Consider the following 288358-nt stretch of genomic DNA (forward strand, 5'->3'; position numbering starts at 1 on the left):
ACCCCACTATGTGTTTAAGAACTGTTCATTTCTTCCCCAGGTGTTTCCCCAATCATACTGCATCCATTCTTGTGTCGGGATCTTTCTCTTCAGCTAATAAAACCCTTCTAAACATCAGCATCATTTTCAATGCAATTGCCCATACATTCATTTCATGATGCTTCACTCACTCCCCCTCTCCCTTGCCTTCCCTCTCTCTCTTTTCAGATTAAAGAAAATCCAGATGGGGTGCAGGTGCTGCAAAATGATACAAAGGTACAACAGAACAAGAGTTGCTCAGAGCGAATAAAAGAAATGCATTAAAACATGTGTCTGCGCTCCCCCTACACCTGTTGCTTAAATTAAGCCTACTTACAAAGGTTGGAGTTTTCCCTGAAGTCTACATTATATCTTTACAGTCATTCCAGAGCACGGGATAGCAATTTCCTGTGAATGTCCTTTGGATTTAATGTAGTGAGGGCCATTCGATGGCTGATGGTACAAAACTGGGAGGGGTGGCTGACACAGCAGAAGGCATTGCCGCCATCCAGAGAGACCCGGCCAGGCTGGAGAGCTGGGCAGAGAGGAACCTGATGAAATTCAACCAGGGCAAGTGTAGGGTGCTGCACCTGGGGAGGAATAACCCCCTGCACCAGGACAGGTTGGGGCTGACCTGCTGGAGACCACTTCCGAGGAGAAAGACCTGGGAGTCCTCGTGGACAACAGGATGCCCGTGAGCCAGCAATGTGCCCTTGTGGCCAAGAAGGCCAATGGCATCCTGGGGGACATAAGGAAGAGCGTGGCCAGCAGGTGGAGGGAGGTCATCCTGCCCCTCTGCTCTGCCCTGGGGAGGCCCCATCTGGAGCACTGGGTCCAGTTCTGGGCTCCCCAGTTCCAGAAGGACAGGGAACTGCTGGAGAAGGGACAGCAAAGGGCTACAAAGATGATAAGAGGCCCGGAGCATCTCCCTGCTGAGGAAAGGCTGAGGGACTCGGGTCTTTTTAGTCTGGAGAAGAGAAGACTGAGGGGGGATCTGATCAACACCTATAAATACTTCAAGGGTGGGTGTCAGGAGGATGGGGCCAGTCTTTTTTCAGTGGTGCCCAGGGACAGGACAAGGCACAAACTTGAACACGGGAAGTTCCATCTCACCATGAGGAGGAACTTCTTTGCTGTGAGGGTGGCAGAGCCCTGGAAGAGGCTGCCCAGAGAGGTGGTGGAGTCTCCTTCTCTGGAGACATTCCAAACCCACCTGGACACGTTCCTGTGGGACCTGCTCTGGCAGGGGGTTGGAGGAGATGATCTCCAGAGGTCCCTTCCAACCCCACATCATTCTGTGATTTCTATAATTCCCATCCCACAGAATAACTGTCTGGGACTGAACTCATATTTACAAAGCTTTTTCCTCTTTTAGGTAGCATGAGCTTTCCTCAGTTTAGTAGAAGGAGCACAGACTTTGTCAGGTCCTCCCTCTCCTCCCAGGCAATGAAAATGAGCTACAGCTCCTTGCTTCCATCACAGATTTTAGATTTAGTCAGTTGTGGAAACAAATCTGACGTGAAAAGTCTCCCTGGAGAAGGAGACTTTCTAGTCTTAGAAAGACAATGCTTCAGCCCTACTTGATGGTTACTCCTTCACTTGGACACATCTCTAGAACAGGTAAGGAAGTGGGAAAGAAAACTGGTGCTATGAGAGAAGGCGGGGAGATAAAGGAAAGAGAGGAGGTCTGGAAGAAACAAATCAAGGAAAAGTTAGAAGCAAGAGGAAAAATTAAGAAAGAAAGAAAATGGGAGGGGACAAAAGTAAAAAAAAAGAAGTAAAGGATGAAGAGATAAGACTTGAAAGGAAGAACATCAGGAAAAAAAGGGAAATATTTTAGCAACTACACGAGGACGTACTAATGAATCATCTATGTGATGACTACTCATTGGCTAATATACCCCTCAGAGAAAATAAAAAAAATAAAGCCGGAAATATGCAACAAGCAGCACAGGGTTCTCTGACCTCCTCCTTATGCTCCTGGTGACTCCCACTGCAGGGGTTAGTCACAATCAGTCCCGGGAGCCCCAGTCCCACAGCACAGCTGAGCATCTCCAGCCAGTTGAGCTCATTCTCAGGACTCCAGGTAAACCTTAGTGACACCAGTTCCTCAAGATCTCCAGTTTACAAAAAAATAATTAAGCTTAATCCTTTTCTTAATTATATTGATTGACAGCATAATTAACATTTCCTCTATGCTTTTTCCTTACTCCAGCTATATTTTTGATCCAGAAGAAGTACAATCACCTGGATGTACTCCTGAAGTCAACAGCTACAAACACAATGAGCAAGGCAGCAAAAAATCCAAATTCAAAGAGAACAGTGACATCCAAGAGCATAAAAATGAACTCCAGAAGGATGAGCTAAACAGAACAGAAAATAAAAATCAGGTCCACAGCACAAAAGAACCTCTCTGGAACCACGGAGGCAGTGATTTTCAGGAGGATGGTGCTGTGAAGTGTTTCACAAAGCTTGATGTCACGGTCAATGGCAGCAGCTCCTGTGTAGGAGCACACCCCGTGCTCAGTCCCAGAACAAACCCAGTGAAAGAAACCAGTGACCAGGGAACCTCCAGCCAGTCAGCAGAGGCTTCTTTAACCATCAACAGAGACTTCTACACCAAATCAAATAGGTCTGGCCAAGAACTTGACCTAGAGGAGGGCAGACAGAGGAAGGCAGCCTGCAACGAGCCAAACAGTATTCAAGGTGGGAACTCCTGGTCTGCAGAAGACAGCACCATTCTCCAAAGCAGCGCAATAGCGGACACACAAACCAACACCATACAGCTGCCAGACATTGATTATCCCCAAAATGACAATCAAACTGGGAACCATGTTGAAAAAGACAGCTTTTCAGTCAATTGTGCACATTCAGACCAAAACACCAGGCCTTCACCAATACAGGACCAGGACCTTTGTGTGACTCTGCCTCCACCTGTGAAGGAAAGCAGTATTGGACCTTTTAAAATTGACTCCACGAGTTTGAGTGAGGGCGTTCCTGGTGGTATCACTGCTGTGACTGTTCCCAAAGTAGCACAGGCACCCGCACACCCCAACCACAAAGATGCCAATGGAGAAATTGAGGAGGAAGATGCAGAAGTAGCGGCAGCTCTGGCTGCACTGGAAGCTGCAACTGCGGGGGAAGACCTGGAAGATGATGACGAGTACTAGAATGAAGGCTTTTTTCTAATACACTGGGTAAGATCCAGGTTTTATTTCTGGATCTGTATGAACACATGTACAGCACATGTGGAGAGCTGTTATGAACAGCATATATAAAAGGAGCTGGGACTAAAGCTCTGTCCCTTCAGCTGTTTTACACAGCCTTTTAATTTCTGTTGCCCGAGGTACAGATGTGCTCCCTTGGCTAATTAATGGTAATACTAACACTCCTCTCTCTGGGGCCAACCAGGAGGGCAGAGCATCATTTCTTCCACGTAGGATATTCTGCTGTACACACACCTCACCCGGACTCATGCACACGTTTCCTTTGGTTTTGACCCTCAAGAGGGTCTGAACACACTAAATGTTCCAGGTTCAGAGAACTTCCATTATTTAAAAGAGAACCACAGAAGCCATGGAGTTAGAAACCACAGATTTTCATAAGGTTAGCATGAAAAAATAAAACTGACTCAAAGTTCTATGATCTAACGCAGCGTGAAATAGGGAAGGCAGCTCGGCTTGTGCTTCACTGCGGTTATGGTTCCATTCCGGGTTAAGCCTAAATCTGTACATGCGCAGCTGGCATTAGGATGATAACCTTATCACAGAATGATATGGTTTTGGAAGGGACCTCTGGAGATCATCTCCTCCAACCCCCTGCCACAGCAGGGGCACCCACAGCAGGTCCCACAGGAACGTGTCCAGGTGGGTTTGGAATGTCTCCAGAGAAGGAGACTCCACCACCTCTCTGGGCAGCCTCTTCCAGGGCTTTGCCACCCTCACAGCAAAGAAGTTCCTCCTCATGTTCAGATGGAACTTCCCGTGTTCCAGTTTGTGCCCGTTCCCTCTTGTCCTGTCCCTGGGCACCACTGAAAAAAGACTGGCCCCATCCTCCTGACACCCACCTTTTGAGTATTTATAGGTGTTGATCAGATCCCCCCTCAGTCTTCTCTTCTCCAGACTAAAAAGACTGAAGTCCCTCAGCCTTTCCTCAGCAGAGAGATGCTCCAGGCCCCTCATCATCTTTGTAGCCCTCTGCTGTCCCCTCTCCAGCAGTTCCCTGTCCTTCTGGAACTGGGGAGCCCAGAACTGGACACAGTACTCCAGATGGGGCCTCACCAGGACAGAGTACAGGGGGAGGATAACCTCCCCCTTATCTCTGCCCTTCCACCTCCCCTGGGCTTTGTTTGATACCCCAACTGACCTGCTTTGGTTCATTAAGACAGTAGAAGCCTGGCCAAACCCAAGACAGTGGGTAATGTTCTGTCAGTTTAATGAGCTGAAGTAGCTCAGGTAAGAATTGCACACACACTGTCAGAGGTGCTGGAGAGGGATCAAAACTCAGCCCCTACCAGTTTGGATAGATTAAAGCTGTTGTGAAACTACAGCCTGAGACTTCTCAACTCTGCTAAATTTTCCAGGCACACATCGCTTGTCTTAACAATACACTTTGCAAACAGGTTGCGTCTCAGACTTCCTCAGCAAGATGTGTTTTGTTTCTATAAAAATAGGGAGAGCCCGCGTGGACCCACCCCTGGCTCTGCTGCAGTCCTTAAACATTCAGCAGGAAAGGGAACCAGCTTCCAGGTTGAATTAAGTGTAAGATCTGAAAATATCAGAGCTGCATTCCTGGAGCGTTTACCCTTCCTCTCATCTTCAGACCCGTACATTAACCTTACTGGTGGAAAGCAAAGGAGATAGAGATCAACTTGGTGCTGCCATTTCATCAAAAGTGGGATCTTAATGGTTGAAAAGAAAGTCCTTGATACTTTATACTGAAATTTTGTGGTTTCTGAGTCTGTTATAAACTCTTAATAAAATTTTTTAATCATATGAAAAATCAACTGGTGGCTTTTTTGTGCTTTATGCATTTTCTGCTTATATACCAGCTGCATAAAAATAAGTCCTATAAGATACATCCTTCCTTAGATATATGGAAAGCACCAGCTATGTATTTGCCAACAGTATATGCTGAGCCCTAGTCTAACCATTAACATACATAAGGATCAGAATATTAGGAGGTGGGTTTTAAGTAATGTGTAGATATTTAAATTATTTCTGTTTAAACGCATACTCCTTTCTTTCCTCCAAATATTGGAAGACCAAATCAGGATTTCATTTTCTCAAAATATTAATGATATCCCTAACAGCAATTAAAAAACCTAGTCTTAGCTTCAAAAGAACAAAATTCAGCTAGATGAAAGTCACCACGTTGTACCTCTAAAACAAAAAGCTTTAGAAGTTTTTAAAGTATCACGGTACTGTTTATCATTTGATTTCTCTCTTACTTTGCTACTTTTGTAGGACCTTCTAAGCACTGCATACATTAAATAGTGCCTACAAGTTTTACATGCAGGTTTGTGTATCAAAGATTACTTTAATACTGAGTGAGAGTGGAAGACTACTAGATATGGTTATGCCAGGACATAGAATCATAGAGTAGTTTGGGTTGGAAGGAACCTTTAAAGGTCATCTAATTCAACCCCCCCTGCAATGAGCAGGGACATCTTCCACTAGAGCAGGTTGCTCAGAGCCCCATCCAACCTGACCTGGAATGTTTCCAGGGATGGGGCATCTCCCACCTCTTCTGGACAACCCAGGCCAGTGTTTCACCACCCTCACAGTACAGAATTTCTTCCTTCAATCTAGTTGAAATCTATCCTCTTTTACTTAAAACCCATTGCTCCTTGACCTGTCACAACAGGCCCTGCTAAGATGTTTGTCCCCATCTCTCATATAGCCCCCCTTTAAGTACTAAAAGGCCACAATAAGGTCTCCCTGGAGCCTCCTCTTCTCCAGGCTGAACAACCCCAGCTCTCTCAGCCTGTCTTCACAGGAGAGGTGCTCCAGCCCTCAGAGCATCTCTGTGGCCTCCTCTGGACCTACTCCAACAGGTTCGTGTCCTTCTTATGTTGGGGGCCCCAGAGATGGACACAGAACTCCAGGTAGTGTATCACTAGAGCAGAGCAGAGGGGCAGAAACCCCTCTCTCACCCTGTTGGCACACTTCTTTTGATGCAGCCCAGGATATGGTTGTCCTGGACTGCGAGCGCACACTGCCGGCTCACCGGTACCCCCAAGCACTTCTCAGCAGGGCTGCTCTCAATCCTTTCATACCCCAGCCTGTATTGATAGCAGGGGTTGCCCCCACCCATATGCAGGACCTTGCACTTGGCCTTGTTGGATTTCATGAGGTTCACACAGGCCCACCTCTCCAGCCTGTCCAGGTCCCTCTGCATGGCATCCCTTCCCTCCAGCATGTCAACTGCTCCACACAGCCTGGTGTCATCAGCAAACTTGCTGAGGGGGCACTCGATCCCACTGTCCATATCATCGATGATGATACTGAACGGTACTGGCAGCACATGTCTGCTTTTATATTGTGAGGGCCCCCGAGGGTACCACCAGGCCTGACTCTCCCTGCTCACCTTCCCAGGGCTCGTTTCCCCTGCCCTGCCCAGGGCCAAAGACCCCCTGTCAGCCTCCCGGGGGTTTCAGACCCTGCCCCAATTCCCCACAGCCCAGCCGGGCCTCCCTGCAGGCCCACGGCCCGGCCGCAGGCCCCACCAGAAACACCTGGAGCCCAGGCCTAGGGCAGTGGGACAGGCCCCGGCTGCAAGGCCCTAACCTTCCATAAACCATGAAAAATGACACGATTAAAAAAATGTTAAAGAAAGAAGTGCAACACACACCCCAGGAAACTTACCCAATTTTTCAGTATCCACTCAAGCTTCATCTTGCTCCCCAAGAATTAAAAGAGACTAGAGGAGAGCACCAGGTCAAACCCCACCAGCTCCCTGGACTCTCCAAACCAGGCACCTCTTTGAGAGGAGACGGCCCACAACTGGGGAGCACCAGGTGGCTTAAATCCTCCACAAGAGATCAGCTGGGCCACAAACATTGCATTTCCTATGGCCCAGGTTTTCATCAAGGCCAGGTTGGAGGGGGCTTTGAGCCAGCTGGTCTGGTGGGAGGTGTCCCTGCCCAGGGCAGGGGGTGGCACTGGGTGGTCTTTAAGGTCCCTTCCCACCCAAACCATTCTGATTTTATGGTTGTCTGAAACATAAGAAAGGCAAAAATCAGCATAAAGCAAGTATTTTCACTGCATCGGAAATAACTGGTCGATGCTTCTCAAACAAAAACACAAAACCAAGAACAACAAAGTCAGGCCTATGCATACCTCAAACCTGCAGGATACGGAAGGCTTCCATAAAACAAATCTATGAAGCATCACCAACATCCAGTCTTCTCTTATCTGCTATCTAAAAGTGCCTTTTGCAGATTTTTGGGTGGGGTTTTTTGTTGTTTTTTAAGTATATATGGTTTTTATACTTATATAAAGAAATATACTTATATAAAGAAATATAAAGAAATATATATGCCAAGAAAGCCGAGGTGGAAGAAAACCAACGCAGTTACAAACAGAAAAAGAAACGAAGGCGTATAAAGGTTCAAGAGAATTCTTCAAGTGAGAACAACAATAAGAGTAATTCTGAGGATGAGGACAATGATGATTCAAAATCTCCTGGAAAAGGCAGGAAGAAAATAAGGAAAATTATTAAAGATGATAAGCTTAGAACAGAAACACAAAATGCACTTAAAGAAGAAGAAGAAAGAAGAAAACTTATAGCAGAAAGAGAACGGGAGAGAGAGAAATTGAGAGAGATGATAGAGATAGAAGATGCTTCACCTCTGAAATGTCCCATTACAACTAAGCTGGTTTTAGATGAAGATGAAGAAACCAAAGAACCATTAGTGCAGGTTCACAGGAGTATTGTTACTAGACTGAAACCACACCAAGTAGATGGTGTTCAATTCATGTGGGATTGCTGTTGTGAATTCCCTGCCCATGGCAGGGGGGTTGGAACTAGATGATCTTTAAGGTCCTTTCCAACTCTAGTCATTCTATGATTCTATGATTCTATATACGTGTTTATTTTCCTTCAGCTCTACCCCGTCACAACTGTCAGGAATCCTTAGCCATTTCTCAGACTGCAGTACACTTCTCAGAACACATGTGAAAGAATCGATTATTTCAGAAATAATTTTTAAATACCACACACCAGTTCCTCCATAAAAACCCGCTTTTAAATAATTATGTAAGAACCAAATCATCTTCAGTTCCCCAAGATGCTGATGCAAAGAAATACAAACTCTGCCCACGCGGACAACCTGCCATTTTGCTCAGAGAATTGTGAAATTAAAATTTAATATCTCGATAAAACAGAGAAAGCCACAGGAAAAATTTACTGGAATCAAGAGTAAACTGTGTATTTTAAGACTTCTCTCAAAAACGATGCAGTTTTTAAGACACTTCCTCCTCTTTACCCTAACTTCAGATACCAATTTATTATGTTTCCTATATTCAGAGGACTCAATTATGAAGAGGAGCTTAAATGTTTTAGTTTTCCTTTGATACAAAAGGACTTAAAGAGGGAGCTGGTTGGCCAATATCTATATGTGTTTCTATATTTGACGTAATTCTGTATAGGTGAGTGTGAAGATGTATGTAGCAATAAAGAACAGGCAACGGGATGGGAAACTATTCTAGGAGCTGGTATTTCTATGGAAGATTTTGCATGTTGTACTGTTATTCTCCAAAGCCAGTAATACAGCTTAAAGGGAAATCGTAATTTTGTAACTTCTGTTTATAAGCAAAGAGTCATTGAGTACGAAAAAGCTTAGCACCTTCTCATTTACCACTGGATTATGAAAAAAATCTCAGACCACTGCAGAAATCCCATATATCCCAACAGGAGCAGAAGAGGGCCCAGTCCACCCAACTCAAGGAAGTTAATTATTTCCTAGAGGAAGCGTTACGGGGGAAGTTTGTTTACACAGCAACAGAAGAACCTGGAATTTGATACTGCAGAATTCTTCAGCAAACAAAAGCCTAACAAGAGAGCAAGAACCTGGAGATAAAGTTCACACAGATTTATTATTTTTTTTTATAATTTTTTTTTCCCTTTTAAAGAAAAAAGGCAATCAGCTGGGCAAGTGTTGCTATGGAGACTTCCCATTAAAAATTAAAATCCAGAAATAGAAAGTCCATTATTTTCTAAAAGATACTTTAGATTTGATTGCTTTAAAGTAATCTAAAAATACCAATTTTTATCATCATTTAAATCATGAAAACAAGAAACACCGACTTAAAAATAAAAAAAAAAAACTTGACCTTACACTGTAGTTTCAATTTCCTAAATGTGATTTAGTTTTCCAAAAGATTAATTCTTGCTGATGTATCACATTTTGCTAATTGAGACCAGACTATCTCAACGTTTATTAAGGCCTGTGTATATGGTATTTCCTACATTTATTCAAATGCCTAGATAATACATTTTAATTACATTGAAACAATGGATCTTAATAGATTATTTATCTTGAATTGTGATATCTCTCCTTGCACGTAGATGGAAATTGGAATCCATCTCAATCGCACAAGAGCATCACTTCAAAATTAAACATATTACAACTTCCTTAACATGCTGAATACACAAGAAAATAAATTTATCAACATCGTTCTACATTAAAACTGAATTTATTTTTAAAAGGAAGTTTTATCAGCAGAATTTTTGGAGATATTGTGTCCTTCTAGGTTTTACAACATCTATTTCACACAATGCTTAAGAGTAACTGTTAGAAGCAGATTAAGACTTTTTCATTGATCCTTCCAACACAAACTGCCCTCGGCAAAGACAATTTTTTTTCCTACCATCATGAAATCAAACCAGAAACTCCTCAGCTCCTTCCCTGGCCGGGCTCTCCAAGTTTAGTGCATTCACACAGACAGCAAGAGACCTCAGTCTCAGAACTCCCTTCTCCGTTAGGGATTTCACTTGGCACCTCAGGGGGGATTGTTTTTAAACTTTCCTTCAGTTTGAACCTTCACAATCATTTTTCTAAACTTCAGATCAGGCAATCCTTGAACTGAACCAGTTGGATAAACAGGAAAACAGCAAATACTGCCTGCACCTACAACTGCTACTGACTGACCACTTCGACAAATTCTTGTCCCGCCTGCTTTGGGAAGTTTTCCACGTCAAACAATGAGCTGTTGGTATTTTGGAAGCAGCTAAATGTTCACCCTGGATTCTATAAGAGATTGAAATAAATTATGGCAATTTTATGCCTTAACATCAGCACTCACAGCTCTAAGTTTGTATTGTTAAATACAATTTTAAGTTTGTTAACATCAACACAACTTTAATTACTCCCCACCTCTTCCTCCTTCAGTCAGAGAAAAGGAATATTCCCTTGTACAGCTTAATTCAGAGAAGAGGATTCTCTCCGTGAAGCGGGAAAGACAATGGGCTGCCTTGATTTGGTTTTCAATCCAACTGCTGAAGTACAGATCCCAAGCAGTCACCTCACAGTCGTTATCAACAAAACTACGGAGGTTACTGTGGGTGTTCCCTGCTCTGAAACTTGACTGAAATTATTATAGATTTAAAAGGACGTAACAGATTTTTGCTGTACTTCATAATTCAATTACTGTACCTTACCAACTGGAAAACACTTTATTCTGTAGCAACACACAAAAAACCTCCAGTCTTTCAGGAAATACAGCATCCCAATGTTATGCCAGGTTGCAGAGGACTTAAGTACTGAACCAACCCCACAATAAAACCACGTCACATGAGGACTACGGTTTAATGTGCTTGCTCATTGAGCTCCTTTCTATTTACTCTGGGCGAGAGATCACCTTGATTTTTATGAGGGTGCAGAAGCAGAAAGGAACGAGGCAACAGCCACCGCTGTTCACTTCAACCTCGAGCATGGCCAGATTTTCAAATAATCTGTGCTCACGCATGGCATCTCCCTGCTCTTAACACTTGGAGCTGCACCAAGTGATAGACTTACGCAAAAGGATGGGAAGGGAAGTGACAAAGGCCAGATAACTACAGGGCAAAATTAACACATGAACGAGATTAAAATACCGTTTAAATATTTGAGGACAAACTGTAGGGATCTGGCCAAGAATAAATAACAGGTTGTCTCCTTCTCATGTCTAAAGGTTGGTATCTAAATGAAGCTTTGCTTTCCTATAGTTCTCATTTGAGAGCTTCTGCCAGAAACAAGATGGTATCAAATGAACTTAGGAACATTCCTCAGATTAGGTGTTCCATGCAAGCTTCAGAAAAAAGTAAGATCCACACAAATTTCCTTATTTCCAGTACAAGATGTGGTATATTAAGATGCCGTGGCCAAAAGTGGTCAAAAGTTTCTCCAGAATCCATATTCAGGAAATATCATATCATATCAGGAAATATTACAGATTTTTAACGCCACAAATTTCAGTTTGGTAGATAAAAGCAACACAGGGGTTAATCCAACAAGTATATTTTGCCGGAACAGTGCTGTTGTCTGATTTTGGTTATTGTTAATTTTGAATGATTAATCTCCTGTTTATGTAGACTTGCATACGAAATTCATCCAGTTTGCATCTGAAAAAAAGAACTGTACTAAAGATCCAACATTAACCAAAATCAAGTGGAATTATCAAAAGCCCTACAAAATAATACACATAATACACCCTGACTGGGAATTACTTTTCCAGAGCCGCGCGTGAGCATTAATTACCAGCCGACGCACACCGCTATTGTTTTGACATACGCCACACGGATCCTGTTCTTCCTCATGGCTTTGATTAAAAATTTGGCTTGGGGAGAAGTTGACATTGTTCCTTTTAATAACTGCAGCAGCTACTTCCAGGCTGCTGCAGCCTCTGTACCCACCTCACCCTTTCCTTCCCTGGGGCACAGGGAGACACCCCCCCCTTCCAGGGCAGCAAAACACTATTGCAGAGAAACAGTGAGGCGCCTCACATCTCCAATGAAATTAAATTAGAGCTTTTAATTCTTTTTATTTATTTTTTTTGTTTGACATTGACACACTGCAAAAGTTGTCAGAACGCTCCATAAAAGCTTCAACAGCTCCCTCTGCTGCCAAATAATATATATTTCAGCTGCTCTATGCAAAACCTGGTTGAAGCTGACAGAAAAATGACAGATCATAGAATGGTTTGGGCTGGAAGGGACCTTAAAGACCTTGGGCAGGGGACACCTCCCACCAGACCAGGTAGTTTAACAATCTCCAAAGTTCGCTGCTTTTGCTTTTTGCTTTGCTTCTCTTTTAAAGAGAATTATTTTGACTGTAAATCAAAATACTGAAGGCCAGTAAATAAATAGTTGCTATTTTCATAGGATAATTTCAAAATATTATCTTATTCAATGCAAAAAAAATCACACCATGTTACCTGGGTATCGAGCTGGATATACAGTGACCCAGAGGGTTTACACATATAAAAAGCGTGGGGTTACACAGAGAGAAAAATACACTTTCCAGTATAACCCTTCCTTTGTACAAGAGTTACGCTGCCCCTCATCTTGCTGCCGTTGCATCTCGACAGCACTAGGGGCTGCACAGATATAATTTTAGAGGCGTTTCGTTAAGATCCAACAGGTCTACTCCGCAAAGGCTCTAGGAGACAAAGCAGGCCTGGCTGCACGTCCCGAAAGGCAGGGCCCAGCGTTACCCACATAAGGCCCCTCCGTGTCACAGGCGACTTGGTAACTCTTCTTACCTAAATTTACCAGCAAAACTTACCACCAACTCACTCATCCCCCCAGTCCGGTCACAGATAATTCAGAGGTCACTTACTTTAACAGCACATTTCAGTCATTGCTGGTGTGTCTCCTCACAGGCCTCTGCGGCCTTCTTCCAGCGCCGCAGGCCTGGCCCTCTCCTTGGAGAGTGAGAGGAACAAACTCTTAATTTCCCAAACCCCTCAGCTTCCTTTTCCTCATCCATGCGGCTGGATGGCCGCACTCAAAGGGTTGTGGTCAATGGTTCAATGTCCAAGTGGCGGCCAGTGAGGAGTGGAGTTCCTCAGGGGTCGGTACTGGGACCAGTGCTGTTCAACATCTCTGTCGGAGACATGGACAGTGGGACAGAGCGCACCCTCAGCAAGTTTGCCGATGACACCAAGCTCCGTGGCGCAGTCGACACGCTGGAGGGAAGGGATGCCATCCAGAGGGACCTGGACAGCCTTGAGAGATGGGCTTGTGCAAACTGCATGAAGTTCAACCAGGCCAAGTGCAGGGTCCTGCACCTGGGACGTGGCAATCCCAGGCACAAATACAGGTTGGGCGGAGAATGGCTGGAGAGCAGCCCTGAGGAGAAGGACTTGGGGGTGTTGGTGGATGAGAAGCTCAACATGAGCCGGCAGTGCGCGCTGGCAGCCCAGAAAGCCAACCCCATCCTGGGCTGCATCAAGAGAAGCGTGGCCAGCAGGTCACGGGAGGTGACTCTACCCCTCTACTCTGCGCTCGTGAGACCCCACCTGGAATACTGTGTCCAGCTTTGGAGTCCTCAACACAGGGAGGACATGGACCTGTTGGAACGGGTCCAGCGGAGGGCCACGAAGATGATCAGAGGGCTGGAGCACCTCCCCTATGGAGACAGGCTGAGAGAGCTGGGGTTGTTCAGCCTGGAGAAGAGAAGGCTCCGGGGAAACCTCATAGCAGCCTCCCAATATCTGAAGGGAGCCTCCAGGAGAGCCGGAGAGGGACTCTTTGTCAGGAGATGTAGTGACAGGACAAGGGGTAATGGTTTTAAATTGGAAGAGGGGAGATTTAGATGAGATATTAGGAGGAAATTCTTTCCTGTGAGGGTGGTGAGGCACTGGAACAGGTTGCCCAGGGAAGCTGTGGCTGCCCCATCCCTGGAAGTGTTCAAGGCCAGGCTGGATGGGGCTTTGAGCAACCTGCTCTAGTGGAGGTGTCCCTGCCCAGGGCAGGGGGGTTGGAACTCGATGATCTTTAAGGTCCCTTCCAACTCTAACCATACTATGATTTCGACCCAGCCTTTTACTAGTTTTGCCTCACCAGATGATCTTAACCCGGGCGGCAGTAGCTCTGTGGAGGGGTAGTTTTAAAAAAAAATAAAATAAAATAAAATAAATAAAAAAATCAGCCTGCCCCACCACACGTGGTGCTGAGAAGAAACTGTGTGTCCAGAGCAAGGGATAAAAATTACATTATGGCAAGAGTAAACAGACCCGCAGCACCTCCTTGAATGTCCCTGACAACTGGAGAGGAAAGGAAAAACTTTAAAAATCAACAAGGATATGGAAAAGAAGAGAGAAATGGAAGTTGCGTCCAGCATCTGCCAGTACTTTGAGCGTAAGTGGAAACTCCCCTCAAACAAAATTCCCCAAGTTCAGGACTTCACACTGAGAAAAAAAATCTAAATCTAAATCCATCTTTATCTGGCCAAATCTTACATGTTGTTCATTTATATTATATAGCCAAGGTTTAACCAGTCTATTTTCATGTTTATTTGTTTTCTTACCGTGTTTCAAAAATACATTGCACTTGTGCTCTGTGCTCTTCACAAGTAAAATCAGGTTTTATTAAAGGCAAAAGTAGCTCCCTCATCTGTTTTGCTCCAGCAGCATGAGGTAGGATCCTGGATTTTGGAATAAAGTGTCTGTAACTGGGGAAAAATAACAGAAGTATTATCCATGAAAAAAAGAAAAAAAGTCCACCTGGAAAAATTTCCTCACATTTCTATAGAGGAATTCTTTATGTCAGTGCAGTTACACTAGAATTTATTAAACTTGAATACAGCAATCTTCTTTTATTTCACATACGATCTAGTAAAAACCATGTTTTACATAAAATTACAAGTCTTCTATCCTTATCTTTTCTGTCATCTGAGTTTGTCGATATATTTGCATTCAGTTTTAGCTTCAATATAACCTGAAATTGTTACTGAAAGCACTAGAGCATCAAGGAAAAAGGGGCAGGGGGAAACACGCTAAGGGAGCAAGCAATATGATGTATTGCTCTCGGGTTATTTTGTTATGTAGAAGAAAAAAGGAACAAAAAACATCCCTGAAAATGAGAATGAGAAAGTATGTTCAATTTCTAGAAGCTTCACTATCAGCAGTGTCTCGATTCTCTTTAAAAGTTAATGCCTGAGGGATTTTTAAATTCTTTTTTTTCTAATTCTGAATAGGAATGACAGCTCTATATAAACCTTTAAAATTCAAATACAGACCTCAAAACAGACCTTGTGTGACGCAGCTAGGAACACTGCCATAAAAGAACAAAAAACTGCCACCAGGATGGTGCCCTGATAATTACAGCTGAGCTAGACACAACAACTTGCTCTGAGCCTCCTTCACGCTATTCCTACAGCAAAACTCATTTTTAATGCCATTTACAGATCAAAGTCATCTGTGAGAAGGTAATGTAGCAAATTAAGCATTGTAGGATCGCAGAGGGACACGGGCTGAGAGGAAACAACCGCAAAGAGGTTCCTGTCACGTGTTAATTTTTTGTTCCGCACCTTATGAAAACAATTGAGAATAAAGAGAATGTTGTGTAGTTTTTAAAAGCTCAATGTCAAATACAATAAAAAGTTAAAAGTCTTGATACTTTAAAGGTAAAAGGTCTTTAATCTAATCAGATACCATCTTGCATTGAAGCACAGATTTTCTTCTTTCCCATATAAAATATGGAACTAAAGTAACATTTGCAATTGTTTTTTTTCCTCAAGAAAATAGAACTGCTCTGAAGTACATCACCCAACAACCCGATCTTCTCACTACCTCCATAAAGAAGAACTCCTGATGCAAAGAGATTATGCATTATACATTAAGACTGTGCAAAGGTTCCATTTCACACAATGGATAAAGGCTTAAGGAAGTCACAAGCAAGTTTAAGAATTTTTCTTTTTTTATTTACTGCTTGGTAGTACAAAAGTTGCATATAAACTATTTTGTTAAAAATACATCTGATATGCAAATTTAAGAAAGGCTGACTAATATGGCAATATCCATACCCCTACAAATGAGCAGGGTGTAGTGTTAAATGCAACGAAACAGGCACGGATTCTAAATCCTCTTATTGAAGTAGCAATTCACAAGTTAAATTCTTACACATATCAGGCTTTATAATACCTTCTTGTAAGTATTTTATACAGGTAAACAATGTTTTACACACCCAAGACATTTTCTTTGCTTTTATTCTACATTTTCCCAATGGAATCAAAATAGAAACTACTTTTAAATTAAGTAAAAAAATACATATTTCTGTTTAAACCTTCTTCCATCCCTTTGGCAAATTTACTTGCAGTACTAACCCATCATGTATCAAAACATAATATTATCAAAATAACTTTTTTTTTTTTTTAAAGCTTTTGGGACAATCTATAACTGTGTATCTCCTTTCTGAAAATTATTTGAAACTGCTTGATTTTGCCCAGTACTCCCTTTTTCCAGTAATATTTAATCCTCATAGCTCTCAATCTCCTGGAAACTGAAAGCTGACTACTATAACCAATTCTTCTAGAAACATTAGCTCTTCATAAAAATAATCAAGTGGAGCTTGACGAAGAAAATAAAAAAATATGCCTGTAATGTGAGCTTGGTGTCTAAGTTATACTTCAATATTGAAGAGATTTCATAAGCCAGGTTTAAATTAATGGAAGCAGGGATGCTAAACATTCAAGTTCCAGTTCTGGCAGAACAGTTATTTTGGGTTCTCAAGGATGGACAAGTATCTCTAAAAATGTTCATTTTTAAAAGCAACAATAAACCATTTATTCTTTTCAGGTCTTTGGTGGGCAGTGGGTTTGGCGGTTTTTTAACAAATATAGCATCAGTGAAAATTATATATTGATAGGTCCAGTCGGTGTCTCACGGACACAAGTAGAAGGAAGACCATCAGCAGCACATATTTTCAGCAGGAATGAAATAAACTTAATGTTTCCTGACAAGGCGTGGGAGTATCTAATACGTAAGCAAGAAGATGAATTTTTTTATCTTTGTACACGTTGATTGTTAACGCTGCATAAAGCGATGGAGAAACCCGATTCTCAGATATGAAGGAGAAACACAGTTTAGAGCACTTGGACTACAAGTATTGAAAGCATTGATTAAAAACAAATCAATTCCAAACCAAACACTGATTTTCATCGAGTTCATTCTCAGAATATAGTGCAATCTCTACTAAAAGGCATTGCATTAGAGCTTATGTTCTTAGGCACTCAGATCAAGTGTTATTTTTTCAGTTTCTGTAACACAGCAAAATTTGCTGAAGTATTGCAAAGACTTTCCTCCCCAAAACATGTAACAGGGCAAAGCAGGGATCATGATCAGTGGACACAAAGAATTAACATCACAAAACCATCTGGTGTTTTTAGCTCTAAGTCACTCTTAAAATATCAAGGGAGTGACACTGGCTTAAGATTTGGTGCCGATGAAAAGAGATACCCTCAGTCTAATAAAGCCACTTTGAGGTACTTTACTATATACCCCATAAATTTTTTAATGCCAAATATTCCATATCCTTATCCAATGGCCAAAATACTTTGCCTTAGCTTTAATAAGGAACCTGTGGGTAAAAACAAGAGAGAAAGGCAAAACTATCAGGCATTCTTTAAACAGGAGTGAGTAGTTACAAGGAAGCGGGAGAACAAGCGGCCTCGAGGAAAGGGACCTTCTCAAGAGCTCACCCAAATTGCATAGAAAAAGCCGCTCTTCAGCCTACATTAAGTAGTAAAGAGGAAGACAACGATTTCATTTAATATCTGCAGAAAGCTGAACCACTCCGTACTGTGAAACACCCTTCACAGAGTCTGAGCGCTTCTGTACTAAAGGCACACATGCAGCGTTTGGCTGACATGATTATTTCCTTGTATGTTTGGCTTGGCTGCTAGCGGTTAATAGTTAAAAGCCTATTTTCATCTTCCAGAAGCTGGCTTTTACCTTCAGCAAACACTTGTCGGTTCCGAAGGGGAAGAACAGAGGAGGAAAATCCACATTGACCAGAGGAGTGAACACCGTTTATCCATAGAGTAATCATATTACTCATAATATTGTGCTCATTAAAAATGCTTGTCTAAGTAAAAAAAAAAAAAATTAAGATTATTTGATAAGGCTTTTACTTTTCCTGTCCAAAACTATTAATTTTTCTTTCCAAGATGAAGCCCAACGTTCGGTATGAGGCCGACACAGCTCAACAGCATTTAAGCGTCTAAATCTTACTGATTTTACTGGTGAAAAACCATTAAGCGTTTAACCTTGCACGGATGCCATCACAGAACTTGTAAAATGCTACAGTGCCATAAATACATTTCCTTAAATAGTATGAATCTCTTGGGAGTTTTCAGTTTTCTCCAAAGTGCTAGCAGACAAGTTTCTTCTAAAAGTTCCACCTGCAAGAGAAGAAAGCAATTGTAAAAATAAGCCTCAAGAGCAAAATTAGGGGTAGGATGAACACGCCAATTAAAAAGTCAGCAGATGCTCTGAAATGGGGAAAAAAAAATAAAAATGCCCTGAATTACATGAAGCGGTTGCCGTGCATTTTGAGTTCAGTCTGTGAAATCCTAAAGGGGAGGAACTAAAAATTCAGCTGAATGAGTTTTACTCATGAAAAAGGATGGACGAACACACGGACAAACTGCCATGTCCCAGTGCAAAGCACACGAACTTTGAGAAGGACACTAGGAATGGAAAATATTACACAGCTTCAGTGCACCAGAACCTTCAATTTTTGTTTACCCAGTAGCTTGCAATGGACGTGCAAGAGCTCAATTCCAAATTCTGAACTATCAGCTGTATATCTGCTACTTTTTTTAAAAAATATTTTAAATAAACTTAAGTGATGAAATGGAGCCTGCTGAGAAGATGGACCTTGGAGACATGAAGAAGACATGTTACAACTTCAAACCATGCAGCCAGCAAGACACTGGGATAAGCTCAAACACTGTTGAGGTCGCTTCAAGAAAATACCAAGAGCATGTCAGTTTAGGGGAAAAAAAACTCAAATCCCTGAACTCCTGCTCCCTGAACACGAGCAATCAGCAATATTGTGTCATTCGGGGACTGCCCAACTCAGGAATTCCATCTCATAGAGGAACTCCCAGTCACAGAGGTTGAAGTCAGGCCACAAAGCACAGACCTACTGCCTCCAGATGCTGGAACAAACCTTTTCTGACAGCAGTTAAACACACATTGGCGTCTGCCGCCTCCCTCTGCGTCTGAAGATCTCAGCCAAATTCTCCAAAACTCTACGCTATTTATCATAAATTGGTTGGCTGGGAGCACAGACGTCTTAAATGCTGCTTATATCTGTTCCGTGACAGTAAATTAAGCTATAATAATTCATTAGATGTCTGAAAGAAGTAATTGAAGTAAAGGTCTCACTGCTACCTGTTGATACGTGAACAGCTTTTCATCGTATGGGACAAAAACCGATCTAGAACCACGTGAGGGAACGGCATCACAGTCTTTTCAAGCAAAATCTGTTTATTTTCTCTAGTGCTCATCAAAGAGGCCTGGCTCCCCTCCCAGATGATTTACAAAACAGCTCTGTTGGACTGGAGAGACCTTTACAAGAGATTCCGCGGAGCCAGCTCTCTGCTGTTAGAACATTTGGTTTTCAGAAAGGGCAAAACTTTAATCCCAAGGGAAGTTCTACAACAAAAAGCTGCCGTAGATGGACATTTAAATTTTTTATAGCTATACTATCATACCTCTCTAGAGAGCAGCTTATTTTTAGATTAAAGGAGTAATGGTTTAAGTTTAGAGAACCACTTTTATGTAATTACAGAGAACAGCTTTCTTATTTAGGGAAGGAAAAACAAATTGGAAAGAAAAGGGGACTACAAAACATTTTTAGAGTTATTTCAATTTCAAATATTTTTCTTTTTTTTATTTTTAAATCAAAGTGAGTGGACTGGAATTAACTTTATTTTCATATATGCCTTTTCTATTTCTAATGTTTAAATAAGAGATAACTAGTCTGCCTTTGAGTCATAAATCACACTACAAAGAGTCTGATCGCGATGCCATTGGAGATACAGAAAAGAAAATACAACTAGTCCCAGGAGTAACAAAACAATTAGCTGGCCATGAAAATGCCAATGCAGCAAACGAAGAAGTTATCTCTTACTGCCTTTAGCTAATATTGATTTTTAAAAAGGGAAGAAAGGAAAAAGAAACCACACCACCAACAACAAAAAAAACTCCCTGAGGACCAGGACATAGTTCTGAATGGGAAAATAAGATTAAAGCTTGTGGTTCCCTGACATCTGTAGATCCTCACAGGTTACAGAGAGGAGAGGGAGACAGTTGCCCCTACAAAGCTGTGATTTGCCCTAATTTGCTACAGAACAAAAAGCAAAACGAAAAACCCAACCGTCCTTAGTCTATCGCCAGCCTCCACGGCGGGGTGAGCTGTAGTTACACCGGTTTTGCCAAGGGTTTGCTCGGTCTGCTCTTACAAAAGCCCAGCAATAAAGACACAACAGTTTATTCCAACTTCTTAATTTTTGACACCTGAACTCCACCTCCTTGCAAATTACCCTACTGTTTACCTTCTTACCCACTGAGCAATTACCCTCCACACTCTTTTAAACATTTGGAAGCACAGCACTTCTCCAAGTCTGTCTTCCTCTACGGCAACGATTCCAAAAAAATTGGTAAAATTTCATAGTGAGGCACAAAGTCCAGACAAATACGTCTGCTCAGCTCAGCAGTGCTGCCAGGAAAGGTCGTGAGGAAGGCATCCCATTGCATACCAGCTGTCTACTTTGTCTTCCTTCCTAAATTAACACAATTACAGAATGTTTTCTTAATGAAAAAGCAACAGGATATACAGAAAAGGCCACGTCTCGCACCTTGGCCTTTCAGAATTTAACCTCCAGACACTCGAGGGGTTTTGGGTCTTGTTTCATTTTTAAACATACCCAATTTCCACTCATGCATTTCCCTCTTATGTTTGAAGTTACTGAGAGTCTGAAACTGGCCTGAGCTGACACAACATGGCTTTATCCTCTCTCTCAGCATATGCAGAGTTTGTGCACTTTGCTCACTTCCTTCAAACCCAGTGCTTTTATTTTGTCACCCCCAGAATCCCTTTTTTTTCCCCCCTCAAGGGTCAAGCTCTGTATATTGAATCGCATTTGTGTAAAAATCACCTTTTCCCTTCGTTTTATCAATCAGTGTGTCATCAGTTAGAAGCAAACCATATTAACCTACGGGGTTTTTTCCCCCCTGCCCAACATTCTTAACTGTTAAAATAAAAAAATGTAGTCGGTGCGAGGGGGCATCCCAAAACTACTCCCGACACGTTTTTGACATGCTCAAGTGAATTGCTTGAGGTACCCCATTAAGTTTAAGGACTCGGGAGGAAAACCCCAACCTCCTGGTTTAGTAACCTACCATAGATCCCTGCCATACGAGCGTTTTCGCGGGTCTCCATTCTCATTAGCCAAAGCTCCACTCATCTATTAGAGAAGTAATTAGTAAGCAGTCACCTTGGCTGGGCACACGGTGCAGGGTGGCGAGCGTGAGGAAGCCGCACTGTAGTTATTCAACATCGACTCTAACTACAAAGTCTAAATGAACAATTCAGTAAGAATTGGGTGGATAATTTAGCATTTACCGATTTATCATTAGCTGAGCGATCCAATATAATTTTTGCAGACCTCTGTAGAAACTTTTTGAAATGGAAAGAGGAGGGGTCTAGAACATCTCTGTGATGAGGAAAGGCTGAGGGACTTGGGCCTTTTTAGTCTGGAGAAGAGAAGACTGAGGGGGGATCTGATCAACACCTATAAATACTCCAAGGGTGGGTGTCAGGAGGATGGGGCCAGTCTTTTCTCAGTGGTGCCCAGGGACAGGACAAGAGGGAAACGGCACAAACTGGAACATGGGAAGTTCCATCTCAACATGAGGAGGAACTTCTTTGCTGTGAGGGTGGCAGAGCCCTGGAAGAGGCTGCCCAGAGAGGTGGTGGAGTCTCCTTCTCTGGAGACATTCCAAACCCCCCTGGACACGTTCCTGTGGGACCTGCTGTGGGTGCCCTGCTGTGGCAGGGGGTTGGAGGAGATGATCTCCAGAGGTCCCTTCCAACCCCACATCATTCTCTGATTCTGTTTTCATGCAGAACCGATAACGTTTTCAACTTTGTTTCTCTTTACCCATTACCTTCGCTTATTTCACAACATGCCAATATTTTGTTGTTAGTTTTCAATATTATTTCCCGGGGTTTGATACCTGCCGTTTACTCCGAGCTTCTCCTCTCTTGCACGTCCTCCTGCTTGGCAGGCGTAGTGAGCGTATCACCATTGATGCTCTCCACACCAGTAACAGACATCAGGCTTTTCCGTTCTTTGGAATTTGATTTGTGCTCCACTTTGGTGACTCTAAACCTGAGGTAAGCACAAGAAAGACTCAGTTGTGTTTCCCCAGAGATTAGCGAGACTGTTCTCAGAACCCAGTGCAGGGACAGGAACACGTTTTCAGGTCCCAAGGTATCGGAACAGACACCCACAGGGACTCAGCTTCACTTCAGAGCGATCTCTACTCCTATTACCTACGTGTACTTTTAATCCTCACGACTGCTGAATCCCACTTTCCCAGGGAATTGTGTTTTAAAGCAGAATCCACAGACCGCATACTGCTGCTTAGAAGAGTAATTTTCTAGGACAGCTACAACGTAAGCGAGGAATTAAAAATAATGGAACAGAATGAAATGGTTTCTGTAGCTAACACTTCCTTGAGAAATACCAAATTCAGAAACAGAAGAATTTATTAGTGTGCAATCCTCGTTTCTTTTTAGCCAGTATCAACTGTGCAATAGCTTTGGATTTGTACCCACGGTAAATCCCCATCTGTTTACATAGTTCTAAAATAATTTAAAAAAAAAAATCAAATTTACTTCTTCTAAAAATAACTTCAGCCTAATAGTAACAGGATTACAAACAGCTGATGCTATAAAGAGAGTAGACTCAATGAATGTCTGATGGGCCGCTGTAGCATCCCTGAGAAAAGTATACAATAAAAGTCTTACCTTCCCACGGAAAGGACTGTAACTTCTCCAAGACGACTTCTTCTGTGCTCTTTAGACTTGTGAGCTGGCTTTGTAAGGTGCCACCGCTTGTGGCTGCAACGGCTACAAACATCCTTCTCTATCACTCCCCCAACAGTGTGGAGGTGATGGCCCTTGCAGCTGTGCTTAGGCGGAACGGCACCCGGGGACAAAGGGGACCCTGGACTCGTTGGGCTCCCGGGAGAGGTAGGAGATAAAGGGCTGTAGAAGAAAGTATAGAGGAAATTTAGCGTTTACTATAAAATCCCGTTTCTTAAAAAGAAAAATGAAAAGCCAAAATATAACCTTAGGCTACGTCTAGTGAATAGCTAAGTTTTTTCAGGGGCCGTTTATCCCTGGAGGGGTTCAAGGCCAGGCTGGAGGGGGCTTGGAGCAACCTGGTCTGGTGGGAGGTGTCCCTGCCCAGGGCAGGGGGTGGCACTGGATGGGCTTTAAGGTCCCTTCATCCCAAACAATTCCATGATTCTATTTGTAAAGATGTCTGATTTAAGGTTCCCTCCGATATAGTATTTTTGCAGTTAAAAATCACTTCGGCTGCAGTCACGCAGTTAAGGTAAATAACACAAAGGGAAAGGAAATAAGAGGAAAAAAATCAGGCTAAAATAGAAGAGAACAGGTTACGTGGACTTATACTGACGAAGACATCTAATTAGCTGATTAAATTCACACTTGGAGAACTGCAGAAAGTACCTCAGAGTTGTTAGAGTATCTTTAAGAACTCACAGAAGAGGATCATCCCACAATATTGCAGAGGCAACACTAAAACGTCTACCGTGAAAAGGAATCAGCAGATCATTCAGCTTAAGCATCAGAAAAATGCTTTTTTTTTGAAAGACAAACAGAAGAAGCAGTACAACCCCCAAAGGGCATTTAGTGATAACATCTAATCAAATCAATCTAATTTTATTTTAAAACAAAAAAGCAGATAGCACAGATAGATAGCAGAAGATGTACTTCTTTAGACTTCGGCATCAATTTTGACACTGTATTGCACCACATTCTGCTAAAGCAAGCCAGAGCTCAGTGCATTAAAGGTGAATTACGGTAGAGCAAGGCAGCACGCATTGTTAGAAAAAAAAGAAAGAAAAAGACATACCAGAAAGTTATATATCAGTAGCTTACTATGAAACTGGAAAGACATACTAAATGTGGTTACTCTGGTCCTGATGATATTCAGTGTTTTATTAGATAGTGAACTTGCTGATTACCCAGGGAACTGACGATACACAACTGGGAGGGGTGGCTGACACAGCAGAAGGCTGTGCCACCATCCAGAGAGACCTGGACAGGCCAGAGAGCTGGGCAGAGAGGAACCCGATGAAATTCAACCAGGGCAAGTGTAGGGTGCTGCACCTGGGGAGGAATAACCCCCTGCACCAGGACAGGTTGGGGCTGACCTGCTGGGGAGCAGCTCTGAGGAAAAAGACCTGGGAGTCCTGGTGGACAACAGGATGCCCATGAGCCAGCAATGGGCCCTTGTGGCCAAGAAGGCCAATGGCATCCTGGGGGGCATCAGGAAGAGTGTGGCCAGCAGGTGGAGGGAGGTCATCCTCCCCCTCTCCTCTGCCCTGGGGAGGCCCCATCTGGAGCACTGGGTCCAGTTCTGGGCTCCCCAGTCCCAGAAGGACAGGGAACTGCTGGAGAGGGGACAGCAGAGGGCTACAAAGATGCTGAGGGGCCTGGAGCATCTCTCTGCTGAGGAAAGGCTGAGGGAATTGGGTCTTTTTAGTCTGGAGAAGAGAAGACTGAAGGGGGATCTGATCAACGCCTATAAATACTTCAAGGGTGGGTGTCAGGAGGATGGGGCCAGTCTTTTTCCAGTGGTGCCCAGGGACAGGACAAGAAGTAATGGTCACAAACGTGAACATAAGAAGTTCCATCTCAACATGAGGAGAAACTTCTTTGCTGTGAGGGTGGCAGAGCCTTGGAAGAGGCTGCCCAGAGAGGTGGTGGAGTCTCCTTCTCTGGAGACATTCAGAACCCGCCTGGACACGTTCCTGTGGGACCTGCTGTGGGTGCCCCTGCTGTGGCAGGGGGTTGGAGGAGATGATCTCCAGAGGTCCCTTCCAACCCCATATCGTTCTGTGATTCTGTAATGGAATAGAAGAATGGCACAAGTACCCAGAGGAGAGCACGTGTGTTAAAGGCACATTCACACATACATACACCTTATTAAAAGTACTGGATCTGTTGCAGTAAGGACCACACAAATCTCAGCGCTTCAGTGGACAGAAACCCCAGATTTAAAAGCAACCAGCCAGCTGATCATTCTTCAGAAAAAGAAGATGAAGATCACAAGTTGAACATGAATCATGACGAGGTTGTTGCTTAAAAAGGACAAATTTCACAGTGGAAATTACAGGAGTATAACCTGTGAACCTAACGTCACGTTACTCAGCGTTAATCATGCCTCAGCCCAACGTTCCATCCACTTCGAGAAATTTTAATTCAGGAAAAATATCAACAGACTGAAGAGACTCCAAAGGAGAACAGAAAGAACAAATTAAAGACATAAAACGCATCATTAAGAGACTTGAGTTACTTGGATGCTTATTTTTAAAACAAAAATATCGACAGGAGGCATTTAATGGTCTTCGAATAAATAAGAGAATGCTGTAAGGGAAGTAAAATCCGTGCCACATCCGACACAGAGGAACTGATGGCTTTCAGTGGCAGAAGCACAGATTTTACTTAGCCATTACTATTCCTAGCGTTAGGAAGCATTTTATAGCACCCCAAACTTAGTAAGAAATACAGTGCATTTGCACTTGAGTTACTAGAGCTTTAGGAGTATCTGTCAGAAGAATATCTGTCATCATTTTTCCCTTCCCCTTACTTTTTGTTTTAATTCCTCGTATTTTAATTCCTCACTGAAACAATAGTCTAAAACTCCCAGAATAACATCGCACGTAGCTACACAATAAGATTGGGTTAAGACTCGAGCAAATCCTTCTCCCGCACCATGAAGTTTAGAAATAATTCCCATTCTTAGGAAGAATAAAAACCCTGAACTTAAGAAAGGAGTTCAGTAACCCAGCCTGTCACCCTTACAGCAGGAGATAAGCGAACTCTGTTTGTTTTGCTAAGACTATACACTCCCACTTCTGTTATTAGTGACATAGAACTGCTTGAACCTTCATCTTCTCTGCCTTGAATATGAACCCATATGAAGAGTAGTAAAATTACATAGTTTAAAAGCACTTATGTACAGATATAAGTAATTTTTACAGAAATGATGCATCTGCAACTCAAGAGCTGAACTACTTTCTCTATATAATTCTCTAAATAGGTGTGTAGGGAAAAAAAAAATAAGAGGCAAGTCAGCCAGTGTGTATTATCCCCACAATTGTGAAGAAAAAAGTAAACCAGAAGGAGACACAGAAAAAGATTTTAAGTCTATTTTAAGTTAGCAACAAATGAAGCAAGTGCTGCGCCTTGTTCTTTCAAGTCAGAGTAGCTTTGGAATAAGCCAACTTGTAAGTAACTTCACCCTGAAGCAAACAAGTATTTGCAGCCTCTGTAAATCTTTAGCCCAAAAAGCAATAAATCTGCGTTACACACCTGGAACCCGTATCCTGAAGAGCCAGTTACTAACCCAGAGCATACATTAAAATTGAGTGACTCAGAGACACCACAAGGAAATCAAAGTATCATCCTCTTAGCTGGTAACTCGGGAAATAAAACCCTTTGAAAGGGTAAGGTTTTAATCGCCTCAGGAAACATGCATTAAAAAGATAAGTAATTACCTTTCGGGTTCAAAGACACTGCTATCTGCTACCATGGCCTTTAACACATCAGCATTTGCTGCAATGAGAATAAATAGAGTTCTTCAAAATCGTATGGCTCCAACTTCAAAACAAAAAAAAAAACCAACCAAACAGCAAGATTAAAGGTCCTCAAAGAAATTTCATCCAAAATATCTCCAAAAAGGCATGAGATAAAAGTTATGAAAAAAAAAAAAGTTAATATAATTCTATGGGATTTTCTTAACTAAAATTACAGTTCATATTGCAGTCAAAGCTCTGCCCCGATACGAGCCATACAACAGAGCCATCTGCACAACACTCCCAAACAAGGTCTCTAAAAACCTTTAAAACATCCATTTGACCACAGGAGTATCATCCCCTCACTTGTATAAAGCAATTTAAGATTAAAAACGCCAGTTTAAGTGAGCCTTACAAAATACATATTAATTATTGACCAAAAACTACCGATTGCTCACATATTAAAAAAAAAAAACACCACCAAAACCCATACACATGGGGACCTAATCCCAACCTTGTGCAAAAATACACAAACTCAAATCCCTAAGAGTTAAGAGGGGGAAAAAAAACCCACCAACAACAAAAAACCAACCAGACAAAGCCAACCCAAAACCAGCTTTTCCAGAGGATTAGTCTTCATCCAGAAGTAACTCAAAGCAAGCTCAATGCTTAGGAGAACTTCGATTTATACAAAATGTAATATTAAAAGGCTAAAGGTTCTCATACTATAAAAATATACAGTCTCCTATATGTTTCTTCAACTGGGCAAATATGATCTGAACTAGCCAACCTTTCCATAGGCTAATTCAGTGGGATTTTATGATTTATTTCTTTTTGAGTCGTATCTTCTTTATCCTTCACTCTGCACACACAAGGCATGGAGATACCACCTTCAAAATTCAGCGTTGGCACTAGTCTGCCCTATTGGCTCAGTTACACGCAAACCTTCCATCAGACAAAGCTGCAGGAATCGTTTCAGGACAACAAGGTCAATCTGGTCAAACCACCAATATCTCCCATGCTTTCAACGTTGCCATTAAGAAAGCGACCTTTAGCTTTTACTTCATAAATGAAACAAAAACGTGAACCCAAAAAAATATCTAACACCCAAAGAGTTAAAATATCAAGAAAGGCAGGAACCAAAACAAAACTAAAGCATAACCCCAAAAAAATCTAACACCCAAAGAGTTAAAATATCAAGAAAGGCATGAACCAAACTTATCACACAAATGAGTTTTCGGGTAAGCAAAAAACTTCCTTATTTTGTTTGAAGTTATTGCCTTCTGATGGCAATTTCAAAGAGTTAAGCATCTACAAAACGGTTATTAAATGAAAACACACCAACACACCATACTTAAGAATATCTGAAAAAAAAAAGTATTTTTTACAGAACACCATCGCAAAGGCCCATATTTTCAATATCACAATACTATACCTTCATTTTTCATAATGTAGTTAACAATTTGTCCCACAGTGTCGCTATTCTCATGTAGAGTTTCATTCATTTCTGTGCAAGGAAATAAACACGGTGTCAATACCTTGGCCTTCCAAGTCAGGAACTTATTTATTTTAAAAGAAAGGAAAAACCAAAAAAAACCAAGCCAAAACAAAAAACCAAATGCACAGACACCAGAAGAAGTTAGATAAAGAAAAGACAATCTATCGTCAGAAAGCTTAGATGAGACTTTTGAGTCCTTATGCAGGAAAAAATATAAACAAGAGTTTATGCAATCTATACCAGCTCTAAAATATTCATCCAAGAGCTGAAAAACTCAACGTTTTCCAACATGCATCAAAATTCCTTCTCTAGCTCATAAGGAGACAAACAAGAGAGCAGCATTCCCAGCCCTAACCACAGGGAAGAAGAAAACCAACCAACCAAAATCCTTGAACTGTCTCAAGTCACTATTTTAAAATAGGTATTATCAGCTTCTAGTGCAAGAGGGATTCAATTTAAGCTTTTCACCACAGCTGCAAGGACCTAATATTTGATTTTTTTTAATTAAAAGAAAAATCATCTCATATGCTCATCTCATTGTCCTGAGTAGCATTCTCTAAGCAATCCTGCTTCAGCAGGGGGGTTGGACTAGATGATCTATATGGTCCCTTCCAACTCAAAAAAAATTCAGTGAATTCAGTGAATGCAATGGGAGCGAGGGATTTAAGAAAAGAAACCTCATACTACATTTAAGCCTTTTGGAATCAATTGCAATAAATAAATAAATAATAATCGATTATAAATAAATAAAAAATAAATTTAATTTATTTATAAATTTATTATTTTGTTATTAATTTATTATATAAATTATAATTTATTTATAAATAAATAAAAATCGATTGCATTAACAATTCCGGAAGCTCCCCCAGAATAACCTCAGAAGGCAGAGAAAGATCAGGAAGAGAAACAGGACAACTGAGAGGCACAGCTCTGCCCCTCCCTAATAATCGTTACTAACAGCTTTATAAAATGAAAAAAAAAAATAGTAATAATCACAGGATTGAGGCAAGTTTGATAGGCAAGACCCTAAATTTGTCTCTCAGTAGTAATTTAGGGGCTTCCCCATCTCTGTACCCACCCTTTATCCTCATCCCTGCAATTTTGCAGTGCAATTTAGATACAAATTAAGAGCTAAAAGTTGAAATTAAGAGCTAAAAGTTGTCCCCCTTTGGTTACTGCTCACCTCGCTGTCACAACTAACGGATCAGAGAGTCTCACTCGCTGCCCCAGGCAAGAATTAAGAAAAGGCTGACACCTCACTGCCTGCCCCACACCACGCAGCCGCTGTAATTTGTGCTTATTATGAACCTACCGACAGTAATTAATTGGGAGAACGGAAGAGGCCCGAAGTATCTCCAAGTGACTTGGCCTTTGTATTTAATTAACCAAATGCTACACCGGGTTACTAGAGCCCTTCCCAAGTGATAACACTCTTTTCTTGGGTTGTTTTTTTTTTTCAAGTAAGAGAATAGGGAATGGGAATAAGGAACCATAAAAATGAGCACAAACGAACGAACAGCAGAACAAAAAGAAAGGTATTTTTAAGAAAAAGCTATAAGCAGCACAGATAACAAACCAGAAGGCAGGCAGACAGTCCAAAGGCTCAGCTTTAAGAACGACAGCACAACAGGAACAAATTAAGATTGCTCAACACAAAACTAAGGTTTTAGGCTTTAGAAGGCAGCTTTTCGTCACTCCTCAGATGGAACTACGTATAATAATACTCCGTTGCTCTTTGATCCCTCCGTAAGCTCTTAATTGATGTCAGAGAACTTGCGTGGCAAACTGGAACACTCCTAGTTTTGACTGTCAAAGATCAAGACCTGACATACATATAATAATAACAACAATACTTTGCTTAATATGGTGTTGACGTCAAATATAGAGGGAGAAATGGCAGAGGTATCACAATAAATTACTCCACAGCAGTTGCAATGTACAGAAATAAGAAGCTGTTTATGATACTTGTTGATTACCTATTTTTTCATCCAGTTTTTCTTCTTCTACCTGTTCAGCCTCTGTTGTACAACGATATCCTTTTTTCTTAAGGACGTGACAGATGAGGATCCCCAAGAGGCCCATGATGAAGAAAACAGGAACCAGTGCGAAGGCGATATACTCTAGGTGTTCAGCCTTCCCATCGCTGCCATCAGTTTTAGTCGTCAAAGTGGTCGTCTGTAAGCCATAGCTGGACAAAACCCGGAGAAACTCTCCATCATCTACGGAAACGAATAAACACAGTTATTACTATACACTGTAAATCGCTTCAAAGCATTTAGAAGATTACAAGGACGACCAAATCCCTGCAGCGTCGATGTCATGTACCTTCCGTGATGACCTGAATGGGCAACGCCTGCTCTACTGGCTGAGAACTCACACCCCTAACAATAAACCCTCTTCATAAAATGATTACAAACAAGAAAAAAAACATACAAAAAACCCATGTGATATTTCTTCAATATAACAGTGAAGAAGAAATGATCTTCCAGCCTGACAGGTTTGTCATCTCAACTGGGGTTCACATATTTCCCTGAAGGAGGACACCACCAGTGCTCCTTGTTCCCATCAAGGAGGAAAACGCCACACAATTGTTCTGGTCATAAGTTTGTGCAAAATTGCTACAAAAACATGGATCCTTCCCTAATATGAGAGTAAGTACAGGATTTAGCATTGACCCTCACAAAGAAAAAGCATCAGGTTTCACACAAATAGCCTTGATTTTTCTTTTCCCCCTCTACTCCAAATGAATCTCCAAATCGACTCTTCAGGTTCTCTACCTCTCTTGGGGGCAAGTGGCATGAACCACCCAAACAAGTGACATCTCTTGATGTTTCTCTATAACTGTGGTAGGTAATTCCCACACCAAACCTCATCGTGTGACTGAATGTCCACGCTTCAGACTCTCCAAGTTGTGGGTCATTACGGTTTCTCCAAAGACAAAGTGCCTTTAAGAGGTCCCTTCCCCTTCAGTCCTGACAGACCATAGCCCCAAGAGCAGTTTTAAACTGGATTATCTAGCTTGGGGAAGAGTGGCTGGAGAGCCGCCTGGCAGAAAAGGACCTGGGGGTGTTGGTCGACTGTCGGCTGAACAGGAGCCAGCAGCGTGCCCAGGTGGCCAAGAGGGCCAACAGCATCCTGGCCTGTGTCAGGAACAGCGTGGGGAGTAGGACTCGGGAGGTGATGGTCCCCCCGGACTGGGCACTGGTGAGGCCCCACCTCGAGGGCTGTGTCCAGTTTTGGGCCCCTCACCACAAAAAAGACATTGAGGGGCTGGAGCGGGTCCAGAGAAGGGCAACGGAGCTGGTGAGGGGTCTGGAGCACAAGTCTTGTGAGGAGCGGCTGAGGGAGCTGGGGGTGTTCAGCCTGGAGAAAAGGAGGCTGAGGGGAGACCTTCTCGCTCTCTCCAGCTCCCTGAAAGGAGGGTGTAGCCAGGGGGGGGTCGGTCTCTGCTCCCAAGGAACAGGCGATGGGACAAGAGGAAATGGCCTCAAGTTGCCCCAGGGGAGATTCAGATTGGATATTAGGAAAAATTTTTACATGGAAAGGGTTACGAAGCCTTGGAATGGGAAGTGGTTGAGGCACCATCCCTGGAGGGATTCAAAAGACAAGTTGACATGGTGCTGGGAGACATGGGTTAGTGATGGTTTTTGTCAGAGTTAGGTTGATGGTTGGACTCGATGATCTTAAAGTCAAGAAGTCTTTACTTTTAAGCACTCATTTTACTGAATAAGCTCGACCAGTTGTTTAGCAAATTACTCTACCAAGACACCAAGTAAGCTCAAGTGAGGGAACAAGTAACTGTAAGGAAGGAGGAATACATCCAGAAGAAGCTTTCCTGAAGTAATTGTAATAACATAGAGCCATAATCTCAGCAGATGCTCCAAAAATAAGGGCAGGAGGACTAATTATATGTAAAAAAAGTCCTACTTTTTTAAATCATCAGCTTGAAATCCCATCAACTTGACACAGCCACTGAAAACGTACATACAGTTTAAAATACAAAGCTGCATACAATCAACAGAAGAGAACAATTACACGAAGGATATAGGAAAATGGATCCCAAGTACTGTTAAATGTTGACAGCAAGGAAGAAAAAAAAAAAAATCTATATAAATCTGAGCCAATCTGAAGTTCACAAGCAACTCAAGTGACACGGCATTTTCAGAAGGGCAGATCACCGCTGAGCAATCACTAAATACCACCCCCACCCTCCAAAAAAAGCAAAACATCAGAAACAACTCAGGTTGATATCCCCAGCCTGTAAATGCTTGCACAGCAGGAACCATGAAACCATGGGTTTCTTAGTTTTCTGTTTCTTTTTTCTACCTACGTAATCTGTGCTGAGATTTAGTTTAGTACTTCTGCTCATAGACCTGAAACACCCACGAGGAAACCTCATAGACCTGAAACACCCACGAGGAAACCTCATAGACCTGAAACACCCACGAGGAAACCTCATAGACCTGAAACACCCACGAGGAAACCTCAATCAGCTGCAATCTCATCTGCAGTCAAAAGATCATAGAATCACAGAATGGTTGGAGTTGGAAGGGACCTTAAAGATCATCGAGTTCCAACCCCCCTGCCCTGGGCAGGGACACCTCCACTAGAGCAGGTTGCTCCAAGCCCCATCCAGCCTGGCCTTGAACATTTCCAGGGATGGGGCATCCACAGCTTCCCTGGGCAACCTGGGCCAGTGCTTCACCGCCCTCACAGTAAAGAATTTCCTCCTAATATCTAATCTAAATCTCCCCTCTTCCAATTTAAAACCATTACCCCTTGTCCTGTCACTACATCTCCTGACAAAGAGTCCCTCTCCGGCTCTCCTGGAGGCTCCCTTCAGATATTGGAAGGTTGCTATGAGGTCTCCCCGGAGCCTTCTCTTCTCCAGGCTGAACAACCCCAGCTCTCTCAGCCTCTCTTCACAGGGGAGGTGCTCCATCCCTCTGATCATTTTCATGGCCCTCCGCTGGACCCGTTCCAACAGGTCCATGTCCTTCCTGGACCTCCAGAGCTGGACACAGTATTCCAGGTGGGGTCATGACCATCTAGACAAATTCTCAAAGGGTAGATGCAACCCACACAAGGTAAAATAAAATTGAAAAAATTCCAGAACTGTGCCTGTATCGGCACTTCTTCCCCGCCCTCACAGAAGGATGTTGAAAAAAACCTCGTAATTTATCAACTGTGGCATAGATTAGTCCACTAATTGGATTGAGATTTAAAGAGCTTTGGAACTAGGCAGGAAAACATACTTAAAGTATTTTTTCCCATTTAAAAATGCATTAACAAACAGATACTCCGAAATATGAGCCTATATAGATAAGCCTATGGGATTTTTCTTACTTGCCTAAAAATCCAATTCTCCCATTAAAATTCAACAAGATACAAGCAACTTTGCAAGGCATTTTGTTTACTCCTAGTAAAAAATTAAATCAATAATATTTCTATAGAAATACATAATTTACACCAAGCCCATAAACTGCTTGATGACATTCCTTTTATGTTCAGAGATGCAAAAATTCACCAAAAATATCCCAGAAGAAATTACCTGGATCAAATACTTGGTGCTGTGAAACCTTTCAATTCCCAAACTCAGCATTCCTTATCAAACAGCCTCCACGGATGGAGAAGGCTGCCCTCAAAAACCACAGCAGTTACACCATAATGCGAACCCAAAGCTTGCCGAGCTAAAGAGTAATATATTTCACGTCCCAAATCACAGCTACATCATTCATCATACATTCCCTACTCCTCATCCCCAGAGGCATATTATGCTGATTAACAGCCTGTTAATAGGCTCTACCTCACTCTCATGATGTATGATGTTGCTTCACAATGGGTTTTTAAAACAAGTTGAGACCACAGCGATATTCCTTGACTCAAGTCAATTCATAGGGAAATTCCTTCGCCAGGACAGGTTGGGGCTGACCTGCTGGGGAGCAGCTCTGAGGAGAAAGACCTGGGAGTCCTGGTGGACAACAGGATGGCCATGAGGCAGCAATGGGCCCTTGTGGCCAAGAAGGCCAATGGCATCCTGGGGGGCATCAAGAAGAGCGTGGCTAGAAGGTGGAGGAAGGTCATCCTGCCCCTCTGCTCTGCCCTGGGGAGGCCCCATCTGGAGCACTGGGTCCAGTTCTGGCCTCCCCAGTTCCAGAAGGACAGGGAACTGCTGGAGAGGGGACAGCAGAGGGCTACAAAGATGATGAGGGGCCTGGAGCAACTCCCTTACAAGGAAAGGCTGAGGGACTTGGGTCCTTTTAGTCTGGAGAAGAGAAGACTGAAGGGGGATCTGATCAACGCCTATAAATACTTCAAGGGTGGGTGTCAGGAGGATGGGGCCAGTCTTTTTTCAGTGGTGCCCAGGGACAGGACAAGAAGTAATGGTCACAAACGTGAACATAAGAAGTTCCATCTCACCATGAGGAGGAACTTCTTTGCTGTGAGGGTGGCAGAGCCCTGGAAGAGGCTGCCCAGAGAGGTGGTGGAGTCTCCTTCTCTGGAGACATTCCAAACCCACCTGGACACGTTCCTGTGCGACCTGCTCTGGGTGGACCTGCTTTGGCAGGGGGTTGGAGGAGATGATCTCCAGAGGTCCCTTCCAACCCCATATCATTCTGTGATTCTTTGACTCTGTGATATCAGTCTACGTATCAAAATTACTTCAAGATGTGATCTAAATAAAAAATGTTTAGGAGCAATATTCAGCATGTTTAAAGTGCTGCTTAAGCTGTGGATCACAGGCTGCATTCATGCTACTAATTCACATCCCACCTACTCATTTGCTTAAAAATGAATTTACGTTAAGTATTGAACTTGAATATTGTCTGCCCTTACTTAATCCTTCCCTAAAAAGTAAAATATAAGGTCAGTCAACCTCAGACAAGTCTTTTACACTGGTTCTGATCATTACTACTCTGACACAAAGATAATGTTCTTCCATCTCAGCAATGGCTCAAGAAAATGTTTCAGGGCCTTTAGGAAAATCGGAGGGAAAAAGCACGTTAATGAAAAAATATTTCACCCTTCATTAAATTGCAATTTTTACGTGGCCCAGACACATCCGTTAACATCAAAGTTAAAGACCGTACACCCTCCACATCAGTAAAATAACATTTGACCACAAAAATATTCCAAGACCACAAGGTAATAGCTCGCCCTCCGCACCCATTCTCTTTCTCACTGCTAATGCAAGGTCAGAACAATTCCCCCTTCAGTCTCCGCTCCCACAATATCAGGTGCTGCTCACACCGAGTTACAGAATTACCCTTTACTTACTTTTAGCTGCCTGGACTTGAAAAGGTTTCATACTTGGCATGGAGATCACTAGGACATCCCCAATAGGAGCCCCAGTTATCTCAAAGCTTTGCCTTTAGTATTGATCTAAATACACAAATCTCGAACTTTACATAAACACGTGAGGAATCTCTAGAAATATTTAATATTGCTTAAAGAACAACTCCGGTTCTTGAAAAATAAATTCTTTTTGCACATAGATCAAACCTGTTTAGTTGTTACGTAAGCAATATAAAACTCATCATTAAAATAATGCATTACGTTTATTTTTCTACATCCCCCGTACTACGGTTAAACACAGTCTACATCTAACTGATTACTTCAGGCACATCCCAGTCGGTTTGGGATTGTTTAGTTTACAGAAAGTATCCCATAAACAATGATGTAATCTTCTCTCTGCTCTACTGATCAAGAATCCTATTCGGTTCCTCTGGCTTTAGCCCATTACGCCCACGCTATTTATTTCTCAGGGCATGCCTTTTAAAGAACTTTGTTTACGTGTTATTAATTTGATTGTTCCAGCCATCCACCTGCTAAAAATAAACACAAATTCACTATCTTCCTCTCCATAAAGTTCAAGGAGTTACATGACCATCTTCTCCTGCTTCCAGGCTCGAGGATGAAATGCAGTTATCAATCTTTCAGTACGCAGAAACAAACTATTGGTGGCCTTAATTAATATTTAAAGACATTAAGTACAATCAATGTACAACCTATTAAAGGACAAGACCAATGAAATATTCAGATGTGGCTTATGATCTGCTCAAACATCTCAGCGTAGCTGGGAAACACGTCTCTGCAGCAACATCAGCCTTAGGCAAAATATGGTTTGCTTGAGGGGGTTTTTTTGGTTCTTTTTTTGGGCTGGGGTTTGTTGCAGTGGGGTTTTTTTCCCCCCCCCCTTTTTCTTTCTTTCATACCTGGATCACTTCCAGTTCCACACACTGCCTGGACCCACACACTATTTACGGGACATTACGCTGACAATGGCACCAGGAGAAACAGAACGGCATCGAACTATAATGACACTTCCCACCTCCAGGCCGGACACCTTTGGTGGGTGGATGGATGCTCTGATTTAAAGCATTCATTTTAAGTATCATTTAAAGTCAAAGTTCTTTTGATTTCAAATTACACACTTTGAAATTCAGGCATAAAAATAGAAAAAAAACAACCGTGTTTATTAGCTCAATTTCTTAAATACACACTAAATACCTCACTTAAGAACTTCAGAAAACTAACTTATTTTTTAAAACCTTACTAAGACAATGGAGTTTTAGTGAAATTAATTAAATGCAAGAAACGGCTTCCTTATATCCCTTGGCATTTCAGAAGTGGTGGATATTTTCTTAAGAGAAAGAAGCTCCACATCAGCTATTTACTTTCATTCACTACATTCAACTTATTTAGAAGTAAAACAAAGCATTCTGCTAGAGCTGCAGTACAAGCTTCTGTTATCAAAGTCTAATTTCTTTTTTTTTTTAGATTCTTAATTCAAGTCTTTAGCAGTGAATGTGTTTAGAACTGTGATTTAATACAAGTTTTTAGTTATTTTAATGATCGTAAATTTAGCCAGAGCAGTTTGCTGCGACTTCAAATCAAACATAGTTTGTTTTTAAAGAGTTATCTGATTTAAATAGTATTTATCTATTCTGGACACTACAGAAATATGCACTAAGATGCAAATTGCCTTTGTATAACTAAGCAGATGAAATAACAAGCAATTTCAATCCCAAGTCAAAATATATCACTGCCAAAAACAGACACACAGAAGATATTTTGGGAATGCCTTACTAGTCTCTTACTAGAAAGGTGGGAGCTACAGAAAAGACCAGGCAAATTAGAGAAGGCAGCAAAAAACAGGTTAAAAAAAAAAAAAAAAAAAGAAGTTTATTTTCTGGCCGGAAAAAACCTCTTAAATGAGGAAAACCTATTGCCTACCATTCGCTTGTCTATTGTTCAGGGAAATTGTACTTCGGGGAATAGGCATAAACTGAACAACAGAGGAAAACCACCTATCATCAAAGAGGAACATTCAATGAGTTTGTGAATTCCGCTCGACTCGTAGCTTCCTCGTAGCAATCAGAAGGTAGGACCAGAAGTGAAATAAGCAGGAAGCCTGATGAGAAAAAGGAAGCCACATGATGAAAGAACACACTGACAACCAGAAACGGTAGTGCCAACCCCCTTGGAGGTTAAACGAGGTTGGTTGAGGTTTCCTGTTAACAAAAGACCTCAAAAAAACCTTTAGTAGATTCGGCCAAAGCAGTATCTCGGAAAAGGGAGCCGAAGGATCAACCGCGTTCCTTTAAAGATGGTTCCAACCACACCTCCTTGGAGAACGCTAAGAGTGAGCGAGTCTTGGGGATGACCTTCCTGAACACAGTACCCAACAGCATCCCTACGACCCAAAAATGTATTCAAAACCACAAGCTTTTCGTAGTACCTCAAGCTGGAGCCTGCTAAAAGTCCTCAAATTAGCGTTACCGTATAACACACGTAACCCTCAACAAGATTAAACAACCTCTGCACTCCCAGAGCTCCTTAGGAACCAAAAAAAGACCAAATCACCTTGTCCCATCGCCCAGTCGGTCCAAACAATCTCCCCGTGAGGGCATCCACCTTTATTAAGAATTTAATGAGAAAGAAAAACAACAAAGAGAGGAGTATCTAGAGCAGAGAAAAGGGAAAAAAAGCACCACGAAGGACAGTCACAGCGACTGAGCTCACCCCTGGGTGCGGTTGATGATGCTGCGGAAACACAGACGGAGGCAAAAAGCTCCAGTTTCAGTGTTTACCAGCACTAAAACTGCAGTGCTTCTGGTGGAATTGCTTCGGTCACCGCTTGCCGCAGCACATCGCTCCTACCGCAGAAAATGCACAGAATTAATGCTTCCCATTTCTGTCGGAAGATTTTTTTTCCTCAAATTTCAGTTTTCAAATAAAATATGCACTGCGTGCAGCTACCACGGACATTTAATAAGCACATTTCACCAGTTCAGCTGTTTAAAAAAAAAACAAACCAAAAACCAAACTAAATCTCCTTCCCGGACACAGCAGAGTATTCCATATCACGGGTGAATTTACAAGGGCAAGCAGCAGCAAATCGATGCTGCCAAACACATCAGATCAACGCCTTTATGCAAACCAACACCCACACTAGTTTAGACGAGTCAAAAATCCCTTTTAATCCAAAGCAGCCTATCTGCTGTGTGAAGATACAGCAGAGGAACCGACAGAAAGCATTCAGCAAACTCAGAGGAAGAAGAAAATTCTTGCCCAGCTTTCACATTCCCTGCCAGACTTGCCAACTTTCAGATTTCCTAAGTTCAATGCTACTCATCCAGGTATTTCAGCCTGGAGAAAAGGAGGCTGAAGGGAAACCTTCTCGCTCTCTCCAACTCCCTGAAAGGAGGATGTAGCCAGGGGGGTCGGTCTCTTCTCCCAAGGAACAGGCGATGGGACAAGTCTCAAGTTGTCCCAGGGGAGGTTCAGATTGGATATTAGGAAACATTTTTACATGGAAAGGGTTACGAAGCCTTGGAATGGGCTGCCCAGGGCAGTGGCTGAGGCACCATCCCTGGAGGGATTTAAAAGACAGGTTGACATGGTGCTGAGGGACATGGTTTATATCAAAGTTCGGTTGATGGTTGGACTCGATGACCTTAAAGGTCCCTTCCAACCTGGACAGTTCTCTGATTCTATGATACACCAGACTGAGTTATTGCCATCGTTAAATGCTACCAATGTACGTGGCACACTGACACTCCTCCAGCATAACTGCCTTCCAGCTCAGCAAAGCCATCCGGAGTATAAGCATCACTAAAAAGTCAGTATAAACTTGTGTATACACATCCTTCAGTTTACTAAAACATCTCTTACACTCTCTTCAAGATGCTCCATAGTAGGTGAGCTGTGTAATAATCTCTGCATGTAGAAACACGCAGTAATATGCCAAAGTAACAACCATCAAAGAGCAAATGAATTTTTTTAGCCGTTAAAAAAAACATTTTACACTACAGCAACTGGGGGGGTGGGGGATCAAGAAGAGAAGAAAAATCCATAATACCTCTTCTCCTCCTACCTCTGTATACAAAACCTGAAAGAAACAAGGGCCTTGGAGGGCACCAACTACCAGCCAACATAAATTTGAAATTCAAGATGCTGGGGAAAAAATAAAATAAAAAATTTAAAAAAGCCTGATAATGTTAGTCTCTTTAGCACCATTTTACAATCCCCAATTGGGCCTCGTGGTTCTTGTTTCCTTCTGCTCTCCCCAGCAGAAGGATGGAACGGGTGACGAGCCTTCCACGCCTCTTGCATCTCAAGATCTCAATCCCTTCTGCCCCAGCTGCGTGAGTAACGAGTACAGAAGATGTACAAAAGCAACTACAGAAAGGCTAGAAACATGTTATGACTAATTTCACGCTAATAAATACACTCACGCTAACCGTTTCTTCTAAAAGTAAGTTTACTCTCAAACAAGCCGGTACACTCTTATCGGTCGCATACCACCCAGAAGCGATAAAGCTCATCGAGCTGAAATTCACACCAGGTAAGAATGAGCATCAGCCTAAATCACAGAATGGTTTGGGTGGGAAAGGACCTTAAAGATCATGAAGTTCTAACCCTCTGCCCTGGGCAGGGACACCTCCCACCAGACCAGGTTGCTCCAAGCCCCCTCCAACCTGGCCTGGAACCCCTCCAGGGATGGGGCAGCCACAGCTTCTCTGGGCAACCTGGGCCAGGCTCTCACCATCCTCACACCAAAGAAGTTCTTCCCCACATCTCAGCTCCATCTCCCCTCTGAGAACTGTTTGAGAAGAGCAGATGACACAGGGAAAAAAAAAAAAAAAGCACTTCAGACCACACAGGCAACAGCATCAGTTTCGCTTGGAGATTATTAGTGCCGTAACATTAGGGGGGGAGAGACATAAACACAGAAAATGTCATTTAAAAACTAACTTCCCCTGGCGCTTGTAGGGGTGGGAGCGTTCTTCAGAGATCCCCAGGGTCGCCGTCAAGGGAATTTCCAACACCCGAACGCTAAAACAAGTTAAATTTGACACGGGAGAGGGGAGCAGAAGCAATTCCTTGATGAATTCCTACCTCTGGGAGCCACCCCATCCCGGCCTGAAGAGAGATCACCCGCGGAGGAGCTGCCAGACTCCGGTCTGTACCGTTCATTAGGGGTTCATTTTCTTTTCCAGCCCCCCCCCCACTTGACCACATTAACGGGCCGGGGGGGGAGGATGTCGCGATACTGACAACCCTCTCATCTCTGACAGGGGGAACACGGGCACCGCCGTCCGGTCCCGTCCCCCCCTCAGCCCGGGGGGGACCCGCCGTTCCCGCCCCCTCAACCCTCCCGCCTGACGGGAGCCTTCTCCCGCTGCCACCGCGGAGCCCCCACCTCCTCCCTCCTCCTCCTCCTCTTTTTCTTCCTTCTCCTCCCCGCTAGCTCCCCCCGAGGTCGGGCAGAGGTATCCCCGAGCCGCCCCCCGCGGAGCTCCCGGGGGAGACGAGGCACCCGAACCGGAGAAGGGGGAAAGGCCGGCGGGGCCCGGCGGCTCGCACCCCCCCGCCGAGGCCACCGCCGCGGTTCCCAGGCTCGAAGCCTCCCCTCCGGCGGGAGCTCCCCTCCCGCCCTCAGCCCAGCAGCGAAGGTCCCGAGGCCGCGGCGACCCACCGAGAGCGGAGCCGTTGACCAGCCCGGTAACGGCGGGGCCCAGCCAGGGTGCAGTCGGCGTGATCCCGCCCGTCCTCCGCGGAGCCATGCCCGCCGCCTCCGCCTCGGCAGCCGCGCTGCCGCCCGCCCCGGCCCGGCCCGGCCCGGCCCATCGGCGGCGGGGCGCGGCCTGCCCGTACGGCGCCTGCGCGGAGCCGCCGGCCCCGGCCCCTGCTAGGCCGCGGCGTCCCGCCCTCCGCTTTCGGGACCCGCCCTGAGGAGAAACCCCGGCGGGGAAGGCTGGGGAGCGGGTTGGTATCGCAGGTACTCGAGGTGGTGTCCTGAGCCCGGCCTCTCAGCCCGGGAAGGAAGATGGAGACGGGGCTGAGCTCACTCTGGGTCCCGCTACCGAGGGGTCGCAGGGCCTTCTGGAAGGTGTTGCCACCACTGCGGCGTTCTAGAATCATAGAATGGTTTGGGTGGGAAGGGAGCTTGAAGATCATTGAATTCCAACCCCCTGCCCTGGGCAGGGACACCTCCCACCACACCAGCTTGCTCCAAGCCCCCTCCAACCTGGCCTTGAACCCCTCCAGGGATCGGGCAGCCACAGCTTCTCTGGGCAACCTGGGCCAGGCTCTCACCACCCTCACACCAAAGAACTTCTTCCCCACATCTCACCCCAATCTCCCCTCTGTCAGTGTCAAACCCTTCCCCCTCCTCCTAGGGCTCCCCTCCCTCATCCAGAGTCCCTCCCCAGCTTTCCTGGAGCCCCTTGAGGGACTGGAAGGGGCTCTAAGGTCTCCCCGGAGCCTTCTCTTCTCCAGGCTGAACCCCCCCAACTCTCTCAGGAGATTCCTAAGTGTCTGGAAACTTAATTATGACACTGCATGAGCTGTCAGCGCGTGGGGATGTTGCTCACACGCACCCTGTTACTTCTTCTCAGCCCCGAGGCTTCAAATTCATGCTTTATTCCTTAATTCCTCACAGCTAAACTCCAGCTCAGATGGACACTGGTAAACTGACTCTGGTGCTTAGACCTTGGCCCACTGTTGGATTTCAGCATCTGCAACTGGACTTTTCTACTGAACTGGTATGAAACTAAGTCCTGTTCTTGTACCAAGGCAATTATAGCTTCCCTGTAGTTCCAAATATACTACTCTAAGTTATTCTAATCAAAATTATTTACTTGCTTTTACTCAGTTTAAATACCCAAGCAAAAAAAAAAAATCACCATTCATTTAAGAAATGGTACGGCATCCCAGACTGCCACCTTCCTCTTTGGGACAATCAGCCCATCTGACGTGTCCCCCCCAGTCTTCTTTCCTGGTAAAGAAAACATGCAGAAAACTATGTCCTTAAAAATAGTAATTGTGCACTCGAAAAACCGCAGCTCTGGAAATGAGCAAAGTTTTAACCCTTTTCCTGCGGGCTTGACGGTCGACTCTGTTCATGGTACCAACTGTAACCACTATTTTTTATAAAACTCCTTTTTTTCAGAGATACATGTAGGAAAAGATCAGATTTACTATCTGAGATAAACTCATTGACAAGCAAAAAAGTAAAAAAGCTGCCTTTTATCCTTTGAGCACAAGGGGAAGAGGCCTTTCCAGGGAATAAGCATTTCCTGAGTCTAGTGACAGATCACTATTGATTGTTTAGACACTTGTTTACATTTCCATTTTTAGCATCTAGCAGTACCATGATTTTACAATTCCTTTCACAGTTCAAAGCTGAGTCCTGATAGAAGCAAACATTATATTCATTAAATTCCTGAACTCCTTCAGGGTGTTGGAAATGCCTCTTCCGGTCAAGTAGGTAACCGAGAACGTGAAATCTCAGATTTCTTCTTATTTGAAGAATTGGTGGGCAACTTATGTTTTTACTAACAAAGAAAACTAACAAGGAGTGAGCAGAACTGTCCCTTTCAGCAGAAGAGGAAGTGAAGCAGCAGGAGAGAGGGTATAAAAACACTTAGAAAAACAAGCCTTTCTTCCTCTCGGGGTTTCCCGCAGAAAGTGCCGCTGCTCGCCTGAGCTGCCTCTGCTCTGGCTCTTACGTTTTGCTTTATTCTTTTTTTTTTTTTTTGAGAGCGTGGTTCTGTCTCAGCTGTGCTCCGTGTGATAAAGGAGACGGATTCGGGGAAGAGGGGGAATCCTCCTTTTCTCATTTTCAGCACAATTTGAACCAAGTCAGACTCCATGAAACAAGCTCTCCAGAGGTCGTCTTTATCACAGGGTGTCCCTCTGACTTCAGAAAGATTGTACTTTTTTTTTTTTTTTAAAGATGAGAGAACTACTCTGGGCTTACAACACAACCCACAAGTAGTGAATCTGCACAATTTGTGAGGCAGTAACTTCCTGCCCTTCTTCACCTGCTGGAACACACCCCACTGGGCACAGGGGAACTCTTAAACCAGCTTTGCCGCTCAGAAGATCCATGAAACCACCTGCCAGCTTTTATGGCGAATAATAAAACCTCATTCAAAACACAAGAAACTCTAAAGTTTCCTTAACAGACTCAAAACCCAAGGTTTAATTGACCCAATCTATGTCGGTTGTTTCCTCAAGATTTCTAAAATGTCTCTTCAGCTTGTTTTTATTACTAGAGAGTGCCGTGAGTTGGGAAACTTAGAAGTAGTCAAGGAAGTTTCTTTGTTAAGTTGCCTTTAGCTTTATCCACCACTAATTCTTGTCGCTTCACTTCAAAACCAAATGTAATTATTACCAAATGTATTTTGTACTCAGTTTGTGCATGTGCTTTGACGAGTTTAGGTTTTGCCTCTTTTTATATGTATTATTATGTATTTCTCCATTTCCCTTGGAAGTCCTCACTACTGTTACAGGAAATATGGCAAATGTATGGCTTTTTCTTTAACCTTTATAACTAAGAGGTGAGTAGGTTTTGCTTGGTATTTCTCAGTCACACACACAGTTAATTTACGTATTATTCAGAGGACGTCCTATTAATTAATTTACCTAATTTTTAGTTTGTTATTTCACTGGATTTCATTTTTATTGGTAGGAATATCAGAACAGGCCAGACAAGTAACCGTCCTCATCTGTAACAGTTCCGGAAAGAACAAACAGTGGCAGCAGCGAGTAGAAGACAGAGAACCCGTCGCTTCCACGTCTTAAGCGACATGGTCTTGGGCTTCAAAATAAAGTAAGTGTCTCATTTTGACACTAGAAATGACGCATCTTCAGGCCCTTTTCTATGACTTAACAAGATGCTTTATACCGAACTCGAACATCGTTGAGCAGGCTGCTAATTGCACAGTTGATTATCCATATAAAACCTCTTACTACATGTATACACACGTATTTCAGTGTAAAAGTGACCAATGCTAATGCTAGTAAAGGTTGAACACATGGAATTCCCTTTGAAATTAAAATGGTACATGTTTGACAGGCTGAGAGAGCTGGGGCTGTTCAGCCTGGAGAAGAGAAGGCTCCGGGGAGACCTCATAGCAGCCTTCCAATATCTGAAGGGAGCCTCCAGGAGAGCCGGAGAGGGACTCTTTGTCAGGAGATGTAGTGACAGGACAAGGGGTAATGGTTTTAAATTGGAAGAGGGGAGATTTAGATTAGATATTAGGAGGAAATTCTTTCCTGTGAGGGTGGTGAGGCACTGGAACAGGTTGCCCGGGGAAGCTGTGGCTGCCCCATCCCTGGAAGTGTTCAAGGCCAGGCTGGATGGGGCTTGGAGCAACCTGCTCTAGTGGAGGTGTCCCTGCCCAGGGCAGGGGGGTTGGAACTCGATGATCTTTAAGGTCCCTTCCAACTCTAACCATTCTATGATTCTGTGATTCTATGTTTCCACACCAGTTCTGTTTATTACTAGAATCACAGTTAAGACATGGGGTCCAGAGAAGGGCAACGGAGCTGGTGAGGGGTCTGGAGCACAAGTCTTGTGAGGAGCGGCTGAGGGAGCTGGGGGTGTTCAGCCTGGAGAAAAGGAGGCTGAGGGGAGACCTTCTCGCTCTCTCCAACTCCCTGAAAGGAGGGTGTAGCCAGGGGGGGTTGGTCTCTTCTCCCAAGGAACAAGCGATGGGACAAGAGGAAACGGCCTCAAGTTGCACCAGGGGAGGTTCAGATTGGATATTAGGAAAAATTTTTACATGGAAAGGGTTATGAAGCCTTGGAATGGCCTGCCCAGGGCAGTGGTGGAGTCCCCATCCCTGGAGGGATTTAAAAGCCAGGCAGACGTGGTGCTGAGGGACATGGGTTAGTGATGGGTTTTGTCAGTGTTGGGTTGATGGTTGGACTCGATGACCTGAAAGGTCCCTTCCAACCTCAGCAACTCTATGATCCTATGATTCTTTTTTTTCTAAGTGTTCTTTTTTGACGAGTAAGACATTAGGTGCTTATGTGTATCTTCAATCTGAAGACTACAACATATTGTGCATTTGTTGATGACAAATTATATATTAAAAAATAAAATAAAATAAAATAAAATAAAATAAAATAAAATAAAATAAAATAAAATAAAATAAAATAAAATAAAATAAAATAAAATATATAGAGAGCCATACAGTGTAACGCACCTTGGTGTGCTGGTTAGGGCTGTGCTGAATGAGTTAAGCCACGACACTCGGAAACAATACCCCTCCCTCAAAGGGGCCGTATTGATCAAACTCTGGGTCAAGAGAAAGTTGTAAGAAACGCTCCCAGCAATCTATTTAAAAACTAAACTCCTAATTATCACTTTCCACTTTGCCCAGTATGCAGCTGTGAGGAAAGTAAACGTATTTCTGAAAGGTATTGCCTTTCATGGAAAAACAAAACTCCAAAGCCTACCAGAGCTGTAAAGCAAAGCCAGTTCTGAACTAAAACTCGAAACTTTATACCTGAAAAATTGCCCATTTTCTACAGTATTTCAGCCTGTCAGGTTGAGAAAACATCGGGAAAAAAGCTAAAGAATAAGGGTAGTGTTTTTCTAGAGGCAGTCTCTACTTCTCTTCCTCTCCCTGTCCCTTTCGTGATGCAGTAATCAGTTGGGTCACAGGACTTTGTTTCTAAGCAGGAATTCAATTTCCATTTTATTTGTGCCCGTGTCTGGTCAGGGTTGTGGCTGTCACCTTTCAAGGACATAGTTTAACCACTGGATTTTTGGTTTGGTCAGGGCTGTCTCCCCTTTCTTTGTGATGGGTCATGCTGACAAGGATAAAATCTGTTTCTTTGGATCAGACAGAATGAAAAAATTCAACCTGGACTTGATTCTGGAGCCTGAGAACCTCGTGATACTTGGTAGGTGTTCCCCAAGAATGCCTGGTAGATAGAGCTCTCCTCAGGGGAGTGAAGGAGAGGAATGTGGATGTTCTGGATTCTGGTCGGGTTTAGGCATGATTTGGTATGAACTAGGTTTTAAGCATCAAAACAGATGTGCCTTCATGTGGGATCGAGTGTCCCCTGAGCATGTTTGCTGATGACACCAGGCTGTGTGGCGTGGTCAACACACTGGAGGGAAGGGATGTCATCCAGAGGGACCTGGACAGCCTGGAGAGGTGAGACCATGTGAACCTCATGAAGTTCAACCAAGCCAAGTGCAGCGTGCAGCAAGTACAGCATGTCCTGTATCTGGGACATGGCAATCCCAGGCACAAATACAGGTTGGGCAGAGAATGTTTGTAGAGCAGCCCTGAAGAGAAGGACTTGGGGGTGTTGGTGGATGAGAAGCTCAACATGAGCTGGCAATGTGCACTGGCAGCCCAGAAAGCCAACCCCATCCTGGGCTGCATCCCCAGCAGCGTGGCCAGCAGGGCGAGGGGGGGGGGGGGGGGGGGATTCTGCCCCTCTGCTCTGGGGAGACCCCCCTGCAGTGCTGCCTCCAGCTCTGGGGCCACCAACAGCAGAAGCACATGGACCTGTTGGAGCAGGGCCAGGGGAGGCCATGGAGATGCTGGGAGGGCTGGAGCCTCTCTGCTGTGAGGACAGGCTGAGAGAGTTGGGGGGCTCAGCCCGGAGAAGAGGAGGCTCCGGGGAGACCTTAGAGCCCATTCCAGTCCCTCAAGGGGCTCCAGGAAAGCTGGGGAGGGACTCTGGATCAGGGAGGGGAGCCATAGGAGGAGGGGGAAGGGTTTGACACTGACAGAGGGGAGATGGAGCTGAGATGTGGGGAAGAACTTCTTTGGTGTGAGGGTGGTGAGAGCCTGGCCCAGGTTGCCCAGAGAAGCTGTGGCTGCCCCATCCCTGGAGGGGTTCAAGGCCAGGTTGGAGGGGGCTTGGAGCAACCTGGTCTGGTGGGAGGTGTCCCTGCCCAGGGCAGGGGGTGGCACTGGATGGGCTTCAAGGTGCCTTCCAACCTGAACCATTCTGTGATTCTATGATCCTGTGCTGGAAGGAGCAGGTAAAGAAGACTAAAGGGCTTGGATGTTGTGGAGATCCATATTCTGAACATACAACGTGTGGGGTGGCTTCCTCGAGGTGGAGGAGAGGCAGAAACTGCAGTAGCACAAAGCAGACCGAGTCCCCACTGGTGGCAGCTTTTTCCTGGGTTTCATGCTGGCACAGTTGTTAAGGAATTTTTCACACAGTAGTCAGTAAGGAAAAATCAGCACGTAAATACTGTATTAAGGTTTTATATTGTCATGCTTATTTTAAGTCAATTAAAAGTTAAACGAAGGTCTACAACACGGAAACCAAAACCCGCTGGATCCCATTCCCCATTCCTACATTATTATGAATTAATCTGATGGAGTTTGAATTTGTCACAGCTGGGCAAGTACCCGCTGGGGAATTCAACGATCGTCTCGGTGGGTGGGAAAACTCAGAAAGCCCGGTCGTATTGTGTGAAATCACGGAGCGTGAAAGAGTTGGCTTCATTAACGGCCTTATTAGAAATAATAGCGCGTTCCCAGCTCCGCGTGCCTAAAGATATATGTGTCCACACAGATCTTTCCCAGTTCCCAGAGTTAGTAAGAAGATCAGTAAATTAAGGAGCCTGGATATTCTAATTGACCAAATTCTATCGATTCCCTTTAGCTAGTCAGTTGGAAGATACTTGTTACCCTCAGCTTCTCCATCCCTCTTCCTGTTAGGAAAACAGAGTCACTGATAGCTGGATTTCCTTCAACTTAAATGGCTTGCAACGTTCACAACTTCAGATGAGGTTTGAAATAAGTCTCCCTGGCTTCTGGGATTTGATCATAAATAACCAGCTGCCTGTCCTGTCATAGGATAGTACTAAATTTACTGGAAAAGGAGAGTAACAAAGTGTTTTGTAAAGCATAAATAGTAATCATTTCCACGTAATAGATAATTCAGCAGTGGCTTTGCCCAAATGCGACAGAGATTTGCTCTTCAGTAGAAATTAAGTTTGGCTTGTTCCATTTTCTAGCTTTTTTTTATAGAGCAATCCTTCTAACGCAGCCCTCTGTCTCCAGAGCTGTGAGAGAGAGCAGTTAAATCCCTATAAAAAGCGATTAGGAATGGCAAATAAACCACCATGGATTCTTCAAAAAGCAGCTCGGTAATGCCTTTGCTCCCTTATGATCTCACGGAAGCTTTTTTATTTCTTTTTGTAAAACGTATAAAGAGCCAACGTGAAACCAATTGCGTTTTCTTTATTTATTTTTTTTTCCCCCACGGGTCTGACATAAGAGTGAGAAAAGTACCCAAAGAGCAGTGATTTGTACAGATTATGCCACGTGCGGCTTTATTGCGGAACACACACAAAAAAATAACCTGCTGAAGGTCGTATTAATAACAAAAACTAGGCTATGGAATACAAAGGCAGTAAACTTGTAAGGAGATAGAGCACTCATAGATCCGTGTGGCATTCGCACCTCCGGATTTATGGTCCTGGCCTGTCACCAACGTTTAACCCTAGCTCTCCGCTGCCTGGCCAGAATTCCTCAACCCTCAGCTCACAAGCTGCTTTCTCAATTCTTAATCACTCATGAGTAATATTTTCCAGAAAATTTAGAATCTAATTCTAGGAATTATGAACTTAATTACCCGGAAGTAAAAGAAAAAAAATGGATGTAGACCTCCAAGAGACATCTAGCAAAGGACTGAAGTGCTTCAGTTATTAGCTGAGGGGTTTGCTTACACATAAAAAGCCCTACTTTAATTCGAGCGTGCTGGCTGTGCAGGTGGAATAGCGCATTCCCTCAAAATAATACTGTGACTGGAGCTGCTAAAGAAAAATGTAAGTGCCACTCCTACATTTTCATGGGATGAAAACCTGGGAAGCGATCCATTAGCCTGATAGGGTTGGACTTCTCGTGTTGGTTGACCAAACTATTAGCTACCCTGTTTCATCTCCTTAAGCACGAATATATAACGTGGGTAAAAGCCCAGAGCCAAGTAAGTAACCACTAAATTACACTTTAAGGTCTTAATACGTAGACTTAGCACCTTTGCTGTGAGGCCAGGCTGAGAGAGTTGGGGGGGCTCAGCCTGGAGAAGAGAAGGCTCCAGGGAGACCTTAGAGCCCATTCCAGTCCCTAAAGGGGCTCCAGGAAAGCTGGGGAGGGACTCTGGATGAGGGAGGGGAGCCACAGGAGGAGGGGGAAGGGTTTGACACTGACAGAGGGGAGATGGAGCTGAGATGTGGGGAAGAACTTCTTTGCTGTGAGGGTGGTGAGAGCCTGGCCCAGGTTGCCCAGAGAAGCTGTGGCTGCCCCATCCCTGGAGGGGTTCAAGGCCAGGTTGGAGGGGGCTTGGAGCAACCTGGTCTGGTGGGAGGTGTCCCTGCCCAGGACAGGGGGTGGCACTGGATGGGATTTAAGGTCCCTTCCCACCTGAACCATTCTATGATTTTATGATTCCATGATAGAGGACAGCCTTTATTTCCTGTGCGATCCCAGAAACACGCTCTGCTTTATGCAAATACGACTCACCGAGTTTGCCTGCGAGGGAGCTGGGTGTAAAACTCGGGCAGGAACAGATCTGTTGAGATAAACTTCAAATCTCGCTCAACCTGTTCATTTCCACTGCTTTTCATACAGATAAGAAGCCACACGCAGACTGAAAAGCTGTAGGGAGAGGGGAAGGGTTTGATTTGAATTCCAGCCCATTGTATTCACAACAGCGTTTCTATTTATCCGTATAATCCCTGGTAGGTCACCGGGCACTTCCAGCCAGAGAACACTTAAAAGCAGTTGTACGGAAATACAGTTAGAAAGGTCCAAAAGCTGGACTGCAGTAAGATATGCAGGGGACATGGTTGTAAATGTAACGTGCTAGGGATTATTTTGGTTCTTTTCTGGCAGAAAACGTTTGGAATTTCCTAAAATAATATGAGTATTGGGAATTTCTGCCGCTCTTTATGTTGCCTCCTCTGTGCAGTGATCTTCAGGGCAAGGCAGCGCCTTGCAGCAACTCTTTTTCTCTGGAAGAGGCAGAATAATTTATAGACAGGGCCTGAAATGAGAAGGGCTGGAGAAATCCCAGCTGATTTCTGATGCCCAAAGTTGTCGTCGTGCCGATAAGACGGTGTTGGTCCAACTGCCCGGGAACGTGGGTCTGAAGCAGAGTAGATTCAGGAATTGATTGAGGTTTGAAGGTTGAGAGGGAATCAAGGGATGGAGGGGGGTAGGAGATGCAGGTGGCCGAGAGTTTGGGGAAAACTTCTCAATGGAAGGAGCAGCTTCCAAAAATAACAACCCCCGACTACGAGGACTTGAAGGTTTTGCCAGATTTTTCCATTTAATAGCAGGACAAAGCTGAGATCTGAAGCGGGGTTAAGTCAGAATACTTTTTTTTTTTTTTTTTGGTTTAACAGCTCATGAACGGTCAGTGTTTGTGACAGCTTGAAAAAGGTAAAATACGTGAAAGGTAAAAATAGGGACTCTGGTGCTGTGATTTTTGAAGAGGATCTTGTGGCTTTAGGAAAGATCCTGGTGCCTTTCACTGAATGTCACAAACCTGGGCCTGCCCTGCTTAAATTAAGACCATTGAAAAGCTCATCTATTTTAGTGCCATACTTTCCAAACCCGTAGTGGTTAACTTCAGTACAAATTCCACTTAAAACAATCACTTTGTTACCAGAAGACTGTGCTTTCTTTTAAAAGAAACGAGTAGGTTGTGTTCTCAAACGGCAGTAGATAAAGGAGCTGTTTTGTGTAGGCTTGTTAATTGTCCTGGTTACTCTGCTGGATCACCTACCCCGGCCACGGGATTCGAGATAAATACCTTTTACAGGATTTTAATTGGTGCGTGATAATTAAATTAATATGAAAACCAACTTGCAGTTGAACTGGGTTTTTGGTTAGGACATGCCCACACATACCAAGTCTGAGCACGTTAAGTTTCTTTTGGCTACGGCGATGGGGCGGGAGGGCGGGGGGTGAGTAGTATATTCATTAAAATATTCACTTCAATGAAAGAAATATTCATTTCAGCTATTCCCAAACTGTTTGCTACATGCAGTCAAACTGCTCGACGTATGATGACGGAGCAAACGTCCTACAGAAGGTGGGATCAGGTCCACGCGTTTGCAGAGGGAGGAGTCATTTTTAAATGGGAAAGCCCAGTGCGAGCCCTCCTTCCGGATGTGGAAAACAAGCGGTTTGTTTTCCGTCTGGACCTCAAATGACATAAATCCATGGATCCCGCTTTGTTAATCAGAGTCTTAATCAAAGGGCGGTGGAAGGTTGAGGTTGGCTGCTCTTTTTTTCTCCATTGTGGAACCCGTTCTGCTTCATTCAACCGGCCAAATCTCCGGCAGAAACTAAACAGCAACGTCTTGTGTCCCAACGACAAGGTTATAGAGTAATTGTCTTTATTTCCTGCTACCTCAATGATTATCTAAAGATTTTTGTTTATATTTAAGAGTGTTTGAGTCTCAAACCACTGCCAGAACATATAATGTGAGTATTGTGGGAGAACACAGCAAATGCTGGACTATAGAAACCCCTACGTAGCTTATCCTTCATTTTTCCTTACTAACAGTTCCAAAGAAATATTTAACTTTCTATTACAGTCAAATGTTTCTGATAAAGTGGGTTTGCTTTTTTTTTTTATTTATTTTCAGGAAAACCTCAGCTCTGGTATAAAGCAAATCAGTTTCTTCCTGCCAGAGTTATTTCCTAATGGAAATGGGGACGGGAAGGAAAACAAACGTACAAGGAAAATTGCTTTGTAACCAGCCTAGACTTGCAAAGCATCATCTCAGAATACTGCGAATAATATTAATACATTAAAATGAGGACAGACTGATAAAGGGTATTTTTCGTATGAATCACTATGTACACCGAACACTAATCTGCAATGATAATAGCCTTAATTGTCATTATTGCAGGAACAATCCTTAACCCAGCCTTCCTCAGGGAGGTCATTGCCTAGAGTTAGATCGGTGCCCACATAGATATGATACATCTCTCTATAATATCTGTCTATGATATATATAAATATATATCACGTGTATAGTGTATAATATATTACAGAGAAATATTTCCACCCAGGATTATGTTAGCTAAAAATCCCAGAGTCTTGAATCACAGGGAACATATAAGCAGAATATGGTACTAGAGATTTTTTTTCTAAGGATTCATTTGGCCCTTATTGAGCCTCCTAAAGTAAACACTCAAATTATTCCACAGAATCCCTCAAGAGCATTAAGTCAACAAAAGGCCGTGTGTCTCCAGATATTTGCTGCTGGCGATAGCACACCACAAACAGAAGCCAGAACCAGGATTTCCACCTGATGTTTATAAAACGTAATCTTGCCTCAGCTACCGAGCTCCTCTGGGGAAGGTAAGGAGGTCCCTGCTGAGTATTTTCACATTCCTTTCACGTCCTTCAGTTCAAAATATTTTGACTGAAAAAAAAGCAAAGGCATTTTCTTTCCAAGGGTGTTTGTCCTTACACCGCAGTAACGACCCAGCACAAGCCAAATCAAAACTGAGTAAGGTCAGACCCTTCACTTCATTCTCCGCTGCGAGGAATTCTGACAAGAGGATTTTTTTTTTTACCTTTAGAGTATGAAATACTCTTTTTCAAAAGTATTGTGTCCAGTTCTGGGCTCCCCAGTTCCAGAAGGACAGGGAACTGCTGGAGAGGGGACAGCAAAGGGCTACAAAGATGCTGAGGGGCCTGGAGCATCTCTCTGCTGAGGAAAGGCTGAGGGACTTGGGTCTTTTTAGTCTGGAGAAGAGAAGACTGAGGGGGGATCTCATCAACACCTATAAATACTTCAAGGGTGGGTGTCAGGAGGATGGGGCCAGTCTTTTTCCAGTGGTGCCCAGGGACAGGACAAGAGGGAACGGGCACAAACTGGAACATGGGAAGTTCCATCTCACCATGAGGAAGAACTTCTTTGCTGTGAGGGTGGCAGAGCCCTGGAAGAGGCTGCCCAGAGAGGTGGTGGAGTCTCCTTCTCTGGGGACGGATGGCAGGAGGGCAGGGATGCAGGGGGGGAACCGGCGGCCCCTCGGGGAGCTCGGAATAACCGCAGCATCACTCAGATGAAGGGAAGTTGGTGTCTGCTAGAGATTCCGATTTGTGCTTAAAAGCCACGTGGCTTCTTACTCCACCTTTCATGCCGTTTGTAGTTGAGAAGCAGCTGAAATTTAGCCAAAGGGTAAGCAACAGCTTGAATCACACTTTGCTGTTAGGAGACAAATTATAGTGATAAATTTCGATGTTTCTTGATAGGATCGGAGCTTGAAAAAGAAAGAGGTGTGATCAGAGCAACGGGAAGGGGAGGAAGAGCTGATTAATTAGCTCAGTGTCGGTGGCTGTCATTGCTCAAGCTGGCGCGGAAACAACGTTACGGTGAGGGGGTTGGAGGAGATGATCTCCAGAGGTCCCTTCCCACCCCTCATCATTCCGTGATTCTGTTTGAGGGAACTCAGGAGAAGGGACGAGAACAAAACTTGGGAGAGACAGAGTGAAATCGGGGGTTTCCTGAGGCGGGGAGGGGAGATGCTGCCTGCGTGTTTTGTCTCTTCACAAAATGGCTTTGAAAAAGGCCGGCGAAGCTCTGGCTCCTGCAGGGGACACGGGACCGACGCGCTTTCCAGTCACAAAAATCACAGCAGGGAGCTCCGCGCCTTAAAATAGACACAGGCATCTATTTTAGCAGCCGAAAAGGTTACCAGCTCCGACACAGCCCTGCCCAGAGCTTGTGGATTAATCAGCCGAGGGAAACACCAGCACGCGGCCCTTGCCTGTCACGCAGAGAGATGTGACACCCCCCGTGTGTCCCCGTCTCACGTTTAAGGGACAATAGCGTTTTCAGGGTGGCCAATACGGCGGGGAAAGGGATTTCTTTTGCTCCTTTGTGCATCCTTGGGGGGGTTTCCCCCACTGTATCGCTGACAGCCTCTGTGCTCAAGGGGCTGTGACACTTCCAGCGGGTGATTAATAGAACCCCCACCAATATTAAATATTGCTGTGGAGACCTGCCCTATTGACACCTGGGATTTTGTCTCCCTCGGTCCTTCTCTCTTTCTTCCAACCCTTTTTTCCATTTTCTGATTTTTTGGAGGTTTATATTAGTCTGCCTGGTCAAATGGCTATACCCGTGAATATCCCAAATAACGATGGAGAGGGTTTGTTGGATTTTTTTTTTTAATTTGCCTGTTTGTGCTATGGTCAATGCATCTTCCTTTCTTTGACAACTAAAAGTCCTCCATGTGTTGAACGGCGATGCCGACCTCGTGTTTGGTGCCTCGGTGCTGGCTGCCAAGAGGGATCCTAAATAGCTGGGAAGTCTTACAGTAAACGTGAAATGGAAATTGGGGCTCACTGTTTCTCTGGGCAGCTTCTGTTGGCTAAAAATAAGTCATTTCATTAAAACTTAGCTGGTAAATTTAGGCCCTGGAAGTGTAGGCAACACAAGGCAAAATTTAATATCTAACAAGTCACTTGTGAGCCAGGGAGGAAAGAAGCCGTTTAATGTTTGAAAAACATAAAAACACCCCTCTTTTATCCACCGCCGCCCTGCAAACTTCATTAATTGTCATTGTAATTCTCACAGCACCTCAAATACACGGGCTTTGCTGTCCCGAATATTGGCATCAGGGTCAGATCAAAATAAGCTTCTAAGCCAAAAGAATCAGAGGTGCCTCATCCAATTAGCTTGTCTAGAGCTCCAATTAAAATTTTACTGCAATGAGTAGACAACAAAATAAAGATATTTCCGGTATCTTCGGAAGTGTGGTGGCCGTCAGCTAAAGTAAAATGGAATTTTGTTTTGGATGTAAATTGTTGTCTTCCCTAGGAAAGGGATCGATCAAGAAAAATCTCTACCTGAGTGAGAAAAAAGCAGAGAAAAATGTGATCCAAAAAATGTTACACCGGTCCTTTTTTTCAGTACGAAAAAGTGTTAATGGGAGAAGTGGGACAACTGATATTCTTCACATTATCCCATGATTTTTTATATAAGATGGTTTTTGCTTTTGAGAATGGAGAGGGCCTTTTTTTTTCAGTGGTATAGAAAGTAAATCTGAGTAACTGCATTGGTTCTAAATTCCTTTAATTGGCAGTGGTTTCTAGCCTGGTCTCTACAGCTATACGACTAAAAAAAATGCTATTTTTTCATGAAATGGGTAGTAATTGAAGGAACTCTCTCTGGTCACTCCATGGTAGTGGAGCACTCCCATAACCGCATACACAGAATTAGGTGTTTTCTGAAATACTGGGCGGGGGGGACAGACTTTACCTTTTAGAAAAAAAGCTTTGGTAAATTGTGCAATTCTTCCCAGAAATTGGTTCCCGCAGAAAATTGCTGCTTGTCCTATTTATGTTTTTTAGTGATGTTACTGATACTAAGACCGGTTATAAAATACTTTTATAATAGTTTGGGTTTTTTTTTTTAGAATAGGTAAATATTATGAATCGCTTTGAGCATATTTGCAAAGAGTTAATTACCATTTGTGATGTTACGAAGCTGTTCTTGGGGTGTAAGAGAGAAACTGTAGTTTAAATCAAACATAGAATCATAGACTCACAGAATGGTTGGAGTTGGAAGGGACCTTAAAGATCATCGAGTTCCAACCCCCTGCCATGGAGGGGTGGGGGGGGGTTGTTTGAACAAATATGTTCAAACCTTTTCGGCGTGTTCCCATGCGAGGACACGGGGCAGAATTGCAAGAGATGATACTGCTCCTTCTTTTGATCATGGATCAGTCCTCTTCAATATTTTCATCAAGGACCTGGATGAAGGGATGGAAAGTACCCTCAGCAAGTTCGCTGACGATACACAACTGGGAGGGGTGGCTGACACAGCAGAAGGCTGTGCCGCCATCCAGAGAGACCTGGACAGGCCGGAGAGTTGGGTAGAGAGGAACCCGATGAAATTCAACCAGGGCAAGTGTAGGGTGCTGCACCTGGGGAGGAATAACCCCCTGCACCAGGACAGGTTGGGGCTGACCTGCTGGGGAGCAGCTCTGAGGAGAAAGACCTGGAAGTGCTGGTGGACAACAGGATGGCCATGAGCCAGCAATGTGCCCTTGTGGCCAAGAAGGCCAATGGCATCCTGGGGGGCATCAGGAAGAGTGTGACCAGCAGGTGGAGGGAGGTCATCCTGCCCCTCTGCTCTGCCCTGGGGAGGCCCCATCTGGAGCACTGGGACCAGTTGTGGGCTCCCCAGTTCCAGAAGGACAGGGAACTGCTGTGGCAGGGGGTTGGAGGAGATGATCTCCAGAGGTCCCTTCCAACCCCACATCATTCTGTGATTCTGTGGATCGTTGCAATCTCACCACGAAAAACAAGCAGCCTGTGAGTAGCCATCACCTATAAAATATGAACAAGCTGGAAAGAGTTTGGAGTCCCAGTATTTGGTAAGTAAACCGAGGAGCAAATGAGCGTAATTATGCTAATCAGAAAGCCCATCTCCAAACAGTTTGTAAAGCAGTAAAGGCATCGAGCCGAATACCCAGAGAGAGATTTGCATTTTCCGAGCGAGCTCATGACCCCAGAAAAAGGTGTTAATACAGGAATGGTCACAGCAGCAAATTATTCTCAGACTTAATTCCTTATTATATTATTATATTATATTATTATAAATATATAAATATATATATTATAAATAAATATATAAATATATAAAATATATTTAAAATATTATTAATATTATTATATATTCTTAATTCTTAATATTCTATAAAAATTCTTAATATTCTATAAAATAATAAAATATTCTTATATTTTTATATATTCCTTCCAACAGTTTGGCGACGGAAGGCAGAAAGCAAAACAAACCCACAGTGAAGTTTCCCAGTCTTTACTAAAGCGTATTCCTATGATAATTTACTTACGTTTTCCATAGATTAACAATAGGGCTTCAGGAAGTAAAGCGGGGTTGGATACAACTATTGCACAGTTCTAAAGACGAGCAGAGGAAACTCCTGCCCCCAAATTACAGGAAAACTAGCACTAAATTAGCAAACGATTGCTGTCTGGCAGAAAAGCGGGGGTTTTTGCCAAGGCAGGACACTGGGAATGCGATTCTGTATCTCAACTCTTGTAGCAGTAATTATCTCTGTAATTACTTCTGCATTGACCGAGAGAGGGCATCCTTCTCCTATCCAATCCTGACACGGATACTGAAATAATAAAAGCTTTTCAAGAACCTAGTTAATTTTTTTTTTGAACTATTCTATTGCATTTTAACTAAGACTTTTTGAAATATAAAAGACGTAGCTGTTTAAAAAGCAGACTGCTGCTCAGTCCCCGAGTTTTTGGAGACCTGCGACACAAATTCCTCAGCGCAGCCTTTCGTTTAGCGCCTGTACGGTTTCAGTCAGCTACGCTCCATCTCCTCTATCAGGAGTAAATAATCCGCATGGGTAAGAGCCTGCTCCTTTTAAATCACTTCCTTAACTGCAGATTTTTTTATTTATTTAGGAAAAACAAGGTAGGGCATTTCTGGGTGTTTCCTCCTCCGGGCAGCTTTCTAGCACAAATGTGAAACTACTGATTTTCCGTATTTTGGATACTATTTCCTCCCGCGGTGGGACATCGGATAAATCTTTGGCGTGCGAGTTCAGCTTTGCTGGCTGGAAAACAAATATTTCCACTTTGGTGGCGTCGCTGTCTATTCTAAAAGCACATTGTGCCCGTTTTTTTAAGGCCTCTCCCCTTTGATAGGGCCTTTACCAGCCTGAGCAGGCGACGGGAACTGCTGCAGCTTCAGCGCGCTCGAGCGGGAGCTTACTCACGAGTCTCAAGTTGGATTTAGAAGCTTAAAATTTTGGGGGGGAAAATCATCTATAATCCTCACAACTTCCTGTTGGTAACGCAATTATCTATCCAGCGTATTCCTGCTGCGACCACTTCCGAATATTTTTACCTCTACTCTGGATAATTAATACCGGTTAAAGAAACTTGTCTGTAACTTAAGGGTGATAAAACTGCCAGAATCTCTCTCAGCCCCATTCCTGCAGCAGACACCACCGTGTTCTCCAAATCAAGCTGTAACCTCAATTTCTAAAGATGTTTACCTACCAAGGGAAGAAAATTTAATTACAGTTACAACACAACTGAGGAACATATATAAGAACAGTGTAGCCCGCTCACTGCTTGCCTAAAGGACTTGCACCAAAATAATCTGAGCGTATTACTCTTTAATTCTGGGAAACTAAAATATTAAATACATCATTTTTGTCACAGCGTAATTTGACTCATTTGCATAAGGAGTGAGTTCAAGATCATAGAATTGTCCAGGTTGTGGTTGGAAGGACCACAAAGATGCTGAGGGGCCTAGAACATCTCTCCTACGAGGAAAGGCTGAGGGACTTGGGTCTTTTTAGTCTGGAGAAGAGAAGACTGAGGGGGGATCTGATCAACGCCTATAAATACTTCAAGGGTGGGTGTCAGGAGGATGGGGCCAGTCTTTTTTCAGTGGTGCCCAGGGACAGGACAGGAGGGAATGGGCACAAACTTGAACATGGGAAGTTCCATCTCAACATGAGGAGGAACTTCTTTGCTGTGAGGGTGGCAGAGCCCTGGAAGAGGCTGCCCAGAGAGGTGGTGGAGTCTCCTTCTCTGGAGACATTCCAAACCCGCCTGGACACGTTCCTGTGGGACCTGCTCTGGGTGACCCTGCTCTGGCAGGGGGTTGGAGGAGATGATCTCCAGAGGTCCCTTCCAACCCCATAGCATTCTGGGATTCTGTGATCTTTAAGATCATCGAGTCCAACCATCAGCCTAACTCTGATAAAAACCATCACTAACCCATGTCTCTCAGCACCATGTCAACCCGTCTTTTGAATCCCTCCAGGGATGGTGCCTCAACCCCTTCCCTGGGCAGCCCATTCCAAGGCTTAATAACCCTTTCCGTGTAAAAATTCTTCCTAATATCCAATCTGAACCTCCCCTGGCGCAACTTGAGGCCGTTTCCTCTTGTCCCGTCACCTGTGACTTGGGAGAAGAGACCGACCCCTGCTCCCTACAACTAAACTTGCATTTTGGGACTTTAAAAGTGAAGCAACGTCTAAGAGAAGGGCAGGAATCCAAAATATACTTGAAAAGAACTGGCATTAGCTCTAACTTTGTCCTGTCTGTTGAGCAAACGTAAGTTAATTCGTCCTTGAACCTGGAACGTGGGTTCTGCCTAGAACGAGGCAGAGAAGGCACGTGTGAGCAGCTTGGCTGCCGCAGGATCTGCGACCCAGGGGTCAGGAGTTTGTGCCAAACGGCGGAAACGAGAAAAAGACTTTGGGTTGCGAACCAGAGGTTTACAATAAACAATGGAGGAAAAAAAATTTCCAAGAGGAAACGTAAAATAACCTGACACGTCCTTGGGTCAGCCGGTGGGCGAGAGAAGTAGAGAACAAATACTAAAATTCACGCCAGGAATACAAATCTCCGCTACATCCTTCCTTCTCTTCCCTGGCTTCCCCCTCCCCTCTCTTAAATAAAGACGAACACTTCTTTATTTAACACAACATCCTCTGCTCGGTGCTGTATGTGCTTTTTGAACTCTGCGACGGACACCACAGTTTGCCAGCGAATCTCTACCATAAAAATCAAAGCTTTCTTCTCCTCCGCCTCTCACTGGTATTTTAAGCCAGTGGTAAAAGTGAAAACTAATAAAATACCTCGAAATTTTCAGACTGCAGGAAGGAGTACAGCTAAGAGCCTTCTACACTTTAAGCTCTGAGAACCTACAGCTGACTTTGTTAGCAGCAATATCCTACAATCCTTAGTTCCCTTCATTATTTCTGTACCCCAAATATCAACTGCTACGTCCCGACGGGCAGGAAATGGAGAAGGGTTGTTCACTAAAAGCAGACAAAACAGGGTGGAAGCGGGTAGAAGAGTTTCAATGTAAAATCTGCAAATATAACAAGGAAAATACCACTGGTTGCGATACTCACTTTCTGTTGGCGTTTCACAATTTCTCTGCGTGGCTGAGCCACACCAACGCAGAAGCCAGCAATGAAAAATGTATGGTCCTTGCCAGAACATACGACATCTCACCTGTCACAGAATCACAGAATTGTCCAGGTTGGGAGGGACATTTCAGATCATGGAGTCCAACCATCAACCCAACACTGATAAAACCCATCACTGACCCATGTCCCTCAGCACCACGTCTGCCCGGCTTTTAGATACCTCCAGGGATGGAGCACCTCCCCTGTGAAGACAGGCTGAGAGAGCTGGGGTTGTTCAGCCTGGAGAAGAGAAGGCTCTGGGGAGACCTCACAGCAGCCTTCCAATATCTGAAGGGAGCCTCCAGGAGAGCCGGAGAGGGACTCTTTGTCAGGAGATGTAGCGACAGGACAAGGGGTATTGGTTTTAAATTGGAAGAGGGGAGATTTAGATGAGATATTAGGAGGAAACTCTTTCCTGTGAGGGTGGTGAGGCACTGGAACAGGTTGCCCAGGGAAGCTGTGGCTGCCCCATCCCTGGAGGGGTTCAAGGCCAGGCTGGATGGGGCTTGGAGCAACCTGCTCTGGTGGAGGTGTCCCTGCCCATGGCAGGGGGGTTGGAACTCGATGATCTTTAAGGTCCCTTCCAACTCTAACCATTCTATGATTCTATGATGACTCCACCACTGCCCTGGGCAGCCTCCTCCAACTTTAATAACCCTTTCAGTGTAGAAATTTTTCCTCATATCTATCCTAAACCTCGCCTGGTGCAACTTGAGGCCGTTTCTTCTTGTCCCATCGCCTGTTCCTTGGGAGCAGAGACCGACCCCCCCTGGCTACACCCTCCTTTCAGGGAGTTGGAGAGAGCGAGAAGGTCTCCCCTCAGCCTCCTTTTCTCCAGGCTGAACACCCCCAGCTCCCTCAGCCTCTCCTCATAAGACTTGTTCTCCATCATAAGACATGTTCTACAAATGGCTGAGGTTGGAGGATACCTCTGAAGGCCATCCTGGTCCATCCCCCCTGCTGAAGCCGGGCCACCTATGGCTGGTTGCCCAGGACTATGCCCAGATGGCTTTTGAATATCTCCCAAGGATGGAGACTCCACAACCTGCCTGGGCAGAAAGTGTTTCCTCATGTTCAGAGGGAACCTCCTGGGTTTCAGCGTGTGCCCATCACCTCTGGTCCTGGCACTGGGCACTGCTGAAAAGAGCCCGGTTCCATCCCCGTTGTGCTTTCCCTTCAGGTATCTATACACATTGATAAAATCCCCCCCCAACCAACCTCTAGTTGTAGGTAACTGCATTTTTTTAAAATCCTTATTGATAATACTTAACTGACAATCCCTCATGTTGTTCCAGCCCTAGGAAATGTCTTTTTATGATGCCTGGGAAATCTCCAAGAGAACATTATGAAGGAACGGCCAAGTAGTCCACGACTTGAACAGCTTCAGATTCGCGTCGGCTCCTTGGCAGATCAGTTCATACCAGCTTCTTTAATAAACGTGCCTTTTATTCTTTCACAGGGCAAACTCCTCTATTACCTGAAGAACCACGACTAATACTTAATCACTTGTTAGTGCTAACAATTAGCGCTAAACTTACGTGAGGCGCGGAAATGCAAGACGTTTCAGTGCATTTCTTGCATTTCATTGAAACGCAAGACACTAATTCCCTGGTTTTATCGGTATTTCAGGTGTTCGTGGAAACATTGGAGCCGACGCATTTTTGTTACGGGGAGGATCGCCAGCGCTCGTTAGGATGTCCAAAACCAGACACAGCTAAAAACTCTTCTTGGGACCTTTGTCCTTTCCACACTATCGCGTTACAGGCAGTAAAAAAGCAAGACACCACCTACGCTTCTAACCCTTCAGCAGGTGACTTCATGTTGCGTATGAATTAGGGCTCCTCAGACATCATCCCTCATTTATCTCGACTTTAAAAAGAAACCTAAGCAGCCTTACTCCAGTGCTAACGCAGGGACGCGGCTCATCACGTAAAATCATTAGAAAAACCCCGCTTTTCCCTCTGAGAAGCCCCACAGCCCCGCAGCCCGGGCCCGGCTCCCCTGCGGGCGGGGAGGCCCGGCTCTGATCCCGGGCCCGGCGGCGGTGGGGCGGGCCTGGCCCAGGCCCCGGCCCTACCCCTGACCCCGGGCCCCATCGGGGCGGCGGTGGGGAGGCCCCGGCCGTAGCCTTGAACCCGCGCCCGTAGGGGGGGAGGCTCGGCCTAGGCCCGGCCCCGGCGGGCGGAGCGGAGGTGGGGCGGCCCGGCCCAAGCCCTGACCCCGGGCCCAGGCGGGGCAGCCCGGTCCAGGCCTGGCCCGGGCGGGCGGAGCGGAGGTGGGGCGGTCTGCCCCGGCCCGGGCCCTGACCCCGGGCCCGGCCGTAGCCCTGACCCCGGGCCCAGGCGGGGCGGCCCAGGCCCAGGCCCGTCCCCGTCGGGCGGAGCGGAGGTGGGGCGGCCCGGCCCCGGCCCAGTCCCTGACCCCCGGGCCCGGCCAGGCCCCGTCGGGCGGAGCGGAGCCGGCGCCCTGCGGAAGAGGGAGGGGAAGGAACGGCAGAGGCAGCGATGGCAGCGAGGAGCTCGGCCGGGGATGCCGCGCTCCGGCGGGCGGCCGAGCAGTGGCTGCAGTGGGATAAGGTGAGGGGCGGCGGGGCCCGGCTCCTCCCGCTGACGGAGGGGGGCGATGGGGCCGCAGGCTTGTGGGGAGGCCGGGGGGGGGGGGTCCCGTCATGGCAGCCCCCTCTGCTGCTTAGAAACCCCCCCGGCTGCTCACTCCGTGCATCGTCGCTTTCAGCTGGGTTGAATTTGGGTTTCCCCCTGGGTTGAATCTGCCCCATCCCTGGAGGGGTTCGAGGCCAGGCTGGATGGGGCTTGGAGCAACCTGCTCTAGTGGAGGTGTCCCTGCCCAGGGCAGGGGGGTTGGAACTCGATGGTCTTTAAGGTCCCTTCCAACCCAAACCATTCTATGATTCTATGAATTTCCTTTTTTAAAAAAAAGGGCCTGTGTTGTTCCTCACTACTTTTTCTTGTAGGGGCGGCTGGTAGACTTTCGGATTGTTAAAGGCGAGAGTACTGTGCTGTCTGTCTCCCAGTGGTAAAAGCCCCCAGGCACCTCCATATTTTTATTTATTAAAATGTTGTTTCCAAAAGGAATGCGGGCTTGCTTCAAAGCCACTGGGAAATGCAGAATCTGTCCTCTCTTTTTTTCCTGGTGTTGTCACCCCAGTGCGTAGTGACCCTCCCTGTTCGTAAAATAACTCCTGCATCTTCAATATTGTCTGCTTTCATGGGTTTTCCTCCCTTTTCCTGCTATTATCGCTTAGGAACACTTCAGCACGCGTTATTTCCCTTCCCGTTAAGGTGTTTCAACATCTTAAGACTTATCTTTGCGTCCTTCAGTTTTGGTCGGGACAGGGGTATACGCAGAGGTAAAATCCTCTGGGTATGTCTATATTCCCTGTCTAAAGCAGCGCCTTGCCGTAGTGGTGCTCGGGAAATGCTTACGTAGCTCCTTGCCCCTGCAGTTCCCGCTGAGGTACAGGTCCATACTCCGTATATGGATTTATTTTTTGCCCCTATACATGAAATTTGTTGGTTTTGCTGTATTGGCACACACTGGCCGTTGCCCCCTTTGGTCACTTCAGTGACTGCCCTGGGCTCAGCACCTTCCTGGGTTTTATGCAGCCCACGTGTTTGTTTGGTCAGGGGTCTTCTGCTTATTTCGAGATGATCGATGAAAACGCAGAATAATTCTCTTTTTTTTTTTTTTTTTTTTTTTTTTCAGTATTCCTTCCAGGTTCTAGAGGACATTATGAGAAGTACCTCAATTAGTTGTAATTCTTCATTACAGACCATTTGACTGGTTAGCTGACCTGTTAGGCAGCTCTTCTTCTATTAATGATAATCTAGAAATGCCAGCGTATGATATCAAATATTGTGTCACTCTTGTGTATTTTTGTGTCTTCTGTGTCTTTTTTTCCTCCCAGTTTAATTGATTTTGAGAAAAGAGTCTGGTTTTAAAGGGTCTCTTATTTCCGTATCTAATGTTAGTTACATTCCTGTCTTCTGTGGAATGATTGCGCTTTCAGCTGGTTATTCCAATTATTTTATGAAGCCCTCTTGGAATCTAATGGAGCATCCCTTCTAGTATCCTGGGGGGCATCAGGAAGAGTGTGGCCAGCAGGTGGAGGGAGGTCATCCTGCCCCTCTGCTCTGCCCTGGGGAGGCCCCATCTGGAGCACTGGGTCCAGTTCTGGGCTCCCCAGTTCCAGAAGGACAGGGAACTGCTGGAGAGGGGACAGCAAAGGGCTACAAAGATGCTGAGGGGCCTGGAGCATCTCTCTGCTGAGGAAAGGCTGAGGGACTTGGGTCTTTTTAGTCTGGAGAAGAGCAGACTGAGGGGGGATCTGATCAACACCTATAAATACTTCAAGGGTGGGTGTCAGGAGGATGAGGCCAGTCTTTTTCCAATGGTGCCCAGGGACAGGACAAGAGGGAACGGGCACAAACTGGAACACGGGAAATTCCATCTCACCATGAGGAGGAACTTCTTTGCTGTGAGGGTGGCAGAGCCCTGGAAGAGGCTGCCCAGAGAGGTGGTGGAGTCTCCTTCTCTGGAGACATTCCAAACCCCACCTGGACACGTTCCTGTGGGACCTGCTCTGGGTGGACCTGCTCTGGCAGGGGCTTGGAGGAGATGATCTCCAGAGGTCCCTTCTGACCTCATATCATTCTGTGATTCTGTGATCTCTACTTTTGAAATATTAGCTCCTTGTTAAGTCATGTCTTTGACTCAGTAATAACCCACCGTGTGCAACACCCGCTGCTGATTGCTCAAAAACGACGAGGTATTTTCATTTCTCAGGGAGCTCTTACGTGTTTGGATTGAGTAACAGAAGAATCCAATATAACCCTTGTCCATTTACTCTGATATTAAAAAAAAAAAAAAAAAAGGGTTCCTTTTTGATGTGTAGAGATGGGTTAATATTTAATAATGATAAGCTGCCCGTTTCTTACAAAATTATAGTTTGCCAGAGCAAGCCCGAAGACAGTCCTGCTGACTTAAAAGGAAGTTTCTACCTAGATGACAATTACTGAGCTCGTTACCAGGCTATTTTTGTCATGGTATTCATTACAGAAGTACTGTATTTTTCATTCTTTCCATTAGGGATCGTACAATTAGGGATAGAAGGCAGCTTCTGTTTTCATTACAAATACAGCCTGTTTAGTCAGTAGCTGCCCCTCTGCTCTAAAGCCTTTGGGGGCGGGGGGGGGCTCCTGCATCGGTGAAACCTCTTTGGGGCCTTTAGATTCGGGTAAATAACTCCTGTGTTGCAGGTGATGTCAAAGCAAACTGCATATTAACCCCGTGTTAAAACACTGTACTCACAGAAAGCGCTATTTTCGTGCTCTCATCCAGTTCTGTTGGAGAGCAGAGAAAGCATAACCTGAGAGAAGCAGCAGCAGGGAAGGAAAAAAGCAGCGCTTCGTCCTTCAGATACAATGGGCTCCTTCCGGATCTGTGAGGATTTGGGTTTGGCTTTTTCTTCTGCTTAAAAAAAGCTTAGTTGGTTTTTATTTTTTTTTTTCCTTAGCTGTGTACAATGGCATCAAAACGTCCCTAAAATTGAAACAAAATGGGAACGGTCTGTTATTGGTGTTACAGCCTCTCCTCTCTCCGACACCGATCCAAACGTGTGCAGCATCTACCCAAAGAGATGCTGCTTTCAATGGGAAGAGTCAGCTCCTGCCCGCAAAGCTTTTCAACAGCCTGAACTCAGAATAGTTCCCCCGACCTACGTTATTCTGTAATAACACAGAATTAGATTTATTCTGTAACCGTACAGAATTAGGTCGAGCCTCCTACAAGGAAGTGTCTGTCACAGCGTTCTTGGACTGGTAAAGTGGCAATTCTGAAACTGGAAATCGGTGATTCAGGGGTACCCAATTGCTTACTGCACCCAGGAAACCCAATTTTGTTTTCTTTAACGAGTCCAGCTTATTCTGCGTTATATAGGTTGCTCGTTTGCACCAAGGGCTCTCCAGCTTTTGGAGTAAGGGGAGACCTTCTCGCTCTCTCCAACTCCTTGAAAGGAGGGTGTAGCCGGCGGGGGTCAGTCTCTTCTCCCAAGGAACAAGCGATGGGACAAGAGGAAACGGCCTCCAGTTGCTCCAGGGGAGGTTCAGGTTGGATATTAGGAAAAATTTCTACACTGAAAGGGTTATGAAGCCTTGGAATGGGCTTCCCAGGGCAGTGGTGGAGTCCCCATCCCTGGAGGTATCTAGAAGCCGGGCAGACGTGGTGCTGAGGGACACGGGTTAGTGATGGGTTTTGTCAGTGTTGGGTTGATGGTTGGACTCCATGATCTGAAAGGTCCCTTCCAACCTGGACAATCTATGATTCTATGAGTGTTTATCTAAACTCTGGTGTATGTCCTGCAGCAGCAGGTGCGGAGATCAGTGTTTAGGGCATCCAGAGCCTGGTCTCAGATTGGTTTCCAGAATGCTTACACCTTTGTACACAAACTCATTCACGTTCCTACTGCTGTGCACATTCTGGAGCTGCAGAAGATATATATTTTATAACTTTTTTGCCTAGGATGATAAGCCTTCCCTTGCTGTAAGCATACCTCAGTCATCCAGTGAAGTCTGTGGCTTTTATGAGGTCGTTTGGTTGGTCAGAAATCAAGGCTTATGCCCGTTTGGAAATGCTAATCTTTGTCCTGCGGCGTAACGTGTGTGTAATCACGCGGTGACTAACCCGGGGAGCGCGCCGCCTCTCCACATAGCCCCGTTGCCCGGTGCCTGGAGTGGGCCATCTGGCCTCTCGCCTCATCGCTTCTCGAGAAATCAAATATTAAACTCCACAGATCCCGCGTTACCGTGACTGAGACGTCAGGGCATTCAGGGGCTTGACGAGTTCCTAAGGTTGGGAACAAAAAGAGTCGATACCGATAAAGAATCAATATACAAGAGTAATATATAAATATGAGTAACACACCAAGAAAAAGGAGTGAGACTTAGAAATTCCTCACTGTTCACAAGGGGTTCTGATGTGGCCTTTCCATCGCCGCTGCACAGTCAGTTTATTTTGCTTATTTATTTAAGAATACATTTACTTATTCATTTAAGAATACATGTATTTATTTACTTAAGAACTCAACTCCATCGCAATATTGCAAATTGTCATCTTTATCAGCTAACCAGCCTGTTTAATTTTTGCTGCCGCCTCTGGTGTTAGCCAGGTTTGGGACGAGCTTATGATTTTATATTATTTTTTAAATTCTACTTGCAGCGCTGTGGAAGTAACAAAGATTTCTGAATCACCGGTTTAACTTACTTTCTTATATGTTAAGAGTTGTTCTTGTGATGACGAAAATTCTCTGAACTGTCGAGGTGCTTTTTCATTTGTTCTTGGTTTGTCTTTAAAACAAGAAGATATTAAAATGGACATCTTGGAAATGTTTTCACTTCCTAAAATGTGGTATTTACACTGCTGTCACCGCAGGAGATAAATCTAAAATAAGTAACACCTGAGATGGTACTGACTTAAAATTAGGAAGACGTAGCAGGAGTTCTGGTGTTCTGGAAGCGATGTTCTGATACTGAAATAACCCGGGAGAGAGGGTGGGAAAGAAAGTCAGTTCTGTTAAAGAGTTAAAGTTACTAAAACCAAACCAACCAACCAACGTTTTTCTAAAATACCTGAATTTTGTATCTACAGAATCCCAAAACATCCGCGATAGTGAAGCAGGTGCTCGCTGAAGGAAATGCCGGGGAGCTGCAGAAGTACTTTGGTTCGCGGATGGAGTTTGGCACGGCCGGGCTGAGAGCTGCCATGGGAGCAGGGATTTCCCACATGAACGACCTCACCATTATCCAGACGACCCAGGTGCCGCCTCCAGCCCTTTATCTTGCTTCGCTCACTTTAAAATAAGTTCTCATCTGCCACATTTGGTTTGTGCTTGAACTTACCCACAGACACAGTCAAGCTCAAGTGGGTCAGTTAGTCCTGATGTAACAACTACCAAAAAAACCCCCAAAGTAGCCGACGTTTGCCTGAGCTTTGTGTATGTTGGACATAAACTTACATAAATGCAGTGAAGATATATACACATATATAGATATGCATATATCTAACATATATATATGTAAGATATATATGCACATAGGTCCTAAAGTAGATTTGCTCGGGGAGAGTTCAGAAACACAGAATCACAGAGTGATACGGGGTTGGAAGGGACCTCTGGAGATCATCTCCTCCAACCCCCTGCCACAGCAGGGTCACCCACAGCAGGTCCCACAGGAACGTGTCCAGGTGGGTTTGGAATGTCTCCAGAGAAGGAGACTCCACCACCTCTCTGGGCAGCCTCTTCCAGGGCTCTGCCGCCCTCACAGCAAAGAAGTTCCTCCTCATGTTGAGATGGAACTTTCTATGTTCAAGTTTGTGCCCATTCCCTCTTGTCCTGTCCCTGGGCACCACTGAAAAAAGACTGGCCCCATCCTCCTGACACCCACCCTTGAAGTATTTATAGGTGTGGATCAGATCCCCCCTCAGTCTTCTCTTCTCCAGACTAAAAAGACCCAAGTCCCTCAGCCTTTCCTCAGCAGAGAGATGCTCCAGGCCACTCACCATCTTTGTAGCCCTCTGCTGTCCCCTCTCCAGCAGTTCCCTGTCCTTCTGGAACTGGGGAGCCCAGAACTGGGCCCAGTGCTCCAGATGGGGCCTCCCCAGGGCAGAGCAGAGGGGCAGGATGACCTCCTTCCACCTGCTGGTCACACTCTTCCTGATGCCCCCCAGGATGCCATTGGCCTTCTTGGCCACAAGGGCACATTGCTGCCTCATGGTCATCCTGTTGTCCACCAGGACTCCCAGGTCTTTTTCCTCAGAGCTGCTCCCCAGCAGGTCACCCCCAACCTGTCCTGGTGCAGGGGGTTATTCCTCCCCAGGTGCAGCACACCCCAAACCTTCAATGACTGCAGCCTGGAGTGGTGCTGTATCATGTCCTAAACAGGTGAGATTCAGTTAAAAACCAGAGGAATTTCAGTTAAAAAACTGAAATATTGGCCAGTTGTTCCCTTCCTCCTCCAAGACCGAACACAACTAAATTGTATCTCAAAATCTGTGATTCGGACTTAATCACGTGAACTGTTTCTGTCTGGAACTGGTTTTCTGATTTTTCGAAAAGTCCTTAAATGTGATGTTGTCCAGCTTCACTCTATTGATTTGAAGGTTTCTGATGGCTTTTTTGGTGTTTATTGGTCCCAGACAAACTGAAGCCCAATCCAGTTCAGTGAGATGTTCTGTGCCCTCACCTTTAGGAGATGTCAGCATCTTCGCCATCATCTAATGCAACGATAAATTAATTATTAAGATGGGGTTGATGAGGTGGGTTTCTTGTTGTTTTCAGGGGTTTTGCAGATACCTTGAGAAGAATTTCAGCGACCTGAAAAAGAGAGGAGTTGTGATTGGGTTTGATGCTCGTGCCCACCTTTCCAGCGGAGGTAGTAGCAAAAGGTACTTTTTAGGCTTTGTTTTGTGGATGTCGTGTGTGACCCATTATGGTTTTTATACCTGCTTGTATTTTCTCTTTCTGTAAAGGGAATTAAGGTGAGGGATTTATAGTATTTTTATGTTCTTCTATCCCAAAGAAGTTCTTGGAGTTGTGCTTTGTGTGTCGGGAATAGTGAGGAAACATTTAAATTGGGTCCGTATAATAATTTGGGAGTTATTTATATGGGGTTTTGTTTTTGTTTTTATTAATTGGAGCATATGTGGGGGGAAAGCTGTGAATTCTAAGAAACTAGCTGGTGAGAAAATGAATATATTTCCTGGGCATCTTTTCTTCCTGTGTAGGTTTGCGAGACTTGCTGCTAATACCTTCATCAGCCAAGGAGTTCCAGTTTATCTCTTCTCTGATATAACACCAACTCCTTTTGTGGTAGGTTCCTCTAGTGTTTATTTCTATATTCACACAATTTCTGTCAGATATCTTACATTAAGCAAAACGAGACAAACCCCTTTTTAACTTTTTAAGCTGTACCTGCAGTGAGCCGTATGCCTATTTAGCTATATTTAGTTTACAACTGTCTAGATTGCTGGGAAGTTCGAGGTCTGAAACATGCACACACATTTAGTTTTGTGATTTTTTGGGGGTTGGTTTTGTTGTTTTTTGGTTTTTTTTTTTAATTATTTCTTTTTTCTTTTGAGGGGTATTGAATCCAAAGTAGCTTTTTTAAACAGCAGGTCGTTGGAGGCCAACGATATTCCATCGGGAGGGTCGTTGAATGTGTTGGTGAATGTGCATTTTCACCATCAGATCACTAGGTGTCAGTGCTCTAGAGCAATAAAGAAAACCCCTACTTTTGTACTAAATCCAACAGCTGGTCCCGATACCAGTAGCTCCAGTGAGTGTGGGGTGAAGATTTGGATGTAGCGTTCTTGTACTGATACAAATTTGGCAGATTTAGGGTCAAATTCTTCACAGTGAGGCTTAAAGCAGGGTTGCAAGAACTGCAGTTGACTGCGTTCCCTGTTAAAGAGCCAGGAATAATCTCAACCTGGACCTGCAGTCACAAAAAACGCTTTCTTTTCAATTCACTCCGTCTGTTTTGGAATCTTTTATAAGAGCTTTCTCCAAAACAATTCTCTTCTGAACCACGATGGAGCAAGTTGCTCCATGGGCTGCTCTCAAAAGCTGGTATGGATGAGAGACTACCCCAGCTGTATGATACCTAATGTCATCACCCCAACTCTCCGCTCAGCGGGATGGAATTAGTGCACACGCAGGAGAATAACTAGAATATTTTATGCATTCCACTTCCACTAACCTTCTCTTCTTGCAGCCGTACACAGTAACTCATCTGAAGCTTTGCGCCGGAATTATGGTTACGGCTTCCCATAACCCCAAACAAGACAATGGTTACAAGGTACGTTCCTTATATGATCTATTTTCTGGCTTTTTTCAAACATTATTTTCCATGTAGAGACACTAATATAGTTCCTATCATGTTATAGACCACATTAATCGATAGTTTGATCTCTTCTAGATGTAGGTTTTGAAAGCTAGTAGCGTGTATGCTAATATCATAATTAAAATGTTGGCTCTAAGAAGCAGGAAGATAAGTAATACCATATTGCCATAATTGCAGTGTGCCCAGGTGGCCAAGAAAGCCAACGGCATCCTGGCTTGTATTAGAAACAGCGTGACCAGCAGAAGTAGGGAGGTGATTGTCCCCCTGTACTCGGCACTGGTGAGGCCACACCTGGAGTATTGTGTCCAGTTTTGGGCACCTCAATACAGGAGAGATATCGAGGTGCTGGAGCGGGTGCAGAGGAGGGCAACGAAGCTGGTGAAGGGCCTGGAAAACAAATCATATGAAGAGCGGTTGAAGGAGCTGGGACTGTTTAGTGTGAGGAAGAGGAGGCTGAGGGGAGACCTCATCACTCTCTACAGCTACTTGAAAGGACACTGTAGAGAGGTTGGTGCTGGTCTCTTCGCACAGGTAATTAATGACAGAACAAGAGGGAATGGCTTCAAGCTCCAACAGGGTAGGTTTAGACTGAACGTTAGGAAAGAATTTTTCACAGAACAAGTGGTCGGACACTGGAACAGGCTGCCCAGGGAGGGGGTTGAGTCACCATCCCTGGATGTGTTTAAGAGCCATTTAGATGTGGTGTTGGGGGATATGATATCGGGAAGAACTTTGTAGTGTAGGGTAGATGGTTGGACTCGATGATCCCAAGGGTCTCTTCCAACCTGGACGATTCTATGATTCTATATTTTAGAACACTTTAAAATATTAACTGACCTCTTTTCGAAAGCATTAATCATTTCTCCAATACGTGATTTAAAAAGATCTCTTTAGTTTTTCAAACCCAGAGAATTAAAAACACTTAAAACCTAATGAGTTGCTTCTACAAAACGTTTTGAATAAATTCCAGGAATTTCTTGTAGTGTATTTTTCTTTTGCTAAGGGACACAGCCATCAGTGTGACGTTTTCCTGTGACAGAAATCTGCTTTTCACTGGAAAAAACCCTGGTTGAGCTGCCTGTTCGCCGACCATCCTGTAGCCGGACTAGTAATACACAGACTGTTTCTAAAATACAAAAATCAAAGGGTTTTTTGTCGTCTTAATAGAAAAACAAGGCATTAGCAGGGATGATCTCTTGCCGCCTCTCCCTCCAGAAATTCATGTCTGTTTAAAATCGCTTTTTTTTTTTAAAAAAATATTTCATGTATTGATCCTGATAGCTTGTTTAGATATTTTATCCGTTACTTTTTTAACCAACTTCATTTTTTCTTCATATTTTGTTATTTGGGCTACGTACATACATGGCTGTAGGTATCTTTCCTTAAAACTTGTGGTCTGTGAACCATCAGTAGAAGGAAGTGCGCAAACAACTGTCAAAAAGCAAAACATAATAAGGAAACCTCTTCCTGGACGTGTAAATAATCGACAAAAAGGGAGAAGACTACAAGTAATGAACATCTTGAAATGTAGTTGAATTTGTGCTGGCTGTTGTGCTGCCGGGGGCAGCTGTCAAGTTTTTGTGCTTTTCCCCTTAAATTTTTTTGGTGGTAAACGCGTTTCACTTCCGCATGCTTTTTTCCTTTTTGGAATTATTCTATATATAATGATTCATAGAATCATAGAATGGTTAGAGTTGGAGGGAACCTTAAAGATCATCGAGTTCCAACCCCCCTGCCCTGGGCAGGGACACCTCCACTAGAGCAGGTTGCTCCAAGCCCCATCCAGCCTGGCCTTGAACACTTCCAGGGATGGGGCAGCCACAGCTTCCCTGGGCAACCTGTTCCAGTGCCTCACCACCCTCACAGCAAAGAATTTCCTCCTAATATCTAATCTAAATCTCCCCTCTTCCAATTTAAAACCATTACCCCTTGTCCTGTCACTACACTTCCTGACAAAGAGTCCCTCTCCGGCTCTCCTGGAGGCTCCCTTCAGATATTGGGAGGCTGCTGTGAGGTTTCCCTTCTCTTCTCCAGGCTGAACAACCCCAGCTCTCTCAGCCTGTCTTCACAGGGGAGGTGCTCCATCCCTCTGATCATCTTCGTGGCCCTCCGCTGGACCTGTTCTAACAGGTCCATGTCCTCCCTGTGTTGAGGACTCCAAAGCTGGACACAGTATTCCAGGTGGGGTCTCACGAGCGCAGAGTAGAGGGGTAGAGTCACCTCCCGTGACCTGCTGGCCACGCTTCTCTTGATGCAGCCCAGGATGGGGTTGGCTTTCTGGGCTGCCAGTGCGCACTGCCGGCTCATGTTGAGCTTCTCATCCACCAACACCCCCAAGTCCTTCTCCTCAGGGCTGCTCTCCAGCTGTTGTACCTAAAAATCTGGAAGAAATTATGTGAAATGGCACGGGCGAGTTATCAGTGCCGAGGCTGGCAGACGTCCCAAGGCTGATACTTGAATCTTTTCAAGAAATGAACTGGGTCTTGGTTTGTGTTTCGTTACAGACTTTGTTATCTTCTGAGCAAATGGATCGGCTTTCTTTTTTTTATAGAACAAAAGATGGGATGTGAGAGGAAACACAGAATATGAGCAAGGGAATGCTCTGGGTGTACTTAAGCCTAATTTGCTGGAATATTCTACTGAATGCAGCGCACCTAAGCCAACAAAAAAAATAACAAAGCTGTCCTACGATACTAATTACCAAATAACTCACCTTATTTATTCTTTAGGTTTACTGGGAAAACGGTGCTCAGATCATTTCCCCTCACGACAAAGGCATTTCTCAGGCTATCGAGGAGAACCAGGAGCCGTGGCCTCAGGCGTGGGACGAGGACGGGATCGACGGCAGCCAGCTGCTCCAGGATCCCTACGCCAGGGTCAATAAGGAGTATTTCCAAGACATACAGAAACAGTGCTTTCACAGGTAACTCTGCTCACAACACGGGAGACGCGCTGCTGGTGGTTTGCTGCCTTCCCAGTCTCCGGAGCTGGTTTCAATGCCAAAATTGGGGATGAAAAGTCAGATCAGTTGTATTTGTTCTCCGCTCGCCTCCTTTGGGGTGCATAGGTTACACTATCTTTCTTACCCCAGTGATTTGCACGTACCGGGACACGAGATATCAAGAATGACTCATATTGCTGAAAAAAATGAGGCTAAGCCCATTTTCAAGCCATTACCTTTAAAATCCAACCTCTCTAATTTATAATTTTAACAGTGATAGAAAATACTGAGTCGTACCTGCTTCCAAATGCAGTCAATTTTGTGCATAATCATAGAATCATAGAGTGGTTTGGGTGGGAAGGGACCTTAAAGCCCCCCCAGTGCCACCCCCTGCCCTGGGCAGGGACACCTCCCACCAGAGCAGGTTGCTCAATCATTCTTCCGTATCCGAGTTTACTGTTAATCTGTTTAATTTCAGGAATATAAACAAGGAAACAAATTTGAAATTCGTTCATACTTCCGTGCACGGCGTAGGTCATAAATTTGTGCAGTTGGCCTTCAAGGCCTTTGACCTTAGCCCTCCCTTTGCCGTTCCGGAGCAGAAGGATCCCGATCCGGAATTTCCCACAGTCAAGTATCCAAATCCTGAAGAAGGCAAAGGGGTTCTGGTAAATAGATATTTTTTATTTTTTTTATTAGTTGCAATATCTTTCAGCGTTTCCTTTCTGCCGGTAGTTGTGGCTATAAATATTGGTTGAAGGCCTGTTTTGTTTCTCTTTTCAGAGCCTTACATTTAGTGAAATTAATTGATATCATTTTATTGAGGTTTATGACTGGTTTTGAACCAGTCAGATGCTAATTAGCTATAACTTTAAAGCAATTTGTTCTGTGCTTTAACGGAATGGGCAGCATCTGCGTGTACAACAGAGTGATACGGTTCCTCTTAACAAATAAAATAAGAATTAAAAGGGCTGGTTTCTAACACGGTTAGAATTTCTACTACGAGCGTTTCTGCTGCACTTGGTTATTGAAGGATCCTGGTGAATCTAAGGAGCTTTAGACTTGGGCTGCAGGAGCAGAGTGATGTAGGTGAAGTTAAATAGTGCATGAAGTTAAATATCTGCCAGGCTTGAAGTTCATCTTTTTTTTTTTTTTTTTGCAGGGACACACTGTGATTTGGGGTGGTTGAGATGAAATACATGGGGAAAATTATTTTAAACCTATAAAGAAGGTGCAAATATTATTTGGGAGTATTAACACTCATCCGGTCTCGCTTACCTCTTTTCCAGACGTTGTCTTTTGCTTTGGCTGAAAAAGATGGGGCAAAAATCATTTTAGCAAACGATCCCGACGCCGATCGACTTGCAGTGGCAGAGAAACAGGAGAGGTACGGTAATAAAGAAATCCAAACCATTTACAGTTGGTTTTTTTACTTAAAGGCTAGGCTTCTTTGGGGGATCCTGTGCATCCTGTGTCTCAGAGGAAGACAGAATAGTCACAATTCATAGATTCATAGATTGGTCCAGGCCAGAAGGGACCTCCAAAGGTCATCTAGTCTGACCTCCCCGCAGTCAGCAGGGACACCCCCAACTAGACCAGGTTGCCCAGGGCCTCGTCGAGCTTCACCTTGAATATCTCAAGGGAAGGGGCCTCAACCACCTCCCTGGGCAACCTGTTCCAGTGTTCCACCACCCTCATGGTAAAGAACTTGTTCCTAATATCCAATCTAAATCTCCCCTTCTCCAACTTAAAGCCATTGCCCCTCGTCCTGTCACTGCAGGCCTTTGGAAACAGACCCTCCCCAGCCTTCCTGTAGGCCCCCCTCAGGGACTGGAAGGCCGCTATGAGGTCTCCCCAGAGCCTCCTCTTCTCCAGGCTGAACAACCCCAGCTCCCTCAGCCTGTCCTCACAGCAGAGGTGCTCCAGCCCCCTGATCATTTTGGTGGCCCTCCTCTGGACCTGCTCCATCAGGTCCATGTCCTTTCTATATTGAGGGCTCCAGACCTGCACACAGTACTCCAGGTGAGGTCTCACCAGAGCAAAGTGGCAGAATCACCTCTCTGGATCTGCTGGCAACACTTCTTTTGATGCAGCCCAGGATGTGGTTGGCCTTCTGGGCTGCGAGAGCACATTGCCTGCTCATGTCCAGCTTCTCCTCCATCAGCACCCCCAAGTCCCTTTCCTCAGGGCTGCTTTCTAACACCTCATCCCCCAGGCTGGATTTACACCAAGGATTGTTTTGGCCCAGGTGCAGGACCCTGCACTTGCTTTTGTTGAACCTCATGAGGTTCATCTGGGCCCACCTCTCCAGATCCCTCTGAATGACATCCCGTCCCTCTGCTGTATCGACAACACCACACAGCTTGGTGTCATCTGCAAACTCGCTGATGGTGCTCTCAATCTCTCTGTCTATCGTTGATAAAAATGTTAAACAGTACCGGTCCCAGCACGGACCCTTGAGGGACACCACTTGTCACTGCTCTCCGTCTGGACTTCAAGCCACTGAGTACCACCCTCTGGGTGCCACCATCCAGCCAATTCCTTATCCACCGAACAGTCACTGAACAATGGTCATTTTTGGACTGAAAACACATAGAGATGTGAGAGGACTGTATGGAGCAGACCACAGTGGGGGCTGAAATAATGATTAATATTAGACACTGTACAGAAGCCTGGATAAATATGTGACACTTGCTGTGCTTGAGGCACGCACGGAAGCACGTGAATTGTGATTGTTTTGTACCTTCTTAAAGGGAGGTTTTCAGTTAGAAATTTTTAACCGAAGACTGATAACCATTCTTTCGTACTGTGTCTATTAAATAATAACTTGAATATTCAGGAGAATCTTTATGGTTCCCTGATAATAGGGAACCGATTCCTATTGTTCCCTAGGAATAGGGAACATCCCTGTTCTTTAATATGAGCTCCTTCTTTCTCAAATACTCTTACTTCACTATTCAGGAGATGATTTGGGCCTCTCTCGCTCAGTTTCCCACTCTGTGCATAACGTTATGTACCTGCAGTTCACCTTAAGCTTCTTCAGGGCTTGGTCCTTCTCAGTATCATCATTTGTAGCCTCCTCTTTAGGGACCAGCTTTATGCCTGCGTTATTTATCTATGTATGTCCTGAAAAAGAACGGAAACACAGAAGGTAAACTCGCTCAAACCCAGTCTTCTCACCAATTTTTCGTATGTATGGAATATGTAACATAAAGAATCATAGAGTCATAGAATTGTCCAGGTTGGAAGGGACCTTTAAGATCATCGAGTCCAACCATCAACCTAACTCTGATGAAAACCATCACTAACCCATGTCCCTCAGCACCACGTCTGCCCGGCTTTTAGATCCCTCCAGGGATGGTGCCTCAACCCCTTCCCTGGGCAGCCCATTCCAAGGCTTCATAACCCTTTCAGTGTAGAAATTTTTCCTAATATCCAACCTGAACCTCCCCTGGAGCAACTGGAGGCCGTTTCCTCTTGTCCCATCACCTGTGACTTGGGAGAAGAGACCGACCGCCCCTGGCTACACCCTCCTTTCAGGGAGTTGGAGAGAGCGAGAAGGTCTCCCTTCAGCCTCCTTTTCTCCAGGCTTCAGAGGTGGCAGTGCTTTATTTGGGCTTTCGGGTTCTTTTTTTACCTCCTTATCCTCACAGCATGAACTAAGGAGGCTGCTCTGCCTTTAGAGGACGGATGGACCCACGGGCACTGCAGCGTTTTTGGCCGTGGTGGCTGGAATTTCCTTATTTTAACATTTTTTGGCCTGTGCCCAGCCTCAGTTGGCAATTCAGCGTTGAGGAAAAAGCATAAAGCAGCTGTAGTTTGTGCTAGTTATGGGTTAAAACAAGCAATGGAGAGGGGGTGTTAGTTTATTGTATTCATTGCCACCGAGAGCACGGTGCTCCTTCTGTTACGTCTTTGCTAATTGTTCAGCCCGTCTTAGTTGTCTCCTAATTTTCGGTCCTGTGTCCTCCTCTGGGGCTTCTGCTGTAGCCGTTGGTGCACTAATCGAGCGTCGGTACGGGCTCCTACAGTCTCTGTGCTTCTTCTTTGACAGAACCTCCTGCTAGAGCACGCTCTCTCAGCGCTCCCGCACTAAGGTGTCGCTGGGCGTTGCTTTGGGCGTCACTAAATGCGGGAGACTGGCTCTGCTTCTCTCTCACAGCAGGTACCGTTTCTCTAGGTCTTGAGGGGTGGGGGTTTTTTTTGTCACTGTCTTTGTCCCCTTTTGTGACCGGGGAATTTTTGGGGCAATTTTGACATCCGTCTTTTCCCTTTTCCCTTCGGTTTTTCTCGTTCTAGCAACACGTCAATGTTCATCTGTTCATCTTCTTTTTTTCCTTTTTTTTTTCACCTGTTTGAGATTTTTTTTTTCCAATCTTCCTCCCTGACCGGTGGGTGTATCTTGTGATGAAATCAAAGGGATTTGTCACCGAGTCCGCTAAAAACACTGATCATTTCAGAGTTGTATTTCTGGGTCTCTGTGCTTGTCTTGATCATTGATTTTACCGTTTTGTCTGCTGAATATTTTCATTTTACTTAAAATCTGCTGGAAGTATCGCTGTTTCATCTTTGGATAAACTCAAAATCTGGTAGGTACGATGGAGGAGGAAGGCAACTGCTTCGGAATTCTTTGGGGCAGGAATAGTTCTGTTTGTTCTTAATGGTCTTGTGTTCCTGTTACTTGGAACTCGGATGCAGTGGTTTTGTTTGCTGGAATCCATGTGTGAAAGAACCAGTAGGTTTATTTTCCCAGTATTATCCTTTGAATTTATATACTTTCCCTCTTTTTTTTTCTTTTTTTTTTTCCCCTCCATCCAGTGGTGAATGGAAAGTGTTTTCTGGCAATGAGCTGGGAGCTCTTTTAGGCTGGTGGATCTTCACTTGCTGGAAAAATAACAACAGGGATAGTCGTGCTCTTAAAGATGTCTACATGTTATCCAGTACGGTCTCCTCCAAAATCCTGAGAGCCATTGCACTAAAGGAAGGGTTTCACTTTGAGGTGAGCGTTTATAGGTTATTCCATGTTCTTTTATTTGCTTTCCTACACAACCTCACATCCTTGTCAAACATTGTCAAACTCGAGAAGAGTGTGACCAGCAGGTGGAGGGAGGTCATCCTGCCCCTCTGCTCTGCCCTGGGGAGGCCCCATCTGGAGCACTGGGACCAGTTCTGGGCTCCCCAGTTCCAGAAGGACAGGGAACTGCTGGAGAGGGTACAGCAGAGGGCTACAAAGATGATGAGGGGCCTGGAGCATCTCTCTGCTGAGGAAAGGCTGAGGGACTTGGGTCTTTTTAGTCTGGAGAAGAGCAGACTGAGGGGGGATCTGATCAACACCTATAAATACTCCAAGGGTGGGTGTCAGGAGGATGGGGCCAGTCTTTTTCCAGTGGTGCCCAGGGACAGGACAAGAGGGAACGGGCACAAACTGGAACATGGGAAGTTCCATCTCAACATGAGGAGGAACTTCTTTGCTGTGAGGGTGGCAGAGCCCTGGAAGAGGCTGCCCAGAGAGGTGGTGGAGTCTCCTTCTCTGGAGACATTCAGAACCCACCTGCACACGTTCCTGTGGGACCTGCTCTGGGTGCCCCTGCTGTGGCAGGGGGTTGGAGGAGATGATCTCCAGAGGTCCCTTCCAACCCCACATCATGCTGTGATTCTGTGATTGCTTTTATTGTTAATGCCTTTTTTTTTTCTCCTCGCCGCTGTAGGAAACGCTGACAGGTTTCAAGTGGATGGGCAACCGTGCCAAGCAGCTCATGGACCAGGGAAAAGCTGTTCTTTTTGCGTTTGAGGAAGCTATAGGTAAGAAACAGAATATTACATTCCAGTGTCCAGTAAAACAGTGAAAGCAGGACCATTGCAAAAAAAAATGGCAAAAAAAAAAAAAAGTAAAAACTCCCCACATTATACTCGTAAACTGGAAAGCCATGAATAAAAGCGATGACTTTGTGAGAAGGGAACTGTAAAGCGATAATGCTATTTCTTCAGTGTCTCAATACCTGAAAACCAGAGAAAATGTGACTGATTTCAAGGATAGTTACCAGTGAATTGTATGGAATGCTGTTTGAGACAAAGCGCCGTATGGGCATTGCTCCCGCAGCGTGGCATTTCTCTTTCATGAGAGCTCCAAAAGCACTTGGGAGCATGTGGCACTGACAGGACACAAACCTGTCTCTATCTTGAAATTCCATTAACTATCTTGCTTATCAAAATTAACACTCATGAGAGGATAAAATTTTTCCACTTTTGGTTCAACTCTAAAATGTCTGTACTACAGTAATGTGCGTTTCTCCTTTAAAAGATGTTGGTTTGATTAATTCCCCCCCCCCCCCCCCCCCCCCCCCATTTTATCTTATTTCCTTATAAAAATATATCAATTATTTATCATTTGCTTTGCGTAGGGTATATGTGCTGTCCTGCTGTTCTGGACAAAGACGGTGTCAGCGCCGCTGTCATCACTGCGGAGATGGCCAGCTTTTTGGCAACCAGGAATTTGTCTCTGTCGCAGCAGCTGAAAGCTGTCTATGACGAGTGAGTGCTTAATTTTCAGATTTTCTCCATTCCATATGCCGGGGTTAATAGGGACTCAATGGCAACCTATAGTACGTGAAGAAATAAAAATTGGGTTATTGTACTATTAATAAAATTCTGTGTTAATAGTAATCTCCTAGAACGCGCTGCCGCCTCACGGGCATGAATATATTCATGACTTTTGTGTCATTTTAAGGTATTTTAAAAATAATATTACCTTATTAATTCTGTCCCGCTTGCAGGGCTGCTTATGATGAAAATAATTCTAGTTGGCTCTATACTCAGGTGTTTTATTGTATTATTCTGTCTTTTTTTTTTTGATGGATACTATATGTTGATTGTTCTTCTGGCTCCTGAATATTGAGATTTCAGCCGATTATGCAGAGGTGCTGTGACTGTTTGGCCCTAAAGAGCTGAGTTATCCCTCTGAGAGCTTTTAACATGAGGCGCTGCTTTTATTTTGTTCTTTTTTAACGTGTTCAAAGACCTACAGAAATCAGTAGCAGAGAGACACGGAAAACTCCAGCCTCGGTGCTTCTTGTTTTCCAATCTTCAGATCTCTCCTTTTCGCACAGCGCTGGCCGTGCTTGTTTCATCCCCCGTTTAAGAAGGAATCAAATGGCAAAGACTTTGCTAACATATAAATAAATGGTGGAATTTATCAGCTATTGTATGTGACAGAAGTTTAGGTGGGTTCAAGAAACAGTAATAGGATGAGGAATTAACGATTAGAGCTGCAAATATAGCATCTGATCTGAGAATTTCCCTTAATTACTAGTAGATGCAAGTGTATATTCAAAGAATTATTCTTTTCTGGCTCATGCTTCTTTTTTTAATACTCATTCAGTAAACACCTGGTTCAGGTTGCCCTCAGAAAGAGAATATTTAACCAAGTGGAACTTCGCTGTGCCACAGGGCTGCTGTGGGCGTAGCCACTGAAGGGGAATCTAAAAATCAGAGTTTATTTAGCACAAACGCAGTCGGTAGATGCACCTCAAAGAAAGAGGTCAGCGCAGGTAGTCACTGTTTGTGGAAAAGCTACGGAGACAGGGAAGGATACAAATCATAGAATCATAGAATGGTTCGAGTTGGAAGAGACCTTAAAGATGACTTATTAAATTTGACTTATTAAATTGATGCTTGATAACTAGAACTGGAGGGCGAAGGTTCTTGTTTTGTTTTGGGGGGTTGTTTTGTGTGTGTTTGGGGTTTGTTTGTTTGTGTTAGTACAGAGCTGCAGTTTTCTCCTCCTTACGACTTCATTTTTCATCCGATTTGTCTTGCGAGTTGCTGTTGAAGCAGAAGAAACTCTGCTCTGTATTTTGGAGGTACAAAAGTGGGGTCTGTTCCCAAAGAAGTAAATGGCGATTGGGAAAAGGATACAGTCCTGGCAGGCTCATCACTTCTTCAAAATGTAGAGATTTAGATTAGATTGAGATGAGATCTGGGGAAGAAATTATTTTCTGTGAGGGTGGTGAGAGCCTGGCCCAGGTTGCCCAGAGAAGCTGTGGCTGCCCCATCCCTGGAGGGGTTCAAGGCCAGGTTGGAGGGGGCTTGGAGCAACCTGGTCTGGTGGGAGGTGTCCCTGCCCAGGGCAGGGGGTGGCACTGGATGGGCTTTAAGGTCCCTTCCAACCCAAACCATTCTGTGATAGTAAATATAGGACGGGTTTTACAAACTCCCTTAGGGGATTCTCAAGAGTGATTTAACAGCTATTGACCTTCAAGATGTCCATTTTGGCGTGACCCTATTTAAGGAACCTCATGGGCTTTTAGCGTGAACATTCTCGTACTGACAAAATATTCTGCCCTTCAGATTTTCCCTGGCATCGAGGATACTCATCAAGTGTTGATCGTTAGTAAGGACTCACTTAAACAACCAGTTCAGGCTTGTGTGCTTTCCAACAACATCCCATTTTGAAAAGTCAGTGTCTGCAGGTCGTTTGTCTTTGATGGAGATTCTATTACCTGGCAGCAAACAGATGAGGCAAAGAGATGATGTTCGGAACAGTTTGGTTTAGTAGGAACACTTTAATGGGAGCGCAGCTTCTGGAAAAAAACAGTATGGAATTTGAAAGCCCAGCTGGAATCCAGTCAGGGGCGAAAATTAGATGTAGTTCTCTGTTCTCTTCCCATGGTGGTTACATCTCTTCAAGGCATCTTTTTCTTCTGGTTTAGCAGCAAACTTTCTCATTGTTAATTATTAAAAGGCAAAAGTGTCTGCACAGAAGTTTCTTTAAAGCGTGTAAAATAGGACAGTTAAGCTGTTGAGGCCTTTTTAAAATGGCAAGGAGGTGAATTGATGCTACAGTTGGGTGACCGTGAGTATAGATTCTTGCTTTATAGAAGGTTGTATAATACAAAACTGTATAATATGAAACGCTAATGAGTTGAAGAAGCAATACTCTTCCTGACGTTGTGTCTTCACAGATACGGCTTCCACATCACCAAGGCTTCCTACTTCATCTGCCACGATCCTAAAGTTATTCAGCAGCTTTTTGACAACCTGAGAAATTTTGATGGAAAAAACACATATCCAAAATCTTGCGGTAGATTTAAAGTTTCTGGAATAAGGGATCTAACTACGGGGTATGACAGCAGCCAGCCAGATCAAAAGGCTGTAAGTGTATTGTAAAAAATATATAGAAATCACATCAGCATGAATATACAGATATATATATACAAAATTTGATGGACAAACACATCCTGAGTCTTAAAATAAGTTAGATTGGGAAGGATTGTTTTGCCTCGGGGGGAGGAAAGGAAGGTTGGGGGTTTTTTGTTTGGTTTTGTGGTGGTTTTTCTCTCCAAGATGACAGTAAAGGGAGGCAGGAGGATCTTGCTGTCTTGTGTCTTGCATTATTTTGTTTTAAATGTCGGTTAAACTATCTGCTGGGGTGTGGCTTTGGGTTCTTTAGCTTTCCACAACCCGTGTTTCTTTTCCTGCCGGGAAATGCCATCACAGAGCAATTTCTGTTTGCAGTAAAAATGTTGACTAGACTTTAAAAGAGCTCCCTGGCAGTAACGTCCCGGATTCTCGGCTGAGGGTAAGACTTTCGTTTGCCTGTTGTGGTCTCAAGAGACCACAATGATGAAAAAAACAGAACAAAGCTTCGGTTTAACTGATCCTTTGGTTATACTATATTACATCAAGTCACGGGTTTTGTCTGGAATTCATTACATATAGTCACTTTCCAAGCTTCTAAAAAATTATTCTTCCTATTTCTAGATACTTCCAACTAGTAAAAGCAGCCAGATGATAACGTTCACCTTTGCTAATGGAGGAGTGGCCACCATGAGAACCAGCGGGACGGAACCAAAGATTAAATACTACTCGGAACTTTGTGCACCTCCTGGAAACAGGTATTGTCACTGACGGCAGGAACTGCTGTGGCACAGGGGCCGTGTGGCTTTCTCAGAATATTTTGGTGGGGAAGGGGCTCAAATAATATTACTACAGTCATTATTTTAGCGAATATATTTGCCTAAAGCTTCAATTCTGCAAAATTTGTTGACGAGTTCTTGTTGTCTCTGAAATTCCTTTGAGCTTGGTTTCACGTTCAGTAAAAACAGTATCAAGAAAAACATTCTGCCTTAAATGAAAGTAAATATATTCACTCTATTTTTACGTACATAGTTGCTTTAAACTTATATAACTATATATAGTGTTCAAATATATTTTAAACCCTTTTATCTTTCGTAATTACATCCTTGACTGATAGACTTGGAAATCATACAGTCTTAAAGATAAGCAATTATTAACTTCTGTAATGAAAATAATGCTTTCTCACAGAAGAAATAATTCATCTGAAAATACTAATACAGGTATAAAAGTTACATTTTTAATCACATACATACACTTAGTAACAGAGGATCTTCTGAACTCAAACTGGCCGTTTAAGGTCAGAAGATCTTCTATTTCAGATTACACTGTGGGTTTATGCTTCTCCGTAGTCCTAACTGCGTTCATGCACGTCAGCTGGAAGCGACCATCAGTGCGTTACCGTACGAAATCAAGTGTATATACTTTGAGGATAAATAGAAAATGTTTCTCTAAAACAGCGCGGCAGACTTAAAAACTCTTCAGACTGAAAACGTGCTTTTTTGCTTCTCCGCTGTGACACTTGTTTTCTGTGTTTGTGTGGCTTTTGTTTCTCAGTGACGTTGAGCAGCTGAAGAAGGAGCTAGACGAATTGGTCAACGCTCTTGAAAAGCACTTCTTCCAACCAGAGAAGAATAATCTTCAACGAAAGACTGAGTAAAATAGCAAATTTACTGCCTTAATTGGTTTTTGCGGCACTAGAAGTGCATTATTTAAGAAGTAAGGATTTTTAGGACCAAATACCTGAGAACTCAGACTAAAAAGACTTCTACATTTATTAAGAGTTATGCTGGGTACTCCTGGATCTAGTATCATATTTTGGAAGGAAAGTACCTTAAAGGACCAAAAAACTCCAATCAGTTGAACTAAAAGCTGTATGAACTAAAAATTGACTGCAAACGTATTTCAATCCAAATTTGTTTTAATTAAATATTGTAAGTCATATCCTGATTTCTGAAAAAGCAGCCTGTTTTGTGGAGACTTTTATTTCTTGTGTGTGTGTAATCTCCTAATACTGCGCAGTTTTACATAGGTTTGGATTTGCAAAGCGAGTTCTTCTGTTGACAAGAAGTACTGAAAGCCCGTGGTGAGACTTTGATAAACTTGGGGCAAATGTTTCAAAAATAGTGATCTTTCTTGGGGATTTTGGCCCAAAATAAACAAGAAAGTCGCAGTGAATTTGCTGGAGAGGTATTTGCTGTGGGACTGCACATCATATTGCAGGGATATGAGGAAACAGAGCATGCTGTTAATCAAATACTGGTCTTTTAGAATAGAAAGCTAAATGAGACAAGTTTTTACTGATACATGTTTATTTAGTGCCTTAAATAACGCAGTCCCCACTCCTCCATAGGGCCCTGGGTGCTACTGAGTGTAGTAATAACTGTAAAGGGAATCCCAATATTGAGTTCCGTGCAATCAGCTTTGTCACAGCGCATGACAATTTAGTACGTATCAACTCCCACTGTCCTCTCCTCCTGAAAATAAAAGCTAAGGACAAATGAAAGGCTTAAAATAAATATATAGTATTTTAGACGTTTTTCAGGCACATTAAGTGTGCGTTGTGCATTGTTGTAAATCTGAACTGATTCTCAAAAGGAAAGCAGAACTTCCTAAGACAATATGACACTCATTGGTAGATGAACTGATCACCGGTCCATTTCCACCTCACCTCGTGGCAGAAAAGTCTATTAATCTGTCTTTTTCTGATTAAAGAAACTTTTTGTTCGTGAAATGTGAAGGCGACATTACCAGTCTTTTAAGATTTTGGGGGTTTGTCATCTTATTTTTGTCACTGGAAGTATGTTGTGGGTTCCATGTCCAACTCATGCCTTATCATCTAGAACTGAGATGGGGAAGGATTTCAAGACCATCCATAGGAGGGGGGCACAAAAACAAGAATCTATTATTAAGGAATAAAAATAACAGTAAGACCTTTAGTTTTTGACACAGTCCAGACCTGAAGTACTTCTCAGGAGTAGATGTTGCCTTGTTCCATTTCCTCTGCTTCCTCAGATGCTGATGAGGAAAATGATGCTGCATCCCTGGCCCCATGAGACCTGGAAAAATAAGCGTGTGGTACAAGTTTGTGAGACCAGAGCATCACAGAGAAAAACCTGGGTCTCGGGGGTTTCTGTGAAAATTTCAATGGGGCAAGATCCGAGAAATCAAGCAGGAACCTTAATTTTTATAAATGCAACACTTTAGAGCTTTATTGTCCTCACAGAAGTTCTCCATCCATGTTATTTTCAATACAACTTAAAGACTGCAGCAGTGGTGCAGCTGGGTATGGGGAAAGAACATTTGGGAAAGCTCTAGAAGTTTCTCAGCATCCTGATGAGAGGGATGCGGGTGCCATTCGGGCTCAGCTACAAGTTATTTCACCCCGCGTGCAGATGGGATTGGTTCTTCAAGGAGCAGCACTTCTTATGAATGGCTGTGCCGTGTCTCTAGCCCAGCGTCAGGTTGGGGGGAAGAAGGGGAGACACGGGCAGATGGTCCCCACAACAGAGCAAAGGGTCTTATTTCAAGGTACTGGCTCTGTGAGAAGTGGAAGGGTGAATGTTTGGCCTATTTCACTCTTGGTAGAGTTGAACATCTGGCTTGTGACTTAACCACAGGCTGCCCTTGCAAAACATGTTTTCCTGCACTGTGCTGCAGCCCGAGCTTCAGAGCAAACGGCTCTTCAGAAGCTCCCAGCCCAGCCTAGATGATGTACTTACCCCTCTGCTCCCCTCTAGAGAGACCCCACCTGGAGCACTGTGTCCAGATCTGGAGTCCCCAAAATCAGAAGGACACGGACCTGTTGGAGTGGGGCCAGAGGAGGCCACGGAGATGCTGGGAGGGTTGGAGCCCCTCTGCTGTGAGGACAGGCTGAGAGAGTTGGGGGGGTTCAGCCTGGAGAAGAGAAGGCTCCAGGGAGACCTTAGAGCCCCTTCCAGTCCCTCAAGGGGCTCCAGGAAAGCTGGGGAGGGACTCTTGATGAGGGAGGGGAGCCATAGGAGGAGGGGGAAGGGTTTGACACTGACAGAGGGGAGATGGAGCTGAGATGTGGGGAAGAACTTCTTTGCTGTGAGGGTGGTGAGAGCCTGGCCCAGGTTGCCCAGAGAAGCTGTGGCTGCCCCATCCCTGGAGGGGTTCAAGGCCAGGTTGGAGGGGGCTTGGAGCAACCTGGTCTGGTGGGAGGTGTCCCTGCCCAGGGCAGGGGGTGGGACTGGGTGGCTTGTAAGGTCTCTTCCACCCCAAACCCTTCTATGATTCTTTTTACTTTCATTTGTAGCATTCCTTCCATTTCTTTTGTTACAGATTGTGGTACAGGATGCTTCACTGAATTCACAGGGAAGCTCTGTCTGAAGACAGTGGGCTTACAGCTCCTGAATTTTTTTTTATCATTTTCTGTATTTATCTGAACACCTCCACAGGCTAGGGAGGTATGTTTATCTTACATCTGCTTCTACATACCAAGCCCGGATCTGGCTTTTGCTAATGTTTCCTCTCTCTAGGAAAGCCATCTGTGTTTAACCTTCACCAGACCCTCTCAAGGTGCTTCGCTCTTGAGGGACGCTAAGGAGAAACAGATGGCCCGGTCTATCCCTCGGGTTCCTGTGCCAGGCTGGGTTTCTGCCGAGCTGTTGCCGTTATTTGTGGATCATCTACATGCATTAATTACTACTTCTGTCCTGCTTGAATATCTCCTAGGGCCTAGATCACCACCAGGCAGTCCCTGGTGGTGCTGGGATGGACAGGTGGCTGCTTTGCTGGTCCTGCTAACATGCTGATATGATGATAGCAGTGACGATGTTGCTGCCCCATTATAGAATCATAGAATTGCCAAGGTTGGAAGGGACCTTTCAGATCATCGAGTCCAACCATCAACCCAACACTGACAAAACCCATCACTGACCCATGTCCCTCAGCACTGTTGTCACTGTCTTCACCATTCAGTGGTGCTCAGTGACAGAACAAGAGGAAATGGGCACAAACTTGAACATAAGAAGTTCCATCTCAACATGAGGAGGAACTTCTTCACTTTGAGGGTGGCAGAGCCCTGGAACAGAGAGGTGGTGGAGTCTCCATCTCTGGAGACATTCAAACGTGCCTGGACACGTTCCTGTGCAACCTGCTCTGGGTGGACCTGCTTTGTCAGGGAGGTTGGAGGAGATGATCTCCAGAGGTCCCTTCCAACCCCACGTCACTCTGTGATTCTCCTTGTTCACATCTTTAGAGGGAACCTCCTCATCCTTCTCTCATCTTCCACCTAACTGATCCCCTAAACTGGCTACCTCTACCAGGTCCTAGTACAGCAAGACTGATTTATTGTCATCCGTCTGAGAACTCCTTTTTTTAGGCTACACAGAAGGTCTGATGGAGCAGAATGGTATAAGGCAAGACAGAAGAGCCTTTACAGCCATCCCACAAAGGCCTATGAAAGGTTGGATGCTGTACACTGAGTGAATGCACTTGGAGAACTCTGCAAGTGTTTTAAAAGTCTGCCAGTGGGACCAGCAATGAGTTGATATATGCTGGGACCACCTGAAGATGGCTTTAGAGCATCCTCAGAAACAGTACAGACGTGGTCAAGATGATGGCCAAATCTGTATCATTCTGTATTCCCACGAACAAAGTATTTCCTTGCCCCATTCCCTGCCCTGTCCCAAAGAGAAGTTCACAACCTCGAGTTGGGGGAACGAAAAAGACCCACACTGGTTTATCAAGCCGATTGAACCATTATGGCAAACTACAGAATTACAAGATGTTGTTGCTGGAGTCTTTACTAACCTTGTCTTGCATTAGAGGAAGAGGATCTAGAACTGAAATAAAGAACTGAAACAAAGGCAGGGGTAGTATTGCAAACGGGAGGGAGGTTAATATTGCAAGTTGGAAAGCTACTGCTTTTTCACAGCTGGTCTAATTCCTCCATCAAAATGTTTTGTGAGACAATGAAGCCAATTTAGAGATGATTAGTCCCAGAACGGACATTAAAAAAACCAGACGAATGTAATTTGTGAGTAGCCGGGAGCACAGGCACTGGTATTTTATCCAGAAAGTGGCAACTGCCACTGGAATAAAGAACACTCGCAGCCCAGACTGAACCCAAGCGGAAGGGAATCCCTGGCTACTCCCAGAGAAAGACGCATCCCGAAGTTACCAAAACCAGGTAAAATGAGCCTTGTTTTTATAAAAGATGAATACTCATAATTCTAATGAAAGTGGTAAACATTTGGTCCTTCAGGGAATGCCTAGCGGGGAAATGCCTCTAGACTGAGGAGAAATTAGCATAGTACTAAAAACTCTAATAAAAAATAATTGGTAAAACCCAAAAAAATAGAAGCACAGTAATGGTTTAAGACTAGACCGATGGACTTCACTATAAGGTTATTGGTTTGTTCACTAGTCACAACTTAAATACACCTCTGAATTTATTTCTTTTTTTCAGTAAACTTTATGAAACAGTTTGGCTGGAAGGAAATAAATACATTTCATCTTCCTTACAGGCTGTGATCTTAGTCCACAGCAGATTATGGAACATACGAGTACTGTACTGGAGTTGCAGAGGATTTATTTGAGACTTCTGCTATATATATATATTTGTTGTACATATCCTTGTATGACTTGTTGTATATATACAACAAATCATACAAGGAAAACTGGAATTCACTATAAAAGAATATTTCATATATAATCAATTATTTTCATATTGTACCAGTCTTAAAATGTCTTCAAATCTGTAAGTCACCTACAAAGCTTCTGTAAATGAAGTTTCCTGCTCACTATTGCTTTTCAAAGTTCTAGTGGTTGTGAGTTTTATTTTGACACACCAACGATAAACAAACCTTTATCCTTGTGAATAGTAACATCAAAACGATATTAAATTAACATTTGTTGCCTAAGCACTGGCATAAGTCTTTACAAGATTGGGGACTTTTAGCATGCCATGGCTGAAGGCACCTGAATGCCATACGTAAGTAAAAACTAAAAATTAATTGTAAATAAAAATAATGACCAACAAAACCGTTCTCTGCCCGTAAGTACGAAAGTAATCAAAGGTAATTAAACCGAGCTGAACTGCTTTCCTTCGCAGTATTTCTTTGCACTCTGTAAGCACACAGATTCCTCAAGGATAGTATTTCTGCTCGACTCCCAAGTGGAAGCCACGGTTTCTCTCCTGTATAGTGATTCCCAGGTACCTGAAATGGGGTCACGCACCATCTGAACACTGTGCAAAACGGGATGAGCCTATTAAACTGCCCAGTCGTAAAGAAAATGCAATATAAACCACAGCACAGCAACAGCAGCTTCCAAACAAAAGGAAAAGCTTAAAATACTCACACAATCACCAGTAAGTAATTTTCAAACGTATTTATGGGAATGAAGGGGAGGGAGGATTAATCATGACATCCAAAATGTGCAAAAGCACAGGTGGCAGGCAGGAGCTCTAACAGTAGCTCCACTCTTTCTTGACTCTTTAATCGTGATCAGTGGTAACAGAAAACTCTGTTACAGCCTTGTCTATGAAGATAATCACTAACGAGTGTCGCTGGCATGTGCTCCTACAGCATACGAAACAAGCAAATGTGCTATAATAACAGTTATAATTCAAATTTTGTTCATGGAATGTCTGGAACTATATATAAACAGCATCTGGAGATACAGTGTCACCGGATAAGAATGTAGCACTTCACCCAGAGCTCATTTAATTCAAACGACTGCAAAGCAGTATCATGCCCTCACTAAGGTACTAAACAGATTTCCGTGAAACAAATGGCAAATAAAGCCTTAGACTGTATTATGTAATAGCAATAGATAGAAATTCATCATTATGGGTAACGCAGAGGGAAAAGCACAGAGGCTTTCAATGCAACTGAAGCACAAGGTAGGTGCCCGTATTCAAATTCATAATCCAGAACTGTGGAGCAGCTTGAACCCTGTAAAGCATCTTCTTGGGTGGAAACTTAAAACTTCCTGTTCGCGTTGCGGTTACTTCAAAGGGTGAATCCACAGCCCCAGGTTCTGCCCTCAGCCACGGCCAGGCACATTCAGCCTAAATTTGTACTGATCTACAACCCTGCCCCAACTAGAATCAAGGGAGGAGGTGCTTCTCCTCCTTAGCCTACAAAAGAGGCTTCATTGCCTGCATGTTCTCAGAGTGTACCTTGTACAAGCCTCGATACTCAGGTTCTGCACAAAAGGCAGTGGTGGGGTTTTCTTTGCATTTTTTTGAAGTGTAACTGAACAAAGAGATAATAGTTAAAATGGCTAAAAGGACATGGACCTGTTGGAGTGGGGCCAGAGGAGGCCACGGAGATTTTGCGAGGGCTGGAGCCCCTCTGCTGTGAGGACAGGCTGAGAGAGTTGGGGGGGTTCAGCCTGGAGAAGAGAAGGCTCCAGGGAGACCTTAGAGCCCCTTCCAGTCCCTCAAGGGGCTCCAGGAAAGCTGGGGAGGGACTCTGGATGAGGGAGGGGAGCCCTAGGAGGAGAGGGAAGGGTTTGACACTGACAGAGGGGAGATGGAGCTGAGATGTGGGGAAGAACTTCTTTGCTGTGAGGGTGGTGAGAGCCTGGCCCAGGTTGCCCAGAGAAGCTGTGGCTGCCCCATCCCTGGAGGGGTTGAAGGCCAGGTTGGAGGGGGCTTGGAGCAACCTGGTCTGGTGGGAGGTGTCCCTGCCCAGGCTTTAAGGTCCCTTCCAACCCAAACCATTCTATGATTCTATATGGAGTTCTTACATAGATCCAGGATGCACATTTCCAGGATGTGCAAAGCCCAGGCTGATTTTCCTCTTCAGTCTGAACACGTTAATGTGATGGTGGTATCTTTCAGTTAACAGGCTACTGTAAAGAAAAACTAGCCTGTGAAGGAAAAAAGAACAGGGATTTACTGTTTCAGAAAAGTGAACATTAGGAAGCCCAGGGCTTCAGGGTTTTCACCTGAATAAAGGGATTCCAGTCCCTGGAACACGTGGAAGTGTTTACCTTTTAGGGACTGGAACATACGACCCGATTCTGGTTTTCTTCTTGTTTTCCCAAATGAAACCTTTTTTTCACCCCTACATAAGCGACAGTTTCATGAGGAAGCAGAGAGAAGGAATAGTGTCCAATGAGGCTGATGAGTAGAAACCTGTGATGAGAGACAGGCTGAATACTCTCAGGATGAGTAGGAAAAAAAACTGGTCTTCCTGCATCCTGGATAAACAGACATAAAAGAGAGAGTGACCTTTTTGTTCTTCAAATAAAGCATCCAAATACCTATCTTCAGGAAAGCGTGGATGTTGAATCACAATAATGGGAGGCCACATCTCGCAGACCTGATAGGTGCTAAAACCAGTAAGAGAAGGTGACTTTATGCACAACCCTGTCTTCTACTTTTCTATATCACCACATCATATGAGGTACGTAACATTAAAATACCCTTCTACTGCGAGGACAGTCTATAAAGAGCAGTTGCTGCTTTACCGCACGGCTGTTCAGAAGCACTGGATTAAACAGTTAATGAGTACTGCTCCTGAATAGCTTTTCAAGGTGTTTAAGTCAAATTATAAACACTTCAGCTTTGTTTTGTCTCCTGTTAAGGAAATATTTTATGTCTACTTGAATGAAAAAAAGGGGATTTTTTTCAAAATTAGAGCAAATGGAACTATTAAACCAATGTAAGTGTAGTTCTTAACCAAGGCATTTCACTTTGCTTACAAAATTTTGTATCAGAACACAGTAATGTGACACAAACTCTTCTAGGTAAAGAATTAAAACATATGAGCCAGAGGTAACAGGAAAAACAATAGAGGGACCCAAGAATGAGTTCAAGCACAGCCCAATTTGTTTCCCAGTTATCAAAGGACAGAAGGAAGAAAGGTTTTCTATTTGTGATGCTCTAGTACTCTGTTTTTCTGGGATTTTCCAAGCAGCAAGAAATAGTCTTGTAGGATCTTTATCTGTTTCATTATCACCGTCTGAAAGGCAGCAGTGAGGCAGTAAAAAATAGTCTTCCTAAGATCATTGCTTCATCATTTGGGAAGGCGCAAGCTTTGGCTGAAGTGGTGGAGCCGTTAGGGTGGAGACTGCAGTTCTCCATCTTCCATATAGTAATTACCAGAGGCATTAAACGCAGGCTTAAAATGAGCAAAAGGACACACTCATCTCAGATACTGAGGCTGGTGGGTGATAACAGGAGTAAGAGCATTGTCCTTTAAAGGTTTAAAGACTTAACACGGGCACGGTTTGCAGAGAGGTGGCTGCAGAGGATGTCACTGAAAACACGAGGCACGTGTACCTATTGCCATGTCTGAAGAAGAAGCGGCAAACCATGAATTGAGAATAGATTGGGAACAATGCTGAGGGAACTGCTGCTTTCAGAGAGTCATAGAATGGTTTGGGTAGGAAGGGACCTTAAAGACCATCCAGTCCCACCCCCTGCCCTGGGCAGGGACACCTAGAATCATAGAATCATCTAGGTTGGAAGGGACCTTCAAGTTCATCTAGTCCAACCAGTCTTCCACCCAGAAGAGACTGACCCCCGCCTCTTGACAACCTCCTTTCAGGTAGTTGTAGAGAGCAATAAGGTCCCCCCTCAGCCTCCTTTTCTCCAGGCTGAACACCCCCAGCTCCCTCAGCCGCTCCTCACAAGACTTGTGCTCCAGACCCCTCACCAGCTCCGTTGCCCTTCTCTGGACCCGCTCCAGCCCCTCGATGGCTTTTTTGTGGTGAGGGGCCCAAAACTGGACACAGCACTTGAGGTGGGGCTTTACCAGTGCCGAGTACGGGGGGACGATCACCTCTCAAATCCTACTCCCCACGCTGTTCCTGACACAGGCCAGGATGCTGTTGGCCTTCTTGGCCACCTGGGCACACTGCTGGCTCCTGTTCAGCTGACAGTCGACCAACACCCCCAGGTCCTTTTCTGCCAGGCAGCTCCAGCCACTCCTCCCCCAGCCTGTAGTGTCCATGGGGTTGTCGTGAACCAAGGGCAGGACCCGGCGCTTGACCTCCCACCAGACCAGGTTGCTCCAAGCCCCATCCAACCTGGCCTTCAACCCCTCCAGGGATGGGGCAGCCACAGCTTCTCTGGGCAACCTGGGCCAGGCTCTCACCACCCTCACACCAAAGAAGTTCTTCCCCACATCTCAGCTCCATCTCCCCTCTGTCAGTGTCAAACCCTTCCCCCTCCTCCTATGGCTCCCCTCCCTCATCCAGAGTCCCTCCCCAGCTTTCCTGGAGCCCCTTTAGGGACTGGAAGGGGCTCTAAGGTCTCCCTGGAGCCTTCTCTTCTCCAGGCTGAGCCCCCCCAACTCTCTCAGCCTGTCCTCACAGCAGAGGGGCTCCAGCCCTAGGGGCATCCTTTCCTACCTCCTTTCTCATGTACATAAAAGAACACCTAGCAAGCAAAAGCCATGTAGACACAACCACCTTACCTTTGGGAAGTAGGGGATGTGCTTACATACTAAAATGTGACTTATATTTCATAATCTGGGGCAACGTCGTGGTTGCATTTGATGGCTTACTCGACTGTTTTCCCTCGCAGCCCCGCACAGGGGCAGCTGCACGGCGAATTTCCACAAGAAAGCTCCAATTCTACAAGCGCAGCACAGTGTGCTTAAAAGTGAGTAGATCAGCCGCCCAACTGCCAAGAAGAGTCGAAATTAATTGAGGGCAAAAGCGGTTTGCAGAATGGGAATGCGGGGAGGGGGGGGGTGCGGGGGAGAGGCCCTTGATCATCTGGAAGGAGCGCTGGCAGAGGAGTATTAATTACGTCTCTGGAACCATTCATTCCTTATCCTCTCTGGCAACTGAAAGATCGACTAGCGCCAGATCTTACAGTGATTTTATATATATATATATATATATATATATAAAAATGCATGTGTGGCTTCTGGCGTATGGAAGAAGCGGCGGGGAGGTGACTCGGAGGAGAAGGCTGTCCCGCGCCTGAGGGGTGAGGACCCAGACCTGAGGGGTTTTGTGAGGTAAATTCCCTCGGGAAAGGGTTCCCGCCCTTACCTGCCGCCTCTCGACGGCTTGTTGTGACAAGGTTGCGACAGACACGCGGGGGCGGCGTCGCCGGAGGGGGTCGGGGGGGAAGGGACCCTCTGTCGCGACATGGGGCGCCCGCCTGTCGCCGGCTGCCCGTCCCTCTGCGGGCCGGCGAACCCGCCGCCTGTTGCTATTTTCGCCGGCTGAGGCGGGAGGAGGAGGAGGAGGAAGAGGAGGAGGAGGAGGGAAGCGGTAGCCGCGGGCCCGGCCTCCCCCCGCCTGGGGCCGCCGGGCAGGTAGGGGCGGCCCCGTTCCGAGCGGGGAGACCAGCAACAGGAGGCGGCCACCAGCCCTCCGGCGCTGGTGTGGCCTCCTCCCCCGTCCCGGCGTCCGTTTAGCGGCTGCCGGCCCCTCTCCCCCCTCAGCGGGAGGCGGGCGGGCGGCGCCTGACAGCCCGCCCGGAGGCACTTCCTTGCAGCCGGCGGACAGGCGGCGGGTAAGCGGCGGCCCCTCAGCCCCCCGGGCCCGGCGGGGGACGCCGTGCCCCCCGGCTGAGGGGAGGGGAGCGACGCTGGTGGGGCCGAGCTGACTTTTCGGAGAGAAGGAGGGAGGGAAGGGCGGTTTTTAGCTGTGAGGAAGTGGAAGGGGTGAGGGGAGGCCGGGCTGTGAGGCGGCACAAACCGAGAGGGGACGGGCTGTGGGGCGGGCGGGGGGTCCGGGGCCCACGGCCTGGGTAGGGCGGGCTGTCCCCCTTCTCCCCTTCCTCCCTTCTCCTCATCGCCCCGGACCCCCCGGTGAAGCGACAGCACTTGCTTTGGGGACAGTATTTGGGCGGGACAGGGGTGGCGGGGGCCCTTCTGGGCTGGCAATGTCCTCCTGGGCTGGCAGGGTGCTGGGGGAGCGGGGCTTCTCGTCAGAATAACCGAAATTACCCGAAATTTAATCGGAGGTTGACCTGATCTGCCGTTTTGGGCTGCTTTTGGTGCCTTTTTTTTTTTTTTTTCCCCTCACTTTTTGCCTGCACCTTCCTCACCCATCAGTGGAAATGGCTCGGTGAGACTCCTCCCAAGAACCTCCTCAGAGCAACACCGCCGCTCTTCCCTCAGGGGGTAAAACTAGCCTTTCCTAGGAAATTCTATAATTCTATGATTCTACAGCACCACACTTGGGAGTTTAAGCTTTAAAATCCCCAGGCACACCAGCACCGTATTTTTTTATGGCCCTTTAAATTTGCCTACTAAACCCAACAAGGGAACGATCTCTTGAAACCGCCTTGGTGAGAGGTATGAAACAAATGCGGTTTATTTATAGTTTGAAAAAGCTTGAGACCTTTGTACGCCGCGCTGTGTTTTGGGAGAGCGGTTAATGTGACAGATCTGCTGGAGGGAACCTTTCCTGGTGCAGATGGTGGGATTTGTGCCTGTCCTGCTAAGCCCAGAGATTTGAGTGGAACATTGTGGGTCAAAATTAATAAAAAAAAAATATACATCTCCCGAATAGCAAATACCTCTGAGCTGATGGAATATGATTATACTTTTAATGCTTGTAAGTGCTGGAATAGAAATTCGCCGCAGCTTGTTTTGTAGGAATGCTGAAAGTCGTAGGTAATAAGCAAAAGCAAGAAATGCTTCCAGGTGAGAGAAGTGACAGGCTGGAAGGAATGTGAAACACGTTCCATGATACGGGGATGACTTGACACTTTTTTCACTTTATAATTTGATTAACGGAGAAGTTGGATGCCAGTATTTTGGCTGTGGATATGCAGTTGAATAAAAAGGAGCAGCATTCAGAATGTAATTTACCTAGCAAGCTTTCTTTTACAAGGATTTTTTTTTTTTAGTGCATTGCAGTGGTAGAACAGCCCAATATTTTCTTCAGGTCCCTTATGAGGCTGACTCAGAAGCACCCAAGTTCTAGCCTCAATCATCAGCATATTAATTTCTGTGGACTCTATTAAGGCAGTAGCAACAGGCGTCAAGGGCAGGAACAGTGAGCTATTTTCTTCATGTGATAGTTGATTATAAACTTTTATGTTTATAATCAAGAACATGTTACCATTTTGCTGGAATGTTTTTATTAATAGTCTATTCAATTTTTTTAACCTATTTGAGGAGTGGTATAAATGCTGGTTGGGTCTGTAAATATTTTAGGTGTGATTATTACCACAAAACCAAATTATTTGCTTGGAGCATATGGTGGAATGTTATTCAGGGCCACATCTGAAGCTGCTGACAGCATTGAAAAGAATCTTTTAAAAGTCAGAATTTAATGCATGTATATGAAAAAAAGAATGGAAATTCAAGATAATTTCTGAGGCAGATTGACTTCTGGACTTGCACACGTTGTTGTCTACAGCAAACCATAGCTGCAGAGAGAAGCAGCAGATAATAAGTAGCTATGAGATAAAAAGGACATCCTTGCAACAGAAGGGTGCATCATGACTCCAAGTGCCAGTTTGAGATTAGAATTATTTGAAAGCTGAGAGCAACCTGTTGTGTGATAGCCAAACAATCTCATTTAACTATAGAAAACAGGCAAAAAAATGTTGTTTGAAGCCTCAAGAAAAAAGATAAAGCTTGCAACTAGCTGCCCCATAGAACAATCTAATGGATACTGTGTTGTGATACCAGGGAAGAGAGTCATTTCGTGCACATTGATGGAGACATAAAAGGACCTCTTCTCAGCAGTGACCATCTCATGACATACCTAATACCTATTCTCATTTGTGTTTTTCTCTATAACCAGCTAGGCAGATGGAGAAATCTGTCAGCGTGAGTGAAGACAATGTAAATCGCAGTCGGGGATCAGACAGAGAGGGAGAGGAGTGGTATTTAGTTCTGGCTTGCGTTCCGGAGCTCTGGCTGCAGGCCAGGGCTCCTCATAATCCTTAAGTAGTATGATATTTCTGCTAAAATAATCAGCGGTGAAGTGCAGTCAGTACCAGCGCCTCTGGTTCCATTTGTCAGCAGGGCTCAGCCCTAACGCCGCGCGGAGAAGAACTGAACAAATCGGTGCTCTTTAGGACCAGCCGTTTTTCACAAGGCCTTGCCATCTAGTTGACAGTTTTGCTTAGCTTCTTGGAGGGGAGTTAAAAAAAAAAACGATTTACAGAAAAAAAAACTGCTGTTTTGTCAGCAGCCTGATGTGGAGTAACTGCACAGCTGGCTCTCCGATGAACTGCAAAGGTTGAGGAAGCTGAGGGCTTTCTATTCAACAACTCACAGGTCAAACTCCCCATTTAATTATTGATGTGGGGAAGCTCTGACCACTTACTCGCTCGAAGCATCTTCTAAACTCATCGGTTCTGCTGTGGGTCCCAGCGCTGTAATTGCTGCCGATCCAGGGGAAGAGCTGGAGGAGAGCGAAGGATTGCTTACGTCAGTAGTTACTTTACGTTCTTAAAAGAGTCTGAAAGTTTGGGCTGCTTGTCTGTATCAAATTTAGTCTGGTCCAGAAGAAACAACAGAAGAAGGATAACTTTTCACCACTGTTGTAGTTTCTGCTTTTTAAAATTAATTTATGTATTTATGTGTGGTCTTTTGGTTTAAAACAATCTCTCTCCCTTCTTTGCCTGTTTTTTCTCTTTTAGTTTAAGCCTGTCCCAAATCTGCCTGGTTTTCCCCCAGCTGCCAAAACCCAATTTTCAGTGCCCCGCTGCCCCGGGTTAATAAGACAGTCTGTTCTCTGTACCCGCCAAGATTCTCCTTCTTAACCTCAAAGCTGACCTGGCCCCATCCAACCCGAATGACAGCCAGGGCCCACACCTTGTCCTCATGATAAAGTTTTTGCTCTCTTGAGAGAAGGTGAGTTTTGAGGGATGCTGTCCTGCGTGATGCCCAGCTGCTGAGACACGTACCTTCGTGCGGGGAGAACCTGGGGCCTGGAATGGCAGAAGTACCCATTTTTGTAGCTGTCCCTTTCATGGTGGCTTCTTCCCGTCACCCTGACTTCTCTTTGAAGGTGGCCCTTTCAGTTTCTGGTAACATATAAAGATGAGAATACAACTTAATGTGGGAGATCCTGATATGCTGATATATTTGTGTGTTTTTTTAAAACCATGTTTTGCCAGAACAGGTCTGTCAGCGGAGCATTGCGCGCTTTCTGAGCCTGCTCCCCGGCTTGGAAGAAGTAGCTGGGTTGGTCACAGGGAAAGAGAAGTTGAGGACAAAGAGCACACATGTGTTCCCATGTGTGTCTTTCACATTAGTGAGTCCATCTGGTGTCTCCTAGTACAGAAGGTGGGGTTAGATTTATTGGTGTAGTTTGTGTAAATATGGCACGTGCTACGGTTTGCCTGGCTGCTTTTGTGCTGATGGAGCAAATACAGCTAAATCAAAGCAGGTTAAAAAGTGGCACCATTAAGATGCAGTTTGGAGAATATTAACATTTCTCAGACAGCACATTGAGTGCTGTTCAGGCTCTTCTCAGCTCTGAGTGCGAGGGCAACGGGGGTCCTGAAGAGGCCAATGGAGGGGAGGAAGAGGATTTTGTCCCAGTTATGTCTGCAAGCACTGGGAGAACAACTGGTGGCGTTTAGCCTGTGTGCGGAGCAAAGCCTGGCAGTCTCCTCCCAGCCAGAGTGGCACTTAGACCTGCCAAGGAAAGGTCAAAGTTTAGGTGGAAGGAAACAAGCAGGTGGCTTTATTTTTATACCTTTTCTATCGTCTCTTAGATTAGAGGTAAAACGAGCATTTGCTTTGGTGAGTTAATTGCTCAGACACAGGTCTGTGGAAAAAGACCTGGGAGTTCTGGTGGACAATAGGATGCCCATGAGGCAGCAATGTGCCTTTGTGGCCAAGAAGGCCAATGGCATCCTGGGGGGCATCAAGAAGAGCATGGCCAGCAGGTGGAGGGGGGTCATCCTGCCCCTCTGCTCTGCCCTGGGGAGGCCCCATCTGGAGCACTGGGTCCAGTTGTGGGCTCCCCAGTTCCAGAAGGACAGGGAACTGCTGGAGAGGGTACAGCAGAGGGCTACAAAGATGCTGAGGGGCCTGGAGCATCTCTCTGCTGAGGAAAGGCTGAGGGACTTGGGTCTTCTTAGTCTGGAGAAGAGAAGACTGAGGGGGGATCTGATCAACACCTATAAATACTTCAAGGGTGGGTGTCAGGAGGATGGGGCCAGTCTTGTCTCAGTGGTGTCCAGTGACAGGACAAGAGGGAACAGGCAGAAACTGGAACATGGGAAGTTCCATCTCACCATGAGGAGGAACTTCTTTACTTTGAGGGTGGCAGAGCCCTGGAAGAGGCTGCCCAGGGAGGTGGTGGAGTCTCCTCTGGAGACATTCCGAACCCGCCTGGACACGTTCCTGTGGGACCTGCTGTGGGTGCCCCTCCTCTGTCAGGGGGTTGGAGGAGATGATCTCCAGAGGTCCCTTCCAACCCAAACCACTTTGTGATTCTGTGACACTTTGGGCAGAAGAGGAAGCCCGTTGGAGCCCACCGTACTAATGTGGATGACAACCTGGTACAGCACCCACAGAGCCAAGTTTCAGAGCGGATGAACTGAGTGGTGGCAATCAGAGATGGGTGAAGGTGCCAAAATTCCGAGTGGCGGAGTCAGGGCAGACGGAGACGGGCTCAGAGCATGGACGCTCTTTGATCATAATGTGTGCTTAGTTTTACAGCTAGGAATAGGCCTGTTGAGATGAACAGAACTATTTTTAGGTCTAAATTAAGCATGTACATAAATGCTTCATGGTCTTGAAGTAAAACTTAGTCCTTGGTGTAAACTTAAGGACATTAACGCCAGCAGCATGAAATTGGTATCATTTCTGGAGGGATTTGCAGGTAAATTAGGATAAGGGTGACAGGAGGAGGAAGCAAAGAAAGAGTGGCTGGAAAAGGGAGATGGAACATGCGGAACGGTAACGTATGGAACGATGCAGGTTGGATAAGGAGACCTTCTGATGCTGCTAAATTTGTGCTCTGAGAAACTGCACTTTCAGTCCCTCTTAACATTAGGGGGAAAAAAAAGGAGCATTCCGACTTGTAGTTCACTATTTTGATTTAGTATTAACTGTTTTTCTTTAGAAATAACAAATGCAGATATGGGAGTATTTATGCCGTTGACTTCGCAAGGTGTTTATTTTGGTAAAAAGATGAATGCCAAGAAGCTTTGCGTTTATATTAAACACATTCCAGCAGTACAATGTTTATTAAAGCCAGACAGAGTAGCAAGCTGTGGTTTTTTTTTTTTTCAAATACTGTTGAGTCCTTAGAGTAAGCGTGCAAAATAGTGTATATTGTTCTATGATATTTATTCCTATTTGTGGGAGTTAAGGAGAAAAAAAAATTGTATTAGTCTGTCAAAGAAGAGGAGACCGTTCTGATTCCTGACAGATGCAGAACTCTGATGATGTGTTTAGCAGTCGGTGTTGATAAGGTGGAAAAACGCTTCCTGAAGCTGCTGTCTCATATGATGCGATGCCTTTGTGTTCATTGTAAAGATGGTTGTTTTCTTGCTTGTTTGTGAAACAAAAAATAATTAAAAAGGAGTTGTAGTATAATTGAATGTAGTATAGGCATGCAAACTCTGGATTTTCACGGCCCTTTTTCCCACACGGGTCTTTTTAGTCTGGAGAAGAGAAGGCTGAGGGGGGATCTGATCAACACCTATAAATACTTCAAGGGTGGGTGTCAGGAGGATGGGGCCAGTCTTTTTTCAGTGGTGCCCAGTGACAAGACAAGAGGGAACGGGCACAAACTGGAACATGGGAAGTTCCATCTCACCATGAGGAGGAACTTCTTTGCTGTGAGGGTGGCAGAGCCCTGGAAGAGGCTGCCCAGAGAGGTGGTGGAGTCTCCTTCTCTGGAGACATTCCAAACCCGCCTGGACACGTTCCTGTGGGACCTGCTGTGGGTGGACCTGCTGTGGCAGGGGGTTGGAGGAGATGATCTCCAGAGGTCCCTTCCAACCCCACATCATTCTCTGATTCTGTGGTACAGACACACACAGAGGTTTAGAAAAAGGCATTTAAAAAAAATAGTTCTACACATCTAGAATGCTACTTCTGATGATTTCTTCAAATAGTATCTTTAAAACCTGCACTAATGGATTCTCTTGCTAAGTTTGGCATCCTTGGAACTGGTGAAGTTGCCACTGAGTTCGTTTGTCAAAAGATGCAAAAGTTCCATAAAAGTAAACGCACCCAAACACGTGGTTTCTGCAGTTCTCTTGTTTTTATACGCTTCCAGTTACTGCAGAAACATTTTCCCCACTCAGACATGTGAAAATTGGTTGCATTTAAAATCCTTGTTTAGTTCAAAGTGAATTTCCATCCTGAAATTTTTTTTGTTTTCTTTTTTTTTTAATCCTAAAATTTCCCTTCATTTTCACAAGATGAAGCACTGTTAGAAACTCAGTTTGAAACTATTTTTACAAGGACAAATAAAGGACAAAGTTTAATGAAAACTCATGAGAAAAATTCTGCTATTTTTGATCAGCTTTGTAGATGAACAAAGACAAGAAATACTGTTGCCACAGTAAACAGATGCCATTTATTAAATACTTATTCAAATGTAATAAAAAATGTTTTTTGTAAGGAGTTCCTGGGACTGCTCATGTTGTTTTTAATAGCTCTTTTCATGGGAAACTCTGGGAAGGCTGAGGGTGAACTCGTGTCGTGGTATTTAACCATAGGCAATTATAGGCCTGTCAGCTTCTCATCAGTCTCGGGCAAAATAATGTAACAGCTGAAACCAGGTTCAATTAACGAGGAGTTAAAACATGGTAGTATAACAAATGCCAAGCTGTGTGTTTTCATAGACTGTATTTTGCAAAACTAAGTTGGTAGATAAATGGAATTACTGGATTTTCTTACTAAAACTACTAATACGTAACAACAGTAGTGGTAGTAGATGCTGGGTATAACAGGGTTAGAATAGGGCTGTGCGTAACTTGGTTCCATTTGATATTTTAAGAAAGGAAAATGATCCAATATCAATGTGGCAAACATTAAGTTATCCTGGCTGGCTGACAGGTCTTCAAATGCAATCACGAATTGTGAATCGTCATCTGTTTTTCAGTGGGAAGCTGTAAAAGGATTGTTGCTCCTCTCTGCTATCCGACAGGTTTATCGGCCATCAGTCAGTTGCCTGCTGCCGGCTTTTTTGGGTGACAACGATTTCTGGGCTGTTATTTAATGAAAAAGGCTGGCTGGTAACAGCCCAAGATCACTTGGCAAACTATACTCAAAGAAACAACTCCATGTTGTAGTAGCCAAATTCAAAATCATCCACCTGTGAGCAAGAAAGATGACCTTTTTTTTTTTTTTTTCCTTTTTCAAATGTGAAGGTGTCTCAGCAAGCACTGACTTCAATTGTTGTGAAGGTCAGAAGTTCTTTCTGTGATAACACCATTGAAATAGGCCAGTGCAATCCACGAGCCAGAGAGAATGTGCCATTTTTGAGTTTAGTTACTCGTTAGACGGTTTAGCAATGGTTGTAAAGCAACTTTTAAATGAGGAGTGACCTTTTTCCAAGCAATTTGGAAAAATTGCTGGAAAAAACCTGTTGGACCTGTTGAGGTTTGTTGGACCTGAAATAGTAAGGCCCAATGTAGGCAAAACGTGCTCGGTAGGTCATGGTAGATGATCAGTGTGTCTCTTCTGATGTTAAGGTATTAAATATTTGTGTTACTCACAGTTTGTTTTTAGTAGGGTTCCAGCACCTACATAACTCTTTCTTTTCCTTTCAGAACTCTTCTGTTCCTTAATCAAAGGAACCGTCCAGATATCATCATTCCATGGAACTGAAATATTGGTGAATTAGCCCAGGTTCCCTAAAGGACTGTAAAATGGAGCCGATAACATTCAAAGTTAAAAAGTATCAAATGCCAAGTGATTTCTCAGCAAGTTTCAGTCTCCAGCTGGTTGGTTCTCTGCCAGTGCATTCCCTGACCACCATGTCAATGCTGCCTTGGATTGTGGCAGAGATCCGGACGCTCAGTACAAAGTCTTCCAAAGAAGAACCCAGCGTCAGCCAAATCCGACTTTACGTTTCACCAGCCAGTTTGCGATGTGAACCAGACACGGGGAAAATCCAGCAGTGGGATCCTTTGATTTGTTCCAGTTTGTTTGAATACAAGCCGCAGCATGTCCACAAACTCATTCACAACAGCCATGATCCAAGCTACTTTGCTTGCCTGATAAAGGATGGAGCAGCAAATCAGCGAAGTATCTGCTACGTATTTAAAGCTGATGATCAGACAAAAGTAAGTAAAAAGAAAAACAAAAACCAACCACAAAGCAAGGAACCCTCAGAATCATCCAGCAGAATTTATTCTTCTACTATCATGCGTTTTATGGGGTGTGATGTAAATGTAGAAGAGTTGATGCTTCTCCTTTCAAAATGGAGTTGCTTTTGTGGTGTTTGAAAGTTTTCACTGCAGCGTAACATCTTAAGTTTGTATTTACGAGATTGGATCTCACTACACTTGATGTTAATGGTTGAGTTGAATTTGAACTGCTCAGTATGTGAAGTGAAAGGTGTGTAAATCTCCTACAGGATCAGAGCCTGAATTTCGTCAGCTTAAAAAACACTTTAGTTTGGGATATGGGGTGAAATCTTGGCCCTCAAGTCAGTGGGAGTTTTTCTGTTGATGTCACCAGGGCTAGGATTTCACCTTTGAGTCACTGTGAACTTTATCTAATCCTGTAGCCAGACCTCTCAAATTTCTGTTTTCTCGAGTAATCCCCAGAGCCTGACACGTGATTTTGGAGGAAGGGAGAGAGGTGACGGCAGCGGTGCTGCGACTCGGTGACACGCGGGCCTGCTGCTGCCTGGCGTGGGGCAGGAACTGTGGGCATCTCACGCTGTGGGTGGGATCTGGCTCACTCTGCGTTTCCCAGCAGCAAGTTGTGTCCTTGCTGAAAAGGTGGAAGCATTAAAAATAGGCATCTCTTCTATTTTTTTGAGAGTAATGTGAGACAATAACTCTCGTGAATGAGTAGTTTTTTGGAATAAACCTATTGTGATCTACTGGGGACAAAGCAGTGACGTATCTTTCACCTCTTGAGCGTAGACTCTAGTTACAATGTTGGAAAACAGCATTTTGCTACAAGCTGCTTACTTGACTCATGGGAGGTGTCCCACAGAAGCACCTTGGAGTTATTATTGAATATCCACCGCACGTGGGATTTATGCCAACCTGCCCAATAGCAAAACATTGTACAGTTCCAAACCTGCAGTCTCGAGCTTAGAGCTCAAAACATATGGAAACAGCTTTAGTTAAATCCCCCCCCAGATAAAAAGCCAGTTCTGGTAAATTAGAAGGCAAATACATTGTAAATCATAAGCATTCAAGTGAGAAATCCTGTCAAGTTAAAATGTAGAAATTTATATTTGTCAAGGAACAGAAATAAGGAGTAGGTGTTTCAGGACTTGGCATTGAATAGAAGCTGGTAAATGCAGTTCTCGGTTTGCTCATGTACTTACCGGTGTGGCTTGTGATTTTACAGGATTGTGGTTAGGATGCAACACTGATCACCTCCAGTACCTTTTCTTTTGCAACAAAAAGACTGAAGTACTTTTTCCTCATGTTTGATTAAATTCCTACGCTTGTTTGAAATGAAAGAGAACAAAATAAGTCTCGGGTTAAATTTGCGGCTGCGTCTACTTGGTTTTGTGGACAATGCCCAGAATTTCTGAATGCCTATTTTAGCTCCTTAGTCCCAGATTCACACAGCTGTCTTCCCTTTCAAAAACTATCCTCCACCTCAAAAAGAAATGGAATTCTTGTCTCTTCACTTGCTTTTGATTGCAAGGGTTGTTTCTCCTGACTTTTTTGCAAGCTCCTAATTAGGAGGTAGACATCTAATCAGCATTTGTGGGCCTATGTTGTAACAAAAATATAATGGAAATGCCAAGTGTTCTTGTCTTCTAAAGTGAAGCCCTGCCTGTTTTAATGAAATTCAGGGTGATTGCTGATTAATCTACCTTTTCAGTAAGTCCTCTATGCTTTATAGGGTGGTGTTACTCTGCCCTGGGTATTGTCATACAATGCCTTGTGGCTATGTGGTGTTTGTGTATTTATCAAAGGAGCAAACTGTTACTGTTTTGCAGATACCCAGCTGGAAAACATAGGGGTGTTCTGTATCCCTTTGGTACAGACTGAGGGAGCTGTTTGTTAAAAGGGAGTGAGTTGGGGTGAGGAATTTAGCACTGTGCTGCTGCAGCTGATGTTCCACTATAGAAGAAATTAATTATAGAATCCTAGAATCATGTAGGTTGGAAAAGACCTTTGAGATCACCAGGTACAACCGTTAACCCAGCACTGCCAAGTTTACCATCACTAACCCATGTCCCTCAGCACCACATCTACACAACTTTTAAATACCTCCAGGGATGGTGACTCCACCACTTCCCAGGGCAGCCTGGTCCAAGGCTTGACAACCCTTCCGGTGAGGAATTTTTTCCTAATATCCAATCTGAACCTCCCCTGGTGCAACTTGAGGCCATTTCCTCTTCTCCCATTGCCTGTTCCTTGGGAGAAGAGACTGACACACACACCCCCCCCGGCTACACCCTCCTTTCAGGGAGTTGGAGAGAGCGAGAAGGTCTCCCCTCAGCCTCCTTTTCTCCAGGCTGAACACCCCCAGCTCCCTCAGCCGCTCCTCACAAGACTTGTGCTCCAGACCCCTCACCAGCTCCGTTGCCCTTCTCTGGACCCGCTCCAGCCCCTCGATGGCTTTTTTGTGGTGAGGGGCCCAAAACTGGACACAGCATTCAGGGTGGGGCTTTACCAGTGCTGAGTACAGGGGGACAATCACCTCTCAAGTCCTACTCCCCACACTATTCCTGACACAGGCCAGGATGCTGTTGGCCTTCTTGCTGGCTCCTGTTCAGCTGACAGTCGAGCAACACCCCTAGGTCTTTTTCTGCCAGGCAGTTTTCCAGTCACTGTTCTGGTTTGGGATGGAGGAGAGCCAACTTTCTGTTCAGTGGCTTTGCTTCTTGGCTAAGCCTCTTCTCACTCTCTGAAGTTGACATCATGTTCTGTGGAAAACTGTTTGTTCCCAGAGTGATAGGACCCATTTTTATAGTAAATGCCAGGAAGGGGTGTGGAGAGAGGCTCTTGCTTATGTTTGTTGGTGGCAATCAGGGCCAGCTGGCTTCCTTGTTTGTCCCATGGAGGGGTCACACCTGTGGGGAGGAGAGGACAGGACAGGTGCCCCCAAACTGACCAATAGGGTGTTCCATCCCATCTGCCATGCTCAGTATAAAAGCTGAGGGATCAAACGGTTAAGCTCTTCTTCTTTAGCTCTGTTCGCTGTGAGTCTTTGGGCCAGTTTTCCAGCCCAGAGCAGAGAATGGAGGCCATCCTCCAGCGAGTTTTCCACCCAGCAAAGACTACTCCCATCCAAGCCATGGGCAGCCAGTTTTTCCATGAGAATGCTGTGGGAAATGATGTTAAAGGCTTTACTGTCTAGGCAGGCAACATCCACAGCCTTTCCTTCGTCCACCGGGCAGGTCACCTTGTCATAGAAGATCAGGTTAGTTGACCTGGACCTTTGCAGCCTGTGTGACCCAGCAGACTCCTCTGGTGGCACTCTTGCTCCTGAGGACTTGTTCTTCTATTTGCTTCAGCTCTGTAGAAGAGGCACAGGAGTCCAGATAGGTTTAGTCACAGAGTTTATGTGTTCATAACGCCTCTTTACACACCTCTTGGACATTCAGACTTTTGTGATAATTGCCCTTCATCTATTTTTATTTGAAAGAAATCCACCCATGGTTACTAGTTACAGTAATATTGTAAACTGCAAGAGCCCAAGTTCTTTGTATCTGCATAGGTAAATCCGTAATAAGGCTATATTCAACAGTTCTCAGATTAGGTCAGGTCCGACTGAGGATTTGAAGCAAAATGTACTTTGTGGCTTTGCAAATAAATTCTGACTATATCCCCACCTTAGGATAAGTAGAATAAAATAGGGCAGAAGGATATCTGTGGGAGAAGTAGACTAGGAAGATTAGTATGTTAAGGCGAAAGCAGGTGAGTAGAAGACTAAGCAGGAGAAGGAAGAAGTGAATTTCGTGCAGAGGGAATAGCACTGGAGGGGGCGGAAAGTGCAGAAACCCAGGAACGTTTAGGCCTTTAGCATCAGCATTGCAGATAGACTGCACTCCGTTAACTGTAGCTGTACTCCTTCATATATACAAATTAAGCGAGAACATATACTTGATTAGTTAGGGATTATTTTACTGTTTAATGCGAAAGCATTTTGTTAATGGGAGATGATTTTTTTGCTGGGTAAAGTTTAGCTAAAATCTAGAATTGCTGGGGGTTTGGCAATGCAGGCAGTTTTTCCTGGATATGAATACGGAGCTGTTGGGTTCATTGTTGCTCCATGACCAACATACCCACTTTAGAGAAAAAAAATCAGTAAACGGGTAATTAATACTAAATAATGTCAGGATTCTTTGCAAGGAATTCTTTGTTCTGCTTCTCTTTAGAAGGGAAAGCAAAAGCAGTGCCCTATTGTGGCCTTTGTCTTCGCTCTGCAGGATCTTGTATAATTATTTCCATGGCATCATCATGGAGTAGAGAGTTCACTTTCCCTGCTGGAATAGCAGTAAGCAGGGAAGAAAGGAAGAAGCTTTCCTGGCAAACTGTTCCTTGGCACGTTACTTAAGAACAAGCATGTGCACATAGAGATTATTTCTCTCCACTTAGTACTAAAAGGACAGGTTTACGCCGCTCAGGGAGAGCTGCTCCTATGGATTAGATTTCCCTTTCTAAGCAGATCTGTCAGATGTTGGTAAGTATGAGGTCCAGCAGAGCCCCTCTCCTCACCGCTTCCTTTGTCGCTTGGGTTAGCAAGTTGTCATCAATGCTTTCCAGGAACGCGCTGAATTGATTATACCCTGGCGCGTTGCTCTTCCAGCGGATACTGGGATGGTTGAAGTCACGCATCAGGGCCACGGTCTTCTGGCTGTCTGTAAGTGCCTCATCCACCCGTTCTTCCTGGTCCCAGGGTAAAATAAATTCCTGTACGCAGAGTAGAAGTCCATAGACAGCACTGTCACCTTTGATTAGTAAAGCAGATGCTCAGAATGTTTGAAAGTTTCTCCTTTTTTCTTTCTGTGATGTGAACTGGAGGTTTGGAGGATTTGAGGGAGAGCCTGGAAACTTGATCTGATCTCGGAGAAACATTTCTGTGACGTTATCAATGATCGGTGCAGAACTGGAGTATGAGGAAATGTAAAAACTTTGGTTTAGATTTTGAAAGGGTTTAGCTTAGTTGTTTTTTTTCTTTCTTCCCAAGAGTCTGGACACAAGTTGTCATAACAGCATGTAATAAATGCTTGTGTTTACCAGAGTTGTTAATGCTCTAATGGCAACACGCTGGATAGAGCTGTTCTTCCCTATTTTATAGAGAAATATTGCTCCTGATTTAAGCAGGATCACAGCTGCATAAGACATGCACGAGTCTGCTTGCTTCTTCGGAATCTGTAGTCTGCAGTTCTCATAAATCAGGGGCAGCTTTTGGCCCAGGAACTTTTTAAACTTTTTAAAATGTAGCACTTGCCCTGTCATTGAGCTGTTGTAACCCAACAGCGCTCTGTCCTTTTGGTCCATCAATTGCTTTAACAGTTACTACGTTCTTGAACAACCTTCACCTACTTTTAGGAGTTACAATAGCTTATGTGCTTAAGTAGATCATGCCGTATTACCTGGAATGCAATGTTCTCTCTTACATGCTGTTTGGGATCTGATTATGTGCTGGAGAAGCTGGTTTCAGATAATCAACACTTGGCTCCGGGAGGCTGCACAGAGCTGATGCTGTGGGTGAACTCCACATTATTCATCTATAAAAGGACCGGCAGAGGCCCAGTGAGCTCCGGAGCAGTTGTTGTGAGGCTTAGCTTCGTGACTGAAGCTCCTTACACAACTTGTTTTTACGTTAGATGCGAAGATACGGCCTCACTCAGTGTCTTATTTTTAATAACACCATTTCCCTTTCTTGACAGAATTCAGGCAAGATAATTTTAAAGATAGAGGTGATCTTTTTTTGACTGTATTTTACTGCTTGATGAGTATGGGGAGATTAAAAGATGGTGCTTCTTTTGCAAAAAGCATAAAACACTGAAACAAAATGAGGTGACTGGACTTATTTCAGCACAACTGAGAGCTTAGGTTTTCTGCCTCCTATTCATATGCACCTTTGTGGGTTTGTTTTTTTCTTTATGGAATTTGTGTAGCTGGTACTGCTTTTTGGTTGAGGAAGTCTCTCCTGTCTCCCAAATGTTAACTGGGGAAATTAATGTTAAAAAAAGAAGCTCTTGCCAGTGATCTGTTCAAATTATTCATGTATGTGAACTCTTCTTTAGTGGCCAATGCCCCCGTCCCCAGCAGTGTTATCCCAAGCTTTCGTGGGGCTCTGGTCAGACCCTAGAGTGACTTTCTGACATCCTGGCTCAGACAGGTACTCATTTTACCCTCATTTTATAAGAAATACTGTGTGATTTCCCTCCACCTCACACACAGTTGCCACACAGAGGAAGTAATTTGTGCAATACTAGTGCCGTTTGTTGACTTAAAGCCAGAGATAATGTCTTACCAAGGGAGATGAAACTAATCACATGGTTTGTAAAAAGAGCGGCAGCCACCTGAAAAATTATATTTTCTTGTGATTTCTTCAATCTCCTAAATCATACAGAAATTTTTGCTACAGAATGACTAATAAGAACTCTTACTGTGACTTCAACGGTATAGTGTTCTGTATCAGATCACATTGTTAGGGTATTTTTCAACTTAAATAGTAAATATTTTTCAGCTGAAAGTAGCTGGGTGTTACTTGTGCTGTCATGGGCACTTTGTTTTAGAGCCAGAGTTCACGCCAAGGTTATTTATTTTTCCTTCACTTTTTCTGTTGGGGATTGTAGCAGAAATACAAAACAGTGGAACCGAGGCTAAAACATAATTAGTGGATTTGTGATGGCTTCTCATCTGGCTGCTGACCATTCCTTTTCTCTTATAAGGCCTGATGCTTGTGGCCTCTGAAGTCCAGTGAAGGAGCCATAATATCCAAGCATCCTCCAGAGTTACAGTAGATTTTCCTTCAGAAAATTCCTCCTCACGTAGAGAAGAGATTCCTTAATGTCACTCCAAAAAGAAGCTCACTCTTAATGTCTTAACCTTGCCCAAATCCAGCTTTTGGTGGCCTTGCACTCCCATGGTTGCAGTACATTTCCATGATTTACACTGAATTGTCTTAAACTTACTGGTGAATCTGCCTCTGAGGGGTTGAATTTGTTGTGAAACAGTGTCATGTGGCAATTTCTTCATTTTTGTGGCTTCACCCTCACCCTGGCACTTTCTGGTACTCGTCCTGTGCTTCATTTGATTGCATTTTCTCAGCTGGAATAATTTCTTTCTGCTTTGCTGACCAATACCCTCACCAAGAAATAAGTTAACTCTCTGTGACCGACTTCCTAAACTTTGCAAGAGTTTGGTGATGCTGTAGTCTTCAGATTTGACTGGAAAGCTTGAAGATAACTTAGTGGGGATAAACATGTTAAATTTCCCAGCTTCACAAACGGTAACAATAACAAAAATAGGTGACAGCAAAGTTATTCAGCTCTCCTTGCTGTAGCGTAGTAAAATCAGCTTTCTCCATTGTGCACAAATTAAGGGAATGGGTCTCCTCGTTGCCTTGGAGCCTGGTCAGACTTAAAGTTTCAAACCAACTCACAGCCAGCGGGAAATGCTGGGCAAATAAAACCAAAAAGTATGAGTCGTGCCTGTGGAAAAGTTCTGAGTGAGAAAGAGGATGAGTCTAGAAACTCGGGTTGCATGTACGGAATTGAGAGCTCAGAAAATACTGATTTATAGCAACATTGAAGCTGAATGTATGATACTACTAAGAGGAATAATTAATTATAAAGGAATTCCAGTGTATTTCCTGCAGTTACCCACTGCTGTTGCTTGAAGTGAATTTAAGAATAGAGGACATTTGGAGGGATGCTGCCTTACTGGTCTCCAAACACGAGTCAGAAAGTCTAATCTAGGTTCAGTAAATGGGTTTTTATTTTTCATTTAATTAATTAATGATCTTAAAGAATATAAAGTATGCACAGTGGTGATGTTTTTAAATTATTTTTGTGAGTGCATGGTGCAGTGATGGCTGTATGCAATTGAAAACCAGAAAGTATATTTTAGAGGGGCAAAAAAAGCTTGCTTTGAAAAAGAACAGTTTTTATAAAATCAGTTTTACCTAAGTCTTAAGTTTTCATGGCACACAGTACAATAACATATTGATGACAGTATAATTTAGTCAGTGAAAGAGAACATTCAAAGTGTGTACAATCTGTTTTTAAACATAGAATCATGGAATTGTCTGGGTTGGAAGGGGCCTTTAAGATCATCTAGTCCAACCATCAACCTAACTCTGATAAAAACCATCACTAACCCATGTCTGTCGGCTCTATGTCAACCCGGCTTTTGAATCCCTCCAGGGATGGTGCCTCAACCACTTCCCTGGGCAGCTTGTTCCAATGCTTCATAACCTTTTTTTTTTTTTTTTTAAATATATGAATAAATAGAGGTTTATCTGTCATGTAGGTTCGTACAATCTCTCCAGCCAGACTCAAGAGTGGTTCTGGCACAGATGAGATTGTAGGACTGCGCTCTTTCTTCGAGACTAGTAAAGACAAAGCCTTTCTATTTTATCTGCTTCACAAGTTTCTCTGAAAAGCGTGGGCTCTAGCTCACTTGGAGCTACTTAAACGTGGGCATTCATGTTCAGGCAATTGTATTTTCATTTTTTCAGATTCTAAAATGCCCTAATGGACAAATTCAAGCCATCCACATTAAAATACGAAGATGCCAATTCATAAATTATGATGAGTAAATCACCTTCCTGGAATAGCTCCTTATTTTTCCACGCAGTTGGCTTTTCAGTTTGAGTTTTGCCTGCATCGGGCTGACGTTTACGCTCTGCCCTCAAGGTCACCCGATGCGGGCTCTTTGGCTGTAGTGGAGCAGAAAAGCAAAGCACATACAAACTCTGTATTTACTTTAGCTGCACAATCTCCCATCCTGTTAGATGTCAAAGTGAATAATGTTAACAAATCACTGTCGTAAAACTAGTGCTTTCCCTTGCCCGGTGTAGACACAGTTGTTCTGCATTTCTGTTTTTTTACCCTCTCTGTGGACATCAAGTTATGGGAAGGGCTGTGGGAAATATTTTCCTAAAGAATGATTTGTGTGACTGGACAAATAGAGGCTTAAACGGATATGGGTGTCTGCCCTAAAGGTTGATCGTGGAGGATCTGATAGAAGGATTGAGTGGATAATGCCAGTTTATACTTGGGTTGTCCTTTGTATGAAACTGCTGGGTGATGGGGGACTTCTCCTCTCTTTCCCACCCTCCCCCCCCACTTTTCCCAGGGTGCCAGTAATTGAGATCTATCGCTGGCCACAAAACCAGCATCGCTGCGCGTCATTCCTCGTGCATCGGGTTAAGTTTGATCCTTCAACATAACTGATTGAATGCTTTTCGTTTGCAAACTTCTTGTTTCAGCCTTAAAAAGAACCCACAAAACTAGTTTTGCAGATGCAGAATGTGCTTAAAAATTGTATTCTTAGTAATCATGATGTGCTGAGTAGCTTTTTGCTTGTATGCGGTGCTTCTAATCATAATGTGAAGAACTTTCACGGGAAGAGAGAATAAAAGATAAAATTCCCAAGTCTTTGAATTTGAGATTTGAGATTTCAAGCAGAGTTTGCAGCTCATACCTGGTGGTGCATTTTACATCTAAACCCGTGGCGAACTGAAATGGAGATGTTTCTTTATGAGTCTAAAAATCAAATTGGGCATAAAACCTACTTCTGAGTCTTTGATGCGGAAAACCTGGATGCACTTTGTGTTCAGAGTAGTTCCGTTGAAGACAACAGAAACACTTGCAGTAATGACATTGATGATGGCTGTAGGTACTTGCTTGCTTAGCACCTGAAATCCCCAATATATTATTCTGCTTGGTTTTATCTTCAGATTTCATCCAATGATAGTTGTGTTGTTCATGTAGGAAAAAATGGTTTCCAATTTCTGTAGTTAAATCATTTAGAAAGATTTTTTTTTTTTTAATGAAACGGAAGCACCTTTAGAACCAGATAAAAAGAACAATTATATCTCTAATGCACTAACATATTCGGGATGATTAACATAGTTGATTCAACACCACTAGTAAGAAAATTGGGTTTCTTTGATTAAAAATGCAAATGGAAGTATGGCATATGTCTAGAAGGCAATAATGTGTTAAAGTCTTAAGAACAGCAAAGCTCCATTCATCACTGTGATTCTCTGCTGACTATTAAACCCCCGTTTTAATGTGCATTTGCAAGTACAAATAGCTTGGTCCCCGCGGAGATCTCTAATTGAGGCTGAACTCCGAGGCATTTTGAGAAGTCAAGACATCAGGGGCTGCTTCAATTTGACCTGCAGCCCGGCAGTGAGGAGACACTCCTGAAATAGCAGCTTCACCAGGTTTTAAGAGGAGGTGTTTAAGTGCCACTTAGTGGCTGTCCGGAGCAAATGTAAGATCCTGGAGAAACTGGGACAGTTTCTACCTCTCCTACTGCTCCTTTCCACCAGTGGGGGAATTCCTCACCTTATCTTAGAGATGCTGAAGGCTTCATCTAAGACTGGTTGATATCAACTAAAAGACCCCGGTGGGCTTTTGATAAGAATTTCAGTACTGTCATTCCTACTTATCTTTTTTTTTTTCTTCCAAATTGTTTGTTTGAAGTTCTGTTTGGATTCTCCTCGTGGGCTTCTTTTGGGCAATAAATGCCCGTAAAAGTATCGTAATGAGTTGATATTTTACTCTGCAGTGAGCCAGCATGAGAACAACAGTAAGTAAAGGTCTCTAGAACTGAAATACTTGTGTTCCTGGAGTTTATTCTTAGGGATTAAAATTCACAAAACAAGACGTGCTTAACTGGGGTTAATGTTTGGCATGAGCTGATGTTCTGGGGTGTCTCAGTTCCCCTCAGCAGAATAGATGTGAAAATAGATATAGAATAGATAGATGTGAAAACACCATCTCTCAGTCATGGTGCGAGATTGATATAATTTGCTTGTACCTGGATAAGGACCAAAGCTTCTTTTCCAGAAACTTGTGGGACTTCAGAATATTCTTTACATTTATGTTATTAACTCCCTAATGAACTGGGTCTGTGCCAGGGATGACAAACCTCAGAGTGCATGCGTTACTGGTGTGCAAAGGCTTCCTTTGTACTGGGAGGAGGTTTTAAGTGGGAGCTCTGCAGGTAGGTGGTGTACTGCAGAAGGCAGGCTTCAAGTTTTTCTTTAAAATTAAGTCTTTTTTTTCTCCCCGGATTTCAGTTTGTGTGTTTTAATAGACTATCCCTATGCAAGCGAGAATTGGAAGTCAGAAAAGTTCCCAGGAACCTCAAACAAACAAAACATAGGTTTCTGATTTATAGGAATGTTTCTTGTTGAAGATACAGAATACAAACTGTCAAGGGCTCAGGATAAACACCTTCATAGAATCATAGAATTGTCTGGGTTGGAAGGGACCTTTAAGATCATCAAGTCCAACCATCAACCTAACTCTGATAAAACCCATCACTAACCCATGTCTCTCAGCACCACGTCTGCCCGGCTTTTGAATCCCTCCAGGGATGGTGCCTCAGCCACTTCCCTGGGCAGCCCATTCCAAGGCTTCATAACCCTTTCAGTGTAAAAATTTCTCCTAATATCCAACCTGAACCTCCTTCAGGCAAGTTGAGACTGTGCCCTTCCAACAAGCCACATAAAAACTAGTATGTGACAACTTTTCCTTACCCGCATAACCCTCAGTGAGTTTTATACATCCACAGATGCACAGGCCCAGCTGGGTTGGGAGTGAAATAAACCCACGTGTTTGGGGATGACATTAAGGATCTACAATGAGAGAATGTAATACTTGATTCTTACTTTTTTAAGCTGTTGTATACGTATATTTTGTTTGTATATTTGTATAGTACAGCTTTTGGCATGTTAGAAACAAAGGTGGAAAGTGAATTAAAGCCTATATTCTACTCAGAAATTATGATTGAAACCAACAGGAGACTTGAGAGTTTATTACGTCCTGGGGTAAAATATCCCGGCTCGGCTCACTGCTGAGGTTCACTTATTCACTTGCACCTGGGGAGGGATAACCCCCTGCACCAGGACAGGTTAGGAGCTGACCTGCTGGAGAGCAGCTCTGAGAAAAAAGGCCTGGGAGTCCTGGTGGACAACAGGATGACCATGAGGCAGCAATGGGCCCCTGTGGCCAAGAAGGCCAATGGCATCCTGGGGGGCATCAGGAAGAGTGTGACCAGCAGGTGGAGGGAGGTCATCCTGCCCCTCTGCTCTGCCCTGGGGAGGCCCCATCTGGAGCACTGCGTTCAGTTCTGGGCTCCCCAGTTCCAGAAGGACAGGGAACTGCTGGAGAGGGGACAGCAGAGGGCTACAAAGATGACCAAGGGACTGGAGCATCTCTCTGATGAGGAAGGCCTGAGGGACTTGGGTCTTTTTAGTCTGGAGAAGAGAAGACTGAGGGGGGATCTCATCAACACCTATAAATACTTCAAGGGTGGGTGTCAGGAGGATGGGGCCAGTCTTTTTTCAGTGGTGCCCAGTGACAGGACAAGAGGGAACGGGCACAAACTGGAACATGGGAAGTTCCATCTCACCATGAGGAGGAACTTCTTTGCTGTGAGGGTGGCCGAGCCCTGGAAGAGGCTGCCCAGAGAGGTGGTGGAGTCTCCTTCTCTGGAGACATTCAGAACCCACCTGGACACGTTCCTGTGGGACCTGCTGTGGGTGCCCCTGCTGTGGCAGGGGGTTGGAGGAGATGATCTCCAGAGGTCCCTTCCAAACCCATATTGTTCTGTGATTCTGTGAGCTCAGACTCACAAGTTGCAATAGTATCTGAATTCATCAGATTGAGTGAAGACTTTTTCTCCTGGAATGATAGAATTCCCTGTTGGTACTGGGAATACCCAGGAGGGAGGAAATGGCAGAATCAGCCCATGATTATTTTATTGTAACTTTTATCTATTTATTTAGTTAGTTAGTTAGTTATTTCAGTAGTGTACCACACGTTAAATAATACTTTGGGCTTTATTCCTGAAAATATGTACAGATTTCCCTAATTTTACCTGCTCCAGAAGTCTCATGTGAAATGACCCAGCCATCTGGCGTTCTCAGGGATAAGATGGGGATGTGTCCGATCTGTGTGGATCCGTTCTGGTGGGATACGGGCGTGCGAAGGTTTTTGGTGTTTCTGGCCGAGGAGCGGAAGTGCAGTCAGCACATGTGGCCGAAATGTGCCGCGGCGTCTCACAGTGATACATCGCGAGCCCTTTGAAGCGACACAGCTCTATCAAAACCACAAAAGAGCTGTAAGGACAAACCCTGGTGCTGTGTTTTAAAAGTCTCTCTGTTGAGTTTTATATTTCACAAATGTTTTCCTGTGCGTTTTCAGGAGTCGAAATGGAATTGACTTAAAATAACTGGAACGTTGTTTGTAATGAAACCAGGAGCTGTGAACTTCTGAAAGGAAAGCGAACTGAATCATGGGGAAAGGGGGTTTTTTGCTTGGTAGAGACAGTGTTTGAATTTTGATTTTAAAGATTTTGCCATTTTGTGGCTTTTGCTGTAATTGAAAGATGGTATGACTTGGCCAAAAATGTATAAAATTAGGAGAGTCCGCATCGTTGCCCAAAATACCCTTGATGGGTTAATAAACCCCAAGAAGAGGGTAGGAAGGGGATAAGTTTCTTATCTTTAACTGCTGTGGTTCTCCCAACAGCCTCTTCCCACAAGGAGGCTGATGATATGAGGGCAACGTTACAGAAATTGAAATTTCTTCAGCTCGATTCTGGAAAAGGACAGGACAATGTGGTATTTGTTTTCCCTTTTCGTTATCTACGCGTAAGACCCTTAAGGATATAGTAGCAACCGCTTTGTGGTTTCAGTGGGGGCAGGAGTGGATGCTTCTCAGATGAATCGCTTTTACCCCCAGATGCTCGTCGTATGTAAATTGAAATGTAGCTCCGTTGACCGGAGATAAATTCTGTACCCTACACCTGCTGAGAGATAATCCTAAACTGCTATTTTTTTATTGTTAAGCTCTTTCCAGCAAAACGAAGAGTACTGTGTGTTGGGGGTGGAATGGTTAACACTTAAATTTTATTCTAACTGTTGATTTTTTTTCAGTTTACTGAAATAGATGTTGCTTTAGAGTATCTGAACTACAGTAAAAGTCCAGCAGAATCTGTCTACTCTCTATGGGGATTGCGGCTGAACACAGTTATGAGAAATCAATGCTGGTAGAAATAGATTTATTAAGTAAATTGGGGAGAATTGAGAAGTCCGGCTGTTCTTTATGGCTCTCTGTACCATGGAACTCCATATACTTTCGTAGTCTCCTACTGTCGGAATTGAAGTACACAAAATAACATGCTTAGGGCAGTGGGACTTTTTTTTGTGTTTACAGTTTATTATGTGAACAAAGAGCTAGGCTATAATGCTGTAAAATTATGCATACAAAATTGCTTATTTTTTATTATTCATTACTAGAGTGTTTTAATGTGATACAGTGAATATGGACATAGGCATTCATAGCGTATGTATCTCCCACAGCACATGGGGAAGTGATACGTTTTATAATAATGTTTTGATTTTAACCAGTCAAGTGAGAGTTGTAATTTTCTGTTCATAGCCTGGTTTTCCTCCACACTTTCTAGGCTTTTTTTCACTACGTAATTTACCCATTACTGGAAGTAGAAGGGCTTAGTATTTTTTTCTTTTCTCCTTTCTGAGGTAGTGCTTCTCCACAAAGGAAATGAGACCTATTTTCAAATGAAGTGTCTTTCTTCCCATCTGAATAACTTGGGTTAACCATATAAGTTTCAAGAAAAATATTCAATTCATAAATATTGCCCTGCAGGGAGGAAAACGGGAGGTTTCCAACTGTTTCAGCCACAGTCAAGACCTAGTTGGTGACTCAAGGGCTCTACCTGCGTCTTTGTCATTGCACGCTGGGAGCATCCCCATTCGTTTTGACCTCTGTAACCTCTTCTGCAGTTTGCCGGTTTGCTCTCTCTATGCTCCGCTCTTCCTGCCCCAGTTTGCCAGAAAACCCTCCGTCTCAAACCAGAATAAATGCATGGAACCTCTGATGTCTCTGCGTGGCAATTCCCCGCTACGCGCCGAGGTTCCCCCCTTGCTCATTTGCCACATAGGGGGTGTTTTGCATCCGACTATTCAGATCAAAGTGATCCCTTCACAAGTCTGCCTGGACTTACCTGCAGATTTCATCCGAATGCTGGAGCCCCTCTGCTGTGAGGACAGGCTGAAAGAGTTGGGGGGTTCAGCCTGGAGAAGAGAAGGCTCCGGGGAGACCTTAGAGCCCCTTCCAGTCCCTCAAGGGGCTCCAGGAAAGCTGGGGAGGGACTCTGGATGAGGGAGGGGAGCCACAGGAGGAGGGGGAAGGGTTTGACGCTGACAGAGGGGAGATTGAGGTGAGATGTGGGGAAGAACTTCTTTGGTGTGAGGGTGGTGAGAGCCTGGCCCAGGTTGCCCAGAGAAGCTGTGGCTGCCCCATCCCTGGAGGGGTTGAAGGCCAGGTTGGAGGGGGCTTGGAGCAACCTGGTCTGGTGGGAGGTGTCCCTGCCCAGGGCAGGGGGTGGCACTGGATGATCTTTAAGGTCCCTTCCAACTCTAACCATGAACAGAAACACAACAGGAGAGGCGAGCTCTCAGGTAATGCAGTTGTGGCCACACACTTAATACAGCTCTTGTGAGACGTCACTCAGTGGTGACAGACTATGAAGGCTCTCAAAAATATTTACATCCATTAAACCTAAAGAAAGCTGAAATCAGAGGAGAATGGGTCAGAAAATACTCGTCTATTAAGTTAAATGTTGACTTTCTTAATATTTCCTTACATCTCACATCTCTTTTCTTATCTCCAAATGGTTTCTTTTAATGGAGAGAGCTTTGTTGGGAGAGAAATAATGAGGGTATTTGTGTGTGTGTAAATTTATGAAGGACATCTGTAAAACTGAGAGATCATCTTTCTGACCGTGTAAGCTTTAAGTTGTGGCTTGGAAGTATTTTAATTGCTACTATTTTAAAAACAGCCACAAGTATCATGCTAATATTTTCCACGATAACATGGAACAGTTCACAGGAATGAGGCTTTTGTTTTGTTTTGTAAAAGATCGTACACTTAGATAAGACCGTGTCAAGTGCTACTTACTGTTTATGCAATACAGATGTTATTCCCTGGCCCCGAATTTTTCCACTTACCCGAAAAGGATATATAGTGTTTTTGGAGAGACAGTTATTTGCACAGGCCAAACTTAAAATAGAAAAATACAGAGGTTTTCTGTTTTTAGAAAAAGTTGAACATCCTGAAAAAATGAATGCGGTTATTGTTCCTACTGTGTTACTAAATCCATCTTTTTTGGAAGGTGAGCAACACAGTGACCTTTTCATTTACACCGAAGGATTTCATGCCTTAACAAATGTTTTTATATCTGAACACTTTAAGCCTGGCTGTGTCCCAAGTGCCAAAGAGTGCCCGCTCCTCCTTCCTTCGGGGCTGGGAGATAGATCTCGTTTAACAGATGAACCAAAGCGGGGAGAGCGGTCATGAAAGTCATGTTGACAGCAGAAGCTGGAATTCATCTGCTGTTACTCTCTCTCTTAATTCAGTGTCTTCCCCACGAGACTGCTCTTCCTCCCAGTCCCATAGAAGCGTGTAGAAGGTTTCAGGGTGTATTTAAAAATCATGCAAACATTGCTATAACAGTTGCATGCCTCAGGTTTAGAAGGTAAGTAGTGTGGAGTGAGACACTGGGGGTGGCTCTTTGAGCCAGTTGCAGTCACAGAATCGTAGAATTCGGGTGGGAAGGGACCTCAAAGCCCACCCAGTGCCACCCCCTGCCCTGGGCAGGGACACCTCCCACCAGACCAGGTTGCTCCAAGCCCCATCCAACCTGGCCTTGAACCCCTCCAGGGATGGGGCAGCCACAGCTTCTCTGATCAACCTGGGCCAGGCTCTCACCACCCTCACACCAAAGAAGTTCTTCCCCAGATCTCAGCTCAATCTCCCCTCTTTCTGTCTGGGTGACAGGTACCATCCCTCCATCTCCTCGAGACTTCTGCCGTACTGGGGTTTTTTCATTCTCTTCTTCAACAGTTTATTTCTGGGAGCAGAGTGATCATAGAATCACAGAAGTGTCCAGGTTGGAAGGGACCTTTCAGATCATGGAGTCCAACCATCAACCCAACACTGACAAAACCCAACACTGACAAAACCCATCACTAACCCATGTCCCTCAGCACCACGTCTGCCCGGCTTTTAGATACCTCCAGGGAGGGGGACTCCACCACTGCCCTGGGCAGCCTCATCCAAGGCTTGACAACCCTTTCTGTGTAAAAATGATGTCAAATGCCATTAGCTAACGCAAACGGCGAGCCTGACGAAGTGTGACGTTTCCCAGTGCTTTCAAAGTCCATCCTGTGTGGCGAAGGCAGAATCCGGCAGATTCCCGGAAAGTTACCACGGACCGCGTGGGATTGTTTGGGTTTTGGGCTGAATGCCGTCAAAAGGCGAGGCGATGAGGTAGCAGATCTGCCTTTTGGGGCGAAAGGCAGCCCCTTCCCTTCCCGCCTTGCCGGGGGCCGCAGCCCGGCGCGGGGCTCCCGGCGGAGGCGGAGCGCGGCGGGGGCGGGACGCGGCCCCGGCCCTTCCTTTCCCTTCCTTTCCCTTCCCTTCTCTCCCCGCAGTGTAGCTCCCCGTCCCGCCGGTCGGCTGGTGCCCGGAGGCCACCGTGGGGAGACTTAGGGAGGCGGCGGTGGAGGGGGCCGGCTCCCCTCCCGGCGGAGAGGAGCGGCCGGAGGCCGGGGATCGGCGGCGGTGGCCGTCGGCGGAGCCCGGAGGATGTCACCATTGTTCAGTTGGGTGGCCAAGGTAGGCGGTTCCGCGCCCCCCCCCTTCCTCCCCACTCCCCCCGTCCTTCTCCGCTGTCGGTCGGGAAAGAAAAGTCCAGCCTAAAGAGTTTGCAGATGTTGGCGTTTCGTTTCAAGGCGAGTGGGAACCCTCTCCGCGGGGAAGGGAGCGGAGCGGAGCGGAGCCGCGCTGGGTTGTTCAGCCGGGGAAAAGGAGGAGCCCTCCCCGGGAACAGGAAAGGCAAACTCAGAGAAATCAGGGTTGGGGGGGGGTTAAAACCGAAGCTGCAGCTCTGGCCGGGTGTTGTCCTACCTCGGTGGGGATCTGGAGGAGGGGAGAGCTGGAACTAGCCCTGCACAGAAGGTGGGGTCTTAGTGTCTGCTCGAGTCTAAGAATGTGTAACAGCACTCCCACTGCTTCTTTCTGACTTTTTTGCCTGGCTTTTGTCATACTCTGAATTTATGAAGAGGAATAAGTTGGGCGGGTTACATGTTTAAGTATGACAATGTGTGTGTCACGTGCTGGCTTCTACCTCTGTGTGTCTAGGGCTTCAGTAGGATCTCCCACTGTAACTGTGGAACGTAGGGATGCAAAGCAGTAGCGATGCTTAAAGAATTCCAGGGGATAGTTTAGAGGTGATGTTTCAAAAAAAAACCCACATATTTTTTTTTCCAAACTAACAGTCATTCTGAATTTAAAATGACCTGTATATGATATTCTGCCGTGAGGCACAGCAGAAAGTGCGGGAGGGGACAAGTGGATGAAGCAGAGCTGTACGACAGGCAAGAATTGGGGGTTTCTTGGAGGAATTAGCTGGGGAAAAAAAAAGACAGCTGTATCTTGCAGATAAACTATCAGGCAGTCTAGTCCTCCAGGCAGACCACAAAAATCCTGGTTCTCCCTTCTGTTTTGCCAGGTGTAAATGTTCAGTTGTTTAATCACTGTTACACATCCGTCTCCCTGAATATATACCAGGTGAAATACCTGCCCTGGGACGAGGGGAAGGCTTGATGTGTGACTGTGTTACCTTCCTTCAGATCCTCAGATAGAAGGATTTGCTCTGTTCTGCCTTAAAAGGAGCCTGTTTAACTTCAGCCAGGCCCTAAAAAATAGAAATTTATCTTTTGCTCTTCCCACCTGGCTCTTTTCCCCTCTGATTAAACAGCTACCAGGTGGGGCTCTTGCTGCAGTAGTTCCCTCTCCTGTCATCAGTGTGTCTGGCTCGAGGGTGATGTAAGGCTTGATTTGCCGTGTTATCCGAGGGAATGATACCAGCTAATTTCCCTGCCGACTCCTAGGTAGGTGCCAATCTCCTCTGCAGGTGGCTGCTGTCAGACATGAGTGATGCCATCGAGTAACTACATCAGGATGGCCCCGAGGGGGTGGCCCGTTGTTCACTTGTCAGCTGGACAAAGCACTAGTCACAGAGGAGTTAGTCTTGGAGGAGGTACGAGGCAGGACTTGGCCACGTTTCTAGAGAGAGTAACAGAAGCTCTCGCAGAAACCCCCTTCTAACTCCACTTTCAGAACTAATTATTGCAACGCTGGTTCCTCGCGAGCGTTTGGTTTGATTCTTTTAATGGCCGTTAATCATCGGCACTAATTTGGGAGGGAAAGCCAAGCCGTGTATTGAGGGAGTATAAACCGAGGCTTGTTAAGGGAGAAAGCTTTCCAGCCTGCCAAAATCCGAGCCGTACGAGTGCACCGCTGCTGTGGGCTCTCCGCACAAATGCAGTTTTTATGAGATGGTGGCCTGTTTTGAAGCGAGGAAAGATTTCAGGATGCGGGGGGAGGACACTACCCCCTCGAAACAAAGCTGTCCTCCTCCATCTATTACTTAAAAATGAGTAAACCCCCCGCCCCCCCCATCTGTGTCACCGCGTGAAGTCCCCAGGCCTGGAGATACTTCTAAGTGAAGTAATTTGCTCCCATATGCTATAAAATCGGTCCCTGGTGTTTGGATAAACTTTACCCTTTAATATGTCTTCATTACAGGCTTTTTACGTGCTTTTTTACCCAGCTCGAGCTCCTGTGGGCTCCTCGGGGATGAGTTTTGCGGGGCTGGAGGATAAAGACCCTCTTGATTCCTACGCGGGTTGGGGTTGGTTGCCCACGTTGGCCACGTGGATGCTGGCTAAACCACTTGAATGACGACTCAGTGGATAATGAATTCTTAAGTACTGGCTTCTTTTCATCTCCTAACATTATTTAAATCGAAAAGAATAGGTATACCTGTTTTTCCTGCACAGTTTTATACAGTCAGACAACTGACTTCAGGGAAACCTTTGCCTAAGCTCCTTAAAATGTAGTTTGTTGAAAGCGTGAACTACCTCTGCCTTGTTGTGGGTAGACATTGCAGTCACTTCTGTGGATACACAGAGATATTTTAATCTATATTCAGTTTAGTTCACTTCAGTAACTGTTACTAAAAGCAAAGAAATCATTTGAAGTGGAAAAACCTCAAAGCTTTCAGTCTGTAAATAAAAAGATAGAAAGAAATGCAGATTTTGACTAATTTATGGTGTACTTGCACACCATTAATTCATTAGTAGGAGATAATAGTACAGTGACAGCCATTAAAAGTAATTTTATTTGTCATTCTTCATACAGCTTTAGTTTAAGGGGAAAAAAAAGTTCAGTGTTATTTGTCTACATCAGTATTTTCTAATGGAAGTTTCTCTTCAGAAGCAGCTTGACAGAAATCAGAATTAAAGAATCGATTGATTAAGAAATAGAAAGAAGCAGTTCTTAGTGTAATAAACTGTATAAATAGGGAATTTGAGTAAATGTGCCCTCAGATTCTCAGCTACTTAATAGCATTTTATTTTAAAAGCAATTTATACATAGTGTATCTTTCTAGTTGCAAAAAAAAGTACTGTATATAATATAACAGCCATGTTTAGCTTCTGCTTATTTTGTCTAAAGGATCATAAACCAACATCATAATATTGGAAACACCGCTTATTTTTCTCGGAATCCTGATACAACTTAAAACGCTGGGTTAGAAATGGATCTTGCTGATTTTTGCTGTTACTTCTACTGCTTTCTAACTAATAGAGTGCCTTGTAGACACTGTGGGGCAGAATGTGTGGGGGTAACCATCTACTGCTTGGTTTAGGTCAGACGCTATAAATGAAATTAATTTTTCTCCTGGAAGAGGATGAGGGACTGAAGCCTGAGAAATCCCCCCTCTCCTATTTTTTTTTTCTTAAAAGAGTGTTCTGAAAGGGCTCTCTTGGCTTTTTTCCCTGCTCTGTTTTAGGGTATATCACCCTCATTTGTGAGCATGTTTTGTTCCAGCTGCACTGATTTGCCTCTTTTAAAGTTGAGCACCTTTGGGCATCTTTAATCCCTTGGTGAATAACTTGCATTTTAGCCAAATGAATTGGGATTTGGTCTCTTAAGGAGCTCTCAAAACTGGGTATTTTAACACTAAAGCCCAATAAACATTGAAATTTATTAAGCCTGTCTTACTTTTAAGCCTGTCTTACTTCTAAAAGGTAAATTATTTGGGGAGATGAATAAATGGTGGTGGTATCCTGTGGTTACAACCCTTGTTTGTGCCGGTGCGTTTACTCCCAATAACCCTTTTTTTTTTTTTTGTAAATAAAGTTGAATGCTTGCATTCTGTATTAAGAATCGGAGAGTTAATAGAAAACTAGTGTCAGGGAAGAACTGGGAATCGCTGAGGAGGGAATGCGGCCGTTTCCCTTGTAGAGGAGTCTCCTTGAAGCTGCTGAGACCCCGGGAAGGGCTGGAGGGGAGACAGAGACCCCGGGAAGGGCTGGGGGGGACAGACCCAGGGAAGGGATGAGAGGACAGACCCCCTCTTGTCTCTCGGGCCGGATGCTGGCAACGGAGCAAAGAAAAAAGTTCCTATTTCTGCCCGAATGGGGTTTTGGTGCCCGAGTTCACATGATGCCCCCATCAGAGAACACTACGTGGAAGCTCGGTGTGTTTCTCCAGGTTAGTTTTTTTTCAGGGAGGGGGGGAAAAACGTCGTTAGCAATTGACAGCTTTGGGATAAATGTGAATTATCCCAAGACGAGCTGTTTTCTGTATGCCAGTCACTCCCCACCTTCCCCGCGGGGGCCTGGGCGATGACCGAGGAATACGCTCTCAGCATTCGAAATGAAGCCAGTCCTGCGGTGAAACCCCTCTGTTACTCAGCAGTTACGTTCCCTTTGGAACTGTTTGCTTTTATTCTTCAGCCTTCCAGTTCTTTTTTTCTTCCATATCGGGCCTGAATTACACCTGCCCTGCTCAGACATCCCCTTTTCGATGGGAGAGGCTCTGACTGGCATGGCTTTTCTGTGGCTGGTAGGACAGCATCCTCTGCATTTGGAAGGTACTTTACAGGTGCTTAGTAAGGAGCAGGGATTTCCGTAGTGAAATTGCCGCTCACAGAGGTTTTTCTCTTGAATCATTTATGCCTTTCTGAATTAATTTCTTATGAGTGTGTGCTTTTGGGTTCTTTTTGACCTTCAGATTTGACAAGCCAAGCCCAAGGAGGCAGCTGAGCTTGCTCTTCTGTGCATGTCCTCCCCTCTGCAACTCGAAATACAACTTAGAGACTCCAGTCAAAACCTGTTTGCTTTCCTTAGCTGAAAAGCTCTCTGGAAATGGGTGCTTTTAGCTGTCTTCCTGTGGTTAATACGTTCTGGGCCAACCCAATAGCAAAAAATACTCATAAATCCTGCAGAATCAGGGATAACTCCAGGTCTGCTCAAATAAAGACAGTACAACTAAGTGTTTGGTTGGGGTTTTGCCATATATGGGGCAGTTTAACTTTATTTGCTTTACATTTGATGATCTAAAATGAAACAGTCTTTTCAGTCTTTTTCGTGCACCAGAGGTGTTTCTGAGAACTCAAAAGCAGCAGTTTGACTCTGGGTTCCCCAAGTTGAAATATCTTTAAGGGAAAAGTGGGCAAAGCACCTCTTTCTTCAGAGGTGAGCTCACGGAGCCGCAAGACAATTCCGATCTGTAATTTCCCATCATCCTGAATATAGAAGCTGCAGCATTTCTGAGAAACCTCTGCTTTAAGGGGATGTTGAAACATTTTTACTGTGCCAACTAATAAATACTTAAGATTTTAAAATAAAAGGTTTGAAAGACTTCTTAAAGTTGAAGGAGCTGAGGTTGTTATGGTGTACAGAGGTTGACTAGTGACTTAGCATGTAAATCTTCAGTAGAAACACTGTTAATTGAATTACAGCTTGGCTATAATTTATTTTTCTTTTAATTGGAAGCCTGTACAGCTTAACTGTTCAAGCTGAAATATTCAGGGATGGCAATGACTGAGGGGAAAAAAAATTTCACCCTCCGTTTTGTTAGTATTTTACATATCAGTAAAGATACATTAAATATGTGAAGACACCTGCCCAAAATACTAATTTATATGGGGAGGCGAGGCATAGAGCCGGGAAGAGCAGTGGGAACTCGGGAGAGCAGAAGCTGAGGCAAGGAATAACCACTGTATATTGCTTTTATCACCAAGTTATTTGTACTGAGTTGTATCCAAATAATTTTTGGTTATTCTTACTTTTTAACCAAGTTACAATAACAAATCCCGAGATGAATTAATGTGTAAATATAGATTTTTAACGGGAGAGATTTAAAGTAAAAAAAACCTTTCTGCAAAGCATGGTTTGCTCACTGAGAAGCGAGAGGGAGGTTCAGGCATCTTTACTCTCTCGAGGTGGACTCGAGTCTAACAACTGGGTTCCTGCTACCTCTTTTCTCTTCTTTCTGCAAATTCCCAAAAGGAAAACACAAGAAATGGGTTGGGATAATCCACTCTCAAACAAGTTCCTGGTCCAAATTAAGACAGTAACGTAGTGGCACCTGTATAATACTTGAGCATCCGGGTGGAGAAGGTGGACAAACAGCACGCACACGGCCCTGACTTAAGGAATGGGGGACCATCCAAGAATTTTTGTTTTATTGGGATGTTGACCATTTGGCTCCAGCTTTCTGAGAATTTCAGGCCTGAAGGTGTTGCCCAGAGTTTGTGGGAGCCAGACTTCTCTCTGTCGCTAACTGAAGAGAGAGTAAAAACAGGTATTGCCTTCCCTTTTCGAGGCAGCGTGCGTGTAAGTGCACATGTGGATGGTCACGTTTAAAAAACAAACCCAAAAATTCATCTTGGCTGAAATATCTGGAAGCTTTGAGACACTTCTCTTTGTGCCTTTGCAGCATCATCACTGTAGTGAAAACCATATGTTTTTTTCCAGGGGGAACCTTTGATATGCAGTAACCAGACAGGATTTTCAGGTATAGATACCCTGTGAAATTGCAGGTTTGGGGAGAAGAGAGGAGTCACGAGTCACTCCCAGCCACTGAAAATGGCAAAGCTGAGCTAAACTCAACAGCCCCTTTCTTTTTCAATCATTTTGGGGATTTTGTGTGTTTATTTCATGGAGCTCTGTACCCAAATCTCTTACTTTATTAGATCTGAAGTTGCCTCTACGTTTACTGGACCATTGCTCTGCTGCTGTAGTACCAATGAGGTGAGCTCACTGAAGCCGTTGCCATGGAAATTTGATGGTTAACACTAAATATTTCATGGTGGTTTTTGTTTCTTTGGACCTTTTTATAGCTTCCAATCTCCTCAAATGCAAGCCGTGGCAAAGGAGATTTGTAGAAGCGCTTTGGAGTTTTAGACGATTATGTACAAGAGGCCGGTCTTTAAAACTCTCGTGGGAGTTACCCAGAACCTGAACTAAAAATACGGGCTGGAATTTCAGATTTGGGGTAAATCCCACTGGAATACAACCCGTAGGATGTAACGTTCTGTGGAAGCGATTGCCATTTCCGTTTCACGTACAGAAGTCAGAGACTTCAGAAAAATTTCTTAATTCATGGAGCTGATGCTGTGTTTTGTTTATAAAGTGCAGAATAAAATACAAAATTATTTATTGTAGGTTGTTAGAATTCAGGCAGCATTTTTTCTCTCATATTTCTAAAGATCTGATAACGCTTTCACATGTGTTTAAAGAACAACACAAGGCCCAATACGCTGTATATCAAGTGTGGCTGAAATCCCAGCAGTCCCTAGAGCTAACATAATTTGGGGGGGGGGGGGTAAGAAGTTGGCATTTAAAGGAGTCTTCCCTTGAAATCTTTTTTTCTTTCCCTTCTTACTTCTTTCCTTCAGCTTGTTTGTTAATGCATCCTGTAGAGCATCATCTTTGTATCCCCCTCCAGCTTCTCTCGGGATCCTGTAAGTCTGTGACATCTGTGTTTTAGAAATGTTAGTTATTCATATTGGGTTTTCTCGGTGGGTTAGCGTTTAAACACAGAATACTGCGGAAATAATTGTGAAAGCCAGAATTCAGTCGCTCTGAAAGGGGTGTGACAGCCCGAACTGTTCGGCTTGGCTGCAGTTCAGTGTTTGGTAGTTACCTGTCTGATTTACAATTTTCTAAAGAAACCCAGCCTTAACTTGTGGGGAGAGTGGAAGGACAAAAAGGAATAATGGGAAATTTACTGTTGGAAGAGACTGGGTAGGCTTAAAATAGCCATTTCGTAATCCTGAAAAGAGAACAGATTCTGAATTTGTGTGTGTATCGCTATAGTTTACAGCTGGATAAAGTACAGCGTGGATCAAATTTGGTATTTATTAAGTGCTAATGGTCAGAGCTCCAGAAATGGTCATGGGCCAACATTGTATTATTGAAAGTCTTTGTATACTCCCTGACTGGTGTCTTTTTATATTGATTGCAGTTCCCCATATATTGCACAGGGTAGGACTTGGATACTGGATGCTGTTACAGCATTCATTTAAATAAAGCAGATGATGCAGGTAAATGATCTGGCTACAGCTTTGGAGAATTGAGGATTTTTGTCAGCGGGGAGAACCATCGTGGCATTTCCATCATCTGGAGGCGCCGCTAAAACTCCTCTTCTGGCTTCTTGTTCTTAAGTATTTCCAGGGTGGCACCTTGGCTTGGCTCCGAGATGGCTTTCAGGAGCCAAGGAGCATCTTTTCCCAAGCTCTTTCTTTTTTCTTGCAAGCTTTTTGTCAAATCTGGATGTGAGAGGAAGACTAGAATACAGAGAAGTTGAACTTTTCACCTACTGTAAAATTTTAAGACAGCTTTATCTTTTAGCGGGAGGGAAGCCTGGTCTCATTCATCTAGCGTCAGCAGGAATTGGAAGGACTGACTTTTTTAGGAGAATGATTCTTGACTCTAGGGAAGTTTGCCAGTTTTTCCCTTAAAATGTGATCTGGCTGTATCTTAACGGAGGGGATCTTGAGTAAACAGCTTGATCTTCCCTTTCCTCTCAATAACATTGCATTGAGCTGCCAGTAAATGCAAAATATCCTTAGGAAAACAGTGAGGTTTGGATTGTCCTTGATAAAAACTGTTTCCAAGAGAGTTAAGACATGACCTATCCTATTGTAGCTGAATTTCTTTGCAAAAAGCTGACTGGTTTTCATTCAAATTACATGATAAATATTTCAGTGTACATAGCCCTTAGTGAATCACGGGAGGTCAGTAAGCTTTCTGTGAGTCATTCGTTTCAAAATACACTCTAATTCCGTTGGCTGTTAACAATTTCCCTAAATCCTTCTTATGGAATAAGAGTCTTGCTAGAAGTTGAGGGCCATTTAGGTGTACTCTTTGTGTTCTTCTTCCGTTAAACATCTCCTCTTCCATTACATCGAATGCTCTGTGTGTTAGGAATGCCTGGTAAAAATCAGTACATTAAACTTTAATTTAAAAACTTCAGTTTATTAAACTTTAATTTAGCCTTTTTCAGTGCTATAAAGTGTATAGGTAGTCCTAGGAAAACCATTCACGTAGGAATCAAAGGTGGGCAAACACCTCCTGTTCAAAGGAAGTTAATTTTCATAACTAAATACATTGTTATTTTGGGTAATTTACAGTGTATTTTAGGAAAGAAAAATATGAATACAAACAACTAGTATCAACCACAGGTGTGGATTTTATAGACTTAGTTAATTGACAAGTTTGAGTCAATCTCATACCTGCTGATAAGAAGCCATCACTGGAAGGCGTATCTTAGAAAAACACCCACCATAATCCTAAAAGCCTTTAGACATGAGGAACCACTTGTTTTACATCCAAAAAGGAATGAAACTGGTGAACTAAATTCTGCTTTTCTTAAGTGGAAGCCAGGGTGGTTTTCACAGGATGTTCAACCGTTACTTTCGTATCCTCCCATCCTCTTTGTCTGGGAGTTGACCTGAGGCAGCCGAAATCATCTACTATGTGACAAAGCAGCGAATAGGTGACTGTCCACAAGAAAACCAGTTCACTGGCATTTTATACCAGTCAGAATACTGGAAAAAGCTGATCAGCCTCTGCACTCCGGTTCCCTTGGTGAAAACTTGAGAATAAATTTAGAGGGGAGGGGGATTTTGACATGTGTTTGGATCAGCTGGCTAAGAAGGTTGTATCAGGAATAGCTTCAGTTGTAAGGGGGGGACACATCCCAACCGGAGCTTTCCTCCCTTCTTGTTTGGAGCTGGATATTGCTAAAAAGGATTGAACAATTTGAGGCTTTATATATTTACTTCTACTACTTTAGCTAGCGGCTATTTTAGAATCATAGAATGGTTTGGGTTGGAAGGGACCTTAAAGATCACTGAGTTCCAACCCCCTGCCCTGGGCAGGGACACCTCCCACCAGACCAGGTTGCTCCAAGCCCCCTCCAACCTGGCCTTCAACCCCTCCAGGGATGGGGCAGCCACAGCTTCTCTGGGCAACCTGGGCCAGGCTCTCACCACCCTCACAGCAAAGAAGTTCTTCCCCACATCTCAGCTCAATCTCCCCTCTGTCAGTGTCAAACCCTTCCCCCTCCTCCTATGGCTCCCCTCCCTCATCAAGAGTCCCTCCCCAGCTTTCCTGGAGCCCCTTGAGGGACTGGAAGGGGCTCTAAGGTCTCCCCGGAGCCTTCTCTTCTCCAGGCTGAACCCCCCCAACTCTCTCAGCCCGTCCTCACAGCAGAGGGGCTTCAGCCCTCCCAGCATCTCCGTGGCCCTGCTTTGGACCTGTTCCAACAGGTCCATGTCTTTCCTGTGCTGAGGACTCCAGATCTGGACACAGTGCTCCAGGTGGGATCTCACGAGAGCAGAGCAAAGGGGTAGAATCACCTCCCTGGACCTGCTGGCCACACTGCTTTAGATGCAGCCCAGTTGTACCAATGTTGATAACCGTGACAGAAGCCTGAGGGCGAAGGAGACTTGGAGAGAGAGAGCCTGTCACCTATTGTACAACTGGAATTTAATTTGATAAATATCTTTCTGCAAAATGTTCTTAGTAACTCAGTTCCTGTTTTAAACCCCTTTATTGCCTTTCAGTTTAAAAAAACAACTTACAACACCAAACCATCAACCTCGCCCCCTCCCAAAAGAAAAAATAATTTAATCTTTGTTGCTAATGGATGAGCACAGTTATTTGTAGCTATTACTTTACAGCAGTTATTGCCTCCTTCTTTGATAGTCGCCTTGGAACATGTGAGCCTGGAATCCTGCAGGTAGAACCTGGTCTGCAGGTGGTGTTTTCATCGGTGAAAAGAAAACTTTGAAAGAAAAGATGGAGAAGATATCACTGTGAAGATGTTCATACGCTTGTGAAATACCCTTTGACTTGCTTTATTTCACATTTGGGGCTTAAAAGTTGATCGTACTGGATGGAGGAGATGGAAAAGATGAAAAGAAATGGTTTGTGTTTCAGGACAGAAGAGAAGGGTAAGGAAAAATAAATTAATGAGCAGCATATGATAAGCGTTCCAGGTATAGAGCAGAGCACACTAATGGGCTTCCCAAAAGTAGATTTTATATCTATACCTTCGGAGCCAGTCAGGTGCCACTGCCTTCGGAGCTGCACTGAAAACCCACGGAGACCTTCCATCAGCTGCACTTTGGGTTTGGATCATGCATTTTCTTGGGGAGGGGTCCAAAAGTAAGCAGCAATTTGGGACGTGGTGGTTTATTTATAGAGTAGCCAGGTTTTGTTGTATTTTGGGCTTCAAGTGAGGTGTGTCTTGAGAGCAGGTGAAGGAAAACCTTGAAGTGTATCAGCAACATGATGCATCCCTCTTTGGGAGGGAGCTCCACCACGAAACAGAGCAGTCCAACTTCATTGGAACACCGAGTACAATTACGTTCTATTTCTGAGCTTGTTTACAATAATCTATAAACAGATTCTGCAAATATTGTTTTTTCAGAAAGGGCAGAAAACCTTTTTGTGCCTCTCTGAATTGCATGGAGTGCTCTCCAATTCAAATGACTTTGCAGAAGGCGTAACCTCTTCCATCTAGGAGTCACGAGGAAGGTTCTTGAGCTGAGATTTGTAATTTTAAAAGGAATGTGATACCATGGAAGTGGCGTAAAGTACTTGTGGCATCGCTCTGCGTTACTCTGCAATCTTCTGAAGGTAGCACTCAATAATTAATACAGGAACTCTAGTCACCTTTATGGCTTTTTTATGATAAGGTGTAAACTTGAAGAGTAGGAATTGGCTCCGTGGAGCTCTGCTCCTGGTGCTTATGGCGTCAGAGTCATCTCGGAGGCTGCGACGCGCTCATACAGCGTGCTCCAAGTCAAAAAGAACTGAATTTAAAGAGGTGATTATCTTCTGCCCCACATGGAATATCCTTTGAATTTCAGCATGCTCTTCTTCATCAGCTTCTTACACACATCCCTGCAAAATTTAAATCTCGGCGCCATCACCCTCACTTATCCCGCTCTCTGTCTAACGCCCGTTCAAACTGAACTGAGCAAACCACACCTGCAGGTCAACACACGTACCATCACCTTTCCTTCCCTAGGTCTGTGGCAATATTATTCAGTCATTGAGCTTTATTGTGGTTGAAAAGACAGTTCTGTCTTGCCTTTGCAGGGCTGGTTTTGCCGTCCTTCCTGAGCCTTGAACCCCTCCAGGGATGGGGCAGCCACAGCTTCTCTGGGCAACCTGGGCCAGGCTCTCACCACCCTCACACCAAAGAAGTTCTTCCCCACATCTCATCTCCATCTCCCCTCTGTCAGTGTCAAACCCTTCCCCCTCCTCCTGTGGCTCCCCTCCCTCATCCAGAGTCCCTCCCCATCTCTCCTGGAGCCCCTTGAGGGACTGGAAGGGGCTCTAAGGTCTCCCTGGAGCCTTCTCTCCTCCAGGCTGAACCCCCCCAACTCTCTCAGCCTGTCCTCACAGCAGAGGGGCTCCAGCCCCCCCAGCATCTCTGTGGCCCTCCTTTCTCAAATGATGTCCCCAAGTTTCCTGGTTAGATGAGACACCAAGTGCATTGTAGGTACTAGAAAGAGAGATGAGCCCAGCCAATGTGTGTGGATGGTGAAGCTGGTGAGGGTTCATCATTCTTTTATCAGCAGCAAAGTTTGGGATCATAATGCATTGAGGCATGAAGTTATGGAGCAAAGGTGAACTGTCTCTCCATGCACCCTCTACAACTCCCTGAAAGGAGGGTGTAGCCGGGGGGGGTCAGTGTCTTCTCCCAAGGAACAGGCGATGGGACAAGAGGAAACGGCCTCAAGCTGCACTAGGAGAGGTTCAGATTGGATATTAGGAAAAAAATTTACACTGAAAGGGTTATTGAGTGTTGGACCAGGCTGCCCAGGGCAGTGGTGGAGTCCCCATCCCTGGAGGGATTTAAAAGCCGGGCAGACGTGGTGCTGAGGGACATGGGTTAGTGATGGGTTTTGTCAGTGTTGGGTTGATGGTTGGACTCCGTGATCTGAGAGGTCCCTTCCACCCCAGGCTAATTCTGATTCTACACTTAGGGAGCTGGTGTTAAGAATGGCTCTCCCTGTGGTGAGATCGTTATGCACAGAATAGCAAAGCAAACTTGACAGGAGCTGGCAAAAATTGGTTATTATCCAGGGACAGGAGGAACTATAAACGTTCTGCCTCCGTCTGAATTGAATTATGGCTTGAAATTTGTTTTGTGGGAAGAGTAAAAGTCAACAAATAGCAACGGAAGAAAGCGAATAGTGAAAGTACTTGAAAGAATTTGTTGATTAGGAGTCGAGGGGTGAAAATTTGAAAAACGAGAATTGAAGTTAACGACTGGCCAAAGTCAGCGAGGTGTAGGAGGTGGTAGGGCAGTCTCCAAGCAAGGTAATTGAAGAAAAAAACCCTGTGAAGACACGTCAGAAAAGACCTGATTATAAAAGGTCTTTCACCAAAATGGGAATTAACTCGGAAAGTTTGTTACTGTCTTCTACTTTCTATTTTCTTACTGCCCAGCTGTTTTGCAGAAGTGTGCTGAAAACAACTGCTTTTTAGTACATATCAAACTACTGAAATCAAAGATTTGATACAGTCTTTTAAAAACGCAAATAACTACTTTGCTGCATCATCTTTTTGTATATGTTTTATATGTCTCAGAAATTATTTTCCTTTCTTCTGTTCTACTGCTTTGACAGAGTATTCGATGTTTACAAATACCTTCTGGGTGACAAAAATATTGCTGTCTGCCCTGATACAACTAGATGGTTTCTCTCAAGGTATTTACCCGTGGATGCTGTTTTTACCATAGTGGCGCTCTCTAGTAAAATAGAGATGGAAAGATATTAACAGCAAACAGTGTGTTAGGCTTCTTGACGTAGTTTATTGAGCCTGCCATGGTCAGAAAAAAAGGGAAGTAAAACCACTTAGAAGTGATTGAGGTGTCCTCTCGCACTCGGGTGGGCAGGCAAAATTCATTCGAAACACCTCCTTGTTTCGAGAGCTTTATGGAAGATTTTTAAGGCTCTGTTCCAGCTGGGGTGGTGTGAGACCTTCGGAGGTTCAACTCAGGATCTTACTCTGATGGATTTCGGTCTCCAAGAGTTTATGGAATCTGTGTCAGACCAGTTCCTGACCACACAGCTTTGTCTTACATTAAACAGAGCCACCGAATCCCTTGAGATAGTTAAACCTGTGCTTGAGCCGTTCGTTAACCCGAAGCCTTAGGAAGGGACAGGTAGGTGTAAGCTGGTAGGTTCATACCGTGAGTATAAACACTGTGTAGCATCTAAAATCATAAATAATCCCAATTTATTTTGTTTTTCCCCCTAGTTGTGGCCAGTTGATATGTTAACAGTTCCTCTTCTGTGGCACGCTTTGCTTTCCTTCCTACTGTGTATTAAAGAAACTGGGAATCTTTTTTTAGGCTGGTCTTGTTTAGCAAAAGGCAGCTGTTGAATTCAGCTGTTACTCAGCTTTTTTTCATTAAAATAATTTCTCACTCTTTTTCAAATCCACTGACAGGCTAAAGACATCGACATCTTATCGCATCCTTGTATGTAAGCTCCCAGGGTGACTTCTGGTTGCACGGGGGAAAAATACAACTGCAGTTTCTGTGATGGGAATGAACCCTTTTGCGTTCTTCCAATGCAGCAAAACTCTGCCTGCTTAGAAAATTAATTGCCTTCTCTCGTGATTGGGTGGGTGGTGTAGAAGCTGTGGCTGTTTGTAGCATAACAGACTAACGTGCATTGGGAAGTTGTAGGTGTTGGGTTGTGTTTTGCTTGATTCCCCAAGAGTCAATTCCCAAGAATACTCAGCATTTCCATTCCCGGCCTTGTCCCTGCAAAATAAACGTTCTCAACATAGCAGAAATAACATGGTATACTTCAAAAATAAATAAATGAAAAAATATCAACAGTCCAGTGTTAGTTTTAGTGGCTATAGATACATCTGCTTTTCCTGTATCTAATTCAGATGCTCTAAATGCAAAAACTTTTCCTAATACACTCCAGTGGTGTCTTCTGTTCACCATCCTGTTTGGCCCAGGATGAGTGATGAGAAGGAAATGGTCTGGGTTTAGTAAAGTCTCATGGTTGCTTACACTGTTGTTGTATATTTAATTTTGTGATTTTAGGGAAATAATTTTAGGTGATCTGCAGTTGTTTTTCTGATTACAGAAATAATCCTTATCCACTAATTACATATTTATACTGAGAAGCAAGGCAGAAAACGCTTAAGAATGGAAGCATGCTAGAAAAGAGAATTTCTGTGGCAGGAAGAAATCACGCCTGTGTGCAACAGTCCTCCCAAAGATGCTACAAAGTCCTCCCAAAAAGTCCTCCTCCCTACAAAGTCCTCCCAAAGGGCTACAAAGATGCTGAGGGGCCTGGAGCATCTCTCTGCTGAGGAAAGGCTGAGGGACTTGGGTCTTTTTAGTCTGGAGAAGAGAAGACTGAGGGGGGATCTGATCCACACCTATAAATACTCCAAGGGTGGGTGTCAGGAGGATGGGGCCAGTCTTTTTTCAGTGGTGCCCAGTGACAGGACAAGAGGGAATGGGCACAAACTTGAACATAAGAAGTTCCACCTAAACATGAGGAGGAACTTCTTTGCTGTGAGGGTGGCAGAGCCCTGGAAGAGGCTGCCCAGAGAGGTGATGGAGTCTCCTTCTCTGGAGACATTCAAAACCCGCCTGGACACGTTCCTGTGGGACCTGCTGTGGGTGCCCCTGCTGTGGCAGGGGGTTGGAGGAGATGATCTCCAGAGGTCCCTTCCAACCCCGCATCACTCTGTCGTTCACTCTGTGATCCCCCACTGCCTTAGCAAGTTAGATGAGTAGAAACAATTACCTATAGGTTCCTATAGGAGGTGTTGGTTACCCTTACAATAAAAAAGACCTTTTTTTTAATGTTCCGAAAGAACCCCACAAGCTTTAAAAACACCTCCAAGCAACATCAGCTTAATTCAGCGGCAACTTGATCCGTGCTGCTTTTTGATACAAATTGAAGAGCCATCAAACCTGATCCATTTTACATCTTAATTAATTGCTGGAGGTTCACAGGAGATGTGGTTGCTGTTTGCCCAGTGGCATGTTGCTGAATGGGAAAAATTCCAGCTGGGGTTAAGAAACATGTGCCAGGATAGAGCCTACATTGTTTATGTTAATAATTTGAAATAATTATAGTATATTTATATATTTATTTACATTTCACAGATTATTTTTTTTCCTTTCTCTTTTTTTTTTTTTTTTTTTAACTGATGTTTACTTGCTCTTCATGTACTCAGCATCCAGGTCTGTTTTCTGAGGGACCCAGGCTCAGAGGTCACACAGGACCGTGTGGATTCTTCATCTCTAGATATTTGCATAAAAGGCCTGGAATGATACAGGAAAAGAGCACAAATCTTGATCAGGCCAAGACCAGTTCCAGGCAAATATGTATTTTGGGGTTTTTTTTCCCCATTCGTCATGGCATCTTATCTTTACTAATGAGAAGAGATTAACGTTTAACATACGTGAGGGTCAGAGGAAGCTGAGGCGGAGATTTGCTGCCTCTGCTAGAGCAACACTGCACCAGTTGCTTAATCAGGAGTAATAAAATGATATTAAGAGGCTGTGAATTTTTTGAGGTGAATAAGCAGGAACAGAGGAGTCAGTGTTTTTCACTAAGTGTGGCAGGGAAGCCAGCTCTTACTTATAAATGATGTAATTCAAGCCTTAGCCGGTGTGAAAATACATAAATAAATAATCCCCGGGGCTTTCATCAACGGGCCCATGAGGTCTCCTCAAACGTGAAGTTTATTACCGATTGCAAAAGTCATTCTGTGAGTGTAATGTCTTTAACTCCTGCTGTACCTAAAGTCCGGCCACTGCTGAAGAGCAATTTTGTCGATTTCCGTGGTGTTTTATGACAAAAAATATCGAAGAACTCAAATTCAGTAACCTGTGATTGATGCCAAATGTGGTGTCTGGGCTTTAGGTGGGCACTGCAGGTCTCTGCGTTATAAAATTGCCTGTGGCTGCTGAGTCCACAGACTCCAACGAGAGTAAAATGTGTTTATTAGAAAACGCTGAAAAAGTTGCAGTTTGAAATACGGGTGTTTCCCTGTCATCACACAGAATCACAGAATGATACGGAGTTGGAAGGGACCTCTGGAGATCATCTCCTCCAAGCCCCTGCCAGAGCAGGGTCACCCACAGCAGGTCCCACAGGAACGTGTCCAGGCCGGTTTGGAATGTCTCCAGAGAAGGAGACTCCATCACCTCTCTGGGCAGCCTCTTCCAGGGCTCTGCCACCCTCACAGCAAAGAAGTTCTTCCTCATGTTGAGATGGAACTTCCCATGTTCAAGTTTGTGCCTGTTCCCTCTTGTCCTGTCCCTGGGCACCGCTGAAAAAAGACTGGCCCCATCCTCCTGACACCCACCCTTGAAGTATTTACAGGTGTGGATCAGATCCCCCCTCAGTCTTCTCTTCTCCAGACTAAACAGACCCAAGTCCCTCAGCCTTTCCTCAGCAGAGAGATGCTCCAGGCCCCTCATCATCTTTGTAGCCCTCTGCTGTCCCCTCTCCAGCAGTTCCCTGTCCTTCTGGAACTGGGGAGCCCAGAACTGGACCCAGTGCTCCAGATGGGGCCTCCCCAGGGCAGAGCAGAGGGGGAGGATGACCTCCCTCCACCTGCTGGTCACACTCTTCTTGATGCCTCCCAGGACGTCGTTGGCCTTCTTGGCCACAAGGGCACATCCTTGTGTGCGTTACGTGACTAAAAATTGCTTCTTTGAAGGACTGTTAGGTAAATAAACCTGAGGTGAACCTTGAGCTCACTGAGGAGCAAATGCGTATCATTTGAGGTCATAAAGATTCCTTTTACCTTTAAATTATTCTTGCATGTGATGAAAAAGTTAGGCAGGACGCTGCCCCAGTCCAAGGCTTTCCACCTGGGCCGTGACGATGCCGAGAACGGGCTCCTGAAGTCATGACCCTGATTTTTCTGCCCCATTGTCCGTGCCGGTGACTCACGCCTTGCGCCCAAGGCTGAAGTAATGCTTCCTGACTCATCTTAGTATTTATTTTGTAATCTGGTACTTATTATCTTAAATCCACTAGCTATACATGTGTGTGTATATCTATCTATCCATCCATATCTATAAATCTGTGTTCTCTTGTCTATAAATAGAATCCTACTGAGCACCTAGAATAGTGAAACAGTTTTCACTGTTCAGCCTTTTTTTTTCCTCCGAGACTTTTGCTCTTTCCTGCATTGGTTTACGTGTATTATTGCCTTATGGTTAGGCGTTAGATAACCATAGGAATGTCGGAAAAAGACAGAGGTCGTGTCTCCAAAGCATTTTTTAGGTTTAGGGTTGTCTTTTCTCGTAGGGGGAGATGGTTCTTCTGGGCTCCTGTTCGTCTCTGTTTGTTCCTTCTGTACTTTTAAGTGAGTAAGCTCCAACTGATCCTTGACAGAGGAAATTTATTTTGTCAGGAAACTGGCACGCTGAGCATGGATATTTTTTTTTTTTTCAAAGTAATTTGGGGGGAATTAAAAAGTTGGCAAAATTATCTGTTGTAATCCTGGTTGGTGGCCCCACATTTGTTGTTATGGCAGCAGCGATTGCTGTAGAAGAACGGCAATCTCCTCGGAAGTCAAAATAACCAGGCATTGGAACATCTTACCAGATAACTCCTGCAGGTTCCCACCTTGTAACCATAGCAGAAACCATGAACGTTTTCTGTTAATTAAAAAATATCAGATGGTATTTTGGGTTTTGTTTATAATTACAGCATGTGTGGGCTGTCACAGACTGCTCTGTCATACAGGTGCCCTGCAAGTGATGGTGTATGTGGAAGTAATGTTATTTCAGAGAATCCTAGAATCATGGAATGGTTTGGGTGGGAAGAGACCTTGAAGCCCATCCAGTGCCACCCCCTGCCCTGGGCAGGGACACCTCCCACCACACCAGGTTGCTCCAAGCCCCCTCCAGCCTGGCCTTGAACCCCTCCAGGGATGGGGCAGCCACAGCTTCTCTGGGCAACCTGGGCCAGGCTCTCACCACCCTCACAGCAAAGAAGTTCTTCCCCACATCTCAGCTCCATCTCCCCTCTGTCAGTGTCAAACCCTTCCCCCTCCTCCTGTGGCTCCCCTCCCTCATCCAGAGTCCCTCCCCAGCTTTCCTGGAGCCCCTTGAGGGACTGGAAGGGGCTCTAAGGAGGTCTCCCCGGAGCCTTCTCTTCTCCAGGCTGAACCCCCCAACTCTCTCAGCCTGTCCTCACAGCAGAGGGGCTCCAGCCCTCCCAGCATCTCCGTGGCCTCCTCTGGACCTGCTCCAACATGTCCGTGTCCTTCTGCTGTTGGTGGCCCCAGAGCTGGAGGCAGCACTGCAGGGGGGTCTCCCCAGAGCAGAGCAGAGGGGCAGAACCCCCCCTATCACCCTGCTGGCCACGCTGCTGGGGATGCAGCCCAGGATGCAGACACATTTGAGAGTGTCAAGTAGGATAGTAGAATAAAAAAAATGAATATCTAAAATAATGAATATGTTTCTTTAAAAAACACAGTAACTTACAGTTAAAAGAAACCCAAACCCAAACCACACTCATACACTGTGTCTTGTAACTTGTTTGTCACAAAACACTAGATGCTAATGTTGTGTATTTTTTTTCCCCTCTCCTGTAGGTGCCTGAGATTATAAGCTCAATTCGACAAGCTGGAAAAATTGCTCGTCAAGAAGAGTTTCAGAACAACCTCTCAGACGTTGAAGACCCTTTTGCCAAAAAGTTCGAGGTGCTGTTCTGCGGCCGGGTGACGGTGGCGCATAAAAACGCCCCCCCAGCACTCATCGATGAGTGCATTGAGAAGTTTAATCGCGCCAGTTGTACAAAGAAATCGGATTGCAACTCGTCGTCCCAACAACATGAAACTGCCAATAACTTCGGAGGCTTCTCTTTCAGCTCCAAGTTTCGGTCTGTCTTCCAGCCCTTGGTCAGCGAAGAAGAGGAGAAAAGGCCAATGAGGAAATCTTTTTCTCAGCCCGGGCTTCGTTCCTTTGCTTTTAAGAAGGATTTGCAGGAGGGAAGCCATAGGAGTAACAGCTTTGTCAGGTCTTTTGAAGAAGATGCAATTTCACTCAACCTCAAAAGTCAACTTCTCTATGGACACAGCGTTGTGCAGCCAACGGACATTGCAGAAAACCGGACGATGTTGTTTACGGTAAAACAAGATTTGCAGCTCTCGGTGGCTGTTCTCACATCTTGGAGTTTGGACTGGCAAACACCAAAGCACGTGTTTCTGAAAGATGGCAGTTACTACTAACTTAATTGCAATTACCAGAGCTTAATTTAAACTTGCCTGTTTTTCTAGAAAGCTTTACCAGTCAGTGTAAATTGTTTGATGTACTCAAATTAAGTTTACATTAGGTAGTTTCAAATGGCACTACCTGAGACATTGGGCTTCTAAAGACAGCTCTTAGAAAGCTGCAGCAAGGTAGTAGGTATTTATACAATTGCAAAGTGGTCCATAAAATTACACTAACTAGTAACAGCAGGAATAAATTTCCAGGTGGATGAGTTACCTGTAACTAGAGCAGAAGGACAGAACCATGACTGGGGGCCAGTATGCTTACTTGGATTTCCCACAGGACAGTGGCAGAGGGTGGTTGGTGTATGAGGTGTGACAAACATTCAGGTGAATTATCTGCTGACTCTCCTCACCTTCCTCAATTCATAGAATTGTCCAGGTTGGAAGGGACCTTTCAGATCATTGAGTCCAACCATCAACCCAACATTGACAAAACCCATCACTAACCCATTGTCCCTCAGCACCACGTCTGCCCGGCTTTTAAATCCCTCCAGGGATGGGGACTCCACCACTGCCCTGGGCAGCCTGATCTAAGGCTTAATAATCCTTTCCGTGTAGAAATTTTTCCTAATATCCAATCTAAACCTCCCCTGGTGCAACTTAAAGCTGTTTCCTCCTGTCCCATCGCCTGTTCCTTGGGAGAAGAGACCAACCACCCCCTGGCTACACCCTCCTTTCAGGGAGTTAGAGAGAGTGAGAAGGTCTCCCCAGCTGTCTGAACCTGGTGGTGGAGTCACCATCCCTGGAGGTATTTAAAAGCCGGGCAGACATGGTGCTGAGGGACATGGGTTAGTGATGGTTTTCATTCAGACAGTCCCATTTTTGGTATCTCTTCCTGAAGAACTGCTTTCCAAGCTAATTTCTTAGGATTTGGGGTGCTTTGGGGTTTTTTTTTATAATTATGATTATTTTTAGGCTTATCTCCTGACTGTTTTTTGTGGGGAGGAGAGAGGTGTACTGTTTGGGTTTTCTTCCCTGGTTCAGTTGGCTTCCGGTTGTCTCTGCTGCGCAGGGACCAAGTCATGAATGGATCCAGATTCCACCCATCTTCTCTAAAATCTGATGAGAGACATGTCCTTAGTAGACTTTCTGATGTGCTAGAAACTATGAAGAATTTAAGTTTTTAGCTGTTAAAATGTTGCAAAGACATTGCCAGAAGCTGAAAAATCGAAAACAATCGTTTCATCTTTAAAATGCCCTTTGCCCATCAAAAGTTAACACCAGCTTTTGGGTCAGGGCTGTACGGGTGACCTACAGATTAAATTAAATTAGAAAATGCACTCCAGTAAGTTAATTTTTATAGTTTGAGTTGAAATCTTTAAATTAATTGCTATGTGTGTCTTAAATAAATAAATAAATCCCTAAAATATAATGAGGTAGAATACAGGAAGAGGCACACGCTTGGGTTTAAATTTTAGGACAATTTAATTAAGTAGCTTTTGGGAGTGCGGTATGTGCCAAGCCTGCGGAAAATAAGGAAAGGGAGTGTGAGTGTGTTTTCTCAGTGCTAAGTCAGTTACTTGTGCTATAATATTACTCTCATCTAACTAAACATTGTTCTCAGTCTCTTGTCTCACCTGTGAAGCTAAATCTCAGTTCAGTAACGTGCTCCGAAGGCCAAATCAGAGTTGCTTCAGTATCCTCTCTTTCCCTGGTCATGATACACTAATTGATCTAAAAATATAGGTAGAAAAAAATGAGATTTATGTGCAGGAAACATTTTTATAACAAGACGAAAGTGTAATGTTCCTTGGTATCATCTTGCCATTTATCTCTTTTTAGATTGGCCAGTCTGAAGTTTACCTCATCAGTCCCGACACAAAAAAAGTAGCAATTGAAAAAAGCTTTAAAGAAATATCCTTTTGTTCTCAGGTAAGACTGCGGTGTATTCTTTCTCTCTTCTTTTTTATTTTGTTTAAATATTCTCCGCTTGTGAATGCTCAGGTGCTCCTCTCTCCCAGCACTTCAAATGGATTCTCACCCCGGCGGTTTTAGTAATTGCTATTGACGAGTTGCTAGTTAATCAGTAATTTTGTAAACACCTCATTCTTTTCTCATGCTCTGCATTGTAATTTCTGAGACAAAGACTCACTTCTGTGTGCGGTGGATGAATAATAAGAGAAGGAACATCCTGCTCAGCTCTGCTTTGGGATTTCAGCGGCTGTGATTCATAGTTGTGCGAATCTGGCATGCTCTGAGCCGTATTTTTCAAGAAGTGATAATGAAGTAAAGCACCAGTACAGGTTGGGGACTGACTGGGCCCAGTTCTGGGCTCCCCAGTTCCAGAAGGACAGGGAACTGCTGGAGAGGGGACAGCAAAGGGCCACAAAGATGGTGAGGGGCCTGGAGCATCTCTCTGTTGAGGAAAGGCTGAGGGACTTGGGTCTTTTTAGTCTGGAGAAGAGAAGACTGAGGGGGGATCTCATCAACGCCTATAAATACCCTATAAAAGGGTGGGTGTCAGGAGGATGGGGCCAGTCTTTTTTCAGTGGTGCCCAGGGACAGGACAAGAGGGAACGGGCACAAACTGGAACATGGGAAGTTCCATCTCACCATGAGGAGGAACTTCTTTGCTGTGAGGGTGGCAGAGCCCTGGAAGAGGCTGCCCAGAGAGGTGGTGGAGTCTCCTTCTCTGGGGACATCAGAACCCGCCTGGACACGTTCCTGTGGGACCTGCTCTGGGTGACCCTGCTGTGGCAGGGGGTTGGAGGAGATGATCTCCAGAGGTCCCTTCCAACCCCACATCATTCTGTGATTCTGTGAAAGCTCCTGTAGGCAGGACCCATACGTCCTTGGTGTGAGGGTGACTATTGTGCCCTGACGCTGCTGAGCTGCTGCTGTAGCTGAGAGTGAGTTACGCCCCTGTGAACCTGAGCAATGTCACTGCCACATCTTCATGTGTCCAAGCTGCAGCTCTTTGAAGACATCACCACTTGAAATAAGTCATTAGATAAATTGCACCTTCACATAACCCGTGCAAAATGCAGAGAGGTGTCTTCTTTTACACACACGCAACTTACACTCTTGTAAAAAAAGATTATTTTTGAATTATGTTTCAGATAACTCTTATGTGCTGTTTTTCTCCTTTCACAGAATCACAGAATGATGTGGGGTTGGAAGGGGCCTCTGTGCTCATTTCTGTGTTCAAGTTTGTGCCCGTTCCCTCTTGTCCTGTCACTTGGCACCACTGAGAAGCACCTGACCCCATCCTACTGCCACCTGCCCTTTAGCTATTGCTCAGCATTGATGAGGTCCCCCCTCAGACTGCTCTTTCCCAGGCTGAACAGCCCCAGGGCTCTCAGCTTTTCCTCAGCAGAGAGATGCTCCAGGCCCCTCAGCATCTTTGTAGCCCTTTGCTGTCCCCTCTCCAGCAGTTCCCTGTCCTTCTGGAACTGGGGAGCCCACAACTAGACCCAGTGCTCCAGATGGGGCCTCCCCAGGGCAGAGCAGAGGGGGAGGATGACCTCCCTCCACCTGCTGGTCACACTCTTTTTAAAATCACAGAATCATAGAATTGTCTAGGTTGGAAGGGACATTTAAGATCATCTAGTTCAACCAACAACCTAACTCTGATAAAAACCCATCACTAAACCATGTCACTAAGCACTATGTCTTGATGTCCCCCAGGATGCCATTGGCCTTCTTGGCCACAAGGGCACATTGCTGGCTCATGGGCATCCTGTTGTCCACCAGGACTCCCAGGTCTCTCTCTACAGAGCTGCTCTCCAGCAGGTCACTCCCAACCTGTACCGGTGGGGGGCGTTATTCCTCCCCAGGTGCAGCACCCTACACTTGCCCTCGTTGAATGTTTTGTTAATTAACCAGTGTCGTGCTGCAGGGGTTTGTCTTTCCCGAGCTGTTTGCTGTCCTGCGGGGCATTATGTGTATTTAGTTTGTCTCTGGACCAGATTTGATTCAGTTTAAGTGAACGGGGAAATTGAATTTCATTCATTAAACTGGGATAGAATCCTTAGAGAACGCTTAATTCCTTTAAAACCTGCTGTAGTTCATTTTAGTTTAAACCTCTGAGAAATTAAACTAAGCTGTAATTATATAAATAAACTTAAATATATTGAAGAATGGATGTTCCTGCTTGTTTAACCAAAAATTCAGCTTGAGTTTAAACCAGTGCAATGCTTGTTTGTACTGGGAGGCTTGGGGAGGAGTAAGACCTCGTATGCCGGGTATATAGAATTTTGCCACTCTTTCTTGCACTGGGGACTATCTTCACTTGACTGACTTGTGTAGTGGAGGTCGACTCGGTGCATCACAGGCTCTGGGCTTACTGATACTGTGCAAATGTTGGGCTTTTTTTTGTTGCTTCAATAGGTTTATTTACTCGTTTTTAAATATAGGGAATATGATTTGCTGTTATTTGCTTCTAGCTTTTTTTGGTAGTTTTTTTTCCCTAAATGACTTTGTTAATTTGATGAGGACAGCTTGTAATATTCGCAAAGGCGAATATAACTTTCAAAATATAATTTTCATAAGTGACTTTTTAATTTGATGAGGATCGCTTTCATCACTCAACGTACAGGTACCTATTCTGAACATTTCAGAGTAAACAGAAGTAGTTTGCATACAAGGTCTTTAATAATTAATCTTTTCTTGAAGGCACTAGAGTTAAATTTCAAGGGAGATCAGAATCAGTCCTTAATTTCCTGAATGCCTGATCCGTCAGGGCAGAAAGAATTCCGTGGTCCTGGGGCAGTATCTGAATTAGCCGATATGAAACAGCCAAGGGCCTTTTATTTCAAAGTTTTATTTCAAATGATAAGACGACATTGTTTGGATTGCTTAAGGGTGTCTGATGCTATAACGTGTTCTTCTAGGGACACTGGGCCATTCTGGTTTATAGAAATATTCACATTTTATGCTTTTTAAATGCTTTTTTTAATGTTTTCTTAATGATAAAAAAGAGAATATTCAGAGATTCTTGCTGTGTTAACAAGGAAAAGAAAAAAAAAAAACCACAAAAAAGTCCTGCTCGACATCTTCAGATTCTTTAATTTCACTGAAATTTCTGATTTACTGTGATTCATTATTATAATTTTTGATACAATTTATTGCCTCTCTTTACCTGACTTCAGTGGTGTTGTGCCAGGACAGCTGGAAGGTAGTAAAATGGTGCTGGGTGTAACTGAATTTTTATCAACAGGCTCTGCCTCTGTGCATGTAATTCATTATATGTTTGGGTTCGTTTCTTTTTACCAAGAATGATGCACTGGGATCACCTAAATCTACTCATCAGAAAGTCTTTTCAGAAAAGAAAATAATTGCCAGCAATTAAGAAACGTTCTTCTTAGCATTTTACCAGGATGTACTGTTCATCTGCTGCTGCAAGTAGATTGTGCCTGAATTTGCCTGCCTTTTAGGAGAAATAAATGCTTCCATGAGTGACCTTTAAGTAATATATTTAACTGTTTTCATTGTTTAACTAGCTGTAAATTTTTTTACATGGAAAAAGAATTGTTTATCCATTTTTCATTATTGCTTTTATTTGCTTTTACAAATATAAAGCAATTGTCGACTACTTAAGCAAAAGAGAAGCAGCTTTTTTTCCCCTGCTATTTCCAATATTGTGTAAAATATATTTTGAATCGTATTTCTTCATCCCTATGTTTTCCAGTGGATCCATTATTATTTGGTCATTAAAAGTATAATAAAAAAAACCAGAACAACAAACCCCAACAAACAACCTCTGGCTTAAGTGAAATTTAAAAGATTCATGAAGCAATAGGTTCTCTAACAAATAGAGTTTTAATGGCTGGATGACTTCAATGTAGTGGAACAGAGTTACGTGACTTATCTCTAATGCTCTTGGGCCTTTTGGGCTTTTGTTACCGGAAAAAATACAGGTATAAAACATTGAAAATAAATCTGGCTGCTTCACGGCTGTTGGTTTTGTGTAGGGAATCAGACACGTGGATCACTTTGGGTTCATCTGCAGAGAGTCTTCAGAAAACGGAGGCTTCCACTTCGTTTGCTACGTCTTTCAGTGCACAGATGAAGCGCTGGTAAGTGAAAGAAAAGAAAAGCCTAATAGAATATAAGTCAAAGTTTTCCATTGCTCCGTGCTTTGTATTTTGCTGAATGTCCTCAAATCCTGCTCCACTCAAGTTTTGAATGTCTCCAGAGAAGGAGACTCCACCACCTCTCTGGGCAGCCTCTTCCAGGGCTCTGCCACCCTCACAGCAAAGAAGTTCCTCCTCATGGTGAGATGGAACTTCCCGTGTTCCAGTTTGTGCCCGTTCCCTCTTGTCCTGTCCCTGGGCACCACTGAAAAAAGACTGGCCCCATCCTCCTGACACCCACCCTTGAAGTATTTATAGGTATTGATCAGATCCCCCCTCAGTCTTCTCTTCTCCAGACTAAAAAGACCCAAGTCCCTCAGCAGAGAGATGCTCCAGGCCCCTCCTCATCTTTGTGGTCCTCTGCTGTCCCCTCTCCAGCAGTTCCCTGTCCTTCTGGGACTGGGGAGCCCAGAACTGGACCCAGTGCTCCAGCTGGCGCCTCCCCAGGGCAGAGCAGAGGGGGAGGATGACCTCCCTCCACCTGCTGGCCACACTCTTCCTGATGCCCCCCAGGATGCCATTGGCCTTCTTGGCCACAAGGGCCCATTGCTGGCTCATGGTCATCCTGTTGTCCACCAGGACTCCCAGGTCTTTTTCCTCAGAGCTTTAATAATAAGTCCATTCCCAAAAAAGTGGCCAGATCATTCTAAAAGCCAGTTGTGTGTTCGTTAAGGAAAACAGAAGCTCAGTGGAGAAGTGGAATTCTGTTCTTTTGCCCTCTGTTCTTTTCAGGTGGATGAAATCATGATGACATTGAAACAGGCTTTCACTGTAGCCGCTGTGCAACAAACTTCCAAGGCCCAGCCTCAGCTCTGTGAAGGATGTCCTATGCAAAGCTTGCATAAACTCTGTGAAAAGATAGAAGGTGAGCTTTAAAGAACTTCCTGCTTGAATATTTTTTCTAACAATTTTATTTACATGTGAAACTCTAAGGGAATGAATACTTAAAAATTTGAGCTTGGGACTTGGGATGGAGGGTTGAAAGCCAGACTTTTTATTTAGAGGACTGCAATGTAAAATTATAGAATCATAGAATCATAGAATGGTTTGGGTTGGAAGGGAACTTAAAGATCATCCAGTGCCACCCCCTGCCCTGGGCAGGGACACCTCCCACCACACCAGGTTGCTCCGAGCCCCCTCCAACCTGGCCTTGAACCCCTCCAGGGATGGGGCAGCCACAGCTTCTCTGGGCCAGGGTCTCACCAGCCTGAGAGTGAAAAATTATTAGTTTTGAAAACTAATTAAGACTTTAAATACTACTGCATTGCCACTAGCTTGGCTCTATTAGCCCTATAAATGCAGAGGACTTTAGATAAGGAACTTCTCAAGAACATATGCTGCGATAGCTGTGACCTCCACTCCTACTGAATCCTGAGGTACCAGCGTGATACCAACAGTGAGCTTTGAATGCGCACGTTTGTGGTGTCAATCCATGCTCCTTCATGAAAATGCAGGAGTTAAAACTGCAGTTCTTGCCCAGAAAACAAGTTCAAGATGAGAAAAAAAAACCCTTTTTTGCATTTCAGCAAATTTCACAGTTAGGTTTTGTTCATTTAAGCAATGTCTGGGGTGAATAACGGGCAGCAGCAGCTTGTCAGGTCACGTGGCAGTAGCTTGTTGGACTAAAACCTGTCTAATACTAATTTGATGAAGCTGGAGAACTTCCAAAACTACTTTTCGCTCTATTTTGCTCTTCAGCTAACTGTGATTTTTGAGAAATTTCTTAAAGGCAAACGATTCTTAATGCCTTTAATCATGCCATCTGGTTAATCGTAGCGTCCGCTTCCGAAGGAGAAATGCCACGATCGGAAACCAAAGTACAAAATGCTGTTGATGGTTTGCTGTTTTTTGCCACAGCAAGCAGAGGAAAGGAGTTTAATCCAGGATGAGGGCAGAAAAAATAATCTGAATGAGAGGGTTGTCTGCTTTAGATTGTCCGTAAATGTTTTCAGCAACGGGCAAAGCAAGAACTTCAGTGACATGCGATAAATACACTCTTTTTTCAGAAGAGGCCAAGGCATAAAAATTGGAGAAAAGCAATGGAAATAATGTTTATGCCACAAGCAATACTGCATTTAACCCCAACAAAGCAAATCGGGGTTTATTTTATCTCGTGTGATGATGGAATCTTCAGCTGAGAGTATAATCCTGGGCTGTGCCCAGTAAATCTCCTTTTTGCAAAGTTCGTGCCCCTCGTTTTAAAGACGTCGAGTTCAGCAGTAGCTTTAAATTAACCTAGAAGTTCGTTCTAATGCCCTGTTATGAAATCAGTGCAAGGGGTCAGCTCGAATAACCGACGAGCTTTGCCTTAAATTGTGCACATTTTTATGGGACTGATGAATTCTGACAAATTTGATCCTGTGGTTTGTTCTTTTTTTTGTTCCTCTTGGTAGGGTTACACCCTTCTAAGACTAAAATAGAGCTACAGAAGCATCTGACAACACTAAATAACCAGGAGCAGGCCTCTGTTTTTGAGGAGGTTAAGGTAAGCTCTTTGTTTCCTGCAAGATTTTAAAGCAAAAAATGGTTTTTGCTCACATCTGTGTGAAGCACCAAAGTTATTTTCTTTTTTTGTTTTGTGAATTATTCATTATCTTTATTTAAGAGACTGTTAATCACCTTGTGCTTTAATTTCAATACTATTAGTTTTCTGGAGCTGTTAAAAACTTGTATTTTGATGAAAATGGTTTATTTTACTCATTTTTCTTCCCTTAATACGCCTTGTTTTCTGTGAAAATACTGACTTCTCATTGTGTAAAACTGCACGCTTTTTTTGTGGGTGAAGGCAGGAACTTGTACTGTGAGAACACTCAACTGTTATTTTGACCAAAACAAATTACTGTACCATTCCCAGATCAGAAAATTTCCTGCCTAAAACTTATCCTAGATCTTAATACTTGTCAAACTTAACTTAAACATTTAACTTTCTTTCTTCTGTCTGAAATCCCTTTTAGCAGAGAGAAAAGCACAGCTCACTTTAAGACAGATGGTGAATATTGTAGGAAATGTCACTGGGCTTGGCGTCCTCTTGAAGATTAGGAAATTTCAGACTTTGTTAAAAATAATGTTTCCTGCCTTTATTGAGTCATTTCGGTCTCTTTGTGTGCTTCCATGTGGCCCTTTATCATCCAGTACCAAATTTGGAAGTTATTCTGTGGGAGCGATTCCACGGGCTAAGTAATTTCTCAGTATAGAACAGCTGGCTGGCACTGTTGGATTTTAGTGTTCTGCATCCATTTTAACAGTCTAAAGCATCTAGTAATCACGGGAAACTCTTAATTGCTTCTGGTGAGAGTCTGTAAACTATTAATTTGGGAAAACCATGGGTGCATCTCTCCTACCTTTTTCAGCTGTTTTTTTGAGTTGAACTGCCTGAAGTTTTCATTGTCGCAGTCTTACAGCTCCAGATGTTGTAACCCTGATTTGCATTTTTAGATTTTAGTCTTTCTAAGGGTATTTTTATTAATCTGATGCACTACCCTGGCGTTAGCTAATTCATACCATATCTTCTGCGTGACATCAATAGGCTGAAAGAATCGTATGCTTTTCACAAGTTAGGTTTCTGGGATTAAATGCTGTAATAAATTGTTTTTAAAACATTGTTTCTCTTACAGATCTATTTAGATCTTATTCAGATCTAAGTAGAATGCAGCAGAGACAAATCTGTTCACGTTGTGCACTGATTTTTGAAATCCCCCTGCTTTTTCCCCAAAATGGAATGTCCAATGAGAAGGGTTTCTAGGAGAAGAGTTGTACGTCGTCACTGCGAGAAAGTGCTTCGTTGGTGTTACAGACTCAGGACTACAGTGTTGTGGTTCTCTTTTCATCCAAAGGAAATTGGCAAAAAGACTTTTTAAAGTCTTTATTGTCCTTTAACAGGTTGTCCTTTAACTTTCATGTAAATTCTGTAAATTCATGTATGGAGTGAGGAGTGTTCCTTTGCCTGGGAGTGAGGAGCTTTGCCTGGGACACTGGTGGCCTCTGGTGGACTGGAGTGGTACCATTAATTGAGTTAAACTCGTTAACGGTGTATTGACAGTGACAAAATGAAGAGTACATACTTGCTAACTCTTATACAAATGTATAATTACTATGCCTTGTGGTCTTTTCAATTAAAGAAATTGAGACCGAGAAATGATCAAAAAGAGAACGAGTTGGTGATCTCTGTCCTGAGAAACATGTATGAAGAAAAACAGAAGGACCACGTTCACGTTGGAGAAGCGAAACAGGTAAGTAATCATTCCGGTTTAGTTCATGGAAGGAGGATCCAGGAAAAAAAATCTTCCATTCCATTTTTATATCTTTCCAAAGGCCAATTTCCAGCACTGGTGTTTTGGAAGTTCAGGCTGTAGGCAGTGGTGAACACGGGTTTTGCTTGTGATTCATATTGTCGTGCACCAAAACAGGCTGATCTCAGATCCTGAGGTGCCCAGCACAGGCTGATTTCAGCAGATAGAGATGCAAACACGATAGACCACTATTTTGGTCATTTCTTTCTTCTCACTACACCGAAAATTCAATATATATGAGAGAATATATAATGAATTTGTAGTTGCTCTCAGTCAGTCTGTGGCATTTACCATCCCGCTGCCTGTGTGAGTCAGTGTCCTGACAACACATTGGATTTCATCCTTGATAAAGATTATTACACATACTCCGTAGCTGGAAGCTCTTTCTGGTGTGCAAAGCACCATTTGCAGTGGCCTCAAGGAGGAGTAGCAGAGACTCTCAACCGTTTCCAAAGAGCTGAGCTCCCTTTCCTTCTGTCGTGTCGGTGCTGTTTAACTGGCTCTTTATACGGCACAGTTAAGATTGTTCAAAGGGGATTAGTGATTTTGGATACCTCGGTTTGTGACTTAACTAACTGGAGACACCTTGGAGGTCTGTATTTAAATTTTTTCCTATTCTCTGGAAACTTTCAGTTCTAATTATTTGACCCTTTTAAAAATCTTGGCTGTCCCACCACTGTTGGCTGGTAATTCCATTGTGGTGACTACTGTTGGCCATTTGTGATCTAAACTGGCAAATATGGGGAGTAATTAGACCCCTGAAGAAATTAGGGAAAAAGCAGGAAGTCTTCATTTACTGTTTGTTCACTTTGTTAATCACAGAATGATATGGGGTTGGAAGGGACCTCTGGAGATCATCTAGTCCAACCTCCCTGCCAGAGCAGGTCCAAATCTCTTCTCCTTTCATGGTTTCCTGGCTAATTATTGACCTCCCTGAGAAAGCAGGAAGAAAACTTGGCCTATTTCCTTCTCTGATTTCTTGTCTTGGGCATCTCATCAGAAATATGTTTTTAAGAATAAAGCATTGTAGTTATGGCAGGACAGGAAGGAACGTTGCCTGGGGTCCTCTATCATCATACCTGAAATATTTTTATTTGGGCTAATGCCAGCTGATTATCAAGTAGTTGTCAGTCCTGAATGGCTTGGAAATAGGGATATAAGAAGCGAGATAATATCTTAATACATCTTCAGTGTGATTTGAAAATTCCTAAGGTCTGTTTGCTCAGCTCCTGCAACCAAAATTGGTTAATCTGACACTTGCAAAGATGCCAGTGCCCTAAGAGTGGGGTTAACTTGCCCTCGGTCCATCATTTGTCTTATCAGAGTAAATACAAAATGTTATGCTCATTTATCTCCAGAGCTGTGTAATAGCAGATACCTTTGAACGTGTACTCGGGCAGTGTTATTTGTCTCGGCAATCACTAACCCATGACATCCCGGTCCATGTTCCCTTCTTTTCCGCATAGGTATTCCCTTTTCTGTTTTTCGTAACGTTTTGGGAGGGGATGTTCTTTAAATATTTAAATCAGGGCAGGAAAAAAATTAAATGTGATATTAGTACATGGATCTTATTTAACAAAAATGACCTTCAAAATAAATGCCTTTTCATAAGAGCATAATAGCAGGCAGTGTCTGATTTGCCTTTTGAGGGTGAGATGAGTGAAGGGAAAAAGAAAACACAGAAGCCTTTAACTTTGTTGTACTGGAAATAGGATGCTTTAAAATTATATCTAGACTATTTGGTGATGATGATGATGGTGATGATGAGCTGTTCAGCTGCCCATAGATGAAGCATTCAAATCTCTGAAATTAGGGTTGGGTAGGGAGGTGCCTGGCACCCTAAAGATGAACCCCCCCCTAAACATAACACTGAAAGCTGCTCTGGTTTCTCCTGCAGGTGTTAGGTTTGGATGGTAATTATTTACATTGTAGTATCATTTTTGTATTCCCTACCATCCTCTGAATGCATACTGAAATATTTATTTAAGAAGCAAAACTCTCAATAGACCTTTAGCTTTAAGGTGGAAGTGTTTCTCCTGGTGAAATACGTAGAAGAATTAGATTGTTATACATCTTCCTGGCCCTTGGAAAGCCCCATTTTAATTTAATGGAGCCACTTGAGAGTTCTTGTTAATTATGAGCTTCATCAATTTTGATTATTTTCTTGGCTGAAGAAAAGTAAATCCATGAGAAATCGCTCATCTGTTACACTGAAACGTTTACAATTTGGGCATTAAAGAAAAATTGTTGGCACAGACATAAATCCCTATCAAAATGACAATTCTTCTGAAGCTTGCTCCTACACTCAGCGCATTTCCTTCCAGAGATTTCCTGCTCTTGTGTCAGGATAGTTTGTTAAACTTTAATATAACTATCAGTAGACAAAAAGGCAGGAAAATCCAAGGGGTAGGGTTTGATTTTGGTTACAGAAGTCTTTGCGCTGGCTGTTCCCTGGGATTCCGCTCCGTGCTGTTGAGTATTTCACATTTCTGGTTTTGAACACTTACAGCCTTCCCAACCCTCTGCCGAGAACACTGCGAGCGAGGTGCCCAGCAGCGCCCCGAGGTTCAGATTAGATATGTTAAAGAACAAAGCAAAAAGATCTCTGACAGAATCATTTGAAAGTATTTTATCACGGGTAAGTATCTTCACGTTTATTGCCCCTGAACGGAATTTCATTGTTTTATTTCTTTAAATGATAAAAAAAGTCATATTTCTTATCCTTCCAGGTTGTAGCCAAGTGGTTATTAAAGGCACGTGACAAAGATATTGAGTGTATGTATTAGAAGGAGACAAAACAAAGCAGGGCTTTGGTAGAGAGAGTACCAAGTCCTGGAAGAAGTGAACTAATTGCTAGATAAGAAATAGCGTATATAGGCATTTCAAAAAATTCATATGAAGTTGAGAACTTACGAAAAACAACCATTGTTTTATTTCTATTTCTGATTTAGAAAATTGGAAAAGTAATTATGATTGTTCACTTGTCTTTATGGAGAAGGAAATTATTAGGGAATTGACTCAGTGTTCCTAATGAGGTATTATTTATTAGTGATGAGTAACGGAGTATCTGAACTCGTAAGTGCTGGGGGTTATTTGAAGGCGAGGAGTGTAAAGAACATCAGAAGACACTAAGAATATGAAGGCATTTATACAATCAGGTAAAATTCTTTGTGAACAGTGTCAGGCAATACCTGTTAGTGGGAAAAACCTGGGCTCCTTTGTGAGAGTGATCCCCAGGAAGAGAGATAAAAATGTTTATAATAAACAGATGACTGAAAATATCTTCTGAAAGTAAAACAAATCAGATGTCAAGTTTAAGCACCACTTAAACCTGCAGAGTGTCTTCTCGTCAAATATTCTTTGTTTCACATGTCGTGGAAAAAGTCTGAGGAAGATAATAGGAGACTTGGAAAGACTTCTGCTTGACAAAGGATTTAAAAAATCAGACCACCTCCCTTTTTTCAGAAAGAAGAGAGTTGTGACAGAATGCCAAACAACAGATATTAAGGAACAAAAATTGGGCGTTCTCATTTCTCATCAGCAAACAGCTAAATTGAAGCAGGATCTAGTCCAGTTAATTGGCTCATAGACACGCGACTTGTAGTGACAAAAAATAATTACTATAAATTGCTGTTCTACTATTTGGCAGTTTGTGCTGACTGGCGTGTGTTCCCGTAAGCACAGCTGTATATTGGTTGCATTTTCACTGTCACGCCTGTTTTGATGGAAAATCTTGAGTTTTCATCCCATCTGAGGCAAAATATTTTGTCTGAGCTTCAAGGTGAGAACGGTCACTACCATGAATAATGATAACATTTTCTATTTTCCCTGGAATAATGGTTCAAAGGAAACATGAGCCTTAACTTCAGAACATTAAAAAAAATGGTACTATTTTAAGTTAGGAAGATACAGGTACGATAGTTGTATTAGCACATAAGGCTCCATCAGTAGGTTTCCTGGTATTTCTCTTTGTTACATAAAAACATTAGTCAAAGGAATTATACAAAAATATTGTTGAATAAATTATACAAAAATATTGATGCTTTCTGATTTGTAGGCATTGAAATGACAATACCAGGAATTACGTTTTGCTGTGTATTAAATTTATATGGTTTTAAATCCTTTTGTAATAGAGTGGTTTTTTGTTTCTTCGTAGTTTGGTAAGAAGTACCTAGTGTGAAAATCTGTTTGGAATACAGGAGGTACTATAGAAGCATAGTATATATATAATATATAGTATATCCATATATAAGTATAGAAGTATACTGTATAGAAGTTATAGTACACGTCTGCGGTATGTGGTTATGAACATATCATGGAAATCACACCACTGCACAGGAGAATTCCTTAATTCCACAGGATCCTTTAAAATGTGCTTTTCTCTTCCCAGGGCAGTAAAGCCAGAGGGCCCCTAGACAGTTCTGGTGCTGGGGACTCAGACAGCACCACGTCTGGTACCGTCAGCAGCACAAGGAAAGTAAGTTAAGCCTGGGGTGAATTCAGTGAATCTTCAGATAGACAAGAGGAGTGTGTTGTTGTTAGATGTGGTGCTAAACGTACAGTACTCTGAAATGTCACCCTTTGCATTGCTGTCGCTGTTACCCAAACCTGACCCGTCTGTCCTGGTCTGACCCCATTTCTACTGAGTTGTACTCAGTGTACTGTAAACATAATTACTCTCAAAATTAATTAGAGGGATTCTGCCCCTCTGCTCTGCTCTGGGGAGACCCCAACTGGAGTTCCATGTCCAGCTCTGGAGTCCTCAGCACAGGATGACCGTGGACCAGTTGGAGTGGTGCCAGAGGAGGCCACGGAGATGCTGGGAGGGCTGGAGCCCCTCTGCTGTGAGGACAGGCTGAGAGAGTTGGGGGGGTTCAGTCTGGAGAAGAGAAGGCTCCAGGGAGACCTCCTTAGAGCCCCTTCCAGTCCCTCAAGGGGCTCCAGGAAAGCTGGGGAGGGACTCTGGATGAGGGAGGGGAGCCATAGGAGGAGGGGGAAGGGTTTGACACTGACAGAGGGGAGATGGAGCTGAGATGTGGGGAAGAAGTTCTTTGGTGTGAGGGTGGTGAGAGCCTGGCCCAGGTTGCCCAGAGAAGCTGTGGCTGCCCCATCCCTGGAGGGGTTCAAGGCCAGGTTGGAGGGGGCTTGGAGCAACCTGGTCTGGTGGGAGGTGTCCCTGCCCAGGGCAGGGGGTGGCACTGGATGGGCTTTAAGGTCCCTTCCAACCCAAGCCATTTTATCATTCTATGATAAAAACGTGCAAGTTTGAAGCAGGTCTCAATGGGATGTGAGTAATGACATGGGAGAGCAACCTCAAAGATTGATTTTAAACCTTATTTTTTCACACTGCTAGGAACTGCCATCGTGTGAAAAGGAGAAGGACAGACTTCCTACAGAGAACGCTGTCCGGAGTGGTGGATCAGTGGGTGACCTCTGCAGTGATGCAGATGATTCTCCTGTCGAGCAGTCTGTTCCGTTACCTCAGCAAAGCTTCCGGAGGCGAGCAAACACCCTGAGCCATTTGCCAACAGAAAGCCAGGAGTCTCTGGTGCCCGTCGAAACGTCGCCTTCTGTTCCCCAGAGGAAACTCATGAGGTATCACTCAGTGAGCACAGAGACTCCTCACATGAGAAAGTAAGACTTATTAAAAGCAGGCTATGATTTCCTTTGCTGAAGGCATATTTGGGGATGATAATTGCGTACCCGGTATGTCCCCTTAATGGATAAGAAATGTATCGCAGCAGCACTTTGCTCTGTGGAGATTTGTAGGTATTCTGTTTAAAAACACTTCTAGTCTCTGTTCAATTATATTTTGCAATTTTTGCTGTTTCGATCTGCGAGCAGTATAAATAAATGCTACTTCTCGTTGTATATTTATAGAGGAAAATCCAGTAGCATTTGTGATGCTGAAAACCTTACTAGTTGGTGAATTCATGTGTAGCTTTAAAATAACGCACAAAACTGACATAAATTGCCTAATTGTTGGTAGAGGTGAGGCTCCTGTCTGGCTTTTCAATGAGCCTGTGTAGATTTTCCTCGCAAAAAACAAGCTACTGCTTGCCCTTACGCTAATATTCTCCAAGCTCTCCTCCTTCAAAAGCCTACCTCTACATCTCTAAAGTCTCCTCTTAACCTCATGGCAGTTTTCCTCCCTCCCTCTATCTGGCTTTTCCCAATTACTATGGAAACATTTCTGTCCATGGGCTCCTGTTTTGCTGCCAAAACTGCTCGTTTACACAATTAAACAGTATGAAATGGGTATGTGTTCCAGCTCATTTTTCCCTGCAGGAGGCAGGGCAGTAAACGAACATGCCTGAAATAGGTGATGACAGTGGAAAAAAAAAAAAAGAGAAATTACAGTGTTTGAAAGGAAACTTAACCTGGGTTGCCTTTCTGTCCCTTATTTGAACCTTTTAAATTCTAAAATACTAGTATGTTTTTGTAGTGCAGTTTAGGTCTGTTCCCTTCATGAGAATTGCCCTGATTCTTGTAGCTGCTTGTTCAACCGATTCTTATCTTACTGTAGGAATGCAGCTAGAAATTCAGTGTATTTTTCATTTCCTTGGTTATTTCTATTTGGGTTTGATCATGTGATTTTTAGTGAGACCTGAGTGTGCCTGCTCCCTCGCTAACTCAAACCCAAAAGAAATCACTGTTGGTCCCCTCTCATAGCAAATGTACAGAACCAGGGGAAGCTGAAAACTTAGAAGAAAAGTAAAGTTCTCAAAAATCACTGGAATGATAGACTTGTACATTTTATGAGTGTTTTTGAACAGCTTACCTCAATTCAGAAATTGTTCCCAAAGTGTGAATAAATTCAGTTCTTCGTGTAGCGTTTCACTTCCATTGATCATACGCCTGACGCGAACGCAGAAACCAAGGGGAAACGCGTGCGAGGGAGAAGAAAGGGGATGTCAGTGACAGGTTTTGGGGAGTTTAAATTTAGTCATAAATGCTAAAATGCCTTGCTAAAGCCTGAAAGTGTTTATTTGGGACTTGGCTGATTGAGTTACAATGTTCAGCCTCTTACTGTGTGAAAAACATAGGAAATGCCTCATTTCTATATGCCGGGTCCCTTTCGAAGCTTAGAGAAGGGATTTCACTTTTCCCCCCCCCCCCCTTCTTTCTCCTTTCCTCTCTTACTGTGTGTTGTTCTTTGTGCTACCTCAACTCCATCGCTCTGGTTGGAAAATCCCGCTGTACAGTTTGAACGCGTCTGGCGGCGAATCACAAAGTTCTTCTGGTCAACTCGCGCCTTCTCCTACTCTAACTCGTCTTAACCCCTCGGCCTCTTCGCCCAACTTCTTTAAATACCTAAGGCATAATTCCAGTGGAGAACAAAGCGGGCATTTTGCACAAAAGAGGTGAGCTAGCGCCTGTACCTAGTTTGGGGTAGGGTTTGGTTTACCATGTCGTAAATATGAAGCTCTGTAGCGTAAATAATTAAAATAATTTAATATAGACGAAAGGTGGTAGATTTTTACGGGAGAGGGAACCCTTTAACTGCTTCGCTACTGAATGTAGAGCTGCTACTGACGTAATTTTGGGGGTTTAATAAATAAGATTCTTTCAGACACGTGGGCACATGACTTCCTTTAGAGCCAGTTGCTCCGAAGCGACTCGTTGTTATGCAGCAGACAGCAGCACTGCTTCGATCGTGGCAGGGAGAAATTGCCAACAACCTGGGATCCAGCTCACCCTGTCCCTCCCGAATCAGTCCCTTCTGCTTTGCTTTGATCGTGGAAACACAGAAACACACTCGGATGCTTTTGTTGCCTGACATTAAAGGCAAATTGACTAAATTCACTAAATGAGGCAAGAAATAGCAGGACTGTGGAGAGCTGATACAAAAAAAAACAACCCACAAGCAACCAAAAACCACAAATAAAAAAAGAAACCCACACTCCTTCACTCCCCCCAAAACCAGAACCCAAGAACTAACAAATAAACAAAAAAACCCCAACCCACCAGTTCATGTATTTGTCTTGGTTACTCTGAGCAATATTGTTGGAGGTGACTTGCTGGAGAGCAGCTCTGAGGAGAAAGACCTGGGAGTCCTGGTGGACAACAGGATGGCCATGAGCCAGCAATGTGCCCCTGTGGCCAAGAAGGCCAATGGCATCCTGGGGTGCATCAGGAAGAGTGTGACCAACAGGTGGAAGGAGGTCATCCTGCCCCTCTGCTCTGCCCTGGGGAGGCCCCATCTGGAGCACTGGGTCCAGTTCTGGGCTCCCCAGTTCCAGAAGGACAGGGAACTGCTGGAGAGGGGACAGCAGAGGGCTACAAAGATGATGAGGGGCCTGGAGCATCTCTCTGCTGAGGAAAGGCTGAGGGACTTGGGTCTTTTGAGTCTGGAGAAGAGAAGACTGAGGGGGGATCTGATCAACACCTATAAATACTTCAAGGGTGGGTGTCAGGAGGATGGGGCCAGTCTTTTTCCAGTGGTGCCCAGTGACAGGACAAGGGGGAACGAGCACAAACTGGAACACAGGAAGTTCCATCTCAACATGAGGAGGAACTTCTTTGCTGTGAGGGTGGCAGAGCCCTGGAAGAGGCTGCCCAGAGAGGTGGTGGAGTCTCCTTCTCTGGAGACATTCCAAACCTGCCTGGACACGTTCCTGTGGGACCTGCTGTGGGTGCCCCTGCTCTGACAGGGGGTTGGAGGAGATGATCTCCAGAGGTCCCTTCCAACTCTGTATCATTCTGTGATTCTGTAGTATTAAATGCTGCTTTTATGCACCTCCCTTCATAGAACGAAATTCCATATAGAGACTATTCACCCATCATTTCCCTGAGAACCTGAAACAAGTCACTCCCTAAAAATCTGAACCGTGAAACCCCTTCTCAACCCCTGGAGATAAAACCACTTATTTTAGGTCAAAAGGCTAATGAGACCAAACGTCCTTGGAAGCGCTGCCAACAAGCCACTGGCCATTGGCAAGCAGGTTTTCTTGCTGTTGCTGTTTATTGTTTGGTTTTGTTCTCATTGGTGAAGGTTTCCTGGTTTTATTCTCTTTGGTGAAGGGTTCCTGTTTCCCCGAGGTGCTGATTCTTCTCATCCTGAAAAAATAGCCGAAAACCGCAATTCGCTGATTTCTCCAGTTGTATTTGCTGAGTAGCAGCCAGCATCTCTCTTCATTTCGCCTCACCTCAGAAGTATGGAATAGCTCGGGGAGGAAATATGAGTCTGCAATGTCCTTTTTGCCCTTCATTTTAATTAGACTCATTTGAATCCAGAAGATTAAACTCATAGTTGTGATTTTCACAGAGTATCCCCCCCCCCCCCCCCTCGCTCCCATTCCCATCTTCAGGAAACGGTGCCAAATGCCATCCGGATATTTCATTATGATGTAGGAGAAGCACTTCTTCCTGAAACTTAGTTTTTTCGGGAGTAAGTCTTCCTACTCGCGTGTTTTTGTGTCCTCTTCTGAGAAAAGATCTTCCAGTATCACCTGCCAAGTCATTTTCTTTGTTTTCATAAAAACTTTTCATTGTCTGAGTTGTTCTCGCTCCCCTCTGTTAACCTTCTTCTGAGGATGTTGGGGACTTGTTATTTTAAAAGAAAGAGCAGAATTTTGTTGGCCAGAAGACCCTTGAAATTTTATTAGTGCTCCTGTCTGTTGCATAAAAATAGAGCCACAAATCCTCATTGATCACTCGGAAGGCTCAGCTTTTAACTTTGAAGTTCCAAGCTTGTCCGAATAAAACTCTGTTCATGCTTTACAAAATGGTTTATTTTTGCCAAAGTCTTATTTTTTTTTTTTATTTGTCAGCACAATGATTGTCAGTGTCAGCTTTTTCTAACCTTTTTCCCCCAAACTTAGTCAGTCGTTGGAACTGATATTTAAGTAAACGTGCAATGATAAAGTTGGCGTCGGTTTTTATTGGATTAATGGAATTTCCCTGAAACATGCTCTAAAAATCTGGGGATATAGCAAAGAATAATAACTTTACTGGAAGTACGTTTATTTATATTGGAACATTTTAGTTTGCCCAAACGTATACGTATTTCAGAGTAGCACTTTGTTAGCAGTTTTGACTTTGGTTTCCTCTATATTGGGGCCTTTAGGATTTAGCCGCTTTTAATTTGAAACTTAGCTGTGTGTATTATTTTTATTCTGTGGATTTATACTTCTTTATTCTAAACTCTGCTTTTCCCAACTGCACTCTCAGCATCTCCTACCGTACTGCCTTAAGGAAAAAGCTTCATTCTTCCTCCTCTGTGCCAAATTTCTTAAAATTTCTGGCTCCTGTAGATGAAAATAACACCTCTGACTTTAGGAGCACAACAAGGTAGGGTTCTCTCTTAAAGCCTGGAGGTAAAACTGTATTTTTTCTAAGGTTTCTTTGCCTGAAATATTTCAAATGCTTCTCGCACTTGCAAACCCTGATTTGTGCAAGAGTTCACTTGCATGTTTTCTGCATGTGATTGCTCTCAAAAGGATGGAGCTGCCCCAGACTCACTTTAAGATTGCAGAATTTAGACATTTCGATGTCGTAATTAGCATTTAGCCAGTGGCTGGAGTAAAGCAATCCAAAGTTTAAAAATGGAACGGGTAAGAGTTATTAGTGGGATTTCTAACAGGAAAACGGCCTTGCTGTTCACTGTTGCATTTAATATTCTGAATTAAAACCTCTGTAAGTAGTTGGTGAGTTACACCAAAGGAATAACATCCGAGGTTCCCGGCCCCTGTTCCCAAGTTTGTTGCTTATTTCAGAGGGTGACCTGTCAAATACAAAGGTTAAAAATTTTGCTCCAAGGCTGTGCTGGCCAGGAACATATTACCTGCCCAGTTCACAGGAGGTTGGAAGTTTGGGTGGTGTTTATAAAGCTCCTTGATTTGTGCTTATAAAAGGCACCAACAGCTCTTTGTGTCTCCTATGAACAATTGCTAGACTTTGTGGATGGCATTTAAATAGCAGAATGATGAAGACACATGACAGCGTGTGTGTTTTTAATGCATATGTTTAATACACTGCTGCAAAGCAAGCTGAAAATCAATTAAAACTGGAGAAAGCAGATTGCACGGAGCTGCCAGGCCCCTTTTTTGGTGAATCTGAGTGATGTTTGCAGCCTTGTATAAACCTGCTGCCCCAAAGCTGCACCTGCCTCTCACTAAGAGCTTGACCCAGCATGTGCAGAGCAGTAGTTGATGGTTGGTGGTGGTGTGTTCCCTGAAGACTGTGTCATCACTCACGAGCTGTTCTGTCTTCCACGATTTCAGCGACTATGAATCCAGGCACGGCCAGCAGGCTGGTGGCACAGACAGCCCTGTCAGGACTCGCCGGCATTCCTGGAGGCAACAGATATTCCTGCGAGTGGCGACCCCTCAGAAAGCGTGTGATTCTCCCGGCCGATACGATGGTAAAGCCTGTGGTTATTTGCTTTATTTAAAGGTTGTCCGTGGATGTAGTCTGTGAAGCGTGGATCGTTTTTTGTCTACCGGGTGGATGTATTTGCCCGGTGCTCTGTCTGTACTCTCTCTGCAGTTTCCTACCTACGTTTTGGTCATTCCGAGCTCATCAGCTCTTGAGTTTTTATTTTTCAGCTTCGTATGTAACATAGTTCCATTTGTATCAAATGAACCAGGGAAAAAAATTATTTTTATATGTACTATTTTAATGAGTTCCAGGGAAAAAACATATCACCAAGTATTTTCTGAAGAAAAGGTGATACTTTTATTTCATCTTTCCATGCTGGAGTGTAGAACTATGGACTAGAATAATCCAGGTCTGCAGAAGGAATTAAATTTCTTTTATTATCTCAGCTGAGTTCTGTAGCATGTGCTTCGTACCAGAATATTTAGAATCAGAGAATCAGAGAATCATCTGGATTGGAAGGGACCTTTAAGATCATCGAGTCCAACCATCAGCCTAACTCTGATAAAAAAAACATCACTAACCCATGTCCCTCAGCACTATGTCAACCCATCTTTTGAATCCCTCCAGGGATGGTGCCTCAACCACTTCCCTGGGCAGCCCATTCCAAGGCTTAATAACCCTTTCTGTGTAAAAATTGTTCCTAGTATCCAATCTGAACCTCCCCTGGTTCAACCTGCTCTGGGCGACCCTGCTCTGGCAGGGGCTTGGAGGAGATGATCTCCAGAGGCCCCTTCCAACCCCACATCATTCTGTGATTCTGTGAAATGTAACAAAGAAAAATAATGTAATGCAGAATATAAAATGTTTAATGGAATTCTTCCATCCACCTTCTCACCATATTTCATATATATATATATATATATATAAAAAAAAAATAGATATATGTTGCCTGACTTCTTACCCCTGGGGAGCAGATGTGAGGAATAAACGCTGCAGTTAGAGAGCTCTGTGTGAACAACTCCATAGCAAGGATGGTGGTGACGTGTTATATTTGGGCCTCCTCCCTTTTAGCTTCCTATAAAAAGTGAAGTGTTGCAGTTTCTAGTCAAAGATTAATTTTGTTCTCTTGGTTTTGGTGTTTGAGGTTGGTTAGACTAAGTGCTTCTGAAAGAGTGTTTTTAAAATTTAGGCTTTTAGGTGGGTTTGTCACTTCTAATGTTTTTTACTTTGTATGTGTGGTTTCTCATAGTGGGTTTCCTTTTCTTGTTGTTTTTGTGAAGTCTTTAACACTGAGATTGATTGAAAAAGAAACTATTGATCAATTAATTTCTTTCCTAGTCAATTACAAATGAAATTTCCTAAAAAAAGAAGGTTTAAGGCAACATTTTAATAACTCGCTGTTGGAATGCCTCAACGTCTTCCACAGGTCCCAGAAAATGCTCTATGTTCATTGTAGCTTCTTCTGGAGGGAATGAAATTTCCTGTTTATATCACTACCAGGCAAATACCGTCTGGTTTAGTTACAACTGTAGTCACTCACTGGCTTTTCACAAGCTCTCACAAGCAGAGGGAAGCTGGTGGCTCTCCCAGTGAAGTTCCTCAAGGAATTCTTAGTTTGGACCCACAGACTTGTAGAAGTGCAACGTGCAGAGGAGTAATTCTGAAGGGTGATCCAAGCATGAACTTCAAATGGAAAATAACCCATGTGGTGATAAAATAGAATAAAATCCAGTCAACCTGCCCAGTCTTGAACCTTAAGGAGTAGAAGTGTGGTGGGCTGGTAGAACTACCACGTATGGAAGTGGAATTTTATATGGAGCAAGATATCTGAAAGGAGTACAGGTCAAACGTGGAATACGAGTCAACAAAAGGTGTCGCCGTTGGCAGATGAACAGGAAAACAGTCTTTCTATGTGTGCTGAAGTCTCCAGACTTCAGTAAGTTCGAGTGCACTTACTAGTCTCAGACAGGTTTGAAGGCTGCGCATTATTTGGTTTTGAACACGTGGCAGTTTGATTCAGTGGAACGTGAGCTCCCGGTTGTGTTCGGTTGAATTGCTCTGCTGTGTATCTTTGCTTTCTCCGTTCTGCTCCGGATTGTTTGTGCAGAATAATGAAACACAGAGTTTCTTGTTCCAGTATTTGTGCTCTTGTCTGTTTTGGATCTGGATGGCACGTCTGTCCACCACCTCGTTGTATGTCCATGGACGTGGGTTTGTGCTGACTTACCAAATACCTGGTTTTTTCACTTTGTTTTGAGGGATTCCATGCACATTCCACCTGCTTCACCAGCCAAACAGCTGATGCAACTCAGTAAACTTTAAATGAGCCACACGAGCAGTTAAACGGGTTGGTTTGGGTTTCTCTACATCCTGCTACACGCCAGCGTGGAGATGGGAAGGAAGGCGGGTTGTGGATGTGGTTATCAGAGTGGACTTTAGACTTTCTGTTAGATGCCCACAAACGATAAGAAGAAAGAAAGGATAGAAAAGGAGCTGCCATTTGGGAGGTAAAATCAAGCCTAGGACTGTCCCACAGAAGCATTAGAGGTAGGGTTGATAATCATAACTCTTCAGAATTCTGTAACCTTTCTGTTTTCTTTTATAGCCTTAAGCATTGTGAGTGAAATTTCTTTCAGCAAATACTGATCTTATCAGGTTAGTCAGTAAGAGTCAAGAAATTTGGGGCCTAAATGGGAGCAGGACCATGGACTTGAGTAATTAATGCTTTGGAGTGCTTCAGGTGTTGCCACAGTAAGTTTGACCACTGGAGGACAAGAAGTAACACCCCCAATAAATTAGAAAGTGATATTTTATTTGAAGACCAAGCCACAAAATTTGTACTGAGAGAGTAGAACGTGTGTGTTAAAACCAGAAAGATTTTTAGGTCTTGGATGTGTTCGTTCTTGCTTTAGGAATGCGATGTATTTAATCCTTTTCCTTCCATGTGTTGTGGCAGCCCGTTTTATTTGCAGGTGGGTAACCATAAACTGTCTCTGTAGATGCTCTGCTACTTTCTAATGCATCTACACATGCATAAAACCAGAATATCTGACTCTAAAGGAGATCCATAAACCACTGAAAGGATGTGTAGGGTGAGAAGAGATTAGTTTGCATGGGTTCCATATTGAATGCGTTAAGAATTGAATAGACTACAGATAGTGTAGAGTGGGTAAGGGTGTACCTGTCTGGATGACTTTTACTTTTTGCATTAATTTGATGACCATTTTCATTAATTCCACTTTCTTATGGCAATGTTAGTGCATATAATGCAGCCTTCGAGAAAATGAAAAACTTTCCTTCAAGACATTGTTTGGGTTTTTTAAGCAATTATTTCATTCAAGCAAATCAAGGCACTTCTACCAGCATTATCCTTAAGAGCATTTCCCTTCTAATGTTCTTTAATATGCACTGAGAAAAATTGGCATGAGGGCTACAATATGTACAGAACGTTGTTGACAGGATAGAGCATGCATCAAAACCAACAATTAAATCAAAATAATTTTCCTTAAATTATCGCCACAAGTTGAGGATTATCAAGTGTGTTTTCCTTCTCTACCAGGTGACGTTGACCTAAACCTCTTCTATAATTGCAGATCTTAATCCACAGAAGTCTTTCTATTTACCTGTAAAGAAAAAAAATTAAAAATTAATGTTTCCCAGTTTCTTTAAAATAAATATAAAATTATAATTTTTCCATTGTATTGATATTTTTCAGAACCAGCTGTATTTTGGAATGCTGCTGTCACTCTCTCCTGCCTCTTTTTGCAACAAATGGTGATTGCCATTAAAGTGACAAATATTTATCTTTTGCCTAATTGACATTCCCGTGAAGTTTGCTCTTCTCTGAAATGCTGCAGTTCCCCAACGCGTGGGCATCCGCGCTCCTATCCAGAGTGCAGGTTTCTAAAGGTTTCATTTGTGCTGCCAGCTGAAAATGGAGCATTTATTTTTATATGTATTTTTTAGCCCTTGTGTTTACCTGTGGTAACAAATAGATGTTGTATAAGGAAAGGGGTGGTTTTGGACCCACCCTGTTTGTCTCTGACTCTTCGAGAGGAAGAGATTGACAGTGGCAAAACTCAGGGAAGCAAAAAGCCAACAGCTGTGAACGCTTCCATTCTTAATTAGTCATCTGAGCTCAGCTGGGCCAGAGCCTTGCAGCAAACAGGAGGAGAATAGCAGCGTATGAACCGTGTGAGTCAATATACGGTGGCTTTCAGGGCAGAGTCTGAAGGGGTGAAAACCTTCTTATTTTGGGGGTTTGTAGAAATGAGATAATTTGTGTATGTGTTTAAGGCAAAATCTTTATAGCTGTGCTGGCCAAAGCTAGAGAAATGGACCACTGAGCTGCCACGCTGAAGAATTGTTCCAGTTCTGGGCTCCCTGGTTCCAGAATGACAGGGAACTGCTGGAGAGGGGACAGCAAAGGGCTACAAAGATGACCAAGGGACTGGAGCATCTCTCTGCTGAGGAAAGGCTGAGGGACTTGGGTCTTTTTAGTCTGGAGAAGAGCAGACCGAGGGGGGATCTGATCAACACCTATAAATACTCAAAGGGTGGGGATGGGGCCAGTCTTTTTTCAGTGGTGCCCAGTGACAGGACAAGAGGGAACGGGCACAAACTGGAACACGGGAAGTTCCATCTCAACATGAGGAGGAACTTCTTTGCTGTGAGGGTGGCAGAGCCCTGGAAGAGGCTGCCCAGAGAGGTGGTGGAGTCTCCTTCTCTGGAGACATTCAGAACCCACCTGCACACGTTCCTGTGGGACCTGCTGTGGGTGCCCCTGCTGTGGCAGGGGGTTGGAGGAGATGATCTCCAGAGGTCCCTTCCAACCGCTACCGTTCTGTGAGTGTCCTTTCCCCAGGAGTTATTTGAAATAGCACGGACTGATGTACTTGTCTTTGGCTGGAGAGGCCGGGGAATGGTTTCTGTTGCAGTGAGGTTTTTTTAAAGCGTTTTCTTGCAGGTGTAACTGATGAGCTCGTCCTTGGGGAGATGTTTCACAGCCATTCCGTGTGGCTGAAGAAGTGCTGTCGCGATGGCTTTCCATTTGGAATTTGGTAGGAAGAGATGGGTGGGTTTGACCCTTCATTTTAAAGGTGGTGAGTTGAGTAATTTTTCTTCTAGGTACAGGTACTATCAAAGACTACAGAGCCTTCAGAGAAGCTGTATAAAACAAAATTCAGTGACACTGCAGCAGACATTAAGAAAACAAAGTATAAGAACTTATGCCTCTTATGTTGAGAACTTGATTAAAAACAATGTTTTTTACCCTTTCTCTAAAAAGAGAAGATTTTTCAATTTGCCTGAGGTTTATTTAATGTTCACTTCCTTTTGTAGTGTTTTCAGTCTTCTCAGAATTACTTACTTAGAGTTACTCACTTAGAATTATTTGCGTACTTGACCAAAAGATGACATTTTGTGGTAGATCAGCTGGAGCCGAAAGAAAAGGTGCAGAAGGTTATGACATGGTTAAAAATTCCAAGTGAGAGCAAACGTGTCTCAGGTTCCCGTCTCCCTTTGTCCCTGTGTTTGCTGGAGGAACTGGTAATCTTCCCATGGTATGGCCATAGGTGGTGGTGTGTTTGTGCAGCTAAGGGTGTGTGTTTCCTTTGTTTAAACACAGTTTAGTGATTATTCTTCAAATTATGTGGGTGCTCTGTTTGCGTTGATCTGCTCTTTGAGTCCTGCCAGGTGTCAGCTGGAGGTTGGATTTTTTCGCAATTTCTCAGCCTTGCCTTTTCCTTTTTAATTCTCTCCTTGTAAAGCTGTAATTAGCAAGCCGTGGTCGTGGTACAAGGTTTTTATCAGCTTATTGAGAAAAAAAAAAGAGTTCCAGGCTTGATACTTATCCAAAAGTAGCTTATAAATCTGCTTAAAACTGTCATTTGGGAAGCCTTGCTTGGTATTTCTATCTCCTATATAGGTATGTTTATGTGTGTATATGTAGATGTGTATGTATATTCGTGAAGTCTTTAAAATGTGTCCCTTCAGCCACCTATTCATGAAATCCAAGTAGTTCACAACAGCTTCTCTCTTTTAAAGATTACTCTGAATTGGGAGAACTTCCCCCGAGGTCCCCGTTGGAACCGGTGTGTGAAGATGGCCCCTTTGGGCCAGTGAAGGAAGAAAGGAAGCGAACGCCCCGTGAGCTTCGGGAGCTGTGGAAGAAAGCCATTATCCAGCAGATACTGCTCCTCAGAATGGAGAAGGAAAACCAGAAGTTACAAGGTTGGTGGAATTCTTGATTACATCCCACTGCAATACAAGTCCACTTGTGGCCTTGGCAGTGGATTGGACAAAACGTTAACAAAATATTTGAGGAACGAGCAGGTAAATCAGCTCAGCAGCATCTCCCTCAGCTTTCATTAAGTAGGTGACAATTTGTACTTATTTTTTTAATCACTTTATTATTTGTTTACTTGATCTTAATTGGTACTCTTTCAGTTTTTCTGTGGCTGGGGTTTTTTAACCTGGTGTCTAGAAACTCTGACAAGGAATTCAGCACAATCACTATCAGGAACTGAATTCTTTTCTACATTCATAGAATCACAAAATGGTTTGGGTTAAAGCCCACCTTAAAGCCCACCCAGTCCCACCCCCTGCCCTGGGCAGGGACACCTCCCACTGGACCAGGTTGCTCAAAGTCCCGTCCAACCTGGTCTTGAAATTCTGTTTCACTCCTTAGTGCTCTCTTTGTAGCTTCGTCTCAGTGTTCTTATAACATTTTCTTTGAGCATTTTGTGCCTGTTAATAATAGATGTCTGACATCTTTCTGTCTCATCTGAGCTGAAAGCCCTCTTCTGTTTTTTTCAGTCTCATGACCTGCACAAATTCATCCACTGTCCCAAAAGGTGCTTTATCAGTTTAGATGAATGCCGTTAATAAACCCTTTTTTCCAGGTACTTTCTAGCACTAAAAAAAAACCCCACAGAAACAAACTCTAAAAGCTTTGCCAGGAGTCCCTTTGAAATTCTCATTCCGCTTTGAAACTTTGGAGTTAACACTCAGCCGCAGAATTAATTTCCATTTTTGCCATGGTTCTTTGAACTTTTCCCAACTATTGATTAATTTTTTTTAATCCCATTTAGATACTGTGACATCACAGTGCAATATTCTTATAAATTGTAATCTGAGAAAATCACCGATACTACAGTGCATCTAAAACGTCTAATATAAGACTGAGTTATACATTGACCCTTGTTCTGATTTCTTCGGTGGAGACTTTGAGAGTATATATAGTGTTTATCGTCCTATTTGTGTTCAGGGTTCTGCAATTTTTTATACTTGAACTTTCTTTTTTATGTGACCTATAAAAATGGATGTGTGAATGATCACCTTGAAAGTCATTTTTCTATTTAGTCATTCCTGCTATGGAGCTGAATGCCCTGAGAAATGGATTGCTATGTTGGGTCTGTATTTTTATTTCATGTAAGTCTAGTTTTTTTTAAGAGCTGGGAAACTGAAAAATCATTTAGGAAAACTTGTGTTTGTTTCATGAGTCATTACCTCTCGTGTTTCTTCACGTTTAAGAGGCGACTAGCTCTAGGGAACTTAATTTAAAAGGCCAAGCACATTTAATATTGCATATAATATCTTAAAACAAACAAAAAAAAACCAACCCAAAAACCAACCAACCAAATAAAAAAACCCAACAAAACCCACAACAACCAAAACAAACCACAATCACAGAAACTTAGACATGTAATGTTTCGTAGTTAATAGGTTTTAATTTTTGGTGGATTGTTGTTTTAAGTTAAATTAATCCATTTTTACAAAAGTAAATTATATTAATTGGTGCCTCCGTTCTGTCGTTTCCCAGCTTCAGAAAACAATTTGCAGAACAGACGTCTGAAACTCGACTACGAAGAAATCACACCGTGCTTAAAAGACGTGACTTTGATTTGGGAAAAAATGTTGAGTACACCTGGAAGGTCGAAGATTAAATTTGATGCGGAAAAGATACACTCCGCTGTTGGGCAAGGTGAGCACAGTTTATTATTTGGGAGTCGCTGAAAATGGTAAATTGTATTAGAAAAGCGATAAGGTGACCTTTTAACCACTCCTTACAACCAGGTTCTCACTAGAGCTGTTCCTTGGCTTGTGACTAACCAAGACGTGTGTATGCAAGTACCGGTCCCTTTCAGCAGTAGCTGGAATATTCATTTTGGTATTCATTTTGGAATAATATTTGTCCTTACAGGAGAGTAGTACAGTACCTCCATGTGTTACAGTTGATGCAATCTTATTTTATAAATTAAAAGCCTGGATAACGCCAAAGAAATGGCTGTGTAAATAACAGAAGAAACTGTCTGCGCTATTATCTGGAAATTCTCTGTTCCAGAGCGTGGAATACTACAGGAATACTGGGTAGAATGTGTGTATACAACCACTATACCTGGATATTTCTGCAGAACTGCCTTTTTTCTGAGTTCAACAAGGCGTTATACCTGCAAACACCACTTACAGTCTCCCTCGCAGCTGCAGGGCTGAGCACCAGCCCTCCTCTCCACTCCATCGAAAGGAATATAACCCAAGGATGGTTTTTAAATGTTAAATTGGATTATTACTCGGTGTTGTGTGGCCAATGGTGAAGATGGTTACTCCGAGAAGCTTTCTATAGCTCTATACAAAGCTTTCCAACATATAAAGGAAGCATGAAGCATTCACCACTAGCAGAAATTTAGTATTTTAAATATTGCACCTGCCTATATGCAATTATTCAAGCAAGTTAAACCAAACCGTCCATTTAAGATGACTGGGTAAGCCCAGATTTCTAAGAATACCGAACACCTCAAGCACAAATCTCTGCAGAAGAAGGAAAGTTTATCATCACAGGATTCCTTCTGCTCCTGTAGGTGAAGGGCTCTGGCCGGTCAGTATTTGAGCACGTGAAAAACTTGGTTTCTACTGATAGCCCCGTGATGGTGGCCTGGGTTAGAGCTCAATATAAACCTTCAAAACTTGGGGTGATGCAAAATAAATAAATAAAGCCCTGCTTAGTGGATTGCTAATGAGAAGCACATACAAGTAGCCAGTAGATGGGGAAATTATCCCTACCTCTCGATGCCGTCATTATGCTCTGCTCTCTAGAGCCCAGTTGTGTCCGAATTCTTAGAGCGAAGTGATGTCAAGTTTCACACATACACAGAAACGAAAACTGCGTTAAAATTGAGTTTAGCGAATGCAGGTTTAGACCAAGACCATTAAAATAACTTGAGTAAGCAAGGCAAAGAGGTAAGAAAGGCAGGCTTCGGTAAGCATGGGGCTTAAATTAGGATAACAAATATACAGTGTTGACCTATGTTTTAGTAGGTGTTGAAATATAATGCATCTTTCATTTAGGAAGTAGTAAACTTTATTTTACATGTATGATGCAGCATATAGAGATAAACTTAATAGCAGACTACTTCCTTAAAGGGAATTTTAATTCATTTGTAATTTTGCAGCTGTAAATGTGCACTATTAAGCCAGTTCTACCCTATATGACGCATTCAGCCTCAGTGAAGCTTATGGATGTGTATCTGAAGAGGAGAACCTGACTCATTCAGTGTCCAAAACAGGACTTCCCCTCACTGTTTCATGTTGGAGACTTTTCCCATAATTGGGTCTAAGTTCGCTAAAGTAATATTACCCATTTCTACTAACATTTCATTTTCAAGCACTTGTCTCTGGATTGTGCTAGTGTAGTAAAAGTAAGTATTGCAGAGATAAATGCATATCCTTTTGTGCTTATAGGCACTGCCTTATAGAAGGCAGTGAAATTGCTCTAGTACGTTTTGTTGCCTTTCCATGTGAATTGTATGCTTGAGTTAATTTTAATTTCTCCTGGTTTTGTTGTCATCCATATGTTACATATATACCAAAAGAAAAAGAGCAGTCCAAAAAAACTTTAAGCCGTAAGTTAGTTCAGACTGTCTGGTTCCGGTATGTCGTGGATTACATAGAATACTTTCCCAAAAAATAATATATTGATTTCTTGTGTGGATGATTTAATAGTCCTGGTCTTGTGCTGAATAACATATGCATTTAACAATAACCTTTCTGTTACTTTCAGAGCTTTGCATATAGATAGAAGTGAAGGCTGCCATTACCTGTGTGAAATAGTTAAGTAGCATCATCCTTTTCTATAGAGAAGGAAATTAAAGCTTTAAAACATTTTTACAAGTACCAGTCATTCAGGAAACTCGGAGCAAAACTAGAAATACAATGCTTCATTCTGATTATCTGCCTTCTGCTGTAGTCTCCAGATCACACCTCGTTTGTACTCATTTATACTTCTGGGATGTGTGTGTCCTACCTTCTTAAAACTTACTCCTAACAGTGTCAGTGCTGTATTAGAAAAATGTTAATTAATCCTGTTGTGGTGCTCTATTATGTACTTTACATGGAAAAATGGGAGATAAGCATAAAACTTCTCAGAGACAAGAATTGCGTTTTTCGCTGCCTCTTCTAGTTCTTCTCAGACTGGATGTGAGTGAGAAACCTTCAACTTGAGAGTCCTGTTTCTATCTTAAATCTCTCCCATTAAGATGCTGATATCCTTAATTGGCTGAGGAAGTATAAGAATGTAGTTTGATCTTCTTGTCTGGTCTACTGGAGATAGCAGAGATGGATCTAGCAGATAGGGATCTCTGGTTCCTCAATCCTGTTAACTCAACTATAGCTGAACCCTCGGCACAGGTACAGTTCTCTGTTCTAACCCCTGACTTCTCTCAGGAGTACCACGTCACCACCGCGGGGAGATCTGGAAGTTTCTAGCAGAGCAATACCATCTTAAACACCAGTTTCCCAGCAAACAGCAACCAAAGGACACGCCTTACAAAGAGCTCCTAAAACAACTCACTTCCCAGCAACATGCCATCCTTATTGACCTCGGTAAGTACAGCAGTGGTCTGAAAGTAAAGGAAGGGGTTTATGACCTTAGGAAGAGAATGAAATAAAAGAAGGTAAACACACAAAAAGCCTCTCAGCATTTAATAATAGGTTGTTGGTAAGAACTGCTTTTTAATCTGGTAAAAGTGAGAACTATTATCATAAGAAGACTCAACATCTGCATTTCAAGCACAGAGGTCCTTTGCAACAAGCGGTAATAAGAGACAATTACATAGAATCATAGAATCACAGAATGGTTTGGGTGGGAAGGGACCTTAAAGCCCACCCAGTGCCACCCCCTGCCCTGGGCAGGGACACCTCCCACCACACCAGGTTGCTCCAAGCCCCCTCCAACCTGGCCTTGAACCCCTCCAGGGATGGGGCAGCCACAGCTTCTCTGGGCAACCTGGGCCAGGCTCTCACCACCCTCACAGCAAAGAAGTTCTTCCCCAGATCTCAGCTCCATCTCCCCTCTGTCAGTGTCAAACCCTTCCCCCTCCTCCTATGGCTCCCCTCCCTCATCCAGAGTCCCTCCCCATCTCTCCTGGAGCCCCTTGAGGGACTGGAAGGGGCTCTAAGGTCTCCCCGGAGCCTTCTCTTCTCCAGACTGAACAACCCCAGCTCTCTCAGCCTCTCTTCACAGGGGAGGTGCTCCATCCCTCTGAGCATCTTTGTGGCCCTCTGCTGTCCCTGTTCCAACAGGTCCATGTCCTTCCTGTGTTGAGGACTCCAAAGGTGGACACAGCGCTCCAGGTGGGATCTCATGAGAGCAGAGTAGAGGGGTAGAATCACCTCCTGCGACCTGCTGGCCACACTTCTCTTGAGAAGGTGTAATTACATGGGTGTAATTGTAAGGAATCTGTGTTTCAGATATTGACAGTGGGCCCCACAGGCCCGTGGAATAACAGTTGTCAAGAAAGGAAGCCAATATTGAAGTTCAGATTGTTGAATAACACGTGCTATTCAGTCGTGATCTCCAGTGCTTGCTGTCTCTGTGAAATGCTTTTACTTGAAATGATACAATTTTTTGCTTGTTGCTTCTTTTCCCTTTTTTTTTAATGGGTAGTTGCAAGCAGGAGGTATTTTTCCTTTTATGAGAACAATTATGAAAGAAGCTCTTTTGAGTAATAATAAGCAGTTTTAAGTGATCCCCATTGAAATAGAGCAGTGCTGCACAATAACAGACAGTATAAGTGGATTTACAATCAGTTTTTTTTTCCAAAAACTTTTCCAGAAAGGAACATTTTTATTTCTAGGAAAAAACAACCCCTCCGCCTATCGGATTTCCCCAGTGAAATACCTCAGAGAAGAAATTTGAATACTTCTTTTGTTCTGGTATTAAGTGGAGCTTGTTTTTCAGTTGCCCACTTGTCAAATACCACCCCACCCTTTAGCTCCTGGAATGTGGATGCGCTGCCAGATGATATCGGAGCTCCTGCTTGAAGAAGACAAAGCCCGGGGGGCAGAGTCTTTCTGCCACGTGGGAGCTGCTCTGGCCTGTCACTTGGAACACTGGCATTCAGTTCCAGAGTTGAACGTTGCATCAAAAAAAATATATTTCTAGTTTCCAAATGAGAAAGGGTTTGTGTTTCTTTGCGAAGGAATCCTCAGCCCCAAGGACAGGTTGTTACAGCAGTCTGGAGGCAGCAAAGCTCCTTTCGTGTCAGTCATGAAGAAGAGTTACAAGAATGAAAAGAAAATGCAAAGAAGTTCTAAAAAACAATAGATGGGAGAAAACTGCCAAACTCCCCAGCTGGTTTGTTTCGGAGCACCCTGGTGATGACTTAACTAAGAATTTAAGGACAGGTTTAACGACAGGACAAGGGGTAATGGTTTTAAATTGGAAGAGGGGAGATTTAGATTAGATATTAGGAGGAAGTTCTTTGCTGTGAGGGTGGTGAGGCACTGGAACAGGTTGCCCAGAGAAGCTGTGGCTGCCCCATCCCTGGAGGGGTTCAAGGCCAGGCTGGATGGGGCTTTGAGCAACCTGCTCTAGTGGAGGTGTCCCTGCCCAGGGCAGGGGGGTTGGAACTCGATGATCTTTAAGGTCCCTTCCAACTCTAACCATTCTATGATTCTGTGGATTTTAGCTTTTACTCAGGAGCCAAGCAACTCCTGGCCCTGCTGAAAAGAGACTCTGAATGAACTGTAATACCTCAAGAGTGCGAGAATGAGGAAGTTAAGTGGCCACTACTTTATTTTTGAAATGCCATAAAACAGAACCTAATTTTCTAATGTGTTTGGTGACCACTCAGTGATGAGTACAGTGGTCTCCTACACTGGTAGCGTCTGGAAACCAGTTTACTCTGCCTTAGTGAGAGAAGAACTCATTTACCGAATATGACTCCTGTGTTCAGGACCTGAAAGCCCCAGTGATTGTGCAGGTGGGGCCACAAAAGGAAATACACAGGAAAGCCTTCAGGGAATTGTGGCTTTGTTCTTGTCCAGGTGTTAAATAGCACTGTGACCTGTAAACTGGGCCAGGAGGGTGGTTGCTGTTCCCTTCCCTCTGCCCATATGCCCACTGCTGTCCTCCTCCTCAGGAACCACTGTCTATAGCTGAAGATGCATTGATTCAAGTGTGAGCAACTTTGGCTCATAGGGTGTTAGCAAGACCTCTTTAGCTTAATTTTTGAAAGTTTTTTAAATATTAAAACTGCATGTTGCAAGAACATAAGTTTTTCTCTCTCCAACTCCCTGAAAGGAGAGTGTAGTCAGGGGGGGTCGGTCTCTTCTCCCAAGGAACAGGTGATGGGACAAGAGGAAACGGCCTCAAGTTGTGCCAGGGGAGGTTTAGATTGGATATTGGAAAAAATTTCTACAAGCCTTGGAATGGGCTGCCCAGGGCAGTGGTGGAGTCCCCATCCCTGGAGATGTTTAAAAGCCGGGCAGACGTGGTGCTGAGGGACATGGGTTAGTGATGGGTTTTGTCAGTGTTGGGTTGATGGTTGGACTCGATGATCTGAAAGGTCCCTTCCAACCTGGACAATTCTGTGATTCTATGATTCTAATAAAAAAAAAAGAGGACTGGGTGACTTGTTGATCCATTGAATCAAGTCTCCCACCATTTTAGGCAACCAGCCCCTATAAACCTTAATGAACTGATCAAGGGCCAGTCCCAAGAACAGTTACTGAGCTGTTCTGAACAACAGATTGTCCCCGTCTCCCTGACAGTTTCTAAGTTAATTTTGCAACTGCTGTAACAAATCAGTGTATGAGAGTCAATTGTTTTCTGTTGTTAGCTCTTTTATGGTCTTTCTGTGGGTTGACTCGGAATCTACCTTCCAAAAAAGTCTATCTTTTTGAAAGCCTCTTAAATTTGATAACGTGCCAGGGATTTTGTGTGATTTTTTTAGTTGCTAACTTGAGCTATTTCCACAGGGCGCACATTTCCAACCCATCCGTACTTCTCGGCGCAGCTGGGAGCTGGGCAACTGTCGCTCTACAATATTTTGAAGGCCTATTCCCTTCTGGACCAGGAAGTGGGATATTGCCAGGGCCTGAGTTTTGTAGCGGGAGTTTTACTACTTCATATGAGTGAAGAAGATGCTTTCAGAATGCTGAAGTTCCTCATGTTTGACATCGGCTTGAGGAAGCAATATCGTCCTGACATGACAATTTTACAGGTATGATTTCGGTTTGGACTTGGAACTTAAATTCAGTTCTCAAAAATGACAAGTGAATTTAATTTCAAACTATGAAAACCACAAATAGGAAGAATTCTGTTACGTATTGTAGGAGGTTCAGATGAGCCTGTCGTAGGCTCCCAGGAGATCTGTCCTGGTCACCTCTCTGTTAGGTGGCTTCTGAGTCTTTCTTTTCTTCACACAATTCCATCCAAACATCAACTACCAAATATCTTTCACTGTGTCTAATAAGAGTGTGAGGCATGGACTTTGCTGCCAAGAGTGTTAAAACTCATTTATCTTTAGTCTCTTTGGTCTTATCCCGTGCAGATCCAGATGTACCAACTCTCTCGACTGCTTCATGACTACCACCGAGATCTCTATAACCACCTGGAGGAACACGAGATCGGCCCCAGCCTCTACGCTGCTCCCTGGTTCCTCACCATGTTTGCCTCCCAGTTTCCCCTCGGATTTGTAGCCAGAGTGTTTGGTAATTCTTCATAAAACTTCTCTCTTTCTTTTCAAAGTCTTATATTTGGAATCCTGTTATTAGGAACAGCATCATTATCCAACATGTTTTAGACATCCAGGAGGAATATTTTATTTACTGATGATAAACAGAAGCACAACGACGGGGGTCATTTTATGGAGTGTGTGGTATTTCACAGTAAAATGGAAAGAGAGAGGAGGAAAGCATGTGACATCCAAACTGTCCTCTTTTCATCCTTATTATTACCTTGTCCCACCCTGTAACCACTTGTAGAGAGGATATAAAATTCGATGCCATAAAGCCATGGTGTTACGACAACGGCACTTCAACACCAACAATGAGTTAGTTTCAAGCTAGGGCCACCAAAATGATCCGAGGGCTGGAGCACCTCTCCGATGAAGACAGGCTGAGAGAGTTGGGGGGGTTCAGCCTGGAGAAGAGAAGGCTCCATGGAGACCTTAGAGCCCCTTCCAGTTCCTCAAGGGGCTCCAGGAGAGATGGGGAGGGACTCTGGATGAGGGAGGGGAGCCCTAGGAGGAGGGGGAAGGGTTTGACACTGACAGAGGGGAGATGGAGCTGAGATGTGGGGAAGAACTTCTTTGGTGTGAGGGTGGTGAGAGCCTGGCCCAGGTTGCCCAGAGAAGCTGTGGCTGCCCCATCCCTGGAGGGGTTCAAGGCCAGGTTGGAGAGGGGGCTTGGAGCAACCTGGTGTGGTGGGAGGTGTCCCTGCCCAGGGCAGGGGGTGGCACTGGGTGGGCTTTAAGGTCCCTTCCCACCCAAACCATTCTATGATTCTAAGCTGAAAAGAGATGAAACAAAGGCATCGCCTGAGGAATATATCCACTTAATCCATTATCATTGTCTCCAACAGCCTCAGCAGAAAATTATTTTGAGGGTTATGTTTTTAAAACACCCAGAGATGGCCCTTGCAGTTTAGCCAGGGATTTACTCTGCAGAAACACAGGGCTTTTAAACTAGTGTTTCTTATCCTTACAATCTTAGCCCAACTGATAATCTCACCTTCCGAAAATGTTTGGAAGCACGTGGACTTTAAGCTCCAAAGTCACTTGTGTGCCCTATTTTTAGAATCTACAGAAGTTCTCTTTTTTTTTAATTACATTCCAATGAAGTATTTACCTTGACGTTGTCTTACAGATGTGTATTTCACAGATTAACTGTTTGGTATTTGAGAAGGTGCTTTATTTCCTTTTCAGTTGTTTGTTTTTCAGTTTCATTAACGTGGTACTGAATCGTCCGTGATTAGCAGGGCGGATTGGAGCTTCCCCCCCCGATTCCTATCTTCTAACAAGAAGCTATTTTCATTTTCCTTAGTCAGTCTCACTTGAGAGATGCAATGAAGCAATTATTTATCAGGGTATTAATATCGACAATTTCCTGACTTAAAAAAATTATAGTCTTATCTACCGCAATAACAAATAATGAATACAGAATCCAAGAAGAACCAGCAAGAATCCCGTCCTGTTTCTGTTTAAGGACATGGCAAAAGTAGTGATAGAAGAAATCGTGGTGAAAAGAATGGTGTGTAGCTAAGCAGAACTACATATCCTGGGATTAACATCTTAATTTCAGGGAAAACAGAGGTGTTTTGTGGGGTTTTTTTCCTGGAACAGTTCAAAGTAGGCTATCGTACATCAGCAAGTATCCAGCTGCCAGAAATCATCTGTAGGAATTAAATGAAGTGCTGTCTGTGGGTGTCATATACCGAGTTTATAGTCTATTCATCTTTCAATTATTCTTAATCATTCGTAGTACTGTACATGAGAAGAGTCTGGGAATTGGACAGTTGGCTGCAGTGAGAGTACAGGAAGAGCTTTGTGTGCCCAGTATCTTTGGATTTCTGCCTTAAAACACAGATTAGTGTTTTATCTGTCACTGGAGGATTGTAGGGCTTTAGAAATGAAAGATTTCACATGAGATTAGAAGGCATAAATATATGATCTTCACGGTACTGATTTTGGGTCAAGAACAGAAGAGTGTGTGTGACCGAAACTGTCACCTCTCAAAAATCTCTGCTGGTTCTTAGAGAGGAAATCCAGCGTGACCAACACTTGCAGTTTTTAATGTTTCAAAGTATTTAGTAATTTCCTTAAACCAGCGTTGACTGGAACTACGTGAGTCGAGAACGTTGGGCATTCTTTTACGTTAGAAAGTAACAATAAGTTTCGAAGACTGTGAGATGGCACTGCCGTTTTCTAACCCTGGATTTTGGAAGCCCCACTGCTATTTAATAATATAATTGTTACGGGCCTTTAGTTTTCCGTAGAGTATACTTTTTGCAAGCATCTTACCAGCAATATGTAAAAGTAGTAGAAAGAGGTTAACCCAAAGACTGTTTCATGAGTCAAACAGCAAAACTCCTTTTGACTTTTTAATTAACTGCCCAAACTTCCAACACTTCTCCTGAGCAGGATGTAATAAAAGTGCAGCATTAACAAAGATTGTTCTTTAATACCCCTATTTCTTTATTTATTAATGGAGGAGACTTGGTAGAATAGTGTTTATTTTCTTTCAAGATTGTCGATAGAACTTGATTTTTTTTTTAATGAATATGCATTATTTTCAGCTGGTTTTTTCACGTTGCGTTTTCTAGCTCTTCTCCAGCATTTCCTGTCCTAAGAGCTGCTTTCCCTCTAAAGCGTTTACCCATCGTTTGCAGTTTCAGCGGAGAATTGAGGCAGATGCCTGGTCTGTTACTGTTTTTCAGTCATTGCCGCCGTTGGATTTCACAGTGAATCAGAGTTGAAAAATTGTACACCCCTTTTAGGACAAGTGGCAGCAAAGTGCAAGGTTCATGATTAGTTATGACTTGTGCTTTTCTGTCTCGGAAAGAGAGAGAAGTGCAATGAGTTACGGCTTTAGCATTACAGGCAAAAAGGGGCGCAAGGGGGAATTTCATTCTGATACAAATTTGGAAAGAGAGGTTGTTTTTACTAAGACAGACAGCTTGCCAGGGGTTTCGTATGTTCTTTACTAAATCAGAGATACCTGTGGTTTTGCTGGTAGTTATTTCCCTTACTGTGTGGTGGGATTTTTCTCTCCCTCTCTTTATTCTTCTTTTCTTTTTGGTCATGAAGACAACAATTTTTGGTATCATCATGCTTCTTTGCAAGTGATTGTGACTTCATTCACAGCTTGGAATACAAAGAAGGGAAAGAAGAGAGAAGCCCTTGAAAAATAAAAATATATTTAGGAAATATGGGAATAAACCCGCAGTGTCTTCTCTTCCTTTTCCACCTCCGTCAGTGTTGTTTCACCTGGCCGATGCTTTTGCCTGTAGCGAGTCCCTTTCCTTGCGGTCTGATATTTCTTTCCTCTATAAAGGCATAGGCAGTTTGTAAAGGAAAAGAAAAGGAAGGAAGTTGCACTGAAAGGTCTCTACAGACTCTGGTTTCGGCATGCTTGGGTGTGTGCCAGGTGCCGGCGTCACAAGGCCACCTGCAATATTAACACTTAAACCGTCTTACTGAGGTTTCAAGGTTCTTATTGATGTAGCTGTTAGAATATTAACAGAAGGGGTTGGGACACACACATGCTGAAAATAAGCGTGTGAAACTTGAGGCTGCTGGAAAGTGCTTCGTGTTGTATTCACTGAGATTTTGTAGCTTTCTCCACCAGATGACAAAAGAACACAACTTCAGGTCTTCGGTTGAGTCTTCAGGTGTAGTTTTTCCTCTGTTGTAGTAGGATTTTTAAATGGCATTTGGATTAGGATTCTGTTCAAATTCAGATTGCCATGAACATTTTAAAAGAAAAAGGCCCACGACACTGGGGGCAACGCTGACAATCTTGACTGCCTGGGTTATTGGGTACTTAGCTCAAATTGTAATTGGATCTTTTTTTGATGAAAACTCACTAAACAAATATAATGGACTGTGTCAGTCAAGTGTGCTATTCACAGTAATAATCTTGATCCTACAAAGCTTCTAAAGCCACAGTAACGAAAGCACGTGTCTGGCACGTTATATCTGGCCTCTAGGCTGCTCCTGTGAGAAGTTGTTGCCCTTGGACATTTTGCTGCTTTAATATTCTTGTCAAAAGATGTGCTTTCTTGATGGACTCTGCTTTTTCTTTTGTTTTCACAGATATGCTCTTTCTTCAGGGATCAGAGGCTATATTTAAAGTGGCTTTAAGCCTTTTGGGAAGCCACAAGCCCTTGATTCTGCAGCACGAGAACCTAGAGACTATCGTTGATTTTATTAAAAGCACTCTCCCCAACTTGGGCTTGGTACAGATGGAAAAGACCATTAGTCAGGTAGGAAATAATCTGAACATCTGAGTAGAATGTGAAGGAATGCTCTTTTATTAACAAGTTCTTGACAGGAAAACCACAGAGGTGTATTGTGTTACTGACAGAGGGGAGATGGAGCTGAGATGTGGGGAAGAACTTCTTTGGTGTGAGGGTGGTGAGAGCCTGGCCCAGGTTGCCCAGAGAAGCTGTGGCTGCCCCATCCCTGGAGGGGTTCAAGGCCAGGTTGGAGGGGGCTTGGAGCAACCTGGTGTGGTGGGAGGTGTCCCTGCCCAGGGCAGGGGGTGGCACTGGGTGGGCTTTAAGGTCCCTTCCAAACTGAACCATTCCATGATTCTATGACTGTCCATACTGGTTTTTATGGTGCTGGTTCAGTAGGTTACACCAGTGCCCTTGTATTTTGGGCAGGAATACACGTGTCAGGGCAGTCTCTTGCAGTGACTCTGGACAGCAAAACCTGGCAATCCTCGACACGCTTCTTTTTTTTTTTTTTTTTTTTAAATGGCAGATAAGGAAAATAATGTAGTATTTCTAAGCTAGGAGAAGACTGCAGACAATAACTATGGTATTTCAAAAAAATCACAAAATATTTCAATTAAGACTTGCCTGTTCAGAAACCCTAACTTGAATTTGACATCTAATTTGCAGCAGGCAAAGAGAAGATGGGTTTTAGCCCTCGGTTACCTAGTTTTCAAGTCAAGCTTTTGATTTGCCTCATGTTTCCCCGTTTCGGATCTGGTGCTCTGAGGGTGAGAGCAGGGATTTCCCTCCCTCCCTCCCTCCCTCCTTCCCTTCTCAAGAGCACAGAGGCAGAAGTGGCAGAGGCCGTGAGAGGATTTATTTTATTGACATTTCAACAGTGTGTGTTCTCCAGAGATGCACAGACCCACAGAAAATGAGAGTTCTGTGTGTGACTTAACTCAAAATTGTATTTAAGCTTTCTGTACTCAGATGCTCAGTATGTGTTTCTGCTGCCGTATAACTGTGAGAGAATTCTTTATAGCGTATGTAACAGGTGCCAGAGACATTTCATAAACTGACATTTTCTTTAATGATAACCAACAGTTAAAGTTTTGTAGACAAAGCAGCTAAATAAAAATCTGTTATTTCAACAGATTTTTAAGAGAGGATTTGATGTTTGACTCATTTTCCCAAAAGGAATGAGGTACAAGAGGTTTAGAAATAAAGAATAACCCTTGAACTTCAATTCTTGGGCCATTTTCCAGTTGCATTTTAAAATCAATTTTTGTTTCTCCTATATTCTGTGGTTGGCACACTGTCATTTTATTTTACCACCTTCATGGCTTTCAGAGGAGGTAACTAGCTCAGGGACATTAGAGTCCTATTTTCTGAATAATTTGAAAGTGGTTGTTTGCCAAAACCTAGAAAAAGGAAAATACAATAGCGGTTTTTTACTTTGGGGCACTTTGAGTGCCTCAATTTATTTATCTGCTTTTAAAATATAAGGTTTTCTTAATATTCCTGTATAAGATTGAGCACTCATTTCAGTGATTCCTAGTTAACAATAATAGAAATCTGCTTTGACATGACATAATGTTTCTGTTAAGTGGATTAGTGTAAGGATAGATTATTTCATTTTCTTTCAGTCTCAAGGAGTTCCGTAGAATCGTAAATAAACCTGGCAATGTTTACTGGGTTTTCATTTAAAGCTTTCATTCTGCTAAGCCTTACGCTTGTACGTGTGGCACGTGGGCTTGGACCACACTCCTCAAAAGTGACATCTAATTCCGAATATCTCTGGGAGGGTTTATGCCAACCTGAGATGCATTAAATTTGAAATGGAAAAAAAAGGGGGGAATACCCTCCGAGGTCTACGCTTCCTCAAAACTTCTGCGTTAAGTGATTTTGCTGAAGTCGGCAGCAAATCAGTACAGTTTTTCAGTAGATCCAATGCCGATGCATCGCGTTCTGTTCCTTCAATCGTGTCGTTTCCAGAGCGGGGAATGTGACCACCAAAAATTAAGTGCTTTTTTTTTTTCATATGCAGTGATTATACATCTAAGTCCAGATCCATGGGTTTGAAAGCACTGAATGAACTGTGGGTTTGATCTGCACAGCACCTAATAATATTTTTATATGCAACAGGTGTTTGAAATGGATATTGCCAAACAGTTGCAGGCTTATGAAGTCGAATACCACGTCCTTCAGGATGAGCTTATAGATTCATCTTTAAATGACAATCAGAGACTGGATAAATTAGAAAAGGCGAACAGTAGCTTGCGCAAGCAAAACTTTGATCTCCTGGAAGAACTGCAGGTACAATTCGTATTTCATATTTAATTAACACTCTAATTTATCCACGTTGTTAGAAGAGACAGTCCTACACCAAGGTTCAGAAGAAATTGGTGTTTGGTCTAGTGGTATTAAAGCATGCAATAAACTTGCAATTTTAGTTAGTTTAGCCTTTAAAGTTTAAAAGCAGAAGAAATTCTGAGAGGGGTGGATAAGAGCATACGTGAAATGAAGCGAAAGGTTGATTCATCACACTGTCTCCTCTCTTGAAATTAAAATCAGAGCTGTAGAATTGACTACAAAATGAAAATGACTGAAAATACACAAAGTGCCTGCTCAACTTCATTTTTACGTTTTCATCACAGATGGGAAAGCTCATGCCAGTGTCACTGTTTAGAGATAAAGCAGATATGGGATACATTGTCTATAAAGACATACTCTTTCTTGGTTATTTTTTTTTAAACGGTTGTCCAGATTGTTTAGACAATATGGGAAATAATTTTGAAATATGCTTAGTGGCTGCTCAGCTTTTTCAGAAGGAGTACACCCCGTCTCTGAAGAGGTTATTTGTTGCTTAACTGTTCAAGAAGTCAGTTTATGGCTGCTTTGTAACGGGACACTTGGTAGAAAACTTTTGACCATGATGGAGAAAGGGATTTCAAGGGTAAGAAGCAGACGTTTCAAGCCTTTCCTAACAAACATTTGCTGAAGCTGTGAATTCTGATCCTGTGAGATCTGAACCTGTTCAAGGCTCTGAGATGATCCTTAGAGAAGTCAGAAGAAGAGGTACTCCTCTGCAAGATATTTTCATTAAGCTTTGGGCACATGGGCAAGGAAATTGTTGAATGGAGTGTGGGGGAGAGGGATTACTGGGGTGAGATTTAAGGAGTGATGTCCTATGGATACCTGCATGAGAGCATCTTCCATCTCTTCCTGCCCTCAAAGACTTTGCAGCCCTAAGCAGTTTTTTCACAAAGCTCATCTCCACTTGAGTGCTGGCAAGTCAGCACCATCATAGCATTGGACACTTAACTGTCTGTAGTATTGGAGTGTTGTCCCTTGTCTTGGAGGTGGGCTTTCATCAGCCTTCGTTCCTCTGGTGAAAGGTCACCCACTGCTGACGGGAGGAAAATGCATCCCCAAACAACGTGGGTCATGGTTTGTCAATATTTTGCCACCAAAGGCTGAGCTTTTTAACCCACCGTAATTACGTGAAGGACAGTGAGCTCATCAGAAAAGCAAATACTTCCCTGAAAGCCAAGACCATCCAGTGCTCTTGTCTCCAGTTGTTACCCAGCCCTGGAACTTCCAAACAGGTCTCTGCTTTTGTCAGAGTACCTCAGCCACAGACTTCACGTGACGAGTTTGAATGATCTAACACTTTGTTTTGCCATGAAGTTTTGCCCATATGTGCAGCCTTTTTGAAGGAGAATTTCCGGAATTTTTCCAAGATACGTTGTCTATCTGCGTATTGCACCAAATCCCCTTCTCCCCCTTTGCCTCCAAATCTGGCGTTCGTTGGACTCAATGTTGAGATGAAATGAGGATGCATCTAACGGTCTGGAATTCAACAAATACAGCTGGCCAGCTGACCCACAGAGGCTTATCTTAACCCATAGTTCTTTAATTTGCAGACTTAGTAACTTCATTTCATTACTTTGCAGTATATTCTGAGTTCAATTGTGAACTAATCGAAGCAATCGAGTTGAGAGAGGGAAGTTTCTCGTTACAGGCAAACCCAGAGTTGTAGTCTAAAGTGCACAGATCTAATAAAATTCATGCTTGCCTTTTCCTTTGCAATTTTTCATCATTTGGGAAGTATTTTATGTGTATTAACGTATCTCAAAAATAGTTTAAAGTTAGTTTCAGTTATTAATGAATTTCCTTTTTTGTTTTTTTTTTCCTTTCCCTTCCTCCTTTCTTCTTCCTTTGAAAGGTGGCCAATGGGAAGATCCAAAACCTCGAAGCCACAGTAGAGCTTTTACTGACCAACGAAGGCAAGCTGAAGCAGTCCATCCTCACCCTTGAGCAGGAGCGAGCAGCTTTGCTGAAAGCGGTGGAAGAGATGCAGAAAAAGCTGGGTGATACCGATGGGAAGCCTCTGCTCACCAGACAACACCACATGGACGCTGACTGACCTTGACAGTAAGGGGGCAGAGAAGCTGAGCAAGGAACAAAGGGAAGAACTGGGTCTTTTTGTCATGATCCGTGGGGATTTGACCTTGTCACCTTCATTGCACATGCCTTATGCAGCAAAGCCAGGTGGAGGCGTGGTGGCTTCCCGTGTCGGAGAAGCTGGTTTCTCGGGGAGAAGGCTCTATCTTCTTAGTATATAAAATACTACGAACAGTGAGCTGCCGCATAATACTCAGCAGGAGAAACTTCACAGTGTGTGCAGTCCTACCCAATGCACTGCAAAGATGTCATGGATTCTTCAATAAGTGCTTCTTAACCTAAGTGCTTTGTGTTCATCACGTTTCCTTTGTGCGTAGATCCACCACCGTGTTAAACAGCGCATCCTTTAGAAGGTCCTTTGAAGAAACACAGCGGCGTAAAACCTTTGGGAGGACAAGTGTCCCGTTGCAGCTCTGCGGTGGTAACATCCACAGAGACTTTTGTGATGGGGCTGGAGATAGTTTTGGCAGTGTAATTCCCCTACAGCTTGACTGGGTTCTGTTAATTAAGTTGTTTACGCTTCGGAAAACTGCTTCCTGCTGCTTGAAGGTGTCAATCCATCGGACTCTGGAGAGCTGGACTTCATCACATGTAACTATGCATCACTGGGGGGTTGCCGTCTGTTTTTATAAGTACATTGTTTTAGTACATCTTTTGTTTAACAATCATTAATTTAGTGTATTGTTAGTTGGCATTATCTGATAAAGATACTGTATATAGTAACTGCATTATTGTGCTTAACAACACACACTGACATTGCTTTGGTGAAGCCGGTGACTCTTCCAGCATCACCCAAGGATTTATATTCAGACTCTTCGAGTTTCATCTTATTTATTTCTGATCTGTTGTGTGATATGAGGCATCCTTTTGCTGGGAAGCTAACACCCACTGTCATTTCCCCCCCCCACCCCGCGTTTGGTACTCCATGCCCGCCCATCCTCTGGGAAATGTTATTCTTGAGGACTTTTTCTGAAGTAGTGGAGGCTTTTCATCAGCTTCGTGTCCCAGATACGCTTCAACTGCTTTATAAAGGGTATGGCAGTTTAAATTAGGACTTTATTCTTTTCACAGTGCATCTTTCGAGTAAGATTACACATGTTAAAAAAATAAATAAATAAATTCTTACTTTCCTTGATACAGTCAAAATAGTTATTGGGCCAGTAAAAGCACCGCTGCTCTAAGTGCAATAATATCCATGGATATCCAGTTGTTGGGGTTTGCTTTGGAACGAGCAATAATGCCGTAGTTTTGTTCAGAGTTCATAGGCATCGGTATTTTGTGATGGTGGAGATTCACCCGGGAGATGTGATTTTTTTTTTTTTTTTTTTTTTTTTTCTTAAATGGATGGTTTTATTTTTAAAACTTCAAAGCACACAGTTTTTTTTTTTTTTCTCGGACTGGCAACGCAGAAAAGGTTTTGGTTCGCTCTTTCCTTTTCTCATGCAAATCTCCCTGCCGCACTGGGGGTGTAGTTCAATGCGCAGAACAAATACCTCTATGTAGCTCAAAAAAAAAAAAAGAGAATTTACTCCTCAATTTCTAGAAGCTTCATTTCACTCCGTCGTGTCTTAAGTATGTCCGATTCTCGCAAATCCACTCTGTATTCGCTTAGTATTGAAATTCCAGATAAATCAGTGATTATTAATCCATTTACCTCTTAGGCTTGGGGTTTTTTTTAATTTGGAAATCCATATTGAAGCTCATGCTTCACGTTTAAAACCTTGTCACAATGGACCTCATACTGTCGGAGCACTCGGTAATGTTGCATTTTTACAGCATAATGCCATCATTCATACACTGACTTTTTAACGAGAGCAATAAAAATAATAATAATCTATGCCTACATGGGTGTTTGTACGCATTTTTTTTTTTGACATTTAAAAATAAAACCATAGTTGGTGGGGTGACAGTGTGTAAGATGAGACTTTGCCTGAAAGTACAGTTCCATCTACAGTGGTTATTAATGAGAATTCTTAGTCCTCAGACTCTTCGAAATGTGCCAGGGATCCGGTTGTGATCTTGGGACCAGCATCTGCATCTGTTGACCAAGGTGAAGTGTGTTCCAGGTGACTCCGAGGATGCATTCTTTTTTGGGATGTCCTGCATCTCTGGCAGTGTAAGGGGAGGCTTACTTACAAGGCTTACTTACTTAAAAAGACTTACAAAGCCTTTTTTTTTGAGAATTTGTGTCATTCCAGAAGGAAGTGCACTTAGAATCATAGAATCGTCCAGGTTGGAAGGGATCTTTAAGGTCATCGAGTCCAACCATCAACCTAACTCTGATAAAAACCATCACTAACCCATGTCTCTCAGCACCATGTCAACCCGGCTTTTAAATCCCTCCAGGGATGGTGCCTCAACCCCTTCCCTGGGCAGCCCATTCCAAGGCTTCATAACCCTTTCCGTGTAAAAATGTTTCCTAATATCCAATCTGAACCTCCCCTGGTGCAGCTTGAGGCTGTTTCCTCTTGTCCCATCACCTGTTCCTTGGGAGAAGAGACCGACCCCCCCTGGCTACACCCTCCTTTCAGGGAGCTGGAGAGAGCGAGAAGGTCTCCCCTCAGCCTCCTTTTCTCCAGGCTGAACACCCACAGCTCCCTCAGCCGCTCCTCACAAGACTTGTGCTCCAGACCCCTCACCAGCTCCGTTGCCCTTCTCTGGACCCGCTCCAGCACCTCAATGGCTTTTTTGTGGTGAGGGGCCCAAAACTGGACACAGCCCTCGAGGTGGGGCTTTACCAGTGCCGAGTACAGGGGGACGATCACCTCTCAAGTCCTACTCCCCACGCTGTTCCTGACACAGGCCAGGATGCTGTTGGTCTTCTTGGCCACCTGGGCACACTGCTGGCTCCTGTTCAGCCGACAGTCGACCAACACCCCCAGGTCCTTTTCTGCCAGGCGGCTCCAGCCACTCTGCCCCAAGCCATTTAGATGACAACTGAAGTCACTGTTCCCAGAATGCACAAATGTGGTGAGTAGGTAACAAGTGATTTTTTTGCTCCTGTGACTGTAGATGTAACCGCTTCATTGTACCGGGCAGTTGAATTTTCTGTGGGTACAAATGCATTTTCTGTTTGTACGTACGCAAATTGGTATGATTTTGTTAATTATATAGACACCTGGCAAAGGGAGGGATCATGCCGTCTACTGATGGGGCTGAACGTGAATGGAGTGGGTGACTTAAGTCCTTCTGCTGCTCATACCGAAGCAGATACATGGGTATGGTCCTTCAGCTTGTCTGTCCTCATCCTGGGCTGATTTTTGCCACCAGACCTCTCCGGCTCAAGGGGCCGAAGTAAGAGTGTGGAGGAAGGTGATATCCATTACCCAGTTCCCAGCTTTGGAAAAACTTGGGGCTTTTCGCTTCAGAAGCAGGAGAAAGAAGCATCAGAGCCCAGAGCTGGTCCCAGATACTTGTGTCCCTCTCCAACTGCTCTGTCAGTGAGCAGCCTGGAGGACCTGCCGTGGTGCCCTGCGGTCACCTGCTTGTGGTTGGTTTTTCCCACTAGTGCAAGTGGTCGTTTGTGGTAGGCACTTGTGCTTTTGGCTGTTTGATGTACTTTTATATCATCTCGCCCTCCTGTCTGTTTCCGGAGATCATTACTTAATACAGAAGCCGAGAGTGATGACACGGTGCCTGTCACGTGGGAAGGTCAGAGCGCTTTCATAACGGCGCGTATTACCGGTCTTCCCTTGTTCAGGGTGAGAATTGAGTCATGGAGAAGTTCGATAACTCACACCAAATATTTCAGTTTCTCACTGGTTGTTGGCACTGAAATCCAGATCTTCTAAGTCCCGGTCAAACTGTCTTGCTGGTTGTCTTGCAAGACTGTTCCAGAAGCTCTGTAACGTGTGCTCATTAGATGCTCTGCTGAAACACTGCCAAATGGGAAGAGCCTTGTCCTTTCCTGCCAGCTTTACCTCCCTCCCAACAGCAGCTCTCCCAGTCCTTCTAAAACATGTTGTCTCCTTACAAAGGACCTCCTCTGGAGGTACCCAGCACCCTCCAGCTCTTGCTGGATCCACAGAGTGGGTGCGTTCCCAGCAGTCCTGAGCAGCCAGGGGTGTAGTATAGCATCACCGGTCAACCGATATTCTTGGGATTTTTTTCAAATGTAGTAGCCTTTGATAAAAGTTGCCATTTGCTCCTGGTGGATGAGAAGCTCAACATGAGCTGGCAACATGTGCTGGCAGCCCAGAAAGCCAACCCCATCTTGGGCTGCATCCCCAGCAGCGTGGCCAGCAGGGCGAGTGGGGGATTCTGCTCCTCTGCTCCCCTCTGGGGAGACCCCACCCCAGTGCTGCCTCCAGCTCTGGGGCCACCAACAGCAGAAGGACACGGACATGTTGGAGCAGGTACAGAGGAGGCCACGGAGATGCTGGGAGGGCTGGAGCCCCTCTGCTGTGAGGACAGGCTGAGAGAGTTGGGGGGCTCAGCCCGGAGAAGGGAAGGCTCCGGGGAGACCTTAGAGCCCCTTCCAGTCCCTCAAGGGGCTCCAGGAAAGCTGGGGAGGGACTCTGGATGAGGGAGGGGAGCCCTAGGAGGAGGGGGAAGGGTTTGACACTGACAGAGGGGAGATGGAGCTGAGATGTGGGGAAGAACTTCTTTGGTGTGAGGGTGGTGAGAGCCTGGCCCAGGTTGCCCAGAGAAGCTGTGGCTGCCCCATCCCTGGAGGGGTTCAAGGCCAGGTTGGAGGGGGCTTGGAGCAACCTGGTCTGGTGGGAGGTGTCTTTTAGGAGCTGCATTTAAGCTTAGACTCTTGTGGTTGGTCCCTCATGAGCTGTGTCACAGCCATGCTGTGCCTGGCCGTGTACCCTTGTTGATCCTGATCTATGGACTTGGCTTCCTGGCTTGACCTCAGACCTGCCTCACCACCGCAGCCTTGTCTGGTGACCTGTACTCTTGACCTTCAGAGCAGCGCCTGCCCTTGCTGCTCCCCAACACACAGCCCAATAGCTCAAGCTACACATCTCTGTTGCTCCTGATTCCAGCGCGGGGCTGGTCAGAGCTTGTTGATGTATCTGATCAAGAAGATGACCAAGGGACTGGAGCATCTCTCTGGTGAGGAAAGGCTGAGAGACCTGGGGCTGTTCATCCTGGAGAAGAGAAGACTGAGAGGCATCTCATCAATGCTGAGCAATAGCTAAAAGGTGGGTGTCAGGAGGATGGGACCAGACTCTTCTCAGTGGTGCCCAGTGACAGGACAAGAGGAAATGGGCACAGACTTGAATATAATAAGTTCCACCTAAACATGAGGAGGAACTTCTTCACTTTGAGGGTGGCAGAACCCTGGAAGAGGCTGCCCAGAGAGGTGATGGAGTCTCCTTCTCTGGAGACATTCCAAACCCACCTGGACACGTTCCTGTGGGACCTGCTGTGGGTGGACCTGCTGTGGCAGGGGGTTGGAGGAGATGATCTCCAGAGGTCCCTTCCAACCCCATAGCATTGTGTGATTCTGTGATTTTGGGAAATTTTTGTGACATTTCTAAAGCATCGTATTTCACAAGTAGGAATTTCTGCTACAGAAAGAGACGGAAGCAGGATTCTGCTTTTGATGAGGAGCAAAATGACCAGTGAAGATGTTCTGATGACGGTCATAGCCCTCGGCTCAACTGGATGCTGCCTTCTTTCTGTCGCTGTCTAGTGCTCTTGTGTTTTACCTTTCCTCTTGTGAATGTTTCACACTCGACTGCTTGTCTATATATATAAAAATTGTATTTATATTGTATATATAAATGCATATTTTCATTTTCCAGCTAAAGGCAGAACATGATAAGGGAGGGAAGGGATGCCATCCAGAGGGACCTAGACCTGGACAGGCTTGAGACACCAAGCTCGGTGGCGCGGTCGACACACTGGAGGGAAGGGATGCCATCCAGAGGGACCTGGACCGGCTGGAGAGGTGGACTCGTGCAAATCGCATGAAGTTCAACCAGGCCAAGTGCAGGGTCCTGCACCTGGGACGTGGCAATCCCAGGCACAAATACAGGTTGGGCGGAGAATGGCTGGAGAGCAGCCCCGAGGAGAAGGACTTGGGGGTGTTGGTGGATGAGAAGCTCAACATGAGCCGGCAGTGCGCACTGGCAGCCCAGAAAGCCAACCCCATCCTGGGCTGCATCAAGAGAAGTGTGGCCAGCAGGTCACGGGAGGTGACTTTACCCCTCTACTCTGCGCTCGTGAGACCCCACCTGGAATACTGTGTCCAGCTTTGGAGTCCTCAACACAGGGAGGACGTGGACCTGTTGGAACGGGTCCAGCGGAGGGCCACGAAGATGATCAGAGGGCTGGAGCACCTCCCGTATGGAGACAGGCTGAGAGAGCTGGGGTTGTTCAGCCTGGAGAAGAGAAGGCTCCGGGGAGACCTCACAGCAGCCTTCCAATATCTGAAGGGAGCTACAGGAGAGCCGGAGAGGGACTCTTTGTCAGGAGATGTAGTGACAGGACAAGGGGTAATGGTTTTAAATTGGAAGAGGGGAGATTTAGATTAGATATTAGGAGGAAATTCTTTGCTGTGAGGGTGGTGAGGCACTGGAACAGGTTGCCCAGGGAAGTTGTGGATGCCCCATCCCTGGAGGGGTTCAAGGCCAGGCTGGATGGGGCTTGAGGTGGGAGGTGTCCCTGCCTAGGGCAGGGGGGTTGGAACTCGATGATCTTTAAGGTCCCTTCCAACTCTAACCATTCTATGATTCTATAATTACCTTTTGTATCTGCCAGTCCTTCTGTTACTAACGAGACAGCGAGTTTCCGTTCCTCACGAGTCATTTGCGAGTCAGTCTCGTCGAGATGGTCCTCAGAAAAAACAAGTCTTCCTGCTACAACTCGATTCACCCAACTTCTCTTGAAAGTGGGGGGTTTTTTGCCTGTTTAACTAGCTTTTAAGAAGTTTCAAGGTTCTGTTGTCTCAGGGTTTTTTTCATAAGCTGTTACGGGATGGAATTATGTTATGGGATGAATAGTTATAACGCTCCTGCGTAGAGTCTTTCCATGTTTCCAACATCTGATGCTTAGGATTTTGGCTCTGTAGGTAGTGCGATGTCTTGCGATGTCAAAGATTTGGAATTGTCAAAGCAACAGTTGGCTCAAAGAGCGTGTTTCCTCCACATATCAGTTAAGATGAGCTGAATGGCTTGAGGAGTCCCCACTGACTGGGATGTTGAGCTCAGGAAACCATAGATTCTTGGTGCGATTCGTCGTACACGTCTGTCTCCCCAGCTCCTCATTCATAGTTTTAGGGCACATCACGAAAAACCTGATGCCAAACAAACCCTGAAATGTGGTTGCTGTTTAGTGTTTCATGGCCTCGCTACAGCAGTTGTGTCTGGTATGTTCTTGGTAAGGAATCTCAAGTGGTGGTTTCGGTGGTTAGAGACTGAGGGAACAGGCGGGTACGGAGGAGCGGTGAACCTTGCCACTGGCAAAGCAGCAATATAATTAACAGTATGGAAATAAGGAGTAATTATAGAGCCTTTGGAGTGCATGCTATACAGTAAACTTCTCAAGAGAGTCGTTAATAAACATTATGCTCATTTTGAGAGAAGGGAAAACGAAGATGCTCGTTAAAAGTGGAAAGAGATGAACTTTAAAGACGGGAACGTGTGGGGCCAGCCGTGAAAAAGCCATGGTAAGGGACGTTTTCAAAACCAGCACTGGGATGTGACATGGGTTAGTGGGGGTTTTTTACCAGCGTTAGGTTGGTGGTTGGACTAGATGATCTTAAAGGTCCCTTCCAGCCTGGACAGTTCTATGATCCGATGTCTAGCGTACCATAAGGAGGTGTGAATGCAAATAGCCGTCGAACTGGGAGGCAGCACAAATCCCAGCATAGTGAAATAATCCGGTCAATGGAAAATAAAGGAAGACTTTTTAATTAAAAAACATCCTCCGGCAGCCTTTGGCGTATCTCTGGGATACGCTGACATCTTCATGGTGCTGAGAACAAGCTTCAGTTGCAGTAGAACCTGGAAATAATCAAATAACAACTTAAGTACCAGCTTCCAGCCATGGACACTTCTATGATATATAACCTTGCTGAGGCTGAAATAAAGACAGTCCCCGATGCCGGTCTGTTATCGTAAAGCCTCCGCTTGAAACTTTTCTTGGTGGTACCTGCCACCTACAAAACAAAAAGGGGGGATTTATTCACCAAATGGGGATTTTTCTTGTTTGACTGTCAAATTTGTGACCTTAACTTTGTTGTTTGGCGTTAAGCTACTAAGCTTAGAGTAGAAAGATGGCTTTAATGCACCGGGTGCAGGAAGACAAATAAAAAGATGGTGAGACAAGACAAAATTATTAGCATTTCAGATTCCCTCGTAATTCATTCCAAGCATCTCAGCTCCAGAAAGGAGTGCTCTTTTAACTGGGGCAGATGTTTACAAGACATCACTAATTAGGTTCAGATAAAGGTAACAATTGCTTAAAAACGTGGACAAATTAAGAAATATATATTTGGATTTTAGAGTGGATCTGTGCTATTCATTATTTGCTGAGCGAGTGCCCCAAGTGCAGTAAATTCTTATTTCCCCTTTTTAAAAACTTCGTGCCTCAACAAAGGATAAAAAATTCCATTGTCAGCTTTTGCTTAAAAAAGAAGTAGGAAGTTCTGTGATTAAAGGAACATGAGGGCATGCGAGAGGAGGAAATGAGAGTTTCAGAAGCAAAGAGCTGACGGGGGATTTACCCAAACCCTCTGTGTGACCCCCAGAGAGGTCCCAGCAAACAACATGCAACGTCTCTCTGCCGTGGCCTACGAATTTCAGGAATTTTTAGTCACTGCAGTGTGATCTCAGAGGAAAGGTTAGAGTCTGCTTTCCCTTGAAAGCCCCTTCTGTATCCCCCTACCAACAGCTGCTCTGTCTTGCCTGTAACATGGAATCATAGAGTGGTTTGGGTGGGAAGGGACCTTAAAGCCCACCCAGTGCCACCCCCTGCCCTGGGCAGGGACACCTCCCACCACACCAGGTCGCTCAGAGCCCCCTCCAACCTGGCCTTGAACCCCTCCAGGGATGGGGCAGCCACAGCTTCTCTGGGCAACCTGGGCCAGGCTCTCACCACCCTCACACCAAAGAAGTTCTTCCCCACATCTCAGCTCCATCTCCCCTCTGTCAGTGTCAAACCCTTCCCCCTCCTCCTGTGGCTCCCCTCCCTGATCCAGAGTCCCTCCCCAGCTTTCCTGGAGCCCCTTGAGGGACCGGAAGGGAAGTTTGATGTAGCAGAGAAGGTCAAACAAGAATGAAAGGCTGAAAACTCTATAGAGCCAACAGGTGTCTTTTTTTCAGTCAGGCAGATCAACCATTGGAATGAAGAGTTCTTAAAAGATTTTATTTTTTCTCGTAACCTGAGGGTTGCCAAATGTGTTAATTTACAACCCCTGGATGTTCAGCGTATACTGAGGTTCTCACTGGCTACTAAACTGGCCTAATTTGGAGGCAAAAAAGCGTTACGAGTTGCGCTGGAGGTCAGATGGAACTGTGGGAAGATGTGCTGCGTATTCCACAAAAAAAAAAAAAAAAAAAAAGAAAAAGAAAAGGCTGAGCTCATTCCCTTGCTTTAATTCATTTGGCCATTTGTCCTGTCTTCTGGCTGTAAGGAAAGAGAGAGCTTTTTCCTGCTCTCTCCAACCGTCTTTTGCAAAAGGATGTTGAAGCTCCGGGCAATTAGCCTGGCTCTGTAGCTATTGCTGTTACTTAGGTTTAAAAATTAATCAGCTGTCATAGCCAGAGCCGTCGCAAAAATCAGGCTGATTATAATAACCGCTCACACTGGGCAGATGGTAACTGTCTTCTTAATTATGAGTTGTAAGGGCTTGCTGTCTCTCGGATCTCGCATGTTCTGTCTACGCAAGGGAAGAAAACCCACCATGGTGAAGCATTTCCCTGCTGCATCTCATCAGGAAGGGAAGAAATTTGATTTTTAAAAAGAAAAGCCGCACAACTTTTGGCAGAGATTTGAACTCCTCCTCTTGTTGTTGTTGTTGTTGCTGTTTCATTTTACTTTCCATTTAGTGCCTGATATTAAAGGACCCAAATCTCTCCCCGGGGCGGGGGGTGGAATTTAATCATCGATTCCAACAGGAACAGGATGGTTCCCTTATTATTCCCACCCCAGGTAACAAACTGCCTCCGGGGAAGGGGTTCCTTTGTTGGTGCCGGGTTATGTTTTTTAATGTGTTTAATGAGTTTAAGACCTCAGCCTGTAATCTCCAGGGCAGAGCAGCGACTGTGACCCTGGGCGAAGGAGTTACGCCGTGGGTTCAGAATTGTGCAAGCTGCTGGCTGCTGTGCCGTGCAGAAATGCTTCCGTCTCCTCCGGACACCGACTTCCACCAAGAGGTAGTTTTTCTAAGCGATACCAGGAGTTGTACAGAAAAAAACAACAAACAGGAGAGTAGAGGAGCTGGACCAAGCTCTCGGTACGGTTTTTCCCGTGTGCGCGCGTTGCGTTGCCCAAGGGAGGTGCCTTTGGGAGGTGAAAACGTGGCCCAAATCATGGGTGGGTTTAAAAGCATTCATTGACCTTGATTTTTCCATCAAACGTTCCACTTTGGCGTTTGACTGCTGTGTAAATTTAGTGTCCCCAGAGGACGGTGTGTTTTCCTACCGGTCAACTTTTGCCTTAATCAGAGGTTTTTAGGCCACAGAGCACTGATGAGCTGGCCAAGTGCAGAACTGCAAACTGGTTTCAGCTACGACGCAGAAGTAAATGTGGCAGTTGGGGGGAAAAAAAGTGACAATCGGGAAAAAAACAAGGATGGAAGGATAAGGGCGATGTAGTCGAGACCAGATGGCTTTAGGAGGGTTGCTCTGCGTCCTGCTTCGCTGTGGAGGCCCCACCGAAACGCTGGTTCTTCTGCAGGGGGAGAGCTGGTGGGCCAGGCTGCCCAGGGCAGTGGTGGAGTCCCCAGCCCTGGAGGTATCTAAAAGCCGGGCAGACGTGGTGCTGAGGGACATGGGTTAGTGATGGGTTTTGTCAGTGTTGGGTTGATGGTTGGACTCCATGATCTGACCTGTGGGGCCTCAGGAGGGTTCCAGAAGGAGCCAGGTGGCTGAGTCTGCCTCGAGGTTTCCACTGACACCAACCCAAAAGATGAGAGTTTGGGGTTGATTTGTGTTGATTAAATTCAGGCTCTAATTTTGACATAATTTTGTGTAGAGAGAGTAATTGCATTTTTGCTATCTCTTTTCCAGAGGGAGATTTGGCTGCTTTGCCAGAGGGAATGTCAAACAGTGTTTCCTTCTGAAAATCTTGGGGAATTTAAACTTATCTAGAGATTCTTGTATTGATTTCCAGCAGCTACCGCAGGTTTAATATCGGCGGTCTCCGGTATGACTCCAAAGACTCTCTCGCTCTTCAGTTAAAGCCGTGGGCTAACTTCAGGCATTGATTTTCAAAATGAATATTTAATTGACTTCCTAATCCTGCATTTGTGCAGCGGAGTCACCCGGTGTGTATTCCTGCGTGAAGGAATTCGCCTCCAGCGGTGAATCCAACTCTCCGCTAGATGGTAATGTTGTTCCAGATGATTTGTGTTGAAGAGGAGCTTCTCTGCCAACAGCACCAAAAGGAAGTGGGAGCCGTGAGATTTGCCCGAGAAATGATCTCCGGATAATTTGGGGAAGAAAAGAAGTTTTCATTTATTAGAAAACCATTTGGGGTTTGAAAAGGTTTTGATGAAAACTCTGTGTCTGTGCTGTAATTATTAGGATCGTGGACGTCTCAGTGCGTGAAACGACTTTGAAAATGCCTAAGAACAATGAATTAATTGACAGAGAATGCAGAAGACCAGCAGCCCCATCTCTGCTTCATGCTCCTATCTGATACCCATCATCGTTGCTGAGTGACTCCAAACCCTTCGGTTGTTTCTAGCCCCGGTTTTGCTGGGAAGGAGAAAAACGCTCTTCTCCTCCTTTTATGGCAACGGGGACAGAGAAGCAAAAGGCCATTTTTGGAGCGGCACTAGAAAGCCTCTCCGGCTCCATCAGCACCTTCCTGTGGGCTGCAGTTGGGACCCGAGGGTGGCTTTTGTCACAGAAACATAATTTACTTTATTTGCACGCAGCGAAACGCGACCACCATGAAATGAGATAACGCCAGCAGCTGCAGGCTGGCTCCCAGGCAAGCCCTCAGGGCAGCGCAGCTCTGGAAAATGTTTTAATAAGTCTTTAAATAGCACCTAGCATTAAGGTAAACGTGGTTTCCACCTGAGGTCTTGACCTGAGATTTCCAGCTTCTCTTACTAGGATTTATCATGATTTTAAATGAATTTTTACCTGGGTGCTCTGACAGATCTAAGCTGCGATATTACAAATACCAACCTAAAATTAGCTCTGCTTTGGTTTTTTGTTTTTTTTTTTTTTTTTTTTTTTATTCCTAAGAGGTGATGTTGCAAATCAAAAGCAGAATTATGCTGTCCGCAAACTAACCTGCCCTCCGCCAAGCACTGGCCGGGAACATCATCACTTGCATCAAGTAAAGGAGTCCCTGCCAACACTGGATCCTCCGGTCACATGAGACTCAATTACAGATACTGTAAAGTTCATCCGCGCCCGTTTTATTTTTAGCAATAAAGCAAAGTTTAAAAAAAGACTTTCCACCTTTCGCTTGGACGAAGAGAGTCAGGAAGACACCCCCCAGGGAAAAATTCAAGAGAGGTTTGATTGAAAGTAGCGATTCCTGATTCTGATAGTTCTGCAGCGTGGCCCCGTTAATTGTTGTTGAAGGGTTATTCAGGCCGTGGCTACAGAGATGGTTACGGCTGTAGACACAGTTACGGAAAGGCACAGTTTGGTTTGAGAGGAGGAAAATGTAACTCTTCTGCTTCAAGTTTGGGGTAGGATTCCCTATTCTGTAATCCTTGCACGCTTCAGCCTGACGGAAATGTGGATTATGGTCATTTTTGCCTTAAATCAGAGGAACACAGGAACCCTGAACTCGTTCGCTGACCTGCCCACCAAAGGCACCTCGTCGCGGCTGCATCTATTTCAGTCCCACCAGCCAGAAGGTCCTCAGCTGAAAAGACAAAGGGTTTGTTAATTCTAAAGGTGCTTAAATGGTGCCATCTCAGCTAAAACTGGTTTCCACTGGAGCATGGTTTCAGAAAGGAGTAGGTGCAGGACAGAAGGTTGAAGACCAGCTTTGCCCTAGAAGAAGGAGGAGTTTCATCCTGGTTATCCCATCTTTGGTTGCCACGCTAAGACTTGGAAACCACAGCCTATATTTTAATTTTAAGGCAGTCTTCCATCACAAGCAGCTGCTCTGATACTTAAGAAGATAATTTAAGATTTGCGTCATATTATTACGACCTTTGTGACCATCACGAGCTACGTGGAGAGTTTCTACACGCTGCAGACCATCCGAACGCGGAAAGAGAGCAGCCTCTCCGACACTCTTTGTGGAACAAACCTTTAGGAAAATCTCCATTTTCTGCACACAAACCAAATTTCTGTCCCTACTCAGTGACATCCCAGTGACTCGTGAGGCCACTCAACATTACACAACGCAAGCGGTTGTTGGCAGAGCAAACTAGACGTGCTTTTCCCAGGGGAAACACGCAGGAGACCTGGAAAAACCTCTTTTTTCCCTGATTCGCACCCGCTGTCGGACCTTGTTCGGAGACGTTAGAACGTGTTGGATGTCACAGTCCCTCGAGGACAACACTCGACCCCCTCTAATTTTCTTCTTGGCCAGGTTTGAGGGGAAGAACCTCTTCCACGTCGCTGGTGCTGGGTCACTGATGAGTTCCTAGATGCATGCAGAAAAAAAGATCTGAAAAGGCAGGGTTTTTTTGTTTGAAGTGAAATCTGTCAGATGGTTTTGTCATACTGCGCTCCTAGCATTCTCATAATCTTTCAATATTATGAAATCTACTTTAATACTGGGTGTTGTAATTTGGCAATCTAAAAAAAAAAATCTTATCTAGAAAAAAAATTCACAATTTCCACTCATCATCCCAAATTAAAATCCCTGCAATTTTAAAGCTCTCTGTTAGAAAATAGCTGGTTAGAAAGCAGCATTGCGTTTCTCTGCTTTTCTAGAGAACTTTACATCTGCAGATTTTTGGGTGCTTTAGAGAGGAGGTCCCGTTTTCTCTCTCTTTATAAGCCCAGCAGTGGAAATATAGTGAGTTTAAATGTTCCTGTTTGGGCTCATCCTGCTCTGCAGAAGTGGAGGCACAAGGGAGGCAGCCCCTGGAGACCCCTGAGCCCTGCTCTGACCCCAAAATAGCCCTGTCTTTCCTGGGCATAAACTCCGAGTCCGAAGGCAGAGCACGGTGGCCCCGAGCCAGGAGAGAGAAGCTGAACTGAAGATCTGGGGAAGAAGTTCTTTGGTGTGAGGGTGGTGAGAGCCTGGCCCAGGTTGCCCAGAGAAGCTGTGGCTGCCCCATCTCTGGAGGGGTTCAAGGCCAGGTTGGAGGGGGCTTGGAGCAACCTGGTGTGGTGGGAGGTGTCCCTGCCCAGGGTAGGGGTGTTAGAACTGGATGGTCTTCAAGCTACCTTCCAACCCGAACCATTCTATAATTCTATGAATGAGTGTCAGGAGTTTCCCCATCCCTGACTTTCTGTGCAGAGCAAAGCCCATGGTGGGGTGGAGCAGAAAACACCTCTGGAAAAGGCAAAGCCCTAGAACTGAGCTTGCTCTGCTGAGAACAAACGTGGTGAGATCCTGTGCCGCGTCCGTACAAGGGACCATGCAGAGTTCAGGGAGGGGATGACACGAACAACATTTCTTGGGCTGTTCATGGGCCTGGAAAAGGAACCGTGGCCTGACATGACCTGGTGGCTTGGCTTCCCACAGGCAAAGCGCTTGTTTCTGGAGGACTTCTTGCAGCTTCTCCATTGCTAACCATACATAAACCAGCATGGGGGGGTGTCTGCTTGAGCTCCCATTGTCGGTATGTGGGATGGATGGATAGGAAGGTCCATCCCAAGCCTGGATGGAGCTTCTTCAGTAAGGTGATCCCTACACAGTAGGTAAAAGAGATGAGGATGAGCTGAAGACCTCACCTGGAGCCTCTGTGTGCTGGAAATGTGAGCGGGACCCAGGGAAGGAAGCTCGTACAGGCAAAAGGTGGGCTAACGAAGCAGGACAGCACTGCTGAAATGGGTATAAATTGGTATAAAACCCAAAAAGGGGTTGGGGCAAACCTCCTGCAGAAGGTCTGGAAGTGACTCAGCCCTGGATCTGATGTGCTGCAAGTTGACTTTTTGATGTCCTTAGATACCAGTCAGTAAGGCTCTGAGTAAATACCAATGCTGATTAGGGAAATAAATGCATGAATCTGAGGCCTAGAGATTTTAAGGAGAAATATGCTGAGGATGGGACAGGTACCCTCTCTCTGGTCTTTTTGAACCCAATATCCAGAACAGGCAGGAAGCATTAGAGCAAAAGCAGGATTTCCTCCGAGTAAATTCAGTTTCCCTCTTTTACTCTAATTACATTGTACTGAGCGAGGTCATCCTTTTATTTAAGTTACACACTGAGAAGTTAAATAAAAGAAAGAACAAACAGGAAAAAAAAAAAAAAGAGAGGAAAAAAAAGCCCGTCCCAGCGCCCGGGCCGTCCTTACTGCCCTCCTTACTCATGAAAATCAAGCCCAAAATCTTGTGTTTCTTCAGCTACATCTTATTGATTTAGCCATTGCCAACCTCCCCATCCCACTGTGGGTTTCACCTCACTACGGTGGATTTCACCGCACTCTGGTTTTCTCTCTTTATTTTTTCCCTTTTTTCTCTCTTTTTTTTTTCTCTTTTTTCTCTCTCTTTTTTCTCTCTCTTTTTTTTCTCTCTCTTTTTTTTTTTCTCTTCAGTTTTCTCTTCAGAGCTTCCTGTTGATCCAGATAAATCTTAACTTGCTGATGCCCTTTCTCTAGTATTTCAGTCGTATCTACAAAGGTTTTTTGTTGTCAAGAATTTGCTAATTAAGTAGAATGTGGTTTGGTTTGGTTTTTTTTTTTCCTTTCTCCCCTCTGCTGTCCCCTTTATGTTCAGAGCAGTGACCAACACAGCCTTTAAAATTACCCTTCCGGAGGTGTTTGGGTTTTTTTTCCTAGAAACGCTGGCTTGTGCGAGGTGCCGCGGGGAAGGGGGGCGAAAGGGAAGAGGGGGGTGAAGCAGGAAAGGCTCAATCCTCATCCTCCTGGGAGAGAGCACCAGGAGAGAGCAGGACACCCCAAGGTGCAGGAGGGCAGGATGAGATTTCGGGGCGGGGGGGGCGGGGAATGGGGCCACTGTGACCCACCAGCAGGTGTGGATGGTATTTATGGGACCGGTGCCTTTTCCATCAGGAGAACCAGCAGAATGTGAATGCGGGAGGGGGAAAAAAAAAAAAAAAAAAAAACACAACAAAAAAACCCAACAAAATTGGCAGGAAAGGGTGTGCTGGGGGCGAAGCCAAGAAATCGCATCCGCCCCGGGAGCTGCACGTCAGAAATTGTCCCCGGCGGGTCAGGCAGCCCCAGCGGCACGACATTGCTTCAGGAGATAGCCAGTCACTTGGCAACCGCCCGCATCCCCGCTCCCAGTCCTCTGCTACGGCCGGGGCGAGGGGAGGGAGGCCGGGGGTACCCATGTCGGGCTGGAAAAGCCACCGCCTAGCTCCCTGAACAGGTCACAGAAAGAAAGGGCGCACGCACGGCGGCAGAAGACCTTGAACCCTTGTGCAAATTTGCCAGGGGATGTGGAAAAGCAAACACGGAGGAGCCCAGCGAGAGCCGGGGCGGTTGCGGCCGCCTCTGAATAGCAGTTTTTAACCCGAGTCGGCCGTGAGTTTTGCAACCAAATGCTTTTCCTCAGATTTTTGCCTGCTCTGAGCAGGCTCAAGAATTTTTCACGAGGATGTGTACGTATCGAACAAATCTTTTTTCCTCCTTTTTTTTTTTTTTCTGATTTTCCCTTTCTTTTTTTTTTTTTTATTTTCCCTTTCGTTTTTTTTCCCTTCCTTTTCCTTTTGAGACACAGAGAGCAAGAGGGGTGCTCCTAAGGACAAAACAGGCTTATTTGGTCATAACCTCCTGTTAGTCCCTTTCCCGCAAGCAGCCAGTGGGGCGGTGATTAGAGCCCTCCCCTGGGATGAGGAAAGCCTGGATACAGCCCCCGCCAGCCCCAGGCCAAAGGAACAGCACTCGCTGCTTCCCCTCCCCAGTGTTTTCTCTGCTGGGGAGCGATAAGGAACGTGTTTTTCAGTGGTTTCTGTGAAAGTTTTTATGCTGCTTATAGAAAATTGTTCGTTTTGCATAAATAATTGTTATTGGTTTCATAGAATCATAGAATCGTTCAGGTTGGAAGAGACCCTTGGGATCATGGAGTCCAACCATCAACACTACTCTACAAAGTTCTCCCCTACACCATATCCCCCAACACCACATCTAAACGGCTCTTAAACTTATCCAAGGATGGTGACTCAACTCCCTCCCTGGGCAGCCTGTTCCAATGCCCGACCACTCTTTCTGTGAAAAATTCTTTCCTCATGTTCAGTCTAAACCTACCCTGCTGGAGCTTGAAGCCATTCCCTCTCGTTCTGTCATTAATTACCTGTGCGAAGAGACCAGCACCAACCTCTCTACAGTGTCCTTTCAAGTAGTTGTAGAGAGTGATGAAGTCTCCCCTCAGCCTCCTCTTCCTCAAACTGAACAGTCCCCGCTGTGGTTTGGGTTTTTTTTATTTATTAATGGTTCCCCTCACCTCGGGGTAGGGCCCTGCCAGCCCGGGGAGAAGGGCAATCAGCGCTGGATGCCTCCCACCAGGCTCTTGGCTGGTGGGGCATCTCCTGGGTTTTTTTTGCAAAGTCCTTCCAAGGTCTTGGGCTCCCTCCAGCTCAGGATAGGAAAGACTTTGAAATTTTGAAGTTTTGTGGGCTGAGGGAACTCTTTTCCACCAGACACTAGTCCTCAGAAAACATGCTGGGAAGCAGCCAAGGAAACTGGGAGAACAGCTAAGTCCTGATGCATCCAGCTTGCTTTTAGCAGGGTCAAGGAGTGGTTGGGTTCACTTCAGGGTTTTTAATGCTACACCTGCCTTTCTGCATGAGTTTCTCTGAGAGAGAGAGTTCCCCGAAGCATTTTCAGCCAAAAACTGCGATTCCAAAAACTGAGCTGAAGGATATTTCTCTTTGAGACTGGGTTGGGAATCACTGGGACCTCGAGCTTTGAAGAGAAGGAGGTAGACAGCCTTTCCGTACGCAGCTCTGAGGTAAGGTAACTCTATGTCTCATGGAAATGTGTTTTAATGATGTTTTTTTTTTTAAGGCAAAAAAGTTTGCATGAACAAATATTTGTGTCGCGGCTGCTCTGTTGCAACTGATTTACTGGCAAAGCTTCTTGAGGCAGGAACTGCCAATAAGTCAGGAGTGAAGTCGCTGGCGATTAAAGATGAGTGAATATTAGGATAACTCGGGGCTGTATTTGCAGACGACGTTGAGGAATTTGTGGGTTTATCCGTGTATGTTAAGAACTTTGTGAAGTATTTTGGTACATCGTTGCTCTGCAGAGACCAGCTTTTCGTTGGTGTTTTGGTGGTTCCAGTCCAGGTGAACCCAGAGGCGAGAAGTTTAGCAAAAAAATTCTCTAAGATTTTTTTTTTTTCACTTCTCTACTTTCAATATCCCCAATAATTTTTGCTTCAGTCTGGCTTGAGTTGACTGTGACTTTTAGTCAGATGAGTTTACACTTTTGGAGAGAGTAGGCAGTGAAAGTTTGTTTGTGACACCGTTAATTAATTATTAATTCAGTATGTGTGGTATTTATTTTGTACGTTACAGTTGCCTCTTTGCCTTCGATGCTCCCCACTTGTTGGCTGATGCCTGTCTCTGAAAAGGAGTTTCTAGACCTCAGTAATTCCAAATCTGCCTAGTTCCAGTAGCCTGCATGATAAAATAACGTGGGTTTGGTTAGATGGATGATTTATTCCTGGGCTGATAAGCGTTAGCCATGGGGCAATCACTGCAAGGTTCTTGGCATGAGTGTTATGTGTGTCCTCTCTATAGTTTCTTTTGATGGTTTGGTTACCTCACCCCAACATTACCAGCTGACTTTGTGCCAATGTGGAATACGAAATATTTCTCTGGCTCCTCCTCTGAGAGCAATTTCTGCTGTAGGTTTGCCAGGAGAGAAGTTGATCCCTCCATCAAGGCTTCTATTTCCCACCTCCTTTTCATAAAGCACGTGTGAGGTACAGCTCCTCGCATCTGTTCCCATCTCGGGTCTGTCCCTCTCCTCCAAAGAACTTCAAGTCAACCCTAAATTGTCCCAATAAAATTTATGGGGGGGAGTAGGGGAGAAGCTGGCGGCTAAGGTGAAGGGAAAACGAGCGGCTGAGAAAAATGAATGTTTTGGATGGTGTGGAGAAAGGGGAGTGATCTGCAGGCAGGGAGAGGAGCGCAGGGAGGAGATGGATTTTTTCATGGGGTGTGTTCCAACCAGATAATGGGGAAGCAGCCAGTGTGCCGTTGATGCAGAGTGAAGTGTCACCCTTGCGAGAACCCACCTAAACCTTCTGTTTAACAGAGCTCCGTTTTCCAGTGCGATTCACAGAGACTTATCTATGTAAAGAGCAAGTCCCCTGCTAATATTGCCTATCTAGGGACCTATGGAAGGGACCTTGATGATCTTTAAGGTCCCTTCCAACTCTTAACCATTCTGTGATTCTATGATCTAGGAGAGACGTAGGGCCTTTGAGATGATCCTTAACTCCTCTTTGTTTGATGTCTTTCCAAGCCAGATGTATCTTCTTTAGCATGAAACTTTATGGTCTTCCTTTTCTCTCCGTTCCCTGTAGGCTCCGCTCCAGGGCTTGCCCGCTGCCTCCGATATCTGATTTCCTCAGACAGCGCCTAATCCATTTCCACTTTCTTTAATAGTAGCTGAGATGCACCTCTCTCACAGCACTACGCTGTGCTCTCGCTTGTTATCCATCCAACATCCATTCATATCTAAAATGAGGAGGGATGGCAATGTTTAGAAGGATTCTCAACAGTTCCTTTGTGGTCCCCAGTGTCTTGGACCTGTTGGGTAAAATTCTCTTTATATTTTGTGTTCAGGATTTGTTTCTCCATTAATCTTATTTTCCACACCACTTTGAAATGGCAAAATCTACCGGTTTTCCTCCAGTCCCCGTGCAATTATCTCCTTTTTAGTCACAGGACCAACTCACAAAGTTTCCGGCCCAAAAGACTCTGCTTTCGCAGTCTGGGTGTTTTGCTCCATTATTCAGTCCTCTTTTTTTTTTTATCTTCGCTGCCTTTATCAGCTTCCTGCTTTATAAGTTGCCTTGTTTCGGTTCCCTGCCACTGCCACCTCTGGTCAACCATTCAGATACCACCGGTAAAATTGATGTCCTCCAGGATCCGTGTCCCTCTCAATGGTATTCCTCGGTCAATAAATGGAAGAGGTAGCACGAAAAGTGTTCAAAAACTTGCTTATCTCACAGTCGTCTCCGCTTTGAATGACCACGAAAAAGCTGCTTTCCCAATTGCAGCATAAAAAAAATAAATAATAAAATTCTGGCCTACCAACAAATTTTTAAACGGCCCAACTCTCCACAGATAAAATGTGTTCTCGAGGCTTATAAAAATCTACGTGTCGATTTGAGCGCCACAGGATGCTCTGCAGAGTAGATGGCCCCAACACATCCTTACCACCCCAGTACTGTTTCCGTGTTCTGCGTTTGGCATGATCCTTTCAAAACTAGGAATCCATTGATTGCCTCAGGTTTTCCGGAAATACTCTTGACCAGAACACGCATGATATAGACATATATCATATGTATAGAGCTTTCTCCTTCAGGCATTTAATGAAGATACCACTTGTGGGTGACATTTTTTTTTGTCTTGCCCGATTTATGCCAGAGAGTTCGTTTGTGGCAGCAGCGGACGTTGGACGTCCCGTATTTAACAGCTCAGCTGGGATTTATCCTTTCCAAGGGCTGCATTTTCATTATGCAAGGCTGGAATGGCTTTCCACAGCCCAGCATGTTTTTAAAACCCGGATCAGGAGGGAGGCAAGAAAAGGAGGAGATTTACATATTAGTACACAGAGCTGTTGATTTTTCAAAGTCTTTCGGTTCTGGATATAATTTTTTTAAGGCGTAGATGTTTAATGTGATCTATGAGGCACATTTTGGCCCCCAAAGCCTCTCCTCCTTGCCAAAGCTTCTTGTCATGCAGATATGACTTTCCCTGTCTTCGGCAGAAGGGAACAGAAGACGGGAAAGCTCAGCAGCTGGCAGGAGCCAAGCGCTTGGTTATTAGAGAAGCTGAATGTCTGGCAGAGCTCCTTGCCAGGTAGCTGTAATGACCGGCTGCTGTAATGACAGCTTCTGGGGCAGTGCTGGTTGGCCTTGTTGAAATTCCTTTGTAATACTGTATAAAAGGATGCCTTCTCTTCTTCCAGTGTCACACAGTTGCGCTAGCTCCCGTATATTCCATCCATTCCCTAGCACACCTCCCCTTATTTTGGCTCTTTACTCATGGGGCAATCTGAGGCAAAGTTGTTTTTCATAGAATCATGGAATTGTTTGGGTTGGAAGGGACCTTTCAGGTCATTGAGTCCAACCATCAACCTAACTCTGATAAAAACCATCACTAACCCATGTCTCTCAGCACCATGTCAACCCGTCTTTTGAATCCCTCCAGGGCTGGTGCCTCAACCCCTTCCCTGGGCAGCCCATTCCAAGGCTTCATAACCCTTTCCGTGTAAAAATTTTTCCTAACATCTAATCTGAACCTCCCCTGGTGCAACTTGAGGCCATTTCCTCTTGTCCTGTTGCCTGAGTGTTTCCACTGACAAAGTAGGCCTTTCTAAGGACCATCAGGCGAGCTGATCTACGCCACTAACCTATGTGACTGCTCTTACCTGTGTGAAGCCTGAAAGGTTTAAGTGCATGGGGTTTTTCCATCAAGTGCTCCCCTCAGGAGCTGGTTTCATACCTGGTCATGGTCTGAACCCACCTGAGAAAGGCTCGCTGAGGGAGCCACCACATTTTCACCATGAGCTGCATCCCCAGCAGTGTGGCCAACAGGGCAAGGGAGGTGATTCTCTCCCTCTGCTCCGCTCTGGGAAGACCCCACCTGGAGCACTGTGTCCAGCTCTGGAGTCCTCAGCACAGGAAGGACATGGACCTGTTGGAGCAGGTACAGAGGAGGCCACGGAGATGCTGGGAGGGCTGGAGCCCCTCTGCTGTGAGGACAGGCTGAGAGAGTTGGGGGGGTTCAGCCTGGAGAAGAGAAGGCTCCGGGAAGACCTTAGAGCCCCTTCCAGTCCCTCAAGGGGCTCCAGGAAAGCTGGGGAGGGACTCTGGATGAGGGAGGGGAGCCATAGGAGGAGGGGGAAGGGTTTGACACTGACAGAGGGGAGATGGAGCTGAGATGTGGGGAAGAACTTCTTTGCTGTGAGGGTGGTGAGAGCCTGGCCCAGGTTGCCCAGAGAAGCTGTGGCTGCCCCATCCCTGGAGGGGTTCAAGGCCAGGTTGGAGGGGGCTTGGAGCAACCTGGTGTGGTGGGAGGTGTCCCTGCCTAGGGCAGGGTGTGGCACTGGATGGTGTTTAAGGTCCCTTCCAACCCCAACCATTCTGTGATTCCCTGAGCCATGTCTCAGCATGGGTAAGGGCAGCCAGCTCTTTGCCCAAATGCCTGGGCAGGCATTTTTCAGACCCATGGGACTACCATTACAGAGGGGACCATGCTGGAGCATCGCAGGTGAACATCAGATTTCCCATGAGATGTTCCTCCAGCATTCAGCTCAAGGTAAGCCTGCTTTGCAGAGACTTCCAGCCTAGGATGTCTGCAGCTGGACCACGGCTGGGTGTGGGATCTGGCATAACATTGAGGGAGGAGGGCAAGGATTCAGGCCAGGTGAGGGAGCCGAGACAGCAGCCAGAGAAGCTTCTCCAGGGCAGGAAAAAGGTGAGGGTAGGTGGGACAGGAGAGCCTGGCCTGCCCTGAGATGAATGCAGGGTGGAACTGGTACATATCTTTATCCCAACAAGTATTTCCATCCTGATCAGCCCGAGGTAGCCCCGGTGAAGAGATAATACTTGCCGTTTTATCCATGCACTGTGAGAAAACACCTGGAAACTCACTGCTGGATCCAACCATCCCCTCGATATTTTTACATAAAGGAGGTGGACTGGCCTGTGGCAGAGAAAATGTAAGGGGATGCTGTGCCGGAAAAAGGCTCCGCTCACTGCTGATGTTCAGTGAGGAAATACATCAAAATGGATTCCAATCATTGGTAAAAATGGACTTCCCTGATACGAAGTACAACAGATGAATCTTCACCTTATTTTTCTAACTGATCAGGTCCTGAGCTTCTCCTGAGGTGTTTCTCCACCAGGCATCTCCCAGGAAGAGTCCTCGCCCATCGGAGGCAGCATGGCCAGGCTGTTAGGACCTCACAGAAGGTCACCTTCCCCCAGTGGCAAGTTCTGCAGAGCCCGGACTGGTTCGTTCCTCAGCCCGGTGTTTGGTTTGGAGGCAAACTGAGGACCTGCTGAACCCGAGGCCTGAGGCTGGTCTCTGTGCTGCTGTCTCCACACGGGCGTCAGCACCTGATGGATGGGTACGTGCCGGGTTGTCCTCCTTCACCACCAACCAGGACGGGTAAACGAGTCCTAAAAGTGCTCAGCGCCGACCTCAGCCCATGTCTGCTGACGTCAGCGGAGATTTTCCTGTTGACTTAGAGATCAGGTTTTCTGCAAATGCCGCGTTTGTGTTTACTCTGCTGCCTCGTGTGAAACGGAGCGTGTGGCCATCAGAGGGCCCACCAGCGGGGAGCCCGGAGGAACACTGAGCCTCACTTTATGGGCCAGCCAGGTGGGACGGGATGGGATGGGGTGGGGTGGGAAGCCGGGATCGTTGTGACCTGATGAACCAGCTCATCTGGCTGGGTTTCAGCAGGGCAAATCCGTGCAGGTTGCTGCTCCATCCCAAGGCGAGCGCCCGGGGCCATGCAGTTCATCATTCCCGTTCTGACCCGGGGTCAGCCACCTTCAAGTGAACTAATCCCTCCCGAGCACGCCCCTGCCTGATTTATTTGAATGTTGGACCAGGTGAAGGAAGGTAATGTCACGGCGTCATCGCGTTCTCGTTTGGTGGATCCGGTTTGCTTTATTCACATGCCTTTTTCTGCCATTGTAATTACACTGTTTGTTTTGGAGGGGGGTTGTTTTCTTAATCTTTCTCATCTCCCAGAGAATGGTACAGCTTTTATTTCTGTTGTGATCTTAAAACACGGGAATAGACCAGATTCTTACTTCTTTTATCCAGGAAACCTTTCTACTGAACGTAAAGTGGTCTTGAAGTGAATGGCAAAGAAAACAGGATGGAGCCTAGGTTTCCATTTCTGCATGTACTTGAAGAATCAAATCCTATTTCTGCAGAAACCAAGGGCTAAACTTGCCCATGGTCTTCAAAAAGTGGCCAAAACTGAAAGTATCAGTCAAATATATATCAAATACATAGAATTTGATGTTAAAAGCTAGCAGTCAGTGTTAGGATGATAGAATCGTAGAATCATCTAGGTTGGAAGGGACCTTTAAGATCATCTAGTCCAACCATCAACGTAACTCTGATTAGAAAAAAAAAAAAACCACCACACAAAAGAAAAATATACAAAAAAAACCCCACCTTATTATTAAACTATGTCTCTAAGCACCATGTCAACACGTCTTTTGAAAATGTCCAGGGATGATGCTTCAACCCCTTCCCTGGGCAGCCCATTCCAAGGCCTCATAACCCTTTCCGTGTAAAAATGTTTCCTAATATCCAACCTGAACCTCCCCTGGTGCAACTTTAGGCTGTTTCTTCTTGTCCTGTTCTCGTGAAGCATCTCCACAGCTTTGAGGAACTCGGCCCAGCCTGCCCTATTGTGCCGATTTGGAGACTGACGGGTCTCGGGAACCTCCTCCACAGCTGTGCTTCAGCAGTAACACCCCAAGGAGCATGTTTTCCTTTATTCAGGCTATTAGTTTTCTATCAGAGTACCCGCCTTTTTAGAGATTAGCCTCCTTTTGTGCTAGGCACTGTCTAAACACAGCGCTTGATCTTCTGCCATCCAGCGACAGACTGGCAGCAGCGGCGAGACCGTCTGATGTTTCCTTTTGTAAGTCAGTAAAGTGATATGTTTCCTCTTGGGTTAAGTTAAACACGTTCCATCATTCATACCCTCTGACCTGTCGTGGAACAGCAGGGAAACGGCTGGTTTTTTTCATAGGTTTTAAGGTCCAAAAGGACCACATTGACACCTTCTGCAAAATACAGACCACAGAATTTCTCCCGGTGTTTTCTGTAGGCATCCAGTAATCTCAAGGGGAAACAACAAAATGCTTTCAGAGAGACATTCAGTCTTGATATAAGGACTGCAGGTGGTGGACAACCCATCACAGCCCTCTCTGAGGTCCTCCAGTTGTCAATCAACTTCACAATTGAAATTTTGTACCTCGTTTCCAAAATAGCAATTTTTCTAGCTTCGGTCTTGCATCACTGGATCTTTCTGTCAGATTCAGTAGCTGCTACTGTGAAAAGCCTTCTCTCCCCGTAGAGGTGGGGTTGCCCATATTATCTTTGATAATCTCAACTGACTTAACCCCTCAGACTTCAAAAGGATGTTATGGTTCTTTTTTGGGGTCCTTTTGAATACCCTTTAAAAAGAAAACTGCTGGCTTTGGTTGATTGGCAAACTTAAATAAGATTATTTAGGGCCTCTCCCGTGATCCTCTTCGGAGAATTTTCATACCGAAGATCCTCCTTAAGGCAACCAAGTCCTATATGTGGCAGCTTAAATAATAGCTCTGCCTATTTATAGCTGTGTTAAGTTTTCCGTTCGTTTCCATCTTGGTCTGGTGTGCGAGCCTCTGCCGTGCCTGCCATTTCTGAGCAATGAGCACACGGGGAATTCAGGCGACTGTGCACCACTCCCGCGGCCTCCCAGGTTGTGTAGGAGCAAAGAAAACGAGTTAATGATCCCACTATTCATAAAGAAAAGACGAACTAGAAAATAAACGTATAAACAGCAATGTTTATTTTGAAATCCTGCTCCTGATTTAACATTCCGCAAACCTTTATGCAAAAGGTTTTCTTCACGGTGAGGGTGCCAGAGCCCTGGAACAGGCTGCCCAGGGAGGGTGTGGAGTCCCCTTCTTTGGAGATGTTCAAGACCCGCCTGGATGCAGTCCTGAGTAACATGCTCTGACATGCTCTGGGCAATCCTGCTTCGGCAGGGGAGTTGGACTAGATGATCTCTATGGTCCCATCCAACTCTAAAAAATTCAGTGAAATTCAGTGAAGTGAAAAATGTTTTAAGTAATAATGGCCACTGGGATGCAAGCCATGAGCTGACACATCTCAACTAGGAAAAAAAAACACCTCAGCAGCATGCGTTGTTATAGAGGTCTCAGTCCAGCTGTTCCTGTACAGTTGTCTAGTGCTACCTGAGAATACTGTGGGGTCACCACCTCTTCCCCAGCTATAGATTTCTCATATGTTCATATCTCATGACAGATTTCCCGTGTATCATATCTGTGAGCTGCACGTCAATGGCTTCAAACTGGAAGAGGGGAGATTGAGCTGAGATGTGGGGAAGAACTTCTTTGCTGTGAGGGTGGTGAGAGCCTGGCCCAGGTTGCCCAGAGAAGCTGTGGCTGCCCCATCCCTGGAGGGGTTCAAGGCCAGGCTGGATGGGGCTTGGAGCAACCTGGTCTGGTGGGAGGTGTCCCTGCTCAGGGCAGGGGGTTGGAACTCAATGATCTTTAAGGTCCCTTCTGACCCAAACCATTCTATGATTCTATGAATGGAGAGCTCCAGAGCTCTGAGCTTGGCTCTAACATCAACTTAATTTCTGAAGACCTTGAATTTCAATCAAGGAATAGCAATAAGGGAGCTCATAAGGGCTGCGGAAACAAACAGGGCCAGTTTGCCAGGGGCTTCCAGCCTCCCTGTAGGAATTACATCACTGATTTAGAGGGCTGAAGAACCTGGCAATGTCTTGATATCTGATTAACATCAAAGTAAGATAGGAGGAGGTGTCTTCAGTTTCTGCTGTATCTGAAGCAGCCACCCCTATGCCAGAGGCTTTGAATTTTTAATTTTCTGCCCTATCAATACCCAGAAGGGTGGGACTGGGAAAGGTTTTCCTCAGATAGAGCATCAGGAGATATGGCTGAGCTTGTTCTTGGAGGAGCCCTGCAAGGCAGGCGTAAAGAAGAGGCTGTGATTCCTTTGCAAGTCTCACCACTTCAAATGATAAAGGAAAGGCTTTCAGAAGTACATGTAGAATGGTGGGGGTGAAACAAAACAGTCTTTACAAATCTGGAGCTAGGCCTGGAAGGGAGGAGGCCTGTAGCTCTTACCCATGGAGCTAACATTGCCCAACTGAATCTTTCTACACCTGAAGGACAATTCCCCTCCACAAATTGATGCCTTTCTCTCTTGGTCTCAACCCAGTCATGGTAACTCATGGGCTTCCTAGTTTGAACCTCATCACAAATTCTTCCTTCCCTTCAATTCAGTCCACGCTTGTTCAGCCCGTACCTGTACGATCCCGTGGTACAGTCACAAATAACATGACTCACTTGTATTCTGATCCAATCAAAAGCAAAAAAAATGCTATTCAGACACCAGGATGCCCATGAGCCAGCAATGTGCCCTTGTGGCCAAGAAGGCCAATGACATCCTGGGGGGCATCAGGAAGAGTGTGGCCAGCAGGTGGAGGGAGGTCATCCTCCCCCTCTGCTCTGCCCTGGGGAGGCGCCAGCTGGAGCACTGGGACCAGTTCTGGGCTCCCAGTTCCAGAAGGACAGGGAACTGCTGGAGAGGGTACAGCAAAGGGCTACAAAGATGACCAAGGGACTGGAGCATCTCTCTGATGAGGAAGGGCTGAGGGACTTGGGTCTGTTTAGTCTGGAGGAGAGAAGACTGAGGGGGGATCTGATCCACACCTATAAATACTTCAAGGGTGGGTGTCAGGAGGATGGGGCCAGTCTTTTTTCAGTGGTGCCCAGTGACAGGACAAGAGGGAACGGGCACAAACTGGAACACAGGAAGTTCCATCTCACCATGAGGAGGAACTTCTTTGCTGTGAGGGTGGCAGAGCCCTGGAAGAGGCTGCCCAGAGAGGTGGTGGAGTCTCCTTCTCTGGAGACATTCCAAACCCGCCTGGACATGTTCCTGTGGGACCTGCTCTGGGTGCCCCTGCTGTGGCAGGGGGTTGGAGGAGATGATCTCCAGAGGTCCCTTCCAACCCCACTTCATTCTGTGATTCTGTGTCAGCATGATAGGGCTTTGGGGGAAAATACCAGAATACCAACATTATTTTCAACAAAAATCTCAAATTATTAAAGGCAGTACATGCCTGCACAAGGACCAAAGCTGAGAAATAAATGTCTGCTGCTGATATCTTACCTACCATGAACTTGTTTATACAGGCAAACGTGTCATTATTTACCTGCAGGTCATTTAAGGATATGACAACAAAGAAATGCAGTAAGAAGAAAGACCAGATTTCGTTTGGGGTTATGAAAAATTTCTGCCTTACCACAAATCAGTCAGGACTTTATCTACACTCTTGCTTGATTTAGGCTGAGATTCATAGCGCTGATAGCTGGCATATTTATTCATTACTGGTTTTCTTATAGGAAGTCTGCAATAGGAAAATTTACGAAGGTCATTAGAGACAAGAAGTGGGCAGGGCTGATATTTTACTTTCTGAAAAAAAAAAAGAAGGAACAAGAAATGGAGTCATTTCGCTTCCTGGAACATTGCAAATAGTAATCCAGGACATGGTAATTTCAATTATGGGGATATATTATAAGAAAATCCACCGCAAGTCAAGAAAAGATCAAATTAATTACTAAATTGAGATCAAATAGTTTCTGTGTCCCTTCTCCACTTTTTGAGGCTTTGGAAATGTATAGGTCATTTTATAGAAGGTATATCAGGAAAATTTTCGTTTTACATTGTAAACAAGATGGGTCCTAGCACTTGCCTGAATGGCTTCTTTTCCAAATGGCTACAGATTTTTTTAGGAGAAAATTTTGTTTAGAAATGTGAGATGGAGAGCTCACAGCGTCTAAAGCCCTCCCATGATTAATTGCCGTAACTGCCTGGGCGTTAATTTCTAGCCTGTGTTTGCTCCACCACAGCTCACAGCCTTTGTACTTTGTCTAACTTTTGCCATATATTGAACTGACTTTTCGGTTTTGAAATCCAGAGTGCTCTCCTTGGGACAGCGAGAAGGTTTCGGTGGCCCGGTGGTAGCTCCACGTGCAGGGTTGCAGGAGGACTCTGCTCTTTTCCAGCTCTGCCGTTGGCCACTGGCTGGTTCACCCAAATAACCCCTCTATGACTTAGTTAAGGATCTAAATCTCAGTGAAATTCAACCAAGGAGAGTGTTTAAATAAAACACTCTCTTTTTTCGTCTAAGTAGATTGACACGTTGAGTAAATTCCTTTAAAACACATACTTCTCAGATAAGCACATAAATATAGCTGCTTTCTGGGTGCTCTGGCAGGTTTTTTTCCCAGCTCACCAAGGGCCCCAGGGAGCAGAGGGCTGGAATCCCATCCTCTTCCTCGCTCCCCTCCCCCTTGGTCTCCCCCAGGCTGATGATGGGCTTCAGGCTTGGCCCAGCCAGACATGCGCCATGCGTCATCAGAGAAATGGCCTCTTAATTGATGGGCAATCTTGCTGGATTAAGTTGAATTAGAAAGATAGGCCAGCGATGTCTTGCCCGGGCTCTTATTTCTCTGTCTTGCTCAATTAAAATAATATTATACCAATAATAGCTGATTCTGGCAGTACTCAGACTACAGGAGAGTAGCGCGCAGTGAAGCCGCTTAGGCAAAAATTGATTAACAATGTTGAAATCAATTATTTTAAAACCGTGACTATTCAGTAGAACCCATTTTTGAGAGTGCTATTCACATAGCTGGCTTTGGGATGTTTGAGGGGCTTATTTTTTTAGAAAAATTAAGTAGAAAATAGAAAGAAAAGAAAGCCCATTAACTCCAGCTTCACTTGTGTTGGGTTTGGCTGGGGAAGAGTTAATTTTCTTGATAGGAACTAGTACGGGGCTGTGTTTTGGATTTGTGCTGGAAACGGTGTTGATAACACAGGGATGGTTTAGTTATTGCTGAGCAGGACTTGCACAGAGCCAAGGTCTTCTCTGGTCCTCACACCACCCCACCAGCGAGTGGGCTGGGGGTGCACGAGAAGTTGGGAGGGGACACGGCTGGGACAGTTGACCCCGACTGACCACAGGGATATTCCAGTCGGTGTGACAGCGTGCTCAGCAATAAAACCAAGGGAGAGGTTGGTGGGGCGGGGGGCACTGCCTGGAGACCGGCTGGGTATTTGTTGGTTGATGGTGAGCAATTGTTTTCATTTGCATCAATTGTCTTTCTTGGGGTTTGGTTTTAGAATCATAGAATCACAGAATGGTTTGGGTGGGAAAGGACCTTAAAACCCACCCAGTGCCACCCCCTGCCCTAGGCAGGGACACCTCCCACCAGACCAGGTTGCTCCAAGCCCCCTCCAACCTGGCCTTGAACCCCTCCAGGGATGGGGCAGCCACAGCTTCTCTGGGCAACCTGGGCCAGGCTCTCACCACCCTCACACCAAAGAAGTTCTTCCCCACATCTCAGCTCCATCTCCCCTCTGTCAGTGTCAAACCCTTCCCCCTCCTCCTATGGCTCCCCTCCCTCATCCAGAGTCCCTCCCCAGCTTTCCTGGAGCCCCTTGAGGGACTGGAAGGGGCTCTAAGGTCTCCCCGGAGCCTTCTCTTCTCCAGGCTGAACCCCCCCAACTCTCTCAGCCTGTCCTCACAGCAGAGGGGCTCCAGCCCTCCCAGCATCTCCGTGGCCTCCTCTGGACCTGTTCCAACAGGTCTATGTTCTCTCTCTTTGTTCTCCCCCTCCACCTGTTTTCCTTACAATTTGATGATGATGGTGGTGATTATAATAATGATAATAATGATTATCAAACTGGTTTTACCTCAACCCGTGAGCTTTCTCACTTTTGCCCTTCTGATTCTCTGCCCCAACCCAGCAGGGTGAGGGGGGAGTGAGCAAGCAGCTGTGTGATGCTGAGCTGCTGGCTGGGGTTTAGACCACAACAGCAGTGGTTTGGGGATTTTTCTCAGCAAGAAAAGCCACTGCTAAGAACGTCACTGAAGAGCGGAGCCCTTGTCATCTTTTGAAGGCCACTGAAGTTGGCCCTGCTTTGAGCAGAAGGTTGGACCAGATGATGTCCAGAGGTCCTTTCTGACCTAAACTATTGAATAAGAAGGAATGTATTGAGCGTATTATATTCAGTATTGAGTAATATTGAATATAATACCTGCTGCAGTGGGATGGATTGCCTTACTACCTGCGAGCAGAAAGCTTTCAGGCTTTGGTAACTGTGTCTGTCTGCAACGTGGCCTTGCCCTTGCTGGAGACAGGCTCTCAGCTGTGTAATGAGTTTGCGTGGCCTTGGGACTGAACCTTGCCAGGATTGCTCTCTTCTTCCCTTTCCTGCAGCTTTGTTTTCCTTAGTTGGGCTGTAACGGCAGTTTTTCTAACTGGCCAGGTGTCTACAGCTAATTTGTTTTATTTCTGTTTATCATTGCGTGGTAAAATCTGTTTTGTGTAGGTGGCAGTAATAGGCAGTTATTCTGGGTAGAATGAGATATTTACAATTCTAATACAATGATGGAGGGAAAAACGGATCTGGTACGATAGCAGGGGCCCTGGAAGCAGAGGGGACAGGGGCAGGATGGAGACCCCATGTCTATAAGCAACTTACCCATGGTCAAAATGGTTAAATAAATGCAGATCTGAAGCTGCACTAAACTAGAAACCCAAACAGCTCCAGAAAGAGAAAAAAAAAAAAAAGTGAAGGTTCTTTTTTTATAATACTTGTTAATATATAAAATAAGATTAATGACAAACAAGTTTTAGGCCTGTAAGGTTCAAGCGAGGTGAATTTTTAAACCGGCAGAGAAGCATTCCTTTTGCTAGATTCAAATTCACGTAATCAGCTGTGGCTGGAACTCGGCATTCGTTCTCCCTCTTGACTATAAACAAATAAATTAATCCAAATCTTGTTCTGGCCTTCATTGATGTCTTTTGGCCTGACTTGGGTTTAGTAAACGAAGGGACCTACTAAAAACAAATCTTTTTGCACTGAAGTTGTAAGAAAATGCAAACAGCTAAAAGGAGCGCCCGAGTGCAGACAAACCGAGATACCTCATCTTACCTGTGAAATCCCTGCATGACCAGCCCTGCTTTGTTATAATTGGGTATTATGAAGTTCTTTGTGTAACGCTGGAGAAACGTTATGTGCAGCAACCCCTCGTTGCAGTTATTCTGGAATTTTGGGGGTTTCTGGGGGGCGGTTGATCCAAATAGCAGCCAAACAAGGCAACCTCCTTCGTTTGATTTATAGCACCTCGCTTTGCAGATAGGTTGGACTCAATGATCCCAAGGGTCTCTTCCAACCTAGACGATTCTATAGGGGAGAGTTGGCCCCAGTCACCCGTGGCTTCATTACAGCAGTGTGAAGCAGTCAGGCTTTGTGAAGTCAAGAAAAAAAGCTTAGTTTTCAAAATAGCCCTTTCAATTTATTTTTTCCCCCGCTGAAACATAAGGGGTTGAGAAGACCTCTGCACAACTGCACAAGGACTACAGGAGTGGCACCGGTTGTGTCCCTGGAGAGGTCCAGAAAACAGAAAAGGGGGCCAGCCAAGAGGCACGTTTACGAGAAGGTTCACAAACTTCCCTGTTACCTTTGGGATTGTTTCCAAACTCTCAAGCTAAGAAAGAAAAAAAAAAAAAACCAAAAACCAAAACCCCGGACTTGGCAAAATAAATAATCTGCGCCTGTACGATACATGATGTCTCAGGATGATTTGTGACATTTAGTAATACCGTATGTCATGGACAGCACCGAGGGAATAATCCCGAGAAATACAGCTGGCGGAAAATTGCTTCCAAGATCATATTTAAATGAACAATTAAATCAAAATTTTACTCATTTTATAAGCACTGTAACACACACAAAAAACCCCACCTATTTTCCTTTCACAAAAGAGCCATTGCAAAAGGGAAATCTTCTCAAAAATATTCTTACTGGAAATTACTTGGCAGGGATCATTTTGATATTTTTCATAATTAGTTATTTAATTCTGAGATGGTTGTGACTGGAAGAAATCAATCCTGTGATACTGTTCTTTATCAGTAATTAAACTTAGAGTGGTCTTGCTGTCACAAATACACAAGAAAAGCAAGTTTAGTATTTTACTTCCTCCAAATGGCCATATACAGACGGTACTTACAATTAATTTCTCACAGATAACTGGATTGTACCCAGTTTGAACTTGATCTACAAGGAGAAGAAAGGCAAGTACATTAATCAAGAGAGTTCAGGTATATTTACTGCTTTTTTTTCTGCTCAGCGCTAGTCGTGTGTGGGACATTTTGCATAAACAGTAACAGGGAAAAATGACTTTTATCACACATTCTCCACTGTTCGTAATTTTTTAAAGATACCTAGTAGAAAAAAGAGTTTTCTCTGTACTGGAGATTTCCTTTGCCAAGGAGTTACTTTTAAAAATTCGTTCTTTAACCATCTCAAGAGGTATTTTGGAGGATATGGTGTAGGGGAGAACTTTGTAGAGTAGGGTTGATGGTTGGACTCGATGATCCCAAGGGTCTTTTCCAACCTGAATGATTCTATGATTCTGTGATGATGTTTAGCAAAAGTTAAATTACTATTTATTGACTGAAAATCTGTAGCTCTATCATGTATGCTTTTACTGGGGACACTTGCCAGGAGAAAATGTTCTCTGTGATACCTGAGCCGTGGATAGCCTTTTAAGTAACTGTAGTTAATGTCATATCACGAAAGGTGAGTTAATTAAAAGCATTTATGGGCTATGGTTACAGGAGAAATGGGCTTTTGCAATCCTATTTTTCTCCCTGGGATGAAAGAGGAAGCAGAAATTCGCTTCCAATGAAGATTTTATGTCTTCATAACAGCTTGAGCTGCAGCACGTTTCAGCCAAGTCTGAGGGAGTGTTCCTGTGTGGGAAGGACAATGTCCGTGGTGAACTGAGGAACTACCTGCTGGTCCCTGGTGGTTTTGATGCCATCTTTTACTCTCTACCACAGGTTACACACTTGCTGCTACTATACACTCTTTTTACCATCATTTATGCAACCTGATTAATGTGCCAGCAGCGTAACTGCAATAAACCCTGGTAATTCTTGCCTTCAAACCTCTAAGTTCATTGTGGATAATGACCATATATATCCCAGCATCATCTCAGACCTAAATTTTAATGAATTTTCTTCCTGCCTCTCAAGCAATGCTATGACTGTAACAGACCAAACGGCGTCTCCTGCGAGGCTGTGCTTCCTGGAGACTGCAGTAGAAAATATGCAGGAGAAAAAATGGCCCAGAGCCCAGGCAGGGAACCTCGTGAGCCTGTGTTTGTGCAAAAGAGATGCCTGGTCTGTCCCGAGAGCTCTTAGACACCACCTAAATGAAATACACTACAGCAAGCAAAAGCTGCAGCCCATGAAATAAGGATAAGATTTAATTGAAAACTATCGTCTGATTTCCTATTACATGTTCTCTCGTTTTAATGCAGATTGCTTTATTAACGTAGATATTTATGCATGGCTTTCATAAAAGTGTAATATCATCATTTGACCACGTAGACATCTACTTGGCCAAGGGGAAAAACAATGTAATCCCACCTTCAGTTTTCTCACCAGATCACCGCTGCCCAGCTCTGCATTGACTTAAACCTGGGTTCTCTTCTCCCCAGACCACGTTCTTTCTTTGCTGGCCCCAAGGGCCAGCACTGGAACTTCTCTGCTGGTACATGGGTGCTTTCTAGGGTGCATGTCCTAATGCAGTGAAGATAGCCTTCTCTGTTACATCCATCAGTCCCACCACCCCGTGCCTGCCCTGTCTGCTGATGAAAAAGGACATTTCAAGGACAGTATGGATGCCAAGCGGTCAGCCTTGCGAGAAACTACTTCCACTTCCATTGCAGCCAGTGCATTTAAACAGAGAAATTAATGCTTAATATGATGGTAGAATGGTGGTGGACCATGGTCCACATGCTGTCCTGAAGTAATGAACTGCCCCACATTTGGACATGTGTATGTGCATGTGTAGGTACGGCGGAATAACATTTTGCACACAAAAGCAGGGTTTTTCCAACCTTGCTTTAAGCAACCTCCCTACTCTGCCTATGAAACTCGCCAGTGTATTTGAAAGAAATGACAATCTCCTCCCCAGGTTTGTACCCCATGAAATTCTCTGGCTGAGAGGAATCCTGCCATGCTGTGTCCAGAAGAAGCAGCACCTCGGGGGAGCTCTGAGGAGGTGAGATTCACGTGAAAAAAAAGTATTTAGAGACCTCTTCTGATGATACCCCTGAAGTTTTGGCCTTGTACCTAAAGGCTTTACCCTTCCATTGTATAGAATGATAGAATTGCTGAGGTTGGAAGGGACCTTTTAGATGACCTAGTCCAACCATCAACCCAGCGCTGACAAAAAATATTTAAATACCATTTCCTCCTGTGCTTATCTGGCAAGATCTGAACTCTTGCGAAGACCGGGGAGGACTCCAGGATAGTGGAGCGTTTCCTCTTGGCACATTGCATGCCAGGAGCTGTGTCAGGAGGCTGTTTTGGCAACCTCTAGTGTTGATGAAGATAGACTTACACCTCCCTCTTCGCACGAGCTCAGGGGAGACCCAGCCACCGCCATCATTGTGACATGGAGTTCCCAGGAAAAACAGGAGGAAGTACTCTTTGTTAAAGATTAATTTGACTTATGGTGGCTCTTCAGAATTGGGGAGAGAGAAGAGGCACGGCAGAGCCTTTACTCTTTGCCCTTGGACTGATAAATAGTAATAATAACCTCTGGGAAGGCCATGCCCAGTTCTTTTCCACAGATGCCCTGAGGTGTTCCCCACATCTTCTCGGCGTAACTTTTACCCTCTGGAATTTCCCCGCCTCTCCCCATTTGGGCTCTGGCACAGGTGCCTTGGCAAGGTGCTGCTCCCACCCCACTGCTCCCTACCCCTGCCCACGGCAGGGACTTGCCTGGGGACAGCAATTCCTAACGTGTGAGGCACACACACCCATGGTTGGGTGCCAGGAGGGTGGGGAAGGCACTCTCAGCACCTTAAAGGGGTGAAGAACCATGTATCTTCCCTTCGTCCTCACCCAGATCTGCCTACAGAGAGGACCTCTCCTCCAGAACTGTTGAAGGGGCTCTTGGCCCCAATCTAAAGGAACTTCATGCTGACCCCTGAAGATGGTGGTGGTGCCTCCTTCACAATCCCCTCTCTAGGCCACTTTTGAGAAATTTCCTTTTGATACAAGGTCAGGCTTTGAGAAACCTGGTCTGGTGGGAGGTGTCCTTGCCCATAGCAGAGGGTTGGAACTGGATGATATTTAAGGTTCCTTCCAACCCAAACCGTTCTATGATTCTATGATACATGGGGAAGTGCTGATTTGTGGAGGTAGAGTCAGAATGGTACATGTTTATGTATTTGCAAAGTTTGTTAGTCCTTCTTGAACCATCTAAAGGAGGTTAGAAGCTTATAACCAAGGTTTAAAAGGGACAGGAGAAATACGCATAAAAATGCTCACAGAAGTCTTTTACCAGAACTTTATACAGAAGGCTGCTTAAAAAAATCCGGTTTTATGAAATGAATGAGCATTTTCCGTCTCAGAGTATCTTGATTTATACCTGAAAGTCTGTGTTTAAAAACTGTCTACAAACACCGCCTCACAATGGTTTCAGCTGTAGTGTAGAGCTTATGTTATTGTAGAATAAACACCTGGGCAAAGTAAACATGCATTACCTGGCTCTAAGAAAAGCAAAGGAAAAAAAAAAAAAAGTAGTGTTTTTCTCTCTTGCGATGTTTTTCCTCCAGGGTATATATTATTTTTTTTCCCAGTGCTTAATCTAAAAGGCTTCTTAATACTTTGGTGTTAAGTTATGGCTCCCCCATCAGAGGGCTGTTAGACAGAAGGCAACAGAGGTGTTTCCTTTCCCTCCTAACCACTATTTTTTTGGCCAGGCACTCCGTAATTTGGCTGGCTGCATGATTTGAGCACCAAAAGGAGGCGTTTGCAAGGTCCACAGTGGCTATGGCTTAGCAGGGTGGGGTTGTTGTGGTGGCCTCACCTCTCCAACCCAGACAGCACGGTGGAAGCCGGAGGAACCGTGCCACAGCCTTGCCGTGGGCTTGTAGAGGAGTCTGCCAGGCCACGTCATCCCACCTTCCAGCCAACCTGGAAAAATCTGTGTCCGGTCTTGCCTGGTGCAGGCCCACGAGACACTCAACACCGCAACTTGCTGAAGCGCTCGGTGGGAGCACTCATTTGGCTCTCGGAGGCGAGAAAGACTTGTGCTCTCAAGCCGGTGATATTCAGGCACGTCTCCAGAAATACAATATTCCTCTTAAGAAGGATATTCTCTAATATCGGGCTTTGAGATTTGCAGAGCGATAACAGCACAGCCCAAACGAACAATTAAAATCTGGCAGGCTACTTCTCACTTCCCCTTTACAATAACAAGAACTGTGTCAGAATTTTATGTGATTAAACATTCGCTATCTGTAGTGATCAAAGGATTATGTCTAAAAAATTAGCATTTTAGGAGAAGGTCTTTGATAGCCAGCAATAAAATTCTCATACTTTGCCTGAAATCATTCCCATCTCCATTCTTTATTAGCTTATAATTTATGAAGTCTCATTAATGAAATCAAACAGATAATAAGCACACCTAAAGCTTCGTCCTAGCACAACGTAGAGACTCCACATAATGAGGGTAACAGCTATTATTTTGCTCTGCCCTTCCTGCAATTAGTATGGTTGGTAGTTCAAGAGGGAAAGAGTCAAAGTCTTTTCACAAGATACTGCTTTAATCTCCCCTCATGCTTTGTAGGTGCCTTCTGAGCAAACTCGGTTCTGACCCTCCCTTCATGGGGAGTCTAACGCTTAATGGCTTGATTATACGGATCGTGGCCAGGAAAATAAAAATAATCGATCACTTCAGTTAGAATTTTGCCTGCTAAAGGACTTCAATAATGGTTTTCCTATGGTGTCAACAGAATTCAAAGAGCATGACTTGCCCAGCAGTTATTTTTCCAACACGTAGAGTGGCCACCAGGCGCAGCCCTTGAGGGACCAGGACTATTTATTGATGGTTGGGATACTGCAGAAGTCAGGGGGCACAAAGGGTGAGGGGAGATTACTGTAGCAGGAGTTGGCTTGGACTATTTTACAGCACTGAAACTATGCAGTATAGAACACCCTTTTATAAATATGACCTTTATACTATATTACACTTTCCTCGTAATGCCATGAGGAAGGTTTTATTTGGGTTTATGCAGTTTTTAAAAAGACTGGTAAGGAAGGATCCATCATTTGTTGCTTCTGATGGAAAATTGCGTTTCAACAAATCAAACTTTTTTGCCCTATTTGTCCTTCCAGCTGCAGGGAAGCATCCTCTGTGACCGCAAGAAGAGTGTGTGCTGCCTGGTGCTGATGTGGCTCACCGAAACCCAGGGCTGCTCCTTCACCAGGGACCATGAGACCACAGTTGTAGTCCAGGGGAAGTGGTGGCCCCATCAACGGTGCTTGAAGGTGCTCTCTGGAAGAGGGGAGTCTCCCCATCCTCAGGAGCAAGGTACTGCCCATCCTTGTACATTTGCCTTGGCCATTTCAAAGGAGGAAAGGCCAACATTTCGCCATAGTTCATGATTTCTTGTCCTCCTCAGTGCTCAAAGTTATAGGTTTGCAAAGAATCTGAGAACTAAAGATGGTGATAACAGAGCATGCGTTTCCCTGGGATGTGAGAGCAGGTGATCCCCTTGATGGTACTGTTTCTTATCTAATCAGTAATTATCTGGCCAATATGATTAGGGTGTCTGGGGTTAGAAGCTAATGGCAGTGTTTCCTCTCACTGGGGTTTGGAGCAGGGAGATGAGAAGCAGAATGACCGTGAATGCTTCGTTGTTTTAAACTGTGTAAACTTGGCCCCACGTTTGTGGAGGTTTTGGTGCCTGGGGGTGTCGGAAATGAATTCTGGACATTCACCCCGCAGCCAAAAGGCTTGAGTGGTGGAGGCTCAAAAGTCTCACAGCAATAGTTAGAAAGAAAGAAATGTGCCTACAGCACCAGTCATGTACGAGAGACAGATGGAAAAACTGTAAAAGTTGACGTTGAAGTCAAAATTCCAAAATATTGCAGCAACCCGAGGGAAAAAAAAAATATTTTGAGAAGTCAAATTTTCAAAGCAGCTTATAGAAAGTGTGAAAGCTGACACTCACCCGGTGCTTTACAGGAACCTGATAGTGAGGGAGCGGGGGGTGTTCAGCCTGGAGAAAAGGAGGCTGAGGGGAGACCTTCTCGCTCTCTCCGACTCCCTGAAAGGAGGGTGTAGCCGGGGGGGGGTCAGTCTCTTTTCCCAAAGAACAGGCGATGGGACAAGAGGAAATGGCATCAAGTTGCCCCAGGGGAGGTTCAGATTGGATATTAGGAAAAATTTTTACAATGAAAGGGTTATCAAGCCTTGGATGAGGCTGCCCAGGGCAGTGGTGGAGTCCCCATCCCTGGAGATGTTTAAAAGCCGGGCAGACGTGGTGCTGAGAGACATGGGTTAGTGATGGGTTTTGTCAGTGTTGGGTTGATGGTTGGACTTGATGACCTGAAAAGTCCCTTCCAACCTGGACAATTCTGTGATTCTATGACTGTCTTACAACCTGTCCAGTCTTGCATTGGCAGAAGTGGCCATATTTCTCTTCCGATCTTAATAAATTATAGTGTGGAAAGCAACATTTAAATAAATTCAGTGTTTGACAGATTGCTTGTGAGCAGAAAGAAAGCAAAATAGTCCCACCATCACCGGATGCAACAGTGGTTTGCAAGGCAGCAGCTGAAACTGTGGTTGCAACAAGCAGTCGCTTCTGCTGAGGAGCAATTGTCTTAGCACTTAATCAGACAACACGTTGTTTACCACCGATATAACCTTTGTGTGTGACACCAGATGGGGTCAGACGGAGTTGTCCCTTGAGCTGAGAAAACTGGCTCGAAGCATTAACAGAAGTCTCGAGTGTTACGATAAACATCCCTGAAATGTTCTTTGAAACAGCCCAAGAGGCTGTGAAAGCGTTAGCATTTTAGGGTGTTTGAGTTGCAATTCCAGAGCAAGAGGGAAAATTATAGCTGAGGAACTCTTTTGGATGCTTCTTGAAAAGTTCAAGGAGGGCAGACGTCCCATCACATCCCAGTTGTAGGTAAAGGTGTGTCTGCATTGGTGATGAGAGAGCTGAGAAATGCTCCACTGCTAAGGAAACATGAGCTCCTGCAACCTGTGGAGCGCTAGTCCTCAGAAACCTGTTTCAAAAAAGAAGTCAAGTTTAATGGCAATAATTTTGGAATAGTCACAATATCCCCACACAGAATTCCCAAAATTAGTGAGGCAGATGATTCATCAAGAGCAGACCGTCCCGTTTTAACTCAAACCTTTAAAGCCTGTTTTCAAACCCATCGTTATCTCATCATCTGAGCGTGCTGTGGGTGATGCTATCACACCAAGCAGGTACTCCCCATCATGTAGAAGCTTATCAATCCGGTTTTCGGAGCATGTAAAACCAGGCGATGGAAGATGCAGCAGAAATAGCACAGTCCACACATCATAAGGTGGGAGTGCTGTAACCCCCCTGGTCTCCAGTACAAAATAGCAAATTTAATCGATTTTGGAGTCATGAGAGACCATTTGGCCTGTGTGTTTGTCAGCTTAACATTTGTTTTCCTGGCTGAGGGTGTACAACCTGACCAGGACTGTCTGTGCTGCCGGCGGTGGCTGTTTATGGAAGTCTGGAGAGCAGCGGACTGGCAAGAAACTGTGAGAGAAAATCACCGTCTGCTGGTTAAACCCGCTACGGTCCATGGCTATAGGAGGACGATATGGATTAACTGGGTATGTATTAACCGAAGCACAGGATCTCTCCCAGCCTTTGTAGAAAATCCTCCCGATGAAAAAGGAAAAGCCTTTCATGTCACCAGCTCACCAAATAACCCTCTCCTTCAAACCGTCAGCACCGCTCTCCTGAATTCCTGCATTATTTTCCATGCTTAAGGAGCACACATGTTGACTGGCGGCAGCCGAGACGTGCTAAAAGCTGTCCGAGAAGCAGGAAAAGTGGCATCCGACTGTGTGAGCCTGCAATAATCCACTAATCTTCTTGAACACATTCTTTTATTTAGGCAGACTTCGGTTATTAGGTTTGACACATATTTCACACAGTTACAAAACTGATCATTATTGTGTAGCTGGCTAATCCTCCGTTTGAGGAAGGATTGATTTTTGCACTCGTATAGAGAGGCTGTCAACAGAAGCACTAAAGCTCTTTGTTTCTAAGTGTGTGATATACTTACATATAGCATTATCAGAGACTCGATACAAAAAATAATAGATTTACATAGAGGGGAAAATGTACGTGCTCTGAGCACAAAACTGCACCACAGCCAATGATCGAAGTAGAAATGGGTTTGGTTCTCTGTGAAATATTCACTTCTGTGCTGGGAGTTGGGTGAGAGGTCTGTTCTAGGAGGCGTTTAAGCGTTTCCGTAGAGGCAACTGTAGAATCATAGACTCGGAGAATCATTCACGTTGGAAAAGACCCTTAAGACCCTCAAGTCCAACCTTTAACCTAACGCTGCCAGGTTCACCACTAAAGCATGTCCCTCAGCACCACGTCTGCATAACTTAATATTAAGTCAGGAATAAAACTAAGGAAGAAATATTAATTGAGGTCTATTTTGAGGCATTTATGTCTAAACAATAAAATGAAAATGCGTTAAAATCAGAAGTAAGGATGCATTTTTAATGGAAGTATTCACAGTACAGCCTACTTTTGCCCAACTACATAGTATTTCCCTTAAAGTATTTTTCACTAACTTGAAAAAACAATGCCCACTAGATCTTGCAGAAGTAATCAACACTTTTTACAGGTTTCCAGAAAAGTAGGTTATAATGAGGTCACTGAAAGTTAGTTACTAACATTGGCTTTTTGGTGAGCATCTCTTAACTAGGTCTTTAGGTGTATTTTTCTTTTTAAGTTCCCAGAATGCAGTTTCAATATTTCTTTCCACTGTCTGTGTTCGGTCGCTGTTCAGGTCACTGAAAGACTTTCAATTCTCATTAACAGAACTGAACTCATTAGCAGGGCACAAATGATGCTTCAGCCCAGACCACACGGTGGGATCCCATCCCTTTTCCAATGTGCCTTTTTCAGCTGTCAATGAATGATGAAAGTCCAGGAGATCACTGTTTCACATCTTCCCATCTTAACAGGGATCTGGGAGGGATTTTGAGGGGCCCATTCCACATCAGTTGTTTCAGAAATATCTGAAGATTGGGCCTTTTTAATCTGCCTAATTAAATCTGCACTTAGATATTTAATTCTAAGTTGCACACACTCATTCTCCCTAACTGGATGCGCAGAAGTCACTGGTAAACTCAAAAGATGTTAGTTTAAAAACGTGCACACATCTTTACATTTTGTGACAGCCTTCCAGTGGCCATGGCTGCAGGCTTTATACAACACTAAAATAAGTCTAAATAAGTTATTCTCTAGGTAATGAGCTTGAATAACATTTTTACTGCCTCATTGATGTAACCGTTCCGTTATGGGATTTGCTTTGCTCTTGCAGACCATATATTAAATTAGTCACCGCTCCAGCGTTTGAATGAATACGATCATGAATGCAGTCCAGTTCCCAGGATATTATAACACTTTTTCTCAGTAAACCAGACCTAGATAAGAACCAAAGCGAACGCCGAGACGTGCTGTACTGTCCAGATGGCGAGATTTTTCAGTACAAAGCACTTAAATGGATGTTCCTTGAAAGTTCTCTGAAAGTTCTTTGAAATGGGTGGAAGTGATGCGAATTTTCCTGCCAAAATGCAGTTCTCAGGACGATAACAGTATGCAAAATGCTCTGTGGGGCTGATTGGCACGAAGTTTATACCACACTTAGACCGTATCTTAAACCTTGGTGAAGGACTTGTGTGCAGATCTGGGGTTCAGCTTTGCGCTGTAACCATTTCACCCGGTGGGGATATTAATTTGCATACATTATCCTATCATCGTGCCTCTCTCTGAGTTCTATTAGCTTGGGTGCGATGCTTGGGTGCGAGACTGCCTTCAGACGTGAGATGGTTCATGCACAACCAGTGCAAAAATCACAGCTTTCTGGAGTTTTGTAGGTTGTTTCCATGCGTATTTTTCCATATTGGACCTTATATGTTTGTATTGCATTCTATGCCCACGGATACTATATTTAGCCCTTTACTCCAGGAGATTCTCATCAATGTATTATGTATTAATCAGAATTATTAGTCAGTAACTTGTCCTGCGTCAGTACACGCCAGCCTTTGTAAATGTAAAAATGCAAATTATTTTATTCACTCCAGATGGGAGACGGATTTTAAGGGTAATAAAAGCTGAGCAGAGTAGCAGAAGTTAAAAGCTGGGCTAGTGTTTCTTCTTGTATTTAAGCAAAATTGGTCAGTGTTTTCACACTGACTGAAGGGGGAGAAGGTGAGAAAACGTGAAAGTTGTTTGATGACAGAAAATGGAACTCTCTCTTCACCCAAATACTGCTTGGGTAAGGGCTAGCACAAGTTTCTCGTGAACTGACTGTCTTCAGAGGTATCAAACTAACTTAATCTCGCCCCTTTAGTCCCAGGCTTGTCTGACAGTTAAGATGCCAACAGTATCAAATATGGCGTTGTTACGGTGTTATGGTACTTGCCTGCTGGAAGTGCCTGAAGACCCAGAATCGCCGATTCTAGCTGCAAGAAGGTGTTGTCCATGAGAATGACTAGTTTGCTGTGCGGTGTTTTATTGCAATCTAATAGCGCAGCGCAGGGCACCCTACAGGCACAAATTACAGTCCCCGCCGCGGTCGTAAACCCTCGCAATCAAAATTTCAAAAGATATCGGGCAGGGATCCAGCGTCGGACCCACCTATCTTTTAGGAAGAGTCTCTTCTCCACCGACGTGCCCTACCCCACTCCTTCACCGTGAGCTAAGCGCTCCCCACCCTGAACAACAGCACTAATTAAGAAAGTTTTTGTCTAATTACATTTCATGCTGCCGCTTAGGTTGACCTAATTTGCGCTTGGCAGTCTCTGCAAGGAAAGTTAGTCAGTGAAGAATAAGACGCTGTGTTGCAGTAAACAACTCAATCCGGGCAATATCTGGGCAATCTGAAATAGGCATTTGTCCGTCTTCAAAGGTGAAAACACAGAATGGTGTTACTTCATTGTTAATTTTTTAAATTTTAAATTTAATTTAAATTTTATAAACACTTTCTAGGGCAAAACGAAATGGTGCATTTGTCGCAGCACAAATGTTGCCCGAGATGTGCGCAGAAAACCGGTGAATCATTTCCTGTTTGCTGTGTTGTCGCTTCGCAGGTTTTCCCCGGGAAGGGGAATGATGGTGCCCAAAAACAACCCACAAAGCACACCTGGGCACACGGTTTCATTTGAGGTCCCTCCCTTGGCCTGGATCCCTCTTGGCCATGGAGGGCTGTTTGCAGCCTTAAGCTCCTTTTGAGCAACCTGGTCTAGTGGGAGGTGTCCTTACCCATGGCAGGGGATTGGAACAAGACGGTCTTTAAGGTCCCTTCCAACCCAAACCATTCTATGATTCCTGGCTTACCTGGCACGTGGATTCATGTCACAGTCCAACGCCAGGATCTTCAGCACACCCACAAAAAATGCTATGAAGTTGAGCCAGGAATGGTACAATTGCATTAGCAGGGCCTAGGCCTGAGCAAGAGTCATGACACGTGTCCCATGAAGGTGTGAAGGTGTCGTGCTTGGAGTAGCTCACCGCTTGCTTTGCTCAAGCCCTGCTTGAAGGTTCAGTGGGAAACACATAGTTTGGTCAAAAGAGGCTTGTGAAGGTCATCGACTCCAACCTCTCCCTGGAAGCGGGACAGCCACCAACGGTGGTTGATCAGGTCAGCTCTGACTTTGGTCAAGTCCTGGAAGCATTCAAGGACTGAGACTCCACAGCTTCCGCAGGCAACCTCTTCCAGTGCTACGCTACCCTCCTAGAGAAAATGGTTCCTGTAACGTCTAGCCTGAACCTCCAGCTTGCAGGTGTAGGTTTAGATATTAGGAAGAAATTCTTTATTGTGAGGGTGGTGAGAGCCTGGCCCAGGTTGCCCAGAGAAGCTGTGGCTGCCCCATCCCTGGAGGGGTTCAAGGCCAGGCTGGAGGGGGCTTGGAGCAACCTGGTCTGGTGGGAGGTGTCCCTGCCCAGGGCGAGGGGTGGGACTGGATGGGCTTTAATGTGCCTTCCAACCCAAACCATTCTGTGATTCTATTTCATATCACCTACCACCTTCGAGAGGAGTCTGGTTTTCTCACCTGCTTCTGACACGTCAAAATCCTCACTAAAGTCAATATACACTCTGCCCAGCACATGCCTTTCATCATCATCCTTTCAACACAGACTGCAGCCAGGTTTGTCAAGGAGGATTTGCCCTTTCCATCCATACGTGACTGGAAATGATTTCCAAGAGGACATGCTCCATGACCTTTCCAGGGGCTGAGGTGAGTCTCACTTGTCTACAGCTCCTCCTCCCAGGTCCTCCTTCTTGCCTTGCTTGAAGGGGGATGTAACATTAATTAGCCTTTTTCTAGGAAGAACCAGAGATCCCACGCCCCCAGTTTCACCATGGTTTTCAGCTCAGCAGTTGTTTAGTTACTTTTATACGTGCTGTATGGATTCCCAACGCTTCAAAGTCCTTCCTGATGTTATCCAAGATACCAGTTTTCCCTTGTAGACCATATTGTCCATGTCCTTTATTTCCTTCACTTAGGCAGGGCAGCCTGGTTGGAACATGAGCAGAGAGCCATTGAAAGGGGGGAGAAAAATGGAGACAGAAAATTAACATAGGCTGCTGATGATCACTGGCTATCTACTTTCCACTGAATAAAGTTGAAATTTTCAGCCTTTAAGATATGTTTCAAAACTGGGATATTTTTTCCTGTTATTTTACTACAGGAGCCCTGCACTCTTTTTTCTGCTGCAGTAGAATATAGACTATTTAGTGCTTTTGCAACCAACTTACCATAATGTAATTTATACTTCTTTTTTTGGCTACCAGCACCAGAGTTTTAAGATAGGAGCACTTTGTAAATTACAGCAAATGAATTTAATGGTTATTATGCTTTACTCAAGTCAAATTCTCCCTCCCAAAATATAGTTTACTTAATATAATTTAATTAATATTTTGGACACGCAGAATGCATACATACATTACATAGCTGAGTGTAAAAATCCAGGAAACACTCCTTATATGACTTCACCTTGCCTTTCATATATCACATAATAATAAGGATGCTAAATAACAGTTGGCATATAGGAATTTGCATCACAGAAGGATTTTTTTTTTTTCATTTATAGCAAATGTTTCCTTAGTCTCTTAAGACTCAAATGTGGTTCTTAAGTTTCCTTCTTGCTGTACATCAGATGTAAATCTTAGACCATCGCTTCCTTCTTACATTCCTTCTATCCCTTCTGGTACCTGAAATCCATATCTGAAATGACGGCATTGAAAAATGAAATTGAAGAAGCCGGCAGGGGCGATCAATCATATTTAGCCAGGTTGCTTTAGTGAATAGACCTCCCTCTGACAAATCAGCCGTGAAATCAGTTAATGGAATTGTACGTGGAAAGTCTGCTCTGTGCTTTGTGTATGACCCTGGCTTTTGCCTGTTGAATCCCTTTGGGAACGTGCCTGGGTTCTGCGGCGGTGTCTGCTGTGCCAGTCACCGAAAATTAACTCTCAGGTCTCCACTGTTCCTCCCTCAGAGCCAGTTTAATCCCATTTTGCAGCATCCTCCTCTCCGGGTTCCCAGTGAGCTCTCCTGCCCCGTGCACACTCTTTTTCCAAGTCACAGCATGGTGTGGTAGAATCATAGAATCATAGAATGGCTAGAGTTGGAAAGGACCTTAAAGATCATCGAGTTCCAACCCCCCTGCCATGGGCAGGGACACCTCTCACTAGAGCAGGTTGCTCAAAGCCCCATCCAGCCTGGCCTTGAACACTTCCAGGGATGGGGCAGCCACAACTTCCCTGGGCAACCTGTTCCAGTGCCTCACCACCCTCACAGTAAAGAATTTCTTCCTTATATCTAATCTAAATCTCTTCTCTTCCAATTTAAAACCATTGCCCCTTGTCCTGTCACCACTCTTCCTGACAAAGAGACCCTCTTCAGCTCTTCTGTAGGCTCCCTTCAGGTATTGATAGGCTGAATCATAGAATTGTCTGGGTTGGAAGGGACCTCCAAGATCATCGAGTCCAACCATCAACCTAACTCTGATAAAAAAACCCCATCACTAAACCATGTCACTAAGCACTATGTCAACCTGTCTTTTAAATCCCTCCAGGGATGGTGCCTCAACTCAATTCCCTGGGTGGGAATGATGGCAGAAGCAAAGCTGCACGTCCAAACACCACACGAGGAGACCAAACCATTTCTGCAGACCTGCAGAAGTCACGCAAGGCTGCATGAGTTGCGTGGAAATATGGGGAATAGGTAGGTGGGACTTACTGGAACTGAGATTTTCTTCTGGTTTCTCCCTGCTCGGCATCTCTGCCACACACACAACTAACAGCTTGTGCCCTGACGGAGTAGTTCCAGCTCAGTGGAAGGAACACTGGAAGGAAAAGTGGAAGGGAAAAAAAAAAAAAAAAAAAAAAAGAGAAGCCAGAGGTGGTTGAACGGTGAACAGGGATTTCTGACAGTCTGTACTGGGTGTGTGAGAGGGAAAGAGTGTGAGCAAGGCAGAGCCTCTCCAAGTCTGAATGCCCCAGCCCAGTGTTTCAAAGAGACACAGCTCATCGGCTGCTCCCCTTCATCAGCCCCGCTCTGCCCTGCAATTCTGTCCGCTGTAAGGAAAGGAGAAATTAAACATTTCGCTATCCCCAGCCGCCCTGTTCAGATAGCTCTGGTCAGGTTTCTACCCTGATGGCTTCTTGCAGCATTCACCATTTTTTCCTTTTTCTTTTCCCTGAAGGAATAATGTCCCATTGTTATCCCGCTGCTGAACGCCCGCCAAGGTGACGTCAGGTGAGCGAAGAGCCTCTCCCCGCTCCAGAAGTCCTCCTCCTCTGCGCTGTGTAGGGTTCATTGTCAAGTCACAGACAATTGCTTTATCTGATACTTGTCAACATGCAGTCAGACGGGAATTCGTTACCTCCAAAAGTGCCTACTCAGCACTCTCCTCTGCTGACTTTGCCCTCCTTTCAGCCTGCCTGGAAGGAAGGAACGGGGTGGAAAGGAGACAACAAGCTTGGTTTCAAGCCGTTGCTCTCAGGGCTGAACTGGGAAGCTCTCCTCTGGAAGGAAAGGTATCTGGTCCAGCTGGAGCTCTGGACTCCCTCAGAGCAACTTCCAAGAGCCCAGCAGCCAGAGAAATGGCGCTTGAGACCCTTTGTATTTCCTTAGCAGCAGTGGGAGGAGTAAAGCCCCCTGTGAAAGCCACCAAGCAGTAGCCAGGGTACAGCTGGCAGCTTGCAGGACATGCTCCACATCACCTGTGTCACCCAGTCGGCCCCAGCCAACAGCAGAAAGGGCAAAGTCCAGAATTTACACCCCCACCCCCCGCAAAGTGTGAGTATCCCTGATATACTAAACATTCCAGGTCATGCCCACATCTGGGCGAACAAATGGGGAAAAAAAAAAAAAACACCAAACTTGGTGCTTTGCTTTTTTTATTTGCAGTTCTTGCATTATTTTTCTGAGGCAAAAAGTCAGCTGATTTGCGCTAATTCCAGCTTAGATAAAATGAACTCACAGGTTAATGCCCTGCCTGCTGCATAGCAGCACGGGAATGAGCAAGGCATCCAGTGCTGACCTGACACATCTGTAACGCTGGTGTGGTGTCAGTGCCTCTATTTGCAGCGTGAGGTATTACTCAATTTAAGGGCAGAAGGGCAGGGAAGGAGGCTGTGCGAAAATCTGACTCATTTACCTATAAATCAGCTTAAGGACGGGGCGTTATTTATTTATTTACTGATACTTGGCCACCATCAGTAAGAGAAGTAACAAGAGCAAGCGCTTACGAGGCTGCTGTGTTCTCAGGAAAGGTTAAAGTTTGGTGTTGATACTTTGCCACACAGGAACAAGCAAATTTGTTTTCAACAGCTTTTACTCCAGGTGATTAGATGGGGCGAGACAGGTTTGTTACTGGTAAACCATTTATCTCCTTTTTTCAAAAACAGTCCACAACATCTATGAAACATAACCGATCAGACACACCCTACGGGAGATACACCCTTCCTACCTTTGTCAGCCGGCAAAATCTATATTTTTCATCTCGGACCGATAGGGTGGAGCACGCTGGGTGCTCAGAGCCAGCATCTCACCACGTGCCAACCAAACAGCTCTGCTGGTTTCAGATCAGATCTACAAACGTGTGTCAGTCTGCCCATCGCAGCAGCATGAAGTTACCTGCTTACAGAAGCAGGCCTTTAAAACGGGCGTATAAAACATACTGTACAAAAAAAAAAAAAAAAATCAAAAAAAAACCCCACATTAAAAAATTGCCCTTGTCGGGAATCATGAATCCAGGGGTCTTTACACCAAAAACAACTTCTACTCAGTCCTCCTGCTTAACACAGGCTGGAAAACGCCACCAGCATTTCCTCAGTTTAGGGCAATGCATTGTACTTCCACCCGGGTTTGCTTATCTAGATTTCAGATATCTACACTAATATCTACAATTACTGTTTTATGTATTACAATATCTTACAAGCAGGTACAAATAGAAGAACCATGGAACATAGACTATGCTGTCTGTACAACAGCATCCCATGCAAAAAACAAACCTGCCTGGTAGGCCCCCTGCACCTTTTAAAACATGAAATAATATTATTTTATTGAAATTCAATTTGGTTTAGCACATTGGACTGCCCTTCCAATCAAATAAAACCAATATACACATAGTTCAAAAGAGATGTCCTTCTTATTTTTTAATAATCAGGGGGTTTCCAGAACAGCCTTTAGCTTGTTTTCTGATATCGTTGGTCTTCTAACACCTCAGGTAACCAGCACAGGTAAGCAACACAGTACTGTGATGGTTTGGTACGTGCAGACAGCTGGATATTAGGAATATTGTGCATTTTTCTCTTTCAGAGGCCGGCCTTGGTTTCTTTGCTGCCCCTGGTTTACTGCAGGCCATCGAAGACCAGCACTTCCCAAAGCGCCGTCATCACAAGAAAACATGGTTGCCTCCTCCTGCTCCAGCACTGGGAAGGTTGAGTCATGTATCTGATGTTTGAAAGGTCTATGATGGAAGTGATAGAAATTGGATCATTTGGGTTTTCACTACTCTGACATACCTGGTAAGACCATAAGTACTAGAACACAGAATCATAGAATTGTCCAGGTTGGAAGGAACCTCTCAGATCATGGAGTCCAACCATCAACCCAACACTGACAAAGGCCACCAGTAACCCATGTCCCTCAGCACCACGTCTGCCCGGCTTTTAAATCCCTCCAGGGATGAGGTATTTAGGCAGCCTGGTCCAATGCTTGATAACTCTTTCAGTGTAAAATTTTCCCATGATTCTATGAAATTGGATGATTTGGTTTCCACTACTCTGACATATCTGGTAAGACCATAAGGCCTAGAACATTAATTCTGCTATGAGTGGTTGACGCAACTTGTGTGAGGTTGGTGGCCACGCAAGGGCACAAAATCCTCACTTCTCCCACTGGAACAGTGCCCAGGAAACAAGCTCCTGCCCGGAGGTGTGGGGTCCGGGCAGCGCAGACCCTGCCTGTGCCCCCCCCCAGCGAGGATTTGCCCCCACCAGGTGGTGGCAGAAGGCAGTGCAGTGCAGCCTGCCACGTCCTGGAAATCCCAGAGATTCATACTCACGTGGGATGCAAAAGCAAACAATAAAGAGACGTAATACCAGTAGCTTTACCCGGTGAATTGAACTTTCTTCAAACCAGTAGTGACTAAAAGGCTATAAAGTAATGACTGCTGGAGCTTTGTTGCTTTTTTTAGTCAGGAGGCTGATAACAGTCCTTAAAGCAGTTCCCAAGAAGTGAACTTCAGTTAGTACGGGAAAATATTCAACAAGGCCTTATAAACTCGGTTCTTTTATTGGTTTAAAGTTCTACAGCCACATGAAACAAAACCCTGAGGTCACTGGCAGATTTATAGGCAGAAAGTGCTGTACATAAATCCTATGACCTCTCTTTGTGGTGGCCTTATCAGCCAGATACCTTCAGGAGGAGTGTGATGACAGAGCATGAGAGGGCTTAGCTTCTCGCAGAAGATCTCAGAAGCTCTTGGCTCCCAACATGTTTGTGAGATGAAGGGCGTTTTGGATATTTTCATAACCCGTGCAGGAGAGAGGGAAGACTCGGTGGGAAGGCGATGCCAGGGCTGCTCAGGGTAGGAATCCCATTTCAGCGCTTCCTTTTGGGACCAGCCCAATATCTGGTAGGTTGCCCACTTCCCACCATGACGTGCAAGAGCAGGAGAAGGAGCTCTGCGTCAAGGCTGGTAAAGGACAAAAAGGCACACCATCACCTGCAGAAGCAGCTCCACGAAAAACCTAGAGTATGCCCAGAGAATACCATTAGACCTGGTTAGAGCATATGATCCTTAATTACCATTTCCAGAACACCTTGATGTCCTTAGGGAGAGAGTATATGAAGTTCAAAATGACTAGTTAATAAGTGAGTTTTTCAAATGCATTTAAATGGGGAATGAGTTCCAGAGACCGCTAAGTTACACAGGTAGCTTTGAAAATTCCCCCTCAAGATAATAAATGTGTGTCCTACTATTCGTTAAAAAAATCTTCCTTCTCCAGTGGCGCAGTGTTACTTGTGCTATTCTGTAGTCGTGTTTTTGTTCTCCGACTAACTGAAAGCATAGCCTCAGTGTATCTCTGCGTATGTTGTGCAATAGCAGATCTGGAATTTGCATTTTTTAGATTACCAGACAATAAAAAAAAATAATAATAAAATAAAATAGAGATTGCACAGATATGCACCACCCTTCATTAGACGCAGCGATATTCTCTCCCACCCAGTCCTGCCCAACCAAGACAATATTGCACATACGCCTCCAGACAATGAGACTACCACACCTTTTTGCCTCTAATTAAAATTATTAAGTCGAGAAGGAAAGAAATGCATTTCAGTCTGTGCTTGTTAGCCAAATGTCTTGATAAAGCTGAACATGTTCTGCTGCTGCCCACCATCTGCTCTTATAAATACTTCTTAAAAACACCGAGCAGGAAAATAGATTCGTCATCACTGACTTTCACCATTTTACATCAACTCAGGTTTTTCTTTATGCAAACCAATAAACATCTACAGAATACGATAAATTTTTTTCCCCCATTAAAATAATTTTGCATTTGACACATTTTGGCATAAAAGATTCAAACCTAATGCGTGTAGGAACCTGACTACATAGAGCAATGAGGATGTCTATTGAGGACAGCATTTTAATGGGGCAATCCTGCTTTTCCTCTCTCAACACCTTCCTCACATATTCCCAGTCCTTTCACTGTTAGATAAGTCATCGCAGAAGTCCTGCAACTCCCTGTCTTTGACTAAGAGGGGAGTTTTTATAGTGCTACAGCTGTTGAGGCATCAAAACAGCACATACCTTCTCAGCTTCCCTTTGCTGCTGCGAATTCGAACACCTGCAAGAAAATATACTTTTTCCATTCGAGGGTGAAAAAAAAAACCCCACCCAGACTTGACCGTAGCATCCAGCCCTGTCATGATTCCCAGTACATTGCACCTGATGCCATGAAGAAATCCCAGCTGATGCAATACAGCAGCCCAGCTGCTGATAAGCACGGGTTGACGAGAACCTGTTGATGAGAGCTTATGCAGGCTCCCCGTTGAATTTTGGGTCCAGTCATCATCCCCAGGCTTACAGTGGGCTATTTTAACTACTTTGCCATTGGTCAAGTAGTAGCTTCCTCAAAAGCTTCACCTCAAGTGCAATGTTATAGGCAATGGTGTTTGTTAGACAAAGGAAAATGGAGTTTTCCTGAGGTCGGCGCTCATCTCTAGAGACACTGTTCATCATTGCTTGAAAAACAGGTATACATCCTACCATATGCAGAATAAAACATAAGCTCTCTTTCCATAAATAATTGGAATTAATGCTTATTTTTTGAACTGCTCTTACAGAATCATAAAATGGTTAGAGTTGGAAGGGACCTTAAAGATCATGGAGTTCCAACTCCCCTGCCATGGGCAGGGACACCTCCACTAGAGCAGGTTGCTCAAAGCCGCATCCAGCCTGGTCTGGAACTCTTCTTTCTTCTCCCATAGGCAAGTGGAATTAGTCCAGATATTTATAAAATGCAGCTTCACAAGAGGGGTGAATAAATGGTACCAGGTATCAACAATATCTCACCACAAGAAGGTCAGAAGTGACTCCCACAGGTGCAGGTACTAAATCTCTTCAGGCTTGACTTCAGGCGGTCCAGAGGCCACTCGCTGTTTGGCAATTTTTGGTGAGATAAAGTCTGAGCGTGAAGATTTCCGGAATACCAGGGCTGTTTAAGAAAAAACCTGCTCAGCTGATATTAAATCAGTTGCCAGGAGTGTTGGTACTAATCCTGCCAAAGAGCCGTGGCGTTCCAGGTCGTGTGAGGCCAGGGCTGCTTGGTCAGGAGCCCATCCACCTCCTTCTCAGGCCACTGCAAAGCTCCACTCGCTGCCAGAAGGGACAAGAAGAACAAGAATAGGATGGAAAAACCTCTAATACCAACTACAAGAAGTAGGTGATTGCTTTGAACTGCAGAGATACAAGGAGGTCAAAAGGAACAGCAGCATCACATCTGGAAATGATAATGAGGATACCTAAATGGGTTCCAGCATAGATCATGCACACAAAAAAGTGCCTTTTCCAGTCTTCCACGAATTAAACTCCACCATTTCCAAGTTCTCCCTAGAAATTCCTTAGCAGCAGGCTTTTCTCTCTAATTTCTAGTAGCATCCATTTCAGGTTAGACTGGAAATATTGTGAAAGAGGCCCCTGACTCGCTAGCATCCCGGGCTCTCTCAGGCTCCTGACTCCCTCGTATTCAAATCCACAAACTTCTCAGGAAGCACAGGTATGTAAGAGACTGAGGCTGTTATCTTGGAAGACTTGAGGACATTAGACTGGCTTCAAAAGTCAGAAACAAAACTTTGCCTTATTGCCAAGGCTGTTTCTGTGCCAGCCGAGGTGAGAACAAAGAGGAAAGGTGAGGATGAAGATAGGCATTTGGTTGCAACTGGGATTTGCTTCTGTTTTTTTCTCCACACATTGAAGTTTTGGGGTTTTTTGTCCCCTCCCTTCCTTGTTTTCAGTTGCATGCAAATTACGTAGTAAAGTGAGTATTTTAAGCTATCCAAAGCTTTCTGAAGGCAATGGGAAAGAATGACACTGACTGAAAATATGCACTGGGTTATTCCCAGTGCCTGGGAAAACAAGCTGGAACATAGGAAGTTCCACTCAAATATGAGGAAGAACTTCTTTCCAGTGAGGGTGGCAGAGCCCTGGAACAGGCTGCCCAGGGAGGTCGTGGAGTCCCCTTCTCTGGAGATTTTCAAGACCCGCCTGGATGCAGTCCTGAGTGATGTGCTCTGGGCAACCCTGCTTTAGCAGGGGAGTTGGACTAGATGATCTCTAGAGGTCCCTTCCAACTCCAACCATTCTGTGATTCCGTGGTTCCAGGGGTTAGTATGACTTGTTTGGAAATGTAAATGCATGAGATGTTCCAAATACTACTTCATATATTTCAGTTACTTCACACTATACCTTGTTATTGTAGCATAAGGGCAGCTCAAATGTTGTTTAGAATTCACAGTTTCCCCCGAAAAAATCTCAATAAGTACACACAGAACTATTTTTCAAAATTCTGGAAAACAAACCAAAGCAAAACAAAACCAAACCCTCACCTTCTCAAATCTCTGAAGTTCTGGACTTCTCCCAGACTTGCATCCTAGAACCACAAAGCAAGAGGCTGAAAGTGCTGAAAAAGAACATACAAAGAGATTGAGGCCAGTTTTCGCTTCCCCTGCCTGAAACAGGTAGTACCTTCTGATGTTAATTTCTTATTTAGAGAGGAGTTCGTAATTCTTTTACTCATATGCATACACAAACATAGGTATAAATATACAAGTATGTGTATGTAGATATGTTTGTGTGTCTATAGATATGGCAGTACATAACAGTTGGAATCAAATTAAATATAATCAGGACTTTTGGGACCCAGAAAGTATCTTAGAGAGACACCTGTGCCTTCTAGCACAATTATAAAAGCTTCTAACAGACTCCAAAACACTTGGATAGGCATGAGTGGAAGAAGAATGATTCCATGTTTATTGTTAGGACCTTAAATTGTTAGTTGGACTCACATAAATTTTAATAAAAGTGCCCTTTAAAACCCCATAGTTTTGTAAAAACAATTATTAATCAGATGACACATTTTTTTATTTCAGATTTTCCAAATGCTATGAGGCCATCCTTTCCTCTGCATCCGACGATGACAGAAGGAAAACTAGTGTTAAAATAAGCTTTTGCTTTGTGGTGTGGTTTTTTTTTTTAATTTTTTGTTTTTCACTTTTTTCTTTGTTATTCCGCAACCTTTCAAAGCTTCCCCATCTTTGGAAGCATTACTGTGGGAACAGGAGGGGATTTGAGTAATAACAGAGTAACGTCTGTTGATTTCATTTTCCTTTCTGCCGCTAAAGTTTCTACAAACTTGAAAAGGTTCAGAAAAGTCACAGAAGAATGAAAGAAAAGCATGCTTTTGCTTGTTGTGAGAGGGAAGAAAAAGCTTAGCCTGCCTGCAAGTACCTTCTTGTACTTACTGGAAAAAGAAGAAATTAAAAGAGGAAAAGAAGAAAATCTAAAAGCAGTATTTTGAGTCTGCAAATTTTTTTACAAGTTGAAGAAGAAGTTAAATACCCCAAAAGGTTCCTTTTTCAGTCTTATAAAACAATTAAAAAACCCACCTTTTCTCCATCTCTAGCTGGAAGGGTGTGGTTCCAGCTTTCACAGCAGCAGGAATAGAACTCTTCCTCAACTTCTGCACATATTTTAAAAACTTTTCATCCTAATTGCCTCTAAACACCAAGCTTTATTTTTTTGCCCTTTTTTTTCTTTTTTTCTTTTTTTTTTTTTTTTTTAATGAGCATCATTAAACACATGTGACTCATTAGTGATGATGGCTTAGCTTGGGACAAGGCTGGTGGTTTCTGTCTTGGTTTTCTCTTGGCAGTTCTTCCTCTTGCTCCAGGGGCAGCTCATGAAGCTCCTCCACCACTCAAGTCTGGAGGAAACCAGGATCCGTATTTCAATTTCCCTTCATACACCCGCCTCTAATTTATGGCAGCTCAGCAGCTGCTCCTGAGCAGCCAGGGCACCTCAGAGAAGAAGAGCAGGGCAGGTTTCTTGGCTGAAATCGTGGGCAATGGGACAGGTACGTTAGCACATGCCACGTGTCGCATTAAGGAAATTTGAGAAGTAATGCACTCGGTGAAAACAAACCAGATAAATTGCTTGGCAGCAACCTAAATACTTGGAGGGGTTGGAAGGGGGAGGGGGAGGAGAAGGTGCTACAGAGCCATCAGGAGTAGTCAGATCATCACTCAGATCTTGAAAAAAATGCTTAGGAAGAGCCCATGGGGAGATACGAAGTTAACCCTTGACAATATATTCAAAATTTGCCACAGTTTCTAATAAATTCCAGGCAAAAGAGCACACACTACTGTTTTAAGGGGTACCCCTTAAAGCCCTTTGGCTCAAGGTATACTATTTTTGAAACAGCAGGGCTCGGTACACAGAGAAAGCATTTGGGGATGTTCCACTACAACTTTCAACACAAATTACTTGAAATTGTAATCCTCTTAAAGCTCATGCCCGCAAAAGTGCCCCTTGTCCTGTAGCAAAGCATAAAACAAAGCCGTGGTTCCCCTGGCTTTGTGACCTAAAAAAAAAAAAAAAAAAAAAATGAAGTGAAGGACTGAAGGAAATAAGATTGCTCAGCTGTTCTTCTAGATTTAAAGAATTCAATCCTGTATTTACATGTAGGCCCGAAAGAATTAAACAAATGCAGAAGAAGGGAACATTCTTTGGAGCTGTGGCTGATTATTTTTCTAACCCGATGTGTCATCAGCAGCCTGGATGCTACCCTTAGAAAGAATGTGGCCTTACAACACATACCGTTGTACATCCAGTTCCTTTTTTTAAGAGTCTTTGTTTTCTCAAACTGATATTTGAATTGTATTCAGCACGCAACATTATTTCCTGAAAAAAAACAAACCCAACTGTGTGTTGCTACAGGAAGCTGCACAGGTGACAGTTTAGTTTAGAAAAGAATAGCAGAAGAACCCGTGCAAATACCACATTAAAAACTGATTCTCTGAAACAAAGCAGGCACAGCTTTCCTCTTATTGCCAAAAATGGTATTTGCCTATCCTAGGTTTTGGAATCATAGAATCGTTCAGGTTGGAAGAGACCCTTGGGATCATAGAGTCCAACCATCTACCCCACTCTACAAAGTTCTCCCCTACACCATATCCCCCAACACCACATCTAAACGGCTCTTAAACACATCCAGGGATGGTGACTCAACCCCCTCCCTGGGCAGCCTGTTCCAGTGTCTGACCACTCTCTCTGTGAAGAATTCTTTCCTAATGTCCAGTCTAAACCTGTTGCAGCTTGAAGCCATTCCCTCTTGTTCTATCGCTATTTGCTTGTGAGAAGAGACCAGCACCAACCTCTCTACAGTGTCCTTTCAAGTAGTTGTAGAGAGTGATGAGGTCTCCCCTCATCCTTTGTTCTCATTTTCCTGAGCTAGGTTTCCTAGGAGGTTCTCCAGGCCAGTGTGGTTAGCCAATTTTGTGGGGCTCCTGAGAACAGCAGGAGCCTTCTGGTTCATCAGCCTGAATTTACACAGTCGGGAAGAGGCAGAATGACGGTAAAAGAGGAGATTTTTGGTTCTGTTGTCAGACCTTGCACTGGGGCATCGCCATCTCCAACAGCAAAGCTGATGTCTCCAGGGAACCACACAGGTCCAGGGAGCAGCGTGAAGCACCCCAAAGGCTAATTTAACATTACGAACACATCCAGCACGGTACGTCGGGTGAGAGCGTTTGTAATTGTGTGTTATATTAATGTGGGGTTGGGTTTCTTTGAGGAGCTACAGAGTTCTGGCTCGGGAAGGAAAATGCTGTATCAGAGACGGCATCGTTCAGCGCTGAATCATCTCAGACAGAGAGTCTGAAGAAAAGATCACTGTCAGGTGCTTGTACATATTGTTAGTGGGACCTGGTCTCGCGGACACCTTAAGCACGGAGCCGCCGCTGGAGACCACAAGCAGCAATCCAGTGCTGCCTGCCCTATAATCTTGTCTTTCATCCACTGCTGATAAATCCTGCAGAAAGCTACGAAAGCAAACATTTACCCATGTACGAGAGAGGAAGAAACAAACCGGCAGAAGCACTTTATGTTATTGACGGGTTTGCTGTCGCGAAGGCCGTATTGTCTTGCTGTCACCACCAGTTTGTACCTCTCAGCCTTGTGTGTACGAGGAGGGATTTGGCCCGGTTGTTTTTACACTCCAGGTAATTTCTGGTCCGTTGGGATTTTCACTTTGTTTTCAATATCATAGAATCACAGAATGGTTTGGGTTGGAAGGGACCTTAAAGCCCATCCAGTGCCACCCCCTGCCCTGGGCAGGGACACCTCACACCAGACCAAGTTGCTCCAAGCCCCCTCCAACCTGGCCTTGAACCCCTCCAGGGATGGAGGAGTGGAGGAGTCATCATCCCTGGAGGTATTTAAGAAACGTGTAGACGTGGCACTTCAGGGCATGCTCTAGTGCCCGAGATTGTTGGGGGGGCTTTTTGTGTGTATGTGGTTGGACTCGATGATCTCAAAGGTCCCTTCCAACCATGAAGATTCTGTGATTCTATGGGGCAGCCACAGCTTCTCTGGGCAACCTGGGCCAGGGTCTCACCAAATACATCTTGTTCTTCAAAGTATCAGAAACTGGCAATAAAAATAATTTGTGAGCGAGCGTTGGCAGACTCGCCTGGCAGAGGAACTGGCTTTTAACCTTGCGGTGAAGGGGAGGAGAGGATCTGGTTGAGGGCTCTGCAGTAGGCAAGGCGCTGCTGAGACGTGGGACAGCTGGAAAACTCCACAGAAACAGAGGTGTGAGATACACCAGCTTCTGTTTGGGGCCCCACGGTGTGTGTTTGGTAGGAGTGATGACTTCCACCCTCTTGCTAGGCTCCCACTCTCAAATTCTTCCTCTCATGAGCAGCTCCACTATCTTTAAGAGAAGGATTTGCTGCTACTTTCACCAAGCCCCAGCCCCCCCATTTAACAGAGGCACATTCACGGAGATTTTCTTCTGGCTTCCAGCTTCTTTTAAGAGATAAAGCTCAGGAGACAACAAGGAAAAGCTCATGCAGTCAGCTTTCCACTATGCTGCTCATGGGGATGGGTAATCACGAATTACTTTCAATGGGAAATTTAATGGAGAAGGACTAAATTAGTTTAACGGGAAGGGGTTTGTAGGTCAAATGCAGCAGTCTGTAAACCCCTGTGCTGGCAGGTTCTGTAGCAGCCAAAGTGCTGCAGGTCTCCCCGGCCCGGGAGCACGAAGTTGGGGCACCTTAACACGGTTGGTCCTGGGTGGGTGTCAGCCCTCGACAGACCAAAGCTGCCCACTTCTGTGTCCACAAAGAGCAGATGCGAGTTTATTGGGGCTCATTAGATCAGGCTCAGTCAAGACCTTTCTGGACCTGCTCCAGCCCTAGACCGGCCAGCTCAGGCACTCCTCAAACCATGGAGTTTCAGTCCTTTTACCAAACAAACAGGCACCCCATTTAGAGGCAATGGAACCGACTGGTCCCATTTGTACCACACTTGATGAGGAATTTCTGCGTGGATCATGGAGGAAGGATGCCCACCATATCTTGCATCTCTATGCGGTAGGAGAAGCTCCTTTTCCACATCGTAGCCCGTGCATTCCCCCTGTAATTTTTATGGAGGGAACTATGCACAGAGCTGGTGTACAGCTGCTACCCCCAAAGCACCCATACCTCAGTGCAAACAACAGCAGTAAATGGCTTAGCTGTATAAACCAACTACGTAACAAACAGATTCTCTTTTCCTGTACGTTCATTCCTGCGTATCTGCTTATATTTGGAAACATTTGTGGTGTTGAGGATGATTTATAATTGTTCAACACTACCTGCTTTAAAGCATCCTCTTCTTTCAACAAAAAATAGTATCTGGCCACTCTCCGTATGATTCTTTACTCAAGCAATGTTGCAGATTTAAGCAGGAATTGGGAAAAAAACTGCATGAGAACCCGGACCATAGATGAAAATGCAGTAGGATATGATATAATTAGCCCACCACAGCTCAGAATCCAACACAGACTTACAGGGATGTCCCCCTAGACCAACATCCAAAGCTCAGCTTGTCATGGCCCTGGGCAACCTGTGGTAGTTGGCCATACTTTGAGCAAGAGGTTGGACTGGAAGACACCCAGAAGTCTCCTCTGACCTACATTCCCTCGTGGTTCTCTGAACACCTCTCCAAAGTCTGGGATGCCCCATCCCTGGAGGGGTTCAAGACCAGGCTGGATGGGGCTTTGAGCAACCTGGTCTGGTGGGAGGTGTCCCTGCCCAGGGCAGGAGGGTTGGAACTCGATGATCTTTAGGGTCCCTTCCAACCTGAACCATTATATGATTCTGTGCTCTTGGAGAAATGCAGATAGGAATATTCACTTATCTGGAATCCATCTCCAAGTCATCTCTCCTGAAGAAAAAAGTCCTGTAACCATTTCCTCAAAAAGAAAAAAAAGCAAGGATTGCCTTTTAAATAAAACTCGGGGCAGTGGTGATGCCACTACCTAAGTCCTATACGATATCCTGCCGGCTATAGCAAGAAATAGCTCAAGAAATAGCTGCCCTCAGTGCCATCCTTAACCTGAGCGGGTTCAAACATGTATATTGCAGCCACCGAGAAAAAAGGATTCTGAAGAAGGGCTGAGGGACGTGCAGGAGCCTGGCTCTGTGGTGAAAGGTTAATGTCTTCTTCTAAGTAAGGCAATCTTCACATCTGGTGTTGGACTGTCTTTTGCATCTTTCTCAGATGGAGAAACAGCCACAGAACTGGGGATATGCCAAGCTTTATTCCCTCCCACCGGGCTGCAGCCACGCTGCCCCTGGTTGCTCCCTTTCCTGGCCCTTTGAGTCATGTATAAGTTATTCTGCCAAGACCCAGCTTCAACAAGCTCCAAGTTTCTTCCCCTCCTACAGCTGACCGGCTACTCTCTTGGGAAAGGTACGCTTGAGCTTCCCCAGGCTGAGGAAGACCTAATTGAGGCTTCCCTGGGCAGCCACCCTAACCACCATGCCATTAACTAAAAAAGAAACCAACCCCACACGGTATCCTGCCATCACTATTACCTCCCCCATCATAACCCAGGCATGTTTTCAAAGAGCTCGGCCCCTTGCTGAGCTCTGCAGGCAGCTGAACACCGTCCGTGGGCGTTAGGTGTGCTCTGGGAACCAGCGGTGGGACAAGCCCCGAGGGATGGGGTCCGGGAGCTGCCAGCTTCCTGCATCCTGCCCTTCCCAGCACTCAGGCATAGAGCCACGTGGGCTGCAGGGCTTCTGGCCGAGCAGCGAAGCAGAGCCAAAGGTGCCTTGGCCAACAGCGGGACCTCCCTTGTGAGCACAGGCAGCCACCAGCTTTGGGAGCAGTTGCACGGAGTCTTAGAATCATAGAATTGTCCAGGTTGGCAGGGACCTCTCAGATCATCGAGTCCAACCATCAACCCAACACTGACAAAAGCCGTCACTAACCCATGTCTCTCAGCACCACGTCTGCCCGGCTTTTAAACATCTCCAGGGATGGGGACTCCACCACTGCCCTGGGCAGCCCATTCCAAGGCTTCATAACCGTTTCCATGTCAAAATTTTTCCTAATATCCAATCTGAACCTCCTGTGGTGCACCTTGAGGCCATTTCCTCTTGTCCCATCGCCTGTTCCTTGGGAGAAGAGACCGACCTCCCCCTGGCTACACCCTCCTTTCAGGGAGTTGGAGAGAGCGAGAAGGTCTCCCCTCAGCCTCCTTTTCTCCAGGCTGAACACCCCCAGCTCCCTCAGCCGCTCCTCACAAGACTTGTGCTCCAGATCCCTCACCAGCTCCGTTGCCCTTCTCTGGACCGGCTCCAGCCCCTCAATGTCTTTTTTGTGGTGAGGGGCCCAAAACTGGACACAGCACTCGAGGTGGGGTCTCACCAGGGCCCAGTCCAGGGGGAGAGTACAGGGGTCTTCTTGCATCGCCGCTTTGGAGGTGCCTGATGTGCCTTTCCTGAACCTCAAGCCGGGTGACACAGCAAGTTTACACACCTAGAGCTTCTCTGGGCGTTCATGCTCATGTCCAGTGCTCTGCTTGAAACACCTTTTGGGCATCATGCTGCCATCTCAAAGTCTCTACACCCCATTTCTCCTCTCTCCTGCTAAGCCCACTCTCCTACTGTCCTTCTGCCTTCTGCACAGGCTGCCCATGCACTTTTTTTTTCAAGGGGCCTTTTCTCTCCAGGCATTCCCACCCAACAGACCTGGTCTGCATTTGTGTGGCAGGGCTGGTACTTCCCAGACACACTCCGGTTGTGTGACCAGGTCCACCTGATCCACAGACTGCTTCAGAAGGATGCCAAGGAGTCGATGAATCCCTCAAAGAGACAGAAATAACCCCAGATCTAGGCTGAGCAAAAACCCAACCTCCTCCGTCTCCTCCAGCTTTTGACCCCAGACTTTCTCCACCAGCTTTGCCTTCTGCTGCACACACCATGTGCTATCACCTCTTTTTTATTGTCTCCAGACTTGTTCCAATGGACCATTACTGCAATCCCGTGGCAAGATTAGCATGGACCAAAAGTGCCACCTAAGTTGTTTGTGGCAACATTTAAGTAGTGAAATCTGATTTTTTGCTTTTGTTCTTCAGTGGTGAAAATAATGTCGTTCAATTAATTCTTTTGTCCAAAATGCATTAAGACATCTCTTTGCAGACTAAGCTTCTTGCTTTTCCACGTTGGAAGGCACGTGTGGGTTAGGAGTAGAGCATCGGCCTTCCATTATCCCCCATACAAAATTATTTTGTGCTGCTCACTTACAAATCATAGAATCATAGAATGGTTCGAGTTGGAAGGGACCTTAAAGACCACCTAGTTCCAACGCCCTGCCTTGGGCAGGGACACCTCCTTAAACACTTGGATTACAGCAAAGTAGGGAATAAGTCAGGATAGTAGTATAGGAAATTACCGAATCACCTCCTCACAGAGCATGATACGTGCCTCCTTCTTCAAGTACTTTGTCTGCCACTCTTCTTGACAAAACAGATACGGCTTTGGAAATATTTTGGCTTTAAAAAAATCAATCTACAGAAAAATTTCATTTACATTAAAATCAGCTATAGTATTTTCTCACACCCGGACTCCCACTTCACAGTTTCCTCTTTCAGTATCCCACTTCTAAAAATAACCTGAATCTCCATGTGCTTCTCCTTTCTCAGTGACAAACTCTTCATGGTACAAAAAGTAGCATGAATAGTTCTTTCTTACTATTGAAGGCCAGAAGATGACAATCTACTGTACTTTACCCTGTGAGGCTCCAACTAGAAGTTACAAGGACAGAGTAAAAAACTGATTTTTTTCCTCCTTTGAAATGGCACAGTGTACATTAAGGAGAAGTGCACAATTCAAACAAACTGCAGGGTGACACAGAAGGGCTGGAACACCCCAGACGATGGCAAGAACCGTACAGTACAGGCGCTGGAGAGGGTGACACAGGGACATCCAGATGGTGACACAGGGACATCCAGATGGTGTTACCCAGAGATAACACAGCACTGACAACGCTGAATGTGGCCAGAGATAACAAGCCTACTTATCCCACCGCCGAGCGAGTCCCCAGCTGGCTCTGCCATCCAGTAGAGTAGTCGCCCAAAACACCAAGAGGTAGTTGTAGGTTACCTGGGCTGGCAATTTCTGCTGCACAGTTGGTGGTACAACCATCCAGCAGAAAAAAATCAGGGTCAACTATCAGTGGGATCCTTTTTAAACCCTCAAAACACACTGGCTCAGGTGATCTTCACAGAACCATAGAATGGTTTGGGTTGGAAGGGACCTTAAAGATTACCCAGTTCCAACCCCCCCGTCCTGGGCAGGGACACCTCCCACCAGACCAGGTTGCTCAAAGCCCCATCCAGCCTGGCCTTGAACCCCTCCAGGGATGGGGCACAAGGGATCTGGCCTGCTCTTTTCCTTATGCACAAGCAGTGTGGTCTCCCCATCCCTCCTTCATCAGGCCATAGGGCTTTGCCTTGGAGAAACATGCCCCTTGAGACCACGGGTTTCTCAGACTTCTCCTAATCTGAAATAAACACCCCCGCACAAGCTTGGGCTAAGTCTGAACCGTGCTGCGTGGTAAAGAGTTTTCCTGCCTCAAAACAATTCCACTCCAGTGGCCTGAACAGCACAGGGATCTGGAGGAACTACAATTTCATGAGGAACTTTATGAGGGAGGGGAGCCATAGGACGAGGGGGAAGGGTTTGACACGGAAAGAGGGGAGATGGAGATGAGATGTAGGGAAGAACTTCTTTGCTGTGAGGGTGGTGAGAGCCTGGCCCAGGTTGCCCAGAGAAGCTGTGGCTGCCCCATCCCTGTGATTTACTGTGAATTAGTAAAATTCACTGGAAGGGCATACACTGTGAACTCCAGATGGATGATACCATCAAGTCTCTGCTGTGCCTATCACTTACTCTTGAAACTAATTTATGTCAAAATACTCTAACATTATCCTTTTCATTTTGGTGCATTTTCCGTTTAATTCTGATTGCATTTCCATTTCTGAAGCAAACAGAAGCCTTTCCATTGCTTTACCTCTATAAAATGCCTTCTGCAAGAAACCCCCCACATGGCTGTTATAGCTACTTCATGGGTAATTACAGTATACGGTTTTATAACTATATTTTACATAGTTATAAACTATACAGTTATATAACTATATAAAATATCTAACTATATATAACTATATTTTATATAGTTATACAGTAATAACTAGATACTTATATAGTATAGTTAACTACAACATAGTAAATAGGTATTATAGCTCATTTTAGCAGGAAAAAGGGATATTAAAACTTTACTGGAATGATTTAAAATTTGCTAGTGACTTAGCTAGACTGATGGAAGTGCACTGCCTGTCTCCTCTCCTGGCTGTGCCCAGAAATCAGGTGCAGGCTGAGAAGCTTTGGCTGAGTAAGACAGAGGTTAACCCACGGGACTGAAGCGACCTGCAAATCTTCTGGCCCCTCTTGAGCCCAAAGCCAGGAGCCAAAGGTGTTTTGCTAATCCCATAACAGTTCCATCGCCGAGGTCCATTTCTCCATGCTGTGCAAGCACTGAAGAGATCTCCAGAATCCATCCAGTTCACCAAAACAGGATCCACCCATGTGTGACAGATGTTGGTCTAATTATTTAGTTCTTACAACCCTCCAGTGAAGATCTGCAATGTCGCCTGCCTGCTGCTAAGCCACTAAATTTTTTTTTTTCCATATGTAATTTAAATCTTCTTCTCCGCAAATTAGACTCTTCTTTTATACCCTTCCCAGTGGGCATGTTAAACATTTAGTTACTCACTGATCTCTTTAAAAACAACCTTTAAGCGGTACCAATGTTTTTCTACTTCTACTTTTCTACTTCTACTCATTCTTCTACAAGGTCCTGTGCTGATTTACACCAGCTGAGCAGCTGGTCTGCCGTTTTAAAAGAGCTGTTCTACCAGCTCCAGCTGCTTCAGGGGACTGATGATGGCAAATCAAGATTTATGGGGTTTTATTGCTCAAGTGTTTCATGATTCTAGTGCACTCTGATAAGGACGGTAAGTCGTTGTGAGTTCACAGCTCCGATGGTGACCTGTAGAAACCAGCTGTCTGAGGATGGATTGTGCCCACCAAGGACAGACAGCAAGGTGGGGTTTGCAGTCTCAGAAAAAGCACTGGATCATTCTATCATCACGTTCTCAGTTTTTCTCCCTCTAACACAAATGCACCTTAAAAATGAGAGAGGGAGAAAGAGAACTAGAACTTTGTTTTCTCCCAAACAACTTCCAGCAGAGGGTTGTTGAAGTTTTTCCGCATCACACAACAGGATTTTTAATTCCAGCCAAGATGTCAGCTGAGAGTTTTTGCTTTCAAGAATCGTCTACTCTGTTTCTTACGGATGCCCAATGCATTTATTTTATGTGAATGGTCCCTCTGTAGAAAATTCTTGCAACCGTTCCTGGTTTGGCATGGAAAGTGACTGCTCTAGTCTATGAGACAATGAAGAAAACAACCAAACCCACTTGTATCAGCTTGGAAATCAATGCTCCTGAGAACTCTGGTCACAGAGAAAGCAACACAGCAGCAACTGATACCGTCTTCTTAATGGCTTGGAGATTCATCTGTAACTCATTACCTGAAACAACTAAGGGCTGGGTGGCCTAGATACACGAGTGAAAGTTGTGTGGCCCAGATTAGACTTCTCCACACCTCTTGGCTCATCGGCATGATTTGGCCCGTGTGGGATGCAATGATAATGTCTCTGGACCTCATAGGGAAGGGGAAGATGGGGAAAAACTATGGGGACAGCGGAAATACAAATAGACATCGACAGAAAATAGCATCAGCATAAGGTTCTTTTGATATACTCAGAATTTCAGAGGAGTCCTGGTGGACAACAGGATGCCCACGAGCCGGCAATGTGCCCTTGTGGCCAAGAAGGCCAATGACATCCTGGGGGGCATCAGGAAGAGTGTGACCAGCAGGTGGAAGGAGGTCAGTCCTCCCCCTCTGCTCTGCCCTGGGGAGGCCCCATCTGGAGCACTGGGACCAGTTCTGGGCTCCCCAGTTCCAGAAGGACAGGGAACTGCTGGAGAGGGGACAGCAGAGGGCTACAAAGATGCTGAGGGGCCTGGAGCATCTCTCTGCTGAGGAAAGGCTGAGGGACTTGGGTCTTTTTAGTCTGGAGAAGAGAAGACTGAGGGGGGATCTGATCCACACCTATAAATACTTCAAGGGTGGGTGTCAGGAGGATGGGGCCAGTCTTTTTTCAGTGGTGCCCAGTGACAGGACAAGGGAAAAAGGGCACAAACTTGAATGTAAGAAGTTCCACCTAAACATGAGGAGGAACTTCTTTGCTGTGAGGGTGGCAGAGCCCTGGAAGAGGCTGCCCAGAGAGGTGGTGGAGTCTCCTTCTCTGGAGACATTCCAAACCTGCCTGGACACGTTCCTGTGGGACCTGCTGTGGGTGCCCCTGCTCTGGCAGGGGGTTGGAGGAGATGGTCTCCAGAGGCCCCTTCCAACCCCATGTGATTCTGTGATTCTATGAAACAAACTGTGCTGTTCTCTTCTGGCCTGGCACGGCTTGTCCTGAAAAGAATAAGCCTCTCTGCCCTCCGAGGCGTTGGGACATGGGACGGCTTTTGAGGCAACGGCCGCAAAGGGAGAAGCATGAGGAGTAATTTGGGAGACAGCGGTTTTATACAGTTTAACAGGGAGCTCGCCACTGGTCGCAGCGTGGGAGATGACAGCATGAAACTGGTTGACAAAGAAGCCAACAAGGACAGAGCGAGGTCTAAGAAGCTGGTCCCTGGGCTGGGGCTAACCTAGGAGGGTTAAATGGGGGGCATTTCTGCTTGGGTAGATCATTTGCCCCAGGAATCAGAGAGTGAGCAGAGGAATCAATATAATAGGCGTACTTACTAATTATTGTAAGGAAAAAGGCAGGAATGTTTTGCTTAGGGACAGACCTGAAATAATTTATGGAAGAACTGACAGTAGACAACTGGTACTTGATTTTTCCCTGAACCAGCAAGGCAAATTGTCCCTAAAATCAGGGTTAACTTCTATAAACATTCAGTGCTTCTTCACGTGGCCACACTGTTCCTCAGACCACAACGGGGGTTATAGGGAGCACTCAGGGTGTCAGTGCAACAGGGAAGCTCAAAGAGAAGCACTGAAGTGGTAGATCAAGAGCAAAGGTGGCTTTGAGGCAATTCATGGCCTGGGAGTAATGGGAGAACCAAATAATAAAGCGAAGGATAAGGACAGGGCTGACAGAAAACTAAACAAGAGGGGGGGAAATGCACTTAATGAATACCAGGTTGATAATGAGGGATTTTGTTAAAAGCGTTGAGCCAGGGTTGAAGGCCACATCAGGAGGGAGTGGAAGCAGAGGGAAGCCTAATTAATGAGATAGATGAGGTCTTAGGATGGAACTACAAATCACTGAGAGTGGGAGGAGAGCCAGAGGGAAGGCAGGGGGGTATCAGGAGTGATGCACATCACAGCAACGTGCCGTGGGAAGAAAAGCCAGAGGGAGGATGTGAGATGAACTGACAAAAGGAGGGAGATGAGGGCAGCTAGAGGGAGAGGAACCATTGATCTTCATTCACCTTCCCTCCGGTGGAGAGGCTACCACAAGAATTTACCCTCCATGTGGCTCTATTTGTGGTATTTCTTCACAATTTTGGCAAATGCTCCCTAACATTACTCTCTGTGCTGCTGCTGCTGAGGCCCTTCACGACATGGAGCAGGCTGGTAAAAGCTGTCTAACTGCCACGAATGCAGGGTGGAGTCACCAAGCAGTGTTGTTATTGAGTGGACAAAGCACAGATGGTGCCGGAGCTGCTGAAAATTAGTCATCTTTTAGTAGTGTAACTGCGCTACTTTTCCCGGTATTAAATGCCCTCTGACATGCCAAATTTACCAGGGACTATAAATAAGAAGTTGTGGCAAATTCTTGAACTGACCCAGAAAAGAAGAATTTTTAAATGGAAAAAAAAAAAGGTTACGAACAGAAGCTCATAACTATCGTCATTAGAATTGTGTAAATTACATTCCTGATCTCATCAGATGCCCCCTCTCCTGGTGTAGGCCCCCAGCTTCCACATCCTCTGCCATGGAGCTCCGTGACTATCCCAAGCCCTGGATCCCTGTGGTCAGCCAGGATGACCTCATGGTCCTGACTCATCTTCAGTTCGCCTGCCTCCAGCAGCAGAGGGGTGCCCATCACCAAGCAGCCGTGCTAAAGCAAAGCCTGATCTACTTAGAATAAAGGCAAGGCAGAGAAAATGGACCCACAACAAAAGAGCTATCTCTGTGTACCTCCCACTGAGGCTGACTGTGCTGGCTGCTTCTCTGGACTCCAGAGCCTCTCCCCGAATCATCCCGTGCCCAGTGGCAGCTCCTGACAGCTGACTGCTCCCTCTTAGCAACTTCTTAACTGCTTGCTGATCTCTGGATTTCATGGAATCACAGAATGATATGGGGTTGGAAGGGACCTCTGGAGATCATCTCCTCCAACCCCCTGCCAGAGCAGGGGCACCCACAGCAGGTCCCACAGGAATGTGTCCAGGAGGGTTTGGAATGTCTCCAGAGAAGGAGACTCCACCACCTCTCTGGGCAGCCTCTTCCAGTGCTCTGCCACCCTCACAGCAAAGAAGTTCCTCCTCATGTTGAGATGGAACTTCCCATGTTCCAGTTTGTGCCCATTCCCTCTTGTCCTGTCACTGGGCACCACTGAAAAAAGACTGGCCCCATCCTCCTGACACCCACCCTTTAGATACTGCTCAGCATTGATGAGGTCCCCCCTCAGTCTTCTCTTCTCCAGACTAAAAAGACCCAAGTCCCTCAGCCTTTCCTCATCACAGAGATGCTCCAGGCCCTTGATTATCTTTGTAGCCTCTACTGGACTCTCTCCAGCAGTTCCCTGTCCTCCTTGAACTGGGGAGCCCAGAACTGGACCCAGTGCTCCAGATGGGGCCTCCCCAGGGCAGAGCAGAGGGGCAGGATGACCTCCCTCCACCTGCTGGCCACTCTCTTTTTAATGCACCCCAATTTTGCAAGCATCTAAACCAGCACAGCAGAACCTGATGTTTTTCACTGAAGAGAATATAGGATGCTCAAAGGGATCGGCTTTTCAGTGCCTGTCGGGATATTTTTCACTGAATTTTCACTTCACTGAATTTTTTAAGAGTTGGAAAGGACCATAGAGGTCATCTAGTCCAACTCCCCTGCCGAAGCAGGATTGCCCAGAGCATGTCAGAGCATGTTACTCAGGACTGCATCCAGGCGGGTCTTGAAAATCTCCAAAGAAGGGGACTCCACACCCTCCCTGGGCAGCCTGTTCCAGGGCTCTGGCACCCTCACCGTGAAGAAGTTTCTTCTCATATTTGAGTGGAGCCTCCTATCTTCCAGCTTGTGCCCGTTTTGTCTGGAAAGTCACTGCACAGAGCTACACATTTTGTTCTTCCCACAGTCCCACTTAATTAAAGCAATGCTGGCTAGCCAGGAAACATTCTCCTACTCCTCTGGAAGTCAAAGAGATTAGCTTAATTTCCAAGGGCACATTTACATGGCAGAGGACACGATGCAGAGACCCCCAGGCGAGCGCCGAGCTGATTTGGCAAGGCCACACAGGGCAGCAAAGCTCCGTGCAGATACACCAAGTGGGACCGAGAGGCAGAATAATCACGTTCAGCTGGCACAGCACACAGGGCTATGTCGCTTCTGGTTCAGGGCTGGCTTCCGTGGAGCCTCTGCACTGTGTTTCCCAGCCCTTCAAGCTGTGGGAGTAAATTGTACCGCGCCAGCTGAGGTGTCTTTGTGCACTCCCTAAGCTGCTGATCAGATTTTCAGATTATTACATGGCAACTCCACTCCATTACATCCTCTGTCTTTTAATCAGTGAGAAAAAGGTCCATTTCACCTTCATTTTGTATAGACTTACAATCTCTTAGCCTCTACTCTTATGCATGGATAATATAAGCCTATCCTTGAGAAAGTCATGCAACAGAAGCCCTCAGATGCCTGCACTTATTCTGATCCCTTCCTTCCCTCCAATATATCCCAAAGCCTTTGTGAGAAGTAGTTAAAAAAAAATTAAATATATTTTACTCAGATAAAATTATGATCTGATACTAGATATGATATGATTAACAGTTTTGGCATCAACCTAGATTAGTTACCCTAAACTGAAGAAACCATTCCTTCCAGCAGGTCCCAGCAGAGCAAGGAACAGGCAGCATGAGAAAATTTGCCATCTTGCAAAGTTTTTGCAAAGCACTGACTCTGTGTTCTTGAAAAGCAGCCAGGACTCCATCCCATCCACTTGTAAATGTTCTGCAGTTATTCTCTTAATAACTTGAGGTTGATGGATGAGTGTAAGGTTGGGCAGCTTTGTTTGATAGCCTAGGGGAGAGGGAGGGAGGGAAAGAAACAAGTATCAGCAAATAGATTGTGCAACAGACAAATAAAAAAGTATTACACAATACACTCAATATTTTAAATAAGCCTTCTGGAATGTTGTCATTGCCACCAATTGATGCTGCTTAGAAGAATTCACCAGTTAATGCTGGCACAGACCTACCAACAATTTCATTTGAAGAGAGACAAACGAGCCCGAATCGCTGCCCCCTGCTAGTGCTTAAAAGAGTATCAGCAATGCGGAGCCGCATTTTCAACAAGTTCCATTTTCCAAAGGAGATATTCCCTTCGCTTCAGTCTCCTTTCCCCTTCTGAGCCTGCGCAGCAACTCGGGAGAACGGGCTCAAACATGGCCGGGGGGGGGGGGACGGGGGACACCGACACCTGAGATTTTTTTCACACCTCAGAGTCACTTCGATGGTCATTTTTGTTAATTGTTTAGTTCAGCGATTTTTTTAAACCCCTAGGAGACACAAAGCAAAAACTCTTGTGCCCCAAATCTTCACAACAGGTAAGTGAGAAATGCGGTCACTGCTGCCAGTAGACTTAGAATGGCTAAGTAGACTTAGATTTATTAGAAATTAATAGAAATTTTTATTTATTAATAATAGATTTATAGATTTATTAGAAATTTATTAGAAATGGGGGCTGCCCCCCCCAGTTGGTAAATACTGCTGTTGTCAAGATTGTGAAGTTTAATTTAAAATCTGTTACGGATTCTTCTCATAAATATCAATGAATTACCTTCTGTTTGAAAACAAAGATATAAAAGCCCTTTATTTTCCTTCACCTCTTGCCACCTCTAATACATCCTTCTTTCCCTTCCTTCTCCTTGAAGGCTCAACATCTTCCTCATTCTGTGATCACCAGAGCAAAACATACAAGTAATGAACCCAACTCCAGCATGAATTGAGTTGTGTTTTTTTTAACTGAAGCATTAATTTCGCAGTTGGGAACGCATTGAATAATTATGGGAATCATAATGATTTCAGATCTAATACATATATGCATACCAGCAGAAGTTAAGGACGAGGAATATGGTCATGCACAATATTGCACAGATCACTGGGTTCATCAAGCAAACCTCCAGTGGGAAGGTGAGCACCTACAAGTCCTTTTGATGTTTGGGCTGGGCTCAGTGTTTCACATAATTAATACACTTTTTTTTCTAAACCAGCAAGCATTGTATTCATGCCTCGATGAAGAAAAAGCACAATAGCATATGCAAAGGGTTCTCAAACATACGCTTATTAAAATCAGCATCAAAAATGCCTACTGACCTTTGCTGTGATCAGCAGCCTCTGCATGCATGAGAACAGAAGATGACTTGTAGTAAAAGAGAAGCTTCTGATAAATAATGGAGGAAAACATTTTCTGGAGAGTTTGTGGCCACTGTGCAGCTAAGGGTATGAGCCCACTATTGGCTAGGTCGGTCTGTAATCTGGTGGTAGCTCTGATCTCCCACACAGAGCAGATTCTGCAGGGAGCCAGTGATGGCCAAACTCCCCCCATGTTGAGGAAAACTCCACCTGACACCCTCCACAGCTGGGGCCTGGGAAGGTGAGGTGATCTTCTTCACTCTGCATGTCATGATACCAAACTCCAGATATTGTAGAAGATTATAGCAGAAGGTGGGTTGCTATGAATGGGTCTGACCCGTCCCTTCTTCCCTGCCCCGGCCATCTATGGCATTTCGAGCATAGTTGAGGCTCTTTGTCTTTGAGACCTTTCATGGCCACTACAAAAGGCCATGAAGACTATGATCAGCTTCGCTGCTCTCAGCCACAATCCTCTGAGGTACAGAAATCACTAGAGTAAGAAAAAAACTCTTTTGGCCAGAAGTTAGAACGGGTGTTTTTTTTTTAGAGCTCTGAATCTGCAGAACGAGCTTTCCAGGCAGCTAAAGACCACCACAAACCACAGAACTTCCTGCTCCAACTGTATTTGACCTTTGTCTTTCTAACAATAATGAAACGAAACATGCTGGCTGATTTGGGGCCAGTCTTTTTTCAGTGGTGCCCAGTGACAGGACAAGAGGGAGTGGGCACAAACTTGAACACGGGAAGTTCCATCTGAACATGAGGAGGAACTTCTTTGCTGTGAGGGTGGCAGAGCCCTGGAAGAGGCTGCCCAGAGAGGTGGTGGAGTCTCCTTCTCTGGAGATATTCCAAACCCACCTGGACACATTCCTGTGGGATCTGCTCTTGGTGTCCCTGCTGTGGCAGGGAGTTGGAGGAGATGATCTCCAGAGGTCCCTTCCAACCCCATAGCATTCTGTGATTCTATTTCCCACCAAAAGAGACAGATCAAAACAATTCCTATAATAGTGCATAGGTCACACCAAAATAACAACTGGTTTACTCTTCTCTTTTTCGCCATCTTTGCAGTCTGGCAGCAGAGGGCAAGACTCACATCTACTTTTTGGGGTACGGAAGCAAAAAGGATTAGACAAAATGTTGCCAGAGTACTTATGAAATGCCCTAGTACGTATCCAACTGCCTCCTGCTAAATACCCAATTAAAGCCTCCGTGAAGTTGTCTAGAAGGCAGGGGTTCCTCAATGCAAGAGCATGTTTAATTCATCCCTCATTACCATAATATTGAATATTATAGCACCAAGTAATCCAGTAATTACAGTTTTCCTTTGCAAATCTACTGGAGTTCGTTGACACGGGTGGCATTGAAACAATCCTGAGATTTCTCAAAAGCAAACCAACTTGCCTTTACGTCTTTATTTGCAAATGCATTTACTCATATAAACAAGCTAAAGCTAATTTCTAAAAAACATCATGTGAATTGTATTTTGTAAGATCCTGAAAGAGCTTTGACCACCTCGGCATTAAACACACAGAATCCTACTTGGGCAATAACATGATCTCTTTCTTTCTAAGGAAGCCAGTTTGACTGGACAAAACATGTATTGTCAAATACGTGTTTTGGGTTGGTAGGAACTAGATGATCTTTAACGTCCCTTCCAACCCAAACCAGTCTATGATTCTATGAAATACATGACAGGCACAGATGATTCAGGAGATAACACAGGACAAGCAGCCATAGGGTCTGTAACTCAGGTAACTACCAGAAATTCCCTTACAACTTTTATTTTTATGCTATATTTCTTGTGAATTTGTTCTTTCAGTGTATGAGTAGCTATAGAAGTAGTTTAATGACAAAAATCATGAGAATGACCTGATGTTTGTAAACTCTCAATGTTTTTTCCGCTTGTACATTATACCCTTCCACCCACTTTTCTTTAACAACTGTAGCTAGTCTGGGACAAACATGGTTGTACGTATATGAGTATATGGTTGATCTTGTTGGAGACTTCTAACGTTATCAAAATACAAGTAATAATAATCAATATCTACTTGTCAGATATGGCCTCTTCAGTGAGGAACTAAAATCAGAATTATATCTCATCTCTTGTGGGAGCTTGCCAAAACTGAAGGGAAAGCTAGAAATACGCTATTCTGTAATCAGGTCAACTTACCTCATAGCACTTGTTGTAAAAGCATGAATCATGTTACGTTCCCTCGGCATTTCTGTGGATGCAAACTTTTTATATGCAAACGTTGTAAAGAGCCTTGCAAACAGTTGGGATGGATCCACAGCTCCCAGTAAGATTGGCCGAAACATGCAGGAGCGGCTGCACACCCCACCCAGGGGTAGCACCAAGCCTGTCCTCCTCCATCACCGCGTGGAACCAGGCCCTGCTTCTGCTTGAAGCTGTCCACGTGCTTGTATGGACCTGTCCTTCTCCATTACATTTCTTTAGGAAGAACTTCTTTGCTGTGAGGGTGGTGAGAGCCTGGCCCAGGTTGCCCAGGGGAGCTGTGGCTGCCCCATCCCTGGAGGGGTTCAAGGCCAGGTTGGAGGGGGCTTGGAGCAACCTGGTGTGGTGGGAGGTGTCCCTGCCCAGGGCAGGGGGTGGCACTGGATGATCTTTAAGGTTCCTTCCAACCCAAACCATTTTATGATTCTACGATTACCACGAAGTACCAGGCCCTGCTTCTGCTTGAAGCTGCCCACGTGCTTGTATGGACCTGTCCTTCACCAGTGCTCAGAGACAAAACACGTGCACCTTCCTGATGCTTCACCTGGGAGCAGTCAGGTCTCCAGGCAGCACTTCTGCCACCTCCCTGGGCTACAGAAGGGCAGACACTGGCCAAGAGGGGCGACGCTTGGGTGTTCCTGCTTTGTTCCTGCTTTTGCTCCTGCTTTGGCAGGGGAGTTGGACTAGATGATCTCTAGAGGTCCCTTCCAACTCTGAAAATTCCGTGATTCCATGATACAGTCAACAGAACTGCCCTCTGGCATCGGGATTGGATCAGCTTGGGTGCGTTTCTCGGTTCTGCCACAGCCGTGTTAATGAGATTTTGTGATGGGGCATGTTCAGGCTTCCAATGCATTAGTAATAACGCTAATGATATTATATGTTTCGCCTGCATTACAGTCTGGTGCTTAGAAAATAAACAACTTGGCTTTGCCTCAGTGTTTATCTTCAATAAATACCTCAGCTGTGCCTCAACAATTATCTCTCCACAGCAGACCATTATCCAGTAGCAACATATAATTCCATTAACAGTACTGTTTAAAATATATCCTCTTTGTGCTGCAGAGAAAGGAGTTGTGTGGGGGAAATGTCAGGGGCCTCGTATATTTTTGGAATTAAAACCATTCGGGCTATTTTTTTATCCTCTTGGTTTTTTTTCTATTTCTTGTTTTGCACAACACGAGCTCTCTGTGCCTCATGAGGAGATTGCAATTGGAGAGATCTGGAAGGCGCCCAGGAAAAGAGTATTTTAGGGCAATCCTGGGCCAGGGGCTACTGCAGGTGATAACAACTGATAAAAGGTCCAACATATCACCTGAATCAGCTTCAAACCGATGATAGGGCCCTAGGAACAGGTAGGTGCCGGGCTTTTTTTGTACCTTCTCAGGAAGAGGTGTGAAAAGCACCTTGGTGATAATTGTTAAATATTAACTTTGCATTGACGTTTAAATCTGATTAGCACACAAGTCAGCAAGACACCTAGGGGTTCAGAACACGGCTCAGTGTCTTTCTGAGCAGTTAAACCTTGGCAAAGACCTCGCAGAGTAGGACATCTCAGAAGGAAAGGCTGCAGTGATGGAAAGTGGCTGAAGAGGAATGGACGGCGACAGAGCTGAGCAAACAGAGCCCAGATGTGGAGGGAAGAAATACATGGGGCCTGCAGTCCAAATCACCACGGTTAGATCCAGTAAAGGATACAGATGTCTAGGAAGGAGGGGAAGGGAAGGGAGCGCTCAAGCTGTTTAAGATACTTGCAACCAAGCCTGCCGTTTCCCATGCTCACGTGGTACCTCGCTGTCGGACATCAGCATCCCTGGGTGTCTGCAGAGCCCAGACTCACCACACCATCTCACAAATGTTGAGCTCTGACTACCTACGTGTGGTATCCCAGCACCAAGGTCTGCTGAAGGGCTCAGTCTGGTGAGTGCTCTCTGAATACACCTCAGCATTGAGTTTCATGCAGAGCACTACAGACAGGGTCCTGTGCCTTGTGGAGGAACCCCGTATTTTCTAAAATAACCAACAGCTCACTTTTATCAGCTGTGGGACCCAATACTGGTGGCACAACCCACAGGAGCAGGCAGCATCCCCTGAAGGAAACGTCTGTGTCTGCCTTCATCCATCATCAGCCACCCAACGAGGTTGGTGAGGGGCTGGGGAGGTGAGGGGTTGGAGGATGGGGTTGGAGGCTGGCCTGTACGCCGGGTTACGGCATGATGAGGAGGTCCCATGTGGTAATTTAGAAAGACTCCCTACTCTAGTGATGCTCCCCATTTCCTCCAGGAACAGTTAGACAGATGTTGATGTCACCCAGGCTGACATTAGCCTACACGCCACTGGTGCAGCTGAGCAGGCCTGGCAAATTTGGGCATATGCTCATTAATTAGGAGAGATGAGCTAGAGGTCCTCCTCCACAGCCCTGTTATCCCTACTAACAGCCAAAATTAACGTAAGTCTAAGAAATATGATTCAGCCTTGTGGCTGAAGAGCTCAGGTGGGATAGAGGGGTTTTGTTCTTACTCCTTTCATGTATTTTACCCAATGTGAAATGCACAGGTAGCCCTGTGGGCAGGGACAAAGCTGAAGTCACGTGAAATGATGGAGTGGTCAATAAGGAAAAAATCAGATGGCTGATAAGGAGCAACGTGACATGCTTGGCAAGCTGCACAGAAGCAACCAATTTTTGATGCAAACTTCAGCACAGCCAGAAGCCAAGTCATTCGTCAGATGACAGATCTTGTAGGGCATCTCCACAGGTTAATGGAGCCCTTAGAAGCAGTGGCTCTGCAGGGGGATGAAGGCAGATAATTCAAGAGGAGGAAACGTTTGCTCCAACAAAAGGGCTGGAGGAATCCAGAACGTGGGAACTCTGGATGTTATGGACAAAGTCTGTAACTGGTCTCAGTTTAAGTCTCCTGGCCTCACGTATACAATTCAAGAAGAGTGTTAGTAGATGAAGAGGTTTCAGAAAGGAGTCAACTGGATGACTGAGGACTGGAAAACATGTCTCACAGCAGGAGTTTCCCAAAGCTGAAGCTCTTCACTGGAGCAAAGGGAAGGGCTCATACAGGTGTAACTCAGGAGTAGCTGTATTTGGAGCAAAAAGTTTGCGAGTGGGCTCTCACACACCTCTGTCCAGACAACCTGCCCTAGAAATAATGCACGTAGTTTCAGCAGAGAGGGGAAAATAACTGCTGGAAAAATTTACGCAGAGCAGAGGGTAGATTGTTCATCAACGGGCACAGTTTAATGAGACGTGGCTGTTCTACTCAAAGAAAAGCAATAGGAACAGATGCAGGTTGAGCCCTTTGGTCCATGTTCTACAGAAGGCTGTGCGAGACAATTCCTCCTGGCCATCAGTCAATGAAAAGCGGGTCCTCCTGTGCCCTGCATCTCTCAGCATCAGCTCTGTGAGCTGTGGGAGGGAAGTGAAGCATCTCCAGCGTCACCTTCTTCCATCCTGGGAGAACCCAGAAACTGCAGGAGGTGGAAAGAGAGATGGGCAAGAAGTAGTCTTCAGTGCAAGAACTGAGCTGGGAAATTCAGGAATTAATAGCAATTTTTCCTCAGGTTGCATAATGAATTGTTGTGCAAGAGAAGAGTGCAGATGTGGGCTGGTAGGATCTAGAGCAAATTCATTAGAAATTAAGAGTCTGATGGCCAGCTGGAACCTTCCTGCTTTCCGGAGGCCAGAGAGAGCTTTTACAGAAGAGGGTATCACTCTCTGTCCATCCAAAAGAACTGGCAACACTCACTCTCTGCCTTTCTCTCTTACACACACAAGAAAAAAAAAAAAACCCAAAACCAAAACAACCAAAAGAATCATAGCCTTTTTTCTTTTTTTTTTTTTTAATTCCTCATGCTATTAAGGTCATTCCCATGATTAGGAGAGTGTTGAGTTTTCGTCACCTCTGGGGCTGAGCCCTGTGTGAGACCCCAGCCCTACGAGGCGGGCGCTGGCCCCCTCAGACTACCCTTCTGGGAGTGTTGGCTCATGCCTTGGCGAACGCATCGGCTCAGGATGCCGCAGTGACCTCTCTTGGCAAGTTACGCCTGTGGCAACCTGCAGGCACCTCGTCCTCCTCCAGCCACTCCTGGCCTGGTGTCTGCCAGGAGGGATGCAAAAGGGAAATCAGCTCAAGAGCAGCGCTAATTGCCTGGGAGTTAGGCGGAATGTTACCTACTCCTTACAAATGAAATAACAAACAAATTGTCTGCCCATTTTTATAGCGTTAGCACAGCACGAGCGCTGCATTTCAGCCAGCAAAATTTGTCAAAAAGCCAGTCCAGATGAAACACAACATATTTTATCCCTGAGCACTCAAATCTCCTGCTCCTTTAAAGAACAGCACTTCGTTAGAGCCATCTTCAGTGCATTAGTGGCACCCTTGACAGCCATTTTATAAACCCCAGCACAAAATTAAGATGCAATCCTGTGATGCCGTGAAAGCCATCGTGCCTGCATTTATTTACTCCTCTGACCTCTCCATTGCTCATCCTGGGCAGGAGATGTATGTCAGCCACCTGAATTTGCACTCCAGGCTTTATCAGGATATTCCTCTCACCGTCCCCACCCTGACCTGAAGGAAACATCTGGTCTTCAAGACCATCTGCAAGTCACCAGTAGCTGTTGCAACACGTTGCTCCACCTTTATGTGGCTGGACAGGTAGGTAAGGAACCTAGACCATGCTCCCAGCTGGATAAAAGAGTAGCTCTTTCCAATGGGAAGGACGAGGAAGCGCTGGAACAGGTTGCCTGGGGCACTGGTGGAGTCTCCATGCAGTCTTTAAGAACTGGTTGGACAAGCAGCTGTCAGCAGTGATACAGGCACAGTTTGCTTTGCCTTCCAACCCTATTTTTTTGGACCTAGGGTGAAATTCTGCTCCTGAAGAACTGCATGAATATTTGCCTCTTCCCTGCATCCTGGGAAACTGAGGAGATGCATTTTGGCAGCTGGCGTTGAGGTAAGTTAATCATCTTAGAGGACTATTTGGCCCTTATCTCCTATGGTCCAGCTACTGGAGTCATTGGTATTGACTGACATTTCAATCTTCAAATCCCAAAATGCGCAACAGCTTCCAGACTTTTATAACTTGCATTATTTTTAGCCTATTACACAGCTCCTCATGATTGATCTGCCTGGAGTGGCTTTGCTGTAAGCCCCGAGGGAGGGGAGAGGAAAGGGGTTCGCGGAGACATAAATTTCCACGGGTGATAAGATTGCATCTGTTCTGAGCTGCAGAAACGGCAGCTCGTTGTGAAATCCTCTCTGGGAGCATACCTTTTTAAATGCCAAACAAGCAGGGCACAGAAAGAAATAATTGAAAGGCTCTGGAGGGAAGCCAAGGGGACGTGGCTTAATGTTTCACCTAATCTCACCCCCTTCGCTCCTGCCTGCGTGAGGTGAAGCTCGGAGCTCCAGCTGCTCCTTGACTGCCCGCACTGTCTGCCCCGCTGGCAGCCGGACAAGGAAAACAAACAAACAGACAAACAGACGAAAAAAAAAGTTAAAAAAAAAATAAAGCACAGTGAGAGATTAAGAGCGGGGTGGCCGGGAGGGATAGAGCGCTCTGCCTTCACGGTGGGGACCGGGGTTAAAGTCCCACCACCACCCCGAGGTCATGCCCAACCTGAACATCTCCTGGTGGGCATCCAACCCACAGCTCGGCTGGGCTCCGTCTTCCTTCTGCCTTCAGGAGAGGCCCCGCCACCGAGGAGACCTGAAAAGGTGCTTCTTTCACATCAGGCTGGTGTTAGCAGGGGGAAGCAGTGTGGGAAAAACTCGTCAGGCTCTACCTTTCCTTGAATAGAATCATAGAATCGTTCAGGTTGGAAAAGACCCTTGGGATCATGGAGTCCAACCATCAACCCCACTCTACAAAGTTCTCCCCTACACCATATCCCCCAACACCACATCTAAGTGACTCTTAAACTCATCCAGGGATGGTGACTCAACCACCTCCCTGGGCAGCCTGTTCCAGTGTCTGACCACTCTCTCTGTGTGTTTTATCTCACAATAAACCCACTTCGACTCCCCAGCCTCCCCTCACTCCTCCTTTACGCACACTCTTTTATTTTTATTAAAAAGTAACTATATTGTATTTGTGGGACATGATTTACGAACACAGCAAGCAGCTTCCACCTTGGCTATGCTGCAGCCATTCATATGTCACTTTATTAACAGAAGCAGTTTATGATTGCGAATGAGATCAGAATCTATGTCAAATCCCCAAACGTGCAACAGGGTTCAAATTTTACCTCGTTTTACAGGTCAGCAGTTTATAGTCTTCATACACCAGCCTCATTACAGTGAAGATGTCAATGTGAAAGTTAAGAATATAAGTCCAGCTTTCTCCAGAGGGCAAACACGGGTTCAGAGAGAGGAGAGGAGAACCCTTTCCTCCTCTTTCATGCCCCCAAATACCTTACCTTGGCACAGAACAGCTTATTTTTTCAATAATCTGTATTAAAAGTAATTATCCAGAGGCCCTTCCCAGCAGTCCTGCTCTGAAACTCCTCCTTTCTCTGAGTCACTTCTCGTTGTGCCCTTATTTTATAAAATCGGTACCACGAACAAATGATACCCAGGATACAAAAAAAACCTGCAGAATGTCTGCTATAATTTTGCTGCTATCATCTGCTGGCAGATCAAATTGAAAATGAAGCTGACAGGCCTGATGTGCCAAGGGAAGCACTCTGTATGCAGGAATTTGGACTTATTGGAGGTGAACAGTGTTAATTATTGATTGATTGCATTCGCCTCAGTTCAAGTGAAGTTTCTAGGCCTGACCTTTTACCTGCCTTAAAATATAAACTGTGGTTAATGGGGCAGTAAAGCCACAAAGGTTTTCAGGGGATTTAGAAAAATACCTCTTTGTGCCACTATTAATGTAAGTGGGAAAAACAGTATTCCAGATCATAGAATGGTTTGGGTGGGAAGGGACCTTAAAGCCCACCCAGTGCCACCCCCTGCCCTGGGCAGGGACACCTCCCACCACACCAGGTTGCTCCAAGCCCCCTCCAACCTGGCCTTGAACCCCTCCAGGGATGGGGCAGCCACAGCTTCTCTGGGCAACCTGGGCCAGGCTCTCACCACCCTCACAGCAAAGAAGTTCTTCCCCACATCTCAGCTCAATCTCCCCTCTTTCAGGTTAAATTTCCCCTCTTTCAGTTTAAGATCCTAAGTGAAAAGAAACAAGTAATAATTTCCTACTAGGTGCTGACCAAAAACTTGGAGTTTAAGTCATAAATCCCCAGCGATATGGTTTCAGGGCATGAGCAGTAGCAGAGAGGCAAAGCAATTGCCAAATGGCAGCGAAACAGAAGCACAGGTCAGAGACTGGTAGGGGACTGAAAGCAAATATGATTCTTCTTGCGAAGAACCTATGAACGGCCAGCGAAGAAAAGAAATAAAAATGAATGCACGGTTTGGCCAAAACCAGATACAGAATTAAAATCAACCGAGTTTCTGAAGGTTTGGGTTTGTTTGTTTATTTGTTTACTACATTTATTTTTTGATCCGGCTGTTTTTCATTTTGGTTAGTTCCATTCTGAGGCCAAAGTGATGAAACATGACAAGAAAGGAAGTGCTTGTGGTTTTTCGGGGCCATCCAGCAGCAGGGTAATGGAAAACCAACAATAGGCAGGAAGGACTGGAAAGCATGTGAGGGCTTTCCTACCCAAACTCTGCCGAGTTCTGTAGACTGACGGTCTGTCATGACAGACAGACTCTATCTTGGGGTTGTGCAGCCACGTACAGACCTAGTGCAGGCACGGTGAGATGCCGTGATAAACTTTGGTATCCTGAGGGGTACCAAAGCTGGATTGCCTTTGGATCCATCACTGCCAGCGGCCCATCCCTTTCCAACCACCCCCTTTGCGTTCCTTCCAAGGTCTCTACTCTTTGCGCTCCATCAGCCTTGTGTTCAACCTTGTGTTCAGCCTTGTGTTCAACCAGCAAGGGCTGGAGACATGTTTCTGTGCTTTCTTCCCTGCTGGAGCACCTGTATCATGCCAGGACCTCACCTTCCTGACCGTAACATAGGTGAGACGTTGAATTAGCCTTGTGCAAGGTTGAGCCAATCTCCCAAACACTGTAGAACTAGAACTTTCTTGAATTCCTCTTATCAATAAAAACTTGTGAGTGTCAGAAAAAAGCGCGTGGCATTGCTATAGATGGTGTCTTTCTTAAGCTGTCTCTCTTTGCATAGTCACCGGTACTTCTCACAGCAAAAAATATATGTCAGTCTATCTACTGGTCTATCTAGTGATGATGTGTTAAGTTTGTTTTACAGACTAGTCAACACAGACTTTTGAACACGGAATCACAGAATCACGGAATCGTCAGAGTTGGACAGTCAAAATTGTTCTCACCCAATTGCTCTGCACAAGCAAAAAGGAAATGGCATGATCTCCAAGCATTGGATTCATAGATTCATAGATTGGTCCAGGCCGGAAGGGACCTCCAGAGGTCATCTAGTCCGACCTCCCCGCAGTCAGCAGGGACACCCCCAACTAGACCAGGTTGCCCAGGGCCTCATCGAGCTTCACCTTGAATATCTCAAGGGAAGGGGCCTCAACCACCTCCCTGGGCAACCTGTTCCAGTGTTCCACCACCCTCATGGTAAAGGATTTTTTCCTAATATCCAATCTAAATCTCCCCTTCTCCAGCTTAAAACCATTGCCCCTCATCCTGTCACTGCAGGCCTTTGTAAACAGACCCTCCCCAGCCTTCCTGTAGCCCCCCTCAGGTACTGGAAGGCCGCTATGAGGTCTCCCTGGAGCCGCCTCCTCTTCAAGCTAAACAACTCCAGCTCCCTCAGTCTGTCCTCACAGGAGACGTGCTCCAGCCCCCTGATCATTTTGGTGGCCCTCCTCTGAGCCCGCTCCATCAGGTCCATGTCCTTTCTATATTGAGGGCTCCAGACCTGCACACAGTACTCCAGGTGAGGTCTCACCAGAGCAGAGTAAAGTGGCAGAATCACCTCTCTGGATCTGCTGGCAACACTTCTTTTGATGCAGCCCAGGATGTGATTGGCCTTTTGGGCTGCGAGAGCACATTGCCTGCTCATGTCCAGCTTCTCGTCCATCAGCACCCCCAAGTCCCTTTCCTCAGGGCTGCTTTCTAACACCTCATCCCCCAGGCTGGATTTATACTGAGGATTGTTTCTTCCCAGGTGCAGAATCCTGCACTTGCTTTTGTTGAACCTCATGAGGTTCAACTGGGCCCACCTCTCCAGCCTGTCCAGGTCCCTCTGAATGACATCCCGTCCCTCTGGTGTATCGACAACACCACACAGCTTGGTGTCATCTGCAAACTCGCTGATGGTGCTCTCAATCCCTCTGTCTATGTCGTTGATAAAAATGTTAAACAGTACTGGTCCCAGCACGGACCCTTGAGGGACACCACTAGTCGCTGCTCTCCATCTGGACTTAAAGCCATTGAGTAACACCCTCTGGGTGCGACCATTCAGCCAATTCCTTATCCACCAAACCGTCCACCCATCAAATCCGTATCCCTCCAATTTGGCAAGCAGGATGTTGTGAGGAACTGTGTCAAAGGCCTTACAGAAGTCCAGATAGATCACATCCATAGGTCGCCCCTTGTCTACTGACCTAGTCACTTCATCATAGAAGGCCACTAGGTTAGTCAGGCAGGACTTGCCCCTAGTAAAGCCATGTTGGCTGTCCTGAATCATCCCCCTGTCCTCCATGTGCCCAAGCATGGTGTCCAGAAGGATCTGCTCCATGATCTTCCCAGGCACAGAGGTGAGGCCGACAGGTCGGTAGTTCCCAGGGTCCTCCTTTCTTCCCTTTTTAAAAATGGGTGTGATGTTTCCTTTCTTCCAGTCTGCAGGGACTTCACCTGACTGCCATGACTTTTCGAATATCATGGAAAGTGGCTTTGCAACTTCATCAGCCAGTTCCTTCAGGACTCTGGGATGGATTTCATCAGGTCCCATGGACTTGTATGTCTTTAGATTCCTTAGGTGATCACGTACCATGCCTTCAGTTATAGTGGGATGGACTTTGTCACCTGGATCCTCAACTTGTGGGCCATCAACACAAGAGCTAGGAGGAGAGGGGTTGCCAGTGAAGACTGAGGCAAAAAAATTATTGAGAACTTCCGCCTTCTCTTCCTCCGTTGATACAAGTTCCCCATTGCTGCTCATTAGGGGGGGTACATTTTCTTTAACCTTCCTTTTCTGATTAATGTACCTGTAGAAGCCTTTCTTGTTTTTCTTTATGTCCCTTGCCAAGTCCAATTCTAGCTGTGCCTTGGCCTCCCTGACCTCATCCCTACACAGCCGGGCAACATCCCTATACTCTTCCCAGGTTGCCTGTCCCTTCTTCCATTTCCTGTGTAGCCCCATCTTACCCCTTAGTTTGACCAGCAGGTCCCGGCTCAACCGTGGTGGTTTCTTGCCTTCCTTACCCAATTTCCTACATGTTGGGATTGAGATCTTTTGTGCTCTATGGAGAGCATCCTTAAAGATCTGCCAGCTTTGTTCTGCTCCCTTGTCCCTAAGGGCAGTTTCCCATGGGGTCCTATTTACTAACTCCTTGAAGAGTTGGAAGTTCGCTTTCTTAAAATTTAGCGTCCTGATGGTGTTCCTCTTGGGCTTCAAACTTCTTAAGAGAGTGAACTGCACTAGAGCATGATCACTGCAGCCCAGACTGCCTTCAACTTTGATATCCCCGATGGCCTCACTTGCATTTGTGACCAACAAGTCCAACAATGCATCTCCTCGAGTAGGGCTGGTGATTTCTTGTCTCAAGAAGTTGTCATCTAGGCACTCTAGAAGCTTCCTGGAGTGCCTGCAGCCAGCCGTGTTGCTTTTCCAACAGATGTCAGGGTGGTTAAAGTCACCCAGCAGGATGAGAGCCTGTGATCATGATGCCTCTTCCAGCTGGAGTAAGAAGGCATCGTCGACAGGCTCTGCCTGGTCAGGGGGCCTGTAGTAGACTCCTACCACAAGGTTCCCTTTGTTGTCCCGATCTCTAATTCCTACCCACAAGCTTTCTACCTGCTCATGGCTATTCTTTAGCAACAACTCTTCACACTCTAGCCATTTCTTCACATAGAGGGCAACACCTCCACCCCTTCTTCCTCTCCTGTCCCTTCTGAATAGTTTGTAGCCATCAATGGCCACACTCCAGTCATAGGACTCGTCCCACCAAGTTTCCGTAATTGCTACTATGTCATAGCTTTCCTGTAGCAGGATGGCTTCCAACTCTTCCTGTTTGTTTCCCATGCTGCGTGCATTGGTGTAGAGACACTTTAGTCGGTCTGCTGGCCGTGTCTCCTTCTTAGAGGGGCACTCCACTGATCCCCCAACATGTTTTGTGCCAAATACACTTCTGTCCCCTATTGTCTCAGGGGATCTCGGTCCCTCTCTGCAAGACCATGCCTTTGTTACAGTATTTACAGCATCTCCCACTTCAAGTGAGATGGCAGGCTGAAGGCTCTCCTTAGGCTTATTTCTGCTGGACTTGTGTTTAACCCCTTCCCCCTTCGAGCCTAGTTTAAAGCCCTTTCAACAAGCCCTGCCAACTCACATGCCAGTATCTTTTTTCCCCTCTGAGACAGATGTATCCCATCCGTTGCTAGGAGACCTGGTGCCGTATAAAGTTCCCCAAGATTAAAAAACCCAAAATTTTGTTGGTGGCACCAGTTTCTGAGCCACTTGTTAATCATGCATATTTTTTTATTCCTCTCAGTATTCCTACCTGCGACTAAGGGTACTGACAAGAAAATTATCTGTGCCCCTGATCCCTCAACCAGTTTCCCCAGTGTCTTAAAATCCTTTTTGATTGTTTTTGAATTTCCAGTGTTGACTTCATCGCTACCCACCTGAATAACTACTAACGGATAGTAGTCAGAGGGCTGTACCAGACTTGGCAGCCTTCTGGTAACATCTCTGACCCGGGCCCCAGGGAGGCAGCAGACTTCCCTGTGGGAAGGATCCGGCCGACATATGGGACCCTCTGTTCCCTTCAGAAGGGATTCACCAATAACAATAACCTTCCTCTTTTTTTTGTAGTGTAGAGGTTCTGATGCGAGGGGGAGACCGATTTGCTTTAGGTGACTCCCCAGATGGTGCTTCTTCTACCTTCTCATTTGCCTCACCCTCAACCTCCAGTGCCCCACACTTGTTGTGCAGGGGTAAATGGAGAGAAGAGGCGGGCTGTGAGGGTTTTCCCTTGCCTCTTCTAACAGGCACTTGTATCCATTCCTCCTTCTTCCTTGGGTCACCTCCCTCTGCTACAGGGGTCTGCAGTGCCTGATACCACACATCTAGTTCTTGTTTGCATTCCCTTACGGATCTTAGTCTATTGACTTCTTCCCTTAGTTCAGCCACCATGTTAAGCAGATCGCTGATCTGCTCACGCCTAACACAGGCGGTGTCTCCGCCATCCTCTGTTGCAAGGTTCCAGCACTCACCGCAGCCAGTTGCCTGGGTGCCTGCATGTTTGTGTGGGGCCTCAGTTTGGGTACCCACAGTTTTTTTTAATAGCCTTCGGCCGAGTTCCAACCACGATTCAAAAATCTCTTTTGCCAAGTGACTACTTTTTTTTCTTTCTTTCTTTTTTTTATCTGTGTCGCACGCCGCCCGCCAGACCGGCGCTGCCGCCGCCGCCTCACCGAGTGTCTGCTCTGACCGCGTTTAAATCCCCGCGGCCGCGCCCCCTCCGCTCCTGATTGGCTGACGCGGACTTCCGGTTCCGGCTGGGGCTCGGGCTGTGGGGGGGTGTCCCTGAGCTCGGAAACCCCTGCGTACAGCGCCATCCGACCCTCCCCGCGTGCTCACCTCAGTCCTCGTCGCCGGTGCTGCCGCCGCCGCCTCGCCGACCGACCGAGGGTCTGCTCTGACCGCGTTTAAATCCCCGCGGCCGCGCCCCCTCCGCTCCTGATTGGCTGACGCGGACTTCCGGGTTCCGGCTGGGGCTCGGGCTGCGAGTGGGGGATCGGCCATGCTCAGTCAGGTCCACTCAACACACGGGTCATCAGCATCGCAGAAGGTGAAAGATTTTCAGGAACTCCCTCCTGTCCCATCTGTAGGTGGTTACAGAACAGGCAGGAGGTCAGGAAAAGGCCTGGAGACTGGCTTATACCCTGAGAAGAAATTTTCCCATTTTTTTCCAGGTAATTGGTGGAAGCGTTTTGAGTCAAGAATGAAAATTACTTCTCCCTCCACCCCGCAAGTGCAGCTGAACCCTCTATTCCATTGAGGGTTAACCATCTTTTTTTCCTGTTTTTTAATATCCATTAAGTAGCTCCAGTCCAGATCTTCAGCTGGCTGAAGTCACCTTACCTTCAAGTCTTTGAGGCGATGTATGCCATTTTCCCTATCTCCGGGTTTAGAATCATAGAATCATAGAATCATTCAGGTTGGAAAAGACCCTTGGGATCATCGAGTCCAACCATCTACCCTACTCTACAAAGTTTTTCCCTACACCATATCCCCCAACACCACATCTAAACGACTCTTAAACTCATCCAAGGATGGTGACTCAGCCACCTCCCTGGGCAAAACCCTATAAATCTCAAAAGGATTAGTCTCTGGAGCCACACAGAGAAGTTTTAAATGACCCTCCATCCTCACTTGTTCCTCGGCAAGGTGACACAGGGGTACGTGTCCACCAGAGGAAGGATGTGCAAGGGGTGACTGTGGGCTGGAGTGGATGCAGGGGCCAGCAGGATGCCACGGTGGGGACAGCAGGTCCCTTGGGGACACTAGGGAGCTCTCTTGTCCCGCCACCTACACTGCACTACTAAATACAGTGGTGAGGTGCCTGTGGGTCACACTGAAACCCTGTCTCCAGCTGGCATACACAAGAAAGATATTTTATTTCATTCCATTAATAATTTGAAAAATAAATGTAAACTAAATCCAACCTTCAATGGTTTCCTTTAAAAAGGCTCAAAATATATAATTTTGAAAAATGAGAGCTATTTTAACAATTTTTAAAATATTTCTTGAGGCTGGTTGACTGAATTGGGTACAACTTTGCCAATATTTTCAGTCAAATCAGGATTGTATTTTTGTCTTACTACATAAACCATTAACCTGAGAAAAACCCTAGTTTTTTTTAATTGGGCTCAAAAAGTGGAAGTGTTTTACTTCTGTGAATATCCTCAGGTTTTATATTCCCGTATTAGTCTTATATTGAAGACTGAAAGATTTCCTTTTATTCTCTTTTTGTTGACCTTCTGTGTCCTAATTTCCTTTCCCTTTACAAACTGAATCCCCAGTGATCTATGAGCGATTTCAGATTATGTCTCAAAATTGTGACGATGAAATTACTGGCACTTTTTAATCAACGCAACTGAATACGTTTTGCCTTTTACTCAGTCGTTTGTCTCTCAGAACCGCTGGTTCAACTCAAACACTCAGCAAGCGTTTTTAAGGGAAACAATTGTTTCTTAAAGATTCAACACCCTGTTCCATCTGCTATGGGTGGAAAAACTCAAGAACATAATTTCTGAGACCACCCAAAAAGGCCTGGAGAAAAAGGAAAGGAAGGCAAGATTTGTGAACCTTCTTGTGATTTTTTAACACTGCAAGTTTTATTTGTAAAGCTCAGAATTTGGCCGTCTGAGGAGTTTACTGTGCTCTCTTGGGAAAAAAAATCATACTAAAGAGAAGTATGTTTCCAGCTTTCTAAGCAAAATTTAAGGCTATATTTTTTCCTATTCTGTGGATTTAATGGTCTGTCAGAAGTGTAAGGATACACCTTTTCTTTTTTTTCCATATATATTTATATGGAAATATAAATATATATATATATTTAGTCCATTTTTTAGCTTCGGGTACGCATGGGGATTTGTTTCAACTCTTTTTCATTCTAAGTCAATGTATTCAAAATGTTCTGCACAGAATATAAATTAACAGTTGGTTAAAAGACATATTTCATTATCTTCAGTAGAATTTTCATCTTACCTACCAGCTGGTACCAAGCGACACTGGACATTATTTTACTTTATTGAAGAATTTCCTGTCTTTATCAAGTCAAACTCCATTCACGTTTTCCATCAGAAAATACGAATAGGCATTAAAGACAGAGGACCCTGTGCAAAGGAACCACAATTTATCAGCGTAAAACCTACAATAAATTAAAACATTTTCCTCTGCAGCTATCAGAGGAGCTTCCACACCATTTTTTCATGCTGAGCTACACACCTCGTTAATCACTGCATGCACGTGGCTCTGCACTTGGTCAAATGGATGGTTCTGGACAGCAATATCCTCAGGCACCCTGAGCCTACAAGCCTTCCAGAGGATGTTTTTGGGCAGAAGGAGGGAGCGTAGGATGCCAACGTGAGAGTGCTTCTGAAAGTCTGGAGGGTTACATGGTTGTGTTTTCCAAAAAGGTGGATATTTCTCATTATTATACCCACTGGTTTACACCACAGTCGTGGCAGAAAAGGAGAAAGCCCAGACAAAGAGAAGGGAACAAGAGACAGGGTCTCTTCAAAGTAGTCCCAAGTAGTCATAGAATCATAGAATCATAGAATCATAGAATTGTCCAGGTTGGAAGGGACCTTTAAGATCATCTAGTCCAACCATCAACCTAACTCTGATAAAAAAACATCACTAAATATAGTCAAAATATAGTCAAAAAAATACTGTCACTAAACCAAACCACCACTAAATATAGTCAAAAAACTCAAGGTGAGAGCAACATCCCATTCTTCTCCGGGAAACTTATCCAGCAATCTGATACACCAAGACCAGCAACCACTTTCTCCCAGTTGCCTCCCATCAGTACATCAGGAAAGTAGACACTAAGAATTGAAGAAAACTGGAAGGGACCTTTCAGATCATTTAGTCCAACCATCAACCTAACTCTGATAAAAAATAACCCCAAAACAGAAACAACAACAGCAAAAAAACAAAACCACGAAAGAAAACCATACATAAGAACCCCTCTTACTTCAATCAGACACTTAAATCAACGGCCGGGGGGGGGTGTGTGGTTCTCGCAGGCCTGACCTGTGTCCGTGGGTCAGGATGCCACAGGGCAGGAGTCAAGAAGGAAAGATTTTGGAAGTGCTATATATAGCAGGTTGTAAATGGTCTGGTGCCCCTGGAAGGTGACAGAGTGGCTGCTTGTGATATTTTCACAGATACGCCTCCCAGCTTTCGCCCTTGCTGTTGCTTACACGTAAGTGCGTGTCAGCTGTGTGCCTCCACGTTTCACACTAGAAACACATTCATAGAATCACAGAATGGTTGGAGTTGGAAGGGACCTTAAAGATCATCGAGTTCCAACCCCCCTGCCCTGGGCAGGGACACCTCCACTAGAGCAGGTTGCTCCAAGCCCCATCCAGCCTGGCCTTGAACCCCTCCAGGGATGGGGCATCCACAGCTTCCCTGGGCAACCTGTTCCAGTGCCTCACCACCCTCACAGGAAAGAATTTCCTCCTAATATCTAATCTAAATCTCCCCTCTTCCAATTTAAAACCATTACCCCTCGTCCTGTCACTACATCTCCTGACAAAGAGTCCCTCTCCGGCTCTCCTGGAGGCTCCCTTCAGATATTGGAAGGCTGCTACATTATTTACTCCTCGTTTTCCACTCTTCCATTTTTGGGGGCTCAGAGTGTTTTTGTGAGTGCGATTTTTCGTCGGAAAATTTCATCCTCAGTAGAAAGCACAGCATCTTACCAAGGATCAAACACCCTAACCCTTAGATAAACAATACACACTTCTGATAAATAAGCAGCTCGAGTGACTCTAAGGTGAATATTCCTGCTCTCGTGTCTCTCTCTCTCTCTCTGCTCACATCACGAATGACAAACGGGAGGACTGGGTGAGAAAATGCAATGTGCACTGGCAGCCCAGAAAGCCAACCCCATCCTGGGCTGCATCAAGAGAAGTGTGGCCAGCAGGTCACGGGAGGTGACTCTACCCCTCTACTCTGCGCTCGTGAGACCCCACCTGGAATACTGTGTCCAGCTTTGGAGTCCTCAACACAGGAAGGACATGGACCTGTTGGAACGGGTCCAGCGGAGGGCCACGAAGATGATCAGAGGGATGGAGCACCTCCCGTATGGAGACAGGCTGAGAGAGCTGGGGTTGTTCAGCCTGGGGGAGACCTCACAGCAGCCTTCCAATATCTGAAGGGAGCCTCCAGGAGAGCCGGAGAGGGACTCTTTGTCAGGAAGCGTAGTGACAGGACAAGGGGTAATGGTTTTAAATTGGAAGAGGGGAGATTTAGATTAGATATTAGGAGGAAATTCTTTACTGTGAGGGTGGTGAGGCACTGGAACAGGTTGCCCAGGGAAGTTGTGGCTGCCCCATCCCTGGAGGGGTTCAAGGCCAGGCTGGATGGGGCTTTGAGCAACCTGCTCTAGTGGAGGTGTCCCTGCCCAGGGCAGGGGGGTTGGAACTCGATGATCTTTAAGGTCCCTTCCAACTCCAACCATTCTATGAGTCTATGATTCTAAAAGAAGGTCAACCGACCCCAAAAATACTCGTGTCCCAGAGGCAGAATTTCAACAAGCTTTACCCATGGCAACACAGATCGGAGGAAAAGGGAAAGATAAGGGTTTCCTCAAACATCGTTTGGCTCTGAGGAGGGTGGAAAAGGAGATAAAACACATTTTACCAGCCGCAGGGAGGGAGGGGCACTGAGCAGGCGGTTCCTGGTAGCCAGGGCTCGCAGGGAGGGATAGATGAGAGCCCCTTCCTGCCCGCCGGGGAGCCTTTCTGCCCTTTTATCAGCAAGGAGAGGATATGCTTGGCATGAAGTTTTGGCAGGTGGAGCTGGGCTGGTTCGGCCAGAAACCAGGGCAACAATCACAGGATGAGGAAAAATAGCACCACTGAAAGGTCCCTTCCAACCAAAAAAAAAACCCAAGGAAAAAAAAGAAAAAGAATGTCAATGTCTGTAACGCAGAGCGGGCGTAAGGGAAGAGCCAGATTATTGGGAGGTGGGAGCATGTGAGCAAAGAGAAATTAGGAAGGTATTGGAGATGGTGAGGGAGAAGGGCAAGGCCTGGGGGGAGGGTGTACATCTTGGAAGCTGCAGCCTGGATAAGGTCATTAGAAAAACACGGTGAATAGGTGAAATGATGGGATTGGGGATATGGAAAGGGTAATGCTGCTCTGTCAGTCATATTCCGTTTCAAAGCCTGGTTAAATAGGCATTTACTTACACCAAATAGCAGTAGATGGCTGCAGCAGGCATTCCGATAACCCCCAAAGCATTTTCTATCTATAGGCGTGCACAATGAAGTCTATTTAATATGGCCTTCATCGCAAATTGAGCAGAAGAATTTAATAGACTGCAGCCTTTTGTCTAAGGACAAAGACTGTGTAAAGCTGAATAATATGAAATACTCAGGAGTCTGCTTCTGGCTGGTGCTTAAGGCTCAGTTTTATAGTTGTGGAGTTGGGGGGAAATGCTGTACATAAAAAAAAAAAAAAAAGAAAAAAAGAGCAGGAGGTGCTTTTCCCATATAGTCTATTACTTCCTGCAATTCATGAGAACTCTTTCCTTGTGCATAAAGGTCACCTTTCATTTATGTACCATATCTGTTTGGTTTGCTGAAAAAGAGTGTCCTGAAAACATATTAAAAAAAAAAAAATAAAATGGAAGGAAATGTAAAAAGTTGGGGTAAAAGAGTGTGTCTCATGGCAGGACTTCTATAAATAATGACTATTAAAGGGAGTTGGTCACTGAAACTGCTACACACAGAAACACCCTCATGGCACTACAGATCACAGACAGAAAAAAAAACACAAAAAAAAGACATTTACTGACTACTGTTACCACACAGAGACTTTAAAACCACAGGCCAACACTGCTCGCTGCTGCTATGAGTGGCCAAAAAAAAAAAAAAAAAAACAAAGAAAAACCAAAAAGAAAAAAAGTAAAAAAGTGAGGATGTGAAGAGAGCTGTGAAATTTTGCAGACCAGTGCTGTAACTGGGAGAGAACCAGAAAGAAAACCAGCAACCGAGAAAGCAGGAGGGCAAAGAGGCTCCTTTGGATGAGCGGATGCGTGCGTTCGGGAGCCAGCGGCGTAGCGCTCGCCCGTGTCCCCAGCCCCGCTCCGCGCAGAACCGCTGCCATCTCACACTAGACCCAAGATTGCCTTTGATGGCGCCCCTTTAGGAAACTCCCCCCCACACACGCACCCCCCTTGCCCAGCGAGGGAAAAAAATGTGATTGTAAGCAATGGTTAGTGCAATTCCCAAGCCCTTCCACAGCCAAGGGCAAATAATTATATTTGCAACCACTCCTTAGAAACCCTGAACAAAATATGCCTCACAACTAAGCCGACATCAGCTCATTTCCATCAGCGTTGCCATCTCCTCCCATGACTCGTGTACAAAAATGTGCTTCGGGTTGACCAGCAGCGAGATGCTGCCATGGAGCTGCAGAGCCCTGACCCTGGTTGTCTTCTCATGCACAGCTCGCCCCCGGCTGCGGGGCATCTCTCCTTGCCTTGAGCTGTACACACAACTAGAAGGTCCTTCACAGCCTCCCCAGCTTGCAACCCCTGCCCAGAAGACCCTGAATACTCAGAAATAATTTACGTAGAAGTCAACATCTCGGTGAACATTAGGAATTGGAGCAGGGCTGGAGTGATGTCAGTGAGAGACCTGGTGGAGCAGGGAGGACTGTGAAGGAGAGGGCTTCACAGCCCTCGTGATCCAAGAGCTGGAGCCCCTCTGCTGTGAGGACAGGCTGAGAGAGTTGGGGGGGTTCAGCCTGGAGAAGAGAAGGCTCCGGGGAGACCTTCGAGCCCCTTCCAGTCCCTCAAGGGGCTCCAGGAAAGCTGGGGAGGGACTCTGGATGAGGGAGGGGAGCCATAGGAGGAGGGGGAAGGGTTTGACACTGACAGAGGGGAGATGGAGCTGAGATGTGGGGAAGAACTTCTTTGGTGTGAGGGTGGTGAGAGCCTGGCCCAGGTTGCCCAGAGAAGCTGTGGCTGCCCCATCCCTGGAGGGGTTCAAGGCCAGGTTGGAGGGGGCTTGGAGCAACCTGGTGTGGTGGGAGGTGTCCCTGCCCAGGGCAGGGGGTGGCACTGGGTGGGCTTTAAGTTCCCTTCCCACCGAAACCATTCTGATTCTAGGAGAGTAGATGCTGTGGTCAGTCAGGGCATGGCCTGGGCTCCTGGGGATGGAGGGAGGGAGAAAGCACCAGCGGGTGGTGGATGAGCAGCTCCCAGCACCTGCAACAGCAAAACCACCCAGGAGGCTGTAAGGTGGATGTGCAAAGCTGAGAGTGCCCAAGGACAGCACGTTAGGAAAAAGCCTAAAGCAGAGAGACCCTCAAAAAATCAAGATTCCTATCACAGAATCATAGAATTCCCTGGATCGGAAGGGAACCTTTCAGACCTATAGGACCTTTCAGGGACCTATATCAACCCTAATATGTTTTAGAAAGCGCTGCGAATGTGAGGTTTCTCCAGCTGCAGCGGTGGGGAGGAAAGCATCCAGCCCTTCCTCCAGCCGAAGGTGCTAAGCCCGGGGCAGGCGGAGGGGCTGTGCCAGCAAGGCGAGCGGTGAAGGACAATGCAGAGGCTGCAACTCCCTTCCGCCCCTGCCCCTTCTGCCAGACATCCGGATTCCAGGCACAAAAGGGCAAAGACTTTTTTTTTTTCTTTTCTTTTTTTCTTTTTTTGGTTTTGTTTTTTTTTTTTTTTTTCCCCTTGAATAGCTTTTTGGGACTCTGCTGGGAGGCTGCTGCCGCCCGGCCGAGGCTGCGAGCGCTAGGTTCAATTAATCGTCCTCTCGCTGGTAAGTGTAGGAGCGCTGGAGCCAGACACACCAGTAAGATATCGTGAGCCCGTTTCCTTCCTCCCCTGCCTGTTATTTCTGCAGCGCAGCTGATGGGGGTTGTCACTCGCAGCTAAAGGAGCAGCGGCTCTGCTGTTGGGGTGGGGGGCTATTTCTAGTGTTACATATAACCCAGCTGCACACCCCACCCCCCCTTTTGCTTTTCCTTTTTGACTAAATTTTCATTTCCACATTTAAAAAAAAAAAAAAAAAAAAGGCCAATTTTTTTTTTTTTTAAATTTAATTTTTTTTTTTTTTTTCATTTAGGGGAATTTAAACAAACAAATGAAAAATCCTTGACACTCAGCGTTTACCGTTCAGGAGATTCCCCAGACAAGCAAACCCTCAGCACTGCTCTATGACGGCACATACCTGGGGCTGGGGCTTCCACCTCCCTGCAGAGCGGACCACCGCACGGTACGCGGCATCTTCGCCTGGAAAGCATAAAACTATTGATCAAAGTCTGGCAGAGAACATCACGTCCCAACCTGGTAGCAGGGGAATAAAAGCAGGCAGTAGCATCACGCAGATTTGTTTTCTCTTTACTTAATAAAGCATTGGGATAATAAAAAAATATGTATGCCTCTCCGTCTGCTGCGTTTTTAAATAATCATTCAGCGTTGCTGTTATTTTTTTTTATTTCATTTGAATACGTTTTATGAGTTGCTGTTGGGATGTGAATTTTTTTCATTGCTGATATGGCATGTGCCCTCAGGCTGCAGAATAAGAGAAAAAAAATCCTTCTGAAAGTGGCTTTTTTGGCCGGCTGAGCTCTGGCAGGTGCTTAGGGCTGGCGGGCAGGTACTGCCAGAGCCCAGCATTTTCCCTGGGCTTTCCCTAAGGTTTCCAACCCCGGGATGAGTCCACCTACTCCTTGGCTGCAGCCCAGCATCTTCAGGAGGGGACTGTATGTGCCGTGATGAAGGGGCCACCTCGCAGGGACCCCAAGGAGCCCTTTCAGTCCCTCGTTGGGAGAAAAGGCAGTTTTTCCACCTGGTTTTCCAACACGGTACAAATGGAAGCCAAAACCAAAAAGTCACATTGTGGAGTAACCATGAATTCACAGTTGCCAGCAACACAGAGCTCTAAGATGACCAGAGAAGGAAAGCTAGAGAATAAAAATAAAAATAAAATAATAATAATAATAATAATAATAATAATAATAATAATAATAATAATAAACAACTTTTTAAAAAATTCTCCCAAGAGCTGGGACTAGCTGGCAAGTCCCAATTTCCACTTAAATTCTAGCATGTTGGATGCAGAGGGAGGTAAGAAGCCCGTCTGTCGTGCCGGAAGGAAGCATTTTCTTGAGAAATCTATCATTTTTCATTCCCATTCTTCCCGGGCTATGGCCTGAATCCCAGTCAGGGACTAGTTCACCGAAGGGAATTAGAAGGCAGAGCCGATAATTAAGCACCAGATTAATTGTCCCAGCTCTGCGAGCGTGCCGCCAACTACAGCTGGGTGGAAACCACCAGCACGCTGGGAGGACCTTGCAGCGTGCGAGTCAGCGGAGACACCGGGCCCATCGGGAATCAAATACAATAAATCAGGGGCTCTTGTTATTAAAAAAGGCTCAGAACCAGCTCGAGCTCAATCGGACGGTGGGGACCGGGGCTGTGGTGGGACGACGGTGGTGGAGGCAGCCGTGTGTCCTCTGAAAGTGCTTCAGTTTGCCCATGCCGTTTTCATGGGAGGCTTGGAGTCCAGTAAGACCAGCAAAGCCAGTAGAGACAAAGAGGAAAACAAGTCTCCCCAGCTCACAACCAGGACAGTCTCTGCAATGGCTCATGGTTTTTTGTCTATAGACCCACATCAGAAAAAACACTAAGGTCCCACATTCTGATTTTAGGCTCCTATTTTTTTTTTAGGCTCCTAATTTACGCCTATTTCCTGACAATTACAGGTCTAAACGTTCTGTTCATTTTGACTCGTGGTGCCCGAAATTGCTCAAAAAAATTCTGTTTCATTTTATTCTCCCCCAGGAAAATTAGCTTTGTATAACAATCCTATTTTTTTTTTTTTTTTCCCCTTTTTTTTCTAAAACCTAGTTGCCTCTCATGGAAGATTTTGTTCCTCCACCAAGACATTCTCACTCAGAACCAAAATATCCCGCGTTCTGCCACCATGAAAAGGCAAAGTTGAGCACTGCAGCTCCCCACCCCCAGGTTCCAAGTTACCCACAGCCACGAGGGAAGCCTGGAGAAGAGGACTTCTCAAGTTTGGCTGCTCCGATAATACACTTCATTTTGCATTTCCCATCTTCACACGTGGCCAATTCCCAAATGGCCAAAGGGGTCACACAAAGGAAACTGAGTACTAAAATAAGTTTTCCGTCAGATGTGTCACAGCCGAGAGGACAATGTCTTGTTAAATGGTTTAAAAGCATATCACCTCCCAAGCTTCCCAGTGGGAAAGTGTGTCTATAACTTTAATATTATTCCCTGTATTGGCATCGTCCACTGCTGACTTTTGAGTGCAAGACCTTTCAGAAAATCTTGTAGGGCATGAACAGCACCTGTAAATTGTTTTTAAATATGAGATGTGCCTGGGTTGATCCCAGCTGCTGCTGGGAGAGGGCAGTGAGTGGGCAGGTAACCCCAAAGTGCAGTTCACCCCGGGGAATCGCGAAGATGGGGACTTCTCCAAGGGGAGATGGACTTTCACTCCCTTCGATCCATGTGCAACTGCTGGTGAGTGAAGGAATAAATCATAGGACAGAATCATAGAATTGTCCAGGTTGGGAGGGACCTTTCAGATCATGGAGTCCAACCATCAACCCAACACTGACAAAACCCATCACTGACCCATGTCCCTCAGCACCACGTCTGCCCGGCTTTTGAATACCTCCAGGGATGGTGACCCCACCACTGCCCTGGGCAGCCTCTTCCAATGCTTGATAACCCTTTCCATGAAGAAATGTTTCATAATATCCATCCTAAACCTCCCCTGGCGCAACTTGGGGCCGTTTCCTCTTGTCCCATCGCCCGTTCCTTGGGAGAAGAGACCGATCCCCCCCAAAAATAATGCACCCAGTGGAAGACGCTCATCTTCTGAGATACCCTGATCAGCCGTGGCCTCATGTGCTCAAAGTCCTTGAGGCTGCAGAGACTGTCAGGACCCATCACGCTGCTGGACATGCCTTGAAATAGAGTAGAAATGAGCTAAAGGGAAGCTCCCCCTGGACCGATCCCCCCACCCCTGTAGTCCCTCCCCTGCACTCTCACGTTGGCTCTACCCCTGCACCTTTATCAGCTTTCCTACCGAAATTCCCTTCCTAAATCCACGAAAATCTGCGTTCCCCGGTATGTGTAGGAATACCCCACTTCACAGGTACGGAAAAGTTCTGCTGCCTCTCTCTTCGGCCCAGGATCCCACTCAAAAAGGGCTTCTTCTTGTCTCACTCCACAAGTTTCCTCCTTACCTTTCCTCAAAGCCTTTACTTTTTTTTTCCTTTGCCTGTTCCCCGCTACCTCAGCCAGGACCCTTTCTCTCCTGACCATTTCTGAGTGCAGGATTAGAGGAAAAAAAACACAACTTTTTTTCTTCATTTCAACTGCAGACACAAGAAAAAAAATGTTAATGCCTCTGTTTGCCACGAGGATATTCAGTGTTTTAACTGACCAGCTTAAATTTATTTTTATTTTTAATTGTAGCTTGATATTCAGCCTAGTCTTTATATTTAGAAGCCAATTAGCAACCAATTGGCCAGGAGAATATGCAACCGGTTTGAACAAAAGAGCTTTACAGCTTTGGCATAAATGGGCAATATTTGTAGAGTAAATGACCTGTTGTAGTTACTAAAATTAATTCCCCTTTTGTTCTTTTCTCTCTTGGTTTCTCTCTCCACATTTATTTCCTTCTATATCTTCCTCTTAATTCCCTTTCTCATCTTTTTTTTTTCTTTTTTGTTCTAAATTAATTTTGCTGAAGCCTAAAAGAAAAAACAGAGACTTGCAAGTGTTTTCCTTTGTCCCACAGCCGTTTGCATCGGACTGCTGCTTTAAAAAGAGACAACTTGTGTTCATCTGGTGCTGGCAGCAGAAAGTTACAGATAAGAGCAGGCTCAACTGAAGCCTGGGCACCCTCCCAGCCGGGCTCCGCACACCCATCCTTGCCCACACTCTGTGATCTCTCCCCCTGGGAATCATGGAATGGTTGGGGTTGGAAGGGACGTCAAAGCCCACCCAGTGCCACCCCCTGCCCTGGGCAGGGACACCTCCCACCACACCAGGTTGCTCCAAGCCCCCTCCAACCTGGCCTTGAACCCCTCCAGGGATGGGGCAGCCACAGCTTCTCTGGGCAACCTGGGCCAGGCTCTCACCACCCTCACAGCAAAGAAGTTCTTCCCCACATCTCAGCTCCATCTCCCCTCTGTCAGTGTCAAACCCTTCCCCCTCCTCCTATGGCTCCCCTCCCTCATCCAGAGTCCCTCCCCATCTCTCCTGGAGCCCCTTGAGGGACTGGAAGGGGCTCCAAGGTCTCCCCGGAGCCTTCTCTTCTCCAGGCTGAACCCCCCCAACTCTCTCAGCCTGTCCTCACAGCAGAGGGGCTCCAGCCCTCCCAGCATCTCCGTGGCCTCCTCTGGATCTGTTCTAACATGTCCATGTC

The 288358-nt window shown here is 44.9% G+C and overlaps 4 protein-coding genes across 5 annotated transcripts; 3 read left to right on the top strand and 1 right to left on the bottom strand.

The window, feature by feature from the left end:
• Nucleotides 1-213: 213 nt before the first annotated feature.
• PGCKA1 (PDCD10 and GCKIII kinases associated 1) lies at nt 214-5014 on the top strand. The gene is made up of 2 exons (XM_074147321.1): nt 214-255; nt 2234-5014. Exons 1-2 carry the CDS (start codon nt 224-226, stop codon nt 3186-3188), a joined length of 987 nt encoding a protein of 328 aa, XP_074003422.1. The 5' UTR covers nt 214-223; the 3' UTR covers nt 3189-5014.
• Nucleotides 5015-15620: 10606 nt separating this feature from the next.
• On the bottom strand, nt 15621-41466 carry RELL1 (RELT like 1). 2 transcript variants are annotated; one of them, XM_074147323.1, is made up of 7 exons: nt 41333-41461; nt 30324-30566; nt 28285-28356; nt 26832-26889; nt 23047-23286; nt 22255-22405; nt 15621-18403 (listed from the first exon to the last, which is right to left on the bottom strand). In XM_074147323.1, exons 1-6 carry the CDS (start codon nt 41418-41420, stop codon nt 22258-22260), a joined length of 849 nt encoding a protein of 282 aa, XP_074003424.1. In that variant the 5' UTR covers nt 41421-41461; the 3' UTR covers nt 15621-18403; nt 22255-22257. The 2 variants fall into 2 exon arrangements, with proteins under 2 accessions (XP_074003424.1, XP_074003423.1); XM_074147322.1 differs by having other exon boundaries at nt 15929-18403; nt 22251-22405; nt 41333-41466.
• Nucleotides 41467-63112: 21646 nt separating this feature from the next.
• On the top strand, nt 63113-86353 carry PGM2 (phosphoglucomutase 2). The gene is made up of 14 exons (XM_074147545.1): nt 63113-63214; nt 68301-68468; nt 69988-70094; nt 70434-70518; nt 71423-71506; nt 74281-74474; nt 74971-75160; nt 75782-75879; nt 79311-79491; nt 80201-80294; nt 80894-81023; nt 83453-83642; nt 84252-84385; nt 85182-86353. Exons 1-14 carry the CDS (start codon nt 63143-63145, stop codon nt 85282-85284), a joined length of 1830 nt encoding a protein of 609 aa, XP_074003646.1. The 5' UTR covers nt 63113-63142; the 3' UTR covers nt 85285-86353.
• A 9547-nt stretch (nt 86354-95900) lies between these two features.
• On the top strand, nt 95901-189822 carry TBC1D1 (TBC1 domain family member 1). The gene is made up of 22 exons (XM_074147324.1): nt 95901-96081; nt 104281-104796; nt 141929-142462; nt 144392-144481; nt 148522-148626; nt 149416-149548; nt 151077-151168; nt 152802-152912; nt 155482-155610; nt 157363-157449; nt 158326-158606; nt 160208-160336; nt 163146-163265; nt 164198-164337; nt 170340-170525; nt 172117-172278; nt 175014-175172; nt 178551-178795; nt 179126-179285; nt 183389-183558; nt 185659-185829; nt 187742-189822. Exons 2-22 carry the CDS (start codon nt 104380-104382, stop codon nt 187940-187942), a joined length of 3822 nt encoding a protein of 1273 aa, XP_074003425.1. The 5' UTR covers nt 95901-96081; nt 104281-104379; the 3' UTR covers nt 187943-189822.
• Nucleotides 189823-288358: the final 98536 nt, after the last annotated feature.

This window comes from Numenius arquata, chromosome 5 (assembly GCF_964106895.1).
Source record: "Numenius arquata chromosome 5, bNumArq3.hap1.1, whole genome shotgun sequence".
Lineage (NCBI taxonomy): Eukaryota > Metazoa > Chordata > Aves > Charadriiformes > Scolopacidae > Numenius > Numenius arquata.

Coding starts and splice junctions, on each gene's coding strand:
- PGM2 (XM_074147545.1), top strand. CDS start 63,143: ATGGCAGCGAGGAGCTCGGCCGGGGATGCCGCGCTCCGGCGGGCGGCC. Junction 75,161..75,781: donor AAGAAGGCAAAGGGGTTCTG/GTAAATAGATAT, acceptor CCTCTTTTCCAG/ACGTTGTCTTTTGCTTTGGC. Junction 81,024..83,452: donor CTGAAAGCTGTCTATGACGA/GTGAGTGCTTAA, acceptor GTGTCTTCACAG/ATACGGCTTCCACATCACCA.
- TBC1D1 (XM_074147324.1), top strand. CDS start 104,380: ATGGAGCCGATAACATTCAAAGTTAAAAAGTATCAAATGCCAAGTGAT. Junction 142,463..144,391: donor ACCGGACGATGTTGTTTACG/GTAAAACAAGAT, acceptor ATCTCTTTTTAG/ATTGGCCAGTCTGAAGTTTA. Junction 179,286..183,388: donor ATTTGTAGCCAGAGTGTTTG/GTAATTCTTCAT, acceptor TTGTTTTCACAG/ATATGCTCTTTCTTCAGGGA.
- PGCKA1 (XM_074147321.1), top strand. CDS start 224: ATGGGGTGCAGGTGCTGCAAAATGATACAAAG. Junction 256..2,233: donor TGCTGCAAAATGATACAAAG/GTACAACAGAAC, acceptor TCCTTACTCCAG/CTATATTTTTGATCCAGAAG.
- RELL1 (XM_074147323.1), bottom strand. CDS start 41,420: ATGGCTCCGCGGAGGACGGGCGGGATCACGCCGACTGCACCCTGGCTG. Junction 30,567..41,332: donor GGTCAACGGCTCCGCTCTCG/GTGGGTCGCCGC, acceptor TCGTTTCCGTAG/ATGATGGAGAGTTTCTCCGG. Junction 26,890..28,284: donor CTACATTATGAAAAATGAAG/GTATAGTATTGT, acceptor TTCTCATTGCAG/CAAATGCTGATGTGTTAAAG.